Source organism: Cydia splendana, chromosome 4 (genome assembly GCF_910591565.1).
Source record: "Cydia splendana chromosome 4, ilCydSple1.2, whole genome shotgun sequence".
Taxonomy (NCBI): Eukaryota; Metazoa; Arthropoda; class Insecta; order Lepidoptera; family Tortricidae; genus Cydia; species Cydia splendana.
The window spans coordinates 14,805,673-15,094,030 of NC_085963.1; the positions used below are offsets into that span (position 1 = coordinate 14,805,673).

At 37.2% G+C, this 288,358-nt stretch overlaps 5 protein-coding genes across 5 annotated transcripts; all 5 read right to left on the reverse strand.

Annotated features, from left to right (window-relative positions):
* Nucleotides 1-26,613: 26,613 nt before the first annotated feature.
* Nucleotides 26,614-142,581, reverse strand: LOC134789984 (lachesin). The gene is made up of 9 exons (XM_063760723.1): nt 142,035-142,581; nt 116,530-116,727; nt 79,643-79,776; nt 74,868-75,053; nt 74,395-74,587; nt 62,721-62,849; nt 53,533-53,652; nt 28,504-28,674; nt 26,614-28,091 (listed from the first exon to the last, which is right to left on the reverse strand). The coding sequence occupies exons 2-9, from the start codon at nt 116,606-116,608 to the stop codon at nt 27,871-27,873; spliced, it is 1,233 nt and encodes a 410-aa protein (XP_063616793.1). The 5' UTR covers nt 116,609-116,727; nt 142,035-142,581; the 3' UTR covers nt 26,614-27,870.
* A 71,410-nt stretch (nt 142,582-213,991) lies between these two features.
* On the reverse strand, nt 213,992-216,760 carry LOC134789590 (uncharacterized). The gene is made up of 4 exons (XM_063760159.1): nt 216,401-216,760; nt 216,225-216,337; nt 214,353-214,629; nt 213,992-214,000 (listed from the first exon to the last, which is right to left on the reverse strand). The coding sequence occupies exons 1-4, from the start codon at nt 216,758-216,760 to the stop codon at nt 213,992-213,994; spliced, it is 759 nt and encodes a 252-aa protein (XP_063616229.1).
* Nucleotides 216,761-223,379: 6,619 nt separating this feature from the next.
* Nucleotides 223,380-255,369, reverse strand: LOC134789978 (lachesin-like). Its single transcript, XM_063760706.1, has 9 exons — nt 255,085-255,369; nt 244,985-245,084; nt 244,715-244,821; nt 244,133-244,318; nt 241,644-241,836; nt 240,610-240,738; nt 238,623-238,742; nt 226,329-226,499; nt 223,380-225,113 (listed from the first exon to the last, which is right to left on the reverse strand). Exons 2-9 carry the CDS (start codon nt 245,049-245,051, stop codon nt 224,734-224,736), a joined length of 1,353 nt encoding a protein of 450 aa, XP_063616776.1. The 5' UTR covers nt 245,052-245,084; nt 255,085-255,369; the 3' UTR covers nt 223,380-224,733.
* Nucleotides 255,370-256,457: 1,088 nt separating this feature from the next.
* LOC134789516 (NADH dehydrogenase [ubiquinone] iron-sulfur protein 3, mitochondrial-like) lies at nt 256,458-257,408 on the reverse strand. The gene has a single exon (XM_063760095.1). It carries the CDS (start codon nt 257,360-257,362, stop codon nt 256,505-256,507), a length of 858 nt encoding a protein of 285 aa, XP_063616165.1. The 5' UTR covers nt 257,363-257,408; the 3' UTR covers nt 256,458-256,504.
* A 5,873-nt stretch (nt 257,409-263,281) lies between these two features.
* Nucleotides 263,282-269,138, reverse strand: LOC134789517 (ADP-ribosylation factor-like protein 16). Its single transcript, XM_063760096.1, has 3 exons — nt 268,826-269,138; nt 268,212-268,310; nt 263,282-263,930 (listed from the first exon to the last, which is right to left on the reverse strand). Exons 1-3 carry the CDS (start codon nt 269,102-269,104, stop codon nt 263,733-263,735), a joined length of 576 nt encoding a protein of 191 aa, XP_063616166.1. The 5' UTR covers nt 269,105-269,138; the 3' UTR covers nt 263,282-263,732.
* Nucleotides 269,139-288,358: the final 19,220 nt, after the last annotated feature.

The window sequence follows — 288,358 nt, forward strand, 5'->3', positions numbered from 1 at the left end:
GCAATGCACTATGTCATAAAAGTCGTCATGGATATCGTTTTATAGGTTTTAGGGGGCGCAGATTTCGAAAATGATGACTATTTTGGATTCCAAGATGGCGGCCATGCACTATGTCATAAAAGTCGTCATGGATGTCGTTTTATAGGTTTAGGGGGCGCAGATTTCGAAAATGATAACATTTTCAATTTCAAAATGGCGGCAATGCACTATGTCATAAAAGTCGTCATGGATATCGTTTTATAGGTTTTAGGGGGCGCAGATTTCGAAAATGATGACTATTTTGGATTCCACTTTTATGACAAAATACGTAGCCGCCATCTTGGATTATAAAATGATCATCGTTTTCGAATTCTGCACAAAACCTATAAATCGACATCCGTGACGACGCAAGTTATCTTTATTTTCAGATCTAACAAATTGCTACAGAATACAAAGGACAAAAAAGAAGCGAGGAGGTAATGAAACAAGCAAAAATACAGATGATTCCTCGACGCAATTGGGTGATTCTTAAATTGTGTCCAGATTTTTTTTGTCATAAAAGTTTTTATTTTTCACATATTACTCTCACAAGTTCCGTGACATTTCGACCTTGTAATTTTTTAAGTAAATATTTTTGTTTATCTATGAGGATCTCACTAGAATAGTATAATCAAGGTATGTTTATATTTGATGAATGAAATAGTAACGCAAAAAATATATATATTTGTGTCTTATATTCCTGCCGAAGACTTTTATTTTACCTTTTCCTTCTACACAAGTTTGGCCAAGTAATAAGAATTTAGGGCTCTCAATTTTATTTTGACTTCTACAACAGTAAAGCTATGAGGCCATGTTTGGTATCGTTTTCGTATAAATTCGCAGTACCAAATTTAGTTAAGGTATCACATTGACACCATTCCGAAGTAGAAACATATAAACTTATTAAAATACTTTCTTTTAAACTCCTCTTCACGCTTAAACTGCTGAACAGTTTTAATTTAAATTTGGTACACATATATTTTGAGTCCCGAGACAGGATATAATAAGTTATCTCAAAAATCATCCTTTAAAGGTGTGAAATAAGGTGTAGGGGGGAATTCAGAATTGACTTCTTGAAGTTAATACTGTTTAAGTTTAGGTTTGAAGTCATGTTTTTTCATCATTTTTAACTAAATCAAAGATGTAGACCATCCCAAATTTCATATAAATCGGTTCAGCGGTTATTGATTTCCCGTACAAATTTCCACGCCACTTTTCACACCTTCAAAAGATGATTTTGGTTATAAGATCTATCCTATGTCCTCTTCTGGGACGCAAACTATTTCTATACCAAATTTCAACGAAATCGGTTCAGCGGTTAAGCGTCAAGAAGAGTTTCAAAAGAACCGGCCAAGTGCGAGTCGGACTCGCGTATTAAGGGTTCCGTACATTAAGTCCGACTCGCGCTTGACTGCACATTTCTAATAGGTTTTCCTGTCATCTATAGGTAAAGAACTATTTTGTGTATTCAGACGGACATACATACAGACGCACGAGTGATCCTATAAGGGTTCCGTTTTTTCCTTTTGAGGTACGGAACCCTAAAAAGATTTTTTTTATTTTGTGGAATGGTGTCAATGTGATACCTTAAATGGATTCAGCACCCCAGATTTATACGAAAACGATACCAAACACGGCCTAGCACCTTCACTGATATAGATATATCAAGATAAAATTGAGAGCCCTAAATAAACTTTCAAGAGCGGATATCTCAAAAACTATTCAACATATCGAAACAATTGACTGAATAAACTTGTAACAAATTAAATTAACTTTCCTTTTGTATAAGTGGCCATGTCGCTGAGATGCATAGTTTCCGAGATATAATCGAAAAACCGGAAAATGGGACCTTCAAAGCCCCCTCTCTCCCCCCCGCTCAAGGGCTACGGCCGGGGACTTTTGATATGTTCACCTCCTAACTTGTCAAACCGAGTTACGGAGTCAAAAATTGTGTTCCGAGCATTTCCCTCTACAACTTTTGGAGCATTCGTTGCCTGACCTAAGTAGCTTATTGCATTTCTTTAAAAACTTTTCTGTAAAAGGTTGACGGGTGTTGGGTGTTTGTATGGTTTCGGTCGACTATTATCATTTGCATTGCCCATGATGACTTACTAGAATTACGAGCACACGAGACACTAATAGTAGTTTGACAAACCTTGGTTTTCAAGAGGTATTTTAAATTGACATTTGCTGTCACAAATTTGCTGTCAGATTTAGTCGCAAACCGCACGCAAAGTGCACACAAATGTGTCGACACCTTGTTACGGAAAAGTGTAGACACGGCGACGACACTTTGTTTCGAAACAATTCTAGACACATTGTGTGGACTCTGTTACGACACATCTGACATTTAGTTACCACTTTGTGATTCTGCGACTGGAATGGTTATATGGGAGGTATTTAGAGTATCTGCCTATTCTATGCCTCACAGGGAGGACGGTGACGCTCGATAGAATCGGATCAATTAAAAATCAATACTTGTTAGTTCCTGTCGCCATGTTAGTAGTTATTAGGTACATTTATACTAGTGGCTCTGTGAGCTGTAGACCTCGCGAGCATAGCTTATTGGGACCGTGCACGATGACAGCGCCATGCACACAGCGGTTTGATCAATCAACAATACAAAATTTTTAATTTATAAAAAAAAAACGAAGTTTAAGTGAAAAAAAAATACAAAAAGTTATGTATTACTGGGGATCGAACCCAGACTTCTGTGTGCAAACAAAAAAAACGAATGTTTGCAAAATGTGCCATGACAGAATTCGGCTACTCATTCTCGAGTAAAAACTAAATATCTAAATACCGCCTAAACCAGCAATACAATTTTTCTGCATTTTTTGCCATTTACTATGTAAATGTGTCTCAAAAAGAAAATACTCTTATGATATCGATACGACTATTTGTTTAAGCGCGAGGTATCACGACTCCTCCATTTTTGAAAATTTCCAAAAACCGGATCGACAAAAAAAAATATTTCCTCATAGAATCTGGTCACAAAATTTCACGAGATTCGGTTGAGAATTGTGACCTGTAGAGGAGAACATCCGGACATACAAAAGCAAAATGCCCGAGTCAAAACGTAGACCTTCGCTACGCTTCGGTCAACTACAAGCATCTCTCACACAAAGAAGCAATTGAGAAAAATTGTATCAATTTTTAAATGGGATTATTTTAATAATATTATTCAATCTCTAGTGTATTTTTATGTTAGTTCAGACTAATACATACATTTGACCGAAATATCAGGGATTCAAGTGCATAAAACTTACCTATACTTATAATAGGAGAAATGTATCACGAAAGTTGTATGAAATTCGCAGAAGCAGATACACCATATTAGTCGATTGTTTATTCGTAAGCTTGTAACAGACGTTTGTGAATATGGAACCTTTATATATTTGTATTATTTACATAGCATAAGTAGGTTCTTGCCGACAAAATTGCGTTTACATTTCTATAGTCTCAAAGCGGTAATATTCTAAGCTATTAACACATTAGGAGTGTACAACGAACGCTATCGTAAATCAGAAGTGCAAACACTGTATTAATTACAAATGCAAACAGCGAGTGTGGTCCGCCGCCGCCGTCTCTATCCTGCTAATGATTTGCAGTGCGGCGGCGCTGTACAGCTCAGTATACATTACTTATCCTACTGAAGGAAATCATACCAGCAATGTTAAGATGAATCAGTAAAATTACTAACACGATGATCCGCTTTGCGGCTGGAAGGATGTAACATCGACTGAAGAAAATAAACATAAAGGCGGTGAACATATTAACATTTTTTTATGGTCCTTAAGTGAACAAGTGTAGATGCACTTTAAAGGACGTTACAGTTTGGATTCTGTTATGCATTGTATAGATTGTTATATACACTATAAAGGTGAAGTTCGGATTGCGCCAGCAGCAGCATCTGTTGCAACGCTACTGCTGCAACGTTTAAGGTGACTTTTAGATAGCAACTGTAGCTAGTGTAACTGCATTACTGTAGCGACATTACTTGTGTATTTAATGTTCAATCCGTCACAAATTTAACCAAGGAAAGCAGTATTGATGTAATGGTAAAGCTGTTGCAGTCGCCATCCGAACATCGCCTTAAACTGATACCTACCCGTGATTTTGGATAACTTTCGTCCAATAAGTATGAAGAATGTACCACTTTAAACTCTCGCGTTTTGTACACATATTTACTTAATACACTGTGGTCACGGAAAGCACTCCCAGCAGATGTCAACGGAGATATAAATAAAACACCACTAAACTATCCGAAATTAGTTTATAAAAATGTTCGGGGTAGACAAAGAAATTGCAGCTACCCGTTAAAGTTTAATGTTTACTGTCCCAAACATTTTCATATACTAATTTCGGGTTTTATTTATATCTCCGTTGACATTTTGCTGGGACGTCAGTCTTTCCGTGACCACAGCTGGCTGGTGCAACTCAGCTGAAACGTCGGAATTTAAGGTAAAAACAATGAAATTATATCGTGGTAGACCCGTTTGTGTAATTAAATAAATATGAAGAATGGTAACAAAATTTGTCTTTAATATTCAACGAGTAAGCACAATATAATTTCTCTCACTAGGATATTTTAGGAAATGTCCAATTCCAAACTTTATAAAAAATCAAAGTAATCTAGATAAGAGCAAACTTTACATATATTTAGGTACCATTGACCGGAGTGACTTTCAAATGCAGGGGCGACTTTAAAATTCTAGTTTTTAAGCCATAATATATATTTATGCGAGATTTTTTACAGTAGGTGAATATGAATATATAGTAATCTAACTAGTTACAGGAAAATTTTCAGTAAATAATGAATAATGGTAATTTTATGGCCGTTTTAAATCTATCAAAGTAACCCCAAATTTTCCAAAGTCATCCCGGTCTACGGTACTAAGTTTAATATAGACAATGTACGTAGAATGCAATGCGGATTCTAATTTCATCAACGCAACTCAAGCGCGCGGCACAAAAGATATGATTTTGCATGAAACCTGAAATAAAAAAGAGTACTCCGTCGTCAAAACAATATTGTACGATTGTAGTTCCCTGTACAATAGAAGTCGGAGGCGAGACATGCGGGCGGGGACGCCAGTCGACGTAAAGTGAAATCGGTCCTTTCAAAACATTTTACTGTACGAGCTTGAAAAATAAAACTGAGCACCATTGAGCTACCCACCGTATACCTGGGTCGCTTGCCGCAATGTGTTTCCGCCACTAAACGCTCTATAATGTTGCCTTAGCTGCAACACATTTATTTTACCTACAAAAAAAATCGGGCAAGTGCGAGTCGGACTCGCGCACGAAGGGTTCCGTACCATGATGCAAAAAACGGCAAAAATGGAAACGGTCACCTATCCAAGTACTGACCCCGCCCGATGTTGCTTAACTTCGCTCAAAAATCACGTTTGTTGTATGGGAGCCCCACTTAAATCTTTATTTTATTCTGTTTTTAGTATTTGTTGTTATAGCGGCAACAGAAATACATCATCTGTGAAATTACATTTCAACTGTCTAGCTATCACGGTTCGTGAGATACAGCCTGGAGACAGACGGACGGACGGACGGACGGACGGACAGCGGAGTCTTAGTAATAGGGTCCCGTTTTACCCTTTGGGTACGGAACCCTAAAATGTAATAATTAAACTGTTGTTGTTCTATGTTCATAATAATTAATAATATACTGTCTAATTTAGCGCCTTTGCCTCAGGTGGTCAAGATACTTCAAAGGACAATCTACCACACTGAACCGCCTCAAGCTGTACTGCAAATGGCGTCTCTTCGACTGGCCCTGCCGCATGAAGCCAATGGTTTGCGGTCGTGATTAATGCAATATACGCAATTAACTAACAAAATAGTGATACACAGGTGATATACATATTCTGAAGTTGCAATATAAAGTAACCTAGAAAATCTTTGTTATTGGCCTTTAAATTCGCCACTTGTAAACTTAAAATTTTCACAAGTTACTTACAATAAAATTCTCAAAAACAAGAACCTATAAAAGCTATATTCACAATATTGGTCTGAGTCGCGTTGGTGCTATCTTTCAATAAATTGTGGAGAATATTAATTGTACTCGATTTGCACAATGCACATTCATCATGATTAAGAATTTATAATGTTCTGATAGACAAACTAAATTAGATAAACATGTAATGTGGATCCAAAAAATATTTTTTCATGAAGGGCATTAAAAACAGACAGACAGTAACCGAGGTAATCTCAAATCTAAATCTTAATTATAGAATTCATAAGACATTTTTTTGTAAGTAAAATAAGTTATAAGGATTGTTTTAATTCAGTTAGTTAATTACGATTAAGTACAAGACGGACACGTTCCTATCAAGAATATTGCCAGACCTTACATGATAAAATCTGTCAATCCGTTTAGGTTACAAACAAACAGAAACTAAATTAACATTAGGTATCAAAATCAGTAAGATCAAATTCTCGCGAAGGTGCTCGTGTATTCTCAAGTCCCAAACGTTTGATTGAATCGGGCCCACCTCACCCGAAGTGCGAGAGAACTATTTTTGTAACTCGATGGGGACACATAACGGTACAGAATAGGAAAACGTGAATGTTTACCTCGTGGTTGGAGGAAATAAAATCATCTCTAAGCCTTTCCCCAGTAACACAATAACATTTTGAATTCGTTTTCTGGAATTCGGAACTTTTGTGAGATACCTCACTAATACAGTTACCTATTACACATAAGTACTGTAAATACTACGAGTACATAAACTAAAAATGAAAATTCCTGTGCAATTGTGCCGATGATGCTTCCAACATCCCCTTGCGTAATCACAAATTAGTAGGTACGTAGGAGTAACAAGTAATCTAAACGCCGAGAAGGAACTATATTTATTATTTTATACAGGTACCTACACTGATTAAAAGTGAATCTGTATTATTTTTAAGTTATATTTTCGAACTCCTTAGGTACTTATTTTTTCTATGATTACAGTTCACAAATTTTTTTATAAAAGTCCGGGTCACGTCACGTTCTTTTAAAAGCAATAAAAATGTAAAAAGTTAGTTTTGCAGGAAAAGTTCCAGCTTAGGCGGGTCGGGAACGCAGCGGGGCCCTACAAGGAATAGGCGTGTGCGGCATGCATAATAAAGCAGAAGATTAAAAACTACAAAACCTTGTCAATACCAGCGCTCTGGTGCCGACGTTTGAAGCCCCCGGTGATTGAAGCGCTTTATGTACTTTACGTCTAGGTATACTTTTTTATATATGGCTTTAAGTATAATTTTATTAAATTGTCAGCGGCGACTAAAATGAGGGCTATGTGTTTGATGTTCTCTGTCTATCAACCCTTCTAGCTTCTCTCGTAACGGCTAAACGGCTGAACCAATTGGGATGAAGGATGTGTTGTTAGTTTTGTCATTATGTATTTTATTTCAAATTGTGAAACAATGATTAAAATTAACATTATTAAAAGGTTGAAAAATATTTTGTTCTTTAATATAATGTATTTTGTTCTGCTTAGAAAGCACTAAGATAAATTAAATAGATTAAAAGAATTTTACAAATTAATGCCACATAATTATTTAAATATTTGACGTCGTATTAGAGAAAACGTTTTTCTATGCAAATCGCAATATCAATTCCAACCTAAAAGCCGAGAAAGTAACAACAAACAAGCTTTCACATTCATCCCATTAATAAGGCAAGGATAACATACTCGTAATTTATATGGGTTGCTTCCCGCTCTAGATGGAATCGCTCAGTGGCTTTATTATATCAAGTGCTAATATCAGTTGTTAAGGACGCCGGGACAGGAATCCCGCAAGGAAAATAATTCCATATCGACCTCCAATAGCATATTATCTTTTATCGCTTTCGTACCCCCAATAGGAATTGTGTTATTCATGGCATTCAATGTTTTGTTCGAATGAAATAAGATGGGATCAACGATTTAGGTGTCTATTTAAGGGATTTAATGGAGATGATTTTACAGGAGTCATGAAGGTTACATTCTTTACACGAGAAACTGTATCTGATGTTTCAGATTTCTGTATAAAGGTAAACAATGCATGGTTACTGGAAAGAATATTTTGAGTTTTTCTGAGAGAAAAGTGCTTCTTACAGGATCATACAGTAAGCTTGTTCTTTTCTGGGAATTCGGATTAAATATCCGTGGAGGATGTTAGAACTACAGAGGAGGTTGCACAATACTTCTTGATGGACTGTGTTAGGTCTCGAGTCAAGAGACTCAAGAGGGAGCAACTATGCATGGTTTGTGGTGTTACGGTGACTGATGTTGAGGTATTTCATTCAGTATTGGTGGAACCTGTAATAAGAGGTTTTTCAAAGTCTAAATAATAGCTCCTACTTGTCTTAATATTGATAAAAAAGATCACAAGTTAAAACTTGAAGTGGCGCGTTAAAGTATTATTACTCGTACAGTATCTCCGATCACTTGAATTTTAATCCCGGTAAAGCCAAAAAATAGAACACAAAAATAGTCTCACCAGTTTGGAATCCATTACTGTAAGTGCAGCGTTCGAGTATCAGCTCTCGTTGTCGCTGGCTCCAGACAATACGAATATAATTTGACGAAGTTTGACGGAGCGGCGGTTACACGTTGATTTGACGTCGGCTGTTGTTAAGTGCTGGACCTATTTGTAAAATATGTTCAGTTTAGAAATAATATTGCTTTATTAAAATTATATATATATAATTTTAGCATTAGAAATAAGGTAAACAATCTTGATAATGTCTTTTTATTGAAAAACACGTTTTAAAAATTAGTCACGGCAACTATGTACGAGTATCAATTATGAATCTAATACCATCATTTATATTCTTCTGCTTTCATAAGTAATAGTTACTGATTTATAAAAAGCGCTTTTCAATTAAAACACATGTCAAGATCGCTTACCTTCTTTCTAATGCTAAAAAAAACGAACTATAGTTAAGGTACTCGTATTGTAATATAAACTTCAAACTATTTAGATACGACTGAACTTTTAAGTAGGTTATTAAATAGCGCTGAACTCATTTAGTTAGGTATGTAGGTAATGTCTGTAAGTATCCTGGAAGTGGAGTTGTCGAGTATATGAGAGGAAATATAAAAAATATTAAGATGGAAATGAAATAAATGATTTACATAAAAATATCAGTGTTTGCAATATCTGCGCACTGAGATTCTTAGATAAATAATATGCTGTACTATAGATACATCACATAATAAATAATTCCTATAAAATAAATAAAGCGTAACTTGATTAGGTCGTTAAAAGCATTATTTTGTCCCGCGGGTGAAATAGACAGCCTTTATTTATGTGAAAGCAATATTATTATATTTCAGTTTTGAGGCGGGCACGCCTCAGGTGTTGGCCCGCATCTGAATATTGAAACGAGTGTGATCAGAATCGAGATGCAGTTTTATTGTCACTCCGCCCGAGTGAAGCTATGAAATTTTATTGCTTTCCTTGAAATTTTCAAGGGAATTTGCTAACGTTACCTTACAGGTAAATGTTAATGCAACATCGAATTGTTGCAGCGAATCTTTCAGTGCAATTGAAACGAAGTTGAACACGCTCGGTGGGTTTGTAGGTACGAATGTGTCTAGTTACATTTTACAATTGATTTTATATCGTGTTGTGATATTTTGTATCTGTATTAGTTACATTTTAAAATGTTGTGAATTTTAAACTATACAGGTTGGCCAAAAAATAAGTGCATTCCCGTTGCCAGGGAGGTTTTGGGATTATACTGAGCAACCTTTACTATGGGACCAACCCCGAAATCGCAAAAAAAATTTGGCTGTTTCATACATTTTGGCTGGTTTATTTTCTATGGGAGGGTATTTATTTTTCGTGTGATTTCGGGGTTGGTCCCATAGTAAAAGTTGCTCAGTATAATCCCAAAACCTCCCTGGCAACGGGAATGCACTTATTTTTTGGCCACCCTGTATATGTTTTTCCCATACAATAACTCACTACTAATGAAACTTAGTTTCACGTTTTTTGTAAGAAAATAAAGTTCACATTCACAATTAGCTGTTAGGCTCACTTTTTTGTGTTATCATTGAATAAATTAAACTTATTGGATATTTCTGTATGATCTCTGTCCTACGTAATTTATCTGTGTATTCGATATTATTTTGCTGTTACACCGAAACAGCAGCAAAGGCTCTGGAAATAGCGTTTTCCATATGAAAACAAGTTCTACAATGTGGTGACACTAAAAGTATAAACCCATTTGCTAAGGTATCAGGTGGGGTCTGCGATCGTTTATAATCGATAAGCGTCAGTTTGAAAATTGTTTTTGATGTGATCAATATTAAAATGTTGCTTACCAGTGTTATACTATTAATTTTTATTATAATTTTAAAACTCAAGTAAAAGTATATTATTTATCACTTCCGTAATGTTATTTTCTGCCCTGTTCCTGTCTCCCTTAATTCCCTTTTAATTATTGTTGGCCGCATTGTGGTGTTTTGTATATATTCGTAAATATGATATTTATTTATGTATGATAGTGTATGTAGTTCATACTTTTTGCTATTTATGTATGTGTATTATTAGATGTTTTTATGTCTCAACTTCTATCACTCACTGCATCACCTACTCACATTGCTTGTTTTTTTGCCGTATCTCTTATATATTCGTAAATATGATATTTATTTATGTATGGTAGTGTATGTAGTTTATACTTTGTGCTATTTATGTATGTGTATTATTAGGTGTTTTTATTTCTCAACTTCTATCACTCACTGCATCACCTACTCACATTGATTGTTTTTTTGCCGTGTCTCCGCTACCCTAAGGTTGTCTGGAAGAGATCGCTCTTTAGCGATAAGACCGCCTGTTATCTACCATAGTTTAAGTTATGCCTAATTTGTATATCATGTTCTTTTTCATATTGGTGAGCAGTAAAGAATATTTGTATTGTATTGTACATAATATGTTCACAGTGTGAGTGCAATACTTTGAAGCTTCTACTAAAAGGGCGACTTGATATTGTTTGAAAGCTCACGGGAATTTAAAAGCTCAGCGGGTTACAAATTTAAACGTCGACTAAGAGCCTATCAGTCAGTGCATCTGCCACCGCCACCATGAAAATCTCGACACAAAAAAGCCTTCATAGTTTATAACATAGGAAAATGAAGCGTTTTACCTCGGAATGAGAGATAATAAGCTGGAAACTCGTATACACCATTATGGCGTTCTAAAGAATACCCGCCATTCTTAAAAGTCACAGAAAATCTTATGTGCGCGTCGGATGTTTTTAAGGTCAAAATATTATAAAAGTCGGTTTTTCACGGATATCAAGGTTTCTATAGCTGCAATCAAGCCTCAGAATAGTTGGAAAGAGAGATAACCCTAGATAACCCTTTATACCCGTTTACTCCTTTTTCGCCTTAATTTTCCTGGGTTATTGGGCACCCCCTGGAATATATCTATATTTTTACCATGGCGATAAATACACACGTGAATTGTATTCTAACATCTTTTCCGGTTTATTGGATATATCCGCCGGACAAACGGACGGATAACGGAAGCTTAATATATAATATCGCGTTGGCACACACGGAACCCCAAGAACACGGAAGTACTTGATGACTAAATTAAAATTAGTTACACAGAATTTATATATAAATAACTGCTCTGACCAGAAAAAATCCAGTAAGTTATTTAATATAAAAAATGTTTACAGGAATCGCTTGTATTTTCTATGTCAAGTACTTTTTTAAATATATTCACCACCTTAAATTCCTAGATTAATATTAATATTTCGATATTACTCCACTTATACCACACTACATATGATTTTCAATTAGGAACCCTCTTAAAAGTTTTACAAGACATGCAGAGCATACCCCGAGTTAATATTTGATAATACGAAGGCGCGTCGTGTCGTGTCGTAGTTGAACCCGCGACGGAGGAAATGAGCCGCTGTATCTTAGGATTCACACGCCAATGAGCCACGGCGCAGATTGTTAGGCAATGTGCCGTCATTAATGTAGCTAATGTCGTATAAAAGGGGCCTTAGCTTTATCTCAATCCTTCGTGACCTGCTCGTAAATTATTACACTGACATTACAATGATATCTAAATGATGCCATTAACAACTAATAAAAAAAAATGGAAAAAATAAATAAACGAAGGGGCAATAGAGGCATAGCTGTGGTAAATAAGTAGTTACTTAGTCCATTCATAAGTTCTGTCACACAGGTTTTTGCTGATACTGACAAAATTGCTACTATACATGTTTTACTAAATCTACTTGTTGTATGGCAGTCAGGGTAGCTGAAGTAAAGACTTTTCGAGAACTACGAGTAAATGCTGATGACTAAATATGCTCTTAATAAAGTAGGTTCATACAAATAAACAATCGTAACTAACGTGACACAGATTTTAATTCCCTTTTGTGAAGTACTATTTTTCACAATCAAAGTAAACAATTACCTACCTAGTAAATACATTTTAAACATTGCGTAAGCTTTCATAGCATGGCTACCTTTTTTATTAAAAGTTTGGTATTACATTTTATCAGTCAAAATCTTTGTGACTGAACTTATGAACCGACTAATTGACCTATACATAAACCAAATACGAGTTATATTGGAAGCCTATAATGTCCCACTGCTGGGCAAATTCCTCCCCCCACTTTTTCCAGTCTTCCCGATCCTGTGCAGTCTCTGGCCATTCCTTTAAAAAGGAGTCTAACTCGTCTCGCCATCGCCGACGTGGTCTGCCAAATCCTCGTTTTGAGCTGGGCTGCCACTCTGTGGCGATCTTGAGTTAATAATGTCACTTAAAACCTTGAAAACCCACGAAACAAAACTAATTCGCAATTTGTGAAATTAGGATTCATCGTGCGAATACTATGTATAATACATATTCGTAGCCTGTTAAATATGTACCTGTATATAAATCTAATGCCGAAACTTTAGTCAGGTACATGAACAATTTAATGTAGTTAGATTGGGTATAGGGTCTATCCTCGCTCGCGGCTACACCCGATATTGTTTCTAACAAAACGGGCAGTAATTGCCACAGTCCATGTACGGTCGGTGCCCCAACTTAAGTACCCACGTCGTCATACTAATTGTATAGAAAAGTGGATACTTATGTTAGGGAACCGACTGTACATACGTCATAGGTACAATCTTTTCCATGTAAGCGACAGGTATTACGCCGAAACTTGTTTCAGATTGGGGTTGATTATTAACCCTTCTTGGAACGTGGATTAAATATACCACTATTTATAAACATAACATTTTATTAACGTTACCTTAACCCGAGGTGTGCTTTTTAGGGTTTCGTAGTAAATTAGAAACCCTCAAAGTTTCGCCATGCCCGTCTGTCCTACGTGGGATTACTCAGTGTTGAAAGGCTAATTTTACATAAATCACGCCAATAAATTGTTAAAATATAAATATGTATTGGTAAATAAATAAATATTATACATTGCCCACAGGAGAGAAAACTTGTGTGTTCAAGCGAACTGTACAGTTTTCTCTCCTGTGGGCAATAGTTTAGAGCTTGTGGGCATGTAGGTAGGTAATGATTTTATCATACTTATTAAAATAAAAAAAGAGTACATTTTCATGGGGATAAGGGTTAAATAAGAAAATCAATCTTAATACATAGGTAGCCCTTAACTTTTGTGTATGACTACCTACAGGAAACACGCGAACACAGCTTTGTGTTTGACCCATATGTTACCTTAAATTTGATTCTACCGCACGGATCCCCTGCTTCTTTAAAAATAGTAAATAATAGAGACAGAAGCACTGGTCATCTGACGCACTTTCTTCTTCCGCTTTATGAGAGGGCATTAAGTACCTACTTTCCTTATTATCAACTCGTATTTCCATTTTGTTTATAAAATGTGATCATATGTGTGATGCTAAAGGGTCAGAATCTTACTCGAGTGTCTTAATTAAAGAGTGTTTTAAAGTGCAGTCGTTATATTTGAATAATTCCATGGCCGGTGCATTATTTATTATGTAATGTTTGGGCGGCGGGCCGGCGCGGCGGACGGCCATACATCAATCAGCCTGTTGTCGGCGTGACGCGGCTCGCAATCAAATAAAATTTAACTCAAAAGCTCACGGGCGAGCGTGAACTGGTTATTGCTGGATTTGAATGCACATGGCAACTAATGTAAGATTGAAAATGCTAAGAATTGGATATTACTTGTGTCTTTTGGACAGTTGTGCTTGCGACGGACCGGCCACTTCATATTTAATATATTCTGTGGTCTACCAATCCTTACTTACCTTAGTACCGAAATAATTTCCGATTAGTAATTAAATAACAACAAATCACACAGTCCACAAAAATCTGCAATGATAAGTGTAAAATTAGTGTAAAAAAACATTTCAGATCGTCGTTTATATATACCTATATATAATACATATATATCCTGCATATTTGTTGTATTGGGCATCATCTGCCCTCTGGATCCAATTTTCGGTTCTTCGGGAAGGAAGTATCAACGTGTAAGTGCAAGAGCGTCTATAGGCTACTGTACTTGCTATCCGTTTTGACCTCTTGTTTTTAAATAGTTGAAGACAAACTTAGCTACATATATTTAAGTACCTATTAAAGCTCCCGCCCATATTTTTACGAACTATAGATACAAGTCTCATTTACCTATAGTACCTAAGATAAAATGAACCGTTTAATTATTCTTGCTTATACATATTTAATGACTAGTTTAATTTACATCTCATGTAAGCGTAAGTGCGAGGCTCAATCGAAGAAAATTTATTGCATTTGCGATTAACATCAGTAATTAAATATTTTTCCTATGTTAAATTGTTGGAAGATAAATTAGTATTATTATATATACAATACTATACAATACAAATATTCTTTATTGCACACCGCAATAAAAGAAGACAATACAAAAGACAACAGAAACACAAGTCGAGGTAAACAACAGGCGTAGTAATATACTATATTAGGTACGTAGCCTCAAAAAACTACAAAAAATCTTATTGTAAATATAGTATCTAATCGTGGGTTACGACAGGCGTGGCTCACTCCGCGATTTCGTCGCTTTGCAACAGGTAGCTACAAGTACATCCGTTCCACACCAATTTTGGTGGCTAGCCATAAGACGCGAGTGACGCTGTCGCCACCTAGCGGCCATATCTGTCCTGCTCGTAACAGACGCGTTTTGTTAGAGAGTGAGTCTTCTGTACCTAGTATTTACTATTATTTATTCTGTGGTTACGATACGATACGCAATCAAATGAACCAATTTTATCCTTTTATGTTCAACTTTTTAAGAAAGCAAATATAGGTAGGTACATATTATTAAATATGTTCCTACCAATACTATTTGCTTCCTTAAAAACTTATTTGAATATTGGCAGTTAAAAAACAAAGGCAATACAACAGGCAGTACAATTGTAACAATATAAATGTAATTGAAACTGGACACACGCGACAAACAAATCAGATTTAGCACAATATATGAAAACTGCACGTCTATCGTAAAACTGGCAACATCTGCTGCCGTCAAAACACAATCGCATATCTCTCGCTTATTACCCCCATTGGCTATGGGACTATAATTGACAAAGTCGCGATTTTATCGAGCCGCTCTCGCATCATTGGTTTTAAATGTTCGTTTCATGTTATCGGCAGATGTCAGCGCCGTCGCTCACAGCTCGACGACACCATCCGAGGCCTGGCGATGATAAGTAGTGATGTGTCGTGGGGACATTGCCGCTCCCAGGATGTTCCTTTAACATATGCCAGTGACCCGCTAGGCGGGTTCTCAGTTCGTAGGTGCTGTTCGCTACATACGGGAAAAATAACGTTATCGGCTACTTAACCAATGCACATTTATTACTGTAACATCATGATAACAAATTTAAATAAAAAATAAATATAATATTAATAACATTTGATGGACAAATATACATATATTATACGAAATTAAACCATTGCTAGACTGTATTTATTAAAATTGTAATACGTTTGTTAATTATTATTTCTATCTATATATATTTAGTACTGCCAATCATTTGATGTCGTCCTGTACAAGATAAAATTACGCAGAAAGAACAAAGTGTCAACATGAATCCAGTTTTTGAAAAAAGTTATTGTGTTATTTTAGGAAATTTGGTACCATGTAATAGTTAATAAAACAAACTAAACAAAATAATTCAAACAAAAATATACTAAAATAATTTATGTGACTTAATTCGCAGGTGACTGACATTAAAGTTTACATATACCTACTTATGTTAATGTATATATTATTATGTTAACAGTACACTTCGGGAACGAGTAGTCAAAACCTTTCCAATATCCCAGATAGATATTGTTCACGGGAACACGAATGCACATCACTACGTACGGTGACAAGTGACGTTAACTGCCACTAATGCGGGTACTCGCCGCTCTCACGCATTAATTGCATTAATTACCTGAGGTATTGTAATTTCGAACCCTCTTACTTCTCTAGCAGTACCTAGTGATACCCCTGAAAATCCCCATCGGCTTGACTCATCATCATAACTTAAGAGCTTTGCTCTTGTCGGTGGAGTAATCGCCAATCATTTCTTTCTTGTGCCAGTCTTTTAATTTCCTCATACGACGCATTATTTTTTATTTGGCTGAGATAAGTGATTCTAGGTCTCCCTTCTTCTCTTGTCTTTTCAATCCTGCCATCCAGGATGTTTAGGAAAAAGATATCATGCCGTATAAGGTGTCTTAACATCATGCCTCTCCTATTTCTTCACTATATCGGCTTGACTATATAGGTAAATGAAAACCTGTTCAATAAGCCAATTAACACATTAATTTATTTCTTCCTGATGCTTGATATCTGTGAGTATTTATCCTTAAATGTTCTAATATGTTTAGGCATAAGGTGTAGCTGATCATTATAGAATCGCGTTAAGACGCATGCTTTTCTTATTTCAGATCAATGCCTTAATTCTGCTTTAAAACATTGTTGTATCAAGATACACGGAAGAGACTGTAAAAAAAGGTATGTTCAAGAGAAATGTTATACAAAGTGACCCTTTTCTATTCTCTTGAGTGAAAATACTTAAAGCGAATAAACTCACATAGATCTTATACCTTAAGCCATTGACTGATCATGTCATGCGAACGTGTAACGATATTAACGATCAACTATTTCGGTCAAAAAAGTTTAAGTTTAATGAAAATGAATATTTTAGTTTGTGATACAGAACAAATCTATAAAAGTTGTTACAAACAATATAAATGGGTACTTATGGAAAAATTCCATACTATAGCCCAGCACGTAGTTTTTGCCAAAGTTCATTCCATTTTGACATAAAGCGTCACGCGGTAAGCGAGCAGCAGTATGTTTAGATTGAATGGCTCGTATTCAATCCCAAGTACTCAGTAAGTGAGACCCAAATTCAATTGGCTGGTATCCGGTTCCACTCGATCGCATTCTCAGATAGCGGTATCGGTATCGGCTATACATCTCTAGGCCGTATAGGCCGAATCCGCGTCGGCCGCCCGCCTCACTTGGTCCTTCGTACACGCTTATTTGAATCTCCTTTCTAAGCGACTTCCTTTTCTGTGAGTGTCAGGTAATTATCTGTGTGGCATTCCAATTTTCCGATCGAACGGTTAATTCAGTTTAAATCTCTTCGTGTAATAGCTTTAGGACTACCTAATACCAATTCTCCGGAACCCCATAGTCGAGTAGCTAGAATAGGGTGCGGATAATATCGAGTTGGTGTCTCTCAATATCAAATGATCTTGACAGTGTTCTGTTCCCTTTGGATGACTAAACTTTATTTTAATGAATAAGTAACATACATACCTTGAACACAACTGCCAAAATAGATAAGTATATAAAATATTTATTACGAGTAACGAAAATCAAAGCGTGTGAATATATATTTAGATAATACATGTAGTCGTCTTTGTTTTGAACATAAAGAGCAACCTAATTAAAAGCGGTGAAAGTTTTGCACATGAAATTAGAATTGTATTAAGAGAAAGAATTAAGGTAGAGGACATAATTATTATGTAGGTATTTGACCGGCCATAGTTATATGACCGGCTATACTATGGCGTAGTTTCGTAAACCTGGTTTCAATTAAATCTGTTTTAAATTAGGTAACGATGAGACCCCAATTCTATCTCCATTGAAACTGATCGTCGTTTCAGTAAATAAAGTTCGATGCCAACTCATCAGCTCAGGGGGCGGGATCTGATAAAAGTTGTCGGGAACTTTCTTTTGCGATATCGCCACCTCCGTCATGTAAATTGGACAAGTTGCGGCGAAAGCTCATGCTTGTTTCATTGGTAAATATAGAGATTAGCTCTTAATCTGACCATTTTTTGTGCCAAATTATATTCGGATGAATGGAAGGTTTCGATCAATTTCGGGTCAGACCGGCTTGTTCAAACCACAACTTTTTAATCCACTTTCGAATCCGGAACTCTAATATTTGTATGTTATGTAGGTATAGTCCGTCCGTTTTTCTAAGATCAACGACCCCATAGTAAATGTATGGTGAACTTGATTTTAGAAATCGGACAGGCCATACCTATTTTATTTTCTATTTACAGTTTTCATAATTTTAGTGGAGAAGCAAAGCTAATATTAAACAAACGTAATTGACGCTTGGACGTTTGATCCACCATTTCGAGTAAGTTTCTAAATTAGATATAAACGCTGAATTCAAAAGCTTTTAAAAGCAGGTTGAAAAGTTGACGAGTCAATCGTAGATTCATTTCCATCTGTCCAAAGTTAAGAATGGGAATAGAGTGGAGTGATGCGCGTCAATAAATGTTTTGAGTTTGTAAAGAGAACATCGATCCGGAAAGTAAACAACTGCGAATACTTTTATCCTTTCCAAACGGGCTAACCCGTAAACCATCTCAGTTTAAGGAGGCATTAAATCGCTACTCAAACAAGAACCGTTACAGTGAAGTTAACTCACATATTGCTTTGTGTCACGAACGTTTAAAGCGAACAGCAAGCAGTTGAGGAGATGCGATGGAGAGAGATGGGGGATCCGGGAAGGGAGAATGGGTGTGGAGGGCGTAAAAGGAGAAAAACTACATCGCTAAAAGTGAATGCGGTCGAAAGCCGCGCTTATTTCTGCGCTAAGTGCATGGATTTTTTTCAAGTGAAGGCATGAGTGTGCGGTGTACTGACTTGCGAGCTGCGACGCCGCCGCCGGCCGCGGCGCAGCGTCGTCGTCCACAAAGGATCGGGACTCAGAGGATATAGAGATACTCATATTTTTGTTATGTGCTTTGATTTAGCGCCTAATGTGATTACATGACTGTTGACATTATTGTAGATAAGTATAATGTTTGAATGCTAACACTGTCAACCTATAACAGTTTTTTTTAATTCGGTAGGGATAGTATATACTAATATGAAATAAATAGTGAGTACCGGAATACATATATTATACAAGTTTTATAAGAATACACTTACTCATATCATGTTGTTGTATAGTAAAAAAAATACACCTGGTTATTTTATTCCATGACATAGCAAAAGTGTATTTTCCGTAGAAATATTAAATTAGCTTCTATTATATTTATTTCTTAGGTTGCTTTACTTTTTTTGCAAAGAAAAACTTCAATTACCTACAAGCTCTATGTTTGTGTTAGTTCTTACTAAAAATAATGATGCAGTGTCTGAGCACTAGAAGAGTTTTTATCGATGTCGATAGCTCATTGTCGAACTTATCGAGAATAAGGGTATTTTTGACATCGCTTCATTCAGAAGCACCTATCGTCCCACCTGTGCTGTTCTTCACATCGCCCGTAGGACATTTGCCTCAGTCTTTCAAGTGTACGTCTGATATCCGATGACGGACGCTTCATATCAATTTCAAGGTCACAATGATTGGTTCGCCTTTGGATCAGTGCTTGAAAAGCGATGGCAACATGCCTTGGGCCACACAATGGGCCCACACAATACGCGAAGTAAACTGAATAACTTTATTTAAGAACACAATAAACCACTTTTTACTAGAAAGGTCGGAATTGTGTAATGGACGGGGTCGTGGAAAAACAGCGGATATTTCTCTATAGGTACTTGTACCTTCACTTACCTACTCTTGTAACTACAGTTAGGTATATGTTGACACCTAATTAATGTATGTTTTTCACTGAAGTGATATATGTATACTGGTTACGACAGAGAATGTGATATTAAAGTAGGTAGCAAAGTAGTGGTTTATTGTGGTATATTTTGCAGTCGTTTCTTATAATAATTTTTCAGCTACTTAAAACTCGTATTGCTAATTATGGCCAAGTCAAACCGGTGCATTTGCTATACAACGAACTAGGTTTCGATTATTAAGTAATTTTGTATGTCAATTATCTTTTGACGCACGTGTTTATGATAGCGTTTCATGTGAAGATACTCTGACTTTTCATGGCTAATAATACTTAGGCCCACCTTTTTGGCTTCGGTTTCCACGATTGCAAGACAGCAAGGCTTGATCGTCTGCGGTCGGACGTCCCAAGTGGGTATCATTGGAGCGATGCTTCTGAAGCGGACTTGCGCGATCTCCAAGCCGATGGCATCGAGACAACTGGCGGGTACGGTCGGTGCCGCAACTTAAATACCCACGTCACCATACTTATTGTATAGAAAAGTGGATAAAGTCAGTCCATGAAAAGTCTGCAGCGGATTTGATAGCCCACGCAGTGCACGTGTTATTTTAAACGTCAAACTTCTATGAAATTATGACGCATAAATGACACTTGCACTGCGTGGGCTATCAAATCCGCTGCAGACTTTTCTTGGTCCGATTCTACCTATGTTAGAGTACTCGTGTCGGAGGCCAAGTCTCATTTTGGGTCGCTGCGCCATTGAGTAAATATACTTATGTCAATTAAATTTTATTTATTTTTAATTACTTTTTTTCAAATATTTGAATGGTCTAGGCTAAAATAATTACGATTACTAAAGTTTGATGCTACCGATACCGATACTATTCAGAAATGGCTGTGTATTTAAGACATTTGAGCTCACAGTTGAGTTCGTCCACTTCATTAAGACATGAATTATGAATAGAGAGGGCATTAGCATCCATCTGTAGAGAACAGGATGTCATTGTTATGCAGATTGTAACCGGACGTCCCCTACTCCCTGCCCGCAAGATATCATAAACAGTACCGTGACGTCGTGTAAACGTCAAAATCAGCATAATTGTAACACCAAAGCCCAATTAGGCGGAGAATATTGCTGGATTAATTCTTTAAGAAATATATTAGAGTTTCAAACGCTGATTATAACTTAATATAAGCCGAAAGACACTTTTATCAAAGAGAACAGATAGTATAGAGGGGTCCTGTCATAGTAAATTTTGTAGTCACAGTAAATTTACTGCCATCTATCGACACACGACTAACGAAAACGAAAAAAAAACAAAATGAAAACGTATAAAGTTATCGTAAAATGTATATATATGTGTCGGAGCGTGACTCCAGATGGACGTATTGCAGCGTTATAGTTCATAGTTTTAGACGCCTGTATAAAGTCGATTAGCAATGTTTGGCTACGTATTACTTGGTTGTAACGAAATTCATAAAGTTGCGTAAAGAGTACTCGTAATGCCCTCTCTTGGCGGATTGTTGAACTAAGATGACAGGTAGAAGGCTTTGGAACGTCAAGTAGTGTAACTTGGGTGAAGTTAGGTACGAGTTGGCATTTTTGTCGTTATGTTGGTAGACCGGTCGAGCAGGTTTGCCTACTTGACTTAAAAGGCGGGAGCGGTGAGGCTCCTCGAGCAGAATTGATCGAGCCGCGCTAGAGATCGGACGTTAGCCAACCTCGTGCCTAATTCGCCACGTTCCTGAAGGCTTATACCTGAAGGATTATTCTGAAAGCTTATAGATTCTAACGTTCTTTAACCATTGAGCTAAGAGTTTTATTCCAAGTGTTATTTTGATTTCTTACGTGTGATTAGAAGCTTACCTTTGTAAAATAAAGAGAAGAAGTGTTGTTTTGAAAAGATGTGTCCCGCCGAGTTTGTTGCCGGTCCCATATTGGGATACCCTTCTCCAATTGAGAAGGAATTAAATCTTCTCGGGTCAGAGGTGTACGGTTGGAGCCGGCCTAGCTCGATCTGAATAGTGACTTGAACGATTTTATGCGATCCTTTTATTTGAGTTGCAATCCAAATACATCCCAATAGCGACTAGATATTTTAGTAGGCACTAAAATGGTTAACAAGTCCGAAAGTTTATTTCATGCACTGGTAGCATACTGAGTTAGCTGTGAAGTAATACATCGAGATACTACGCCCCCCGCCATCCTGTACAACACCCATGCTGGCCTCCGTCATATGGATAAATGATTTTATTATTTTTATATAATTTTGATCCATGTTCATTCACTGATATCTATGTGTTAAAATTGTTAAATATGAAACGGTGTCGTCACGCCATCTAGCCGAGGATAGGCTAAAGGTGTGTGCGGCATCTATTCGAGAATGACGTTTACTTGAATTCCGAGGCACGTTTTTTCCTTAGACTTTATTCGTCTTATACGAAGTTACATATGTCTTTGCTTTTATATAATGCCCTCCCTGAGGTATCTCCACAACGACCGGTCGTATACTCTGCTCACATCCTGGTAACAATCTCATCTTTGGCGAAGACCTAAGTTTTCCTGAAGGTCTCTTCGTTTCTAATTTGAACTCTCTCGTGATCTTTTTATGATAATCAGCATATATTTCAGTCATTATATGTGAAGACTTTCATAATATTAAGTAACTGTAATTAAAACTAAAAGTTCCTGAATTTTTGGGAAGGTAAGAAGGTGAAAAGTAAGGCTGAAACTGTATTTTGAATAGTCGTTCTTTGTGCTATTTTTTAAGCCATCAGCCGCTTCCCGCCTATTACTTCATTCCAAGAGTTCATCGGGAACTTACGATACTTGCAATCGGGATTACTTAGGTATGTAACTTAGTACATAATACTTAGCTAAGTATATGAAATGGCTGGGGTGCTTGTGCTGTTACAATGTTTGGCAAACATGGTGTCTCAAAGGTCTATTACAAGCACATAGTTTTTTTTAATAGCTGTGACTTCTGAATACATTTTTTGACACAGTAACTGAAATAATTTACACTGATGGAGAGTTATTGTGGTTGATTCTACGCTGAGATTGAAGGTTTTACCGCGTCCAAGGGACCGTATTTTATGATCTTTGAGTCAAAATAAAATACTTAGCAAGCTTTAATCCCAAACTAAGCAACCGTCATCTACTAGGGAACCGCCGAGGAGTTCTTGACACAACTTTGTACTTTAGTCGTCAAATTATTTACTTGCGCCTGCACTTAAATATATTTATTCAAATATTATTTTTATTGTTTTTTTTTTATCCTATCCTGTCGTGTGCATATGCACCGGGCTACCGTGACGTGAATGCATCTGGTTGTTTTTGACACTATTTTGTTTCTTGGTTTAAGATACAGTACTGAATTGGTCACAGTCACTGTGTTTTGTTCGCGCCATTGTAGCGAATATGATACCTACTCGTAAGCGTAGACAAATCAACATCCATGCAAATGATTGTTTACACCATGCAATGATTACGTGTTATGTTGTTACCGGGGCGAGTTAATCAGCTCTAAACGTTCGCTTTAGCAATAACTGCCTTTATTGCACGCCGAAGCGCGTTGCAATTATTTTCTGTATATGTAGTTACGTAAATTAAAATTGATGTTAATGATTATGATACTGACTTGATTATAAGTATGATAATAATTTATCTGAGCTTAGCGTTTACCAACTTGTCATACGCAAACGCAACGCGGGATTAATATTGAACAAAAGTCTTCATAGGTAAAAATAAGAGCATCTTCGAGATTTTCCGTGCAGTCTCCTGTTAAACTTATCATTTGATATCTAAATAATGTAATTTTGTTATCATTTGCGCGTGCATCTCGCTCGTACTTGTTCGTACATGTATGTATCGGAGTTGTTGCATGAAATGTACGTTTGAATTGGCCTGTGAATAAGAATTTTATTTTACGTAACCTATTAAATTCCCTGAACTCAAACCTCAAAATATCTAGGTAAAGAGTTATATTTTCAAATAATCAAGGTTTTTTATTCAGTACATTATCGTTATCACTTGGAAGTGGTTAGATCATTATAGAAACTTTCAGTATTGATCACGTAACATTACCCATTTCATCTAATCATGTTTTGATGCTGAATCCTCAAACGGGCAGGGTGTTGAAACATTTTAAACTACATATCGGCCCAATTCGAACTCTAAGATACGTCAATTAATAGATCTAGAAACGATATGGATTAGCTATGTCAGTGTCAAATGTGACGTTTCTTCAAACAAAAACGTCACTTTTGACACTGACACATCTAATCCATATCGTTTCTAGTTCTATTAACAGACGTACATATCTTAACGTTCGAATCGGGCAGCTATTCTCAGTGACTTTGTTGTCAAATCAAAATCACCAACTGTTAATATGTACCATGACATATTCAAATTTGAGTTGTTTGAGTCGTACGAAAAACATTAGAATTGGAAGAGCACCTTATATCGCCGGTATCTACACTATAAGTAAGCAACACTTTTAAGATTTTTTATCTCCAGCCCTCTTCTATTCCAACCAAAACTATCTCAAGTCCATGCTACCGAGATTTTGAGTCCCAAAAGACCCACCACCTCATTGTATCGCAGCCACGCTACCACTTGTGATGCAAACCAGGACATGCAAACTGTAACACCCAAGGGATGCTCGGAAATGTACAAGCGCCTATATTGGGTTAGCGTGCCACTTTCAGCATTGAATGATGCCTGAATATACTTATCTGAGCCTTTGACAGGACGTGAGACGGCTGAGTAAGGCTTACATTATAATTTAAGGTATATGTACTCGTATAATATATCGTATAAAATTCAAAGAGTACATATTATGTACTCTTTGAATTTTAGGAAATTTTGGATATCAATCGTGTATTTTTTTATTAACTCGTATTCAGCATGTGTGTTCACATTACCTACTCAATTTAATTTACCACCTTATTCAAAAATCATTCCAGGTCCCATAAAATCCTGACACATATAGAGCCTTTTCAGACAAGCGATCCACCTGCTCTACCTGCACGCGTATGTAGGCTTGAGTGGCATTCAAAGTTTAAAAACCCGTTATTGGTATGTTATTACTCGCACATAAAAGCACGAATGAGATGCATGAAAAAATTATGTACAAAATGAGACGTAATTGACATTATTTTGTAAAATCGTATAATTTTATTGTCTCCTCGTTTTGTAGGCGTGAGTTATTCATAACACTTTAAACTCGTACCTACGGCTTGTCTACGGAGCGGTAGCAGTGGACGCGCTTAGAAGCTAAATTCGAATAATCACGCCAGAATAACTGCCCGATTCGAACTTTAAGATACGTCAATTACTTAAATAATAGATCTAGATACGATATGGATTAGATATGTCAGTGTCAAAAGTGAAGTTTTTGTTTGAAGAAACGTCAAATTTGACATATCTAATCCATATCGTTATTAAATGACGTATCTTAAAGTACGAATCGGGCCGTAAGTCTATAATGCGTATACGCTAAATATAGCGATCACGTAAGAGCTTATGTTTAAATAAGTTTGAAAGTTATTGTATACAACTGGCTATGATGGATCATATACTCCGTGATTTTTATGAATAATGACGAATTGAAACGTTGCCTTACATGATTTCGGATTGTTAGTTATTCTTAAGTTGCTTAGCTTTCGCAATCCGAATGTCACTTTATAATAACTGAAAAACGAAAGTAGGTATATATTTTTAAGCCAAATATAAAAAAAGTATACACAAATCAGGACATTGTCACATTTGATGTAATTATCTAACCTAATTCATCTGGCAAGCTTAAATGGGGAGCCCACGAAATTCCCGGCTAGGGTTGTCGCAATGAAAATAATAAAGCCTCAGGTAATTTTGCTAATGCACGCGGTTACCCTATCTAGATCGCACTTACCCTCGGTTCCCCCGAAGGTTCGTATTAAGAGGGTCGGCATGTTGTGTTAGCCCTTCAATGGAGATGACTATTTTGGTGATTTTGACCAAGTGTTGTGTTAAGGAATGTCGACATTGGTAATTTTGATGAAGGCACGAAGCGCATCCGTTACAGAGCGTATGTTAGTGACGTAACTTTTTTGGCGAACTTCTGTTACACGGCAACAATGTAAAGCCTTTTAACGAGTTCTTGCGTGATCTAACAAAATCCATACTATGTTTCATTCCTTATTTAACATGCCTAAAAACAACTCCCTTTAACAGTAACAAAATTTAAAACAAATTACTTCTGTGTTCGCAATTTTACTCTATTTAAACAAGAATGGTAACTTAAAAGCTGTCTTTTATTTATTAGCATTAATTTTGGAAATATTACATAGTTATTTTATTTACTCACAACCGGTTTCATTTGTTTTAAAAACTTTAACGCTTCCCCGGCGTATGACCATTGACCACACGCACGATCGTGAACTTCCGTATTAGTAACCGATTAACTACCTTTGTTGTCCAATTACTGAGAATATTATTAATACCTATATAATTTTCTTACTTACATATATAAAATAAATAAAACACTATCCGTTATATATTTTTATTTGGTTTTGCGGACAATATTATACATTCATTTCAGGCCACTAAGTTAAAGGTCGGCGGCTTAAGTTAGTTTTGATTAGGTACAACGTATAAAACAAATAAACTAATTTTGACAAGAGTATTTTAAATATTATATCCGTAAACTTAACTACTATGAGTACAAGTTTAAACAATAAGTATCCATAAAATTCAACAATTTAAAAACGTCAACAATTACAAAATTACCTTTTGTATCATAGGCCCGTAAATTTTACATCCATACAACGAATACAATTTAATTGTCGACATTATGTTGTTAACTGTAAATATTTTATTATGCAACCTAATGCAAATTATATATTTATTGTAAAACAATACTAAGTATTTTCCTGCAAAGCTATTTACATACATTTTAACGTTTATAAATAATGCGACTTCACGACATGAATATAATTTTTCGTTATCAGGTTTATTTGAAATTAGTCTCTATGTTTTAATTAAAATAAAAATGTGTTTCTTATTTTTATATCGTAAACAAATAGTTCTAGGCTTGGGTTACATTTTCACATATAATCATTAAGACAACCTTTAGGTAGGCATTTGAATAGTGCCTGAAGTCGTGGGAGTTGAAAGACTTGCAAGCATATTTTTCTAAGTTGAAGACTGAAAAACATAAATATTGAAACATTAAATTTCTCATTGAATATTGCGTTAGTTTATATTATCATAGTATAAAAGAAAGCATTTACATTTTATGTATAACAACATGATTTACATGATACACGTACCAGCAAAGAGTCATCATTTTACTTAACAAAAATTTACCTAGCCATTTACAGTTTACAGGTTTATAAATTATAATCAACCAAGCACTACTATTGCATACTGTCACAACACAATCACGTAGTATGTATTTGTTAATAACCATTACCGTACTTGATAAAACAGTGAGTTATTGATGTACAAATGTCGTTATAGACAACAGTTCTAAATAATATACTATTACTCTAACTGTACATTTTAATAGCCATGTGCAAAGTACTATTGATAAAAATACGAAATCCAAAAGAAACAGGATCTCATACAACGCCTTAATTCTTCAGTGAACCTTTGAACGCCCTCTGATTCGTTATTGAAAGGGATACCTTAAAAGCAAAAGACGAGAAAATCATGTTCAAACTCTCAAGTCCAATAATCTGATGAGATATCGTGCGTTTGTTTTAGTCAAGCCTTAACTTTGCACATGGCTTTACGGGGGAAGTTTACCACGCGACGTAAACTAGGGTTGATATTAAAAAGGTCGCGTGCGAAGTAGATCGAGTCGCTGCGCCGGGGGGCGGTCGCCCAAGGAAGCCGGCGTCCTGCGTCCGCGGCCCGCCTTCCCAGCGGGAGCCTTGCAGGCTGGAGTGCACGTCGTTTGTTTCTTCCTTAACAGAGTCCACGTCATCGTCGTCACGGGACTTGTGGTGGGGTAGCTCCATTTCTGACAGAAAGATGATTATCATTTTATTCTCGTACAATATGTAATTAGATTATATAATTCCAGCTTATAAAACAAATAAAATAGAGCAAAAAAAGTTTTGTATGTAAACCTTTAATTTCGCTGTATTTTGTTCACTATGGTATCTGAATCTACATAAATTGATGACAGGCATATTAACCTTAACCTATTATAAGTACAACGTTTCAGAACCATCTAGCTAGTCGTTTTAAAATGAGAGCATAACTACGTTTTTCTGGAGAACCGAGCTTGCTGCGGACACCCTATTTATAGTTGATTTTTTTTAAGCTGACCGTGTAGGCCTATGAGAGCTCATAGTTCTACAATCTAAACGGTCAGCTGAAACATTTTCAACTATAACCGAAAAAACTACCTTATAACTGTCACGGCTTACCGTATAACCTGATGTTGCCCTCGGCGTCCCCTATGGAATTTTTCGAGATACACTTGTAGCCGCCGAGGTCGCTGCGGTGTATATTCTTTATTATCAGCCGCATCTGCACGCTGTACGCCGAACTGTTGATCTCGCTCATCTGGTACTTGTCGTTTGATATTATCATTTCACCTGCCAGACAAGAATACAATAATTATTACTTTTTTCGTCTAGATCTTTATCACTTTACCTTATTGTAGTATACGTGCGAAAGAGATGCGTATATCTGTCGTCTCCTGCGCACGAACACGGACTCTACGCGCGTGCAAGCGCGCAGTGGTATTTGAGATACGGAAGCTGAGTCACGTCGCGTAGCGTAGCCGAGGAGCCGATATTTATTATTGTATTATTGTGTAGTGGAACTAGTGGATACAGTTGAAGAAGCGAACACTACATTTTGGCGACGGGCTGAATCGGTAAGTCATTATATTATATAACTTGGTGACATTTCAAAATTACTAAATACGAAGGAATAGATACATGTATACACACCTACCTGGTTTCAAATAAAAGTGTAGCAACATAATGTGTTTAAGGAACGTAAATCAATACATGTCTTTGTATTTACGTCGTTATTTTGAGATCAACAGTGTACGGACATCTAATTTGAACAGGTTGCATAAACAGTTAAACATGAGTGTGCATGGCGTAGTAGGTACCTACGTAGTAATGCTCAAGTTTACAAGAGGTAAAAATAACGTATATATTATTAAAATAATCATACAACTCAAGCGTAGATGACAAGCCGTGCAGTATACTGTATAGGTTATAATATAAACACGATCGAGCCGCGACCTGTCGGTCGGCGAGCGCGCGGCGTAGCTTTGTAATTCAAGACAGCGACATGCGAAATTGAACCTTGTGCTTCTTAAAGGGTCGTATTTCACAAAATGTTTTGATTATGGCATTGTTTAAGTTTGTTTTCTTAAGGTACCTATTCGATAGAGATGTTGACCTAATAGACCAGTCGAAATATAATAGTCCGGTCACATAAATTTCTGGCGTTGACATTATAGTAAATATCTATTTCTTAGTCATTGTGTGATTTCAAATGAAGGAAGATACATACATTTTTATTTTACACTGTATGACTTTTAGAAAAAATTGATTATATTACTTAGGTTTTAATAGTCCAGTAATAGGAGGGTAAATAGTCCAGTAAGTGAAAATTTAAATGTATGCAAAATATGTCAAAATCAAAACCTATAGTACCAAGCAAGATGTTGTAAAGCGTGATGGCTGTTACGACTTAGATGTATAGGTATGCAGATGATGACTGTAATATACCTGGAAAAAATGCATAGAAACTGGGAAGGAAGGATGCGGACTGAGTAGGATTGAACAGATGACGTCTGTTTAGTGCCTACTACAGTTCATAAATCAATATATATAAAATACATAAAATGTAAAAAAAAAAATGAAAAATAATAATAATAATAATGAAAAATTGGATGGAAGGATGCGGACTGAGAAGTATTAAACGGATGACGTCTGTTTAGTGCCTACTACAGTTCATAAATCAACATATATACAATATATATATACATGCAGATGGAAACTTGGATGGAAGGACGTAGACTGAGGAGGATTAAATGGATGACGTCTGTTTAATGCCTGCTACAGTCAATATTTTTTGTCAACAGGAAGCCAACAATGACAACACCATCGCTGGCGCTTGAAAAGTTTGACTGCGAAGGTGATATCAATTCTGTATGTACACGATGGGAACGTTGGAAGAGGAGTTTGTATATTTACCTGGAAGCGGCAGGTGTTAAGACTGCTGCTAAAAAACGAGCAAGTTTGTTACACTGGGGGGGAACTGAACTACAGGAAATATTTTTTAACATACCAGGGGCAGACGTAAGATCAGAGGAGTCCGGTGAGCAGGATGTATTCCAGGTGGCCATTGAAAAATTGGACAATTACTTCGCACCTAAGCAGAATAAAAGATTTGAACGGCATACCTTTAGACAAATTAAACAAGAAAACAATGAAAAATTTGAGAAGTTCTTGGTGCGCCTTAGACAACAAGCGGTGAAGTGTCAATTTGATAACGTAGAAGATCATTTGATTGATCAAATCATAGAGAGATGTGCGTCAGAAGAACTGAGGAAAAAAATACTTAAGGGAGGAGATAACATGACGATAGAAAATATTATCTCAGAGGCTAATGCCCTGGAGGCTATTAACAGGCAATTAGAGGATTACAAAAATAAAGAAAAGAACGTGCCGATAGAGGTTAATAAAGTGGAAGAGAAGACAGACAGAAAAGGGAAAGAATGTTATAGATGCGGGAGCTGGGGACATTTGTCCAACAGTGAAAACTGTCCTGCTAGGGGAAAAAAATGCCTAAAATGTGGCAAAATTGGGCATTTTAAGTTGCAATGCAAAAGTCAGAACCTGAAAAGAAAACATGAGGACATAAAACATGATGAAACTCGACAGAAACAGTTTTCAAAGAAATTTAAAAAATCTCCTAAAGCTCATGAGGTAAGAAATATTATAGAGGAAGAGGAGGACTCTGAAACCGAAGAAGTCGAGTATCTATTTAACATAAACGGAGATGACATGGTGGTCTGTGATGTGGGAGGAGAAAAAATTAATATGATGATTGATTCAGGATCAAAAAATAATCTAATTACGGATAAGACATGGGAAAAAATGAAGGATATGGGAGTAAGGGTAGTTGACGAAATAAAAGAACCAAAGAAAAAGTTCTTCCCCTATGGATCTAAAACACCTTTGCGACTGCTGGGATCTTTCCGCTCCGACATTAAATTAGCCGGGAGAGAAGAAAACGCAATTTTCTATGTGGTAGATAAAGGTACACAAAATTTACTGGGGAAGACAACAGCAACTAAGTTGGGGGTTTTAAGAATTGGGTTAGAAATAAACCAAATTCAACTAAAGCCTTTCCCTAAACTTAAAAATATTATGATTCAAATACCCATCGACGATAAGATTAAACCAATCGTTCAGCCTTACCGTAGAATTCCAATACCTTTAGAAACCAAAGTCGAGGAAAAAATTACGGAATTACTGGAAAAAGATATTATAGAAGAAGTCCATGGCCCCCCAAGTTGGATATCCCCTATTGTGCCTATAATCAAAGAAAACGGTGACATTCGGCTTTGCGTTGACATGAGACGTGCAAATAAAGCGATTAAAAGGGAAAATCATCCATTACCGACTATGGACCAACTACTACCAAAGTTTAGGAATGCTACAGTGTTCAGTAAATTAGATATTAAGGACGCATTCCACCAGCTAGAAATCCATCCAAACTCACGGGATATAACGACATTCATATCTGGAAAAGGCGTATATAGATACAAAAGATTAATGTTCGGCATTACATGCGCTCCTGAAATATTTCAAAAAACTCTTGAACGCATATTAATTGGATGTGAGGGAGTTGTCAACTTTATTGACGACATATTAGTTTTTGGCGAAGATCAAAAGGAACATGATGTCAGACTTCAGAATGTGCTGAAGGTACTTAAAGAGCATGATATCGTTCTGAAAGAAGAAAAATGTATCTACAACGTTAATAAAATTCAATTTTTAGGACACGAACTAAGTAATGAAGGAATTCGACCACTAGATAAATACGTATCGGCTATTATGGACTTCAGAGCACCCCGAACAATCTCGGAATTGCAAAGTTTTTTAGGACTCGTCAACTATGTAGGGAAGTGGATACCAAATATGGCCACAATTACTGAACCCCTGAAGGAATTATTAAGGCACAAGACAGGCAGAAATGCGGACATCCAAGAGCTTTGGAAGGAAAATCAGGAAACAGCATTTAATAATTTGAAAACGGCTTTGTCTAAAATACCTAATTTGGGATACTATAATGTTAAAAATAAAACAATGGTATTCGCAGATGCTAGTCCTGTGGGGCTCGGCGCGATCTTGGTACAAACAAGTGAAGCTGGTCCACGCATAATAGCTTACGGCAACAGAACCTTAACGGAGTGCGAGAGACGTTATTGCCAAACAGAAAAAGAAGCTTTAGCTTTGGTATGGGCAGTGGAGCACTTTCATATGTTTCTTTTTGGGAAAAGATTTGAACTCATAACCGATCATAAACCTTTAGAGGTGATATTCGGACCGAAAGCTAAACCATGTGCTCGTATCGAACGATGGATATTACGTCTACAGTCATACGACTTTCAAGTTATATATCGTCCAGGAAAAACCAACATTGCTGACTCCCTTTCCAGACTATGTAAGAACCTCGACGAACGGAACAGCAACACTAAAGGAAAAGATTTTGTACAAAACATAGTAGAACAGATAAGACCAGTAGCAATATCGCTACAAGAAATAGAAAGCAGTTCTAAAGAGGACTCGGATATACAAAAAGTGAAGGCAGGCCTGTATGACTCCAAATGGGACCAACAAATAAAGAGTTACAAAATCTTAGAAAACGAGTTGTGTTTTTGTGGCGATATTCTTTTAAGGGGTAGTAAAATAGTTATACCAAAAACACTGCGAGAAAAGGTTTTAGAAGCCGCCCACGAAGGCCATCCTGGAGTCGTTGGAATGAAAGCTAGGCTTAGAGCTAAAGTATGGTGGCCCAGGTACGACAAGGACGTTGAGAGACTGGTTAAGTCGTGTAAAGGATGCACCCTTGTTTCAGCGCCAAATCCCCCAAATCCGATCAAGAGAAGGGAATTGCCGACACACCCCTGGGTTGATATTGCAATTGATCTCTTAGGTCCTTTGCCGTCTGGGGATTACCTTCTGGTGGTAATCGACTACTATTCGCGGTATAAGGAAATAAAGGCTTGCCGCGATATATCAAGCAAGGCTATGATAGCTATATTGAAGGAAATGTTTAGTCGACTAGGATGTCCAATCACGATTACGGCGGACAACGGTAAACAGTTCGTTAGTCAGGAGTTCAGAGATTTTTGCCAAAATAATGACATCCATTTGTTCAACACTATCCCTTATTGGCCCCAGCAAAATGGAGAGGTGGAACGTCAGAACAAAGACATTATTAAACGTTTAAAGATAAGTCAAATTGACAAAAAGAACTGGAAAGATTCGCTCTTGGAATATCTGACTATGTATAATAGTACTCCCCATACGACAACGGGAAAGACGCCAGCGGAATTATTTTTCCAACGGAAATTTAGAGACAAGATACCGATGATAGATACGTTTGAATATAATTATAAAGACCAAGATATGGACGTCAGAGACAGGGACAGAGAGCAAAAAGAAAAAGGAAAAGAGTACGCGAACAAGAAGAGAAGAGTTGAGGATGGAAACATAAAAGTAGGGGATGAGGTTTATGTTAAAAATATGAATAAGACAAATAAGTTAGCTCCAAATTATGAGCCAACCCCTCACACTGTAGTATCTTGTAAAGGCGGAGATGTAAACATTGAAAATAACGAAACTGGACAAAGACTGAGAAGAAACATGATGCATTTAAAAAAGGTCGAAGGACAATGGAAAATCTTGGACGAAGAGACGACAGAGACGAATGATGGCGAATCAGATAATTAAATATATATCTTAAAATTTAATAAGGGATAAGAGGAAGACGTGAAGTAATGCTAATGCATGAAGCGCAAAAATATTGCTAAATATATAAATAAATAAAGTGAAGTATAAAAGTACTAAGGAAGTTAACGAAGCAGGAAGTAGTTGTGTTAAAGTAATGATTAAAAAAATAAATAATGATGATTATTGAAATTACTGTTTTATTTAATTATCCAAAAATATTAATACAACAAACTTAACAATAAGGAAGGGATGTAGTATACGTGCGAAAGAGATGCGTATATCTGTCGTCTCCTGCGCACGAACACGGACTCTACGCGCGTGCAAGCGCGCAGTGGTATTTGAGATACGGAAGCTGAGTCACGTCGCGTAGCGTAGCCGAGGAGCCGATATTTATTATTGTATTATTGTGTAGTGGAACTAGTGGATACAGTTGAAGAAGCGAACACTACACTTATAAAACAAAGTCCCCCGCCGCGTCTGTCTGTTTGTGTGTTTGCGATAAACTCAAAAACTCCTGCGGGCTCAGCACGGTTCCATTTTTATCGACTATCACTATGCGCGTCCCTTTCGCACTTACATACTTGTTAGAACGTGACAGGCATGGTGACAAGGGATAAAAACGCGACCGTGCTAAGCCACCTGAACGTATTTCCATGCAGTTTTCACCCATCGATAGAGTGATTCTTGAGGAAGCTTTGTGTATAATTTGTTAACCCGTGCGAAGTTAGTTTGGGATAAACGCTAATTTCTAAGGGCACTAATGGTATTGTATTATACATTTGTATTCGCCGATAAGAATTCATCTTCCTGTTTTAAGGCCAAATTAACGATGAAGTATAGACTATTTTTAAGTCTTGACTAAAGCTGGCTGAACATGAATCTGTTCTTTGAGAGCTCAGAATAGCCACTTAGCTTTGCCTAATGACGCTGTGACTAATTCGACTATTTCCAGTCTCGATTATTAAAAATAAAAATTATTGAATCCAAAGGCATGCTACCTAAAATATTAATACATATTATTACCGGAAGACCTATTCATAAAGCTCACAGACAAAATTTCATATAATAAACTGTTCATAATATAACACAGTGGCTTAATGATAATAATCTATCCATAAATCTTCCTAAAACTAAGTACTTTATGCTTTTACGAGTATGTATGTATACCTACATATTACACGCAGATACGTTAATCATGTTATATCAGAATCTGATGACTTAAAACTTCTTGGTATTTAATAATCGACAGTAAATGCTCCTGGACTTATCACTTTGAAGAAATATGTAGCAAATTAACTCGTGTTGCTTACTTAAGCATAAAAAAATGGTTGTCTGTAAAGTAGGTTTACGGACGATAATTTTGCGTGATAACGTCATAAGAAAACTACGATGAAAAATTGCATACTTTGGCCGTAACGTTACCAATGGAGATCTGTCCACAACGTGACACTTTTTCGTGCATGCTATCGGTGTTCATTGATTTATAAGACGTTATCACGTCAAAAAAATACTAGCGCATTAGTCTCGGAAGTCGTAAACTTTTTGTATTTATTTTTGACAATAAAAAACGACATACGCTTGCTCTTCCAGGAAACTATTATGAAACAAAAATATATTTTGTGTGATTTTTCTCAATACATTATAATGATTTTAGTCTTACGCGTATTTTAGTTAACAGAAGTAAAATCAGCAGCTATTTATATTAAGTTTTACATTAGAGTTTAACCTATCTTTGTTGTCTCTATTTGGCACCTGGCCCTGTTATCTGTGACTCGCTTCTCTCACTTTTGTTTTATGTATCTTGAACAAACGTGCAGTGCTCATTTTAGTTGGTTGGTGCATGTGTATGTTGTCCTTTTTGTTCGCAGGCTGAGCTGCTTGCTTTTACTTGATGCTGGCAAATATGTGCCAACCACTAGTAAGGATTACTAATGGAGTATCAGGGGATCAGCAGATACAAACCCTAAGGTACGTAATGTGTATTAGAACTATTATCTATAAATCTATAAAGTATAAATTAAACTGGCTTTATTACCAAGCCGATGAATATTTATTATAAAAATACTCTACTAATTATGCTTACACGACACTTAATCTAATTGTTAGTGGTAACTGTATAAGTTTGTTGTGTGATAATTAATATTGATGAACGGAAACGGTTATGGTTTGTTGTGTTGTTTATTCTTACCGTTTTGAATAAATAATCGAAAACACCGAACTACACGGCATAAATTCCACCCATGGTTAGTTAAAAAGGGAGTTGATGGTACTAGGTACCTAGATGTCAAACTGCCAATAAACGGGTGTTTATTGGCAGTTTTATGGAAATATTTTCCCAATCGGGTCTCAGCCTGGAGCAAACTAATAGCAACTAATAGTTAATAACAATGGTATTAACTTAATTAAACAATGATTGTTGTCATTAAGTGTTAGCTACATAGCATGACCATACCTTCCCTGTGTATTGAATACATATATCCATTATTATAGATAGCACCCACTCGCTTTCAGACTAATTTATATTCCGACGCTTCCGACCATTGTCCCCCGGTATCGAATTGAAATATGTTGTTTCGCATAAACGAATAATATGCGTATTTCCAGAGTGTGGACATTTGCATTGCATAGTTTGGTTTAATTTAACATGAACAATTAACAAAGTAATTGGTAATAGCTGTCTCGAGATTAAAATAATCATATCAGAAAAATTGAGGATAGCGTTCATTTGCTCAATGACATTCATGGGACACAAAATTATGAAAGGTGACTGTATCTGACTTGTGGATGTGATTATGTTATAAAATAATAAGTATAATAACTAGCTCAGGATATTTTTGCCGAATATTTTTGGCTGTATTTTTAGAGCACCGTACAAAACTTTGTTCACGGTGCTCTTATGGGATCACTTCGGTCTTGCAAATCGGTTAAATGCGTTTTTCTCAAAGACCGTTTGATGTAGGTATCTGAAATTTGGAATAGTTATGGCAAGTACCATCACTAACACTGTCAATAAGTCGAAACTGCTTATTTCTGATTTTAGGGGGAAATTTAGGGGGTTAGAGGGTTAGGCTGAATTTTATTTTCAATTGTAAGAATCGTGTGAGGTACCATTAGAAAGCTTGCAAAAAATTGAGTCGATGGACTGATTTTGACTTCATTTTAGAATGCAATAGTTTCGATAAAAAATGCATTTAAAGTTGCAAGTTTTCATACAAAATTTTTCACCTCTGTCCTGTCGATTTTCGCGAAAACTATAGCTAACAGGCAGCTGACCAGTCAATATCCAACTAAAACAAGTATGGAGACGGCGGGAAAATTATCAGGTTAACTCTATCTTTATTAGTTTTTAAACTGCAGCCTGATCTTTGGTTGCTTAGGGCTAGCTAACTGATGCTTACACTGGTCATTTCATATTAGGAAGTAGTTTTAGTGAGAAAGATCCTTACTTAAAACTTTGGCATTGAAATTTATGACTTATGTCTTTGATACAAAGTTTAATTCTACTTACTTACTTTTGTGAGATATTTCATTTTTTTTCTGAATAGCCTACTATAAGTATGAGAGAGTAAAAGATCTGCAAAATGCAACCTTGTAATAAAGCAAATAAGTTTAAATTTCGAACGGGCTTTCCAACAAATGGACTATCGCAGTGTGCTCAGTAAGAATCATATTTATTATTGGAGTTTATCAGTACAAATTTAAATTAAGAATTCCGTTCTTCACTGTCGTTGTGTTTTTTTTTTCACATTAGCGCACATAGAGTTAGTAAAGCGTATAGAGATAATAAAGTCATTTAATATGTATTAACAGCTATGGCGTCATCTACCTATAGATTTTACTGAGAGTATCTGATTCGTCGAAACAGTATTCCTTCTCATTAAGTACCATTACATTTATGTATTAATTGTATACAGTATGTACATTTTTGAACAGATCGGTGAGAGCAGCATCTAGATACTGTTCTGTTACGAAAAAATAATTTTGGAAGACCGGGCGCAGCACGGTTCCATTTTTATCGACTATCACTATGCGCGTCCCTTTTGCACTAACATACTTGTTAGAACGTGACAGGCATGGTGACAAGCGATAAAAACGCGACCGTGCTACGCCGCCTGTATTGTATATGACAGTTAAAATTCACAGGTTTTGGAAACAAAGGTAAAGTTGACGAAATATAAAGTAAGCCGATCTTGATCAAACTTGTTTGAGTGACAAAGATGTCAATTAAGATTTGGTACTCATGAATTCCAGTTCTACTAAAATATTTTTTCTTTTAAAAGCTGACTTACAATAAGTCCAAAATTGTGCGGTAAGTTAGGTTTATATTCAAATTATACGCAATTCTTTGTAGCAACTCCGCCAAGTGGACGGATACAGGTACTGGACGGCAAACTGACGCAGTTACCCTACTTGTACTAAAACTTAGACATTTATTAATACTTATTTCTGTGACTTATATGAAACATGAGCAAATTGATTAATACTTTACGTTAATTACATTTTGTGTAAAGCCCCCTCCACACTCGTGCGCGAATTGCGGCGCGAAGCCGCGAACGCGAGTGTGGCGTCGATTTTCGTAGACAGCGAAATCCGCACCCGCGATTCACGCGCATAGTCTGGAGGGGGCTTCAGAAACAAGCCTAAACGTCAAAAACCGAGAAATGCCGAATCACAGACTTAATTGTAATATTATTCCTTTTTGAGTCGTGCCTGCCCAGTCTACAAGTTTAAAATACAACAATTGCGACTATATCAAAGATTATCATGAGGTCGTATGTATTGTATACCCAGTATTTTTGACGGATTTAGTTTTTCATGCTCGAAGTTGCCTGTCAACTCTGACGTATATTAAATTGTCAACTATTTTGGTGTTTGAAAGAATCAATAATTGGCAAAGTGCCCTGGCAGAAAAAGCCATTCTCACAAAAAAAGAATCAATAATAATGAAAATGTTCAGAAAAGTGGAAGAATATAATTCAATATGTTATGGATGCTAGTAAGATGTAAAAACAATAGTTTAGCGGAATGTCAGTTTACGAAATGGTTTGTACAAATTACAGAGAAATTCATAATAATTTGTTTCTACTAGAAATGTGCCTTCACCAAACGTTTTAGATAAACGGTAGGCCTATATTATATAAACGTTCTTGATATCGGTTGGCCGAAATGGGACTTACGATTTTTCCTCTTATCACCTCCAAGATGAGGTTGATTGTTAGTGTTAGGAAGCTGTAATTTGCTATGGATATACAATCAACGCGACAAGGTGGTAAATAAAATCTTTAATCTCTAAAAAATATATCTAAGGTAGAAGCTTTATAACTTCTACATTACCTATACTAGCCCAGAGGCCTTTAATAAAAGTCCAAACTCCTAGGTCCCAGAGCTTCCAGACATTACCTTCTTATTTCCTAATAGTGAATAAAATGTACTTATGGGATAAATTAGTATAAGTATCGAAACTTAAAACCACCTAGGGATGTGTCGTATGGTGCTCTGAACACCGTAGTCTTGACTTCGTGCTTGGCCAATTATTATTTATCACAATGTTATACCAAAGAATGATAAAGTAATTACACAATGTCTATTTAATTTTCTGTAAAGTCACCCAATTTAACAGATGAGGGTAGAAATTATAAAGGGGCCATAGACAACAAGTTGCTGTAATATGTAAGTATCCTGGTAATACAGGGTATCAACAAATGTTTTGAATAAATACCTACATTAAGATGGAACCACTTTTTTATGTTAAAACGTCTAAAGGATAAGTTGGGCTTGAGCGATTCGGTTGAATTTTCGTCGTTAGCTACATTATTACCGCGACCGAGGGTCACGTAGCTTTCTACTCGTTCTATATTAAAAATTGCTTGCATTCTTCTTGCTCCGCTTTATTTTGCGGTGGAGTTTTATTTTTTTATTCCAAACATAGCTCTTCGCGTAACAAAGATATTAATTGAAATTTTTGATACATATTGCAGGAATATTTTTAGCTAAATTAGACACAGTCCAGTTCTCCTTTGTTTAGTTTTTTAAAAAGTTATCAAATAAGTATATGTTCATAGTCAGACCATTATTGCATACATTAGCTTAGTATTTAGTATTCATTCAACAGCCTGCGCCTCAGCATGAAATTCCGCGAATCTAGATAATAGGTATCATTTAATACTTTTGTGAAGTTTATTCAATTGAAAAGACTGTCTACTAAACATAACCTATCAGCTTTTAATACGTGTCCTACTTGTGATAAATAGTATTATAGTTCATATTACAATTAATGACTACAAATTTTGGATCATATGAATAACATTCAAAGTTTATAAATCTCCGTACATAAGCTATTAACAGCCCTTAAAGTACATTCCGTTTAAAACGACAACAAAAAATTATCGGAGGCTGTGGCCGGACAGAGGGACACACCCATTCCATGTCCGCGCGGTCGCCCCGTCGCTTGTCAGTCCTGTATTACCTAATTTAATTTGTTCTCGCCACAATTTATAGCCGCAGAAGAGCAGGGCCCTGGTTAGTAATGTCTGCCAGCATTTTATGTTGCGAGTCTGATTGAAACCGTTATGTTTACGTCCTAAACTCGTATTCAGATCATTTAATCTTTTGACAATCAGATCAAGCATTGAACAACATACTTGGACAAAATAACTAATGAAATATTTCAAAGAAAGTGTTGATGTTTATTTTCCGTTTCAGACCAAAGATTGACTTTGCGTTGCCATTAGGACTAATTGCCTCGCAATAACACCTTATTGTCACGAGAATATAGGTATTACAATGTCCTAACTGCAGTAAATGGGCAATACGAGGGGCATACTGAAAGTTATTAAAATAGAGAAAACTAGTGTTTTTTCACACATATTTGGGGTTGTGCAGAAATCACGCGAAATGTTTTCGGCTACTTTTTGACAACCCCCGGCCCCCTTGGTCATATTTGGTGAGGTTTTTGGCTACTCCCCCTCCCCCACACCTCACGTGTATTTTTTTGAAATTTTTCTATCCGATCGGTCAAGGCCAAGCGCTCCAAAATTTCGTAAAATAGACTCGCTATTTTGAAGTGCGGAGTGAATAGATTTATGTTTAACGAAACCGAGAAAAACTATGTACTCATGTGGTAGGTATAGGTATATTTCTTAGTTTCATTCGATGTAAAAAAATATACGTGAGGTCTCCTTATACCCACGCCCCCCCAACGTGATTTTTTCGTGACCCCCACCCCCCTATCGAACCTCGCGTGATTTGTGCACAAGCCCTTTCACAACTAGGATTCATTATAAAAATATAACTTAAGCCACAATTCGCTCACAATTGATATCATATAAAATTATTACACAACATTTGTTTCGGGTCAAAATTAGAATAAAGCTTTACATACAATTTTCAAATTGCCCTGAATTACGAATGACAGCCGATAAAATAAAAAGAGTTATATTTTTATATACTATAGGCATATAGGTTCCGGTGCTACTTTATCATGACAATAATCGTCTATCCAACCTAACTAAGATTTGACACGTTAGATTGCTCGCAATTTATCACGTACCCAACATAGTACCTTGACTTTATCATTACGCAGCTTGAGTATGATATAATAGCAAGTCGTGGCTAGTTAATAAATAATAAATAAGCGTATCTTCTTAATCTTTAATATATAAATGAAGAAAGCGAAGAAAGTATCTGTAACTACTTTTTTAAGTTATATCGCTTTAACTGAACTGTGACGCGGTGGGCAAAGTTATGTTGAAAGGCCAATGTTATAGTGTTTTACGGTACCCATAGCAACGTGCTTATGCGCGGCAAAGGATAAGTTTGCACTTGCCTGGTGCGTACTGTCAGATCTGACCACGGAAGCTGCTCTGAACAGGATACGGCCTTATACTACATTATATCTCATATATTTATTGCTATTAGTTTGACTCGAGAACTTTATGAATACCCGATGCAGGCAACTGTTGCAGGCGAAGTGCAAACTTGTAATCCGCGTCGGAAGTTATTGCTTAATCGTTTCTCCCTATTCGAGCCGAAACTATTTTAAGTGATATTTAACATTACGGATATTAAATTTTGTTTTTTGTTACTTTGATATAGTAGAATGTATATAAAATATAAATGTTAATGTATGTCATCAATAATAAATAGCCAATATTAGAAATCATCGTACAAAAACTACCTTAATCAATAGGATAATATTCTTGTTGAATATTTATTTATACTTCCATAGCAGTATAATTTATTCCGTATAGATAATAATAGCTGATCAATGGCATGGCGGCAATGAGTCAAAGACAATGTAACACAGTTAATTGTGATAAAAGAACAATAAACAGATCGGTAGTTGCCTAATTACTGAAATATAATTTTTATCACACCAGCTTGTAAAGACACTCTTCATGCTTAAAAACTGATGAGAAAGTTGCATTTTATCCACAAGAGTGATAAAATAATTACAGTAACACCGCCCATAATCTCTCTGCTTTGTCTTAAGGTTGACTTGTAGAGAATGCCTTTTAGCATTAAATCCGCCTTTTATACGATAAGTTTTTCTTTTGTGCAATAAAGATCTGGAATTGAAGCTTAATAAATACTTACCATGATAATTATTTTCTAAATGATCAATTGAGACATTAATGAGTTACTTAAAAAAACTTATTATCTAAATACACAGGTACGCTCTTTTGCTTGTTTGCCTCTTTGTATTGTATGAAGGTACGAAACCTATGCATGATGTTATATATGTTGATATATTATTATTTCGTGTTGGACCACGCACTTGGCCAGTTTTTTATTTCCTTGGAAATTCAATTCTACATTAAAATAATTGACATTGCCAAACGATCGTTTCAATTAATAAAGTTGTCAGGCAATAAACAAAAGAGGGCGGCACCGGCGCCGGGCGGACAGAGGTGTCAGTTGCACCGTTCGGCCACAGATTTGTGGTCAATTCACAAACACGGCCGGCCTCATCTTGCTAGTGACCTAGACATCTTCGGCAATACGATGGTTATTAATGGCTTCCAAATGGATGGTTATTAATGGAACCAGCGTACTATTTGAAGCTACAGTTTTAAGCAAACATTTTATATTTAACGACTTCAACAATGGAGATTATCGACTCTGCTATTTCAGAAGTCATTGAGACAAAGAGATTTTTCTCTAAAGGAGCAATATATCTTCCCCGATTACTGCAACATGGTTATACTGATAAGGAAAATTATAGTCTTGTTTGAAAGAGTGTTCCATTGTCATAAAATCTGATAGAATGGATGGATCCGGTGCTGAGGTCCTATAGGAATGAGGGAACTCTTAGAAAAAAAGGGGAAAATTATAGGAACACCTATAGATAATTACCTATTTGGGTATGTTAAGTATATAGTGACTCGTGTATTAGCATCTTAAGAAGCTTTAAAATTTACATTTTATTTTGAATTTTAATATCATGCCGGTGACATTAGTCGATGGACAAAAAGCATTCATTAGCAGTATGTAAGGCAAGCAAGGCTGATTGGCAATCTAGCATACACAATTGTGCCTAAATGTTTCTCTGTCTAGTAAAAGTCATTCTCAGCCTGCATAGTGGACGGTAATTGTTGATTTACGAACTAGAGTCTCTTATATACAGCAAAAAACCTCAATTATGCATAGTTCTGTCTATGTCTTTGACCAAACGACAATGAGAGTTCTGACAAAAGAATAAACAGAATAAAACCATTGTTATCATCAATTTTGATTCGTACGAATGTTTTAGCCTGCGAGTAAATATTGTCAGCGTAGCCTAAAGCAATTTGAAGCGGGCGGGCCAGCGGTCTTTGTTGCATATCCGCGGTAATAGAATTTGGTCCGCTTTTTGCGCGGTGTCGCTAGCTGTAGCTAGGTATTGCTTTGTAATGCCGGCTCGGTTGCGTCCATAACTGCATCTAAATTTGCCCACGTTCTGTATCTGGTTGGTTATGAAATAGCCAATTATTGTGCAAACGTTCACGTCACTTCTGTTTATATTTTTTTTTTATGATCATGAGTCAACAATAGGTGCTCACTATCAAGTAACATACATGACATGTGGTCGCATAGGTGGTATTGTTTGGTGTATTAGAAAATAAACTTCCATTTCAATTAAAAATATGAAACATTATGGTATTTTATACTTATTTACTACCGACTCGTACGGTCGTCTCAATAAAACTAAACTCATTTTTACTGATCTATCTTAGGACTGGGTGCAAATGTTTAATTTGGCTTCCAAGACTTGACCCACACATTTTAACTAGCATGGCAAGTTAAATAAAAGGTAATAATAGTTTTTAACAAAAAAAATCCGCAAAATCTCTAGCAGTGCACGGTGAGAGCTTCTCAAACATTGTTAGCCCACCATTTACCAGTGCTGGTGTGGCGCTGATTGCTGTTTTTTTTTTAAATTGCACCGCAAGGTTAATTCAGAATAGTTTACGATCAGGATAAAAACAGCTTGGCCATTTTTTTTAAATACTTCCTTATTATTCTGAGATCATTCGAAATAATAGATATACTAAGTAGTATTATAGCTCGTCAGTCATGTCAATAATTTTCTTGTTTTCATGAACTTATCAAATAAGATGGTATAGTATTATATCGCTAGTAAATTATTTCAGGGGTTTGTTAGTGCGTAAAGTTGTTATAAATAATATTTACTTTATAGTACGGCTACCACCAGTTTGGCACTGACATATTCGCTGTGCGTAGTTAACTTTCTATGGATCTCGCTCGTACTCGCATATTTGTGCGAGCAAGATGTTTAATAAGTAAGATACCTACGCATAAGTTTGACACTGCTAAGACAGTCGTGCTATCAAATGCTATGCTGATCACCTCCGTTTACGTGACTACTTAACAAGATAGTTATTTTTAATAGCCCAATAGCCTCATTGCACTGACTTAATCCAGCAGTACAGCGAGCATAAACTGCATGATTACCTTGCTGGAAAAATGTGCTTAAAGACCGCATTGCGAAAAAGTTTTGTTCGTTTTGTCGGGATTTGGTCGGCCGGCGGGCAGCTGTGACCGCGCTGCCCGTTCACACATGTCGCGGTGCGGCCGGCAACAAGCGTCGTAAATCCATTCCTAACTCGACTTTAGTGGCCACTTGGTCAGGGGTCTCCTGCACTCGCTAGTCGCTGCAAACGCATTTTGCTGCCGCGGAATATTGGCCGTACATATGCCAGTCCGTGTACGTGTGATATTGATTTGCAGGTTTCATTTCTACTAACACCGTGTCCAATCCGCGTAAATTCAAATAGCTCCCGTGTGATTCGGTCAAATTGTGTTTTTTGGAAAACAAATTATAGCAAGCATTTAATGAATGTACTATGATACCTTTGGTTATGGTGCTTTACGCCCCCCCCCCCCCCCCCCCCCCTTTTAGCATATACAGTAGAACCTGGATAATTGCAATCTCAAGGGACCGGCCATTTTTTGTCAATTAACCAGGTTTTTCATTTAAGCAGGTCGTGTCAATTAACAAGGTTCAAAAAATCGTTGTGTCAATTATAGAGGTTTTCATTAATAGAAGTTGCGTTCTGACAAATTTCTTTTATGGAGGTGCAAATAACCATTGAAAGTAGATTTACACGCTTACGTTCTGGGTTTCTGGTCTATATATAGCTTCTATACTTGCACTTTTACACTACATTAATTACTACTTTATTTTCTTATTAATCATTTGGGTTTAAAAAATTCCCTTGAATTGTAGAAGAAAGTTTTATTGGAATGTAAAAAGCATACTTTGTTTTTGATTTAATAAAAAATATTTCACCTACTACAGGCTGTGATAGATACCCAATAAATAAATTGAATTCTAGATGAAGATATAAATAAAATGATCATTGCTATTAAAATATTGTTTCTGCTGTCTACAACTACATTATTTCAATTACAGAGGTAATAAGTAAGACTCGTTTCAATAATAGAGGTAAAAAGGAGAGCAAAAATAACGGATTTTTTTAGCACAGTGTCAATTATAGAGGTCTTAGTTGCGACGTGGTCAATTACAGAGGCAAAATTACGAAAAGCCCTAAAATCTAAATTGCAATTATAGAGGTTCCAAAATTTCAATTATAGAGGCCTTTTGGTCTCAAGGGACCGGGGCCGGACTTTTGGTTGCAATTATTGAGGTTTTCCATTTATCCAGGTGTCAATTAACCAGGTTTCACTGTACCATACTACATTCATTGAATGCTGGCTATAATTTCTTTGTCTTCCCCATACAGTAGTAGTTCGCCCCGAACTGAGAACTCGCGTTTTGCCAAAAATTATATAGAGCGATTGACTTTGTTGCACCTACTTACTCGTATAGTTCGACATACAACCAAGGACCGGAAAACCCCTCTTTACGCTTAATCCTATCAATTCGGTAACCCAATCGATTCGGTTACCTTATCATTCGGTAACCCTATCATACTGTTACCTGATTGTAATGGTAACCTTATTGAAACGGTAACCCTAACCTTTAACCGAGTTAATCTCAAAACCCCATCGCGATAGGGTTTTTGTTAAGGGTTTTTAACAGGTTTTCATTCAGTTATGGTAACCTTTATTATCGGTTGCTTACTGGTTTGCTACATTAATAGTACATTATTGTCGAGGCTCGGAAGTAGCTACTTGCAGGCTGAGGATTCGTTTTAAACGGACGACCTTGGGAGTCCGTTTAATTGAATCCGAAGCCAGCAAGTAGCCTTCCAGCCGAGTCATATATAGTGCTTTTCTCAAAAATGGTGCAAGAAATATAAATATCATAGAAATATTTTACAAAAGCAACTTTCTTAAGTATATATTTTCACAGAAAAAAGTAGAAACAATTGAAAAAATTAGCTTTGCCGCCTTTTTATTTTTTTAATAAAAAAATAGAAGTGTATTTTTCTGCCGAAAATACGCCAACCTATTTGAGACAGCTAAATAGTCGCGGTACTAATCATCTGTTTGGCTGTTTAATGGGCCTGTGCCTTCATTTGATATGGCCATTTCAACTTTTAAAAAGTTTGGAACTCGACAAATAATGGAATTTGTATGCAACATTGCAGTCCCAAAATCGAGACTGCAATGTTTTTAACTTTTTAATTTTTGACGGACCATAAACTACGCGCTTCGCAACCTATTTTTTAAGCGGCAAAGTCGACTTTGCCGTCCATTTTTGAGAAAAGTAGTTTTAGTGATGTGCCGTCAGAACTAAAAAAAAATACTAAAAAAATTGTTTATTTTATTTACTTTATTTATATTTTGTTGATTTTATTGACTTTATTTATTAAATTTATTTAATTGAATTTATTTATTTAATTTATTGAATTTATTTATTATTTTAAAATTTATTTACTTTATTTTATTTTATTTATTTAATTTATTTAATTAGTTTAATTTATTTAATTTATTTAATTTATTTAATTTATTTAATTTATTTAATTTATTTAATTTATTTAATTTATTTAATTTATTTAATTTATTTAATTTATTCAATTTATTCAATTTATTCAATTTATTTAATTTATTTAATTTATTTAATTTATTTAATTTATTTAATTTATTTAATTTATTTAATTTATTTAATTTATTTAATTTATTTAATTTATTTAATTTATTTAATTTATTTAATTTATTTAATTTATTTAATTGATTTAATTTATTTAATTTATTTAATTTATTTGATTTATTTAATTTATTTAATTTATTTAATTTATTTAATTTATTTAATTTATTTAATTTATTTAATTTATTTAATTTATTTAATTTATTTAATTTATTTAATTTATTTAATTTATTTAATTTATTTAATTTATTTAATTTATTTAATTTATTTAATTTATTTAATTTATTTAATTTATTTAATTTATTTAATTTATTTAATTTATTAAACTTATTAAACTTATTTAATTTAATTATTTTAGTTATAATATAATAATATTTATAATAAGAACACACCACACAGGTAGGTATAAAGATAAACAAAGGAAAGGCAAAAAAACTTGTTTGTGCTGGAGGCTTCATAGACCGCCCATGCCAACCTCGGTTATTCAATAATAAGTTGAATTTAAGTGTGCGTAAAGATTACAATCGTTTGAACTGGTCAAAAACCTCATAATGAGGTAACTGAATAGACTGGGTTTTTATTTCGGTTACCGGTAACAGAGGTTAACTCGATCTGATACGGTTACCGAATCAAAGTGTTACCTTATTAATACATAGATAGTAGTGTTACATAGATAGTCACTAACATAGGTTAAGAGTAATAATAATAAGCTACTAATATATTATGGAAATTTAATTTCTGAAATAAATAATTATTTAATTTAATTTAATTTAATTTAATTAAGCGGTTACCGTTATGGTAGGGGTTTTTATAAACACCTCTAAAATAACCCTATGAAAAACCCCGGTTAAGGTAACCGGTTCCTGTCCCTGCATACAACAGTAGAAAATAATTTTCAAGAATTAAAAACCGACTTCTATGGGGGCCGGTGAAAGATTATTGTACATAGATGGTGCACTATGTAGAAAAGGAGGTAAAACCACCCACTTTTCTTGTAGGCATTTCGTTTTTGTAAGGGTCGCAGTTTGAGCCTCACGAACCCACTCCTCTGATAGGAGTTCGGTTCTGTGAGGATTGCAGTTCGAACCTAATCAAAACCACTTTTCTAGTAGCATTTCGTTTGTGTAAGGCTCGCAGTTCTAACCTAACCTAACCCATTTAACGGCGCGTGCGGTGCGGTATACGGGGGTTTGAGCGGGAGGGGCAAGTGAGTTTGGCATCATTATACTTTATACCTACATTTTATGGTAGGTAATCATAGTGGTTTATTTAGTTTAGGTATCAGTGGTTTTCCGGGTCAAGGTCCGAGTCCGGGTCCAGGACCAGGTCCAGGTCGAGGTACAGGTGTAGGTCTTGGTCCAGGTCCAAGTCCAGGTCAAAGTCCGGGTCCAGGTCCGGGTTCAGGTCCAGATAAGAGCCCGGATCCGGGTCAGGTCTGGCTCCAGGGCCAACTCCGTCAAGATCGAAATTCGAAATCGCCAAACGTGTAGTCTATGAAGAGTTCTGTTCTGATCATCATCAGCAGTTCCACTTCATCAAATGCGACATTTTTTAATGTAAGTTCTTGATTTTCTGATGAAAATACACAAATCTCTATACGCATGCCTTTAAGATTTGAGGAGTTCCCTCGATTACTCATGGATACCATCATCAGACCTCGAGCTTGACAAAAATGTGGCTTAAAAACTTAACTTGCTTAACAAACATAACGAAGAGGACAAACCGCCAAACGTGAACTATGCTCCGTTGAAGAGTTCCGTTCTGATCATCATCAGCAGTTCCACTTCATCAAATGTCACTTTTTTGAATGTATATGCTTGATTTGTTGATAAAACACATAAATCACTATATGTATGCCTTTAAGATTTGAGAAGTTCCCTCGATTCCTCATGGATCCCATCATCAGAACTGGGTTTTTATAAAAACGGGACCAATCTGTATGCATATACATACAATCAAAAAAATAATTTTCAAAATCGGTCCAGCAATGACGGAGATATGGAGTAACAAACATAAAAAAAATCACAATCGAAACTCCTCCTTTTGAGATTTGGAAGTCGGTTAATAAATGAGGGCGCCACTTTCTACGTAGCTGTCACATTTTTGACGTAAAATGCTTCCACGTGTCAACAATTTATAGTCTGTCAAGCCATTTCCGTCAGTAGAAAAAAGCGGCTAAAAAATGTAGGCGCGAAGGGTTATCGTCCCATAGAAAATTTGAATATCGCGCCTTTTTCTACTGACAAACTTGTTTGACCGACTATAGTATGGAACTTTTAGAGTTCCATTTTATTTTATTTCTACTGTTTTATGTCCCACTATAGGCGGCAATGGATCAAAAATCGCGTGGATATATTACAAGGTCTGTGGAGCCCGTAACTGATACTGTATCTGTGGTAAGCCGAAATATTTCCTGTCAACTGTCAAATACCTATATTATGTTTATTTTTATCTTACTAATTATTTAAAAATGGTAAATTTAAAAACGATATTATAAAAGTGCAAGCCGAGCACTTTCATTTGATACCAAACTCGACCATATATTCTTCCAAAAAGATGACCAGAATAGCAAGGCCCCTCACAAATAGCTTTTTAGCCTTCTAAGCTCTTCTAGCTTAATAACCCCTTGATCGCGCCTGCTCATAATTTAATGACTAAAATATAATGCCCTCAACTACACGTTTACCCAATTTCATTTCAATTAGAACAAATTTACTTACGTTCTTGAGTATCAAACTATCCTCTGATAGTTCAGCTTAAAAACATCGAAATGCCGGGACGTGCCCCTAGCCAGCCGCGTGTCCCAAGTCGAATGTAAGAACTTCGTTCGCTTCGCTCGCTCGTTCGATTAAATAGAACATAACTTGACCGAATCATGTCGATTGGAATTTCTTTAACAAGAAAATTCTACCTTATAATTCAAACTTGTTCGCCTTATTGTCCTTGACTCCACGTCAGAAGTGCTTTTGTTCATCTGTCACCCGAGTACTAAATAAGTAACTTTTATCCTCGGAGCGCCACTTTAATGAGAAATAATGAAGTGTCCTACCCCAGTTGGTTCTGTGAGTTTAAGTATGCTTATTTGTATTACTTAGCACGTGTTTTTATTCGTTCATCTAATTATTTTTCACTCGTATTCATTGTCATTTCCTTCGCGTTGACAGGAATCATGCTCTCACGAATGTTTGATAAAATATGTGTAAGTTGAGTGACATAAAGCAGTATAATTAATGGGCTATATGTAGACATCGGTTACACGCTAATTCTGGAGTCAATTCAGTCCATCATTCTGGTCAGAATGACGAGAGAATTATCGTTTAACACTCGGACTGATGGACTGATGGTCTGGACTGATGAAAATTTAATATTTTAGATAATATTCGTCAGTCCATTTTGAATGACAATAAACTGATAGGAGACTGATCGTGTAACCTGTTTATGTCATTCTCGCGTCAGTCACCATTTTAGACAAGACTAAATGACTGTGTTGCGTTCTGTGTCCATACGGCGACTGTGTCGTAATTTTATCAGTCTATTGTCAGTCTGGACTGATCGTGTAACCGTGTCCATTTATCATCATACTGGCATCCCTCAAAACTCTAATAAGACTTATGACTGAACACACACAATTAGCGTGTAACCGATGTCATAGACTCTCTTCAAATTCTACTTCATTAATAAAGCTTATGTATTCACTCTGTTTTAATTTCAGACTAGCATGTTAGTTAGTCAGTATGCCACCACATGTTACATGTTTAATGCTGAGGTATGTAGTATGTATACACCAACTACGCAAAATAGTAGGATTAATTACAGGACACAACACACTAAGCAATCACCTACATAACATGGGTAAAACAGACAGCCCCATGTGCAGAGCACGCATGGAAGAATACGAAACAGCAAAGCATATTCTCCTACATGTAAACAGGTAGAGGTATACAGGAACCAATACCTAGGGACTCTGTGCACACTGAAGGAGGCAGTTAGCAACCTGAAGACACTGCTAGGTTTCATGGAGGAACTGGGGTGGCTAGAGTAGTGCCACCTCGTTTTCACGCAAAACAGGCACAATGGTTGTCGATTTGCGGAAAAAACGCCCAGTATAACTAACTGTAGTATGTATTGTACCTCCTACTTCGTGAAAAATGACCTCGAACAGTCTTTCAAAATTTAAATTAAAGGTAACAGTAAAGGCTTCGGGAAATTGACAGCCATCGTGATCAGTACGAGATACAAATACGTCCCACATTATGGACAGTACATTCATCAATGAACAAAGTACATTAAACTGTCAAAACTTCAAGAAATGCAAAGCTTAATTTAAAATGTCACAACTTCTCAGCGAAGAGTGCAGCGATAAACCGATGAAGGGGCGATAGGCGGTCACTTCCGCCGACCCTTACACACAGATCACTTGCCCACTGGAAGGACCATGTTAAATACTTAACTTGCGGTTACCACGCGTTGGCGCGTTAATTATAATTTGGTGTCAAAGCGACTGCTCATTTTGGTTGTGTCCACATTTAGGAACTGCAGCTCAAATCAAATATATGAACAAAAATCAGGGATCAACACAGATAGCTTGAAAGGTGTGACAAGCAACTGTATGACGCGGCTCGCGGCCTAGTACCTTAGTTTAAGGGTGCCTATGTAATTGTTTGCGTGTGTTTCGTGTTATGTGTTGTTAATTGTTTTATAACGCTGAGTCTTTGGGGGGCAGTCTCTGCCGTTACACCATCGCGCGGCCATATTTAACGCTGTCATCTTGTCGGAGCATTAATGGGCCCCTTAATAAGCACCAACATCGGCGCCGTATAATCAAAGTCGCGATAAATCGCGTCGAAATGAAAAACGGTCATGAAATAATCGCATATTTTTCCCTTTAAATACAACCATAAAAACGCCATAACTTGTAAGCAAGCACTAGCCCCTGTGGCCTGTCAAAGAAGATAGTAGGAGCGTGAATAACGGGCCTTTTAATGAGTACTTTAACGCTTTCAATGTGCTTTATGAATAATGAAATTAGTTGGTTATTCCGCTCTTGAGTTTCGTGTCTGGGACTAAATTAATAAGGATTATTAAGAGTTACGCGGAGCTCGTAAACATATAGTTGCGCTGTGATGACGTTGAGTTTGATATAAGTGGCTTATAAATTAATAGATGGAGTTAGTGCGTCCCCAGTGCTTAGGATCGTCATACCGATGTTGCTAAACGACTCGATTTCGGGTTTCTGTGCAACCTACTAAATAATTTAGAGCTAATCTTGTATTCGTACCGTGTTTCATAGAGTTGATAATATTATTTGCCTTATATTAGCTGATTTTGTAACACGCGCTACATATTTGTGCCCTTAATTCCAAATATTCTTTTTTACATAAAGCTATATTAGTAATCTTTAGCTCGAAGTTAATAACAATCACTTCCAATAAACTCAAAAACAATAAAAAGTAAGTACAATAGTTGAATACTGCTCAGCTGCCAACATAACAAAGTAAAAAGCTGTTTTAAGTTAAACGCCTTTTTTCCTACTTAAACTTGTTCTGCTAAATGCCTCGCCTCAAAAGCGTTTTTGCTGGTTGAAATTAGTTTCCCTAAATACCATGCATCATTAGATTTTTTCCTGGTTAACCTTCTGACTCCCAGAAGCAATTGTTCTGTTTTCGAGTTTGGAGTCTCTTATTATTTATTGCTTCAAAAACTTTCATAAGGTAAAAATATCCTAAAATGTTTAAACGCATTTTTACTACTTTTTATGTTTAAAGCACAAATGACCTTGACAACCTAATCGATAAAACTGTCTTTTTAGAGCTGTCTATCTGATACAAAGTAATATAAATTTCAGTTAGTTAGTTTTGACCTGGTAACTTGGCGAAAAACTGGAATCCGCATTGTTAAAAAAACATTACCGTTCTCTCTGGTCCAGTAGTTGATGGCTTTAGGAGACGCTTCGACGTGGCACTGGAGAGTGACGTCTGTGCTGGACGGCGCACCGACCAACTGGTTTGGCACTTGCACCAGCGGGTGAACTGAGAACAAAAATAATGCCAATCAATGCACAAGACATCACATATGCATAAACTTGTGTTGCTCTGATGAACGTCTGCTGAAAATAATTATGGCAACGACACAGACCTAGGCAAATCAAGTAATTTGTCTAAATAGAAAAACATTTTTGAATTTGTCTAAATAGAAACTAATGGTGGATTAAACTATTCTTATATGTCAATCTTTTGTAGAAAAAAAGTTTAAATTAAGTTACCGAGGCACGTAAAATGATTATAGAAATTCTGCAACTTTTTGTGTGTGTGTGATCCTTTACTGAGACGACTCTAGTTATTACAAGAGTCTATTGGCTAAGGTCCAAGAAAATATTGAGGATGTGTAGGAAATAGGGCTCGATTAAAACTACACACTCGACACTTAGCCGCGTTGAAAGTCAGTTTGTTATCCCGACTCCATTGGAACAGAGATGAAACATCCTCCTGCAGCAACTTACAATCCTCCTCCTTCTCAACTCAATATACCTAGCTATGTAGCTTAAAAATAATTGCATAAAATAAATCAAAAAAGTAAATAATAAATAAGACCATAAAATATAAAATAAGGCTGACGAAATTCCAGTAAGCCGATCGAGTAACTCACTCGTCTAGCCCAATTTCGACAACAAACTACTAACGAATCTGCAGTCTACAGGCGCGTTTGAGCTGCTCTCTAATTTGACTTGTTTTTACTGCATAGGAATTGTACATAAATACAGTTCTCCTGGTACTTCTACGTATTTAACTTATAATTCAGAATATCACTCACAGCTGAGCAAAACTCTCCATGAAATCTTATTAAAGTGGCATGAAAAAAAAGACTCAACTATTCATACCTAAACCAAATTTAAACAGTGGTCATCGCTAAAAAAATTACTTTTCTTAAATTCTTTATAACAAATTTACTGTTTGGCCAGATAATTCTATACAAATCTATAGACTTGACTGGACTGAAACAGGAGGACTGTAAGAAATATAATATTGTATACCTATACGCAGATTTAGGGAAATAAGCACTAAAACCAAAAGGCGTCAATAGTAACCAGCACGGCAAGCACATCACATTAGCCGCTCGCAATGTTTGCTATATCCAAACTATCCGCGTTCCACCACTTTGGCGCTAAAACTCCGCAACTGTCAGATGTTGACTCTGAATATTATCCAGCTACTCTGCTACTTGTATTTGCTAAGCAAACCGAACTAAGTTACTGGCTGCTCGCAATTAAAATTATGTGTGTGACGATTACCGGTGGATTACCGGTTTTGTTTATAGAATTATGGCCGATTATTTATATCAATATTTATAATTGAAGGGCTTTAATGTTAAATTGAATTGAGTGTCTATTAGTAACTATGGACAAATAAAACGTGCCTATTAGAGTTTTAGAAATTATCAAATGAAATAAAAAAGAAACAGGTGTTACAACGCGAAAATAGTTTGACAAATGACAATAAAATTTTCTTAAACTTTTACGATCTTTCGTAGCAATTCAAGTTTAAAAGTTGGCGTGATCAAAAAAAGCGCCGCTAAATGCCGACAAAAGAAAAACGTTGCTCTCGAAAGAGAACGGATTATTTCACAAACTGTAAACAAACGTACAAAAAACATTCACAAAAGTCCGCTGTGGGGTAAATTAAGGAAAACGGAATTTTCTTCCGCCTCCAGATCGGAGCTTATTTGCGGTTATGCTCTTTGACCGTCGTTAAGTTCCTTTGGACGGCTTTTACGAGTTTAAGTGGCCAATTTAGCGAACAAAATCTGAACGATCGGAATTTTTGTTCTAATTAATAACTTAAAGAGGCAACAAGGGCAGCCTTTTGCTTATTAAACGAAGCGGAATAATGACTCGTAGAGATGTTAATGTAATTGATACTGCAAAACTCCTCCAGCGAGCTATACGGTTGTGGATTAGTGTCAGTGATTAAGCAATATCCAAGCCTTAATATGTATAGGAATCCTCGGCAGCAATCAAAAGTTGTAGGAAGTTTTCTGGGGAAGGATTTCGCGCGGAATTCTTGAAGTGACAGTTTGATTAGCGGGGCGGCGCGACGCGGCGCACAAGCTTGTGGATCGCGATTTCTTCGTCCAGGTATCCTGTTTTTGTAATTCTCGGTATTCACTCTGTCCGCTTTACGAAAAAGAACTTAAAGCCTTTAATCTCTGTCACTTTTTATTAGGTTGTTTTGGCGGTCTAGTCACTTTTCTTATCAATTGTGAAATAATATCACTTATAAATCATAAAATCTGCGAAGCTAAGATACTGCAAGAAATAACGATTTGATCTTATTTCGTCACCGAACGCAGTGCATATCGATCGCACCAAAATTATAAAGAAGTATGAGCAAGATGTGCTCTGATTGATAAAAAAAATAGATTTAATTGACATTTCTTTCAGAATATTAGCTTTTTTTAGAGCGATTAATTGACTGCGATTTGTGCCGGTTTATTTGTTTGCTTTAACTCGATTTACCTTCTGTCAGCGCCAGTGAGACAAGTGAAAGATACTCGTCGCATTACGAAGCACTTGTTACAAATGAATTGCATCACTCTTGCCTTTTCCGCGAAACTTTGCGCTCAACCACAATTTAGAAAGGTTTTTACTTTCCTTTTGCCAGGAAAGATAAAAGCATGCATTTTTTTAAATTAAACTTGCTGGCTCATTTTGACATTTTCGCTGATTTATGTAGGTATACCTGTAATATATAATATTTATAGCAAAATCAGCTACCCAAATTTAAAGGACTGGAGATGAAGATCAGCCGTGTACGAAAACATCAACATCGATACGAAGTTCACTCGATAGAACATGTATGATAAAATGATTCAGCTAAAGTGTTTTAAACTCTAAACTTCTCACGCAAAAGTAGGTATATCTTGAAAATTAAATAATGTAAGGCCCTATTATTTGTGAGTCTTATCTCAATAGTTTATAAACTTTAGTAGTGTATACAAGTTGGCACCATTTGGGCAGTGCATTTACATGGAATATTCATGTTAATGGATTTTTCAATATTTGTATACAGGGTGATCAATCCAAATGGGTCAGTAGGGAGAAGTCAGAAACTATGAGAGATAGCGATATCTGTTCTTAGGAACCATGGCTTCGATTTTAGATTTAATAATAATGACATTCACACTTTTTTTTTAACTCTCTTACATAACCGGGAAACGAACCTGGTCAATATTCTTTATGTAATCGTGTGTAGTATTTGTTTGTGTAATTGATCCTAAAAGTATAAGGACTAAATTTTGCTATGAACTCTTGTGTAAAAATTAGACTGAAATACCTACAATTTAAATAATTTGCAAAATGTTGTCATTAATATGCATCGGTCATCATTATGAATCATTTATCTGAATAGACCACTAATTATGCATAGGTATCTTATCTGTATCGATGTTATGCATTACAAATTGCGTTTATTTAAAATTAGAACGCATTCGTTCAGCGGGCGTGCCAATTTATTTAAAATTTGAAAATGGAACACTTATTAGGTAACTATTACCCAAAAGAATTAATCTTTGCATCCAGGAAAATGGCTATCATTTTGAACAGTTACTGAAATAAAATAATTATCTTGTTGTTGGGTTTTTCTTTCAATTACTTAAACAATATTAAAAATGTGTTTCTTGTGACTTATGATTCGCACCATCAACAATAACAACGAAATAACTTGCAGTTTTTACACCTAACATTGTTTACAGAGACTTCGACCAGGTTCGATTCCCGGTTATGTATGAGTGTTAAAAAAAAGATTGAATGGCATTATTACTAAATCTAAAATCCAAGCCATGGTTCCTAAGAACAGATCTCGCTATCTCTCATAGTTTCTGACTTTTCCCTACTGACCCATTTGGATTGATCATCCTGTATAACTAAATAACTACCTGATAAGTACATGAAAATCTTATAGCTTAGAAAGGACCAGTAGGTAGATTAATTAAGTATATCAAATTAGGTTTTTTGGTAATATCACGCCGGTGGCAAACAAGCCTACAGCCCGTCTGATGGTAAGCAGGCACCGTAGCCTATGGACTCCTGCAACTCCAGAGATGTTACATGCGCGTTGCCGACCCTAACACCCCGCACCCTCGTTGAGCTTTGGCAACCTTACTCACCGGCAGGAATACAAACAACACTATGAGTAAAATAACTTGGGTCAAACTGCGAATTAATGAGCTAAAATATACATTAGAATATTTAGAAACTTTGAATAAGGATGGAAGAGATTGCGTAGGCGTAGCTAAGCAGCAGCTGTAGCCACTCCGCCCGTATCAACTCCGCAGTCACAGTATAATAAAGAGTACTAACGTACAGTATGGACACTCCCTGCCTCCCGTTGAAAGTGCCGCCCACCCGCTCTCGGTTACCTCACAGTTACCGGCTGGCAAGGACGCGCTGACGCGGTGCGCAGAGCGAAGGCCACGTAAAATATTCAAATATTAAACAAATATTTACAAAACCTATCAGATCACACTGAAAACAACACAATATCTATATGAACAAAAAACATGTTTTCAACTTACGTAATATTTTGGTGGCCTGAATTTCCTTACAAAAAATTTGTTACTTCATTTATACTGATTCAAAATAGGAAACTACGTATTGTATAAATCGAGCTTAGTTACCCACCTTACAGCATAATACGATTCTTATTTCTTCCTAATTCGCGCAATGAGTTTTGAGTCATTGAGGTCATCGAACTTGACAACAAAATGGCGGGAACCCTAGCACGTCTTATCTCACTCACACAAGCATGGTACGCGTTCACCTACACGAGCGTAGACTGTGTGCGTAGGAACGCGTTTGTTTCATACATTTGATCGCCAGTGTCCGAGGTGTGCCGCAGTAGTAACACCGCAATAGTAACGCTCCTGCAGTCTTAAACCGAATGGCAGCTCAAGGATAGGTAATACGTTTGAATAAATTTACATAAATATCTATCACAGATCACGCGTCTCAAGTACCTGGTCTACTATTATACTTTAAAGGCAAAAACATACTATTGAATTGCGATCTGACGTAACCTATCAACACCAGAAATGTGATATGTGCTCAGTGTATTATTATCAACATGTGATACCACTATTATATAAACACACTATGGATATCGATGTAAATTTTCAGACAGAGAGTCAAGTCTAGTACAGAAATATAACAGTGTATATTTAATCATAGCAGATACCAGTGACGGTAATTTCTTTGATTTACATAATAACTCTGGGTTATCAGAGATATCATATTATCTAGAACCGTAACACTTGGAACACAGTACTGTTGATTTTGCGTCTGTAAGCTCGTTTTTAGGGTTCCGTACCCAAAGGGTAAAACGGGACCCTATTACTAAGACTCCGCTGTCCGTCCGTCCGTCCGTCTGTCTGTCACCAGGCTGTATCTCACGAACCGTGATAGCTAGACAATTGAAATGTTCACAGATGATGTATTTCTGTTGCCGCTATAACAACAAATACTAAAAACAGAATAAAATAAAGATTTAAGTGGGGCTCCCATACAACAAACGTGATTTTTGACCGAAGTTAAGCAACGTCGGGCGGGGTCAGTACTTGGATGGGTGACCGTTTTTATAGATAATGGTACGGAACCCTTCGTTTGCGAGTCCGACTCGCACTTGGCCGGTTTTTTGTACACCTCAGTAAATAAGATGTCGAGCTGAAATATTTCTATACCTACTGGTTCGCCAGAGACAATTGCTTGATAAGCAATGGCAATAAAAATTCAAGTCTGTGAGTTCCCGCTGTTATTATTCGTTTCGGGGGAGGAAATTTAAATTAAATATTTGAGGGCGTTAATTTTGTCTCCTCATCGAGGCAAGGCGACGCATTCTTTGTGAAGTAATTAAACTGAGTGGAAGGGTTCCAGCAGTAGTTTGTTTGTTCACTTGAAATTGCGTTTCCTATGAAGTGTCCTGGGTTGGCTTCGAGTCGTTACATTGTCTGTCGTCATAGAATTTGCAAAGTTAGTTGTGAGAGTATAACTGCGCTTTTGGTGCTGGCGTTATGGTGACCTTTGTGTGTGAAGTAGTGGAAACACAATAAACTAAAATTAATTAACTACAAATTTTGTGGCCAACTATACTAGTACGTCAGATTAGTATTTTATGGTTCATATAGATAGGTATAATAAATAAATGTGTGTATATATAATCATTTACTATGTGTTTTGCTCACGCATCGCATGGAACATACAATACTCTCAAAAGTATCTGTACCAACCTACATTTTAATGTCACTCATATTTTTTTTACTTTTATGAGACTTTTAATAATACCTAACTCGTATTATGTTACTTATACAATGTTCTCATTAAATAAGATATTCTCATTAAATGCAAAATTGTTTTCTAAAATGCCAGCAAATCCACAAGATATACAAATCTAAAAATCTCAATTATGAATTCCAGCCGGCTTTAGGTTTTAGTATAAAAGTTTTACTAGCCAGCCGGACACTCGAGCGCGGTTGTTCGCACTGTATTTGCATTCTGTTATTGGCAGTCCCGGTGTAAACACTCGTCTGATTGGACACTATTTATATGTAAGCACGTACATATCCACCAGCATATTCCACGTGTGGATTAAGCGATAATAAACTTTTTGTCAACACGATAAGTGCTCTCATATGTCACATTTAAGTTGGTGGGTCAGTATGGCCGTAGTGATATGTCAAACGCACATGTTTTAGTCGCCGTGGATTTATAACGCGTCGACGCCATAAAACGGGACGTAGCGAAAGTAATTTAAGCCTCTATAATTTAACGTAGCACTTGCTACGGTTTAGTGCTACGCTGTAGCACCGATCTCGTAGCGGATCTTTAGAATATTTTGATAGGGCACATGAAATTTCATTATAACGGAACATACCCGTATTCGAACTTCAAGATATTCACAAGAGACGACACGTACTAGATCCATTCTAGATACGTTATAGTTTAGATATCAACTAGTTCTCTTTTGCAGCGCAATTCGGGCAACCAATGTCACTTTTACGTTAGATAGAGTAAGATATCTATTAGATGTGAATTGGATATCTAAGTCATATCCTGTGGAAATCGTTCAACAGTATCTCCAGAATCGCGCAAATGTCAAATTTGACAGGTTAGATCTTAAACATATCGTTATCGTATCTTGGTGATGTCTAAAAGATATCTAATAGATGTCTATTTCAAAATCCGAATCGGGCCTATGGAAGATGGATACCAATAATACTTAAGTAACGTGATAACTACGGGACAATCAAGTTATTGGGCAATTGACATCCGCACAAATACATTAGTACCAAAACCTTAAATCATTTTCATGCTTATCGTTGTCATTGCTTTTAATGCATTGTCTATGCACTTTGCTCATAGAAATTTGCCCTATTAAGTACTCCGAGAAACAGTTTTGTTCGAAAGTTTATCTTGTCTTCCTACTATATGTAAATAGAATGAATACAAGATTGTTTTATACAGTTCTATCGTTCATATGTACGAGTACATGCGTCTTTGTGTCTGGGCTTGTTTTCCATAAGCTATAAATACCAGAGAATGCTTGCTGAAGCTCTGAAAAAAGTCTCAAAATAAGAGGAAAATCATTATTCATCGATTAAAAACTTGTTTCCTAAAAAAATACAATTTAAAAACTGTTTCTTTTCTTTGCCCACCGTCAATGCAAAAAATAGTTTACCCCTTTAATGATAACAAATTTCAACTCACACTTGCTCACGATGGATGGGCGGCACGATACCGACGATCCTATCTCCCATGCTCGCGATGGGCACTCACGCAAATTAGGCCCATCTTCAGTGGGGATCAATTAGTGGGGTTCGGTACATGCGTGCGGAATTTCAAGCACTACGCACTTGTACCTATTTATGAGGCGTTCACTGAGTAGTGCGGCGTGAGTTATTTATTAAAGGCCCCGTAAATTGTAGTAAATTGCTGATTAATACAGACTTTAGTTACTAGTTAGACTTTAGACGACCGGTCTGGCCTAGTGGGTAGTGACACTGCCTGTGAAGCCGATGGTCGCGGGTTCGAATTTGTGACAGTTATTCGTGTGATGAGCACAGATATTTTGTTCCTGAGTCATACATGTTTTCTATGTATTTAAGTATTTTGTAGTATATTATATATAGCGTTGTCTGACTACCCACATCACAAGCCTTATTGAGCTTACCGAGGGACTTAGTCAATTTGTGTAAGAATGTCCCTATAATATTTATTTATTTAGTTAAATGCAATGACGAGAGGTTTTTATTTGTTAATTATGTAACTGCGCTCAAAAGGGCCAAGGGATTAAAAAAAAACAGTACATCACTTTATTTTAGGTTGTGACTGGTAAGTAATAACTTTAAACTTAAAATGGCAAAACATGCTTGAATGAAATAGTTATTTCCACGTAGAAAATATATATAAATTCCAAAGCTAATTTAATTCAATTAGTTAATGTAATCTTCAACTGTTATTTGCTGTCACAACTCCGCGATGCTTAGAACTCAGTGGTTGACTACAGCCAGAGTCGGACTCAACCGAACGATGCCGGAGCCACCCGAACGCAACAATTTCTCATGCAAGCCACGCTTCCCAGATGATACGTGATAACACGAAAATCTCCCAATTGCTTACGTGTCTGGTCGTTCAAGACTAACCGAGCATTGAATAGCTCCTGGTTATAAATTAGCTTCTGTGATAGCCCGATAAGTCTCAGTACGCGTTTTGGTGCCCGTATTTTACCACGTTATCCTTTATCTATAGGCAAATTAATTTAGTAGGTATTAACATTTTCTATTCAAATTTTGAGTTCATGGCTGATCAACTATTCTGCTAACAAAAGGGATCCCCTATGTAATATTACGTTCTTTTTCATAACTTTTCGTAAGAAATATAAACTATTTATGCAATATAAGCCATCCCTTTAGGCTCTATGAATTGTTTGTGCCTCACGAATATACCTTTCGTTATTAAATATAGCTCAAAAATACTACTACAGGCCACGGAGTAGCGCACGTAGTTGCTAGTGTTGCTACACGCTCAATGACGCTCTAATATTATACTTACAATGTACGTGTAGCATTATCCTTTTGCTCACGGAGGGCGGCACGCCGTTGGCCGCTATGCAAAGGTACGCGCCCATTTCCGAACGCGTCACCTTTGTCAGGTTCACTACGTCGCCCTCTAGAGAAGTCACTGTGAAACAAGAAATATCCGATCATCATTTATACATTTATATATTGCTTACCTTCTACTTTTCCACTTAATTTACAAATATGTTCTAATTTTACATAAAATACCGCGATTTAAACCCAAGACCGTGAGCTTCGTAGTTAAGTTGATGATCACTACCAAGGGCTTGGCTAAGGTAAGGTAGGATGGATCAACTAAAAATATTAGATTTGCATTGTTGATAAGGAGTAAAGTAAACGCCTACTCAAGTTTTCGTAGCGTGTAGCTCAAGTATGTGCACACCGCTTAACTCTAGCGTCTTCAACTAACATTCGCGCACTATTGGTTATTCGGTAGTGCTTACTTTACATTTTGCGCTGAGTGTTGGAAAACATTTCATCCAGAAGTTGACGGGTTTCGTAAACAAATGCCGTTAGCGGTTTGAACTAGAGCTGTTTTCCTAACACCTTAGAGAAGTACGTTTACAGTCATTATTCAAACAAGAGGATAAAAAACAGGGGCAATATTTTCCGAAGGTGGTGAGGGGAGCTGATGGTTAAAAGTGTAGAGCTCTAGAGCGGTCTCTCGACGGTTCGTTAGCAAACAATGCGGTCACAGCGCCAGCTATGGAGTACTCACGTGTTCATATTATTTCGCGATAGCAAGTTAATTAGTATTAAGCTGTAGTGTTTTAACTTATGAAATTATGTTTATATTTTAAAAATGCGACGTATCCAAATATGAAGTGTGAAAAATAAACACATAAAAATAAGGCAGACATTTATATCATATATCATAAAAACTTTCTCCAAAAATATCTGCAATGACCGACAAAGATAGAAATCAAGAACGACATACTCGTATGTAGAGATTAGTACCTATCAAAATTTGATAAAAAAATATTACTTTATTAAAATAGTTGGCAATGTTGGCATTAAGATACAATACAATACAAATACTCTTTATTGCACACCTCATTACAGAAAACAATACAAATAATACAGGAAGAAGAGGTTAAACAACAGGCGGTCTTATCGCTAAAAAGTGATCTCTTCCAGACAACCTTTAGGTAGCGGAAATTGATAAATTTATGTCATGTCAGTAGGTGTTTCATATTCAATATAAGAATTTTAGCACAGAAAAATACAATACAAAACAGTATAACATACAAATAAAAATAAAATAAAATAAGATACATATACAATATACATACACATATACATACGTAATATAGATACATATAAAAATAAACGTAAACATGCCAGCTATAGGGAAAAGGAAGCAGGTAAAAGTATTAAGGAGCAGATAAAAAGTGAAGTTTAACGAGTCTCTTGAAAGAATTAGGAGACTGGGCGCACTTTAAGTCTGCAGGCAGAGAATTCCATAGTCGAACAGATTGAAAAGTGAAAGAATTAGTATAGAATTTAGACGAGGATGACGGGACAGAAAGAAGCAAATTCTGGGAGGACCTAACCGAACGGAGATAGCTGAAACGGTTTTTGAGATAGCGGGGAGTTGCGGGGTTAAAAAGAATGGAATACAGAAGTGACAAAACGTGGGAGTTATGACGTAGGCGAATAGGGAGCCACTTGAGCTGCGACCGGCAGTGGGAGACATGGTCATATTTGTGGAGCCCAAATATAAACCGTATGCAGATGTTTTTGATACGCTCAAGCTTATTAAGTTGCTCCTCAGTGAGATCGAGATAAGCAACGTCAGCGTAATCCAGAATAGGGAGGAGAAGAGTTTGTGCGAGATAGAGAAGATAATTCTTACTAATTTTGTTACTAATCCGTAAAAATCTTCAAAACGTTTGGCACTAATTTATGTGTATCAATTTGATCTGTATTTTTTATTATTATTATGAAAACAAATCTCATGGTCTTATTTCCAATTATAAATATGTAGGTTAGTATTTTTAGTACCTAAAGCGGGTATCAAATGAAACATTCAATCAATTAAATCTATTACATTCAGCAGTTAATAAAGCTGAGACTCAATTATCGCCGATATCTGAAATTTATGCAAATAATTTATCCCAATTGAACGCGAAAGTTTCCCGAGTGCGACTCCACGACTCCGCAAGTCTCCTTAAAGGCGGGCCGTTGAATAAACTTGCCCTGTCGATGTGTCATAAGTCAAGTGACGCTCGAGCCGCAGGACCCTAGTGGTTTTGCCATAGACGTACAAACTTTCTTGAGACAGGAAAAGCGTTCGGAAACTAAGGAACTCCGATATTATATTTTAAGGCATTTTTGTTATTTTTTCATGTACTATGTTCTGGCGTTAGATAAATGTATTTTCTTTCTTTCTTCTTTCTTTAATATTATTAATTCCAAATTGCTATACAAGTGTAATGTTATTCATAGTGTTATTGTGATTAAGTATTCCTAAGAGGCTGGCCACCGTATTGATGCCAAACAGTGAGTTTTATTTGCTGTCTTTGTTGGTCAATTTACACAATTAAACCACAAACGTGGAATAATTACCTACCACCGGCACCAACTATACGCAAAATGAAAAAAGGCTGGCCATCCCCCGGGGAGGAATAAACTAGCTATCGGCTGTTTTCTCGCTCAAGACACGAACAAAAGATCAAGAACCTGTGTCTGTAAAAAAGACACAATTAATATTAGAGTGATTCTCAAGAAAGTGGCATCGACAGGTTAAAGTTAATGAAAAATATTTTTTTGTATTTTTTTTACTTTTAAGAATGAAAAATATGTTTTACTACTTCAAGTAACCCAAATTTTCAAATGGGAACGGAAAATGAAGAAGTTATTTTCAAGACTTACAATTACCTATACATGATACACAGGTTAAAGTTAAGCAGGTTACAGTGACAAATACATTCCTTTTTATTTTTTCTCTTGAACTATACGATTGTCTCACTTTTAGCATAGATGAATAAACCTTCATACAATATTAAAATGATTTTATTACATTAGGCCCCATACCAAATTCGTATAATATTCTAGACAAGTTAAAGTTAACATTCCGTTACAAACCCCAGATTCCCGCCTTTAACCACTTCTCTCTACGAAACTACGACACTTGGGTCATGATGGTACCCTACGGTGGTTAGCTTGATACTTACCTAATATTTTGCCATAGAGATCTAAATAAAAATTTCTGTGTATGAGTCAGATGCAGTACCACGAATGTACAGGTTACAGTGAAAATATCCTTGGACAAACTTCGTGCGTGAATATTGTTGTAAAAATAAATATATAAGGCCCGTACAATATACATTTTAAAAGGTATTGATTATGTTATTCTTATTATATAGCATGATATTTTATTTACATATATTGGTGCTTATAAAATCTAAAGAACTAAAACTGGAAGAGCGATGCTTTTGGACAAGACAGGTTACAGTGAAACGTGCTGCTCTTTATTTGTTATAATATAAGTATTAAATTTAAATAAAAATAATGACTTGGCCTCGAGTTGGTTTAGTTTGGTTTGGTTTAGTTTATCTAGATACATTTTTGTTTCATATTAAAAAAGAGCAAATAAACATACATTCAATTCAAAAATTCGATGACAGGTTAAGATGCCAGTTTTTTGAGAATTACTCATTAATAGTTGATCGCTGGCTGTTCTCACTGCCGGTAAGAACTCTCTCTTCACTAGTTTGTCGCAGCGAAGATACAAGTCGCTCAACGGTACTCGCTCAGCGATGCTCGCTTGGCGGTCAGAACTCACGCTGTGAGAGACCACCCAGCGCAGTGGTAATTTAACTGCACGGAGCGGATGCGAGTGCACGCTTTTGTTATGCATTTACTAGGACATTTGATTGAACTCTGATCTTTGAGCGTACCTATGTAATATATAATCAAATTTTTGAATCACCTGCCTTGTGGTAGTGCAGCTATCAACTATCACCACTTGCTCATAAGTTAGCGCACACAGAAACAATTTTAGCGTGGATAATTTTCAGAGCTGAATTTCTGTATAATAAATACCATTTAGTTCTATATCCATTTTGTGTTAAGCCCATAAAAGTTTGTGACGGTAGCCGTCCCGCCCGAGCGAGTGGCAAGTACTTGTTGGTACAATCAAACATTCAAAACTATCGGAACTACACATTCGGTAACTGGTTACTAGCTCTAACCGCTTCTCGCTCATCGACGCTGGTAGCACAAGTGCCTAAAAGCCCAGTAGATAGTTACCACTAGATATTAAACAGTTCGTGCCCGGAATCGGTGTTCCAGTCCAAAGTTTTACAGGAATTTAAATTTCCATCATCGCTGTTTTAATTAGATATGCATAATCGGCTTTAATTGTTAAAATATTTACCCCATACAGGTCGCAAAGTTTCCAAAGTCTACGTTAAGTTAACCAAAGTCCACGAGTCGGTACTTTGGCAAAGAGTCCTCGAATTAAATGAAAGAGCAATATTTTCCCGCAGCGCCTTGTTTTCAAGTTATCATTTTAATTAAGAACTTGAAACGTGTCGACTCAAGTTGCTAATCATTATTAGGACGATTGAAGGAACAAGTACAATATAACTAAGGAAAATTTGTAGCAAGAATTTTGAGGTTCATCTAATAAGTGATATTATAAATATCGGCTCGAAGCTCTGCAGAGATGAAAACGTCAAATAGAAGGATGCTGGAGTTAATTTGCATCAGTCTCGGAGTAAGTTTCCGCCATTCATTCGCTTATCTGCATAATTTGCTGTACAACATGAAACAAATAGGCACGCGACACGCCGCCGTTTTCAACAGAACATGTTTTATGAGAAACAATAAAGGGCAGATTTTGAATAATACCCCTTTGTGTGGCACCACTGTTTACTGTCCTCATTATTGTTATATTCCGCTTATTATTCGCCGAGGATTCGTGAAAGGTGTCTTTGTATTACTTTTTGTCAACGAGGGAATAATTATCAAGCAAGGATTTTTGTTTTAAGTTAGTCTTGCTCATTTCGATTTTATAAATTGATGATGATGTTCAAAGATATGCTATTTAAGATAGTGTAGGTTAGTCTACCTCTTTTCACTGTTCTGCACTGGCTTTTAAACAAAAAATTGCAATAAAACTAGTTCACATAAATTGCTATAGCTACAGCGACAATGTAAATTATCCGGTTTATGTAAAACAATACTGAAAACCTATAAACTTATACAGTCTTAGTGCAATATTCCCAGATAATATTTTTCCTCCAAACTGATTTATTAACAGGAAGTTTCCTATAAGTTTACTGTAACAAATTTGAAAATGCCCGGCGCCATCATTGAAAAACTATATTTCTCGAGTCCGACGTCCTCGAACTTTCCTCATTGGAATATTCTCTGAAGAAACATCGCCTACGTAATGGATAGCCTGTATTGTTTCACTTCAGATTTATGGAGGTAACTTGTAACGGCTTCTTTAATTAGACTTCTTCAGTCAAATTGATGATTGTTATTGATGCCGGTTAATTTGGAATAGGTTAGGGCGAGGTTTCACCTTAATACCTTTTCAATTATTTAGAAAGTTTTCGATTTTTGACGAGCGATCGGTATGTTAATTTGATGAAGTAATGAATAGCGGTAACTCATTGAGCACTTGAACTGTGTGGAAGTAAAGATGAATTGACGTAGTGCACTTTGTCTTAACAGGTTTGTATGGAGCGCTCGCTTCGTCGTGAAAGTCATTATGGGTGGCGCTATGTTTCCTTTAATGAATTGACTGATGGTAAGTGAAGGCTTGAACAGAGGGTTAAGTGGGACCAACTGATTAATCACCTTGACACTAGTTTACGATAGCTTCTACATATAAATAGGTACGCCTTTTGGTCATGTTTGCATATATTTGATATACATATATATTTGATATTAAAAAAACATAACACAAACTGGGCCGCTACATTTATGTAATAATTATTTATTTATTTACGAAACAAACAGTCTTTTATAGTTATATATAACACTGGAACTTTTATTAAAACTAGACTTAACATCATGTTTATTAAGTAGTTTCTACATAGTAAAACAGAGCTATTTGTGCGTGCAAAAACAAAACACAAAAAAAGTAAAATGGTGAAAATAAAAATATAAGAGTATTATAACAACCTTATGGTATTGTTACTTACTAATTGTTTACAAACTGAATCCTGAGAAGGTTTTGTTATTTATGAATAAAGAAATTATAAAAAGCAGTAACATCTAATACTGAGATTATTTCTTTACCACCTCTAGCACATCTTGCATCCGCGACTTAGACCGCGACTCGAGTCGACATTCCCGCGGCTGTCAAATCTGTCGATTTCCGTAGCATAACCTGTACCCGCGACTGCAACAGCCGCGTAGAGAACTCAAAGTCGCGGCGCGACTCGTCAGTGTTCCCCGATAGCATCAAAGTCTAAACATAAATGCTATTTACATGTGACAACACTGAATCGGAAACAGGGTTGCGCTATTTCATTCGTTCTTTGGTGGTAAAAAATCTAGTTTTTTGTCGATGGTTAAGTTTTTCCTGTCAAAGTATATACAATATATATTCTTTATTAATTTCTGTTTAATAAACCTTTTAAATAAAATATTTTTGTAAGTAACTATAATTAATGGAATTGCTATTATTGGTTTGGTTCTCATATTCCTGTTGTAAATTGTGTTTTTTTTTTTCAGAATAAGTCCAGGAACATATTGTTAACAGGAACGTGCCAACCGAACCCGAAGTGGAGAGTCAGGAAAAGAAACACTCTAGGCAAGCTTGTACGTTTCAAACGCGGAGCTGTCCCCGCCGTTTCTAAATTAACTAAGATGTGAGAAGCGCTTTAGCTTTATGAACACCACCGAAGAAGTGAACTATTATAATGCATATATACATAACCCTAATGGTTATGGCATACCTATCTAAGCTGCCGCAGTAACTCTCAAATAAGTTTCATATAGTTTTTCTTGTGCCAATAATGGATGGCATGTGTGTATACTGTGTACCTGTTTATGATTTGACAATTTGATATGAAAAGCTTATTTCATAGTCCTCGATGAACTCACGACCATATTTTATTGTTTTGTTTACAAATACAAACCAATTTTCTTTCCAGGGTGATATTTAATTGTCCTACGCCGCATGTCGAAGAAAAAGGAAGAGAGAAAATACTTTTCAAGGGTAATAAAGAAGATTCTTACAATTTATCCATTGTGGTTCTAGATGTTAATTGTATATTAGGTTAATAATAAGAAGTCAAATATTGCAAGAATATATAAGGCAAAGCAATGTACTATTAATTTAAATATTGTTTTTTTTTTCACTCCTGTATTTTTTACCTGAAAAGAAACAAAAATAAAGTAGGTAGGTACCTAGAACTCCTAGAAGCCATGGTGCCCCAAGGCCCACTTCATACCTAATGCTGAAAGCAACGTATCATAACATGACCGTATCAGGCCCTGTCAAACATGAAGTGAAACATCTTGAACACGGGTATGATCTAGAGGAGTTTCAATATGGTAGACCATATGATAACCATACCTATGCTACGCAGACTATGACATGAGCGTAACGACTCCTTCAAAATATTGTTGGTCGGCTCGGTCCAGTCATGTCACGGTATGGTGTTGGCAGGGGACGGAATAGTTTAGTGGGTGATGATTGATAATATTTTATACAAAGCATGGTTTTGCGCCGGACATGATCCTGTTACGGCCACGTATTACATCATTCTGTTACAGTACGATGCAGCCGAGCGGGCACAGGCCACATGCACCTAGGTATGTTTTGTTGAAGTTGAGAAAGGTTCCAAACGGTACCTATATAGTAAGAGATTGTTGAAATTAGACATCTAAACGTGATCCTAAATACCACTACTAATATTATGGCTTACTTAAGAAGTTGGATAGCTTGTTTTGAATATTTGTACCTACCCACCTCATCGACTTCGTTTATGTACAAGCAAGAGGGCTCCGTTGTTAGGTTAATGAAAGTTTTGTGTAAGGAAGTTAAAAATTCCTACATACATTATGTACCTATTTACTTCATTGAGTACCTACAAGCTAACTGTTTGAAATTAAAGTTGTAAACATGATGGGTGTGTTGTGGTACTTGTAGGTATCACCGTGCATAATCGATATAAGAGTGCGTAAAGCGCATTTAGTAATTGTTCCATACTTCCTTATCACTTAGGGCAATAAGTAATTATACAAATTATATTATTACATATTATATGAAACTTTTAAGTAATAATTATCATGAGTTTAGTGAAAAAAGTACAAGCAAACCACCCGCGAGACCGAGTCGCGTTTTAAAGTCGCATAGACTTCGACTCGCGGATTGACATAAAGACGAGAGAATATTTTGTCTCAAAATAGGCAGTTGTGCTACGGATTTTAGTTCAAAGTCGCGATCGTTGTCATTTTCTGACAGTGACACCTGATCGCGAGTTTGTCGCGGCTCTCGCGCATGAGTTGTGCTGCCAACACGCGACAAGCCGCCAAGTCGCGCCGATCTATCTCTTCTCGCGCCTGTCGCTGCCAGTTGTGCTAGAGGTGCAGTATTATTTATCATTATTATTTATCATTATCATTATTTTTGATTCTACATACATACATTTATTAAGCAATGTTTCATTATAACTATTTGTAGGTAGGTACATTGATTCTTTTAATTAGTTGGGCTCACAGCTCTAGAATTCTAGCATTCGTTTTAAGTGTCCATTAATATTTTAACAATGTAAAAATAGCAATGATTGCTCACATTTTTGTAAACAAACAAGTCGCACAAAGTGACGAGCAAACAGTTAAAATGCGCGCGAATATTGTTTCAATTGTGAAAACAGGGACAATAAAATTTAGCAATACAAATGACTACGTTGTTTAATTTGTCAATTCAATAACCCTTTTAGGTATCTCGGCCGAATGTGGAGAGAAGTAAGTAATTATTCCCGGGCCGTCTAGTGGTAATCCGGTGGGATTAGAAAGGGCGTTGAATGGTAATAGGAATTCACGAGACGCTGTGCCGCGATTTACTACTAAGATTCAATAGTGAATATTTTAAGCTGTGATTTATTTGGGCCTCTTGCCATTATTAAAAATGGGTAGTGCGGTGTAATATAATGCGGGGAGCTTCTATGTTCGAATATGTGAAGTATCGTTGTAGCAGCCTTGCAGTGTCGATATTTTCAAAACGTTTGAGAAGAATTTAAACCGGCCACGGTTTTCAAAAAGTTAGTAAAATTTTTGGTCGCTTGCGTTATAAAAACGTGTCGTTTGATACCAAAACCACAAAATCGGGTCAGTAACTTTGACGTTACGGTGGAACACACGTCATAAATATACCAATATACCTACAATAAAATTATGGACTTCTAAAAGCTAATTGCTTCCCTTCTAGTCGGGCTTCTGATTGTCTAATATTTAATTAAATTTCACAGACAAATAATTATAATTATACGTGACGTAGGTATAAAAAAGAGTTCTTAGATATACACTCCTAGATTTATTACTAAATATCTTCTTTGCTATTTTTAAATACCTTTGTTAAATGGCGAAATTGGTGGGTGGTTTTAGTCACGGTACAATACATAATAAGGAATGCGAATGCGTTATAAGAAAATAAACGAAACACTTACAGAGGGTTCAATCATTATTGAAGTGAGGAGAGAAACTCAATATTTGCAGTTTTAGTAAATAGAAACGTTGGGCGCACGCTTCATTAAATTTAATGGATGGATACGGCCGGCAAACACTTCGAGCACGTGAAACGTGGCTAATTTGAGTGAAGCGAGCAATCGCTATATGGTGACCACTTTTTACTTGTTTTATTATTATAATATTTTCATGCTTTTTCTAAACTTGACGGACCCTATAGTTAGTGATGTGTTTATTCCTGCATCAGTCTTTAAATACTTACCGGTGGGCGATAACTGAAAGCAATATTGCGATTTGAAATAGACGACAACACTCGTGACATACGTAATACTCCTTAGCCAAGCATTTTCCTGTGAAAACGCATTACTGCATGCAATTTTACGTGAGGATTTCAGCCAGGCATTTCGTGACGTACGATCTTAGAGCATTTAGTAACTGGAGACGTCATTGCCGTAATTTTCTGTACGAAACAGTCTGCCGATTTTTGCGGGGGAGGGGAAGTCAAATGTATTGCTATTTCTACATGATTTGTACGTAACGTACAAATAGCCATGTCAGTCCATACAAAAGTTTGCACAATTGTGCACGTTTTTCGGCAGAGGGGTAAGCTCTTAAAGGCGACTCCAGTTATTAAATGCCCTAAGCGTACGATATGCCCTAGTGAAAATGCCCTATTCTGAAAATTTACACGATCTAAAGAAAACATGGCGAATTCATACATGGCAATTAATTAATCGCCTTTTTAATTAACTAAACGAAATGAAATTATACACATCGAAATACAAAAAATCATCAATATTAATATTGACAATAGGCAATTTATCCACGCCACATTGCCTATACGGTTTGGTGGCCTAGGTATAAGGCAGATATCTAGTGTCGCACTGCCCGCTTTTCTGTCTTCCGTGCATGGTACACTATCCCTCGTAGGTAAAATACTCACACCGTCACTGCGTGACTTCGAGGTAGTGTACCTGTCGGAAGCAGAAAATGCGTGGCGTCTAGCTTGCCCGAACAAAGACATGCCGGCCGAAAAAACAACCCAACGATTTTGGGACGAACCGCTCTGCCATCAAGTACAAAACTGGCTACTAAATTCAGCACAATCCAACACAGAAAAAGCCCGCCTTCTTGCCTCATCCCAACATGAATCCGGCTTTTGGCTACACGCCTTCCCCTCCATTAATTGCGCAACTTTACTGGACAACAATTCTTTCAGACTGGCTGTCGGCCTCCGCCTAGGCGCCGAAATAGTTGTCCCCCACAGCTGTCCCTGCGGAACAGAAGTTGACAGTCTGGGCTCCCACGGCCTCTCCTGCCGAAGGAGTGCCGGCCGCCTGTCCCGCCACGCCAGCCTCAACGATGTCATCCGTCGGGCCTTTGTCAGCGTGGGCGTGCCGGCCGCGTTGGAACCAGCCGGTCTGGCGCGCGACGATGGCAAGAGGCCCGATGGAATAACCCTCATCCCCTGGCAGATGGGACGGCCGCTCATCTGGGATGCCACATGTGTAGACACCCTAGCGCCGTCCCATCTAGTCGCCACGTCTCAGAGAGCTGGCGACGCGGCGGCAGCGGCTGAAACCCTAAAACGCCGCAAATATGCTGGTCTTACAAACAACCACATATTTGCGGCGTTCGCGGTAGAGACCCTGGGGCCGTGGTGTCGTGACGCTCACAATCTTTTTAAGGGCCTAAAAAAAAGACTATTGGAAACCACGGGTGACCCTAGGGCTGGCTCATTCCTAGGCCAAAGAATAGGCATAGCTATTCAGCGTGGGAATGTAGCCAGCCTTATGGGCACCCTTCCGCAGGGGACAGATCTGGGGGACCTAAGGTAGGTGGGTAAGTTTTATTTATTTATTTTATTAGTTTTAGTTTTAATTTATTTAGTTTATACATAATTTTAATAATAGTTTGTATAAGTTTTGTTATTTAATAAATTAGTTCCTTTTACTAAACGAAAAAAGTATCATAAATAAATGCTTAGTTACCTTTTGTCTTCCCCTGTGGTCCTCCTCTGGAAATTAAGTCTCCACCATCCTCCCTGCGCCAAAGAATCTTCGGCGGCGGGAAGCCCCTGGCCTTGCAGACCAGCTTAGCCGATCCACCTTCGGGCACCATCATGTCACCCGACGTCTCTTCATAGATTATGTCCGGTGGTATTACCACCTCCAAAAATGCTGTCTATGTGGCAAAAACATTTCAGTTGTGAACAGAAAGTAGATATAATATACAATCCAGTTATTGAAATAATTTAGCAAGTGCAGTCTTTTTTTTTAATAAATTAAATTTTGGTACCAAATTTATATACAAGCGAATGTTAGGGAGACGTTGATATTCCAGATCTTTATTAATTGATTACACGTTTTAACACGATTTAACACCATTTGCTAAATAAAAATTGTATATTGCTATATGTGATTTGAAAAAAAATTTGAAACATATATTTAGGTGGTATTATTACCTGCATTTTCATGGGATCTGTGTTTACTTGGCACATATATTGTCCTCTGTCTTCTCGTTTAACGCCTCTTATATTAAGTGTCCACGTATTGTAATCATTATGCGTGACACTTAATCGTGCATTATTTGTAATCACATGCTCGTGAATCGCTAGAATCGCCTTTGTATCCGCCTTTATCCATGCGACCTGATCCGCCCAAAACGCCAGCCAGAAATCCGAATGTAACCATGGAATGCGTAAATTGAAAAAAAGATGTAATTACTTGTACATGTGGAAGTAACAGTCAATGAATGCCACGTTTCCGTTTTATTTCAGTATCCATTAGTAAGCCAAGGTTTTAGCCGCAATAAAAATACAAGCAATGAAGACTTTCAGAGGGAACGACTCTAATTACAAGCGAATAGTTCCCAAGAGGTAGTCACGACAACGATCCTCCGGCACCAGCACTATCTTGTTGCGAGCGCCGCGCAAAATACTCTCGGAATTTTTAATTACATTTTCGTCTGGTGGCCGCTATGAGGCTGCGGGCGCGCTGTGAAAACGCCCCTCGTTCACCCACTTTACCAAAAGCGTCGACATCGCAATAGAAGCTAATTTCCTGCATAGCGCTTGGCGTAAAAATGAACAAATTGTCCACAGAAATATGGCATTTAGTTATGAACTTTTACTACAATGGATTAAACTGTAATATAAACTTTAATATATTTTTATTAAAATGTTTTTGCTGGTGTAAAACGTTTTTATTGCTAACTTTTTCTCTCACAAAAGAACTTTCCACTATTATTTAATTAAAATTAGAATTTAAACTAATGTGAAACAAGTGAAGATTGTGCAAGGAATAAGTGCTTGGAAGAGGTGCTATTGAACACGCTAATATAATCAATCATAAACAATTTCATCATAAGTGCTTGTGCATAAGATACTAATTTGTGTCACAATATTAATGGGTGCACAATAAAATTAGACAAACTATTTATTATATATATTACAGACAAAGAAAACAGAAGCATTACAGCATTAAACGCTGTAATGTTTACATTCAAAACCAAATTACGGAGTCTAACAATCTTTTAATCGCATTGTGAATTTCAGCGAGCCCATTGTCTGTTGATTTAAATTGTTTAATTAACGAATTAAAAGATTGTTACGTTGCAGCTTGATATTGTGATTATTAGTTGATATAGATGTCTAAATCACAATATCAAGATTTGATATGAAACAACCAAATAACTTGTCGATTTGCCTTTTATTATTATCAACAAAGTATTTAGAAGTGTCGTATTTAGTTGTTTCGTAAAAAATAAAAAAAATATGTTATATTTTACCACCTTCGGAACTCCAAATCCATCCATACCAGCGGTGCATATCTAAACTAGTGTGATTAATATATCGCCTTGTGTAATTCGTAACGATACAGACCATAAACCCTAACGTAATTTAATTATTTGATCGACTCTCAAATTCATGAGGTTCTCTAAGCAAATGGCTTTAGAGAGATGTAGTTACAAAGATATTCATGTCGACCTTGTATGCACGAGGGAGCTCAATAGAAGTCCAGACGGTGTCTTGTGAGTAGTAATTACTTACGGAGAAGCTAGTCGAGCAAGTATATATTGATACGAGGAGTTCCTGAGGATATCGCTAAGCTTGTTGCTCCCTGGTCCCTTAAAGTTAGGCACCTATTCTCATAACAACGAATGAACTAGGTGCTTTGTAAAAATAATTAGTTTGGTCAAATGGCATTGTAGTAATTGTAATGCCGGTTTTTTTGTCCAGCAAATAAATGCTTGAAATTTACTATTTTTCATATCATTAAAAAATTGATGGCTTGTTGGTAGAAAAAATATCGCTAGTATTTTTATTAGTATAGAAATTTGTTATGTATAATATATCGACCGCTCTGAGAATAAGGACAGACACTTGGGATAGTCTGAGAGAGCTTCTCGAAATGATTGAATAGGGACCAAGGAGGTTTATATCCATTTTAATTTGCTTAAGTGAGACTGTTTTAATATGTAAATCTCGTAGATAAACAAAGTTTGGGAAAACCTTACTTATTTTTTTGCAGTTAAAGTAAAGTTGATGGGGCACGGACCCAATGTAGTAATATATTATAATATAATAAAAAGTGTCCAGTTTAAATTAAATAACACAAAAAAGAAATAGTGCAGTGAGATTCATAGCATGCTCCCATAACTTTCTTTAGTCAACAAAACACGTTTAATATGGTGCAAGTAAAATTGATACCCAAGAATACAGCAGACGTTGAGACTCATCACAAAAAAAAACTGATTATGATGATTTGTTTTAATAAACCATCTTATTTTGTGAAGTTGATATTGGCGTGCAATGAAGACTAACGTTTCCGTCAGCCTGATCAATTAACTTTACAATAAAATTGAATCGTGTACATTCTATACGTGACACACAGCCGGAAAACACATTCTTTCACTCGTTTATTTTTAAATAAAGGTAATCAACTGGATTTCTTATACCGGGTGTGGCCTGTAATACGAGCAAAAAATGTAACTGTAGGCTTGTACTCCTCATACTGACCAACATTTGTTCAGCAACTTTTAAAAATAACTTGTGGTTTGATTTTTAATATACTTTAAAGTTTATTCTAAGACGCAATGTATTGCGAATTTTGTTATGTTTAAGGCGTGACAACCAACGTCAATCACAATGATATGCCGTGGCGATGGCGTCCATTGAAGATAATATTTATTTTGTATGAAAAATAGGGACTCTAAATACTTATTTTTAATTAAAGTGTCATCGTTTGAGGAGTACAATCTATGTTTTAATTATTTACTCGTGTTACAGGCCACACCCGGTAAATTATTGTTATAAGCTATAACATTTTAATTTGCGTCTCCTCACTTTGACTTATTTCACTTATTACTCGTGAGCTTATTTCATTACCAAAATATCCCCCAGAATAGTTCTTTACATTCTAGCAGTACAATATACATATAGGCAAAAAGAATAGATAGTATAGAGGGGTCCTGTCATTGTAAATTTTGTAGTCACTGTAAATTTACTGCCATCTATCGACACACGACTAAAACTCAAAATGAAAACGTATAAAGTTATCAAACAATGTATTGTATATGGATAAATGATTTTATTATTTTTATATCATTTTGATCCATGTTCATTCACTGATATTTATGTGTTAAAATTGTTAAATATGAAACGGTGTCGTCACGCCATCTAGCCGAGGATAGGCTAAAGGTGTGTGCGGCATCTATTCGAGAATGACTTTTACTTGAATTCCGAGGCACGTTTTTTTCTTAGACTTTATTCGTCTTATACGAAGTTACATATGTCTTTGATATAGGTATACAATGGTTTTCCAATCGTATATCCTAAATCGCAAAACTTTAAATTTCGAATAAGAGCGGAAGCAGTCGCGCTGTCACTTGAGAAAGTTTAAAATTTGCTTCTACTGTTTTCTTGGGTTGGTTCTATGTGCAATTGTCAAGTGTCTAGTGCAAGTGGTGCTTTGTGTGTTCTAACTCTAAGCTATTTCGGACAAAATTACAATTGATTGTGCAATTAAAGTTTTAGTGTTGCTCTATTCTAGGATAGAGATAGGTCTAGAGAGTGATGCGAATGGGTAGTAACGTTCGACAGGGAACAAAAGTTGTATGGAGATAATTTGCTCTGGGATTTTTAAGGATAAATATCATATATGTAGTATTGTAGTATACATTTTTTATTTCTTATTCTCGCACCTATTGACTAAATTGAATAAGTTATTGCAATTTTCATAACATCATATTTCCTTTGAGTAACTTTTAATTGCTTATTAAAGTTAGATATAAGCTTCGAGACCAATTTTATCGTCTATCGACTGTTTATTTTTGAGAGCTAACAGAAAGCTCTAAATCAGGTTACTCGTGGAAACTGGAGGCACTGTTTTAAATAGATTTACTCGTATTATTCACGTCATTTCATATTCGTAATTTATTATATATATTATCTACTTCTCTATTTGATAACAAATATTAAATTTACCTTTATAGTCTGTTTAACAAAAATAGAGAAACTATGCCATCTGTTGGAAGAAAGTTACTTTCTCATAAAAAGATTTTTCTCATTTTCAGTTCGATGTCAAACGTTACTTAGTGAAGAAGTGCATAGAAGGTTGTGTGCTAAAGAACTGTGCAAGAAGTGTAGGAGTCAGTGCAAAATACTATTTGGCGAGATCCATAATTCAATTGTAAACAGTAATAATAAGTGTGTGAAAAATGTAAATCCAATTCATGTTAGTCCAATCAACGAGTGGAATAAATTATTTAAAAAATCCAATTTCGTGCATTGTTGTTGAAACGAAGTTGTTAAAAGAATTATTAAAATATACGTATAATTTTTTTTGCTTTAGGAATTTCAAAATTATATTAATGCTTTTGTGCTCATAGTAGGTACATACCTACTATAAATACCACAACGAGTAAGTAGTGTTTCATTTGTCCTTTTACCTTTAATGAAGACAAGAAACGTAAATACCCTCTCGGAATTTTTAAATGATATCAATTTTTAATTTAAGTCACAAAATGTAATTTTATAAATTACACAATTGTTAAACATTTAACAATTGTGTAATTTAAAAAACATTTAATCGTTGATGGGGCTATATTAACTAGATGAATTATACATTTTAATTTGACCAAAGTACAGCGAGTAAGGTTATTATAGATCTCAAACCAAAGGTGCTGAGGTGCTCCTCTATCAAGTGGCTAGCTGGACTGATTCGGTTTGATACACACCCTGGCAGTGGCGGAGTCGCCACTCACCCTATAACCGCCCAGGTTATTCACGACGCAGGTGAACATCGCGTCCCGGCCTTGAGCGATCGTCACGTTCTCAAGGGGGAACATGAAGTCTGGTTCCAGACCTAGAGCTGAAACAAAAAAAAAACATTTAAACATATAGCGGGCCTATTATGGATGGCGTTATCCACGTGACAAAATATCCGTCACTTTTTAACAGAGTGCGATTGAAAGTGACGGATACCGTTTTATCACGCTGTCACGTAGACAAGCACGACCATCATATCCGTACCGAAGTTTGTTTATGAGAAAAACTATAATACAGTAATGCACAAAATAGCAGTCTTTTTACCGCATTTCAGTAGCATTCGGGATAAAATCATTCAAGAGATTGTTCGGTCATATTGAGTGAAGGGTTCCGTATTATTTGACCTTACGTTACAATACGAGTAAGGCTCATTTAGACGATGCGAGAACTCGCATGCGAGTTTCCTTACATTGTGGGTTTTGATCGGTCGGTTGAATTGGACGTAACCAACAGTCCGCAATGTAACTAAAATCGCATGCGAGTTCGCGCGGCGTCTAAATCAGCCCTAACAGAAGAACTTTACTGTTTGTGTTAGTGGTTAAAGTAAAACAATTTTTGTATCACCTTTCATTGATACAGGGTAAGTTACTGGGAATTTTAAACTAAAGTCTCAATTCACGTCGTACTAAATGTGTAGGAGCATTCAAACATAATTATTTTGGATATTTCTAATCTTATTTTAAAAGTTATTAATGTGATTTTACTCATGGGGCAACATACTTACTTACAATATTAATTAGTCGTTTTTTGATATCTTATAAATTTATCAAATAATTTTTATTTATTGCATAGCCCTGAACATAAATTACATAATTAGATGTGACAGTTAAGTTAGTCAATTTATCTACACACATATCATAAACTCTCTATGACGCCTTCAAAATCCGTAAATAATGGCCCACATTACGATAAACTGTTTTGTTACAGCAAATTTCTTATCTGTGAAAATGTGGTAATAGCTTCATTACTATATCAAAATCGATTTGGTAATGCATTTTAAATTTCGAACATCTCTGAATAAAAAAAGCAATTTGATTTGAGCCCTATTCTAATATCAGTCGAGATGACGTTTTATTCGAAATCAAATGACAATTGCATACAATATTGACAAATCCCGCATGTAAGTTGGTATCGGACGATATGGTAATCGACCCCGACTCTAGTTTGTCTCTGAATTAAAAAAAAAACTTTGGATGCGTGACATGCGTGAAAAAAGTTGCCGCCATTTGACGTACAGTTTATATTTTAATTAATTTGTAAGAAAAAAATAATTTGTTTTGTTGTTTTTAAAGTAACTATAACAAAAGTTTCGTGTAAAATGTGCGATAAAGATATTTCGGAGACGCCAGCTCATATCCGCGAGTTCCGCCAGAGAGGAAAGTGCCCCAATGTCGGCTGTAATATGAGGTTAGTGAATATATCATAGAAAGTTTATAATATGTGTGTAGATAAAGCAGTGTATGTAACTGTACATAATTAGGCATTAAAACACTCGTGTGATACTATTATGAAACTCATTTCATTCGTTTCATAAACCCACACTCGTATTTTAATGCCTTTCATTATGTAGCAGTCACATAAACTACTATTATGACACCCTGTTAGGGCAGTAATCGCCCGTAACCCTTTATATCGTACTAACTACAGCATAAGAGTACAAACGTACTGGCTCTTTTTAACGATGTTTATATTATAAGCACATAATGTATTTGCAAGTCAGCTTTCTAATATTCATAGCCGAATTTGCCATATCATAGTCCAAATTGACTAAATCACATAACAATGTTTGCATCATTGCTCGTTGATTTAATTAATTAGTTAAATAGAACTGCTATGGATTGGTTCCTGAAATAGAGGCATTGTGAATCGTTTCGGGTCGTTGATGCGAGACTGATTTAGTCAGCGATATCATCATTTGCCTAAATACATAAATTGTATGTAGGTACGTGAGTTGCTTAGTAAAGCTAGTCTACATAGTGAGGTGTGCCGTTTATGAATAATTAATGAAACGGTACCTATGTAAAGGATTCTAGGTGAGTATAATATTTAGTGGAAAATACTCAATTAGAAAATTACCTCAATAAGATATTTAAACTTTTCTAATTAACGTTATGTAAACTGATCGTGAATTAACATTCAGTATTAAATGTTTTATACCGCGTGGTGAAAAACTAGCGTATGATGGTGAGTAGTTATCGTAGCCTATGAACTGAATATTCCGTTGTCTTATTTGAAAATGCATAGGGATTGGATGACAAAGATTATCCAATCGCACGTTCATCCGAATCACAATTTAAGGACCTATTTCTATGAATAAAGTCTGCATATTATATAATTATGCCTGTAATTTTGCAAAATTGGAAGTACAATCAAAACATTTAATTTCCTACCCATTTTGTACTTTGTTACAGTGACAATAGTATGAGGTCTCTATCGACTCTCATATTGATTGTCACTGTGACAAGGTACGAAATGGGTCGGAAATTAAATTCTTTGACTGTAGGTACTAAGCTAATGTTGATATCAGTTTACCTACTACACATGTTCGATGAGATAAGGTGTACCTTATTCAACGAACATGTCGGACAGGCAGCGTTCGTTTGAAATGACCCGTATAATTGTGACCTAAAAACCATAAGAACTGTGCTTTATAGAAGACAAATTTTATATTGGTTGGTCTCAGCGTCCCGCCCGTGGTCGGTACGCTATAAAAATGACAACCCAGAAGACGGTGTCGCCGGCTTATTGAAGCGGTAAGTGATTTTTGCTCCCGACGGCTCCGCTGCGCCGTTACCGATTTGCATAAATGGAGAACCAGCAACTTTGGCGACGAATCGACTATATTTTCCGGTAACGTGATAAGCATTGGCTTTTATTTCGCTAACGGCTAAATTGGAATGCGAATTAAAGAAAACTTCACTAACTCGTATAATCCATGCTAAATTGGAACTTTGACTGTGCATTCATTGGGAAAAAGTAGTTCTATTTCAGGACCCATAACGTACATAAAAAAACATAACGTAGATGTTCTTTTATTCCATACCTAAAACATTAAAGAAAGTTAGTAAAGTTACAAAACAAGGGTAGTGGTAAAAACAATGGGCACCTTACCTATATGCCAGGCACTTTGCACATTTATTTGCTACATATTTATTTAAAAATCAATGGCTACAATACGGAACTTTTACCTCGAGCAACGTCTCGAAGCAGATTATTTAAGTATCATTTAGTCTTTATTTTTCATGAGATACCGTTTCCCAAATAAAAGAGCTAAAAGTGTTTTTCAGCGTAAAAATATCTTACAAAGCGGCACCTACATAATATGCTGTAAATTGGGTGAGTGTAGGTTACCGGCGAATGGATAGCTCGAGGCGTCAATATTCTACGTGACCAGTTCCCTGCGTCGCGCCAGGAAACATGTGTCGGAAGTGACGACTATCTATTTGCCCATAGAATGGCGATCATGCCTCTGAATTGTTTGCGTGGACCCGTGCGTGGTGGTTAGTAGCTCAATCGCATCTATATTTACTAACAGAATGTATGGTGTCATTGATGATATTGAGGAATTATTTGAGCTGAATGGTACTTAATCTCGTATTACGTTAAAAGGCGTTTAAACAATGACAATAAGAACATGAGCAATGTATGAAAATCATAAAGCACTATTTTTTGTTATTATTGATTAGGTACCTAATCGGTTACCATCAGGCAGGCGATTCGTATGCTTGTTTGCCTCTTATATAAATAATTTAAATAAACACAATATTATTATTTTCAAGAGTTTAAACGCATAGACAAATGTTATGTGTATGAAAAAAAAAAACACAAAACAACACAGCGCATTTCACAAAATAACAAAAAGGCACGAATAGAACTTTCGTTCATCGATTGGCCGCACTAGCCTCCACACCGAAATGGTTCGTCGAATAAAAATAAATTGTAAACACAATTCACTTCGGTGTAGATACTTGGGAGCAGTAGTGTGTGGCTAGCCGAATCGGTCAATTGAAACACCAGTGCAAATGTCGCCAAAGCGGGCGAGATAAAAATACAGTAGGTCAATTAATAACTGTTTGTCTTATATCATAGATTATTGTTATTTTCTTCTTCTTCCCCGGTCGCTCATTGCTGAGAATCGCGATCATGCTCCGTCTACATAGTATGGGGTCATAAGCCATAATATAAGTCACGCACTGCATTTTCCGGCCAACCATTAGCCTTTTAATATTCGCCATATAAAATAACGTATTATATTAAACCTCTGAAAGCGATAGCGGACTAATCCTTGATGGTTATAGCATGAAACATTTTTTTTTATAAATTATGTTGTTGTCGTTGCCGCATTACTGCCGGGATTAGAACGGTCTATACGTCACTCATTTTACCAATCATATTGATATTATCTCTCGGATATACCGTGGCACGGACACAAATCCATTTAATTAATAGTAGTGCAGCGCAAAATTGAAGGTACTACTGCATTACTAATCAAATCACCAATGAGGTGGTCCAATACAATAAAGGTCGACGTTTCTTTACTTTACCTACTTAAATGCACCTGAAGAGCGCGACTTTGCGAACAACGGCATCGTGAACACAAAACTCGACGTGATGACCATGTAACTACCTACATCAAGAGTGTAAAGGATGGCGCTAGACCGGGCCGGGGCCGGGCCGGAGCTTCCAGCGCTTCGTTTTCTATGGAAAGCACCACGTAGATCACGTGCTTAAGAGGAAGAAGAGAAAATGTTGTTTTTCTCGGGGATGAGGACACTCGTAACAACTTTATGAATTAACTTCTTTACAATAATTATTCTTAATTAAGCTATCTATTACATTAAACAGTGACAATCGTAGTAGAAAATTATGTAGTAGATTTATAAAAATCCTACTGTTTGTGCTCCACTGGGCAATCCCCAGCCTGATGCCGTCGATACACACATGTCCCGCGTCCTATATTGGGAAGCTACTGGCACACTGCATGTGGTAACTTGTTTTTGTAAAAGAAAATACTCTTTTTCCAGACGTCCGTTTTTCTGTTTCTAAATGGCACTTCTCGTTTTTATCACAACTAGATATGGCGCGCATTCAAATTAGAACATAACAAAAGTGTAATTAATAAGTTATTACTTAAGAGCCAACGGGAGTGGTCATTTCTCCATACAAACGTACTCCTCGTTTTCCTCCGTGGTTTTTGAAGCTAGAGCAATGATTTTTTCAACACAGATTAATATTGTCAATATCTGTGTCGGACCGTTCTGCTTTTTTTGATATTTTTGTTTTTTAAGGCGCTAGAGCCCTTCAAAAATGGCCAAAATGGCCTAATTGACTATGCCGCAATGAGAGGCGTGGCATTCAAAACTGATATCAATTAGCAAAAAAAGCAAAACGGTCCGACACAGATAATTTCATAATCATTTAGATTTCCAAATTTGGTTACGATTGGTTAAGTTTTGGTGGAGGAAACAGAGGAGTACGAAACCTCGATTTTTGAGATTTTACGCAGGATTTTTCGCCTTGTCCTTATCGCACTACTTTTAGGTGCCGCTTCCGTTAGCGAGACGGGTATATTTACCTAAAATATTTAAAACTCAGCTCCTGTTTCGTCGTAAGTACTTGCAGCGCATCTCGCAGCGCAACTCCGAAATCAGAAATTTTTTTTGGCCTGAAACGGCCAAAAACATACATTTTGGTCGAGTAGATGTCGACGTTTTCTATGGGAATGCCATTTTTTTTTTGGGATTTCGGGGTTGGTCTCATAGAAAAAGTTGATCAGTATGACCTACCTAATCACCTTGCACAATAGTTATGGCTAGTTGTTCAAAAAACGCCCTGTATATTTACATAGTTGTATGTACTTATAACACAACTAAATGACCTTACTGGGATTTGAATCCGGGACCTCCTGCTTCATAGGCAGGGTCACTCCTGCCTAGGCTTGGAGGCCGTAAAAACTAAGGTTAAGGATTGAAATTTTACCATCGCAAAGCCTTCTAAAGAAGGCTACGAAAAACCATTTTTGTAAATAAAATATCTATATTCGAAGCTTTCCAATACACTCCGGAACCTGCCTAAAACGAGTACGTTGCTTACATTCAGATTTCAGATACGATTTTGTAAGCGAACCGGTATCCGCGTCCGTTTTGAGCTGCAAGTGTCCAGGCCGAGTGGATAATTTAGAAAAGGCTTAAGTGCTTTCAGTTATTAGAGGAACATATGCCGTTATGAAAGTAAATAGGACCGAATTTGTATAGCAAGCGATCGGACTGCCAATAACCGGATAACTGGCGACGCGGCCGCGTTCAGTGGAGCTGAGCAAAGTCGGCCTTGTGTTTACATTTTACGTCGTTATGATTACGTACGTTACCTAGTTACCTACGTCGGGAGGATGGTCCTTTTTTTACTGTCCGCTATGCTGCTTCATAACTTTAGTAATTTTTAAAATATGAAATAGCTCTTTTACTTTAATGCGTATGTTTAATCATATTTCTACAAGTAATTTGTAAAGGGATGGAATTAATAGGTAAATTCTTACTTCTTATTAATAGGGCACTTCTAACTTAGTTCGAAAAAAAAAAGAACGGTGAGCTACAAAAACCTAGATATCTGCAAGTACAATGGCGGGAAACAACTTGTAACTGCACAATTTTATTAGTCATCATTTTCTCGTTTTACAAAAGCTGGTGTGGCTTCTATATAGATACTGAAACTTGTATTGCTATTATAAAAAACTATTTGTTTAACCCACCGTTTTTGTGTTACATTTATGTAGGTATATATTTGAATTTTACAGCCGTTGCCACAAAACGCATATCGGCCATTAAAAAATCACGAAGTAGACTTGTATCCATTGGATTGGAACAACAATAGAGCATAATTCACTTCGAGCAGAGTCGGTCGTCGGCCGCACTGTCGAGAGGCCGAACGAAATCACTGAACCAAATTGCAAATGAAGCCGCGTAACGGCGCTATATCTGATCTTCGGCGGTACACCGCGCACCGTCGGACCACGTCAATACCTAAGTGCCGCTGGTTCGCTGTAACTAGTGCTCTGTAAACTCGACATTATGTTCACATCCGATAAAGTGAATCACACGAGTACAGCATGAACGATTCTCATATCAGGCACATCGTCTGCGCATTAACTAACTACAAGCAAGCGGGGCACATTGCCCGTAGAACCGATAGCCATTGGGGCGGAAAGGTTCTCGAGTGGCGACCACGTACCGGAAGGCGCAGCGTGGGTAGACCCCCCACAAGGTGGACTGACGACCTGGTAAAGGTAGCGGGAGTCCGTTGGATGTGGCTGGCGCAAGACCGGTCATTGTGGCACTCTTTGGGGGAGGCCTATGTCCAGCAGTGGACGTCCTCTGGCTAATATGATGATGAAGCATGACGTGAAGATATTAATCGATTCTACTCCCCGTGAGATTCGTGTTTATAAAAAAATACTGCTATTCACGCCAACTGCAACATCGGCGTGCAATTTCCATACAAGTTGCAGTCAGGTTGTAGTCCGTCTGTACCGGCCTTTACACTTTCAAGCAATAAATAGCCAGATTCACTGAATTATCATATGTAAATACAGTTTATTACCGAGGCGAGTGATATCAATTGCCTCCAATTACATGCATTTTGTCATCAATGCCGATAAAATGATCGTGAAAATGGAGTATGCTGCATAACTAAATGCTCTCGATGGATCGGAGCGTATCGTGTACATAATATTCAATCAAAAATTAATCAAAGCATTTATTTTCAGGCAACTAAGCCAGATAAATACATACCTTACAAACTAACATATACCTACCCTATAATAATAAAAATCTTAAATACTAAAAAAAGATTTTCGTGACGCAGTTTTCTGTTGCGGCGTCACCTATACTCTGATGTAGGATTCGGCAGATTCCCACGGAACCCCCGAAATATCACACCCTTCGGCCAGAAGTCCGTGCTCGCGATGGCTTCCAGCAGCGGCCGTGGCACGCGCACCACAAACGAGCTAATATTTAAGCATACTTCAGATGTTAAGTGCACAAACCTTCGATCATATATAATCCATTTGTAAAATAAAAAAAAAATACAAATAAAGAGTGATTAAAGAGACTGACATTTAATAATGTTAGAATAAAAAATTATATATAAATAATGTAAAATGGAGTTCGATGAAAAGGGCAAATAATGTAAAATTGTACTGGTAACCATGGTAACTCCAGGTTTAACGATAAAACCCCGGGTTAGCGTATGGTTCAAGGGCCCTGTAACATACTGTTCAGACAACTTACAAAATTTAATGAAGAATATATTGGCAGTTTTTTGTAACTTTAATCATTTTTCAAATATCAATGAATGACTGCAAAACGGGACACGTGGGAAATACCCACTTGACAAGTTGTTTTCACTTATAATTTTCTAACCTACATAAGCTACATGCATGCTGAGGTTTAAGGTTTCTTCCGGATGTGACTGTACATTAGCTTACGAGTCAGACTATTTCATAAACAATCGTTGTATTGTACTTTCCAAGACACAAGTCTAATCTAATTTACAGTGTAACTTCTAAAATATTTTCGTAGATGTTTTTGGAGTCGCTACGGGCAAGTTAGTTGAACGGGACGGTCCAACCCGGGCGTAGTTCGCGTCACTAGAGTCGCACTCCGGATTTGTTTGTTCCAACTAGTTAAATGTTGGTCCAAACTTTATTTCGGATGTCAAACTCCAAGTCTTCGAGATGTTGTAGCCTTGTTATTGTTGTTCGAGTCTATTTTAGAAGGAGCCAAGCATGTTAAACGGCTTCAATTTCTATTTTAATATCCAAATACGAAGTTTATAAGATAATGCAACCAATAAACTGCTTCCAGATTCTGTAACTAAGATTGCATTCAAGAAACAATCTGAAACATAACCAAGAATTCTGACAACGGTTTTGAGAGAGCTCGCTCTGAGTAGGGAAATTCTTGTAAAACATTGTTTCTAAATTAAAACAATCTTATAATTGCACATTCTCTAACTTCATTGATGCAGCGTATCTTCCAAAGAGGGGTGCGGACAAGGCTTGCGAGGGAAGAGGAAGATGGCACGGGGTAAGTTTTGAGGCGAAGTTAAGCCGATTAAGTGTCATTTCCGACGCGTAACTAGCACTGTTCATTAAATATTTCGTGCGACTTAATTGCTGAGGTCGGTCGTCTGCTGAATTTTAATATGCGAACAGATTCTTACCTTTATTCAATGAATTCACATTCTTCTTTTTATGCAGTTTTGCGGGTTTAAACGGACTTGCTCTAAGAATAATTTTAACCCCTACTTTTACAATTTCTTGTATCAGACCTGAAGATGATCACTCAGTGTTTCCGGCTTGTGGGCAAATCGAACAGAATAAATATTTCCTTCTTAGGTTAAACACACGGAAAACGGGCCGCATTCGTGCGGGCGCAAAGTCCATTACAGTCAATTCGTCTAGACGCAGGCACGTGTTGAAACTATTCTCACGGGTAAACGAATTACCTGCGCCAGATAAATAAAAGAAACTGCCGAGCTCTCGGCCAAACTGAATAACAATTAAAGTAGGGTGGATGAAGTTATGTGAGGCTTCATTATTTAGATGCTTCATTATGTACATAATCGAATTAGCCTCATTCAGGGACAAGATTCCATTAGTTACGATTTTATATCTGTGAGTGGAAAGCAAGGTCACGTTTTGTTTCCATAGGTAGGTATGTAAAGTACGGGATACACGGAAAAAAATACTGCAGCACGTGCCTTTGAAATTAGGCTTTAAATTGTGCCCAGCTATTGGCTGCTCACATAATAAACAAAGAACACCAAAATATTAAATATATTAAGAACGAGTCACTCACGTGTTTTAGGTCGAAAACGCTCGGCATGTATGAACGAGGGTAGTTTCTCGCCTCCCCTGCCGCCACCGGCGCCCGCGACGACTCATCGGGCGCGGAGGGCTGCGGCCCGCAGTCTGCGCCAGTCCGTCACCGTCAACGCATGCTCCTGATGACACTACTCGGTACGGAGAGAAACATGTCGAGCGTTTTCGACTTAAAATACGTGAGTGACTCGTTCTTAATATATTTAATATGTCTGTGTCTCACGGAAGTATTGTTATTAAAAAGGACACCAAAATTTAAAACCCGACTTTTATAAAATGCGTACGAAACTTTATAAGCTCAAAATCTTACGTCAACTCAAGAAACATTTCGTCAGCACCTTAATACCTATGCAATACTCGTATTGCCCGAGTCATGATGGTAACACTGGAATAAACTTACCCTATCTATCCCTCTGGGCATCTAAGGCGGCTGTGACCTGCATCTCAAGTTGTTCCATCTACGTGATTTGTGCTTGCTACATGTTTGCCGATATCAACCAATTTGCGCCCGATTATTGCATTAGTCGATTATTGGTTATAACCGTCCTATTATAGAAATAAAATATTGATGGATTGTGGAGTGTGCTGTATTTATTTCTGCAGGTAGGTATTCTGTTTTTCCAATTCATGGTCAATGGAATACCTAAGAAACAATATAAAGTTATGGTTAAGGTCTGGTTAGGACATGGAAATATGTACAACAAACAGTGTTTGTGTATTAGATTAAAGTAACTAGGTTCCTACCTAATTAATTAAATATAATTTTTACACAGGAATATAGTTATTATTACATAGTATATAGATATACACACTTGAATAGTTACTTTAAGTTTTATTTCTCTTATTTTCAACGGCGCCCATTACTTTGTACCAAATTTCAATTTAATTGGTCCAGTAGTTTTGGAGGAAATGGGCTGTGACAGACAGACGCACGAGTGATCCTATAAGGGTTCCGTTTTATCCTTTTGAGTATTTCATTACTATCGACATGTAAAAAACGGCTGCTATTTAACTGATTACCAGATTTAGTAAAATTTAATACCAAAAAAATCTATTTTACCACCCTAAAATAATGAATGATCACCAAAATTATAACACCATTTTAATGTGAAATGATTACCAATTTTATTACACTTTACTATCCTTTTAAAGGAAATGACACCAAACTAATCATTATTAACCCAAAAATACTAAATGATTACCAAATTTCAAACCCCATTTTAATGTGAAATGATAACCAAATTTTTACATCTTGCTATCCTATTAAAGAAAATGACACCAAAATAATCATTGTAAACCCAAAAATAGTAAATGACCACCAAAATTAGAACTCCATTTTAATGTAAAATTATAACCAAATGTTTAAATCTTGATATCATATTAAAGCAAATGACTCCAAAATAATCATTGTAAACCCAAAAATTGTAAATGACCACCAAAATTGTAACCACGTTTTAATTTAAAATGTGCAAATATTTAATATAATTACCGTTATCCTATTAAATTAATGAATCCACTTCGTCACCTTTTTCTAGAAGCATTTTATTTCTGTAACAGTCGCAGTTCTAACCTAACCTAACCCACTTTTCTAGTAGCATTTCTTTTCTGCAAGGGTCGTAGTTCAAACCTAACCTAACCCACTTTTCTAGTAGCAATTCGTTTCTGTATGGGTCGCAGTTCAAACCTAACCTAACCCACTTCTCTAGTAGCATTTTTTTTCTGTAAGGGTCGCAGTTCAAACCTAACCTAACCCACTTTTCTAGTAGCATTTCTTTTTTGTAAGGGTTGCAGTTCAAACCTAACCTAACCCACTTTTCTAGTAGCATTTCTTTTTTGTAAGGGTTGCAGTTCAAACCTAACCTAACCCATTTTTCTTTTCTGCAAGGGTCGCAGTTCAAACCTAACCTAACCCACTTTTCTAGTAGCATTTCTTTTCTGTAAGGGTCGCAGTTCAAACCTAACCTATCCCACTTTTCTAGTAGCATTTCTTTTCTGTAAGGGTCGCAGTTCAAACCTAACCTAACCCACTTTTCTTTTCTGTAAGGGTCGCAGTTCAAACCTAACCTAACCCATTTTTCTAGTAGCATTTGGTTTCTGTAAGGGTCGCAGTTCAAACCTAACCTAACCCAATTTTCTGATAGCATTTCGTTTCTGTATGGGTCGCAGTTCAAAACTAACCTAACCCACTTTTCTAGTAGCATTTCGTATATGTATGGGTAGCAGTTGAAACTTAACCTAGCCCACTTTTTAGTAGCATTTCGGTTCTGTGAGGATCGCAGTTCTAACCTAACCTAACCCACTTTTATAGTAGCATTTCGTTTCTGTAAAGGTCACAGTTCCAACCTAACCTAACCTACTTTTCTAGTACCATTTCGTTTCTGTAAGGGTCGCAGTGCTAACCTAACCCACTTAACTGATAGCAGTTTGACTTACTTTTCTAGTAGCATAACGAAATGCTACTAGAAAAGTAGATTAGGTAAGGTAGGTATGCGGTGCGGTGTACGGGGGGTTGAGCGGGAGGGGCTAGTAATTTTGGCATCAGTTTACTTTATTTGGTAATATGTATAAATTTTTTGGTAATCATAGTGGTTTATTTAGGTGAAAATATCGCATTAATTTGGTCTTCAAGATTTGGTGATCATTAATGATTTTTGGTGATCATTCAATATATTTGGTATTTGAATACAATTTGAAGTGTAGTCGTAATTAAAATGGTGGTACTTTTGTATTTTTAGGCCTTATTTTTTTGGTGTTCAGTAATTTTTTTTGGTAAGCATGATTTTTTTATTTAGGGTACCAAAGTATTTTTTGGTGGTCATTATATTTGTAGCCGTAAAAAACTAAAACTAACTTATTTGATTTGAAATATGTCTACCCAATTCCGTGTGCTAATACAAATAGGTATGCCCGTTTTCATTGTGTACATTTCAGTCATCCTATTCGGACCGACGTTGATAACTATCTACACATGTACATGGCTATCTGTTTGGCGACCGGTCCAGCGGCTCACTTTTTCAATATCCCGAACCTAATGGCCGCCAGATGGCAAGTTGGGTAAAGTGATGCTATCAAAAAGCGATAGGCTGCGGCTTCGTCGGTTATCGGGGCACTTTGCGCCGCCACCGTGACATGGGTTGACTTATACAGCGTGTACACGAATTTACACGATGCGAATCCGATATTCTTAGTAGTTTTTGCAAAGGATTTTTACATGCGAATGTGATATGAATTTCCGATTGCCATTGGCGTAACGTTTTAGAGAAATAACATTTTTCTTCGAATTTCAAATGTTGAAAAAATGGCCAAGGTTAAAATTTCAAATTAATGAGAAACTTATCATTATATTCGAATTTTACATGAACTAGTAGTTCGCCCCAGAACTGAAAACGCGCGATTCGCTGACAAATATTTAGAGTGGATTCATAGACATCCATTTAATTTTCGACGCGATAAAATAAAAAAATTCAGGATGGCTACTATTATTTACAATTTCGATCCTCAGATATCAATTTTCATTAACACGCATAGTCTAATAAAACATGGTCTTCTCTTCCCAGAGTGACACAAGCCTACGTCACAATAACATTGCCACTTTATATAGCGCTATCGCATATTATCATATAGCGCTGTCGCATGATGACGTAAGTTTGTGTCAGTCACGTGACCACGAAAAGACGGGAAGAGAGTACCAGGCGGAGTATATTATTATACCATGTTAACACGGAATGACACAGACAAGAATAAAAAAAAATATCTACGTTAGCTCTATTGATTAGTTCTGTCAGCGTTAAATTATAACATTTATAACGTAAGCAACCATTTCCTTAAAGCTCGTGAGAGATAGATGGGGCAGAGGGCATCCACAGTGCTACGCCATCCCGTTCGGTCTTGAGCTACGCGCTTCATTTCGCTCCACGTCTTGCCAATGGTCGCCGCCTCTGCGATGATCGTCCGTCGCCAGGATTGCTTAGGGCGGCCACGTTTCCGCTTTCCTTGGGGATTCCAGTCGAGGGCTTGCCTCGGGATGTGATCGCAATCCCTTCGCAACGTGTGGCCGATCCAGTTCCACTTGCGGCGTTTGATCTGCTGGTCGATTGGAGTCTCACCACAGCGTTCCCACAGATCTACGTTGGAGATTTTCTCGGGCCAGTATACACCGAGAATACGGCGAAGACAGCGGGTGACGAAGACTCGGAGCCGACGTGAGATGTCGTTTGTGACCTTCCACGTCTCACATCCGTACAGCAATACGGTTTTCACGTTGGACTGGAATATCTTGAGCTTAATAACTCTCCTAGTCAGTTTCCGCAATTGCCATACAGGACGGAGCTGTGCGAAGGTAGCTTTTCCCTTGGCGATTCTCGAAGCGATGTCCTCTTCGGTCCCTCCGGTTTCCGACACTACGCTTCCAAAGTAGGTAAACTTGTGGACCCTCTCCACACCCTCTGTGCCGATGAGCAACGGCAACGAGCTCGTCGCTCCGCACCTCATCTCCTGGGTCTTCCGGGTGTTAATTTTTAGTCCCGCCTCCAAAGCTTCTCGCCGTAGGTCGTCCAGTTTGGCTTGCATGTCGGCGCGCGTGTGGCTCAATAGGCATAGGTCATCGGCATAGTCCCGTCCCATAGTCATTCTGATGTCAGTACGTACGAATTGGCCTGTAAGCTAAGCCTACTTTTTATAAGGACGTTACAATTTATAAAAAGATTAGACCACTCCAAAAAATGGTATTTGTACGAGTATGCAACAATTGCTGTCCCAAAATGAAATTGCAATATGCTTTTATATTTTTAATTTTTGATTGACAATATATTGTGCACTGCGCTTCCTAGTTTTAAACTAGAAGAGTCAACTTTGCCGTCCATTAAAAAAAAGTTTTTGCAGATTATATCGTGTGACATTTCAAATGAAATGAAAGGGCTTGTTGTGAGATCCATTAATGTAGTTACAACCATTGGGCCTTAAAACTATTTAGTTTTGAAGTTATTTAAGAAAGTAGCTGAAAATTAACCACGAGTCAAAAGTTATCAGATCCCATGTAGAGCCAAGCTTCTATCTCGACACGTCCTAACTCTACAAGCCCTAAATTCACAAACTCCACACCGCAGTCAAAATATGTGCCTTGGCCGTTTTGCTGACTGTAGGTACTATTTAATATTTACTTACCTACTTAATTTTTGTTATACTGACTAAATATGTTAAACACATTGTTGTACTTATTTTTGTTTATAACATGTTTTTATAACAACCCATACAAAAAGCAATCGAACGGCTCGTATTATAAGTAGAATTAACTTTTATGAAACCGAAAAAAAATATCGTTAAAACAGCTAAACGGGTGTGCACTTTAAACTCGCTATTATATTTATTCAGTACATTGCCATGCGCGGTAAACTCTCGCCGTCCGTAATAAAAATTCATGCTAAAGAGAAAATTAAATTTACAAGTATCCGGCTAAAACAGCTCGTCGTCTTTCTCGGTAAGTAGCTGCTAATTTTCCGCTAAGTCTGGCACCGTTCTACTTTTCTACTTTTTTCCGTAGAGAACTCTTTTAAACGTAATCCCATTACACGTCAGAGTTCCGTCATAGTTAAATTTAGGAAGTCTGAACAATAAAATGCTGCTGTTATTCGGAGGTAGGCTGAAATGTAGAAGTTTTTTCGTGCTTCAGCTTATAATAGGTGGGGTTTATATGAGAGTTAGCGGCATTTTAGCAGCCTGGCTGCATTGTTATTCAGTCGGCGAAGTCGGCGGCGCGCACGCCCCGCAGCTTATCGCCGGCCCCCAGTCGTTGTAAATTAAATAAATATACACCTAATGAGCGGAAATACAATGCATGACTAAGCTAAATAATTGCTTCATCTCCTTATTCGCAAAACGTTCTCTTTATTCACACACTGGTGTAATGTAAACTGTGTTATTTGAATGCCTGAAGGGAAATTGTAATACTAGAATAGTTGGTAGTTGGCTTAGCGCGACAATTACCGCAACGCTAGTGTTTACACTGTGGCAGATATATACTATAGATATCTAAGTCTTACTTGATTGTTTTTTTAAACAAACAGTTCTGAAACATAAACAATTGAGAGTTAAGTAGTAAACTAAATTTTAACATCGCGATTTTAAAATATTACGCGGAAACGTAGTTATTATTTATTGCCAACTTCCTTAATGTTTATTCAAAGGCAAGAGACAAGTTGAAAAATGTTGGGGTTCGAGTCTACTTGTGTTCAGACGGAAAGTTATGATCGAGGGTGACTTTATGTGATCTGACTGGTTAGTAAGAAGTTTGTTCTCTGGACGGATTACTCGGCCGTGTCCCATCTAGTTGATCCCTACTGGAAACATTTATCACGGGAAATGAATTGTGATTTTATTAGGTTTGGCGCCACTGAAACTGCTAAAAATATATTTTAACGTGTAAACGAGTTCAGATTTTTTGGTTGTGCAATATGAACAGGGGATGTTAGTGTGTGTATTAAGGGGTGTTTGTACTGTTTTTATTTTCTTCCACAAATATTTTAAAAATATAATGATTAGTCTTAGATTATAATCTTCAGTCCATGTCTAACTAAATATAAGAAATAAAATTCACTGTTATTTTGTAACTATATCTACAGTAAATTTAATAAAATATTTTAAAGATTTGTACAGGTACCTACTAGAATTTTAAAAACAGATATTATTCGCGTAAATTTTAAGTTAAAAGAGCCAGACGTAGATTACGTTGTATGTGAAATACATACAACGTAAACGCACTTTTGCTCCAAAAATAAAATAACAATAGGTAAGTACTATTAAATTTATCAATGTAAAAAAATCCTTTTATTCATAATTATTATGCACTAAACAGCAGCTTCTTGTGCACTAAAGTATGTGTCTTATGTCTTTAGAATGTTTCGTTAGCGTTTAATATTATTACGAGTAACATTGTCTGCAAATGGCACCGCATATGTCAGGAAATGTAGACGTGGGAATTAACACATTCAATTCCAAGTTGCAGTCTAAAATATTTCATTATTTTAAGTGTCGAAAAGCGTAATTTCATTGCTGAAAACAATTGTCATCATAGAGTAATATAATAATGTATACAGATCTAAACCTATAAGAAATAGTTATTGTGCTAGATTTGACAATGAAGTAAGAGACCATTATATTTCTTTTTTTAATCTAGCTACTGTGATAAGACCCAAATCGTCTTTAGAAATATGTTCTTAATTTTTTTTACGCTGAAGACTGTAAACGAACAAGTTGTCTGCGTTCATAATCATCAAATTTATTCTGGCAGGTGAAGGGACTTTAAATAAAAGGGAATATGCACAGAAATGCTGTTTTAGACATTACATATGTTACGAGTATTTAGACAGACTTTTAGATTAGAACCTTGTTTTTACGATTTTTTTAAGGTCATTTTCCTTTGTAAGTAGATAATAATATGAATAATTTCAGAATAACATTAAATGTTATAATATAAATTGAGAAAGCATAGCTGGCTACAGACCTTGTCGAGTCAGCGTCTAAAGACGTTCGATAGACTCGAGTGAAGGATAAGAAACGATACATTTTACTCCGAGTGTTCATAAAAGTAGAGGAAACACGATCTCTTACACCATTGTAGGTATATTGATCTGGGAACGTACGGCTTGTTTCGTACGAGCAGATCCTTTGAGGCGCACTGGCGGACGGCCTTTGAACAGAGCTTGAGCGCATTTTGATAGCGGTATAGATTCCAGCATTGAATAGATTTTTACTCTATTTCTCATTTATTCACAGCATGAGTAAACACGGATGTTTCAGTTGAGAATTAGATTTTAACAGACGCTACTACTTATATTTTAATTGTGATGCTCCATACATAAACGGTCCGTATGCACAATAATGAGAATGAGCATGTCGAAAACTTAAGGTGGCCACTGACGAGCCTTCCAACAGTCCGAATAGAGTGGCTGCAATCCAAAATCGGTCCGTGAATGTCAAAAACGTACAATGTTTAATATTAGGATGGCGTCCATTTGGATGAATCCATTGTAACGGCATCCATTTGGAAGGCTCGTCAGTGCCCTGCTTTATACTTACACCGGGCATACCATTTTTGATATGAAGAGAGAGAGAGAGAGAGAGAGATACAACGTACCTACACTTAGAAAAATTAAAAAAAAAACTATTAGCCAAAGTTGTATTTTGAACTAAATAATTGTAGTATTTAAGGCACGAATCACCTTAGTAGGTATCAAAGTTACCTTCAATCCATTTGAAGGTTTTTTTATTAGTTAACTATTATACTTAATACATACATTACAATGGACATAACGCCTTAAGGCATTCTGTATTGAATAGTCAATGCGCTTTATACACATACAATGTATAAATCCAATACGAGCAATAAATTAAACCAGATACTTAGGTATACAATTTGTCCGTGTAATCATAATTTAAAAATGTTTTTAAGTTACACTTCATTATGACCAAGTAATTTTTGAAAATTTACCAAGCGGCAATGTACCTACTGCAGACGTTACATGACATGACTACCAATAAGCGTTGACAGTGACTTTAAAAAGCTCATATTAACTTAGTGTTGCTTTACATTGCAGACCGAATTATTTTGTATGGTTAATATTTTCATTGTATTTCTAAGAAAAGAATATGTCATATTCTTAGCTAGCTTGCGTTGCTTCTTAGGTCATATGCTAACGACCGTTTCATTATTCGCCCGTATTGGATTGACACACTGTATAAACAGTTTGTAGTATAATACATCAAACATTATCAGTATGTATCGTACATCATGTAAAACATAATGCACAATAATTAGACACGCATGAGTTGCTTGCATGTGGCCATTGGAAACAGGCTCGTATTCCGCTTGAGGCATGGGTTATTTTGGCTTCTAATTGGTCATATGATTGATGATAATGAGTTGGACAAGTGCGAGTCGGACACGCGCACGAAGGGTTCCGTACCATTACGCAAAAAACGGCAAAAAAATCACGTTTGCTGTATGCCCCACTTAAATACTGTTTTTACTATTTGTTGTTATAACGGCAACAGAAAAATACATCATCGTGCAAATGTCAACTGCCTAGCTATCACTGTTCATGAGATACAGCCTGGTGACAGACAGACGGACGGACAGACGGACAGCGGAGTCTTAGTAATAGGGTCCCGTTTACCTTTTGGGTACGGAACCCTAAAAAGGTGGGAATGTATTATACATGGGAGCTAATAGAAGTGAAAATTGTTTATAGAAAACGCCAATCGAAACTTAAATAATTTAGGGAAATTTTAATAACAAATTTTCCGTGAGACACAGATACATATATTAAATATATTAAGAACGAGTCACTCACGTATTTTAAATCGAAAAACGCTCGAAACGTGTCGAGCGATTTTCGACTTTAAATACATGAGTGGACCCGTTCTTAATATATTTAATAAATCAAGGGAAATGATCACGTCTCATTTCGTTGTATCTGCCGTCCTGATGACTGAGGAACTTTTTAAATTCCGTTGATCGAGACATTACAGCTCGTATCAAGATATATTTGTCTATGCGTCTCTCCAAGGGAAGAAGTTTAAAATGACGAGCAATGGTTTCCTTCAAGGAAAAATAATATTTGATCACATTAATCGAAAATTCTATTTGTCTTTTGACTCCTGACCCCATCCCGGCAGCGAGGAGCGTTCGAGAATTTCAATTTAGGAGAAGAATGTGCCGACATAACGTGTGGACCGAGATATTTTGATAGCACATGTTCCTCGTGAATAAATTTCTTCTACGCTTTAAAACTTTTAAACGATTTTTTATTCTACCAATATGTTAAGAAACTGGGAAAATGTTAAGAGCTCTTGATGTCTACTGTTAGTCGACAAATGGTAACGTGAGTTGGGAGAAATCAAAGCAATAGAAATAAGAGCTGTATTGCGATATTTTAGTAGGATTTGGACTTAAGAATAAATTTCAAATAAGTATTACCTACCTATACAAATTGTCTACTTTTATTTGAATAAATATATGTATATCAGGCGCTTTATTCCCTGAAAAAAATCTGAGATCTATTAGACGAATAATTTTCTTAGCAATCTTCTTTTCATATTAACTTCAACTAACAAAGCCTTAATTATTTCTGGTTGTGACTTACCCACATACCCCAAAACTGGTACGGTGTAATTTAGAGTTGTAAGAAAATAGTAGGCATTTGTTTCGCCATAATAACCTAGCTCTGTAATATTATACGCCCTGTAAAATATAGGTAAATCATACATAAAATTAACCAACACAATTTATTATGTTGATATCTATTTTTTTTCTACTGCTTTCATTAGTAATTTATTAGGTATATTTGATTATTGTAAAATAAGTGTTATAAAATGAATACAAAACTAAAATTAAGTACAACTAAAAACTAAAGCTAAAAACTAAAAATATTTATCAAAACTTTGCGCCCTTGGTAAGGTGCCCATCACGCAGGCAGCGTTCCCGCGCTGGATTGCTATGGCCAATCTTTGCGCGAGAAAGCTGCCCGCGCGAGGGTCACCTGTGGCCTGCCTTAGGCGTTTGCTGAGCTCCTTGTGGAGCCCCCGAGCCCCCCTACCCCACGGACCTAGAGTCTCGACGCCGAAGGCTACAAATTCGTAGTGTGCGCCGAGACAACTATATTTATTAACCTTGGAACGTTCTCGGACGTCAGCCGCCGCCCCGGCCTGTTTACTGGTGGCTGAAATGTAGGACGCCGCCAGCGTGTCTGCGCAGGTGGCGTCCCACACCAGCGCGCGGCCCAACCGCCAGGGGATCAACGACATCCCGTCGGGGCGCTTGCCGTCATCCCTTGCGATCTGGGGCTCCAGAGCCGCAGGGACGTCGGCGCTGACGAGCGCTCTCCTCAGGATGTCGTTAAGCGCGGCATGACGGGATAGGCGGCCGGCGCCCGAGGAGCAGGCGAGTCCGTGGTGGCCAAGGCGATTAACAGGGGCCCCACAAGAGGCGCAGCTATGGTCTACACATACATCGGCCCCGACCCGGAGTCCGATGGCAATTCTTAGTGTGTTTGGCTCTATGAATGTGCCGGTGTGGGGTGATGGGTAGGCGTGTAGCCATTGTCCAGACTCTGGTCTGGACACAGCTAAGAGCCTTGCGCGGTCCCTTCCCGACGAACTGTCAACTAGGGATTTCATGACGGCGGTGCAGGCCAAGTTGTCCCAGGCCCTTTGCCTCTCGGGTCTAGGTGGCACATCTCGCAGTTTGGCTAGCCAGGCATTCCTGGCCTCATCCAAGCACGCGATCTCGCAGTTTGTTGTTTTAAGGATTTTACCTGCGAGATCAGACGTGCTATGGATTGAGGACAAGAATGCCGGCAGAGCAACACTCGATATTTTGCGTGTTCCTAAACCGCCAAACCTAATGGGCAAAGAAGCCTGGGTCCAAGCTGGTTCGTTAAAACGGACATTCAAAATAGATTCCAGTTGTGACTTTAGGAGACTATCGATAGGTTGGACTAAATTAGCGACTTTCCAGATAGGGCAGCAACGGAGCAAGTACGTAAATTTGGGAACCAACAAACAAAACTTTAAAATAAATAAGGCTGAATGGCTACTAATTTTGATTAAGCGGTCTGAATTAACACGAAATTTAGAAATAGATTTGGCCAAAACAGACGGAATAGCTTCATCGAAAATGGGGGAACCGAGAAGGTGGAGATTATCTTTTGATAAGATTTTAATGTTTGGGGCTAAACTTGAAAAACTTTGAAGTACCTGGGGTGCTAAAGAAGGTTCTAAGTTTTCGGAAATGTACAATTCACATTTGTCGAAGTTAAGTTTCAGGCCGATCTCGCTATCTATCTATCTACTTGATATCTATGTATTGTAATTTGTATAAAAGTGAGCTAGTGTGCAGAACTTTGTATATTACCGGTTGGAATTTTCAATTTGTACGCGGAATGCGGCCGAGGAAGGCTAAGATCTGCATGTGGGGGGGTTTTCAATCGGTTCTCGATTTATAACAGTCATTTTTAGTGTTCCGTACAAAACTTTGTTCACGGAACACTTATGGGATCACTTCGGTCTTGTTTATCTTTGTTTCTATTAGATGTTGCCTGCTTTTAGCTCATCATCATCAGTTTTTATGTAATACTGCGTTTTTACTTTATTAAGTACAGGGGCTTTTTTTGGAAAGCTTTTCTCAGACTGCGACCATGCTAAATGTACACCGACTTAGTACTCTTGGTACAGTCATGTTTAAAAATATGGATGCATATAACTTACTCAAAAATATCTCCCATAGTTCTTAATTCGCTGATATAAGAGCTATGGGACATTTTTGAGTAGGTGTGACCCCAAAAAAGAAACAGTTTTTAGAAAAGCATATTTAACTAAAGATAGAGAGAGACAACAGGGCCACCTGTTCGCTAAAATGCAATCTTTTCCAGACTTTTCCAGACTACCTATGGGTAGCGGAATCAAAGAATATTGATAGGTACCTATGTACGAATAAAAAAATACGTGTTGAAAAATCGTCGATTTGCTTCTTTAGCATCAGATTATTTGCAATTTAGAGTGTAAGGTATACGACTAAAATTATTACAAGAGATGCTATAAGCCGTATCAAATTCATTACGACTATAAACCCCCAAATGTATTTACGAGGGATCATACCATGAATAAATTTCCTCGACGAAATTTAGATGCGTGAAATAGCGGTGGCAACTGTGACAAAGCTTCAAATAACTTTTCCATCCCAGCTTTTCAACAACCTTCTATTTTCGCCTAATTATATAGGGAAACTAATTTCAGTTCAAAAAATAGATTTTAAATCGTTTTTAGTATTCTCTTCATCTTCATCTATTTAATCATAATAATAAATGCAACATACATATATCATCAATACCATCATCTTCCTATAGTCTTCGTCTCGGCTTTTTGCTACGGCTCATGGGAGCCTGGGGTCTTTTTTTTCCACTTTGGCAACTAATCCCAGGAATTGGTGTAGGCGCTAGTTTTTACGATAGCGACCATCTTTCCATCTGCCTATCTGCCATCTGACCTTCCAACCCAGACGGCAATCTAGGTCTAATTGGGATTAGTGCAGTGTCCTCACGTTTTCGTTTACCGAAAAGCAACTGGTAATTATCAAATGATATATCGTTGATGAATTACGAAGGAACTCATTGAGTATGAGCAGGGATTTGAATTACTTTCCGAATACCAACCCTTGTATATGTACAATATTTTTTTCTCAAATATGCAATGAAATATTGATATTATGTTCTTCATATTAGGCTGGGAAGTTTTACGAAAAGTAATTAAATGCTGCATATAGCATCGTAACACGGACATTCTAATGGGGTTGGCAACTGTCAAAGGTTTGCATAGATGGCGCCATCATACTCGTAGCTTGCCCCTTTTTCCATGAGATTTGGCTTAAAGAGCTGGCATCCAAAGCATTAAAAAAACAAAAATTTGACACAATTCTAGGGATTGACGGAGCAAGCTATGATGGCGCCATCTGCTTAATACTTTGACCGGCCAACCCCATTAACTCAACAAAACAATTGAAATCTATGACATATCATCCGAGTTATTGTACTTGCATTAAGTAGCAAATGTATAAACTCATACTAAACACTAATCAATATGTAAATAAGCCCTAAGCCAAGAGCACATGCTCGTAGGGACTTTATCAAATAAAAATATTGAAATTAATGATTATCTCCAAAATAAAGTTAATTAGAATAGCGGTGTCTGTTAAAGTAGGTTAATTCAAGCTCAGGAATGCACCCTTGGAATAATGGAGTTTATAAAAACACGGTGTACGTTTACTAGTATTCACGATTGGTACCGTAAAACGGGGTGGAAATACACGATTTTCAACTTTTTTTACTAGTAATCCAAATGATAAAACAAAAATGTTGACATCATTAAATAAAGCAAATAAAGATAAATAAAGAGATTAAATAAAGTCAGTCTAATGGATGGGTAAGATATCAATTATGGTTAATAGATTACTTGAAGGTTTGGTTAAAAATTTTGATGCACAAATAGAATTTAAATATAAAGATACCTAAACAATATTATGTTTAGGTTTAAAAACTTGAGTAATATGTTAAAATTGTTGATAAACTCATTTAATTCAGAACTGCATAAGTCTCTTATTAATTGAGTAGCCAGCAAACATAAAAGTTAGACTCTAATAAACAAGGGTGCGGGTGCTCCAAGTAGATAAACCCTTACGAACGCTCAAGACAAGTGACGACGGTCACGTTTTTAATTACCCGCTCGCCATCCGTAATGTGTCACTGGGGGCGTTTGCACTCTGTACGTGGAACGCGATTTTTTAAGCATTCATTGATGGATCCATATAAAAAAGAGAATAAAGTTATTTTCTTCATATAAAGTGTATTCTTTTATATTTTACTGTTACACTACTTAAAGCGGCTCGGGATTTCACATAAAATATTGTATGAATGAATTAAGTTGGAAACATGTTGGTTTCTGGGCACTCACTTGCGCTTATGAACTAACGTGCTGTGCTGTGTGATGTCGACGTAGTACATTCGACGAAAAGCGGAGTTGGGTAAAAGATAGGAGACTAGAAACTGAGTGGCGGAAGGCACAAAAAAGTTTTTTTGTTTATATATAAATGCAACGTTCACATTAAAATAATTACGAACGAGTTTGGACACAAAGTAAATCAAGAGTAGGTAAGTATACGATCGCTACAATAAAATGGCTAAAACAAACCTACGCATCAAAAAGTATTTTCTTAAAAACGGAATTAAATACCCTATAAAATTTTGAGGCACCCTTTTTATTTAATATTCATAAATACAGGTCAAACAGTACTTGAGAAAGCCCGGCTTTAAAACGTTTAGGCTCCAGCGGTAAAGAAAAACACTCTTAAATAGACTTCTTAGCGAGTTCGCGGAATAAAACATTAAAAGCAACAAAATGGAGCTAAATGTGTTGTTATGAGGCGGCACGGTGGAAAACTATTTCCCGGATTATTTGTGTAACTTCTCCAGTCTGCCCAACGAGTTGTTATGAAAGAAGTTATCGCGCTTGAAAATTTTAAAAGCTTTTGCATTTCTTAGATATAAGGTAGTGAAGTTGAACAGTTCCTTTGCTGTGTTTTAATTTTTTCACAAGGTGCAAATTCTTGGGTCTAAAGGAAAACTTTACTTTAGAAGTACGATTACCTACCTACTTATTTTCACAAACAACCATTATCTGCTTACAAAGCTTAGAACTACATTTTGAATATTTAATAAACAAGTCCCTGTCGTTTCGGAAGATGACATAAATTGTATTACCAATAAATAAAACAGACCCTTCAAGCTGTGTCGGACAGCATCAATAAAAGTCTTATTTCGATTCGGCGTGAAGGGGACGACCGCTTAAATATCCTTTGTTTTCGAGATGAATCACGAAGTGGAAAATACGATCAGATGACTATTCAATATTTCGTTATTCGTAAGTCAATAACTTTTTTAGGACCGTGGAAGTATCGACATTTGTTGAAATGTGAATACTCTACCATAGTTATTTATTTTACTTGTTCTGGTCACTTTGAGAGACTAGATTTCAAAGTATAAACTTAAACAACATTTAACCACTTTCTTAGATACGTGCTTAAGTTAAAATGGTGTAATCGACAACTAGAACGTCTGTTAACACAATTTCTCTTGCAATCCTCCACAAAAACGTGTTCACCTAGTCTTTGGGGGCTGGGCAGTGAGCACAAACTTGTAGTTAGTCAGCAAGCCAAGTCAGACCAAGTCCCAAGTGATTTAATACTATTTAGCCACTGCAAACCAGCAAAGTTTTATCTTTTGATTTTATCTAACACAGAATTAACTGCATTCGTGAAAAGGGCTGAACTTTGAAGGAAAACTGGTAATATAGGGCGGACTTTACTTGCATTTTGTAAGGTAGGTAATGATGATATGTATCGTATTTATCTCTGATTCTAAGGATCAAATCTTAATGAAGATAATGGCAAATGAAAATTTAATTTAGTGCAATTTATTATTTTATCACAAACAATACAGTACCGACGACATTGTCCTTTTCTCCCACACTGCATCTCAACTGCAACTCGTGCTACAAGACCTCAGCACTGCGAGCCTTGAAGTTGGACTCACAATGAACAGAGCGAAGACCAAGTTGATGACCAACAGAGCAAAACATAGGGTCACGGTAGATGGGCAGGATATACATTATGTTGATGAGTACATTTACTTGAGCCAGATAGCTTCCTTCGAAAACAGGAACAGGCAAACCATAGAAGTCAATAGACGTATCGATAACGCCTGGAAGAGCTAGATGGTGCTCAGACATGGTCATTGATTGAGGCTTTGAAGTCCAAACTCAAGGTTTGCCAGCGAGCGATGGAGCGCAGTATACTGGGTGTTCGCAGGACCGATAGAATCAGAAACACGTAACTGCGCTCCAGAACTAGAGTTGTAGATATGTAGGTGTCAAGACCGCTAAGCTTAAGTGGGACTGGGCTGGACATGTCTGCCGCATGCACCCTGAAAGGTGGGCCAAAATGGTTACGGAGTGGGACCCACGGAACACCATAGATGGTGCTAGCCGGAGTGCAGGCAGACCGAAAAGGAGATGGCGGGACGACTTGGACGTACTTTGTCCGGATTGGCGGGAAACTACAAAAGACAGGGTTGAGTGGAGGAAGCGAGGGGAGGCCTTTGCCTAGCAGTGGGACACTTAACCAGGCTAACAAAAAAAAATACAATACACTTAAAGTAACTTGAGTAAAATTATTATACAGAATTTTATTAGCAAGTTTAATTTTCTAACATATGGGAAGCAATCTTTGTCCGTCAACAGCGGAAGTCAAGAGGGTGATAAATAAAATGGCTTCCCCTTTCCCCAATTTTATATAAACACGCGTCCCATCCGCAATCTGCATGTTTATGAGCAAATATTCTATAAACAAGTCGGAAGGCAGAGGGGTAGTAAACGCAAGTGACACGAATCGAGTCTGTTTTAGCCACTCAAAATTATTTACGAAGTTTGCGTTTTACTAAATTAATAGAACATTTGTTTAATTATTCCTCTTTACATTTTCTTTTATTAAAATGCAATGAAAGTAAACATCATTTTCTTTAAATTATGTGTTTGTGATTACAATTATTTAACTTTGCATTCGTTTTAACACGATAACCATTTAACATTTCTAACTAGTTTGCAGATTGTAGTGACTGCATAATATAATTTATTTTACGATTTCAAGACAAATAAAATACATAACATAATAATATTTGAAATACGCATATCCCGAGCTTTATTGTAGGAGGTATACAGACAGCAATTCAGAAAATTGCATGCAAATAAGCCAAGAGTGGGCCATAAATACCCCCGTTGTTTTGTTGTACATATTTAGTGGCGACTCGATTTCCTTATTGTCAAAAATATTTTATGAGTTCGTTGACTGCAGTTTTTTTGACTTTGATTTAATAAAGATTCGTTGATTGTATTAGATGTGCAAAGTCTAAAACAAATTCGTGCTTCACTGTACTGCTCCGTACAGTGCCTAATGCGGTAACTCTGGTTAAGGCGACGGTAGCGGTGGGTAAAATTTCAGATTCTGTCAATTTACCCCATTTCACACACAAGCGCACTTCACGCACACTACCTCACTTTACTGGGACAGGTCAGTGACCCATCATGTTTTTTTAAGATTGGACTTTTAGTTTAGTATTGACCACTAGCCTCCTTTGAGGGTAAAAGCGTTCCATTTAAAGATGAAAGAGAAACAATGCATTTAATCTTGCTTTCCTTGTCTGTTCATGTCACACGTGACGCACCTATAATTCATTTGATTGTTGACTGTTTTACTACCTAATATTGCTTTGTCGAGATACGCGTTTTGTACAATTAAAGCGAATAAAACAAGATGTCATTAAGTCAGATGTAAAATGTTATTTACTACTCTATACGGTTTTTCATAAGGTGCAATATCCATTCAATGGGAATTTAAATAAATAAAGTTTCGGCAGGGTGGCAATTCCATTTCGGCGGATAAAGCGAAACAGAGTAGTTCTATCGAACCTGCTTACAAATTTTCACGAGAATCAGTTGAGAAATGTGATCTGCAAAGGAGAACATACAAAAGCATTTTTGCCTAAGCTGAAACCGAGACCTTTGCTAACGCTGGTTTAGGTACACCTATAAAAAATGGTTGTCCCTGCTGTAATTTTAATATCTTTATATTTCAACCGGTATAGTTTTACCTTCAAAAATAATCGGTATCGCTAAACAATAGCGGTACCTTACTACTTATACGTTCACGAAATCGGTATCTGCATAACTTGATTGTTAGTAAACTAACCTGGAAAATAATCTCAAAATCACCGAAACATTTATGTACAGTCACCTGCGATAATATGTTACGTCATTAGCGCCAACTTTGCCTCCAGGGAAACTTTGCCCAAAACGACAATTTTAAACAAATTCGTTAATGTAGAAAAATTGATAATAGTTATGGCCACCCTGCTGTTTTTAGTAGAAAATAGGTTATATTTCTGACCAAACTTGTGCATAACTGATATACCAAACTTGTCCATAACTTGACTTGGGAATTTTGAGCGAGTTGTTTAATATAGGGTATATTTCGGCGGGCAAAAAATTGATAAATAATGAATGCAAGTAGAAAAAATTGAGAACCCTTTGACAAATATTTCCGGGTTTGAGTTATAACACATGAAGCATAGATTATGTCTATTCAGATTTAAACTAAAAAGGCCTAAATACACAAAAGTTTGAGCGGTGGGCAAAGTAATCCGGTAATTTGGCATCCGTACCAACATTGCCCACCACCAAAAACGGATTAGGGTTGTCTTTTTCATCTAATTTACCCAACTTCGCAAGTAAAAGAAGGTTATGTTTGTACACTAAAATAAGTTTATAAATATATTCTGTATTTAATTTGTCTTATTATCCTTTATTTTGATATTTTATCCAGTTAACGAATGAAAAGCACAACAAAAATCATATTTTTGGCCATTAAACTATTGTAACAGATTTTCTCAAAAGTGACAACCCTTTGTAAAATGCTTAGGCGAGCCTTATTTGGAAATGGGCAAAAACGGGTAGGCAACATTGCCCAGCAAATGTATTTAAAAGTTTTACACTTATCGCTAAGCTATTAACAGGGAATGGTAGGATTGCCCAAAACCTTAAAGTGATCCTTAGACATCATCATCATACGAGCTGTATTTGAATACCAAATTGACGTGGGCAATGTTGGCGAAAACCCCGGATATCTTTGCCCGCCCTCTAAAACGCAAAAAATGGGTAAAAACACGACAAAAATTTTTTTTCTTTAAAACTGATGCATTTGATCACATAGGACGTGCTGAGCAAAAAAAAGTCATATGATGTGATATTTATTGAGAAATTCGCGTTTAAAAAAAAAAAGCGGGCAAAGTTGGTGATAATGACGGTACCTACTCTTCGAAGGCCGCAAAAATATGTGACATGCTCTTATGGTTCTACAAATAAGATCGTGTCAGATATATTTGCGGCCTTCGTTGTGTAACATAAATTGCAGGTGACTGTACATTTGGAATAATTATTTTATTTAGTTTCAACGAAAGTTTCAAGTTTAGTACGAAAATACTTCAGATATGCAATATGCACAAAATGTAGATCTAATCGAAATAAAACATTGCTTTTTATAGTAAATTTATAAAACATTCGATAATAGGTATACATAACAATAACCAGTCCACAGCGCTAATTGGCCTGTAAGCTTCATCTCGGTCTCCAAAGCCGCAAAAACTCGCTAGTACTTAGTGCTGGTCCAGCCGTTATTTTTTCTTGAAGATTTTCAGAGAACAGCACGTACACGCATTATACATATAGACGGAACGAACGGCATAATCATAATAATTTATTAGTCGCAATCCATGGTATTACAGATCTAGGTACAAGACTTTCAGGTATTACTTATACGAATTACATAACTCTTCCTGTTAATAGGCAATATTTTAAGATAAATTTCTATAATATAATACAAGATTACAATTGTCATCAAAATTCATTGACGTACAGAAGTCAAATACGTTTTTAAAATGACGCAAAATGATACCAGCATAATAAAAATTGATCCCAATCAGTAAAGATGAGTCTTTAAACTTTTTTCATTTTAAGCGAGTTTTGAAGGAACATAATACTTAAATTCGACTGTAATCGTATTGTTTTAAGATAGTTTACTGCGGTTTTCAAGCATTATGACCCGTAAATAAGAGCAAATCAAATTTAAATGAGACGCGAGCTGATATTTATGTACCCTATTTTTTGAAATACAATTTATCTACTGGTATGCTTTCTCGTGTGCGTATATAATTTAATGTCAATATAATTGTCAAAAGCAAGAAAATCAAGCTGTCATTTTCATTTGAAGAAGTACACGTGTGCTCCGGTGTAGCCCCAACGGGCATCTGACTTGAAGAAGAATTTTGAGTGATGTCGTCAATGTATGGAAATTGTTCGAAAGTTTACATTTGAGATTGAATTTCTCTGTTGTCTTTGTGAGTAAAAATATAAATTCGTAATAAATTGGTACCTGAATTATCTAGCTTTCAAAATCATATAATAATTCAATTACTGTCAAAGACAAAATTGTTTTGCTTCTGTCTCAAACGGAACTCCATATTTTGATTTTTTGATACTTTTAGTGTCGATTTGTAGAGAATAACAGCAAATTAAAAATATAATGGCATGAAGAGTCGGTACACGGTTTCTTCATGAAAAAATTTACGTGTAATTGAATGCAATTATTAAACATTTATTGAACAAATTATGGTTACAAAGTGAGGTCTAAATCGAAAACGTCATATACCGGCCCCTTAAATAGGTATCAAAAGTTGATGTTTGGTAATTCAGTTATCACAAAACGTATGGCGCGTTTTTTTTTATTCGGCTGCTACACAACACACTAACACAATTTGTTCTAAAACTTATTATTACACAATTTTCGGAATAAGTTGCTGTTGGTCCCTCGTAGCCCGATTTGAACTAAAAACTCTTGTGGCCATCGCACTTTCTGGTCAAAGGTATGGCCAATATTATTAACTAGAGTCGATAGAACTCGAGTTTACCATTTTAATACCGCTTACAATATAAGTACGTTACAAAAATAATGTTTAACCACATTTCGGAAAAAAAAGATTTTTATGTTAAATACGGTACTTATTGTTAAAATTATTCACTCGTATATGGTAAAATAACAGATATCGACTACCATTTTGTTTATTGTTTGAAGTAAAGGCCTGTTTATATGTCGATTAGTGTAAAATGCGAGTTCATGCAATTGCTACTTGCGTTTAGTAGTAAATGTACGAAGTTGCACTAAACACTAATCAATGTGTAAACAAGCCTTATCGGCATGTTAAGGTGACATGCGGATGATTGCGGTAACATTACTGTCGCGGCATTACTTATACTGCTGGGGCGTTGTTACAGCCACAACAGTAATGTTTACTACAGAAAATCATTGGCATACACGGCCACGAATATAAATTTTGGAAAAATATTAAAACCGTAGAATCAGGTAACTTTAGTTCACAGCTTACAACTGTGGTCCAAATGCATGTTCCAGTAAAATATGTATAAGTATTTTTCAAATTATGTTGAGTGTATAATATAGAAAGATCGTTAGTGTATATAAGCTCGAAAATAAATGTAACAAGTACAAATCATAAAGGCTCGTTAAGAAGCAACGTTAAAAACTGGACCATAGTTGTACTTAAGGACTTACCTGATTTTACTAAATGTTTTTCTCTACGCAATTAGTTGCCACTGTAGCCAGTGTATGTCTAATTGTCTATCCTTGTAGGTATATATTTTTATGCTAACAAAATAAATCTTCTCAATCCACTCTGTTTATAGCCAACTAAAACGAACCCTAAAACAGTTTTAGTAAAGTGAACCCATTAACATTCAGAATGTCTGTCCCTTCGTGGAAGAAAGTCGTAAGCATTTTATGCTCAGAATTCTGTCTCGGTGTGATAAGATATAGTTTATGTAGTTTGTAATAGGCAGTGGTTATTTTTACCGTTTATCAACCAAGTAGGTAAGTACATCAAATTTAACAACATTGTAATTTTACGGGTTGACTTCATGTTTAACTATATGTACCTGTATATCTATACGAAGTTAAGATACTGACGGTCTTACAGAAATGATAGGAATCGTAGATCGTTCCAACGTTGTGGTAAATGGTAAAAAGAAAACGTAAAATGTTGTAAACGTAGAATAATTTAAGCTAAAGAACGCAATTTTCTATCAACCACATATGCAAACATATTTAATTACACCCGTGATTACACAAACGGATCTACCGCGATATACTTTCATTATTTTTATCTTAAATTCCGACGTTTCAGCTGAGTTGCGTTAAAAATAATGAAAGTAGGTATATCGTAGTAGACCCGTTTGTGTAATTAAATATATGTACAAAACGCGAGAGTTTAAAGTGTTGTATAACATATATTTTTGTAAAATAAAACACTCAATCATATCAAGAAATCGCCTGATAATCTGATAATGTACTCGTACATTCTGACTTGCTGTCTCTGACTATAGATGTGCAAGTTGCGGAAATTTTCCAAAAGCTTGGAATAGTTCTCAGAAATTTCAGAAAAACGAAACTTTTATTTTGGAAATAGAATATTTCGATTCCCATACAAAAATATGAGAAGTAGGTATCCGAAATTCTAGATATACACCCACTTGCCAGAATTTCATTTGCCATAATAGTCAACAGCCATTATATTGTTTCCCATAATTACATATGCAATACTTATTGTTTACTATATTTGTCACGTGCCAGAAACTTTGTTTCCCATAAAATCAATTTCAATAATATCATTTGTCATCGTAAAAAAAATATATTATGGCTAGTGATAATTATGGCTTACTAATTATCACTAGCCATAATATATTTTTTTTACAGAAACCATATGGGTTAGGTTAGGTTTGAACTGCGACCCTTACAGAAAAGTAATGCTACTGGAAAAGTGGGTTAGGTTAGGTTTGAACTGCGACCCTTACAGAAAAGAAATGCTATTGGAAAAGTGGGTTAGGTTAGGTTTGAACTGCACCCCACACAGAAAATAAATGCTACTAGAAAAGTAGGTTAGGTTTGAACTGCGACCCTTACAGAAAAGTAATGCTACTGGAAAAGTGGGTTAGGTTAGGTTTGAACTGCGACCCTTACAGAAAAGAAATGCTATTGGAAAAGTGGGTTAGGTTAGGTATGAACTGCACCCCACACAGAAAATAAATGCTACTAGAAAAGTAGGTTAGGTTAGGTTTGAACTGCGACCCTTACAGAAAAGAAATGCTATCAGAAAAGTGGGTTAGGTTAGGTTTGAATTGCGACCCTTACAGAAACCAAATGCTACTAGAAAAATGGGCTAGGTTAGGTTTGAACTGCGACCCTTACAGAAAAGAAATACTACTGGAAAAGTGGGTTAGGTGAGGTTTAAATATTCTATTAAATAATATTATTACAATTAATAATATGGACAGCAACACGTATGGCACTCGTACGTTCTGGAATCTAATAATCGGGTAAACAAAGAGTATGTCACATCATTTTTATGGTAAACAAACAATTCGGGCAAATGAAATTCGGGCAAATAAAATTCGGGCATATGAGTATTATTTTATATAATTTTCGGACAAACAATAGACAACCGAAATTCTATCATGTGTAACTTTCGCAATTTCGGAAACCAGACGGGACAACAGTACTCGCAACGTGATATTTTGTGAATAACCCGGTGGCCAGCAACCACTCTCAATTAACTTAAACAAGCTGAAAATATTAATGCTTGACAGTAAATCACTGGGGAAGGCTTCTTCATCAGGCTATGTCCAAACAAAACGGCTCATTGCGTTCCTGATTAATTGCAGAGAGAGCCGCGGCGACATTACGATGTGGAAAAATAATATCTATACATAAAAGAATATATATCGTTTACACAATTAGCCGTAACGGTATCGGCATTACAAGAAGTACGCTAAAGGGTGATATTGCTATAGCATATTTCTCTACTTTTAATAAGATACTGAAGTAATGTATAAAAACTGGTTGACAACCTGACTAAAACAAGTAATTTAATATGTAAGTAAGTAGGTATTTGAGCATTGCGATACAACGAGGAAATGCAGCCAGCATCCTTGATAAAATGCCTCAAGGGCCTATTTTAGATTTTAGCTAGTTATTAATTTATTATAGTACAGTACCTCTGTATATTCAATTATGTTATTAAATGGCATTTTCAGTAGGTATTTTGGCTTAAAAAAGTAATAAAGTAATAAATGTCACTAGGTAGAGTCGGTCCATAAAAAGTCTGCAGCGGATTTGATAACCCACGCAGTGCAAGTGTCATTTATACGTCATAATTTCATAGAAGTTTGACGTTTAAAATAACACTACTATTCTTGGTCTGACTCTAGCAATGGGCAAGTACTTGTCACTTAAGCTACATGAGCCTGTCATGTTTCACACAAGTAGGGATTTGGCAAAAAGGTGGTAATAAGGTATGCAAGCCCTCTTTCCTTTGTCGGCCACTCGCTCGCAACGTGAGTGGAATCTCCACGTGCCGGCGGAGATTTGCTAACTCCGCGTTAAGAAGTCGGCACATGAAACGTAGACGCACCCATGAAAGTGTTCAGTCATTCATACTTTATGTGTTGCCTTTTTACACATTGCCCGTATTAACGCGATACACAAAATTGCGGGCTGAATACATTTGTGTTATTTAATATACGAGTGTGCGTCCTCATTTATTATAGAAACTCAAATTTGTATCAGAGCATAAAGGTAAGGTCGGGTGTACACGGGCGGGGTCGAACGGCCGCATCATTGTGCGGGCGGGCCGCGGGCACGCGACTACAATGCCGTCGCACTGACATTTTCGCTAATGGTTCCAGGGTAGGCACAATAAAACGACAATACGACGCGAGATAAGGTGGCAAGTGAAAATTTTAGAACGAGATTAATTTAATTCTTGCGCCGGTTTATAGATACTCGCTGCGCCACGCTCTGTTCCGAGGGCTCCTGAGGATATAAATTATCTTGAGGTATTTCGACAAGAATTTTTCATATCAGGGCCTAACCTTCATTTTGAGGCCTTATAATCTGAAAATCGTTAGGCAGGATTAAGGAGGATTAATGTAAAACATTTTTTTAATGTTTAACGGTTAGATACGTTTATCTACAAATAAATAATCATGAAAAAGACCATAAACGCGTAATCCGTTTAGAAAATTTCCGCTATGACAGCCCGAAGCGTAACCGAAATTGTATGCTAAAAAAATATTCGAGGCCCATTTCCGCATTCTGCCGAACATTGTGACATTTTGACCCGCACACCGTTTTTCAATGAGGATTTTGCAACCAACGCTTTTCAGCCCTGGAAAGGGTTGTCCACGTTATTCATGCTTTTATATTTTTATTATCGTCGGCGATGAATGCTTCAAAGTGACTGCCGAAATCCATTTGCAAATGTCTCACCGAAATTGTTTTCGGGGAATATATTTAGAATATTACAAAAGAATATAATTTAAAAAAAAGGTTTTAGGGTAACAAGTTGTTAGTTATAACGTAATTTAAAAAAATCTTGTCTTTATCTCGTTTAAAACCAATTTAAAACGTAAAGTGAATATGAAGTCAGTGACTTGATAGGGTCAATAGGGATAAATACCTAGTACTAAAACATTTGCAATATACGCCATGTACCTATGTAAGTTGGACTTGTTGGTCGATATCGAGTGTAAAGCCAGACGGCCATGCAAATGTGCCCCAGAACGTTAACGTGGGCGTTACGGGCCTCGGAGTGCTGACTTTACCCACGTAGCCTAGCTAAACAGATATCTTAGATGCGGCTATTTATTTAACGTGCTTCGTGTAATTTAATTACGAGTGGTGGATTAATTTTGTAGCGCCCTTGCCTTTACCTACTACAGGACAGGATAAAAAAACAATAAGGACAAGATTACTAGAGAGGAACATTTAATTTTCCGGTATTGTTTGCCTTGCATTGTTTCCAATCGATAAGTTGGGTTTTTAGTTTAGCATAGCCGTAACTTTACTTTTGGCATACGGCAAACAATTATGGCAAACAATATGGCAACCTGTGCGGATATGATGGTCGTTCTTGTCTACGTGACACCGTGATAAAACGGTGTCCGTCACTTTCTATCCCACGGTGTTAAAAAGTGACAGTTATAAAATAACGTGGATAAAGATGGATAAAGCCATCCATAATACGCCGGCTGTACCCCTAGTGTACATTTCAGTCGATAACGTGACGTACGCGTTTGCGTTAAGTGTCATTTTGTATGGGTACAAAAATAAACATAACGCAAACGTAAACGCTCGTCACGCTTTCGAATGAAATTTACACTGGGGGTTCAGAGTCATCTTGGCATCTGATGCCACACTTTGCGTTTTATCTGTAGTACTTAATGTCAGCAACCATATTCTTGTAATGCTGCGAGCTCCATGAAGTTAGTTTACAAGTATGAGTCCTAGTTACGCGTTTGCGTTTTTTTTTTTTTTTTTTAAATCATTTATTTTGCTTAAAACATGGTACAATAGATGGTCAACAATTATAACTGAAGCACACATTTCACCAGTAGCTGGCATGCAAAATTTATACCTACAATATTTGAAACTAACAAAGTCATAACAAAAAATTATAATTAATGGAATCACATAAAATACATTAGTAATATTACACATTAGTCACAACATATAAAACGCAGCATTCATTTCAATAATAATTAGTTAGTTTGGTTTGTTGTTTGGACCAATGGTTTGTTGGACAGCAATCTTTTTGTATGTGTTTTGTATTTATCTATATCGTAGTGACAATGACTCACCTATAAAATTAACATGCAAAACGGCTAACACAAGAAGGCGCGCGAGGGGTCGGCCGCCTCGCGTATGCTCGCCCGCCATCTCTCAGCGCGCTCGCCTGTGCTGCCATCTACTACCCTCCGACTGCAAATTCCGCATGATGAATCGATGAAATTACTGTCTTCGTGATATCCTCATTGTTTGGTCACCATATTTGGCATCTGAAACAAAACGAAACATATTACTTAAGATGAAAATTTTATCTTTACCTTTTTAGTCACATGAGTCACATAACTGGACGTTTTTCAACCTTATACAGCGTTTTGATTAAGTTACACTTATATTTTTCATTAATATATTAATTTTGACATAAAATCTTAAATGTATTCGAATGCAATATTCAGCGCTCCAAGTTCGTAAAATTAAAACGACGTTTTGCTGATAGTGTGCCGTCAGGTGTTCATAGGACGGTAAAATATTCGAATTTTTATTCGTATTCATAGACCTGCGGTCGAGAAACAGTCGAACGCTATCTAAAATATGAGAGCGGGTTACGTGCGGTGTGCTCTAAAAGAATTTTATATGAAAGATTCGCCCGTGATGCGGCGGCGCCACAAAACGCGCTTGCCGATGCGATGTAAAGATAGACTGGAAGAGAATATAGTCTCTTGGCAGAAACGGTCAAGGGAAGCCATGCTCGTGAAAAATTGCCTTATTTTGCTTATTCGAACAAAAACATACGGAGATATGAAAAATTGCTTTTTTCTACAATTATATTTGATATTTGATATTTGTCGCGTCTAGGTGATTCATACGATTAGGCATGATTTATTTAAGTATTGAAATTTTATGTATTAAACAATCTGAATCTCGCTCACGGTCAAAATACACCACATAAAGTAATATGAGAAGTTTTTTAACAACCCAGTTAAAAAAAATGCTTAAACGCTGCTTTCTCGCATTGTGAGAATAAAAAAATATTGCCTATGCTCTGATAAGCAACCATTGTATAGACGCGCAAGTTACGTTGACCCTTGCCGCAATGTGTAGGGATATAGCACATTGTATTATGCGTAATGGAATCAATGTATCTAACAGGTTTTTCCTTTTGTATACATTTTTGCGAAATCTGTTTTAGGAATCTCTTCCAGAACTCTTATATTTATTATGATATCTACGTATCTCAAATACAGCTGTCTTGCCCCTCTCGTTAGGTAATGGGTATTACATTTTTTCTATTTAGTTAATGGGTGTTTTTCATGAGCTTTACTTTTGTAGTTTCTGATCTAATAATAGAAAAGAATATTATCATGGAAAGTAGGAAAATATAATGCTGTGTGTTATTATTAAGTAGTATTTAATTATGACGTTTCTTCAAACAAAAACGTCACTTTTGACACTGAAATATTCGATCCATATCGTATCTTTAGCAAATGTTTGACGTATCTTAAAGTTCGAATCAGGCCGCGTAGCCAACATGCCAATCGCTTACGCTCCGTAGCGAATTAGCGATCAAAACGCAACTGTCACTGTCGCACTAATATGGAAGAGTGATAGAGGGACACAAAGCGTTTGGCTGTCGTAGCGATAGCGACGTCACCTTGTCACCTTGGCTAGGCCAGCAGGCTGTATGACGTTTACTTTGATAGTTATCCGGACAAGGATTGGCAATAATAAACGTACTAGCCGGTTTAGACTCTCGCGCGAGCCACGAGACGAGCCGCGAGCCGCGCCACGAGACGCGAGTGTAAGCGGTGGGCTCGCGGCTCGTCTCGTGGCTCGGCTCGCGTGGAGGAGCGATTTTTTGGGCACGAGCCAAAGGGGCTCGCGCGGGACGCACGCTTGCGTTCACACTCGCGTTCGGCTTGTCATTCGATTATAAACCTTATGCCGTGCCGTTAGTGTTTAAAATATATTAGCTCGACGAGCTTACGAGCCATGAGACGAGCCTCGAGCCGAGCCACGAGGCGAGAGTGTAATCATTAGCTCGACGGGCTCATGCGCTCAAGGCCACTCGAGGCGAGCCACGAGACGCGCCGCGAGCTGAGCCGCGAGACGAGAGTCTAAACCGGCTATAACGATAAACAGAGCTTAGAGATGACAAATCGTCCCTGAGCGGTTGCTGCACATAAAGTCCCGATCGCCAATGGGAAAGGACGCCGTAATATTTCACTCTGGTTTGTTGCGCGTGAGGTACACGCTGCAAGTACTGTCAAATAAAAATATCAAGTCAAGATTTCCACCGGCTAGCCTTTCACAAGAGGAAACACGTTCATCTTAACCTCACGAAGAATCTCCGGCTTGCATAATGACGGTTTGTTGAAACTGTGGTGTTATATTGCAGACATAGCGATATGGTAACATACTCGTATTATTGTGGCTAAATCACATGTGACTTTCTGGAGTCAAGTTGGACTCCTGTTCGTTTGCGTGAGCCCCAAACGATATTATCGCTGCACGGCGCCTCTTTGTAGGCGCTTGTAAGTTGAGCCGGAGTTACACTTCGCACGCTTAATGTATGCAAAATAGTTTTCACGTTGTGAAGTTTTTAGTAGGTGAATAGGTTCAATAAGATTTAGCTAGAATAGCTAGATTAAAGCTTTCCAGTTGTACCAAATGCTAATATGTATGTTTTTGTGGTTCTATGTTCCATTTCACTTTTTAATATTATTTCATTGATGGAAAAAAAACTATACAATATTATGAATTAAGTATGGACTATTTGTTGGGCTAAATAAATGGGCGACATTTTGAAAAAAATATATTTAAAATTAATGCGTAAACAGGACCCAATGTGAAGGCTATCAGTCACACTGACCCCTATGCCACACTTACCCGTATTGACCGTACATTTACAAACCCAAGAAAATTTAAATCTTCAAAACTGTATCGTTGTTTAATTTATTTTCCGGTCATGCAATATAAAACTGTATTTGTTATATTTCCAAAAGGCATTATATGTCTTAGCTTCTTCACGCCACATAAACTAACTAAAAGTAGCATTAATAATTTTCATTGTTACAAAATGCAGAGGGAAGAAAACCTTGTTTTAGAAAGTGTTTGCATTTTGGTTTTGTCATATCAAGATGCAAGGAAGCTAGAAACATTTTCGTAATACGCTTTTGCATAATTTCTCTCGTATTCATTATTCGCCATGTGCACACGTTCTACTTTTAGCGTCCAATCATTTGCTAGTGCATCCTTCGTTAAATTAAATTGAGGTTCTTTCGTTTAAATTTCAGAACGCAGTCCTCGTCTTCTTCAGACTGAATGTCACACGGAAACAATGTTATCATATGTAGGTACTTATCATTTATAAAATGTATGAGACAAAACAAAACTTTAAAAGTTAGATTTTATTTAAGTAAATTAAGCTACGATTATTTAAAATGTGTGTTAAAAATAACAAATATGTATATGATTATAAATTCAGCTCATTTCAGGAATTTTTTTTCATAGGCTGCAAAAAATAAGAAGTTTAAATTGGACAGTATGGCGTTTATTATCTTATGAAATTATTTTATTATTACTAAGTATAATACTTTGTAGGTATACATAGTATGCATACTTACATGCAAAGTATGTATACCTACATCTTCTGGTCTTCAACCACAGACCAACCCCTATAGACCGAGCTTATAGGACGACTCGCGGTCACCGCCCGTATGGTGTATAGGTCAAATATAAGATTGTTCGCGCGCCGCTCCGATCAGTAGCGCCCAAGGTTACGACCTGTTAGCAGTGTGCACGAGCAAGGACCGGAAAACCCCTCTTTACGCTTAATCCTATCAATTCGGTAACCCAATCGATTCGGTTACCTTATCATTCGGTAACCCTATCATACTGTTACCTGATTGTAATGGTAACCTTATTGAAACGGTAACCCTAACCTTTAACCGAGTTAATCTCAAAACCCCATCGCGATAGGGTTTTTGTTAAGGGTTTTTAACAGGTTTTCATTCAGTTATGGTAACCTTTATTATCGGTTGCTTACTGGTTTGCTACATTAAAGTAATTTTAGTGATGTGCCGTCAGAACTAAAAAAAATACTAAAAAAATTGTTTATTTTATTTACTTTCTTTATATTTTGTTGATTTTATTGACTTTATTTTATTTAATTTATTTAATTTATTTAATTTATTTAATTTATTTAATTTATTTAATTTATTTAATTTATTTAATTTATTTAATTTATTTAATTTATTTAATTTATTTAATTTATTTAATTTATTTAATTTATTTAATTTATTTAATTTATTTAATTTATTTAATTTATTTAATTTATTTAATTTATTTAATTTATTTAATTTATTTAATTTATTTAATTTATTTAATTTATTTAATTTATTTAATTTATTTAATTTATTTAATTTATTTAATTCATTTAATTCATTTAATTCATTTAATTCATTTAATTCATTTAATTTATTTAATTTATTTAATTTATTTAATTTATTTAATTTATTTAATTTATTTAATTTATTTAATTTATTTAATTTATTTAATTTATTTAATTTATATAATTTATTTAATTTATTTAATTTATTTAATTTATTTAATTTATTAAACTTATTTAATTTATTTATTTTAATTATTTTAGTTATAATATAATAATATTTATAATAAGAACACACCACACAGGTAGGTATAAAGATAAACAAAGGAAAGGCAAAAAAACTTGTTTGTGCTGGAGGCTTCATAGACCGCCCATGCCAACCTCGGTTATTCAATAATAAGTTGAATTTAAGTGTGCGTAAAGATTACAATCGTTTGAACTGGTCAAAAACCTCATAATGAGGTAATTGAATAGACTGGGTTTTTATTTCGGTTACCGGTAACAGAGGTTAACTCGATCTGATACGGTTACCGAATCAAAGTGTTACCTTATTAAGCGGTTACCGTTATGGTAGGGGTTTTTATAAACACCTCTAAAATAACCCTATGAAAAACCCCGGTTAAGGTAACCGGTTCCTGTCCCTGTGCACGAGTCTAAGAAAATAAATCGTAAACTATTGAATTCATTGGGAAATCATGGGATATTGCAGCGTAAAATGGTGTGGCAAGTCATCTAAGACATCTACTTACGAAACAGATGGAATAACATCCCACAGGAAAGTCAAATTCATTATTTCATTGAATAATGTTTCTTGTCCGCGGGGTTCATTTTATACTGGTCAGTAAGCAGAGGCGAAGTATGTCCGTCCCTTTTCGTCAACATGAAAATGCAATGCGCTATCCCTTTCCCTTTCGACTAGTGATGTGACGATGATGGTTTTTCAGTTGCGGAAACTTCGTGCTTCGTCATACCGTATTGTACCATTTTAGACATAATATATAGGTAATATGTTGTGTAAGTTTTTTAAAATCCTCTAGGCCAGCGGAGCAGTTAGGCCGCATGTCACGAGATGGACCTGATGATGAACTTCAAAGAAGTGCGAGGGCACTCGGTGTTGGTTTGTGATAGACATATGTTGTATGGGTTTTTTAGAAACCTCTAGGCGAGCAGTTAGGTCTCATGTCACGAGATGGACCTGATGATGAACTCCAAAGAAGTGCGAGGGAACTTGGTGTTGGTTTGTGATAGACATATGTTGTATGAGTTTTTTAGAATCCTCTAGGTGAGCAGTTAGGTCTCATGTCACGAGATGGACTTGATGATGAACTTCAAATAAGTGCGAGAGAACTCGGAGTTGATTTGTAATAGGCATACGAGGGCTGCCTTTTAAGTTCTGTCGTTTGCAAACCTCCCGCGATTTTATAAAAAAAAAACTAGTATCATCGTAAAATATTTGAATTTAGAACTCGAAAACAAAAGAATGACTCGAGATCGGCCGAATCGTTTCAGAACAGCGTCGGTTCAAAGTTGACAAGTCAGTTGTGAAAATGGAAATTACGAAGGAAAATTTACGTGCGATCATTTTTTACAACTTCAAAAGAGGTTTAACGCGTCTTCAGTGCTTTGAAGAGTTGACTACTGTTTTTAATAATGAAGCACCATGCCTCCGCACTGTGGAACGTTGGTATTTAGAATTTCAACGTGGTTGCTCTAGTTTTAGTGATAGGCATCGTGAAGGTCGACCAAAAACAGCCGTGACTCAGGAGAACATTGATGCTGTACGGCAACTGATCGTCGAAGATCGCCATGCGACATACCGTGAGATAGAAGCTTCATTGGGTATTTCAGGGACCAGTGTTCAAAATAATTTGCATGACCACTTAGGCGTAAAAAAATTGATCTCACGCTGGATACCACATTTACTTAGTGAAGACCAAAAAACGGCTCGCGTTAGATGGTGTCGCAAAACTCTACGAAAATACAACCGAGGAAACTCTAAACACGTTTACGACATTATCAGTGGTGACGAGTCTTGGATATATGCCTACGATCCGGATTCTAAACAGCAGTCGACTGTTTGGGTATTCCAAGATGAGCCAAAACCGACCAAAGTAATACGCTCACGGAGCACTTCGAAAAAAATGGTCGCCACGTTTGTAGCGAAAAGTGGCCACGTTGCCACCACCGTGCTAGAGGATCGTAAAACGGTCAATGCTGACTGGTATACCAATGTTTGTTTACCAGAAGTTATCAGCGAGTTCCGAAAAAACAACCCCCGACGTCGTATAGTACTGCACCACGATAATGCGAGCTCGCACACCGCTAGGCAGACAATTGAGTTTTTAAAAGAGCAAAACGTCGAAAATCTGTAACACCCGCCGTACAGTCCAGACTTAAGGATGACTCACGTTAGACCGGGCCGTGTCCGGGCCGGATATTCCGGTGCATCGTTCTCTATGGAAAGCATCACGTGATCACCTGTCATGTCATAGAAAAGTAAGCCCCGGAAGGTCCGGCCCGGATACGGCCCGGTCTAACGTGAGTCATCCTTTAAGCCCCAATGACTTCTTCACTTTTCCAAAAATTAAGCAACGACTTCGTGGTCAACGGTACCGAACGCCTGAAGAAGCGGTTGAGGCATACAAAACGGCCATTTTGGAGACCCCGACTTCGGACTTTAATAAGTGTTTCGAAAACTGGTTCGATCGAATGAAAAAGTGTATTACGTATCACGGTGATTACTTTGAAAAACAATAAATACCAATTAACACTTATATATATTGTCTTTAGTTTTACCAAACGACAGAACTTAAAAGGCAGCCCTCGTATGTTATTGGTCCATTTGAATATGTTTTCAATACAACCTTCTATGACATTAATAAAACGGACAAAAGAAAATAATTGTATGAGATTTTGGCGACACTTTTTTCTCTTATCGAAAGAGATTGCGATTCTGAGTGGAAATAATATAAAAATTCTAAACTTTAAAATTCATGTTCTGGGTACTTTAAACAGAAATGCCTAATATGTAAAGTAAAAATTTCAGGTACATTGTTAAATTACTTAATGAAATATTAAATTAATCAATATAATTATTAAGTAAGTTTACTCTAAGTATACTAAATTGGTAACAATTTTACCACAATAAATTTCGGTATCACTGGTAGCAGTACCCACTACCTGTAATGAACATGTCCCATCCCTACGCTTGCACGTGTCAGCGCGCCATGTTTGAAACGACCAATCGCAACGCCGTGAGCACCCCTCCCGCACCTCACAGTTTGGTGATTTGCGTCGGGAACAAAATGGCCAATATTAGGTTTCTAGAGGCGGTGTTCTGTGTCTTCAACAGAAGGATATGATGTCACGATCCTCAGTATTGAGGGACCGACTGAAGAAGAAGATACTTACATGAAAGTAGTTGTTAATATAGTTTTTCCATGTTATACTTTCCAAAATAGTAACTTACTCATAGGGAGAAAAACTGGTCAAATATCTCCACATATTCGACCTAGTTTTAATTACAAAGTGCCAAGCTTAGATCTAATGCCTTGGCGTACCTTGGTACGCAAATAAATCTGCTTCACAAGATGCAAATTTCGATTAAAATCGGCCGTTACCGCGCATCGTACTTGCTCGCTAATTGCCAATTCCTTTAATTATACCCAAAATTCGAATGCTAAACTCCGATACAAATCAGCGGAACTCCATTTTACCAGACAAATGGTCTGATTAACACAATACACACAAATTAATGAACGATCAACTGAAAACATTTTCGTATCGACGATTTGGCAATTCGGTGATTCCGGACTCGTTTGTGATGTGACGGCAATTATAAACGCGTAATCAGGGCGTAGGCACCGCATGGTCCGGACCCTGCGTTGACCAATAAACTGATTTCTGACTGCGACTGGATTGGGGTAGTAGCTTTCTATTTGGCATAATCCTAATCAAAGAAGGATTTTTCATACATGATATGTAACTGAATTATATGCCTGTTCAACAAAAAAAGATGCAGATTAAAGATTTTTTGTATAGTAATTAAAAAATAGTCAAGGCAATTCAAAATAATTGAAAATTGATGTAAGTAAGTATAACACTTTAAACTCTCGCGTTTTCTACACATATTTAATTACACAAACGGGTCTACGGGTCGGAATTTAAGGTAAAAACATTGAAATTATATCGCGGTAGACCCGTTTGTGTAATTTTATTAAATATTGATGTATGTTCTGTTATTCAGCGTTCTTATCTAATATTATAAGATTATCACCATCAAATGTTCACCTTTCACCGTCACCTTTACAATCTTATACCATCAAAATAATACTTTCCAAACCTTCATTAAAGCGGTACCAAGAAAGTTTACATTATTAGCTAACTTTCTAACTATTGACGGTTTTAGATATCAACTTAATCCAGCAACAAGTGATTTAGAATTGTACCATGAGAGACGACTAGAGATAAATAAAGTTTTAATCTCGAAGTGCAATTGTCGGCCCATGAATATTCATTTTTGGATTTTGAGTTGAGTGAACAATACTTTTTCATTATAATTCCGTGACGCATATTAAGTAATCACACTGACATGTTTAGTACACTACTTGATTGCAGGGGTCGTAGTAATTAATTTAAAACTGCCTATGTAGTCTGTTAATTGCGCGGTCAGAATAATTACCTATTGTTACTGATGGATGACTGTTCAATTGTTAATCACAATAAATTACGCAACCACTGATGCTAAATATCGGAAATGTGGCAGCAACCCAGTATTAGAACAGAAGTGCATCGAAAATTTGGTGCATGTTAGAAGTAGAGAAGACAATTTTAACAAACAATCAGTATTAAAGTTAATTTTTTAACTTTAGTACTGATTACCTACTGTTCCAAGACCAGGAACTCAGACTAAAGCGCTATTCCGGATGAAGCCTACAGGAGCCCGGGACCTACTTTTGGAAACTTTAGCTAAGAATTAGCGGCAGGCACTAGCTTTTTAAAAAAGCGACTGCCATATTTATTTATTATTTACTGGGAATTGTATTGGTTTTCTATCGACATCCAGACATATGACAGTATTTTGAAAACGTAATCTTGTAAGAATTCAATTACTGTCTGCGTTCAATTTCGACATGACTGACATGAAAATATGAAGTACTTCGTAAAAACGACAGTGTTTAATACTATTAACCTAAGTATATTTCAATTATTTCCATCATTTCAAGTGCCTGCATAAATAATTCGTTAGCGTTATTTTACAACTACACTACTCGTACATAAAAATAGGCTACAAAAAGCGAGGACACTAAGGAAATCTGACTCGTTCACGTATTGCAGCGCTTTTAAATTCGGAATATTCGTATGGCGTTTGTTAGGCTATAATTAATGCGGGCACGGACACTAGAGAGGGCCTAATGAATAGGGGTGTGTGATGCAAAAACTGTCCCGTCACACAACACGGCGAAAACCCAACCAAAACATAACCCTATTGGTATAAGCCAGGAAGCTCTAGATGGCGGAATGATAGCGCATATTGGCTATTGATTTCCAACGGACAGTGACTGACGCTGCGAATTTATTTTTTAGCGAGAAAAGCTTAAAACGGACACCTCTTGTGACATCCAGTCTTGGTCTGATATTTCAAATTTAGATATTCCTGTATACAGGAAGTAAGTATAACTAAATATAACAGGGGTAATAAGTTACTTATGTATGTAACAGCGATAATCCCGTTGGACTTGGCAAAACATTTCCTTTCATAAACATTAATTCTCATACTGTGTAGGTAATCAATTAATTATTAAATATCATATAACTTTTGTGCTTTACAGCTGCCTTGCAGTTACTACTGTCGCTCAAATAGCCTATACCTACAAAAACATATTGCTAACCAACATTTCAAAACATTCCTAATCCATTAATAATTTGAACAACGACCCCCCTGCGCTTCCTTTACAGTTAGATAAAATCTTAAAATACTGTACTCAACTGCTCAAATAGTCATCTATTTGAGCAGTTGAGTACAAAATTTTAAGCGAGTAAGTGTTCCGCTATATAATTTATACCTTCCCCCTCCCCGCTAGTGGGACGTAATGGATGCGTCCGCAGATATCAGTGGTTGCCGTCTTTAAATTACTCACTGTTCAGGAAATATAGCCTCACTCGCGACTCGAAATCCACTTAACGGTATTCTTCGCACTATTAAGATAAGAGTCGAATTAAAAGTAAGTTTATCACCTCGCCGAGGTGTAATTGATTTTTATTACGTCCGGCCAGTGAGGTGGGAGTGCTAAACATTATTGTGTAAGGAGATAAGGGTTGAGCTACGACGGCAACTCTGATGAAAGTTTCCTGTGTTAGTCCGCATTGCACTAGGAACTGTAGTAAAAGAAAAAAAAACTTTAACTTCAATAAGGACGGTAGTTTTAGAAATTCGATTTTATTTTAAGGACCTGAAACGCGCAAGTGACACCACTGGAGTTTTAGGTTACAGTAGTCCATACTCTACGGTAACCGCATATGTTCAAGCAAGGAGTATGCTTGTTTGTGACGCTGACGACGACAACGAATTAAATACTTAGCAAATAGGCCAGAAGGACACTTGTATACGTCAATTACGAGTAAGCCCTATTTCGTATTAATTGAGTCCGGATTTAAATCAGTACAGGGGTTTCATAATAATCCATTGCGTATTTACTATTTTATTCTCTACCTACTACAAAATACCTACTTATGTTCTTTAAGAAATTCATCAAAATTAGCTAACAAAAAACGACCAAAGGCGCGGTCTGACCGGTACGCGTGCATTTTTCGCAACACACATGTCAATTAATATAGAATTTGATTTGTTTCGCACTGCCCCACACAATGCGCGAATGCTGCTGGTAGAATTCCGGTTCGATAATTATTGTTTGTGGTTCAGTTTTTCCTAGGACTACAACAGTTGCAATTCACAATTCCAGTAAAAAACATGCTTTTAATTAAAATGCTATGAGAGATACCTAAGTTTTTCGGTTTTGTATGCCAAGTTAATAAAACATTACTTACACAAATCCTTATAATAATTGGTAATTATCACATTTTAAATAAAAAATTGACTAAATAAATTTGAAAAGAATATGTCCCAATTTACCGACATCTTCGTTAACGACTACAAAAGACTGCACAAAAACTACAACAAACGATGTGATCACGCAAATTATCACCCAACAACAACAAACAAATAGCGATGGACCTGAAACAAATAACGATCACTGTGATGGAAGTACTGAGAATGATATGAGTCTGTCCGACAAAAATGTCTGGGAAACTGTCCAAAGTCGTCACCATCGGCGCCGTAGCAATAAAACTAGTCATATCATAAAGGGTTCCGCCACCAACACGACCCTACACGGAGTCGAAGCCTTCAAATTTCTCCACGGCTGCTACTTCGAAAAAGATTCTTCTTCTTTCCAGTCGTATCCTCATTGCTGAGGGTCGTGATTACCAACGCTTAATACCACTTTCTTCCAGGCACTCCTATCCTGCGCCATTTGCAGGCAGGTCTGGGCCTTGGGTCCTGCATATGCCTTTACTGTGTCTATCCACCGGGTAGGCCTCAATACCTCTAGACTATCTTCGCGTCTAGCCACGTGTCCGAAGAATCGAAGTATGCGCTGTGTGCAAATAGTGGAGAGTCGTGTTCGAATTTTCAGCTGGCTAAGGATTGATTCGTTTGTGCGGCGGTCCGTCCACTTGATCCCCAGCATTTTCCGCCAACACCACATTTCGAACGCATCAATTTCTTTTGTTCTTGCCTTCAGGGTCCACGTTTCTGACGCATATAGAAAGATGGAGAAGATTAGGGTCCGCATTAATTTCACTTTTGTTTTCACGCGTATTCCGCGGTTCTTCCATATCTTCTCCAATCTTTTTACCGCGGCTTTTGCCATCTGACCTCTGCGCACCACCTCTTTGTCGCAGTCGCCATTGGATCGTGTTAGAGAGCCCAGGTATATGAAATCGTCCACAGTATCCAGATCTTGGAGTTCGTACGTACGTGGCGCAGTGTTGTTCCTGTCTACGAACATCAGCTTGGTCTTGCCTCTATTGATTCTCAAGCCGTACTCCAAGCTGACTGTTTCCAGGGTAATCAACATTTCCGCTAACTCCTCCTCGTTCGATCCCACCAGAGTCGTATCGTCGGCGAAGCGTAGATTATTTATGCGATTTCCTCCTATCTTTACACCGCCATTCCAGTTTTCCAGCACTCTACGCATAATGTGTTCTCCAACCAGATTAAAAAGTACAGGGGAGAGTATACAGCCCTGGCGGACTCCACGTTCTGGCTTAAAATTGCCTGAGACGGTGTTATCTAGCCTTACTTTCGACTGTCCATCTAGGTATAAGTTTTGAATCAGAAACCTTAGGTGCTCGGGTATGCCCATCTCATCCATGACTCGCAGCATATGACTCCAGTTAATACAGTCGAACGCTTTTGCGTAGTCTATAAAACATAGTGCTAACGGTATGTTGAATTCCCGACTTTTTTCTATTAACTGTCTCAAGTTAAATATTTGCTCACGCGTCCCTCTGTTTTTAACAAAACCGGCTTGTTCCCTGGAAATCACTTTGTCACTGTAGTAGGCTAGTCTCTCTTTAATAATATAGAGAAGAATTTTGCTCGCATGTGATATCATCGAGATAGTCCTATAGTTCTCGCATTTGCGTGATGATCCTTTTTTATGCAGTGGTACTACGATCGACTCCATCCAGTCTTCTGGCCACTGGCCCGTACGCCAAACCTTGAGGCATATGGTATGGATCAGTTTAGTACCGGCGTTTCCTAATTGTTTTAGTATTTGTGCTGTTATTCCGTCACTGCCAGGTGCCTTCTGTTTTAGTTTCCCGATAGCAAGTTCCACTTCCCGAAGGAGAATGTCTGGTTCTTTAGTATTATAGTCCATTCTCTCGTCACCTTCTTCGGATGCGTTACTCCTATAAAGACTCTGACAGTACGATCTCCATCGCTCTAGTACTAATAGCTTGTCAACAATAGGCGCTCCCTTTTCATCTTCTACTGTCCAACTCTTAGGTTTAAATTCTCTTGCAAGAAATTTCACTTTTTGAAACATATCTCGAGTGTGAGCTTTTTGGGCGTTTTTCTCTAACTCCTGGCATACTGTATCCAAATAGGCACTTCTGTCTCTTCTGCACAGGCTCTGCACCTTGCTATGCAACTTTGAGTAACGTTGCCGCCGCTCCTCCGTGGTTATGCCACTCTCTTTAAGGGCTTTCCTCTCCAGAACAGCAGACCAGGCTTCATCACTCATCCATTCTGCCTTAGGGCGATTTTCACTCCGGTCTTGCCGTACTCGTTGAACTGTTGTAGTGAGTGTCACCTTCAGCTTCTCCCAAGTTGCGTTGGCTGACTCAAAATCGTCTATTTCGATGTCTTTGAGCGGGGTCTTTACTTGCTCTTTAAATGCTGCTAGTTGCGACTCAGAAAGCGTCACCGTTGCCCTGATGGTGTTGCTCTTGGGTGCCTTCAGCCGCACTCTAAGTGTGACTGCCAGAAGTTGGTGGTCACTGCCACAGTCTGCCCCTGGTCTCGTCTTTGTGTTTAAGATAGAAGAGCGCCATCGCTTCCCTATGAGAACAAAGTCTATCTGGTTCTTATACTTCCCATTGGGGGAGCGCCAAGTCCACAGCCTCCGTGGGTGCTGTTGAAACCATGTGTTCATTATGGTGGTTCCTTGCTCCGCGCAGAAGTCTAGCAGTCTTTGTCCCCGCTCGTTCCTCACTCCTAGACCAAATTTTCCTACGACGTCCCTAAGATCGTCATCGAGTGTAGTCGTGCCGACCTTGGCATTGAAGTCACCCAACACAACCGTCACTTCTTTGTTTGGTGTTCTTTGATACACGTCTCTAAGGGTTGCATAGAAAGCCGTTATATCTTCGACTGATGACTCCAGTGTTGGCGCATACACCTGTATGAGGTTGATTGGACATGGATGTGCTGAAATCCTGAGCTTCACAACTCGATCGCTAACCGTGTCATATCCCATCACTTTTTCCGACAACTTCTTGGATATTAAAAAGCCGACTCCGCTAAAAACGTTATCCGGTGTACCGGAATTTATCTGGAAGTTGCCAGTTGGAGATGTGAAATGGCCACTTTCCCTTATATGCGTCTCGCTGAATCCCAGGATATCGATTCCGTACCTCTCCATCTCTCGCTCTATGATTTCAATTTTGCCGGCTTTTAGAAGGCCTCTGACGTTCCAGGTAGCTATTTTCAAGACCTCCTTCATGGTTTGTCTACGTTTTATTGGTGGCATCTGATCGACAGTAGCCCATTTTCTACCAACAGCCTGTCGATGCGCTGTTTTGTAGCCGGTCGCCAATTTCACACCAGGGGGCCCGGACCCGCCCTGGCGCCGGGTGTCAGCCGGGTGGCCCGACAAACCATTCCGTGTAGTGTTGCTATGCATGGTAATTTTCTTGGGATAAATCAGTAACGGTAGTGTCCCATTCCTTTCCGTCTCAGTCTTTTAGAGGTTATTTAATCCTCACGGCCTCTGTTGCCGCCCTTTAATTCAGGGTGTCGGGTTATTTGCCGCCGCCCGATGCTCGGCGTTGTTACTCGTTTAGCACCACCCGGGGGGCACGTGTGGGGTAGTGGAAGGTAATTCCCACGGACGCGAGCAACTTCACCCCCCGAAAAAGATACAACCCCAGAAAAATTAATACATCACCTAAAATCCATCTCCGATGAATACGAATATAGCGTTGAACAAATAACTTCTAAGCACGAGTCGTACAAATCATTTAAAATCGGTATCCCCACACCAGTATTTGACAAGTTCCGTGAATCATCTGTATGGCCACTAAACACCAGAATATCCAAATGGCAGCCCTTTCTCCGACCCAGGGCAAACAAGGCCCCCAGGGAACAAAGTGCCTGATAAGACAACAAACCTTCAAACCACGCAAATAAGTGTGATGCACCAAAACATAAACCGTCTCCAGCACAAAACCCACAGACTTGAGTGCGAACTCCAATTACGCAATCTAGCTGTAGACGTACTATGCCTGACTGAGCACTGGCTAGAGGACAACCAGATATCATCGGTAAACATCCTTAACTACAGTCTACGTGCCCAGTACTGCAGGAAATCGCGTCAAGGAGGCGGTGCCTGCATCTACGCCAAATCTGACCTGGTAACAATGGAGAGGTAGGAAATTTCTGAGCTATCCGTAGAAATGAACTTTGAAGTATGTGCCATCGAGTGCATCGGTGCAGATCTAATTGTAGTGTGCATATACAGACCCCCAAACGGTGATGTACAGCTTTATTTATCTAAAATAATTGAATTATTGAGTATGCATGTAATTCAAAATTATAATATATTGCTAATTGGTGACATAAATATCGATTTAATGACAAAATGTAATCTTAATAAAAATCTTAATGATACCATTACACAATTTGGATTTAGACAATTAATAAAAATACCGACCAGAATAAATAACCTGTCTAGCACATGTATCGATCACGCATTTACAAATATATTGACATCTAAATATCCTAAATGTTTTTTGTGATGAACTTAACCTATCTGACCACTTGAGTATTAACGTAACTCTAAAAATAATAAAACAGGGAGTATCTAACAATCATATTTTGAAGAGAAACTTTACGAATACTACCATATCTAACTTTGTACAAAATCTTGAGCTATACAACTGGAATCACATTTATGATAAATGTATATGTCCTGGCAAAAAAATTGAACTAGTAATGAATGTATTAAAACACTACTTTGATATATGTTTCCCGCTTAGGAAAACGATGTTAAAAAATAACACATGTGTTTGGGTTACCGACACGATTCGACAATTACGTTATAGCAAGTTATAGTATCCGTAAACTCAAACACAAAATATCACGTGACCCCCGTGACACCGAGTCACGTTCGAGCTTATCAATAAACGAAACACTATATTGGACTACTTTAAGAGACTCACGTAGCAACTACCTAAATAAACAAATTTCAAATGCAGGTGCCAATATGTGTCGCAGCATATGGCATGTGATAGCATCAGAGACTTGCAAAAAAAGTAATAACAAAAACAGTGCGATAAACGTTTTTATCTCAAAGTCAGCTGGTGAGTGCGTAGACTCGCGGGCCGCTAACGCTGCCCGCCGGCTGAACCGGTATTATACACACACAAACACAAACAACGTTAAACCGTGCGCTCGCACTGCACTCGCATATTTTGATAAGTACTTGCCCTCACCGATACCGACATTTAAATTTGAACCCTACTCCCTAAATGACATTATTATAGCGTTAAAAAAATCAAAAGGAAAACATCTAAAGACATAAACGACATGTCCACTCGTCTGCTTGACTATCTACCACCAGTAGTCATATCGATCCTTCTAGTCCTATTTAATGAATGTGTACAAAACGGTATATACCCTGACGCTTTGAAATTAATAAAAATCCAACCTATTTACAAAGGTAAAGGGGAGATGGAACAGGAAAAAAGTTACCGGCCAATATCCTTAATACCTGTTATCTCTAAACGGCGTAAATGGATCTTTCTTACACACTATAGGTTCGTTTTAAAAAAGCAGAAAGCAGAGTACGCATGTCTTAACGTCAAAGAGTAACCTGGAACTGATAGGCGATTCTGCTGTCCTCCAAGGTTCGTCAATGGGTAATTGCCTGTTTTTAGTTCTGGTAAACGACGTCTCGACCGCCTGTTCGGATATTGAATTCGTGACATTTGCGGGTGACACGTGCCTACTAGTGAGCGCCGATAACTTTGAAATTTTGAAATCGAAGGTAAATAAGTCTATGTACCAGATATCCCAGTGGTTTACCGCAAATGGTATGATGTTAAACATAGAAAAAACCAACATAATGCATTTTCAACTTAGGCACCACAACAACAATCAGTTTGACATCATGCTAAACAACACCAGGGTACCTCAAGTTGACAGGGCAAAATATTTAGGCTTCACTATCGATTCCGGACTAACATGGTCCCATCACATTGACCTCTTATGCGAAAAGTTATCGCCAGCATGGTATGTGCTCTCGAGACTTGCACCGAGTTTGTCGTTCAAAAATGTTAAAAAGGCATACTATGGATATTTCCATGCCTGCCAAGGTGTCGATTTGTGGGCCACCGCGGCCGATCGAGACAGGGCTTTTAGGATGCAGAAACGAGCTGTTCGAATTATAATGAGAAAGGCATACGACTATCCCGCTAAGGATCTTTTTAGGGAGTCGAAAATTATCACCCTGCCCAGCGCATATATACTGAACGCCTGCAAATATGTGAGAGCAAACCTGAACACATATACCACACATTCCAGTACCCGTCGAAGTAATGTTTTGCTTGTGCCGCGTTGCAGATTCGCAAAAACTCGAGGGTCGCTCGGTGTCACGGGTGCAAGATTATATAACTCACTACCTGTGGAGATGAAATTAGTACAAAGCGATGTTGTTTTTGCAAATCGCCTAAAAACATTACTAACAAACCTCGCATGCTATACCATTGACGAATTTGTCGAGGCGTGCAGTGACCCAAATATTTAAATTTAAGTTATGAACTGTTTTTCCAAACCTACTCAGAAATTAATACAATTCATGCATAAATAAATTAGTAATCTATGTACCTGTTAAATACATACCTACCTAAGACCTAGTGTATAAATTGTTTATGTACCTTATTTGACATGTAAAATATTATGTTTTATGAATAAATAATGAATGAATGAATGAATGAACATCGAGCGTATATTACAAATGCTCGGTAGGTCAGTCAGCCTATTAATTTGTAAAAGATTTCCTTTAAAGAACATGAGTTTAAGGGGAGCAGTAAGTGAAAAAGTTTTACTTTGGTAGTAACTTTACTTAATTATCTTGTTAACGAACAAGCCATTTTCTATTTAGAAACTTTGACAATTATTAGGTATTTATTTGCAACGTGAAGTTTGGAATGCATATAATTAATTATTAAGGGGTTTCCTGGTCTGGGTTTCTTTGTTAAGATACTTATTGCCACGAAACGGGACACCCAGTCTTTATACTACGAGTATAAATACAGGTTCGCGGATATCCGGTTTCAAATTCAAATAATTTTCGAACGCGTAAGGTAAACGTACTAGTGCTCGACATGCTAATGCCCAATAGATGACACCTTGCTGTCACCTCTATTGGCAATGACTTATAAGTTTCAAGATGACATGTACTGGGACCGCGTCGAGCACCAGTACGTTTACCTTAGTGGGAGTTTAGTTACGTAAATGTTGCGTATTGATTAGTGACAACGGATAGCTGGCAGGCAGAGCAGCGTGAATATGCTATTGAGGCGTCCCACTGCTGGGCATAGGCCTCTCCCCTTGATCTCACAACTTCCGTTTTGTGCTTTTTCCGGCCATTTACTGATGAATACAAATACAAAATACAAACTACAAAACTACAAAATACTACAAAATCCAAAGAAAAATACAAAATAGGTACCGGTTTTGGCCACCTTAGTACCCTTTTTGGCCAGATGAAATTTGAATAAATAGATAGAAAACTATAATATATATTTTTTTGTTTTTAATATAACGAATTGAGATTGTAATGTTATATAGAGAAAAATGTATTTTATATTAAGTTTAGACAATACTTAAATGGCCAAACCCGGGCCAGTGGCCACAACCGGGGCATCTACCCTATCTAATGTGTCATTATGACGAACGTTTGTATGGAAAGTAAAACAAACTTTTTTATTTCGCAAGTTTACAAGTAATACCTACATTTAAAGTAATATTATTTCCACTCATAATTAGATTATGTCCCGTTTTCTGTTTAAATTAAGTGCATAAGCGCCACTTGCACTATCCCACTGACCCAGTGTTAAGCGGTTAAACCGTTAACCCAGTGTCAATTTGTACTTGATATATGGTAACTCCAGCGGGCTCAGCACGGTTCCATTTTTATCGACTATCACTATGCGCGTCCCTTTCGCACTTCCATACTTGTTAGAACGTGACAGGCATGGTGACAAGGGATAAAAACGCGACCGTGCTAAGCCGCCAGGTTTAACTGGTTAATTACCGGTTAACGGAAACCGATGGTGCAAGTGGCCCTGTGTCCTTAAATAATTCTAGAACTTTATTACATTATAAGGTCTTATCTCCGAATTCATTTTTAGGGTTCGGTAGTTACTCAAAGGGTGAAATGAAAGCCCATTGCCGTCACTCTGCTGTCCGTCTAGCTGTCCGTATGTCACGGGTCTTTGGCTTGTAAACGGAATTCGTTACTTGCAGCCTAATTACGAATCGTGCTCACCAACATCAGTTCAGTTGATATCACGATCTAACACTATGGTATTATAGGGGGCGTGCATGAACTATAGGGGGCAGCATAGGAGCCGTCAGATTTTTGGCCCGAGGCGTAAATGTGACAATTATGCTTCCGATGTAACCCACAAGACGGCAGAACCTACTATTCACAAGGAAACGTACCTACGAGAACGATAGATGGTAGCACTTGCTTTGGCAATGTACATGTGCACATATGTTTCCGATTCAGGCCACAAGATGGCAGACCCTCCAACGCGCACGGTCCCTATAGGTAAACAAAACTTTACCTTTCATCTCTTTGTAACTCATCATCATCATCACCTGGAATTTACGTGAACATGCATGGTGCTGCAAACTTTCAGACATACTTCGATTTGAACTAGGGACATTTGTTAAACCAAAAAATACGGTTTAATTCACGTAACTTTAGTCACTCGCGCGACATACGACCATGACGACCGGTCTGGCCACTAGACCCTGCCTGTGAAGCCGATGGTCCTGGGTTCGAACCCCGGTACGTTCATTTATTTGTGTGATGAACACAAATATTTGTTCCTGAGTCATGGGTCTATTTCTATGTATTTATCTTAATACGTATATTGTGTATCGTCGCCTAGCAGCCATAGTACAAGCTTTGCTTAGTTTGGGGCTAGATTGATCTGTGTATGATGTCTCCTGATATTTATTTATTTATATTTATACCGTATAATTTTGGATTAAGTTAGTATGACTCACGACAGTTTAAACTCGATTAGGGGCACTTAATTTGTTAATGTTAATTACTCCAGTTATTTTACGGTACGAAATTGGAAATAATTAATAAATAGCTGATGTTTTAGTTTAACCGATATGTCATGCGTCTCTCCGTACGAGCATATTACCTATTTGAAAACCTCCTGTGAGTATCTTACCTACCAATTAGTATAAGAAGTACACAATCTTCTACTTTACACAATACCTATTATTGTCTAAATACCATTTAATTTACAATTAGTAGCAAGTCGTATATATCGATGAGCTTGATTTCGATTTTAAAACAGCTTTTAACGATTTTGTTTTCTCTCGGAGCTTTGAAAAATCATCTGTTACATAGGAATTCGTACAGGAATGAATTGAATATTAAATTATGTTGGTCCGCGTTTTCTAAAACTGACGAGGCTTCTTGTTAAGCTTTCAAGAAGCTTTTAAGTTAATGAACAACTTAGAGAAAATTCTATTGACTTTTGTATAGAGTGTTTTATACAAATTAATATTATTATGATAACTGCCGCACGTTCCAAAATAATGCACTTAATGGAGTTTTTATTTGATGAAAGTATACTGTAATAACATTACTAACATCAACATTGTTATGGTTTATTAAAAACATGACTAGGCTTTTAGTTAATAATTTGTAGTTATCTATACTTACAGGTTGATTTTTTATGTCAGATCAAGATCATACTCTGAGGGGTGAATATGTAGGACATATCATAATGAACAAGTTTTACTATGAAGCCAAACCCTAAAATCGCGAAACAAAAATATGCTGTGTTCGGTATATCGGCATATGTTGAGTGGCATCTATTTTGGTGTTAGAAAGTATTAGAATAAGATGTATTTGTAGGTTAAGTTTTATTTTGACACCAAATAAATTTTATGGTACCGGGTGCAGCCAGACCGAAAAGGCGATAGTGGGACGACTTGATTGCATTTTACCCGGAATGGTGGGAAAATACAAACAACAGGTTCGAGTGGACAAAACGGTATCGCCTTGGGTCGTCCCATTCGTTTTTCGTCAAGTTCTTAAATTAGTCCTATTCTGCTTTCGTCACTCATTCTACATTGAAAGCCACCGACGATTGTGACGAATGTAGCATGAGTGACGAAAGCAGAATAGGACTAATTTAAGAACTTGACGAAAAACGTATGGAACGACCCAAGACGATACCGACAAAACGAAGGGAGGCCTTTACCCCGCACAGCGGCACACTAAATTAGCCTAATAAAATTAAAAATAGTATGGGACTCTAAAAATTTGCAAATCACTACCATTACACCTTCAAACAGTACAAAACAGCAGTGCGGCTATTAACCCTTAATAGGACAGCGCATCAATTTTCTGCAAATAAGAAACTGGGGTCGATTTATAGGTAAGTTTGGCATATAGATTCAGAAAAAATATGTAAAAAGTGGAGGGGATAAGTGGAATGGGGTGATTGCTGGTGGGAAATTATTTCCCCTTGTTCGATGACGTAAGTACATTTTGTAAAACTTGAATATTTTTTGTCGTGTTTTTCTTATTTTTCATTATATTTTATGGAGTTAAAAATAAAACGGAAACATTCATAAAAAAAGGAAAATGATAGTAATAAATGTAGAAACGAAATTTTAACTTTCGTAGAATCTTTTTACTATTGGTAGGTAAAGTAACTATGTCTTATTAGTACAAGGAGATATTATAACCTACTTCGTCTGTTAGTATAAAATTAATTTCATACTAACAGTACAAGTTAGTACAAAGTAGTTTTTTTTTAATGGCAACACTTAATAAAGCTTACCATACAGTTTAACGGTTTTGGTAAATATACATATTAGACTAATTTTCCTGGCAACACAATCTTTTGCTGTCAACAAACGTCAATGTCAACGTCAAAGGCATTGCAAATATTTCACAGAAAATATGCGTTAAAAAGTTATGATTTCGTTCTAATCTTTGAAAAAAATATCAGTAGATGATTTATTTTATTAAAATGGCGTGAAAGTATGAAATTGTGTTGTATATTTTATTAAAAACACATACGGGAAATTCGAAACCTGGTTTTATTAAATCATGAATAAACAACGGGAATTATTTTCCCACTGGAGCCAGTTTTTTTGAAAAGCATGAATTTCTCAAAAAAATTATAATATGACTTTTGCTCAGCACGTCCATAGTGATCAAACACATCAGTTTAATAGAAGATTTTTTTTTAAATCGTATTTTTACCCACTTTTTTGGCGACCCCAAAGCTTTGGGCAATCCTACCATTCCCTGTTAATAACTTAGCGATAAGTGTAAAAAAAAATTAAATACATTTGGTGGGCAATGTTGCCTATCCGTTTTTGGCCATTTCCATACAAGACTCACCTAAGCATTTTACAAAGGCTAGGGTTGTCACTTTTGAGAAAATCTGTTACAATAGTGTAATGGTTAAAAATATCATTTTTGCTGTATTTTTCTTGTGTTATAGGGATAAAACATCTAAATAAAGGATAATAAAACAAATTGAATACATTATATATTTATAAACTTTAGTGTACAAACATAACCTTCTTTTACTTGCAAAGTTGGGTAAATTTGTAAAAAGTGACAACCCTAAGCAGTTTTTCATGGTGGGCAATGTTGGCATCCAGAGGTCTGTAAATTACCGGATTACATTGCTCATTGCCAAAACTTTTGTGTCTTTAGGCTTTTATAGATTAAAACTCAATAGACATAATCTATGCTTCATGTTTTATAACAGCAACCCGGCAATATTTGTCAAAGGGTTGACAATTTTATTCAACTTGCATTCATTTTTCAACAATTTTTTGCCAGCCGAAATATACCCTACTCGCGACAACTCGCTGAAAATTCCCAAGTCAAGTTGTGCACATGTTTTGTATATAATTTTGTCACAAATATAACCTATTTTCTACTAAAAATAGCAGGGTAGCCATAACTATTTTAATTTTTTCCACATTATAACGAATTTGTTTAAAATTGTCGTTTTGGGCAAAGTTTCCCCTGGAGGCAAAGTTGGCTATAATGACGGTATAAGTACGTAATTTTACATAACTGCAACCAAAGTTATCTTACCTGATCCTTTTACTATGAATCCGGACACACATCGCCTACAAACACCGGTTTTTACAATATTTTTACCACTTGTGACTTTGACATTGACGTTTATTGACAGATGAAGTTTAAGCAAGCAATGCTGCCAGTAAAATAAATCTAATATTTACTAAGAGTCTAAAACTGTATGGTAAGTTTTGTTGATTGTTGCCATTTAAATAATTACATCGATTTTATACGAATAGACCAAGTGGGAAATAATATCCCCTTGTACTATTAAGGGATAGAGTGAAATGTAGGTGATGTTAGGCAGTGGTGTCGCTATAAATACGAGTAGTCATAATCGATAATTCGATATCGGTGCAGGGTTGGTTACAAATAGCATTAGTAGAAACAAAAAGAATAGATAGTATAGAGGGGTCCTGTCATTGTAAATTTTGTAGTCACTGTAAATTTACTGCCATCTATCGACACACGACTAAAACTCAAAATGAAAACGTTTAAAATTATCAAAAAATGTATATATATGGATAAATGATTTTATTATTTTTATATCATTTTTATCCATGTTCATTCACTGATATCTATGTGTTAAAATTGTTAAATATGAAACGGTGTCGTCACGCCATCTAGCCGAGGATAGGCTAAAGGTGTGTGCGGCATCTATTCGAGAATGACTTTTACTTGAATTCCGAGGCACGTTTTTTCCTTAGACTTTATTCGTCTTATACGAAGTTACATATGTCTTTGGTAGAAAGATAAATGATATTTTATTAACCGTGAAAAAATGTAGCTCAATAGATTTAATGATAAGAAAGAAACGGAGATATCAAAACGTAACCTAGGTATATATAAAAACATATCCCTCCTTCGACAGTCGGGTAACAATATAGAATTTCATTTTTCTTTGTTAATAAAAAAAGTTCTGAATAACACTATAATCGATTTCTTTAAAATAATAGCACATTATTAATAATGTTCAAATCCTACTTGTTTGGATCTCTCCTTGGTTACTACCAAGGAGATATAAAGGATCGGTACCAGTAGGTACCTATCCCAAAGGCAAACTATTATAATTTAAATCATTAGGTACAGAAATCTGACCTACGTAAACTAAGCCCGGGTATTACGTTTTGGTAAATTTACGCACACTAGATTTGGCCTTCCCAGCCCTCACGTATTTTCCTTTTGACCCTTTTAGGGATTGGACTCAAAAAACCGTCTTTACTGAGCGTTAACGTTATTAAGGGTAAGTAGCCCTGAAGTATTCCAATTTCTTTTAGGTAGTTAGCACTTTTAGTTTTACACTTCATTAGGTAAAATTTGTTGGTGCTTCATTTAATTTGGTGATTTTTATGGTTTCCTTTAAAAAATTCAGTGTATTAGAAAAATCGTGAAGTTTATATTTAAATTATACGCGAAAACTTAAGTAAAATCAGGTAGGAACTTATTTATTACACACTTCACACGAGGGAAGATAATTGTAATAAGTTTATAGTTATTTAACGCCTGTGTTGTGTAAATCCTTCGCATTTGCTCTTATCTTGTTAATAATACTTTCTTATGTCTATATTACTCTATATGTTTGCTTTTCCTAGTTCTATTGCCGCATTATTTCATTGTAAGACGTGTTGAGGTTGTTTTTATGATCTATGCTTCTATGAACCTGTATGATAAAGGAGTAACGGCTCGATTCGGAAAATGAATTAGATTTCTACTAGACTTCAACAAGTTACGATACGGATAATTTAAAGATATTTGTAAGATAGTTATGGCAAATTTGACGTTTCCGCGATTCTGGAGGTCCTCTTGAACGAATTCGACAAGTTATGACTTAGATATCCAAGTCACATCTAGTCGATATCTAATGTGGATCTAGTTAATCTCTAAAACGTCTTAAGATCTTGTGATTATCTCGAAATCCGAATAGGCCTGTAAGTCTTTCAATAGTAATACTCATTCGATTTCCTGTTTTCCAGTAGGTATTTGATTAAAAGCTTAAATCATCATAAAGGAGCCGACGGAAGGAGTAATATACCTTTTGCAGTAATCGTTTCTGAACATCACCATCTGCTATTTACATCCTCTTCAAACACACAACAAGTTTCACACTTTAAGACTGGTGTTTTAATTAACAAAATATTTATTTGTTTTCATTACTTTCCTTCATCTCACTTCCCGAGCTCGTCCGACGAAGTTATATTAAATTTCGCCCAAGTCAAACACTCGAAAGTTTGTGTATTCGCGTCGGGAGTGGAGAAGCGAGAACTACTCTCGTCGCGGTGGAGTGGCGAAGTTGCGAAGGCGCGCGACACAGACCGGCCGCACGGCTCACTTCACACTGACTTCACGCGCGCGACTCGCCTGCGACGACGCTGCGATTCATGCGCGGATCACTGGGTAGGAGGAGTCTTAAACCAAACCACGCCTACCAAGGAGCTACACATTTCTTTTTCAATATGTGTAATTCAATTTCGCTTATGTCTTCGCTGGGAAAGTTGATGCCCCGTTGTCGTTGAACGCGGTGTTTTTATGTAAAGTGTAACGTAGACCGCGAACCGAGTCGGCCTGTGATGCTACGTGTTTTGTTTTTTTTTTTCTATTTTCATGTATATCCCCAATTTCGTAAACTGTTTGTTTAATTCATTTCTTGTTTATTTAATATAAAAAATCAGTACAAACAGTAAAACTCCTAAACATCCGAAAAAACAGTCTAAGTTCTAAATCATTGCTACTGAGCTGAAGCGAAGCCCCAACCCGAAGCTACGTCGCTAGTAAGGGTCTCCGCGGTTGCGGCTACGAAGTAAGCGTAGCACTTTGGACCGTAAAGGAATTTACTAAATTATAACAGTAAATTAAACGCTAGTTTCATTTGCGTTACAAAGTGAATTATGAGTCGGTGTCTTAGTTCTGTCACCGACAAAATTACTACGGTTCAAAATTAATACAGTGCCATAAGCCAACGTTAATTCCTCTACACCCTTGACTCTACATGCCGTATCAAATTTAACGAAACGTACAAGTTATTTTGAGTCATATTCCCAAGCGAATAAAGCCTAGTTCATTTTGAAGCTTGGGATAGGTTACGTCATTATGAATACCTGTAATCATAATTAAGTGTACACCTATTTGTTTCTGCCGTATACATGTAACAAAATCCTAATGACGAGTGATGTTTATTAATTGTTTTATGCAGAACATCTTCAGAGTTAGGTAGGTATTCTAAATAACTAATTACTTAAATTACATCTGTTAGTTTGCAAAAACAATACTCAGATATTAATGGACACAGACATATAAATTTGACAAACGAAGCCATGAATAAATAATAACCTTTTACGCTATTGCATAAAAAATCATATTATCTATTTTAGTCATTTGGGACAGAGGTTCGCTTTCTGTAAAACTACACATACACATCGATTTTCCAGTATTTTTACGGTTTTAAAGGTATTAAGTTTTTTCTATTTAGATTTTTTGAAACAAACCCGTTTGACATGAAGTGATATAAAAAACCGGGCAAGTGCGAGTCGGACTCGCGCACGAAGGGTTCCGTACCATAATGCAAAAAAAAAACAAAAAAAAAAGCAAAAAAAAAAAACGGTCACCCATCCAAATACTGACCACTCCCGACGTTGCTTAACTTTGGTCAAAAATCACGTTTGTTGTATGGGAGCCCCATTTAAATCTTTATTTTATTCTGTTTTTAGTATTTGTTGTTATAGCGGCAACAGAAATACATCATCTGTGAAAATTTCAACTGTCTAGCTATCACGGTTCGTGAGATACAGCCTGGTGACAGACGGACGGACGGACGGACGGACGGACAGCGAAGTCTTAGTAATAGGGTCCCGTTTTACCCTTTGGGTACGGAACCCTAAAAAGTGTGTTGATGTCAAATAATAAAGTGCTCTCTATAATAGGTACCTACCTATTTACCCAATTAATAAGATACTTAAGTATCTAAAATAATAAACAATTCACCAAATTTTTTTCAGTTGTTAATATTATAATAAAACCTTTAAATTAGGTAATAAAAATCTCTCGCCATGCTTGCCAATAATATCAATCATCAAATATTGTACTTGATTACAAAACAATAAAATATAGTATACATGCTTACCTAATTTATTTAAAACACACCCCGTCGTTTCGGACGGTTGTATCAAACACAGCGTTTAAGGTAAAAAAAATCATCTCTGTCAAAATTACAATGTACAAAAATACCACATGCTTACATGTATAACTTATAGGTACATTACAACTATTTGACGTAACTATACTATACTATAATATTCATACTATTCAATAAGATGGTCTCATAGTTCTTCACTTCAGTTAACATAATCTCACTAGTTATTTTATCACTATTTTATCCGATGGACTACTGGATCCCAAGCTGGTGGTGGAGAAAAGCCATCTTCTCAAAGAGCGGAAAATTATAATTAGAAAACTCGGGGGCTAATCAAGTGACAATCATTTTTACACCTATCTTATATGAATTATATAGAAAACGACAGTCCATACTTAAATAATGTATTGAAATGATAGCGTGATTTTCCGTCGCATCTGTCATCCCAATACCAATACATTTTATTTTTCGATTGACATTTGTCGATTAATGTTTATCGTCTTGACTAAGACACTTGCACCAAACCACATTAAACTTTCACTTTGATTTAACTATATCACTGAACTTAATTGTTGTTTTGAACTGTCAAGAAACAGAAGTTCATATCACATGATGGGATAATGTAATCCAGTACTACACATTTTCCTCTGGATTGTTTAAAGTCGTTCTTTAACCGGCTAGCCACTCGCATCGCTGCATAATGTAGGGGTCTCATTCCTTTCGCCCACCGAGTATGAGTCGATGCCTAAAACCAGTTATAAGCGCTTTCTCAAAATGCCCATACCTGGTTGTAACAGAACTTGATGTCACGTTACTCTGGTGACCTGAGAACTTGAATCACTGCATGCTCAACTAAAGTAACACTTTTATGGCTAGAGTTTTACGCTAGTGTTTACGATCTTGCAGACTGTTACGTGATGAAAACGGTTAAACTAAACAATGTTTGTCAAAAAACAAAAGCAGGATTGTTTCAACAGAATAAAATTATAGGTAACTTCTAGTTGTTGCAACCAACTTTCAGTAAGTTATTATTTTTTTCAACAACTGCGAGGAATCAACGGTTACCTAGAGATATAATGAGAATCTGTCGAATATATCTGTAAATCTTTGCCTTAATAAACCATACTTTTAGGCGGGTCAATTTTCAAATTGGCATTTTTTGCTGTCCCAAGGCTAAAACTCGAAGTCCATAGGACTAAAAGTCTCGGTATGTATATATTTTCATTCAATGTCTTATAAGCTTTTAAAAAAATGTAAAACTGTACCTTAAATATTATTTATTTCTGACAAAATCGCATTAGAAGTTTCAAAAACGGCGTAATTTGCCGTTTTTAGCGTGTCCCAGTGGCGGCATAGCCCAATAAAAAAAATCATAACTTTGGATGTACGCAACGTATTATGAATAACTTTGTATTTTTATAAAGAGCATTTTCTAGAGAATGGATTTAATCCTTACGATAAATTAATGCTTTATTAAATAAAACAAGGGAAGCCTTTTTATCGTTGTCCCGCGCGGCACTTGTTTTGTTATGACTTAAAGATACCCCCCAAAATATTCTTTGTCTATTGAATAACGGTTAGATTAAATTTATGACGCAATAGTGCGGTTAGTTGAGCATCCATTGACATCGAGTGTGCACGCAGAAACTGTTTAATTTATATCTAAACAGATAGTAAGAATATCATTCGATATATTTTGGTACGACTACAATGACATTTGTACGGACGCTTAATATGTTGGTACACAGTCGAATTAAAAATGTGTAGGTATTTTATAATAATTGTTGCAAATATAGTGTTAAAACATATAGTAAAATAAATAAGTGAATCGGTCGTATTGTGTAGGAAATTTCGCAAAAAAATATTATTGGCGACATTTGTATGCCGACATTTATTTATACGGCTATTTTGACCGCACAAATGTCGATTGTGGCATACAAATGTCGACATAGTGCCATACAAATGTCGAAAAGATGCCATACAAATGTCGCTAGGGTCTTATAAAAGCCACAAAAATAATAAATAGTGCCATAAAAAATTTGATACTGCCATACAATGTCGAAAAAATGCCATATACATGTCAAAAGCGCCTTACAAATGGCTAAATAGTGCCATACAAATGTCAATCTTTAAACGTTCATATCTAACTTACTATAAAAAGTAGAGTGGTGCCTCGTACAGTACATTTTTTGTTGTTAAGAACCCTTCCTGAAACTATGATTATAAATCAGACTTTCCAAAAATAAAAAATTGCCATACAAATGTCGAAAAAACACCCTCTTCAAAAATTGACCCAGGCATACAAAGTCTCCAATCGATTTAAACAATCGCGTAATGCCCTAGGAGATCTGTGTAATTCACGGCAAGTTTGCAACGCGATCAAAGCGGGAAAAAGCAGAGGCCGATCGCTCGCCTCCCCCGGGCCTCGTTTAGGCGGAGCGATTTTCGCGGTCGTTCTTATGATTAAGTCAAGTCTAGCGGGATTCGATCCAACTCCGCCTAACGCTTGCTTCGACAATTTTTAGCCTTGTTCAATATAATAAATTGCTTCGGTAAATGAGATATCGAGTTTGATGATAATTGGGATTGTGATTGGGGCTAAATAATAATATACGTAAATATAAGTAGTTGCTGGCTATGATTATTAGGTATATTCTCTATGCATATTTGTGTTACAAATTGTACTTAAAAATGTATGTGTCAGGTAAACTATCAAAAAGTAAAATGTATGTCGCGATTTAAAAATATGTTTCACACTGAATAGCGCCATCTCTAGTGTGGTATAAAAAGTAAATTAAATTAAACTGTTTCTCTTTAAACAGTGCACGGTTATATTTATAGAAGAAATAAATTCCAAGATATACCTATCACTGTCACATTAAAACAACGATTAATTAACATTCTCTAATACGAACACGGTAACGTTAGCACAGCAGGTCAGGACAGTTTAAGCCTAGACTCCATTTAAAATAAAATAGGTTATCCAGACATGGCTATTAATCAATCCGTTTCAACGAGATGTTAAGCCCCAACTAGCTCGTAAATTTGGCCATCACCGCCACCCTTGACTGGTCAGTGCTAACGCAATGTTAATAAAAAAGTAGGTACTCTTAGTAGGAGATCCCACATATATGGTCGACCTTCACCAATCTGTCTGACGGATGAAACTATGAAAATATGAAAGAAAATATGTTCCAGAACATAAATAAATAGGGTTGCCTAAAGAAATATGGTCAGGACTATTTTTAATACATTTTTGAAAAAAAAAATTTTTTTTCGGCAAATTTCACCGATTTGTCTGACGAACGAAATAAGTTTCAATGGAAAGTATACAACTTGTACAACATAAATCAACTAGGTTGCCTATTCGATTTTTCCGGTCACTATTATGTGGTTGCCGTGTTTAAAGAGGTGATTTTATATCGATAATTGCACTAATCTGTCTGACGCTTGAATTATTCATCAAAATGATGGTAATTTTATTGCAAATACAATAGTATAGGGTTGCCTGCGAAAATCCGGTCACAAATAAGGGTTGCCAGGCTTTTAATTAAAATAAGAAGGGAAGACTTTTAGCGATAACTCATAAACGGCTTAACTGATCAAGTTTGTTTTAATTTTATTTGATTGAATTTTTTAAGCACTATTTTCATGATTATTTCCATATTTTTTGGATAGATGGTTCAAAAGTTAGAAGGAAAAACCTTTTTTTTTGTTTCTAAACGATTATTTCCGAAATGATTCACTTTATCAAGAAATGTTGTTTAAAGACCCCTATTTATTTTGTTTTTTTCGAGGCGATTATTTTCTAAAATATTCACTTTATCAAAAAAATTTTTTTTGAAGAACCCTATTTATTTTAAAATTCTTATCAAATGACATCTTACAACATAGGTATCAAACGAAAAAAAAAGAAATAAAATGTATGTGACCATGTTTTTCGCTTCAACCCTAATATAGTGTGACATGTCGTTGGATAGATCTTTTGAAATAAATACGGTTTTTTACAAAAAAAAATTAAAATGTTTCCCACGCTCAAGTACACAATACTTACAGCTTTGTGTATATCCGTTTTTATTAATTTTTATTTATGATGGTGGAAATTTGAGGTAGAAAATAAACAATCATAATAGACACACCTTTAAGACGAACGAGATATCATGTTGCGGATGTAATAATGTTATAATTAGCACACATTCAAGGCCGTGGTAGGTTGGCCGTGCTTAAAAGGTAATAAGAACAAGACTTTATTATCAAGTCGAGAGCTCTGGTTGCCTAGTAGTAAGAGCATGAGACTCCGGCTCGTACCAATGAGTTTTCCAGAACTTACGCCCGATATATCATTTGATATTTACCAGTCGCTTTTCGGTGAAGGAAAACATCGTGAGAAAACCGGACTAATCCCAATAAGGCCTAGTTTACCCTCTGGGTTGGATGGCCAGATGGCAGTCGCTTTCGTAAAAATTAGTGTCTATGCTAATTCTTGTGATTAGTAGCCAAGCGAACGTCAGGCTCCCGTGAGCCGTGGCAAAAGGCCAGGGCAACGCGAGGAAGCTGCTGTGACATTGATTACTCTATGAGCAGGTAGACCCATACTATGATTTACTAAAATCACCAATTTCATAATAAAAAAACCGGCCAAGTGCGAGTCGGACTCGCGTTCCAAGGGTTCAAGTCCGACGCTTGACTGCACATTAATAATACATTTGTAATAGGATTTCCTGTCATCTATAGGTAGAGAACAATTTTGTCTATTTTTTTCAAAATTTGAAACCCAATAGTTTCGGAGATAAAATGGGGGGGGGGGGGATGGTCAGTTTTGGCTATTTTCTTAAATAACTTCTAACCTACGTATTTTAAAATTATAAAAAATATATATTAGAAATTCTCAAAATGAGTTCTTTAATTTGATATATAACACGGTATATTTTGAAAAACTTTATTTTTTAAGTTTCTCATTTACCCCCCAAAAGTGGCCCCCATGTTTAGAATTAATTTGTTTGCGTTACATGTCCATCTTTGGGTCACTAATTTACATATTTGTACCAAATTTCAACTTAACTGGTCCAGTAGTTTCCGAGAAAATAGGCTGTGACAGACGGACAGACAGACACACGAGTGATCCTATAAGGGTTCCGTATTTTCCTTTTGAGGTACGGAACCCTAAAAATTACCACAAGCGTTATCGTATCTGTCCTCCCATGCGCATGTAACACTATGTGATAATTAGCGCAAATCAAACAAGCCAGCATTAATTATCGCAAAATGGCAAACAATCGTTTAATTACCTACTGGAATGGAAACCGCCAAATTAAGCGGTAACAAACTCTGTTGTAAATATTGCACACTTCCGGGCTTAAATTACCTTTACATGCTCAAAATGAGTAATTGACTGTGAATATTCTGGGCCATCGGGGACTTGAGTGGACCACGTCCGAATAATACGCAAAAGGTTTGGTTATGTGCTTAAATATGTGTATATGTACATGCATAGTTGCATACACGTAACCAAACCTTTTGCGTTGAAATTGTAAACTATACCGTTGAAATTGTGCTTTATTGTAAACACTATTTACAATACGGTATTTTTATTATATAGTTTTATGATGGAATAGTTCACGCCATGACTCTCTAAACTGTCGTAAAGAAAATAATTCGTTTTAAATATGTATTACATATACAGGATGATTGGAAATTCGCCGTATTCCTTGAAAGGGGTTATTCTATGTCTGTGTGGTATGATGATGATGACGATTAATAAAAACTACTATATCCTTTCCCGGGGCCCAAACTATATGCATACCAAGTTTTGTCTAAATCGGTTCAGCGGTTTAGGCGTGAAGAGGTAACAAACAGACAGACACACTTTCGCATTTATAATATTAGTATGTGTAATGTATAGCTTCACTAGCTGCTAAACTGCCCTTGAAATAACATTAGTTAATCTAAAGTCGCATTTTAAAATCATACAAACGGAGGTCCTCGGGAGAAGAAAATATCCCCCTCCCCGGCCACTGGCCAAAGCTGCGCTAAAACTCGTATTTAACATGAACCTAACAAACTTTACGTATTTAACAGAAACTGTTGGGATTTTCTCATGAAACATTTTATTCGGGTGAATCAACTTTTAAATGTCCACATGATGAAATTATGGATTTTTATTTTTTTTCTTATTGCACATATTTATATATTTTATTTAAAAGATAATTTTGTCTTGTTAATGTTATGTATAAAGCAGAGCTGTTTCTTTAAGAATTTAGTGAATTTGACGAAAGTAATTCACCAGCCCAAATCTGCCCTGTCCCCTGGACCACTATCCAAAAGTATTTTTCAACAAACTAGACATCAATTATTGTTTAAACAATTATTTGACTTACATTAATAAAACAATGCAGTATAATTTTTTATCTTTATACGAGTATATGGCATATACTCACGAAATTTCACAATATTTCCCTAAAATTGTCCCCTGGACAACTCTTATTTTACACAATCGGAACTTTTTAATTAAAACGCGAAATAGTTATAGTAATGTAAGAAAATTGCTCCTGCTACTTTGTTTTATATTGTGTTATTGTATCTTCAAAAAAATATGAACTGCTCTTGAATTTAAAAAGAACAAAATAATGATATGTGTTTTTCAATTTAGGGACAACTTAGTTGTCCCGTAGACATATCTGGTCGTCCAATGGAAATATTAATAATAAATATTAAAGAGGGTACTAAATGAAACAAAATTAATAAAGTATCAGTAAGTACTAACATATATATGTATGTTAGTGCTTTCTGATACTTTATTGAATTTGTTTCAGACCCTATAAAAATCTTATCACATCGTTTTTGTCCAAGGGATAATCAAAATGTCCTACGAACAACCACTTCCGTTGTCCAAGTGACTAGTTATCCGAGGGACTTATCTAAAACTTTGAGCCGTATAATAAATACTAAAGATTTGTTGTGTTTATTTCACCCACACTCTCAGGGGGAAAGCAAAAGTGGCCAGTATGGAAAGCTCTCAACAGACTTAGGACGGGAGTTGGTCGGTCAAAAGATAATCTTCTGAGATAGGGAATTGGGCGACAAGGTGATACATCCTGCGAGTGTGGAGTACCTCAAACAACATTACACATGAGACAGTGCTCTCTGTGCTCAACGACGTGCACTGAGGAAGATCTCCTGAGGGCTACACCCCGAGGGCTGGAAGTGGCAAAACATTGGCAAACAAAAATTTAGTACTAAGAAGTTTGATCCCTTTACACGAAAAGAAGAAGAAGATACTCATGTAGTTCTATAAAATGTATAATATTTGTATTCACTAAGGAAATTGTCAAATGTTTAATATCTTAATACATACATTCTACAATACGTGTGTTTGTCACTCTACTCCTCCTAAACGGCTGGAACAATTAGGATGAAATTTTGTGTGTATATTTCAATGGGTTCCTGAAGGGTTGGGAAAAACAATTGAACCCGGTAGGTGGCGCTGCTATCGATATATAGCCAAATTCGATTTACTGAAACCGATTTGGGTGAAATGTTGTGTATAAGTATGTATATTTCAACGGGTTTCTGGATTGAAAAAACTATTGGACCCGGTAGGTGGCGTTACTGTCGGTATATCACCTAATTTTATTAACTAAAACCGATTTGGATGAAATTTTGTGTATATATTTCAACCGGTACCTACCTGGATTGTTTGAAAACACTATTGGACCCGGTAGGTGGCGCTGCTGTCGGTATATCACCTAATTTTATTATTGAAACCGATTTGGATGAAATGTTGTGTATATTTCAACCGGTACCTGAATTGTTTGAAAACACTATTAGCTATATATAGTTGGTCAAGCAGATCTTGTCAGTAGAAAAAGGCGGCAAATTTGAAAAATGTAGGCGCGAAGGGATATCCTCTCATAGAAAATTTGAAATTCGCGCCTTTTTCTACTGACAAGATTTGCTTGACCATCTATATATACCGATAGCAGTGCCACCTACTGGGTCATATTGTGTTTTTAAACAATCTAGATACTAGATATGAGCCCCGATAGGCATTTAGCCGGCGGCGGCGCGCCGGTCAAAATCGGTCGGCGGTGGCGGCGAATCGGCGGCGTGGCCTTGAAACACCTTTGATTAATGAAAAAAGAATTCACACCTAAATTTTACCGAATTCACACGTTTTTGACGAAGAATTTAAGAAAGTTATAAAATAAGTGCATTTTTCAATTGCAAGCAAAATTTATTGAATAAAGGTACGAAAAAAGTTTTATATAGTATAAACGGTATCGAGCGGCATCAGAGGCGGTCTTAATCTTGGCGAGGCCGGAAGATCTTTGCGAGGCCCTTATCTATTGTGCTAAGTAAAAAGTAGCGGATTGACTGTATCAGGGAAACATCTGGTCGACTGTCCAAAGAGCCGAAATGAGGAAAATCAAGCTCCGTTATTAACCAATATCGACCCAACAAACCGGTTTATGTCAAAAAGTGAGGCCCAAAACCGAGTTCCACCTAACACCGAAGACCAGATTCCGACGCCTTCCCATCCGAGGCCAGAGGCTGAGCTGCAGGTAAGCATACAGCTTAGAATCGAACGCCAAGTGTGAGCTTGGCTGACGGCCGAATGCGCGGAGTGCCGATTACGGCGCGCTTCTGTGCGAGGCCGAAGGCCAAGCTGCAAGAGGGCAGAGCTTGGAATTGGTCCAGTGTAAGCAAGACCGAAGGCCGATAAAGACCGTGGCCACAGTGTTAAAGACCTCTGGGGCTCTCCTGTAGGTGCATTCGTGCGAGGCCAAAGGCCGTGCTGCAAGATTGGAGAAGAACCAAGCATTTTAAAAGCGAGGCTAAAAGTTACGCTCCAAACAGGGCCGAAAACTTGGAGGTTCAGATAGCGGCTTACTTCTATGCGAGCGATGCGAGGCCAAAGATTGGTCTGCGAGAGAGCAAAGCTTGAAATTTGAACAATGGCCAAGCTTAAAATGAGACCTGATTCCGTTTCCGATGCCTTCCGTGCAAAGCCAACGGCCGGACCTTTGGGCGTGAAAACGCTTAATATCTGAAGTTAACCCCCTTTTACACCTTTTTAAGACATTTAAACCATGCTTGCAATAATTGAATTCGCGGTGAATGATGGATGAGCTAGCCAGCTGGCAAAATTAGTCATTTCGTTGCTCTAACACTAGTAGCGCGGTTACCATTTTAGAATTATATGGACATAAAATACCTTTTGAATGTCTATAAGCTATTCAGACTGGCGCCCTTAAAGATCTAAACTAGATAAAATATATATTTTCTGATTCTGAAAGTAGTAGTATCTAACAATTTGAGGCCAGGCCGATAGCGCAGCGTCGGCGGCGGCGGCGTGTAAATTTAGTCGGCGGCGGCGGCGTGCCGGCGCGGCGCTCATAACTACTAGATACACACAAAATTTCACCCAAACCGGTTTCAGTAAATCAAATTTGGCCATAGGTATACCTAACGAAAAAATTACTGTATTAAACAATAAATAAAATAAAATGTAGAAATATCAAAACCAAAATATGAAAACAATTTAAAAATAGTAGGTAGGTATAAAATAAAATAAAATTTAACAAAAAAAAATATCGGTATCCGGCCGCCGAATATTCGGCCGGTGGAACTATACTTACTTTTCGGTTTTTCAGGTGCGCATTGTGCAGGTTTTGACCTTTTTCGTAGTGAACTTTCACGCGGACTCATTTATATAGTTGTTTGGCCGGATACCGGATACCGGATGTTCGGCCTGACCATCAGCCGAATATTCGGTATCCGGCCAAACAACTATTCGTTGCATCTCTAATTCCTACACCACAAATCAGTGAACAAAATGCACTCGTAGAAAACATATACATTAATTGTGTACAAAAAAGTTGTGTGACTGTGATTTATATACTTTATTTTAACTTATTTTCATATTTATACGATAAAAATATTGATATATCTTAGTAATAATTTCTTCAATTAAACGAACAAATTTTAAATACCCAACAATTTGGGTAGATACGGGTAAATATCGGGTAGATTGGGTAGTTTTGGGTATTTTCCCGGTATTTACCCGCCGGCGCCCATCTCTACTTGTATAGAATAACCTAACCTACAACCTACTTTTCTGGCAGCAGTTTATTTTGTGTAGGGGTCGCAGTTCTAACCTAACCTAACCTACTTTTCTGGCAGCAGTTTGTTTTCTGTAGGGGTCGCAGTTCTAACCTAACCTAACCTACTTTTCTGGCAGCAGTTTGTTTTCTGCAGGGCTCGCAGTTCTAACCTAACCTAACCTACTTTTCTGGCAGCAGTTTGTTTTCTGTAGGGGTCGCAGTTCTAACCTAACCTAACCTTCTTTTCTAGCAGCAGTTTGTTTTCTGTAGGGGTCGCAATTCTAACCTAACCTACTTTTCTAGCAGCAGTTTGTTTTCTGTAGGCGTCACAGTTCTAACTTAACCTACTTTTCTGGCAGCCGTTTGTTTTCTGTAGGGGTCGCAGTTCTAACCTAACCTAACCTACTTTTCTGGCAGCAGTTTGTTTTCTGTAGGGGTAGCAGTTCTAACCTAACCTACTTTTCTGGCAGCAGTTTGTTTTCTGTAGAAGTCGCAGTTCTAACCTAACCTAACCTACTTTTCTGGCAACAGCTTGTTTTGTATAGGGGCAACAGTTATAACCTATATAGTATATCATACGCTATTATATTTTATGATTATTTTACTAAAAGATAGTATATACTATGATCGATATACGTTATGTATGTTATATAAACTGAATTTATAGTATTTGAGTGTTATATAAAAATCATTATACAAAATGAGTATTATGTTAAATGACCGTTATTCCTAATAAAAATACTGATTTTGATGTTATAGCAAACGTTCATTATATCTTGTGAACGTTATTAATATGAAATTATATATTAAGTAGTTATATCTCGTGGGACGCACCCTTCTCCAACAGTACTCGACCGACTGACGCCGCGAGTTTCGTGTAATCAAAATGGCGGGTAGGCCTATCTGCTTACCAGAAATTTGAACTTGTCGTCAAGTATCTTGCTACGTTATCTATATTTAGATTTCATAACTAATTTATGGTTGTCCAGTTGACCTGCATGACAAGGATAATTCAAGGGACAAAATATAAACGCAAGAAATTCATAAACCGTTACATGCAAATATAACAAATCGGTATGTTTTATTGATGATACTTATCCATAAAAATGATTATGTGTTTAAATATCAATTCCGCAACAGTATTTTTTCATGATACAAAGTTTTATGGTGCACTGTGGCAAGGGGACAATCTGTCCTACTATGGAAAACCAACTTTTGGTCTTTTGGACAACCAATAAAAAACGGGTAAATTGTAAAATAAAATAAAATGTTTTGTAATAAAGTGTTCGATAATATTAATAGGAACATAACGGAATACTAAAAAAACTCATACTTTTATATACATTTGTATTATCGATCGATCAGAGACTCTGTATGTGTGATGTTGAACACATAAAAGTTGATTCACCCTATTAGCAAAGTGAAGTAGGAAACTCTCAAATGTATGCGTGCCGTGACTTGTTTCACTCGTCGTCGTGATGACTCGTCGTTCTAATAAAGATGTGCCTCCCAGGTATGTTAAAATAATAAATTAAAAAAAAACCGGCCAAGAACATGCTGCGCCAAGCTCATTGCAGAGTTCCGTAGCTACCCGTCCATCACAATAGGCTGCCTTGAACGAGGTGCTATTATTAGTAGGTGTCATGTACAATAACAAGCAAAAGGGAGTACTTTCGCAATACTTGTTTGTCTTTTTGCTAACGCAGCGTACTACGCAGGCGAACAACACGCGAACGCGAAGCGAAGCGATGCGGCGCGGGGTGAATCAATCCTTTGATACCTACTCTACGTGGGCAATCTCGTTGCGAACGCGAACGCCTTGGGCCCGCCGCGCCGCGCCGCGTCGCGTTGCGTTCGCGAGTTGTTCGCGCTTACGTAAGACGCAGCGTAAGACGTGAAAACAAAAACAGCTTAACCAATAACGTTCGCTATGGTTTGTTGACTACGGAACCCTAAAACGAATACAGCATTCATATTAAATAAATCATGACATTCATGACTGCCTCAGAATAAGTTTCATCAATTTGGGTGCATCACGAGATTATAAAAAGAAATAGCCAAAATATTGGCTCTAAAAAACAATGCTTTTTATCATTGTATCTCGGGTGTAGTTCTTATCTAGACGTCACTATCATAATAATATAATTGACTTTTAATAAATCTAAAGTACCTATTATCAGAAAGAAACAAGCTAGCCGCCAGGTTAACTTTGTGCATCGTAAGGGTTCTCACCAATCGTGACCGGTAAGGTAGGTAATATCTAATTTTAAGAAACTAAAACATACCTAATTACATACATGTGACGACGTTCGAGTTGAAAGCGGCCATGGTTACCATTTTAGTGTCTATTTAGGTATATGAGAACGTGTTATACCTAGGAAAATCTAAAAACAACGACCACAAAAGCAATATTCAAACTCACATCAAAAAACCAATTTCAATTAAAATTTGACCGGCGCAAATGTCGAGAGTGAAAAATATTCAAAGTATCGGTAACGTCAGTTGATTGAATACATTGTTGCCAAAAGCGAATTCGGAATGTGTCAACACACGGTGCTTAGAATAAATGAATTGGCCCAATGGATCACGCCGGTGTCATGCTGCAGTAATAAATAACGTAAAATTCTGGACAGCCGAGCTTGCTTGATGTAGGGGTACCCGCTCATATGGGACGGAACACACTTTTATATTTAACTAGCGGGCCCGGCAAACGTAACATACCCTGAATACATGAAATATGGGAATAAGTCTGGTAATGAAGGTAGGAGAGAAACGAGTCAGTGTCTTAATACCCATTTTAGCTATCTACTTAGATGGTAGGTCAAAACATGCCTCACCGTGGGCTACTTAGTTAGCCCTCGCCCGGTTCTTTTTAGCCTTGATGGTCCGGATTAATAAGAAAACAAGGGACCTAGAATAACCGATTAACCGTGGCATGCATTCAGCCATAAAAAATATGATTCCGGACATACAGCTCTTAAATGGGAAACGGAACCGACCATTTTAATACCATTCCAATTTACTCTCGCGTCACCAGTTGGTGCGTACACGAATAAGACTATGTTTTTGATATAGGTAAGGTAAACGTACTAGTGCTCGACATGCTAATGCACAATAGATGACACCTTGCTGTTATCTCTATTGACAATGACTTAAGTTTCAAGATGACATGTACTGGGACCGCGTCGAGCACCAGTACGTATACCTTACCTTAGTTGGAAATACGAAGTATGCCTAACATAAGTTATAACAACAAAACAAATGTTATATTAGGCATATACATAGTTAGAAAAGAAAAATAAACATAGGGTAACTTGTTGATCAATGAAACACTAAAAGTTCCAGCCTTTCTATCTCTGGTGTTTTTAAAGTTATGAGTGTGACATTTCGGACTAGTCCAATGGGAAAGTACCCGCGCCCCTCCTGACGACTACGTTCGCCCCGCTGAAACGCTTCCCGCCGGGCATAAACAACCGTGGCCGATCTGGAAGGCCTTGAACAGATTGCGCTCCCGGGTCGGCCGCAGCAAGGAGAACATGCTGAGGTGGGGTGCTCTAAGCGGCTCAGACACCCAATGCCCATGTGGGACGGCTCCACAAACGATGGAGCACCTGATATCCTGTCCAGCGTGCCCGCATGCCTGCTCGGAGCAGGATCTCCGTGATGCGACAGACAGGGCGATAAATGTCGCTACCTTCTGGTCCCGTACAGTCTGAAACCATCGACACGAGAAGAAGAAGAAGAATACGGTATTTTTATTATATAGTTTTAAGATGGAATAGTTCACGCCATGACTCTCTAAACTGTCGTAAAGAAAATAATTCGTTTTAAATATGTATTACATATACAGGGTGATTGGAAATTCGCCGTATTCCTTGAAAGGGGTTATTCTATGTCTGTGTGGTATGATGATGATGACGATTAATAAAAACTACTATATCCTTTCCCGGGGCCCAAACTATATGCATACCAAGTTTTGTCTAAATCGGTTCAGCGGTTTAGGCGTGAAGAGGTAACAAACAGACAGACACACTTTCGCATTTATAATATTAGTATGTATAATGTATAGCTTCACTAGCTGCTAAACTGCCCTTGAAATAACATTAGTTAATCTAAAGTCGCATTTTAAAATCATACAAGCGGAGGTCCTCGGGAGAAGAAAATATCCCCCTCCCCGGCCACTGGCCAAAGCTGCGCTAAAACTCGTATTTAACATGAACCTAACAAACTTTACGTATTTAACAGAAACTGTTGGGATTTTCTCATGAAACATTTTATTCGGGTGAATCAACTTTTAAATGTCCACATGATGAAATTATGGATTTTTATTTTTTTTCTTATTGCACATATTTATATATTTTATTTAAAAGATAATTTTGTCTTGTTAATGTTATGTATAAAGCAGAGCTGTTTCTTTAAGAATTTAGTGAATTTGACGAAAGTAATTCACCAGCCCAAATCTGCCCTGTCCCCTGGACCACTATCCAAAAGTATTTTTCAACAAACTAGACATCAATTATTGTTTAAACAATTATTTGACTTACATTAATAAAACAATGCAGTATAATTTTTTATCTTTATATATGGCATATACTCACGAAATTTCACAATATTTCCCTAAAATTGTCCCCTGGACAACTCTTATTTTACACAATCGGAACTTTTTAATTAAAACGCGAAATAGTTATAGTAATGTAAGAAAATTGCTCCTGCTACTTTGTTTTATATTGTGTTATTGTATCTTCAAAAAAATATGAACTGCTCTTGAATTTAAAAAGAACAAAATAATGATATGTGTTTTTCAATTTAGGGACAACTTAGTTGTCCCGTAGACATATCTGGTCGTCCAATGGAAATATTAATAATAAATATTAAAGAGGGTACTAAATGAAACAAAATTAATAAAGTATCAGTAAGTACTAACATATATATGTATGTTAGTGCTTTCTGATACTTTATTGAATTTGTTTCAGACCCTATAAAAATCTTATCACATCGTTTTTGTCCAAGGGATAATCAAAATGTCCTACGAACAACCACTTCCGTTGTCCAAGTGACTAGTTATCCGAGGGACTTATCTAAAACTTTGAGCCGTATAATAAATACTAAAGATTTGTTGTGTTTATTTCACCCACACTCTCAGGGGGAAAGCAAAAGTGGCCAGTATGGAAAGCTCTCAACAGACTTAGGACGGGAGTTGGTCGGTCAAAAGATAATCTTCTGAGATAGGGAATTGGGCGACAAGGTGATACATCCTGCGAGTGTGGAGTACCTCAAACAACATTACACATGAGACAGTGCTCTCTGTGCTCAACGACGTGCACTGAGGAAGATCTCCTGAGGGCTACACCCCGAGGGCTGGAAGTGGCAAAACATTGGCAAACAAAAATTTAGTACTAAGAAGTTTGATCCCTTTACACGAAAAGAAGAAGAAGATACTCATGTAGTTCTATAAAATGTATAATATTTGTATTCACTAAGGAAATTGTCAAATGTTTAATATCTTAATACATACATTCTACAATACGTGTGTTTGTCACTCTACTCCTCCTAAACGGCTGGAACAATTAGGATGAAATTTTGTGTGTATATTTCAATGGGTTCCTGAAGGGTTGGGAAAAACAATTGAACCCGGTAGGTGGCGCTGCTATCGATATATAGCCAAATTCGATTTACTGAAACCGATTTGGGTGAAATGTTGTGTATAAGTATGTATATTTCAACGGGTTTCTGGATTGAAAAAACTATTGGACCCGGTAGGTGGCGTTACTGTCGGTATATCACCTAATTTTATTAACTAAAACCGATTTGGATGAAATTTTGTGTATATATTTCAACCGGTACCTACCTGGATTGTTTGAAAACACTATTGGACCCGGTAGGTGGCGCTGCTGTCGGTATATCACCTAATTTTATTATTGAAACCGATTTGGATGAAATGTTGTGTATATTTCAACCGGTACCTGAATTGTTTGAAAACACTATTAGCTATATATAGTTGGTCAAGCAGATCTTGTCAGTAGAAAAAGGCGGCAAATTTGAAAAATGTAGGCGCGAAGGGATATCCTTTCATAGAAAATTTGAAATTCGCGCCTTTTTCTACTGACAAGATTTGCTTGACCATCTATATATACCGATAGCAGTGCCACCTACTGGGTCATATTGTGTTTTTAAACAATCTAGATACTAGATATGAGCCCCGATAGGCATTTAGCCGGCGGCGGCGCGCCGGTCAAAATCGGTCGGCGGTGGCGGCGAATCGGCGGCGTGGCCTTGAAACACCTTTGATTAATGAAAAAAGAATTCACACCTAAATTTTACCGAATTCACACGTTTTTGACGAAGAATTTAAGAAAGTTATAAAATAAGTGCATTTTTCAATTGCAAGCAAAATTTATTGAATAAAGGTACGAAAAAAGTTTTATATAGTATAAACGGTATCGAGCGGCATCAGAGGCGGTCTTAATCTTGGCGAGGCCGGAAGATCTTTGCGAGGCCCTTATCTATTGTGCTAAGTAAAAAGTAGCGGATTGACTGTATCAGGGAAACATCTGGTCGACTGTCCAAAGAGCCGAAATGAGGAAAATCAAGCTCCGTTATTAACCAATATCGACCCAACAAACCGGTTTATGTCAAAAAGTGAGGCCCAAAACCGAGTTCCACCTAAAACCGAAGACCAGATTCCGACGCCTTCCCATCCGAGGCCAGAGGCTGAGCTGCAGGTAAGCATACAGCTTAGAATCGAACGCCAAGTGTGAGCTTGGCTGACGGCCGAATGCGCGGAGTGCCGATTACGGCGCGCTTCTGTGCGAGGCCGAAGGCCAAGCTGCAAGAGGGCAGAGCTTGGAATTGGTCCAGTGTAAGCAAGACCGAAGGCCGATAAAGACCGTGGCCACAGTGTTAAAGACCTCTGGGGCTCTCCTGTAGGTGCATTCGTGCGAGGCCAAAGGCCGTGCTGCAAGATTGGAGAAGAACCAAGCATTTTAAAAGCGAGGCTAAAAGTTACGCTCCAAACAGGGCCGAAAACTTGGAGGTTCAGATAGCGGCTTACTTCTATGCGAGCGATGCGAGGCCAAAGATTGGTCTGCGAGAGAGCAAAGCTTGAAATTTGAACAATGGCCAAGCTTAAAATGAGACCTGATTCCGTTTCCGATGCCTTCCGTGCAAAGCCAACGGCCGGACCTTTGGGCGTGAAAACGCTTAATATCTGAAGTTAACCCCCTTTTACACCTTTTTAAGACATTTAAACCATGCTTGCAATAATTGAATTCGCGGTGAATGATGGATGAGCTAGCCAGCTGGCAAAATTAGTCATTTCGTTGCTCTAACACTAGTAGCGCGGTTACCATTTTAGAATTATATGGACATAAAATACCTTTTGAATGTCTATAAGCTATTCAGACTGGCGCCCTTAAAGATCTAAACTAGATAAAATATATATTTTCTGATTCTGAAAGTAGTAGTATCTAACAATTTGAGGCCAGGCCGATAGCGCAGCGTCGGCGGCGGCGGCGTGTAAATTTAGTCGGCGGCGGCGGCGTGCCGGCGCGGCGCTCATATCTACTAGATACACACAAAATTTCACCCAAACCGGTTTCAGTAAATCAAATTTGGCCATAGGTATACCTAACGAAAAAATTACTGTATTAAACAATAAATAAAATAAAATGTAGAAATATCAAAACCAAAATATGAAAACAATTTAAAAATAGTAGGTAGGTATAAAATAAAATAAAATTTAACAAAAAAAAATATCGGTATCCGGCCGCCGAATATTCGGCCGGTGGAACTATACTTACTTTTCGGTTTTTCAGGTGCGCATTGTGCAGGTTTTGACCTTTTTCGTAGTGAACTTTCACGCGGACTCATTTATATAGTTGTTTGGCCGGATACCGGATACCGGATGTTCGGCCTGACCATCAGCCGAATATTCGGTATCCGGCCAAACAACTATTCGTTGCATCTCTAATTCCTACACCACAAATCAGTGAACAAAATGCACTCGTAGAAAACATATACATTAATTGTGTACAAAAAAGTTGTGTGACTGTGATTTATATACTTTATTTTAACTTATTTTCATATTTATACGATAAAAATATTGATATATCTTAGTAATAATTTCTTCAATTAAACGAACAAATTTTAAATACCCAACAATTTGGGTAGATACGGGTAAATATCGGGTAGATTGGGTAGTTTTGGGTATTTTCCCGGTATTTACCCGCCGGCGCCCATCTCTACTTGTATAGAATAACCTAACCTACAACCTACTTTTCTGGCAGCAGTTTATTTTGTGTAGGGGTCGCAGTTCTAACCTAACCTAACCTACTTTTCTGGCAGCAGTTTGTTTTCTGTAGGGGTCGCAGTTCTAACCTAACCTAACCTACTTTTCTGGCAGCAGTTTGTTTTCTGCAGGGCTCGCAGTTCTAACCTAACCTAACCTACTTTTCTGGCAGCAGTTTGTTTTCTGTAGGGGTCGCAGTTCTAACCTAACCTAACCTTCTTTTCTAGCAGCAGTTTGTTTTCTGTAGGGGTCGCAATTCTAACCTAACCTACTTTTCTAGCAGCAGTTTGTTTTCTGTAGGCGTCACAGTTCTAACTTAACCTACTTTTCTGGCAGCCGTTTGTTTTCTGTAGGGGTCGCAGTTCTAACCTAACCTAACCTACTTTTCTGGCAGCAGTTTGTTTTCTGTAGGGGTAGCAGTTCTAACCTAACCTACTTTTCTGGCAGCAGTTTGTTTTCTGTAGAGGTCGCAGTTCTAACCTAACCTAACCTACTTTTCTGGCAACAGCTTGTTTTGTATAGGGGCAACAGTTATAACCTATATAGTATATCATACGCTATTATATTTTATGATTATTTTACTAAAAGATAGTATATACTATGATCGATATACGTTATGTATGTTATATAAACTGAATTTATAGTATTTGAGTGTTATATAAAAAATCATTATACAAAATGAGTATTATGTTAAATGACCGTTATTCCTAATAAAAATACTGATTTTGATGTTATAGCAAACGTTCATTATATCTTGTGAACGTTATTAATATGAAATTATATATTAAGTAGTTATATCTCGTGGGACGCACCCCTCTCCAACAGTACTCGAACGACTGACGCCGCGAGTTTCGTGTAATCAAAATGGCGGGTAGGCCTATCTGCTTACCAGAAATTTGAACTTGTCGTCAAGTATCTTGCTACGTTATCTATATTTAGATTTCATAACTAATTTATGGTTGTCCAGTTGACCTGCATGACAAGGATAATTCAAGGGACAAAATATAAACGCAAGAAATTCATAAACCGTTACATGCAAATATAACAAATCGGTATGTTTTATTGATGATACTTATCCATAAAAATGATTATGTGTTTAAATATCAATTCCGCAACAGTATTTTTTCATGATACAAAGTTTTATGGTGCACTGTGGCAAGGGGACAATCTGTCCTACTATGGAAAACCAACTTTTGGTCTTTTGGACAACCAATAAAAAACGGGTAAATTGTAAAATAAAATAAAATGTTTTGTAATAAAGTGTTCGATAATATTAATAGGAACATATCGGAATACTAAAAAAACTCATACTTTTATATACATTTGTATTATCGATCGATCAGAGACTCTGTATGTGTGATGTTGAACACATAAAAGTTGATTCACCCTATTAGCAAAGTGAAGTAGGAAACTCTCAAATGTATGCGTGCCGTGACTTGTTTCACTCGTCGTCGTGATGACTCGTCGTTCTAATAAAGATGTGCCTCCCAGGTATGTTAAAATAATAAATTAAAAAAAAACCGGCCAAGAACATGCTGCGCCAAGCTCATTGCAGAGTTCCGTAGCTACCCGTCCATCACAATAGGCTGCCTTGAACGAGGTGCTATTATTAGTAGGTGTCATGTACAATAACAAGCAAAAGGGAGTACTTTCGCAATACTTGTTTGTCTTTTTGCTAACGCAGCGTACTACGCAGGCGAACAACACGCGAACGCGAAGCGAAGCGATGCGGCGCGGGGTGAATCAATCCTTTGATACCTACTCTACGTGGGCAATCTCGTTGCGAACGCGAACGCCTTGGGCCCGCCGCGCCGCGCCGCGTCGCGTTGCGTTCGCGAGTTGTTCGCGCTTACGTAAGACGCAGCGTAAGACGTGAAAACAAAAACAGCTTAACCAATAACGTTCGCTATGGTTTGTTGACTACGGAACCCTAAAACGAATACAGCATTCATATTAAATAAATCATGACATTCATGACTGCCTCAGAATAAGTTTCATCAATTTGGGTGCATCACGAGATTATAAAAAGAAATAGCCAAAATATTGGCTCTAAAAAACAATGCTTTTTATCATTGTATCTCGGGTGTAGTTCTTATCTAGACGTCACTATCATAATAATATAATTGACTTTTAATAAATCTAAAGTACCTATTATCAGAAAGAAACAAGCTAGCCGCCAGGTTAACTTTGTGCATCGTAAGGGTTCTCACCAATCGTGACCGGTAAGGTAGGTAATATCTAATTTTAAGAAACTAAAACATACCTAATTACATACATGTGACGACGTTCGAGTTGAAAGCGGCCATGGTTACCATTTTAGTGTCTATTTAGGTATATGAGAACGTGTTATACCTAGGAAAATCTAAAAACAACGACCACAAAAGCAATATTCAAACTCACATCAAAAAACCAATTTCAATTAAAATTTGACCGGCGCAAATGTCGAGAGTGAAAAATATTCAAAGTATCGGTAACGTCAGTTGATTGAATACATTGTTGCCAAAAGCGAATTCGGAATGTGTCAACACACGGTGCTTAGAATAAATGAATTGGCCCAATGGATCACGCCGGTGTCATGCTGCAGTAATAAATAACGTAAAATTCTGGACAGCCGAGCTTGCTTGATGTAGGGGTACCCGCTCATATGGGACGGAACACACTTTTATATTTAACTAGCGGGCCCGGCAAACGTAACATACCCTGAATACATGAAATATGGGAATAAGTCTGGTAATGAAGGTAGGAGAGAAACGAGTCAGTGTCTTAATACCCATTTTAGCTATCTACTTAGATGGTAGGTCAAAACATGCCTCACCGTGGGCTACTTAGTTAGCCCTCGCCCGGTTCTTTTTAGCCTTGATGGTCCGGATTAATAAGAAAACAAGGGACCTAGAATAACCGATTAACCGTGGCATGCATTCAGCCATAAAATATATGATTCCGGACATACAGCTCTTAAATGGGAAACGGAACCGACCATTTTAATACCATTCCAATTTACTCTCGCGTCACCAGTTGGTGCGTACACGAATAAGACTATGTTTTTGATATAGGTAAGGTAAACGTACTAGTGCTCGACATGCTAATGCACAATAGATGACACCTTGCTGTTATCTCTATTGACAATGACTTAAGTTTCAAGATGACATGTACTGGGACCGCGTCGAGCACCAGTACGTATACCTTACCTTAGTTGGAAATACGAAGTATGCCTAACATAAGTTATAACAACAAAACAAATGTTATATTAGGCATATACATAGTTAGAAAAGAAAAATAAACATAGGGTAACTTGTTGATCAATGAAACACTAAAAGTTCCAGCCTTTCTATCTCTGGTGTTTTTAAAGTTATGAGTGTGACATTTCGGACTAGTCCAATGGGAAAGTACCCGCGCCCCTCCTGACGACTACGTTCGCCCCGCTGAAACGCTTCCCGCCGGGCATAAACAACCGTGGCCGATCTGGAAGGCCTTGAACAGATTGCGCTCCCGGGTCGGCCGCAGCAAGGAGAACATGCTGAGGTGGGGTGCTCTAAGCGGCTCAGACACCCAATGCCCATGTGGGACGGCTCCACAAACGATGGAGCACCTGATATCCTGTCCAGCGTGCCCGCATGCCTGCTCGGAGCAGGATCTCCGTGATGCGACAGACAGGGCGATAAATGTCGCTACCTTCTGGTCCCGTACAGTCTGAAACCATCGACACGAGAAGAAGAAGAAGAATACGGTATTTTTATTATATAGTTTTAAGATGGAATAGTTCACGCCATGACTCTCTAAACTGTCGTAAAGAAAATAATTCGTTTTAAATATGTATTACATATACAGGGTGATTGGAAATTCGCCGTATTCCTTGAAAGGGGTTATTCTATGTCTGTGTGGTATGATGATGATGACGATTAATAAAAACTACTATATCCTTTCCCGGGGCCCAAACTATATGCATACCAAGTTTTGTCTAAATCGGTTCAGCGGTTTAGGCGTGAAGAGGTAACAAACAGACAGACACACTTTCGCATTTATAATATTAGTATGTATAATGTATAGCTTCACTAGCTGCTAAACTGCCCTTGAAATAACATTAGTTAATCTAAAGTCGCATTTTAAAATCATACAAGCGGAGGTCCTCGGGAGAAGAAAATATCCCCCTCCCCGGCCACTGGCCAAAGCTGCGCTAAAACTCGTATTTAACATGAACCTAACAAACTTTACGTATTTAACAGAAACTGTTGGGATTTTCTCATGAAACATTTTATTCGGGTGAATCAACTTTTAAATGTCCACATGATGAAATTATGGATTTTTATTTTTTTTCTTATTGCACATATTTATATATTTTATTTAAAAGATAATTTTGTCTTGTTAATGTTATGTATAAAGCAGAGCTGTTTCTTTAAGAATTTAGTGAATTTGACGAAAGTAATTCACCAGCCCAAATCTGCCCTGTCCCCTGGACCACTATCCAAAAGTATTTTTCAACAAACTAGACATCAATTATTGTTTAAACAATTATTTGACTTACATTAATAAAACAATGCAGTATAATTTTTTATCTTTATATATGGCATATACTCACGAAATTTCACAATATTTCCCTAAAATTGTCCCCTGGACAACTCTTATTTTACACAATCGGAACTTTTTAATTAAAACGCGAAATAGTTATAGTAATGTAAGAAAATTGCTCCTGCTACTTTGTTTTATATTGTGTTATTGTATCTTCAAAAAAATATGAACTGCTCTTGAATTTAAAAAGAACAAAATAATGATATGTGTTTTTCAATTTAGGGACAACTTAGTTGTCCCGTAGACATATCTGGTCGTCCAATGGAAATATTAATAATAAATATTAAAGAGGGTACTAAATGAAACAAAATTAATAAAGTATCAGTAAGTACTAACATATATATGTATGTTAGTGCTTTCTGATACTTTATTGAATTTGTTTCAGACCCTATAAAAATCTTATCACATCGTTTTTGTCCAAGGGATAATCAAAATGTCCTACGAACAACCACTTCCGTTGTCCAAGTGACTAGTTATCCGAGGGACTTATCTAAAACTTTGAGCCGTATAATAAATACTAAAGATTTGTTGTGTTTATTTCACCCACACTCTCAGGGGGAAAGCAAAAGTGGCCAGTATGGAAAGCTCTCAACAGACTTAGGACGGGAGTTGGTCGGTCAAAAGATAATCTTCTGAGATAGGGAATTGGGCGACAAGGTGATACATCCTGCGAGTGTGGAGTACCTCAAACAACATTACACATGAGACAGTGCTCTCTGTGCTCAACGACGTGCACTGAGGAAGATCTCCTGAGGGCTACACCCCGAGGGCTGGAAGTGGCAAAACATTGGCAAACAAAAATTTAGTACTAAGAAGTTTGATCCCTTTACACGAAAAGAAGAAGAAGATACTCATGTAGTTCTATAAAATGTATAATATTTGTATTCACTAAGGAAATTGTCAAATGTTTAATATCTTAATACATACATTCTACAATACGTGTGTTTGTCACTCTACTCCTCCTAAACGGCTGGAACAATTAGGATGAAATTTTGTGTGTATATTTCAATGGGTTCCTGAAGGGTTGGGAAAAACAATTGAACCCGGTAGGTGGCGCTGCTATCGATATATAGCCAAATTCGATTTACTGAAACCGATTTGGGTGAAATGTTGTGTATAAGTATGTATATTTCAACGGGTTTCTGGATTGAAAAAACTATTGGACCCGGTAGGTGGCGTTACTGTCGGTATATCACCTAATTTTATTAACTAAAACCGATTTGGATGAAATTTTGTGTATATATTTCAACCGGTACCTACCTGGATTGTTTGAAAACACTATTGGACCCGGTAGGTGGCGCTGCTGTCGGTATATCACCTAATTTTATTATTGAAACCGATTTGGATGAAATGTTGTGTATATTTCAACCGGTACCTGAATTGTTTGAAAACACTATTAGCTATATATAGTTGGTCAAGCAGATCTTGTCAGTAGAAAAAGGCGGCAAATTTGAAAAATGTAGGCGCGAAGGGATATCCTCTCATAGAAAATTTGAAATTCGCGCCTTTTTCTACTGACAAGATTTGCTTGACCATCTATATATACCGATAGCAGTGCCACCTACTGGGTCATATTGTGTTTTTAAACAATCTAGATACTAGATATGAGCCCCGATAGGCATTTAGCCGGCGGCGGCGCGCCGGTCAAAATCGGTCGGCGGTGGCGGCGAATCGGCGGCGTGGCCTTGAAACACCTTTGATTAATGAAAAAAGAATTCACACCTAAATTTTACCGAATTCACACGTTTTTGACGAAGAATTTAAGAAAGTTATAAAATAAGTGCATTTTTCAATTGCAAGCAAAATTTATTGAATAAAGGTACGAAAAAAGTTTTATATAGTATAAACGGTATCGAGCGGCATCAGAGGCGGTCTTAATCTTGGCGAGGCCGGAAGATCTTTGCGAGGCCCTTATCTATTGTGCTAAGTAAAAAGTAGCGGATTGACTGTATCAGGGAAACATCTGGTCGACTGTCCAAAGAGCCGAAATGAGGAAAATCAAGCTCCGTTATTAACCAATATCGACCCAACAAACCGGTTTATGTCAAAAAGTGAGGCCCAAAACCGAGTTCCACCTAAAACCGAAGACCAGATTCCGACGCCTTCCCATCCGAGGCCAGAGGCTGAGCTGCAGGTAAGCATACAGCTTAGAATCGAACGCCAAGTGTGAGCTTGGCTGACGGCCGAATGCGCGGAGTGCCGATTACGGCGCGCTTCTGTGCGAGGCCGAAGGCCAAGCTGCAAGAGGGCAGAGCTTGGAATTGGTCCAGTGTAAGCAAGACCGAAGGCCGATAAAGACCGTGGCCACAGTGTTAAAGACCTCTGGGGCTCTCCTGTAGGTGCATTCGTGCGAGGCCAAAGGCCGTGCTGCAAGATTGGAGAAGAACCAAGCATTTTAAAAGCGAGGCTAAAAGTTACGCTCCAAACAGGGCCGAAAACTTGGAGGTTCAGATAGCGGCTTACTTCTATGCGAGCGATGCGAGGCCAAAGATTGGTCTGCGAGAGAGCAAAGCTTGAAATTTGAACAATGGCCAAGCTTAAAATGAGACCTGATTCCGTTTCCGATGCCTTCCGTGCAAAGCCAACGGCCGGACCTTTGGGCGTGAAAACGCTTAATATCTGAAGTTAACCCCCTTTTACACCTTTTTAAGACATTTAAACCATGCTTGCAATAATTGAATTCGCGGTGAATGATGGATGAGCTAGCCAGCTGGCAAAATTAGTCATTTCGTTGCTCTAACACTAGTAGCGCGGTTACCATTTTAGAATTATATGGACATAAAATACCTTTTGAATGTCTATAAGCTATTCAGACTGGCGCCCTTAAAGATCTAAACTAGATAAAATATATATTTTCTGATTCTGAAAGTAGTAGTATCTAACAATTTGAGGCCAGGCCGATAGCGCAGCGTCGGCGGCGGCGGCGTGTAAATTTAGTCGGCGGCGGCGGCGTGCCGGCGCGGCGCTCATATCTACTAGATACACACAAAATTTCACCCAAACCGGTTTCAGTAAATCAAATTTGGCCATAGGTATACCTAACGAAAAAATTACTGTATTAAACAATAAATAAAATAAAATGTAGAAATATCAAAACCAAAATATGAAAACAATTTAAAAATAGTAGGTAGGTATAAAATAAAATAAAATTTAACAAAAAAAAATATCGGTATCCGGCCGCCGAATATTCGGCCGGTGGAACTATACTTACTTTTCGGTTTTTCAGGTGCGCATTGTGCAGGTTTTGACCTTTTTCGTAGTGAACTTTCACGCGGACTCATTTATATAGTTGTTTGGCCGGATACCGGATACCGGATGTTCGGCCTGACCATCAGCCGAATATTCGGTATCCGGCCAAACAACTATTCGTTGCATCTCTAATTCCTACACCACAAATCAGTGAACAAAATGCACTCGTAGAAAACATATACATTAATTGTGTACAAAAAAGTTGTGTGACTGTGATTTATATACTTTATTTTAACTTATTTTCATATTTATACGATAAAAATATTGATATATCTTAGTAATAATTTCTTCAATTAAACGAACAAATTTTAAATACCCAACAATTTGGGTAGATACGGGTAAATATCGGGTAGATTGGGTAGTTTTGGGTATTTTCCCGGTATTTACCCGCCGGCGCCCATCTCTACTTGTATAGAATAACCTAACCTACAACCTACTTTTCTGGCAGCAGTTTATTTTGTGTAGGGGTCGCAGTTCTAACCTAACCTAACCTACTTTTCTGGCAGCAGTTTGTTTTCTGTAGGGGTCGCAGTTCTAACCTAACCTAACCTACTTTTCTGGCACCAGTTTGTTTTCTGCAGGGCTCGCAGTTCTAACCTAACCTAACCTACTTTTCTGGCAGCAGTTTGTTTTCTGTAGGGGTCGCAGTTCTAACCTAACCTAACCTTCTTTTCTAGCAGCAGTTTGTTTTCTGTAGGGGTCGCAATTCTAACCTAACCTACTTTTCTAGCAGCAGTTTGTTTTCTGTAGGCGTCACAGTTCTAACTTAACCTACTTTTCTGGCAGCCGTTTGTTTTCTGTAGGGGTCGCAGTTCTAACCTAACCTAACCTACTTTTCTGGCAGCAGTTTGTTTTCTGTAGGGGTAGCAGTTCTAACCTAACCTACTTTTCTGGCAGCAGTTTGTTTTCTGTAGAGGTCGCAGTTCTAACCTAACCTAACCTACTTTTCTGGCAACAGCTTGTTTTGTATAGGGGCAACAGTTATAACCTATATAGTATATCATACGCTATTATATTTTATGATTATTTTACTAAAAGATAGTATATACTATGATCGATATACGTTATGTATGTTATATAAACTGAATTTATAGTATTTGAGTGTTATATAAAAAATCATTATACAAAATGAGTATTATGTTAAATGACCGTTATTCCTAATAAAAATACTGATTTTGATGTTATAGCAAACGTTCATTATATCTTGTGAACGTTATTAATATGAAATTATATATTAAGTAGTTATATCTCGTGGGACGCACCCCTCTCCAACAGTACTCGAACGACTGACGCCGCGAGTTTCGTGTAATCAAAATGGCGGGTAGGCCTATCTGCTTACCAGAAATTTGAACTTGTCGTCAAGTATCTTGCTACGTTATCTATATTTAGATTTCATAACTAATTTATGGTTGTCCAGTTGACCTGCATGACAAGGATAATTCAAGGGACAAAATATAAACGCAAGAAATTCATAAACCGTTACATGCAAATATAACAAATCGGTATGTTTTATTGATGATACTTATCCATAAAAATGATTATGTGTTTAAATATCAATTCCGCAACAGTATTTTTTCATGATACAAAGTTTTATGGTGCACTGTGGCAAGGGGACAATCTGTCCTACTATGGAAAACCAACTTTTGGTCTTTTGGACAACCAATAAAAAACGGGTAAATTGTAAAATAAAATAAAATGTTTTGTAATAAAGTGTTCGATAATATTAATAGGAACATAACGGAATACTAAAAAAACTCATACTTTTATATACATTTGTATTATCGATCGATCAGAGACTCTGTATGTGTGATGTTGAACACATAAAAGTTGATTCACCCTATTAGCAAAGTGAAGTAGGAAACTCTCAAATGTATGCGTGCCGTGACTTGTTTCACTCGTCGTCGTGATGACTCGTCGTTCTAATAAAGATGTGCCTCCCAGGTATGTTAAAATAATAAATTAAAAAAAAACCGGCCAAGAATATGCTGCGCCAAGCTCATTGCAGAGTTCCGTAGCTACCCGTCCATCACAATAGGCTGCCTTGAACGAGGTGCTATTATTAGTAGGTGTCATGTACAATAACAAGCAAAAGGGAGTACTTTCGCAATACTTGTTTGTCTTTTTGCTAACGCAGCGTACTACGCAGGCGAACAACACGCGAACGCGAAGCGAAGCGATGCGGCGCGGGGTGAATCAATCCTTTGATACCTACTCTACGTGGGCAATCTCGTTGCGAACGCGAACGCCTTGGGCCCGCCGCGCCGCGCCGCGTCGCGTTGCGTTCGCGAGTTGTTCGCGCTTACGTAAGACGCAGCGTAAGACGTGAAAACAAAAACAGCTTAACCAATAACGTTCGCTATGGTTTGTTGACTACGGAACCCTAAAACGAATACAGCATTCATATTAAATAAATCATGACATTCATGACTGCCTCAGAATAAGTTTCATCAATTTGGGTGCATCACGAGATTATAAAAAGAAATAGCCAAAATATTGGCTCTAAAAAACAATGCTTTTTATCATTGTATCTCGGGTGTAGTTCTTATCTAGACGTCACTATCATAATAATATAATTGACTTTTAATAAATCTAAAGTACCTATTATCAGAAAGAAACAAGCTAGCCGCCAGGTTAACTTTGTGCATCGTAAGGGTTCTCACCAATCGTGACCGGTAAGGTAGGTAATATCTAATTTTAAGAAACTAAAACATACCTAATTACATACATGTGACGACGTTCGAGTTGAAAGCGGCCATGGTTACCATTTTAGTGTCTATTTAGGTATATGAGAACGTGTTATACCTAGGAAAATCTAAAAACAACGACCACAAAAGCAATATTCAAACTCACATCAAAAAACCAATTTCAATTAAAATTTGACCGGCGCAAATGTCGAGAGTGAAAAATATTCAAAGTATCGGTAACGTCAGTTGATTGAATACATTGTTGCCAAAAGCGAATTCGGAATGTGTCAACACACGGTGCTTAGAATAAATGAATTGGCCCAATGGATCACGCCGGTGTCATGCTGCAGTAATAAATAACGTAAAATTCTGGACAGCCGAGCTTGCTTGATGTAGGGGTACCCGCTCATATGGGACGGAACACACTTTTATATTTAACTAGCGGGCCCGGCAAACGTAACATACCCTGAATACATGAAATATGGGAATAAGTCTGGTAATGAAGGTAGGAGAGAAACGAGTCAGTGTCTTAATACCCATTTTAGCTATCTACTTAGATGGTAGGTCAAAACATGCCTCACCGTGGGCTACTTAGTTAGCCCTCGCCCGGTTCTTTTTAGCCTTGATGGTCCGGATTAATAAGAAAACAAGGGACCTAGAATAACCGATTAACCGTGGCATGCATTCAGCCATAAAAAATATGATTCCGGACATACAGCTCTTAAATGGGAAACGGAACCGACCATTTTAATACCATTCCAATTTACTCTCGCGTCACCAGTTGGTGCGTACACGAATAAGACTATGTTTTTGATATAGGTAAGGTAAACGTACTAGTGCTCGACATGCTAATGCACAATAGATGACACCTTGCTGTTATCTCTATTGACAATGACTTAAGTTTCAAGATGACATGTACTGGGACCGCGTCGAGCACCAGTACGTATACCTTACCTTAGTTGGAAATACGAAGTATGCCTAACATAAGTTATAACAACAAAACAAATGTTATATTAGGCATATACATAGTTAGAAAAGAAAAATAAACATAGGGTAACTTGTTGATCAATGAAACACTAAAAGTTCCAGCCTTTCTATCTCTGGTGTTTTTAAAGTTATGAGTGTGACATTTCGTATGAAGATAAACAATTTCGTTGGCTATCATATGGCATTCTGGTTTCTACTTATCTGTAACAGCTCCTGTGTTATAAGCCTTTTTTTGAAAAATGAGTTTTGTTTCATTGTGTACTTGTGCATGTTTTCAATGAAACACTCTGATTTTTACAGTGAAACAAATGTAATAATTATAGTCTACCATGAAACATTGAAACGGTGTAATAAATAAATGACATTAATACATATATGCTTTCACTCAATTAATGAGAAAGGAAAAAAGAAAATAGTGGTAGGCTAAAATTAGTTATTTAAAAGGTTTCCAAGATATGGAATCATTATAAGATTGCTGAAATATCTAAAAGCGAAAGACTTGTTTCATTGTACACACACCTGAGTTTCATTGTGAATTGAAAATCTTGTCGGCACGTACGGCATGCTGCGAAAAAGGCGCCTTTTATGTCCACGGAGCATGATTGCCAACTAGGTAGACGCGGGAGGGTTTTGAGCATCTCCATGCTTGATTCCATACACTTTCTTGCAACATAGTGTTTATAAACGACTGTTTCAATGTGAGACATGTGTCCTTAACCTTGCCATCAATGAAACATTCAACATATAAACCATCCTATCTCAGCCATTCCTAAAGTTAAGTATCTTATATTTTGTCATATGATAGACAAATTATTACCAATTTTCATGGTATTTTAGTTTCGCAAATTTTGCACATAGTCTTTAATTATTAAAAAAAAAGAATGAGTTTGTTTCATTGTGTGCTGGTAGCGGTGTTCAGTGAACATCATGTTTCATTGTACATAAAAATGTTTCATTGTGAGACTAGGGGGTGTTTGTTGAATCAATTAATAAAAACTGCACCAAAAAGTGAAAGAAATTTAAAAATATTTAGCTCCAAATAAACTTTAATACACATAGAATATAACAAAAACTTAAAAAACGCCAAACTCTAGTCCATATCTTGGTAAAAAATTGCGAAACTTAAATGAAAAAAAATACTTTTCTTGCACGAATTCACAATAATGCTCGTAGCAACGTGCTCCTACTCTGAGGCGCGCTCGTGTTTTGGGGAGGTGCTGGGGGTCCCTGAGCCTGCCCTTGCTTGACAGACGGCACTAGCTGGTAGCACCTAGTTTCCGAGATATCGCAAAGTTACACTGTGTCCGATTGTTTCAATGTACCACAACTGACCCTACCTAGCATTTAGGTCACGCCCTGCTTAGCTGTGGTTTGAAACCAGAGTTAAACGTAATTAGATAATTACGTTGGTGCTAGATTTCAAAGGGGCTGATTAAGTGATTATGGTATAACACATACTTAGTTAATGCTACACAGAAGAGGAAACGCATAACTTACATTTTAATATGCTATGGAAACGAAAATAGCAGACAATTTATTCTCGCTCCATAAATTATACCTCTTTTCAGAATGAAGATAGTGTTTACAGTTTTCATAGTATAACGTACTACGTATCGTTCTCCTTTTGTATGTAATTTCAAGCTTCGGGGAGCATGCCAGCATTTTTAACCGGCAGAATTGCTATTCGCGCAAATACGTACATATTAAAATCAACCCACGTTTTGTTTTCATTCGTCTCATAATTTTATTTGCCGCTAGCAAGAACCCGTTTACCTACTTTTTTTTAGATGCTTTATTTATGAGTCGCGCATAAACATTGTTACACATGTATAATAAATAAATACAACTATTACTTCGCAAATAAAAACTTCTTTTCTTAGATGCTCTGGCGTAAGAAAGTACTTTTTTAGGATTCCGTACCAGAAAGGTGACAAACGGTACTTTATTGTTTAAGCTTCCGCCGTCTGCTTATCTGTCTGTCTTACAAGTACACTAACAGGTATACGGTGAACATTTTCTCTGGTATGTTTTCCTATTGCCCCTATAACTACACAAAATAAAAATAAAATGTGATGTTAGGGTCTTATTTACGACTAACGACCCGCCCTGGCTTCGCACGGGGTACACAAAATCTTAACTATTTATACACCTAAACCTTCCTCGAATTTTTTTCTATGGATTACCTATCCATATGAAAATCCGTTCAGTAGTTTTCGAGTTTATCGCGAACATACATACACACAAACGGACAGACGCGGCGGAGGATTTTGTGTAGTGATCTGTTGGTCAGCAGGCTCTGTGATTACATGATCCGTAAGAAGTAAACGGTTGAAATGTACACAAAATGTGTAATTATATTGCCGTTGCGTGAACAAATAATAACAATTGAAATTATTTATTACCTAAAGGGTTAAAAACGTATTTTTCTAGTAACGTAAGTAACTTACGCAAGAAGAAAGGTATTTTGATTTCTAAGCAGAAATTCGTTAGATAATATTTGTGTGCATGTCATCATGTCATCAACCTTTAATTCAGTAGGTACATATTATAATGACATAAATGCAAGTAACATAATTTATAAATACCTACGTATGTTAATTCATCGACTGCCACAATATGAGCAAATATAACTCCTAGTCCTAGTGGAGGTAGCGCCTAAACTACTCAATCCACCATTCGCGATAACAGACAACCGGCTACAAGACCATTAACATATTCATAGAACCCCCCTGTGCAATTTTGAATCAGGCCCATAACTCAGAACTGGCTTTGTTGCGGTCTAAAATAAAATATTTAGTAAAATGTGGTCGCATGTGTAAAACTGCTCCATAGGATATCTATCGAGATAGTTTACACGCCTTTGTTCGCGAAACGCTCCGACTTAAAAATGCAACAAGGTTTTACGTATTGTACTTTATCGGATAAAGTTTAGGGTTCGGATTACTTTGTATCGTTTGTAAAGTTAGAGTGAAGATTTAAAGGAGTTTGCATTGCGTGCTCCCGTGGCGTAGTAAACGTAGGACTGAATAAGTAAATGCCTCGTATAAATCACGTTAATTGCGCCGGAGCACCTCCTCGTATGAACCAGCAGCCCTCGAGTTCGGTTTTCGATAGTACTACAGCATTTGCTTCCGAAACCAATCCGTTTTAGAAGTTCTTCGATAGCTTACGGTTAGATCATGGACTGGGATTAAATAACGTTACTTTGGAAAACACAATAATACAGATTTGAATGCTAAATAGTCAAACGAAACTTTAACTATCAAGAAATATTATTTGTTTCAATATCTTTTCGAATTTCGGTACAAGGCACCTCGAAAATGTTTTCGTAAAAGAATAAAAATATCTTGTATTTTTATTTCTTGGGTCAAGAACTAGGTACTTTATTGTATCCAATAACGAATTATCAAATAAAACAATGTTAGTTTAGATTATTTATGTATATCTTGACCCCAGTAGTAGTAGGTAGTAGTAGTAGTAATAATCAGTAATCGCTTTATTGTACACAATACAGGTTTACATAACATTCTAGGTAATAAAGTTCTTGAATTTTATATCTTGAATTTTGAGAATTTAACATCCTTGAACTATCTTTGATCAAGATATATTAGTTGAGACATAGGTATCTGGTTCTTGCTTGTTTCAAAAAAATGTTTGTGTATTCTTTTGAAACAAATTAGTTGACATCAGTAGCATTACCACGACTGCCTTAGCCGTGTCAAACTGACATATTTATTCGCTAACGTCTGCGAACTTACTTTATTTACATCTCGCTTGCACTAATATGCTAGTACGAACGAGATGCATAAAAAGTAAGTTACGCACATGCTAGCGAATATGTCAGTATCAAACTGGTGGTAGCCGTTCAGAAAGGTACAAACAAGGACAAGTGTGTTTATGTATTTCTCTGTTTCTTTGCAATGAATTACCTATAAGCAAAGATAATTAAAAAAAAAAAATCTCTTTGCTATAAGAAAACAAATTACCTACTAATCACACTTGTACGTAATGAACTATCTAAACTATAGTTAATAAAAAAAGTACTAAGCTACTATTGATCCAACCATCTAATTTGGACGTAGCAAACGGAGCTGAAACCCCAACTTGTGAAGTTGAAAACTAATAATGTAACAGCTAAACACCAGCAGCGGCGAACAAAAACTGACGCTCGCCTCGACCCGGCCACATTCCACTACGTTCCGCTATTACAATAGATATACTATAGCATGCTGTTTTTTTTAAGATGTACCTATCTACGCTTGTACCAGTTTGTTAACCAACTTCAATCAGTTCAAAAGAAATGTATAAATTCGATACTATAGCATGCTGTTTTTAAGATGTACCTATCTACGCTTGTACCAGTTTGTTAACCAACTTCAATCAGTTCAAAAGAAATGTATAAATTCGATTGTATATTGTTTTATCTTATTTGTTATTTAAAAATTGTCAAATAGAGCAGAAGAATGTAGGCAGAATTTTTTTAAACACGACATTGAATTATAATAAAGTCCATTTTATCCTCACACGACGACTTTTAGTGGGAATATAGCGGCGATAAAATCAAACATAAGCATACAAACAAGTCATTTTTCATATTCCGCAGCAGAATATCAAAGCTGCTGTCACCCAAAAAAAGTAGGTAGTGATGCAGTAATTTGAAGAGCTGCAATATTTCGTCACGGGCAGCATAGTACATAGGTAACTAGATAAAGAAAGAGCGACGGCAATTAGTTACCTAACTGCAGACGAATATTTTTCTGTAACTCTATTGGCAAATAGGTAATAAATATTTTAATCTTATAATGAAACTGTGACTAGACAAAACCCATCAAACTTGAAAAAGCTAAAAGAAAGTCTGGTAAGGGGAAAACTCGATGGCCATTAGACCACGCGACTGCAGTGTGCCCCGGGCAAATTTGTCAGACGACGTAAAATTAACACTCGGGAACATAAGTTACGACGAGGCGCGATCAAAAAGCGGAGGCGGAAATTCCCATTCAAATGAAACCAGTTTTTACTGTGGTCTGCAATTCCAGTTTTTTTTATACCAAATAAAGTGTGCGGGTTTTATGATTTTAAGCAGCCACCTTAACCTCCCATAGGTTCCTCTCGCTATCTCCCCTCCCCTCGCTAGAAATTATATTGCGCGTTGTTGACTCTTAAGGCGACGGTAGCGGTGGGTAAAATTTCAGATTCTGTCAATTTACCCCATTTCACACACAAGCTCACTTCACGCACACTACCTCACTTTACTGGGACAGGTCAGTGACCCATCATGTTTTTTTAAGATTGGACTTTTAGTTTAGTATTGACCACTAGCCTCCTTTGAGGGTAAAAGCGTTCCATTGAAAGATGAAAGAGAAACAATGCATTTAATCTTGCTTTCCTTGTCTGTTCATGTCACACGTGACGTACCTATTTAATTCATTTGATTGTTGACTGTTTTACTACCTACTATTGCTTTGTCGAGATACGCGTTTTGTACAATTAAAGCGAATAAAACAAGATGTCATTAAGTCAGATGTAAAATGTTATTTACTACTCTATACGGTTTTTCATAAGGTGCAAAATCCATTCAATAGGAATTTAAATAAATAAAGTTTCAGCAGGGTGGCAATTCCATTTTGGCGGATAAAGCGAAACAGAATAGTTCTATCGAACCTGCTTACAAATTTTCACGAGAATCAGTTGAGAAATGTGATCTGCAAAGGAGAACATACAAAAGCATTTTTGCCCAAGCTGAAACGGAGACCTTTGCTAACGCTCGGCCAATGATGGTTTAGGTACACCTATAAAAAATGGTTGTCCCTGCTGTAATTTTAATATCTTTATATTTCAACCGGTATAGTTTTACCTTCAAAAATAATCGGTATCGCTAAACAATAGCGGTACCTTACTACTTATACGTTCACGAAATCGGTATCTGCATAACTTGATTGTTAGTAAACTAACCTGAAAAATAATCTCAAAATCACCGAAACATTTATGTACAGTCACCTGCAGTAATATGTTACGTCATTAGCGCCAACTTTGCCTCCAGGGAAACTTTGCCCAAAACGACAATTTTAAACAAATTCGTTAATGTAGAAAAAATATAATAGTTATGGCCACCCTGCTATTTTTAGTAGAATATAGGTTATATTTCTGACAAAACTATATACCAAACTTGTGCATAACTTGACTTGGGAATTTTGATTTGAGCGAGTTGTCTAATATAGGGTATATTTCGGCGGGCAAAAAATTTATAAATAATAAATGCAAGTAGAAAAAATTTAGAACCCTTTGACAAATATTTCCGGGTTTGAGTTATAACACATGAACACACATGATTATGTCTATTGAGATTTAAACTAAAAAGGCCTAAATACACAAAAGTTTTAGCGGTGGGCAAAGTAATCCGGTAATTTGGCATCCATACCAACATTGCCCACCACCAAAAACGGATTAGGGTTGTCACTTTCATCTAATTTACCCAACTTCGCAAGTAAAAGAAGGTTATGTTTGTACACTAAAATAAGTTTATAAATATATACTGTATTTAATTTGTCTTATTATCCTTTATTTAGATGTTTTATCCCGTTAACGAATGAAAAACACAACAAAAATCATATATTTGGCCATTAAACTATTGTAACAGATTTTCTCAAAAGTGACAACCCTAGCCTTTGTAAAATGCTTAGGCGAGCCTTATTTGGAAATGGGCAAAAACGGGTAGGCAACATTGCCCAGCAAATTTATTTTAAAGTTTTTACACTTATCGCTAAGTTATTAACAGGGAATGGTAGGATTGCCCAAAACCTTTAAGTGATCCTTAGACATCATCATCATACGAGCTGTATTTGAATACCAAATCGACGTGGGCAATGTTGGCGAAAACCCCGGATATCTTTGCCCGCCCTCTAAAACGCAAAAAAATGGGTAAAAAATATATTTTTTTCAAATAAACTGATGCGTTTGATCACAATGGACGTGCTGAGCAAAAAAAGTCATATGTGATGTTTTTTGAGAAATTCGTTTTAAAAAAAAAGCGGGCAAAGTTGGTGATAATGACGGTATCTACTCTTCGAACGCCGCAAAAATATGTGACATGTTCTTATGGTTCTACAAATAAGATCGTGTCAGATATTTTTGCGGCCTTCCTTGTGTAACATAAATTGCAGGCGACTGTACATTTGGAATAATTATTTTATTTAGTTTCAACGAAAGTTTCAAGTTTAGTACGAAAATACTTCAGATATGCAATATGCACAAAATGTAGACCTAATCGAAATAAAACATTGCTTTTTATAGGTAATTTATAAAACATTCGATACATAGGTATACATAACAATAACTAGAGCGCCATTGGCCTGTAAGCTTCATCTCGGTCTCCAAAGCCGCAAAAACTCGCTAGTACTTTCAGAGAACAGCACGTACACGCATTACATATAGACGGAACGAACGGCATAATCATTATCATTTATTCGTCGCAATCCATGGTATTACAGATCTAGGTACAAGACTTTCAGGTATTACTTATACGAATTACATAACTCTTCCTGTTAATAGGCAATATTTTAAGATAAAACTTGTATAATATAATACAAGATTACAATTGTCATCAAAATTCATTGACGTACAGAAGTCAAATACGTTTTTAAACTGACGCAAAATGATACCAGGCATAATAAAAATTTATCCCAATCAGTAAAGATGAGTCTTTAAACTTTTTTCATTTTAAGCGAGTTTTGAAGGAACATAATACTTAAATTCGACTGTAATCGTATTGTTTTAAGATAGTTTACTGCGGTTTTCAACCATTATAACAGCAAATCAAATTTAAATGAGACGAAGGCAGATATTTATGTACCCTATTTTTTGAAATACAATTTATCTACTGGTATACTTTCTCGTGTGCGTATATGATTTAATGTCAATATAATTGTCAAAGGCAAGAAAATCAAGCTGTCATTTTCATTTGAAGAAGTACACGTGTGCTCCGGTGTAGCCCCAACGGGCATCTGACTTGAAGAAGAATTTTGAGTGATGTCGTCAATGTATGGAAATTGTTCGAAAGTTTACATTTGAGATTGAATTTCTGTGTTGTCTTTGTGAGTAAAAATATAAATCGATAATAAATTGGTAGCTGAATTATCTAGCTTTCAGAATCATACAATAATTCAATTACTGTCAAAGACAAAATTGTTTTGCTTCTGTCTCAAACGGAACTCCATATTTTGATTTTTTGATACTTTTAGTGTCGATTTGTAGAGAATAACAGCAAATTAAAAATATAATGGCACAAAGAGTCGGTACACGGTTTCTTCGTGAACAAATTTACGTGTAATTTAATGCAATTATTAAACACTTATTGAACAAATTATGGTTACAAAGTGAGGTCTAAATCGAAAACGTCATATACCGGCCCCTTAAGCGTACCCCATATAGCCAACACAGTGCAGTTTCAAACAATATAGGTATATTAAAATATGTTTAAATAGGTACGGAGACACTTAAAAAAGTAACATTAGTTATCAAAAGCAAGATTTATAAGATAACTTGGCAATCGCAAGAAATAACGCCCGCAACTGTTAATATAGGTACTATTTCGAGTAGTTTAATTTTTTTTTTAATTTGAATTATCAATATTATCATAAACATAAAATATTTAAAGAAACCTTAAGAAGTCAACCATCAATATTAAGGGTAGGATTTAGTTGGTTTAGCATCGCTGCCGTTGCTATTTTGCACTGGTTCCAAATCGCAGAGGTAGACAGAGCCACGAAGTCCCGCGGGACGATTTATCGATATCTTGGATATCGAACTTTATAGAAGATTTTAAGCAGCCTAAACCTCCCATAGGTTCCTCTCACTATCTCCCTTTCCCTCGCTAGAAATTATATTGCGCGTTGTTGACTCTTAAGCGTACCCCATATAGCCAACACAGTGCAGTTTCAAACAATATAGGTATATTAAAATATGTTTAAATAGGTACGGAGACACTTAAAAAAGTAACATTAGTTATCAAAAGCAAGATTTATAAGATAACTTGGCAATCGCAAGAAATAACGCCCGCAACTGTTAATATAGGTACTATTTCGAGTAGTTTAATTTTTTTTTTAATTTGAATTATCAATATTATCATAATCATAAACATAAAATATTTAAAGAAACCTTACGAAGTCAACCATCAATATTAAGGGTAGGATTTAGTTGGTTTAGCATCGCTGCCGTTGCTATTTTGCACTGGTTCCAAATCGCAGAGGTAGACAGAGCCACGAAGTCCCGCGGGACGATTTATCGATATCTTGGATATCGAACTTTATAGAGAGATCTAAACTTGGCTAAAATAAAGTACATAGCTCAAACTGGCCGTATCGTTTGTCTATGAAAGTGCACTTGATGTGACTTAAATATACATAAGTTTACCAAAAAACATAGAAATAAAATATAATAAGCAGTCATACATACGTCTTGACAGTTTCGAAAGGGCCGTTGAGACACTTGTTATATGACTGTTATCGCTTTATTAGTTGAGCAGTGCGCAATAAAATCCGCCAAATTAAACATATCATTTGTATTGTTCTGGAACACATTTCCCTCAAAATAACTAGAATGCTTGTAGCTATACTAGGTATCTTTAAATGAATGTTGATCTGAACCCAAAACCGTAACTGTTTTGGATGTTATTCACGCTTAACATAAAACCGTTCTGCATATATGTAGATTCAAGGTTTGTTACTAGTAAATAGATGGCTACATACACATATCTGTACTGATTTTTATAGTTAAACACGTTACTAAGATAGAATACAAAACTTCTTTATTACTTGGTTTATATTAATTCCAACTGCAACTTAAAGCTAACTATAATTCATCCCCTACAACGCGCAAAACTGCAGTCTGGAGTTCATTCCTCAAAAGAATTTAATCAAAGAAAACGTGTCTTCTGGACTCAACGGTAGCGCGGAGGTACAAGATGAATAACGTGGTGCAGGTAATGTATTAGTAAATGTTATTTATAAGGTTGTCAAGTAAACATAAAAAACAAACCTAATCAGAAGTTCAGTCGGAGTCTTGTTCTCGGCGCATTTACTTGTACCGATAACAGAGGTGGCGTGGAGTCGTGTCGAAACTCGGAAGCGTATTCGAATTGTATTTAATAACAGGTTATGAATTTGGTCTGGATTTATTATGGATATGATCAGGATCAAAAGATGTCGGTGATTAGTTACAGTGGATATTATAACTTGATGTAAACGGGTAAGTATAGTAGTAGTAGTAGTAGTAGTAAAATACTTTATTGTACAAAAAGAAACATAAAACATGAAAGAACACACATCATTAGTACAAAGGCGAACTTATCCCTTTCTTTAAAGTATAATATTTTATTCATATAAAATTTTAGTTAGAATTTATAACGTGAAGGGTTCATTACATTTTTAGTATCAATCAAGTTGTCTACACTTTTCCGAACTAGATAATTATTTATTCTGATAAGCATGAAGATAACATTAGGATAAGCATGCATACTACGAGTATAGTGTATTTACATTTGATACTTACATGCATTAATTTATTTAGATAAACGTGATCTGACCACAATTACATTTTCTGATATAGATAAATAGTTAAGTAATTATTATTTACAGTGTTTGTATGTTTGTTTTGTTATGTAACCCAAGTTGAAGTCTGAACTTGAAAACAAACATCCAGAGTATCGTGGATATAAACTTTTTAAGAGCTCACCAACCAGCCTCGACTCCATTCACTCCGGATTCAGAGATCTGTAAAAACTTGGTTCATTTGGCCGGATGCATTGGGAATTTTAATACTTTTCGTTATCTTGAACTTTACTTGTTAGAATCTTATCGAGTATCTCACTTCACTGAGAGGTCAGTAAGTTTCCGTTATTACATTATTCCTTATCATATATTCAAGAAGCGAATAGTTTTTATTGAGATTACGTGGAAGAAATGCTGAAAGGTAAGTTAGTGGATTAGGTGAAACATGCTCTCGGAAGAAATAAATTTGTTAAAATTCCATACCTTGAGAGCCATACTTGCAAGTTTCCGGGTTTGCCGTGTAACTACATATTAAAAAAAAAACTCTTTTATACCTCAAGAACGGCATCGTTACTTCCAATTAGTTTTATAATTATGATCCTATCCAATTACCCTGTTACTGGTTTTCTTCTATCTTCCCGTTCCACCTCTTCGGTTCATTGCCGATGCAAGGCTTGATAACTGACATAACACATTCAATGCTTAAGGGTGAGTTGTCCTACTCACAATCGGCAAACGAAGCGATACGTTAACTACTCGGCTCGGAATATTCGGCGACCGATGACATGCGAACATTTTGTGTCACAATTATTATGAAAACTGTTCGCCAACAAAGCACGTTTGCTAAGGTTTATATTTTTATGTTGAACAGAATTAATGAATGTAGTTAGAGTCAATCAAATCAGACCCATGATAAATATAAAATATTTTGTAATCAACAAATGCTCAAAAATGTCCTTTCGTATTTAGCTACTTTCCAAGAATACATTTTAAATATGAAATATACCTAGTTTTTGGTTATTTTTTTGTGTAATTTTTCTTTTTAGGTAACATTCGGCCGAATACCGAATATTCGGCAAAGTGGCCGAATAGGCCGAATACCGAATAGTTGCCGAATATTCGTGGCATCTCTAAAAACGATTACATACGGTTTGGTGAAAGACATCAGGCTGTCTTCATCTCAGGTCTTCATCATTAGGTCTACTAACGTCAATGGCTCCGTAACACTGTTAGGTTTAGGTACCTAACACATTTTCACACTACTAAGTGGTTATAAAAGGACAACTTACCTACTTCATTCATATTCAATCCAATTTATACAAATGTTTCTAATAATCCTTCATAAGATATATTCCTGCAGAAATCGCCTTAGCTTTTACATTTTTCGGAATGCAGCCCTAACTAAAAGGCTTCATAACTCCGCCGAGTCGCAGCAACAAATATCCGGCTCATGATTGCATTATTAAATCCTGCACTTTATTCCATTACAATGGTCGGCGAGCCGCGTCTCGCCGTACTTCCTATTGCGCATAATTTTACTTGTGCATTTTGCACTATACAGAACGATGGTATGCTAAAGAGTTGTTATTGTAATTTTCTGGCACGCTGTTGCAAGTTTATTTAATGAGATTATCTCCTAGCCATTACTCAGTGTTTGTAGTATTAGAAACAAATATAGGTACAAATACTGAGAGTTAGACCAAGAAAAGTCTGCAACGACTTTGATAGCGCACGCAGTGTAAGTGTTATAAATATCACTTGCACTGCGTGTGCTATCAAAATCGTTGCAGAACTTGGTCTAGCTCTACTAACTTTGACGAATCGAACACACGTGAGATTTTTGGGACCATCAGCACCATTTGTTATATGTAGATACCTAAAGTAAATAAAAGTACTTTGTTGACAAGCGATTTTTAATTTTTTGTGATATTTTTTTATCTTAAAACAATGTTTATTTCATCCCTTAAACCACTACATTAATCTGTGTAGTGTTCTTATGGACCTATAATAATTTTTGACATGGAACAATGTGCCTACATGTAAAAAAGGTAAGTATTATAATTAAAATAACTCGCATTCTAGCTATCTTTATTCGTTCATTAAGCAAACAAAATTATTATTATTTATTTAAAAAACTTAAATTTTTAATGTTACCGCCATCTATAAAAACAGTCAGCCAACAAGCAAGTAAGTACGCTAACATTCAGATTTCAGACATAGCAGTTATCCTGAAGCAAGAAACCGTGAAAATGGTAAATATAATGCCCGTTAGATGGCGCGCCGTTGTAAATTCGAATGAGGCGGTTTTCACCCCTTGCTAGTGAGTCACACTCAATGATATAGATGGCGCTTGTGTTTTGCCTTACGAGTTCCAGATCTTACACTCTCACATGATCACGATTGGGGAATAGTACTGCACTTGTCAGTTAGATGGCGTATACCTATTGTTAAGTATACCAAATTCTCTTTGGTATACCTTCAGAGAATGGCGATATTTTTGTCATTTATTTTATTAACTAGCGACTTCACAAGGGTTAACAAATTATACACCTAAACCTTCCTCAAGAATCCCTCTATTGATAGGTGAAAACCGCATGAAAATCCGTTCAGTAGTTTATCGTGATCATACAAACAAACAGATGCGCCATTCTTTTATTTTATTTTAATCTTATGGCTAAAAACTGATTCTGGTCGCAGTTCACCTAACACTTTCCTCCTCGCTTCGCTCGTTGTCGCACCTAAGACTCCGTCAAATGACGCTCTTACGTGATTGTCAACACATTAAATATAGTGTTAAATTATAGGGGATTGGAGGGTAGACCTAGAATACGAGCGGTTTGGCTCTGCGAGTTTTAATCTAAATATATAAACGTGAAAGACCTGACTGACTGACTGACTGACTGACTGACTGACTTAAATCAACGCACAGCCCAAACCGCTGGGACTAGAAAGTCCAAATTTGGCAACTAGATTCCTTATAAGGTCTAGGTATCCACTAAGAAAGGATTTTTCAATATTCATCCCCTAAAGGAGTGAAATGGGGGTCCAAAGTTTGTATGGGGAAACAAGATAAGTTAGACTATTTTATTCCAAATTTCACAAGAGTATTCCTAAAGATAAATGAGTAAACACGTGTATCAGGTTTTTTGAAAATTGAACCCCTAAGAGGGGGAAAAGTCCCCAATAGGGTTGATATCTCAAAATATCAATATGGGTATCGTTTTCATGGTATTTTGAGACGCTAATAACAAAAATGCCATCAAAATTAAAATTAACGTAGCCGAAGTGAAGAATCATCCCCTGGTGGGGGTGCAATGGGGTTGAAATTTCAAAATATCAATATGGGTATCATTTGCATGGTTTTGTGGGATTAGTTAGACTATTTTTTCCCAAATTTCACAGGAGTATTCCTAAAGATAAATGAGTAAACACGTGTTTCGGGTTTTTTGAAAATTGAACCCCTAAGAGGGGGAAAAGTCCCCAATAGGGTTGATATCTCAAAATATCAATATGGGTATCGTTTTCATTGTATTTTGAGACGCTAATAACAAAAATGGCATCAAAATTAAAATTAACGTAGCCGAAGTGAACAATCATCCCCTGGTGGGGGTGCAATGGGGTTGAAATTTCAAAATATAAATATGGGTATCATTTCCATGGTTTTGTGGGACGCTAATTACAAAAATTACAAAAATGGGATCAAAATTAAAATACAACGTAGCCGACGTGAACTATGGCCCCTGGTGGGATGCTAATTACGAAGATAGCGTAGACGGTTGTAACATACACGCTGATTTACAGCCACACGTGATCCAGACTTTTGAGAATGCAATCCCTTAAAGTAAATTTTTTGAGCTACAAAATTATAAGATTACAAATACCTTCTCTTAAATATATAATCTAAATATATAAACGTGAAAGACCTGACTGATTGACTGACTGACTGACTTAAATCAACGCACAGCCCAAACCGCTGGGACTAGAAAGTCCAAATTTGGCAACTAGATTCCTTATAAGGTCTAGGTGTCCACTAAGAAAGGATTTTTCAATATTCATCCCCTAAAGGAGTGAAATGGGGGTCCAAAGTTTGTATGGGGAAACAAGATAAGTTAGACTATTTTATTCCAAATTTCACAGGAGTATTCCTAAAGATAAATGAGTAAACACGTGTTTCAGGTTTTTTGAAAATTGAACCCCTAAGAGGGGGAAAAGTCCCCAATAGGGTTGATATCTCAAAATATCAATATGGGTATCGTTTTCATAGTATTTTGAGCCGCTAATAACAAAAATGGCATCAAAATTAAAATTAACGTAGCCGAAGTGAACAATCATCCCCCTGGTGGGGGTGCAATGGGGTTGAAATTTCAAAATATAAATATGGGTATCATTTCCATGGTTTTGTGGGACGCTAATTACAAAAATTACAAAAATGGGATCAAAATTAAAATATAACGTAGCCGACGTGAACTATGGCCCCTGGTGGGGAACGCTAATTACGAAGATAGCATAGACGGTTGTAACATACACGCTGATTTACAGCCACACGTGAACCAGACTTTTGAGAATTCAATCCTTTAAAGTAAATTTTTTGAGCTACAAAATTATAAGATTACAAATACCTTCTAATAATTGAACAGTACACAAACATCGTTTTTAAAATAATTATCATCTTAAACGGTTTGTTTACATTCAAAATACCTAAAACCATTAAAGTACATAGATTATTAAAAAAACTCTACTGCGCGTGCGAAGCCGCGGGCAAAAGCTAGTCTGTTATAAATAGTTTTACGCATATAAACACGATAATTATGTGATACGGAGTGTGACAATATAACAAATATTCACGGTTAATGTTCGCGTTGTGATTGCAGTGCAGTTTTAGGCAAAAATACGACATTGTTATTTCGTCGTAGTCAAAGTGACCGTTAACAAAGGCCGGTTGCTAAGTCATGGCGAACAAAGTGTATCATAATTGTGAGGCCAAATCTGTAACTAAATCTACAGGACGTACTTGTGATGTGGCCACTTGCCATCTAAGCTATCATTATCGGTGTTTGGACCTAAGCGAAGAGCAAATAAAGGACTTAAAAAAACTGAAGATCGCTTGGACGTGTCCAAGGTGTATGCAGAACAGCTTGTTGGACAATAGCATGGACTCTCAGGCGAGTCAGGCGGCATCAAAAGGACCCAAATCATCATCGTCACCATCAGATGGACGCACGCACACTACACTGCAGGCGTCAATCCAAGACCTTGTGCAAAGCAATAACGAGATACTAAAACGTCTGTCGGCAATTGAAAAAAATACAGCCGAAATGAAGGTATTACATCAGCAGGTTAAGGAACTTCAAAACCAGCACGAAGAAGACCAGCGTAGGATCGCGGAGCTGGAGGCGCGCCTGGAGCAGGCGGACGACCAGGCTCGCGACTGCGCTGTGGAGATCCGTGGTGTTCCGGTAACGGAGAACGAGGACTTATACGAGCGTGTACAGCAACTGGGAGCTGCGGTCGGAACCACCCTGGTGCGAGAGGACCTATCCATCTGCAGGCGTACGCGCGTCGTTAATGTAGCCGGTAAGGCGCAGCAGTCGTCTCAGCCCATAGTTGTCAGATTTGTACATAAGAGGAAGCGAGACCAGTTCCTGCGTAGTGCACGTACCGATAAAGCGAATCCCTTGACATCTGCAGCGATACTTGGGTACCAAGGAGCACTAAGGAATACTCGTATATACGTGAATGAGTACTTATCAAGCGCCAAGAAAAACCTACTATATATGGTGAAACAGCATTACAAAAACCAGCTAAACTATGCGTATGTGTGGGTGCAGGACGGGAAAATAATGATACGCAAAGACGGCAGCTCACCTATTATAGGTATCAAGACGGAAAATGAATTTCAGAGCTTAGTGAGTAAAGTGCGTTGAACAATAATAATAGTAAGTAATTATCTTGTTTTTCTTTCCAAGGACCGTAAACTTCCATATTTGTATTAAGTATATTTGGATTAGTTTAGGCAAAATAACAACAATGTATGGTTTGTTTACAAATGATTACTATCGAATGTTTAACTTAGTTTTTTCTAGCCTGTCAATACTGAATAGTGTTACTGCACCATCAGTTACTTATGTACAATATTACATACTATACATACTATATGACCTAAGCCATCTGGGAATTAATTATTTAAACTCAAACATCTTGCATACAAAATTATACATCTTAATGATCATAGCCTTAAATAACGGATATTTTGAGGTATTCATAATATTTACTTGTATACTTATAGCGAAAGCAAGTTTTTGTGTTCTCCTACATTTATTACTGACTATGTTATTTTTAAAATTTAGTTTTTATAATGATAATCTCACGAATATAAAATGGTTAGTTCTTAACACTTGCCTATTGTTTATGACTAATACTCGGCTTGTTCTAAATGTCTATGTTTTGTTGAATATTCTAAGCATATCTCTGAACGCATTCCTTAGGAACATGGGTACGTTGCATAAACTGTCTTTGGGTCTTTATAATGTAAGGAGTCTAAATACGGAATTCGATAATATTACATCAACACTAACGGCAGAAAATTTGGATGTGCTAGCGTTAAACGAGACTTGGGTGGGTGACAATTTGTTATCATATGACATTCCAGGGTACCAGCTGATACATAAGCGGCGTGAGGGGGGACGGCGCGGCGGAGGGGTGGGGTTTTATGTGCGCGCACGGCTTGCCGTGCGCCCGCTGGCACTGCCTGCCGCCGCCGCGGGTCTCGAGCAGCTGTGGCTCCATCTCACGGTGGCGAGGCACACGTGCGTTATAGGTACAGCGTACCGGCCGCCACATGTACCCGTGGACGCGGCGCTTGGCTCGGTGGCCGATGTGTTAATGGAGTACCTACCAACCGTGGATTATGTGTTTTTCCTTAGCGATTTCAATATCGATTTATTAACTAATAGTCGCAAAATCGACAATTTATGTAGTCAATTTGGATTAAGCCAGTTAGTAACCACTCCTACTCGGATTACTACAGAGTCACGTACATTGCTGGACATATTATTGACGAACGCCTATAGTCTCTGTAAACAAACAACTGTGCGTCATAATCCCGTTATTAGCGACCACGGATTGGTAATATCGCGGTTCAATATTCCAATATTAAGGCCACTTTCGCGAATAATAACTTATAGAAAACTGGATTGTGTAAACCGAGAATCTTTCGAACATGACCTAAATGTAGTTGACTGGGAACAAATCGTGTATGAAAACTCGATAGATAAAAAAGTACATAGTTTCGTTAATATGATATTGCAGTTGTGGGATCGCCATGCGCCGGTAGTCTCGCGGCGGGCGGGAGCGGCGCCGCGGCCCTGGCTCACTGGCACCGTGCGCCGCGCCATGCTGCTGCGCGAGCGAGCCGGCGCGCGCGCTGCCGCCCAGCCGCGCGACTCCGCCGCGCACCGCTACTACCGCCAGTTGAGGAACCACGTCACCGAGATGGTGAGAGCGGAGAAGCAGGCGGCGTTCACACGTGAGATTAACTCGCATATTACTAACTCAAAAAGAATGTGGAACGGCGTGCGGAAATGCATAGCTACCAAAAAGGCTAGTAACGAAATACCCCAGTTTCTCAACGATCCAGACAAGATAAACAGCAGTTTTCTTAAGCTGCCGCCTACTTCGCCAGTACCTAAACATCTGTTAGAACATTTTGCATTGTCGGACGGCGCGAGTGGTGGTAAGTTTACATTCAAGGATATTGACGAGAAGGAGCTGCTGAAGATCATGGGGACTATAAAAACTAACGCCGAGGGAACAGATGCTATTTCCATAGACATGCTAAAGCTCACAATGCCCAGAACTATTCCAGTGCTTCTCCATATTATTAACACTTGTCTACTTGAGGGTTGTTTTCCTACTAGTTGGAAGGAAGCGGTCGTCACACCACTGCCAAAAAAAGATCAAGTTAATGACTACCGCGATCTCCGACCAATTAGCATCCTACCAGCTATGTCGAAAATATTAGAGAAGGCAATGACCAAGCAGTTATCTTCGTATCTTGAGGGGTCTGGTGTAATTCCGGATAATCAGTCAGGTTTCCGAGCAGGGCGCAGTCCTGAGACTACCTTGTTAAATGTCGTAGACGAGATAGTTCACGCCACAGACAGAGGGTTAGTATCTATACTGGTTTTATTAGATTTCTCAAGAGCGTTCGATTCTTTAGATATAGAGCTTCTACTTTGCAAACTTCGTTACTATGGGCTAGACAGTGTGGCGCTGAGGCTCATGAAGAACTACTTAACAGGCCGGAAGCAGATGGTAAAGTGTCTGAATAAAGACGGAAAACCCACTTACTCATCTTTCGCAGCTGTGACCCGTGGGTGCCCTCAGGGAGCGTGTGTCTCGCCTCTGCTCTACGCAGTGTACACGGCGGAGTTGCCGCACGCCGCGCAGCACGCGCACTGCGAGATGTTCGCGGACGACACGCAGTTGCTGCTATCGTTCGCGCCGGAGGACGCCGCAGGAGCCGTGCGTCGGCTCAACGAGGACCTGCAGCGAGTGTGGGAGTGGATGCGGGACAACGCGCTCTGCCTCAACCCGGGGAAAACCAATGCAATCATGTTTGGGGCGAGGAATTCTGTTAGACGCGTGCAGTCGCTCGGTCTTCCCGTACGCCTAGGCGGAACAGACATACCTTTTGTGGATTGTGCTAGGAACCTGGGCTTGTACATGGATTCGGGACTTAAATTCGAGAAACATATAAATTTGAAGATAAAAGCAGCGATGTACAAGCTCAAGTCCTTGTATAAAATAAATGAATTCCTTAGCGCTGAAGTGAGGCGAATGCTGGTTGAATCTGTAATTTTGTCCCAATTTAATTATTGCGACACAGTCTACGGCCCGTGTATATTACAGAAAACAAGTCAGCGTATACAAAAAGTTCAAAACTCTTGCGCAAGATTTAGTGAGCGGCTTGGGCGTCGCGATCGTATAACTCCAGCGCTCAATCAATTAAATTCGCTGAAAATGTCCGCGCGGCGGCGGGTCCACCTCGCGTGCGCGACGTTCCGCGTGTTAGCGCAGCAAACGTCGCGCGCGCTGGCTGACAAGTTGCGGCGCGCGGCCGCGGCCGACTCCGCGCGCCCGCGCCGAGCCCTCCACGCGCTGCTGCTGGTACCGCCCGAGTATCGTGCGGCCGCGTTCAGGGGGTCATTTCGTTACGCTGCCACCAAATGTTGGAACGATATCCCCCCTCCTGTGCGTGAGGCAAAGAGTATCCAACAGTTCAAATCTAGACTTAAAAAGTTGTACATGAATAATCAAAAAGAGTTTGAGAATATACACGTGACCAGCCCCGTGAGGGATGCGTTCATAAAGTTAACTTTTAGGTAAATACTAACCACACGAAACATATGCTATTAAATACTGTTTCTGTATTAAGTACCCCGTAAGGAAACTATTGTCAAATACTAATGTTTTGTTTTTTATGTGAATTTCATAATTTAAATATTATGTAATCTTAATACCATTCCAATTAGCTGACCGAGGGCGGGTTTAAATTCAGCAAGCTGTACCCGCACCTTTTTCATTACTTACACAATTTGTTACACAATGTTTAGATTAATACTTACCTACTTACTCCTTATACCTAAGATGGACTAATTACCTACCTAACCCTTATACTATACCTAAGAACTTATGTAAAAAGTAATGAAATAAACGCATTTGTATTTGTATTTGTATTTTGTATTAAATTATGCGAATGGTTAGTAATCCTATCATAATAAAATTAGTTACTTACTACTTATTGAAAAATAAAAAAAATTAAATTAATATGCGGAAAGTTAGAAATGATTTCAGGTAAAAATTGCGAATGGCAGAAATCGCAATTTGGAAAAAACTGTTTCCGGAAAATAGTAGCACCCACTCGTCTTTTGATTAATAAATAGGTCCCGCGTAAGCCGCGTATCCGCGATTAATACAGCATACTTCCACAACTGTGGTAGGTACTAAATATTCACATATTATATTACTCTATTACTCTTGGTGGGAACTGCATTTGCGCCATAGTTCTATTAAACGATTTACGTTTGTGTAAAATAGGAGCACCTGTTCTAATTCTATTGCTCCGCTCGCTGTCAGGCCAATGTAGTCCTTCCTGCACCGCAATAAAGGATGTATCGTCCCGTAAAAGTGTACATCCGTATGTATCTCATACGCTCGAGTTTCGCGTATACGTGACAAGTCTAGCAAAGTTCGCTCGTCTTGTTACCAGTACCGCAGAGTGTTTGGCAGATTGGATTTGTTTCCCCGCATGCTAATAACACCGTACGTGAGGTCTGTGACACACCGGATTAAATGGATAAAAAAATACGCTGGCGCGAAATAAAACCCCACCTTGTTTCTCACCTGCGGGACTTTTTTCATTGCAAAAGTAATTATCTCGCCCCACAATCCGACTTTGGAATCTGGTTCTAGAAAAATGTTGGTAACACAATGGTGAATTATGTTTGGTACTTGTTACGGAGTGTTATTGTGTTTTATTTATAAACTGTAGGCACTCATGCCAGGTAAGCAGCTTTATTTTGTTTTGAGCCGTAGGTATAGGATAGGTATAGGTAGCCTAATACCTAGTCACCCGAAAAAACAGCTTTTACTGAAATAAAAATATGGCGAAAGACTAATCCGAGCTAGACAATACTAGTATAATGCTGTCTAGAAAAAATAATATGAGTAGGTATATTATAATAAAATATCAAGAATTCAAAGTTGGATACAGAGGCAAGAGAGTGGTATACATATACAGGAAAAACTTGGATTCGTATACGATCCATAATACCTACTTATTAAATATTGAAGTATCCTTACGACGAGTTTGACACTGGTATATAAACTAACTCACGATGCATCTCCCTCGTACTGATATTGGTGCAAGCGAGAAGCACTGCGTCTGTGTTGACGCAGTCAGTAGCGTTTAAGGGTGAGGGTACCTAGGGCTCAGGGTGAGGGTACTTACGGGTATCTTATGAAAATACTGACTGCATGCACACACTGAATACATTAATCCCGAATTTACCGGGCAATAATTATTTGTTAATTTGAATAGTATCCTTGACGCAAAATTATATATTATTTTAAATAATTTTACTATAATACGCGCGTTATCGCTGCTCAACGCACTCCTGACATCAGCACCAGAGTGTGACTTGTTTGCGTGGAGATGGGCGAATGTGTGCCGGGCTGGTGCCGGGAGTGTCTGAGATTTTGTGATATGTTGGATGAAAGGCTTTCCAGCACTTGCATTTGACTTTTAATGTTTACCCGTATTTTACTTTATCGGGGGGCACGGCAGTGCCCCCGCCAAGTCGAGCGCGAAGCAAACACTGCCGTACCATCCTTTACTGGAACCATTTCGCCGCATTTTCAGGTCCCTATTTGAGAACCTCTGGATAAGACCAGAACGCAGAAATTTTCGTCATCCAGTAAGCTATAATCACATACTTAAAATCCAAAATTTCAAGTCTGTAGGTCATTTAGTTCCGAAGTTAAGCGAAAGCAAAGTTTCGCATTTATGACACACACTCACTCACTTATGATCATCAGAATAGAACTAGTACTTCCTATAAACTCAGAGAGCTGAAATTTGGTACAGAGTTAGGGTTTAATGGCCACATAAAGGGAAAACTATAAAAACTAGGATAATCGAAGATCTGGAGTACCTGGTGACCCTGATTAGAAAACACAAGAGCCCAACCAAACTATTGGAGATCGACATACCGCCTTTACAAAAAATAATCAAATTGGTGGGCCGCTTCATTTGATGTCAACAATCGAAGGTCTGAAGTATCTGATGAAGAACCCTTAGCTGGTCTCAGCTGTATTAAGGCTCCGTCAGACATAGGCGTTTTGCTTGGTGCAACATATGTACACACTGTTTTGGTCATCCGACACGCCTTGATGAGCCTTTGGGAAAGTAGTACCCAAGATGGAGCTGATGCTGAACCCTGGCTGTACCTAGTGGAACTCAGGCTTGGTGCAACATATGCACACACTGTTTTGGTCATCCGACACGCCTTGATGAGCCTTTGGGAGAGTAGTACCCAAGATGGAGCTGATGCTGAACCCTGGCTGTACCTAGTGGAACTCAGGTTTGGTGCAACATACGCCCACGCTATTTTGGTCATCCGTCACATCTTGATGAGCACTTGGGAGAGCAGTACCCAAGATAGAGCTGATGCTGAACCCTGGCTGTACCTAGTGGAACTCAGGTTTGGTGCAACATAGGCCCACGCTATTTTGGTCATCCGTTACATCTTGATGAGCACTTGGGAACGCAGTACCCAAGATAGAGCTGATGCTGAACCCTGGCTGTACCTACTGGAACTCAGGTTTGGTGCAACATAGGCCCACGCTATTTTGGTCATCCGTCACATCTTAATGAGCACTTGGGAGAGCAGTATCTGAAATAGAGCTGATGCTGAAGGCTAGCTGTACCTAGTGGAACTCAGGTTTGGTGCAACATAGGCCAACGCTATTTTGGTCATCCGTTACATCTTGATGACCGCCTAGTGGAACTCTGCAACAGGCACACGACGACAAGTCGGTTAACCAAAACAAAGTGTGCCTATGTTGCACCAAACCTGAGTTCCACTAGGTACAGCCAGGGTTCAGCATCAGCTCTATCTTGGGTACTGCTCTCCCAAGTGCTCATCAAGATGTGACGGATGACCAAAATAGCGTGGGCTTATGTTGCACCAAACCTGAGTTCCACTAGGTACAACCAGGGTTCAGCATCAGCTCAGATCTATGTATACTAAAACCTTTACCAGAATGTAACAAACACTTTTCTGAAAACCGCATCAAAATCGGTTCAGCCAAACGCGAGATAATCGCGAACAAACATACATACGGGTCAAACTGAGAACCTTTATTTTAAGGCGGTTAAAAATACATCAACTTTGACATGGTTTGGTGCAACATAGGCCAACGCTATTTTGGTCATCCGTTACATCTTGATGACCGCCTAGTGGAACTCTGCAACAGGCACACGACGACAAGTCGGTTAACCAAAACAAAGTGTGCCTATGTTGCACCAAACCTGAGTTCCACTAGGTACAGCCAGGGTTCAGCATCAGCTCTATCTTGGGTACTGCTCTCCCAAGTGCTCATCAAGATGTGACGGATGACCAAAATAGCGTGGGCTTATGTTGTACCAAACCTGAGTTCCACTAGGTACAGCCAGGGTTCAGCATCAGCTCTGTTTAAGGTACTGCTCTCCCAAGTGCTCATCAAGATGTGACGGATGACCAAAATAGCGTGGGCTTATGTTGCACCAAACCTGAGTTCCACTAGGTACAACCAGGGTTCAGCATCAGCTCAGATCTATGTATACTAAAACCTTTACCAGAATGTAACAAACACTTTTCTGAAAACCGCATCAAAATCGGTTCAGCCAAACGCCAGATAATCGCGAACAAACATACATACGGGTCAAACTGAGAACCTTTATTTTAAGGCGGTTAAAAATACATCAACTTTGACATTTTTGGCAGTAATGCAGTCGGCAGCTATACTGCAGCAGGATTGCAGCATGCACTACTGCCGACTGAATTACTGAGGTAAATATCAAAAATTCGGTCAGCATCATCGTATTTGACATTTGCTGCAGTAATGCAGTCGGCAGTATTGTCGCAATATACTGCTGCAGGCTACAAAACGCTCGTGAAACTATTCAACGTCCATGATCATGCTTGTCGAGCCTCAGCTTATACCAGAACAAGCGGGATTCCGAGCTGGAAAGTCATGCACAAGCCAGACACTAAAGCTAACGCAGCACATCGAGGATGGTTTTGAACTCGGCATGGTTACTGTAGTCGCGTTTGTTGACCTATCAGCGGCTTATGACACTGTCAACATCAGGATCCTGCTACATAAAGTTGCTAGCATCACGGGGGACAGGGGTTTTGTCAGGATTCTCAGTGAGCTGCTTCGTAACCGCTGCTTTCAGGTCCAACTCAATGCGGAAAAGAGTCGGTGGCGACGGCAAAAAAATGGTCTCCCCCAAGGAAGCGTACTGGCTCCGACCCTCTTCAACATCTATACAAACGACCAGCCCTGCCCGCCAGAAACAAAGCGATTTCTATATGCTGATGATCTGGCCCTAGCAGCACAGTGCCAATCGTTTGAAAGGATCGAGGAGATCTTGTCGGGAGGGCTGGAACAGCTCGGGACTTATTATAAGGCCAATTGCCTTCGGCCGAATCCGAGTAAAACGCAGACCTGCGCATTTCATCTTCGCAATAAACAAGCGCACAGGCCCCTAATCGTAATGTGGGACGGAGAGGCAATAGAGCATTGCTCCCAACCAAGGTACCTGGGAATCACGCTAGATAGGGCACTGACTTTTAAGAACCATTGTGCCAACACCCGTATGAAGGTCAGCGCGCGTAATAACCTGCTGCGGAGGCTGACATCTACAAGTTGGGGTGCGACTGCACATACTGTGCGCACCACTGGACTGGCACTATGTTTTTCTGTCGGTGAGTTTGCTTGTCCAGTCTGGCACCGGTCCGCACACGCAGGCCTGGTAACCGCCGCACTCAATGATACCTGCCGCACCATAACTGGTTGCCTACAGCCGACCCCGCTCAACAAGTTGTACCCGCTTGCGGGTGTGGCCCCACCAGACATTCGCAGAGAGGTGACATGTGCTATCGAAATGCGGAAACAACAGACTGACCCACGCCATCCGCTCCACGGCCATAACCCGCCGCCTGGCCGCCTTAAAAGCCGCAAAAGTTTTGTCAGGTGTACCAGCCCGCTGCTGGGCGAACACTCCGACGCTCGCTGTTCACTTTGGCGGAGCCGGTGCCCGCCACCAGACATATATGTACCAGTGTCAGAACAACTACCACCCGGCCACAAGGAACCATGGCCCATCTGGAAGGCGCTGAACAGGCTCAGGTCCCAGGTCGGCCGTTGTAAACAAAACATGGCCGTTTGGGGACTGCTTCGCGGCCATTCGACTCATTGCACCTGCAACACAGCACCGCAAACTATGGCGCACCTGCTGGCGTGCCCCGCGTGCCCGTACTCCTGCTCGGAATCTGACCTGAGGGACGCGACGGTCAGGGCTGTCAGCACCGCTGCTTTCTGGGCATCCACTGTTTAAATTTAAGAGGAACCTCGACACGAGAGAAGAAGAAGAAGATCATGCTTTCCAACGTCCAACGTTCAGTAATCGAGTGACCGCTCGCAACACGCGCTGTGTTGTGTGTGACTGCGCGGGCGTGATTAAAGCGGGTCGCGCGCGCAGCGCGCCGACGGGCCGCTGCGTCCAAGCGCAGATCGCGAGCGCCACGCGCTCGCGTCACGCTCGCATCGTGCCCCGCTCACGCCGCGCTTTGAAAACACTCATGTGTGACGGAGCCTTTAGAGATATGGTAATAAAAAAACTACTCCTAAAAAGAAAAAATGTGTCAAATAAGAAAATCGAATAAAATAAATCAATATGCCCACGTTTCTACAAAAAGAAGTGAAATCCCACCAAAAACATTCTGTAAAAAACTAGCCAAGTCTCGATGGAGCTGCTTGTTTATCTCTAAAAAGTAATGAAATCTAGACAAAGTCGTGCCAAGTCTAAGGTTCCTTACTGCGATTTCTTTATTATTATAGTTTATGTTGTGTGACTTGGCCGTTGAAGGGTACACAAGGGTACACAACCAGGTGCTCCATGACACCAAACATGCAGTATAAAAAAATATTTCCAGTACAGACGGGCTTCTAATCATTGATAGAAGTCCGTCTGTACGTCTATTTTATGTTAGATCGATGGTCGATTTGACGCTTCAAAAAGAAGTGTTTGTTTCAAGCTCGCCTATACATAAGTATTATTGAAATACGCAGCTTTATCAAGCCTACAATTGACTGGTTATTGAATCAACGTTTTCCAAGTGGCAATTTTCCATCGTCAATGGGTAGCGGTTCTGGCGACAGATTGGTGCAATGGTGTCATGGAGCACCTGGTTTTGTACCCTTGTGTACCCTTCAACGGCCAAGTCACACAACATAAACTATAATAATAAAGAAATCGCAGTAAGGAACCTTAGACTTGGCACGACTTTGTCTAGACAAAGTTGTATTATTTTGAATACTTATTGTCGAAACAAAAGATGAAAATGTTCATTATTACTATATTCCTCAGAGAATTATTATCACTCAACGGCTAAAAATGATTTCCAGTGATCGTTATCATTATTTTCTCCCAATTAGACTCATTTATAACCACAATTGGTCATTACTATGAAAGAAAAGCGCCATAAAGACCGCACCCTTCAACATTTGATGAGAAAGGCTGTCGGTATAATTAGTAATATATTTTGTTTATATAATAACCATTCTTTTAATAGTTGCCTCGAGATTCATATGTAGCCATTGGTTAATCACTAAGATGGCTTCTTAGCTGCTATTGTGATTAAAATGATAAAATTGGATGAAATGTTTAGTCAATTCTAGTTAAATATTTTTTTAATATACATATAAACGACAACAGCTGTCATGTCTACATATTATAAATGATAGGGAGTAGAATTGTACCATAATATACCTAATATGTATTATTATATCCCACCAAAAACATTCTGTAAAAAACTAGCCAAGTCTCGATGGAGCTGCTTGTTTATCTCTAAAAAGTAATGAAATCTAGACAAAGTCGTGCCAAGTCTAAGGTTCCTTACTGCGATTTCTTTATTATTATAGTTTATGTTGTGTGACTTGGCCGTTGAAGGGTACACAAGGGTACAAAACCAGGTGCTCCATGACACCATTGCACCAATCTGTCGCCAGAACCGCTACCCATTGACGATGGAAAATTGCCACTTGGAAAACGTTGATTCAATAACCAGTCAATTGTAGGCTTGATAAAGCTGCGTATTTCAATAATACTTATGTATAGGCGAGCTTGAAACAAACACTTCTTTTTGAAGCGTCAAATCGACCATCGATCTAACATAAAATAGACGTACAGACGGACTTCTATCAATGATTAGAAGCCCGTCTGTACTGGAAATATTTTTTTATACTGCATGTTTGGTGTCATGGAGCACCTGGTTGTGTACCCTTGTGTACCCTTCAACGGCCAAGTCACACAACATAAACTATAATAATAAAGAAATCGCAGTAAGGAACCTTAGACTTGGCACGACTTTGTCTAGATTTCATTACTTTTTAGAGATAAACAAGCAGCTCCATCGAGACTTGGCTAGTTTTTTACAGAATGTTTTTGGTGGGATATAATAATACATATTAGGTATATTATGGTACAATTCTACTCCCTATCATTTATAATATGTAGACATGACAGCTGTTGTCGTTTATATGTATATTAAAAAAATATTTAACTAGAATTGACTAAACATTTCATCCAATTTTATCATTTTAATCACAATAGCAGCTAAGAAGCCATCTTAGTGATTAACCAATGGCTACATATGAATCTCGAGGCAACTATTAAAAGAATGGTTATTATATAAACAAAATATATTACTAATTATACCGACAGCCTTTCTCATCAAATGTTGAAGGGTGCGGTCTTTATGGCGCTTTTCTTTCATAGTAATGACCAATTGTGGTTATAAATGAGTCTAATTGGGAGAAAATAATGATAACGATCACTGGAAATCATTTTTAGCCGTTGAGTGATAATAATTCTCTGAGGAATATAGTAATAATGAACATTTTCATCTTTTGTTTCGACAATAAGTATTCAAAATAATACAACTTTGTTTATAGCCAGTTAATCAGGTATTTTTTTTGTATATTTATATAGATACAAATAATCTACAGCGTTAACATCATTTTTTTTACCAAATATTTAAAACAACTTATTTTTATATCGTTGACATTCAGTTTATAAGCATCAGGTTCACATAAAGGTCTTTCGTCAAACCAACTTCCAGCATCACCAAATACGAGACGTCGATATTTCGAAACACTAGCTTAAACTAAGTTATGCCATTCCAAATACGCCTCTAAAACAGCCGAAACCCCAACGATACCATTCTCCAAGTGCCCCAATTCATCGGGATTGAACTAATGTGAGAAACAGAGCGGATCCCAGCCTCGGCCCAAACGAGCTGCACGACTGTTTGCCTAAATCTGACAGCTGTAGCTAATTCGAAATGTACTCCACTAAATAATGTGGAATTCTGAAACTAGCCCGGTCTTAGTACCGTTAATTTCAATGTACATACTTCGTTGCTTTCGATCATGTGCATCTTTCACATCTAGACTTGGGTAAAAACTATACCTATTCGTATTTATGTTAAATCATCGTTATTTTATCTGTGGCTCTTTTTGTATCAATTTCCATTTAAAAAGACTATAAAATGTTGTTGTTGCCTATATCGACGTCGTGATTTTTTTAACGAAATTCTTATAGTTTCTCATTTATTTTTATACTTAATACTAATATTGTTCCTACATAGAAAAAAATATTAAATCTTAAATACTATTTGGGTTTAACAAAGAGAATTTGAAATAGAGGCGGATTATCAAAGTAAATTATATAGTCACTGTGAATTTACTACCACCTTTCGACATATGCTTAAAACTTTTAGAACGCCATTTGACTTTGATCCTTATTCTTTTTACACTCTATTCTCTTTGGTTTTTAATGAATGAATGGTAAACGTTATGATTATTATGTTAGCTATCGATTAACCAAATACCAGAGGAAATGGTAGAGAAGGGTCATTGCAATATAATAATTACAATAAATGTGAAAGTGACCAATGTCTGGCTGTCTGTCTGTCTGTCTGTTACCTCTTCACGTTTAAACTGCTGAACCGCAAGTTTTGGAGGTAGTTTGAGTCCCGAGGAAGTGCATATAATGCTGTTTATAGTCTCCTTATTTATGATAGAATAATTTTATCGAGATATCTAGTTAACTTATTTTTCTTTGTATAATAGGCAAAGGCAACGCATTGATGCTATACCTATTTTTTTAATATTCATGTGACTAGCTGACGGTTTCACCGCGATGCAACCGCCTGACATTTTTTTTAATTGGGAATATTAGGCAAAGCTCGGCGTAGGTGGCACCTTTGTGGCACATACAGTAAACAAACCACATTGACACATGGCCTACCGCGAAACAAGAAAATCGAAATTTCGTTATCTAATCTCTCTATCACTCTTGCATATTCGAGCGATAAAGAGGCAGATAACTAAATTTCGATTTTCGCGTTTACCGGTAGGCCCTTGGTAACAAACCGCCTTGATGCATCAATGTCATATTTTATTGTCTGTGAAAACTTGTCAAAAAACAGTTTAAGGCACAGTATGTATAAGTTACTCTATTAATTTACTGAGTCGGTAGTGCTGCACTCTGGCGGCAGAACATTGCAGTAATATCTCCTATTCACAGTAGCATAGCATCTGAACTATTTTAAACTATCATTAATAAAGTTTCAATCGGGATGCGATGATTATGTTTTTGTTTTTGGGTGGCTGCCGTTCCTCACCCCACCAAGTGAGCGGCAGCTGACGTCCACAAGACTTCATTACAAATTGCCAGTTATTGCCCGGAATCTAATGACCTACGAAATTAGCGCCTGGTCCGGGGTCTATAATTATTTTATTATATTCATGATTTACTTATTTTCGTATGTTAATAACACTTATAAATAAATAATAATACTTACCGAAGTCACTGTAGGTATGGCTTCATCGCTCAAGGTGATCAGGTCAATCAAATCTATGTATATACTTACACGTAGCTAGCAATTCGTAGAATTTAATAGACCAGTCATAATTTGATCGTTTCGTGACATTTCAACTCAATTGTGACTATCACTTCAAAGCGGAGCCGAAACCATAATAGTGCCTTTACGCAGCACGTCGACTGCACGTCGGTAATTAAATTTCGATTGTGACGCAGTCAAAAGCCTGACGGAATAGAACATGTCAAGACCATGAAACAATTACGAGCATGCAAACGCGTATCGGTGGCGCAGCGATACGTGCCAAAAAGCCAGTGAGAATCCATCGCTTCCCGACCACGTCTGTTATTGCTCCTGACAATATTTTATACAGCTGTGAAAATTGCAACCGCGCGCCCAACTTTAACAATTTACACGCTGCGCCCTCGTTGCATATAACTGCGCTTACAATAGTGCTTTTCCGCGTAAGGCTGGACGAGGTAATGTGATTAGGGTGACCCAAATGAGTGGGGTCTAAAATGAGGAGTTTCACTCATGAAAACAATTACCAACATACTCGGACGATCCTGCCCTTGAAATCACAGAAATAGGATTGCGCTCTAGAAAAGTTTATAAATTTTCTTAACGGACATAAATAATTATATTCCTGTCTCTTAATTATTATTATTTATTATTTAAATACATTTACACGGCATTACAGCATATGCCAATACACCGCATAATTAAACTAATTACGTATTACAAATACAATAAATATATATCCCACCAAAAACATTCTGTAAAAAACTAGCCAAGTCTCGATGGAGCTGCTTGTTTATCTCTAAAAAGTAATGAAATCTAGACAAAGTCGTGCCAAGTCTAAGGTTCCTTACTGCGATTTCTTTATTATTATAGTTTATGTTGTGTGACTTGGCCGTTGAAGGGTACACAAGGGTACAAAACCAGGTGCTCCATGACACCATTGCACCAATCTGTCGCCAGAACCGCTACCCATTGACGATGGAAAATTGCCACTTGGATAACGTTGATTCAATAACCAGTCAATTGTAGGCTTGATAAAGCTGCGTATTTCAATAATACTTATGTATAGGCGAGCTTGAAACAAACACTTCTTTTTGAAGCGTCAAATCGACCATCGATCTAACATAAAATAGACGTACAGACGGACTTCTATCAATGATTAGAAGCCCGTCTGTACTGGAAATATTTTTTTATACTGCATGTTTGGTGTCATGGAGCACCTGGTTGTGTACCCTTGTGTACCCTTCAACGGCCAAGTCACACAACATAAACTATAATAATAAAGAAATCGCAGTAAGGAACCTTAGACTTGGCACGACTTTGTCTAGATTTCATTACTTTTTAGAGATAAACAAGCAGCTCCATCGAGACTTGGCTAGTTTTTTACAGAATGTTTTTGGTGGGATTTCACTTCTTTTTGTAGAAACGTGGGCATATTGATTTATTTTATTCGATTTTCTTATTTGACACATTTTTTCTTTTTAGGAGTAGTTTTTTTATTACCATATCTCTAAAGGCTCCGTCACACATGAGTGTTTTCAAAGCGCGGCGTGAGCGGGGCACGATGCGAGCGTGACGCGAGCGCGTGGCGCTCGCGATCTGCGCTTGGACGCAGCGGCCCGTCGGCGCGCTGCGCGCGCGACCCGCTTTAATCACGCCCGCGCAGTCACACACAACACAGCGCGTGTTGCGAGCGGTCACTCGATTACTGAACGTTGGACGTTGGAAAGCATGATCTTCTTCTTCTTCTCTCGTGTCGAGGTTCCTCTTAAATTTAAACAGTGGATGCCCAGAAAGCAGCGGTGCTGACAGCCCTGACCGTCGCGTCCCTCAGGTCAGATTCCGAGCAGGAGTACGGGCACGCGGGGCACGCCAGCAGGTGCGCCATAGTTTGCGGTGCTGTGTTGCAGGTGCAATGAGTCGAATGGCCGCGAAGCAGTCCCCAAACGGCCATGTTTTGTTTACAACGGCCGACCTGGGACCTGAGCCTGTTCAGCGCCTTCCAGATGGGCCATGGTTCCTTGTGGCCGGGTGGTAGTTGTTCTGACACTGGTACATATATGTCTGGTGGCGGGCACCGGCTCCGCCAAAGTGAACAGCGAGCGTCGGAGTGTTCGCCCAGCAGCGGGCTGGTACACCTGACAAAACTTTTGCGGCTTTTAAGGCGGCCAGGCGGCGGGTTATGGCCGTGGAGCGGATGGCGTGGGTCAGTCTGTTGTTTCCGCATTTCGATAGCACATGTCACCTCTCTGCGAATGTCTGGTGGGGCCACACCCGCAAGCGGGTACAACTTGTTGAGCGGGGTCGGCTGTAGGCAACCAGTTATGGTGCGGCAGGTATCATTGAGTGCGGCGGTTACCAGGCCTGCGTGTGCGGACCGGTGCCAGACTGGACAAGCAAACTCACCGACAGAAAAACATAGTGCCAGTCCAGTGGTGCGCACAGTATGTGCAGTCGCACCCCAACTTGTAGATGTCAGCCTCCGCAGCAGGTTATTACGCGCGCTGACCTTCATACGGGTGTTGGCACAATGGTTCTTAAAAGTCAGTGCCCTATCTAGCGTGATTCCCAGGTACCTTGGTTGGGAGCAATGCTCTATTGCCTCTCCGTCCCACATTACGATTAGGGGCCTGTGCGCTTGTTTATTGCGAAGATGAAATGCGCAGGTCTGCGTTTTACTCGGATTCGGCCGAAGGCAATTGGCCTTATAATAAGTCCCGAGCTGTTCCAGCCCTCCCGACAAGATCTCCTCGATCCTTTCAAACGATTGGCACTGTGCTGCTAGGGCCAGATCATCAGCATATAGAAATCGCTTTGTTTCTGGCGGGCAGGGCTGGTCGTTTGTATAGATGTTGAAGAGGGTCGGAGCCAGTACGCTTCCTTGGGGGAGACCATTTTTTTGCCGTCGCCACCGACTCTTTTCCGCATTGAGTTGGACCTGAAAGCAGCGGTTACGAAGCAGCTCACTGAGAATCCTGACAAAACCCCTGTCCCCCGTGATGCTAGCAACTTTATGTAGCAGGATCCTGATGTTGACAGTGTCATAAGCCGCTGATAGGTCAACAAACGCGACTACAGTAACCATGCCGAGTTCAAAACCATCCTCGATGTGCTGCGTTAGCTTTAGTGTCTGGCTTGTGCATGACTTTCCAGCTCGGAATCCCGCTTGTTCTGGTATAAGCTGAGGCTCGACAAGCATGATCATGGACGTTGAATAGTTTCACGAGCGTTTTGTAGCCTGCAGCAGTATATTGCGACAATACTGCCGACTGCATTACTGCAGCAAATGTCAAATACGATGATGCTGACCGAATTTTTGATATTTACCTCAGTAATTCAGTCGGCAGTAGTGCATGCTGCAATCCTGCTGCAGTATAGCTGCCGACTGCATTACTGCCAAAAATGTCAAAGTTGATGTATTTTTAACCGCCTTAAAATAAAGGTTCTCAGTTTGACCCGTATGTATGTTTGTTCGCGATTATCTGGCGTTTGGCTGAACCGATTTTGATGCGGTTTTCAGAAAAGTGTTTGTTACATTCTGGTAAAGGTTTTAGTATACATAGATCTGAGCTGATGCTGAACCCTGGTTGTACCTAGTGGAACTCAGGTTTGGTGCAACATAAGCCCACGCTATTTTGGTCATCCGTCACATCTTGATGAGCACTTGGGAGAGCAGTACCTTAAACAGAGCTGATGCTGAACCCTGGCTGTACCTAGTGGAACTCAGGTTTGGTACAACATAAGCCCACGCTATTTTGGTCATCCGTCACATCTTGATGAGCACTTGGGAGAGCAGTACCCAAGATAGAGCTGATGCTGAACCCTGGCTGTACCTAGTGGAACTCAGGTTTGGTGCAACATAGGCACACTTTGTTTTGGTTAACCGACTTGTCGTCGTGTGCCTGTTGCAGAGTTCCACTAGGCGGTCATCAAGATGTAACGGATGACCAAAATAGCGTTGGCCTATGTTGCACCAAACCATGTCAAAGTTGATGTATTTTTAACCGCCTTAAAATAAAGGTTCTCAGTTTGACCCGTATGTATGTTTGTTCGCGATTATCTCGCGTTTGGCTGAACCGATTTTGATGCGGTTTTCAGAAAAGTGTTTGTTACATTCTGGTAAAGGTTTTAGTATACATAGATCTGAGCTGATGCTGAACCCTGGTTGTACCTAGTGGAACTCAGGTTTGGTGCAACATAAGCCCACGCTATTTTGGTCATCCGTCACATCTTGATGAGCACTTGGGAGAGCAGTACCCAAGATAGAGCTGATGCTGAACCCTGGCTGTACCTAGTGGAACTCAGGTTTGGTGCAACATAGGCACACTTTGTTTTGGTTAACCGACTTGTCGTCGTGTGCCTGTTGCAGAGTTCCACTAGGCGGTCATCAAGATGTAACGGATGACCAAAATAGCGTTGGCCTATGTTGCACCAAACCTGAGTTCCACTAGGTACAGCTAGCCTTCAGCATCAGCTCTATTTCAGATACTGCTCTCCCAAGTGCTCATTAAGATGTGACGGATGACCAAAATAGCGTGGGCCTATGTTGCACCAAACCTGAGTTCCAGTAGGTACAGCCAGGGTTCAGCATCAGCTCTATCTTGGGTACTGCGTTCCCAAGTGCTCATCAAGATGTAACGGATGACCAAAATAGCGTGGGCCTATGTTGCACCAAACCTGAGTTCCACTAGGTACAGCCAGGGTTCAGCATCAGCTCTATCTTGGGTACTGCTCTCCCAAGTGCTCATCAAGATGTGACGGATGACCAAAATAGCGTGGGCGTATGTTGCACCAAACCTGAGTTCCACTAGGTACAGCCAGGGTTCAGCATCAGCTCCATCTTGGGTACTACTCTCCCAAAGGCTCATCAAGGCGTGTCGGATGACCAAAACAGTGTGTGCATATGTTGCACCAAGCCTGAGTTCCACTAGGTACAGCCAGGGTTCAGCATCAGCTCCATCTTGGGTACTACTTTCCCAAAGGCTCATCAAGGCGTGTCGGATGACCAAAACAGTGTGTACATATGTTGCACCAAGCAAAACGCCTATGTCTGACGGAGCCTTAATACAGCTGAGACCAGCTAAGGGTTCTTCATCAGATACTTCAGACCTTCGATTGTTGACATCAAATGAAGCGGCCCACCAATTTGATTATTTTTTGTAAAGGCGGTATGTCGATCTCCAATAGTTTGGTTGGGCTCTTGTGTTTTCTAATCAGGGTCACCAGGTACTCCAGATCTTCGATTATCCTAGTTTTTATAGTTTTCCCTTTATGTGGCCATTAAACCCTAACTCTGTACCAAATTTCAGCTCTCTGAGTTTATAGGAAGTACTAGTTCTATTCTGATGATCATAAGTGAGTGAGTGTGTGTCATAAATGCGAAACTTTGCTTTCGCTTAACTTCGGAACTAAATGACCTACAGACTTGAAATTTTGGATTTTAAGTATGTGATTATAGCTTACTGGATGACGAAAATTTCTGCGTTCTGGTCTTATCCAGAGGTTCTCAAATAGGGACCTGAAAATGCGGCGAAATGGTTCCAGTAAAGGATGGTACGGCAGTGTTTGCTTCGCGCTCGACTTGGCGGGGGCACTGCCGTGCCCCCCGATTTGTACCGGAACGCGTTACTAACATTAAATACTTACTGGCAAATGTCAGTTCATGTAATTATAATTATAATAATTATTTTAAATGTTAGTTTTTGCATGATTAAATTGATAAAATAACAATTCCATTATACATATTAGTGTTACCTGTAAAATACAATTTAATAGTATTCTTTTTTCATACTGTATGATGCAAGAAATTAAGCAAGACCTAAGGCCGATTTACCGTTATAATGCAATCTTGTAAGTTTTACACGAGACGAGAATCAATAATATAAAACAATTTGTACTAAAAGGTGTTAAAGTACCACGCTGAAGCAATTTGCCATACCGTAGAAACCTTATTAACCGGTTTAATCTAGAAGGCAACTGAAAGCGAGCATATTTCATTTAATTTTTGAATAAATCTTTAGGAACCTTACAATCTTCGCTGTATCGAAATATAATAGGTATATACATCATATAGAGTGGATGTAACCATGCCAGTTTGCCACTACGGGGATGCTGGTTTTTGATTTGAGTCTCGTGCTATTGATTATTATAAGAAGAGCTCGTCGTTTTTATTTAGGTAGGTATGCAAAAATTGCAACACATTGAATATTTCTCTTTAAATATTTTCTGATACAAATATAGTGCATAATTGTTTTCCATCGTATTTTCTCGGAAACGTTCGTATTTGTCATGCTAGTTCTGTCAACCTCAGTACTTTTTGTATCGAGACTGACAGAAATAACAAGACACGTTCGTACTTTTCCGTAAAAATACGAAAGAAAATATTTATTTTATTTACATGGAGAACCAACAGCTAAAATTATGCTAATAAACAACATCAATAGTGATACAGAGCCAATTATAGGATCTCACATATAGCAACATATATTTTATGTATACTACCTACATCTTTTCTGTCATTATGTTACTTACTGTCGTTACGTTTTGTTATTTTGGTTCGATTAAGTTTATGTGTAAGGCGTTTAATAGTGTAAATTTTATTAGATTCACTGTATAAATAAGTATCATATCATATCATTTATTCAGAAATAATTATCTTTTAGAGGTAGATTACCTTCTTGGATAGTCACTTCCTCTTCCTACGTATAGTTCGTTTTTTTAGTATTAGAAAAAGACTACGCGATCTTGACGTGTCTTTTAATTGAAAAACGCTTTTTATAAATCAGTAACTATTACTAAAGAAAGCAAAATAATGCAAATATTCGTATATGATTCATAATTGTTACATACTTGCCGTGACTTATTTTCCAAAAGTGTTTTTCAATAAAAAGACAGGTCAAGATTGTTTACCTTTTTTCTAATGCTAAAAAAACGAACTATAGTATACCCACACACCTGAGAAGTGTCTGGGTAAGCCACTTAGTAGTAGATCTCTTTGAAATTTCATGTGTTAATACCTACTGACCGTTATTTTAAAATTTACTACCTACACTTATGTATAGTTATTTGAAATAACGGGTCAGTTTCTAAGCTACAGTCTTCTAATTAGGCCTAATTAGGCCTATTTAGGGTATGACTATTTTGTAAAGTATTAACTATTGTGACGTCTCAAGAAGCTACCTTGCCCAAAGCAAAGAACAGGCGTTTGCAAGAATGTGATTTATGTAACTAGCTTGGAATAGTGTTGTCTTTACACTGAATTACGGTTATCAAACAAACCATTATTTTTCAAAGTCTTTGCTAGAGTAATAACATAATATTTATGACAAAACCTGATATTTTTTCAACGTAAAAATAAATAAACTGAAAACAAATCCTTTTTCAGCTTTATGTATTTACTGGTGTAACGAGATGGGTGTATCTTTGCTTTGAGACTGGCGCCCCGGGCACTAGACGGGCTTTTAACACGTAATTGCTTTAATGTGTCCCCACGTACGACACCTACCAAATTAGGCGGGCCTACGCTTTGTGCCGTTGACATTTTTAGTTCATATGCCAATAGTCATATGTTGACGATGTGATTTTTTGAAAAGGGTCTAAAAATATCGAGCGAAAAATCTGTCACAAGCTCTTTGTATTTTGTATTTTAAATGCCGTAGGTAACGTTTTTGTAGAACTCATAATCAGGCGTGGCTCACTCCGCGATTTCGTCGCTTTGCTACAGGTAGCTAAAAGTACATCCGTTCCACACCAATTTTGGTGGCTAGCCATAAGCCGCGCGTGGCGCTGTCGCCACCTAGCGGCCATATCTGTCCGGATCGTAACAGACGCGTTTTGTTAGAGAGCGAGTCTTCTGCACTATTATTTATTCTGTGTCATAATGTTAAAAGGTTTAGTAAGATTGCAATATAAACAAGATTTATAAAAATAAGACCGATTTATAAGAATCAGAAGACCAAGATTTATAAGAATAAGAAGAAGTACAACTCACTGGGTCATGTTTGAAAGCAAGATCATAATATTATAAATATTATTATTCTTCTTTCAATCTGGTTTTCAAAATGAACTTAGCTCTCACGACGCTCGTGTGACTACTCATGCTCCCCCCCATTAGTAGTTCTATTAAGAACATATTTCAGAAGAATATTGAACAATAGGTGGGTTCTACTAGATAGTTTGTGTCTGCACATAAATTTTACGTTAACGTAGGTAATCTGTGCATAAATGAATACCGCAACTGCGTTACTGATCGAATATCCGTCAATATCCGCCGCTGACAGTCAAAAATACTTGACACGGGGATATATGCTTGATGACAGGTGACGGAATAGTCACCGCTCCACTATCGATTTACTCGTACTTGGATATCGCGCCTGTAGTTGACATACCCTATCATCTCCGATAGGCTTCTCGGGTGCACTAGATTTTTCTATTATTGTATCTAAAAATAGGGACATTGGCCAGTAATAAGAAGGAGCTGGACATCTTTGATGTATCGGCTCTCTTATCGGATTGGATGGACGCAATAATAGACCGTTGATTGCTTCCAAGTGGAGTTCGGAGATTGATTATTTTCTCGTTACTTCGCCGTGTCGTGCTTTGTTTTCTCTCACTTGTCTATAGGAATGATTAGTCGATAACTATCTGCGGTGCGAATTTAAGGGGTTATCCTGTTGATAGATACTTGATTAGGTAAGTGTTTCTCGATAAATATAAACATTTTCCTTTTTTGCCCATTAGTGGTTTCAATACCATTGTTAAGAAGTGTTAGCTTGGTCGGACTACGGTACGGAAGAGTATACCTACCTATTTCATATTTCCTGGCTAATAAGTACTAACTTTACTTTTATCTTGACTTTTGCGGAACTTACGGAATATCATTTGATATTTACCACTAGCTGTTCGGTGAAGGAAAACATCGTTAGGAAACCTGCATACATCTGTCAAGAAATTTAAATGTATATGTGTAGTCGGGTCGATCAACTTTTTCATGTCATGGAGTAAGATTTTTTTACAAAAAATAAATTGTTTAAATATGTTTATTTTTTAAACATTTCGCGTACAAAAACAATTGAAGTTTTGTATGCGATTAAGGGCCGCGCACAAATTTTATTATTTTGACAACTTTTGGTGTTAAATATGTTGTGCTGACTCAAAACGTGTCCCCTGGGTTACCCGGGATTTATTAAATAAAACTTCATTTAATCGATATACTTATTCGTCTATTATATAAAAGAACATAAACTCTTTGCTTCTGTTAACTTAAAAATAAAGAGATCCTTTTTGGTTTTCCTTAAAATCAACTAATAGTGTCTCCTGAGTCACTTATGTCGTAAAATGTACGAAAATTTTTGGTTCCTCCAGAGACAAATTCAGTGACTCAAGAGACATTCTGTCATTCTGTTTTCACATTTTAACTTATCAGTAAGTCTAATTAGTCTAAAACACTCAGAAATCAAAACAATTAAACAAAAATCAAAGTAAATGATTCTCAGCAATCAGTACAATCAACATCAAAAATATAGTGACAGCCAAAGTGGCTATAGAAAAGCTTGCCTCATCCAAATTATTTCAAATACACAGTTTTTAAAAGGAATAAACAATAACATAAAGACTCAATAATATAAAGATATAATTAGAAAACTATCAATAAACAAGTATAATATTTCAACTACGTGTCGTATCATTTGTTAGATGTATTTTTAACTCTAATCAGTCTGAAATAATCTTTAAATGTTAATTATACTTTAATAAACCGAAAGAGATCAAGAAGTAATAATCATCACTAAATCATTTTTCTAAAATATCGATAGGAGCATTAAATTCAAAATATTGTTGGCCTGGTTTTATTTTTACAGTCGGTTCCGGAAGAATTTTCAAAATGTCGGCATAATCAATGCAAGACACATCTTTTGGATCCAATCGAAATATCTGGCACTTTTTTACATTTCTTAAAAATGTAACACTGATGTCCCCATCATCATCCAAATCATCAACCTTGCAGACATACCTGTAAAGTTTTCCTTTGGTAGCATGCACATTTACAAGTAAAAAATCTCCACGGCGTACTGGTCGGTCTTCTTTATTTTGTTGCCCCCTTGTTGAAGTTGACGGTTGCTCTTCATCGTCATAAATGGCATCATAAAACGTAGAGCTACGAGGTCCGCATAAATCGGTAATATCTATATCTTCTAATGTTGATGCTGCGCTGTTTACTATCAGGCTTAATGGCAAATCATCATCAGATTCGGGTTCAGGCATATCCCCTTCTCTGAGATTATCAATAGAGCAGTTAGAATCTCTAACATTTGCATTCTTGTTCGCGATTGGGTAATAGGTTTTAGGACTGAAACATTGACAAAAGCCTCTTTTGCAGAAACAACTGAGATTACGGTATTGTAGCTGACCCCGGACTGATGTAAAAATTTGATGGACGTGCAATATGCCTTTGAGGGTACTTATATTTGGCGACAGCTGTTGAGTCAAATTATCAATATCATTCGGAGAAATCAAATATAATTTAATTTTGCTTTTGTCCTTCAATGCATCATAGAATTGCTCTGCGTCAATAATATCTTTTCCAGTAGCAACAATATTGTCCGCAGTCCGTTTCAAGCAGCCTCCTACACCATCCGCGGGACCTTTTCCGTGTCCAGCTTCAAAAAAAGACCACGTCATTTTCGTAAAACCGTAATCAAAAGTTTTCGTTGAGCTTAAGTAGAAATTTTGTTTCTGTCTATATTGACTAAATGGTCCGTCAGAGAACAAGTGGATTGTTTCAATCTGTGGATATTTCTGACGAATGTCCTTTAATATTGGGTGGATATGAGTCCAGATCGCTGCAGGCTGGTGACATTGAGAAGAGGATATTGTGCAGTAGGACTTAACTTTATGTTTTGGCTCGTTATCAAACTTATAAACAACAACCGTATGTAAGGACACCTGTTGTCGTGATCCACCGAAATGGTGCGCCTGTATTTCTTGGTGAAACTTACAATTATAATTTTCACTGAAATCGGCGACTAAAACCATCTCAGATTCTTTTAAATTGTCTATAGCGTCTCTAAAACATTTGTATTGCTTTTTCATATTAAATACATGCTTCTTCAAAACCTTCAGATCCTCATTGAACATTTCCATTAGCTTTTTTACTTCGTCTTCTTTTTCTTGGCGTACATTCTTGACAGCTTTAATCTTTTTCCCATTTTTCTCATAAATTACTTCGGTCCGGGTCCACTCGAACCATTTTGCGGTCTCAGAATTGTTCGATAGATCTACTTCTATTTCTTTTCCTTTGCATTCGGAACAGGTTCCATACATACACGCCTGTTTTTCACTGTCACATACTGTTGAAGAAATAAGCATGCCCAAGTCATCAGTTGTGATTAATCTCTTTTTTTTAAGCACCTGTGCTTTGTATGCAGGGTTGACGTGAATTTTACATAGGCACATCTCTCGTCCATCAACTGAGGGTTTTGTGACGAAAAAAGGCCGATTTTTAGTGAAGTAATAATAGGAACACTTCTTGGATGGGTATTCCTTTTTGAACACTCTGTAAAGATTTTTCATAGTGTCGAGTAAAAATCTTTTCTGATTTTTTTTTTGCTTTAGTAACAGTTTCCTTCTTACCAGCAGTTTGTCTCGATATGTCATCCCTTATGAAAAAATCGTGAATGGTTTTCTTCAACTCTGTTGTAGAATTTCGTACTTTTGTAATTATTCTCATTGGTCCTGTGATCCCCAATGTATCTTTAATTAAGTATGTCATTTCTGCCTGAACCACAAACATTTTTCAAGACCTTCTTAATTGCGTTCTTTTCTCTATGTTTTGAAATTTTTTTGTATCTCTCTTTGATTGCGTTAGTCAGTTTTTTGTACTTTATTTCATCAGTAGGCTCTGGTGAAATCGGTGTTTGTACATTCTTTTTGTTCCTAAGGTACCGTTTTCTATATTTTTCAGCTAACCGTTTCAAGTTTTTATTTTCTTTTTTTAGCCTTAAATTATCCCGATACAACTTCGTTCGGTCCCTATTTACTTTTTTACGTCCTCTTTTCTTCCTTTCTTCTTGATTCTTCTTCTTAATAATATTATCTACACCTCGGTTATGGTTGGCTACTATTGCTTGCATGTCTAATGGTGCCAATGGTGGTATGTTTTCTTGCATGTCTCGGATGCAGATGTTGTCTTGTAGGTTTACCGGCTGTGGTATATTCTCTTGCACGTGTAAGGGAGAACTTGGTGGCGTGTTATCCAGGATGCGGTTGAGGACCTGCCGTTTTTGTCTTAGATTTCTCTTCTTCAGTTTCCATATGACTTTTGCGTTGTAATGCTCCTTGGGTGTCAAAGCTTTAACTAATCTTTTCTTTGCATGATAGTTCTCTCTCTTCTTTCTTTTATACTCTTCATATTTTTCAGGATCCCTTTTCAGTTTCTCCTTGTAACGTCGTTGTTTTTCCGCCGCAGTTAATGGTGCCATTGTAGCTGTTAATAGAAAAAAAGCAAGCTGATATACATGCAAGTAAAGTTATTACTTAAACGCTAATAAAACACACCATGATATAAGTTTAACCACAACTGTTTATTTAACACTTTGTAATTTACGTGGTTTATATCGATTATAAAGTAAAAGAATTGAAAACAGTTCAGAGATAGGAATTAAAACTATACGTATTTATTATTAGTGAAAAATCGTATTCATAAGTCTTAAATTTTAACAAAAATTCTTTTTTGATTATTTTCTTTCAACCGAATCCTTTACTTTAAAAATCAATCTCATGATGATAAAACCTTAAAGCATTTTTTTGTTACGTTTTTATTAACTTTAGAAGTGCACTTCAGTATATCAAGGAAGTATCGCAAAACGGAAAGACGGAAAACAATAAATTAAATGTTTAGCCCACTTCCGCTCAAAAGCATAAGCATAAGTAATAATTTATTACTAATTTCTATTAAAAAGTTAGTATATCCATGAAAAGAAGCAAATTTATCAAATCGTATTGATAAAGTCTCCTGAGTCACCATCACCGTCTCTTGGGTCACCAGAAAAGTGACCCGGGGGAACGATGACCCAGAAGACATTTAAAGTCAAATCAATAATTTTAGTTACTATCCCCAAAAAAGTATATTGTTAGACCATATTAGACCTTAGTAGGATCTTTTAAGCTTCAAAATAATATAAAAAGACAAAATTACTTACGAAATATCACAGTAAGTCAGCGGACCGACAATTAAGGCGCGGTGTGTAGTAAAATGCGCTTTTTTGTCACCATATTTACAGACTTTTACAAGGATTTCATGCATTATTTTCTAGTATGTATAACTTAAGTCCTTGAACTACGTTATTGCTTGTCAGAAACACGACGGCTCATTATTTTCTCGATAGAATCTTAAGTTGAAAACATGCCTAACACTGTCTTTATTTCCTTATGTTAGAAGTACTACGACGAAAATGTATATGAAACTTACTTCAGTCGATAGCTTTTAAGTAAATCTTCATTATTGCTTGTCCTTTTATCGATACGTTAATTTTTTCATTCATCATTTGATGAATTCAACATTTTGCCTACTAAATTACATCCTACGCGGCAATACCTTGCGCCCATTCCTCACGCCAGTACGCCCGTGACCACTGTCAGCGTCGGACCTATGCTAGTTTAGCGGACGTTTCATAAAATGGGTAATCACAGTATAAATATGCAAATATGTTATACACACAATGTTTTTCAACATACTTGCGAAGAAAAGCAAAATAATTCTTAAATACGGTGACATTTTAGACATTCGTCCGTCATATTGTCATTTTATAGCAAGTTGGGCAGCAAAGGCACACACCCATCTAACCAATCCGGAATTCAGTCACGATTGATAAATTGTGTAAACATATTTTAAAAGGCTATAAAATTAATCAAATTGAATAATTTTTAAACATAGATATACAGGATTCAAATATTTTAGACTGGTCATATTTTTCATAAAATCGATTTCAATTGGCAAATCGTATTACTTTTTGGCAACCGGGTTTTTTAACCTAATTAGACCCCGCTGAATCCGAATTTGCTGGTTGCTTGATCGAATTCTTGACCGAAAGTGAGATATTTGATATTAAAGGACCCTTTTTTTAGTTTTTCGTAAATAACTCTTAAACGGTGGCGCATAGCAAAAAATATTCTATTACATAAGTAATCTGCATAAAATTGCCTACAAGAAAGATTTTGTACAATTTTTTGCTAGGATCAATATTCAAAGAGATATTAACGCGGGAAATTCAATTATAATCAATTCTAAGGTCCCCTTATTTAGATTTTCGTAAATAACTCGTAAACGGTGGCCAATATCAAAAAATGTTATAAAACGTTAATAATCTACACAAAATTTTGTACCAAAAAGATTCAGTACACTTTTCGCTGGGATCAATATTCAAAAAGATAATAAAGAAGGAAAGTTAATTATAATAAATTCTAAGGTTCATTGTTTGTATGTTTTCGTTAATAATTTGAAAAGTATGACTCATTGCATCTTATACATAAATAATAAACATAAAATTTCCTACTAAACATGTAGAAATTTTCGCTAGGATCAATATTAAAAAAGACAAAGCAGCGGGTAAGTTAATTATAATCAACTTTAAAGTCCCTTTTTAGTTTTTTGTAAATAACTCGTAAACGGTGTCCCATAGCATAATAGGTTTTAATTAATAAATAATTTACATAAAATTTTCTCCAAAAACATCTTGAACTTTTTTTCTCTAGGATCAAATTTAAAACGATATTAAAGGAAGAAAGTTAATTACAATCAGTTCACAGGTCACTTTTTTTTAGTTTTTCGTAAATAACTCGTAAACGGTGGCCCGTTGCAAAATTTTAGGTTTTCGTAAATGATTCGTAAAATAAGGCTCATAGCAAAATAAGTTCTTAATGTTCTTGTAAATAAATAATCGGCATACAATTTTCTACGAAAAACATAACACTTTTCTCTAGGATCAATATTTGAAACGACGAAACGTTTTCTTAAATCAACTTTTTATCTCTTTGTTAACGTTAACAACCCTAAAGTATTGATCGTAACGTAAAAATAAAAAGATCCAAATTTGTAGGAAATTTTATGTTAAAACTTTTGTTATTGTTTTGTACCTATGCTATTCGTACAGATATTCGAGATATGAGCAAAAATATGAAAAAGGTACCTTCACCCCCTCCCCCCTACACCCTCAGCACACCCGCTAAGCTCGAGGACATTAAGTATGGTTATCTGGACACCACAAGGTATAACTGTGCCAATTTTCAAAATTATACGAATTATTTCCGCAGATTTTTTTTATTTTCTTGAGCTATTAACTAACTCGAATGTCGAAGTAGAAGTGTTTTTTGTCATTACAATCTTTAAATGCTTGACTTTTACTCGTCAATTCAAAATTAGAAAAATAGTAAGTAATTACAGTTAGAGTTATAAATTGTTATAATTCTTTTTGTGAAGATAGCTAAATTATCTTAGCTTTGCTAGTATTCTTCCTTATTTTCACTACCTACTTGCCCGAAATTGACTGCTAGAGTTAGACCAAGTCTGCAACGATTTTGATAGCATAGGCAGTGCAAGTGTTATACATACTTTCATAGAAGTTTGACGTTTAAAATAACACTTGCACTGCGTGTGCAATCAAAATCGTTGCAGACTTTTCTTGGTCTAGCTCTATTACATTTTTAATGTCTATTAGTAAGAACTATTATTTGTCTCATAATAATTTGGTATCATTTGATTAGATTCTCAGTTTGTCGCGGTATACACTCATATTGTATATATAATTAATAATTATTTACACTCACCGTCTTACCATTTTTAAATTAAGTACTCATCAAAATTCGAATTTGCTAATAAATCTTATTCAATATTAATTGCCGGAAAAAATCCCGGAACTGACAATTCAGAATACCGATGTCGTCAGAATAAGGACGTAGACGTGCTGCGCGGGAATGGTGCGGTGCGCCGCGCGGGGCGCCCGCCTGCCCGTTCTACCACGCGTCTGCTTCACCCCCTTGAAAACGTAAATCTCGAGTATAAGAGCGCCTTAACACATCTTGTCTCACTTCGAACCACGGACGAAATGGCCGGCGAATAAGAAAGTAACCGTAATGGTGGACCTTGTCACGTGATACTTAGATCGGCTGCCTATTGGCTGGGCGATACAGTGGCATAACCTTGAGCCTTCGTTGCGATTGTAACGTTTGGTAAGTTAGTGGACTCTAAAATGAATCATTGTTTCGGGACGCAGAAATAACTTTTTTTTTAAATAAATCTACGAATGCTAGCTACATTTTAGCATTGAAGTTGTAAATTAGATGTTAATACCTTTTTAATTAAGCGTTAATAGTGTATATGGTGGAGTATATTTTTTACACTGTTAAGTAAAAACCGAAGCTGACATGCGATTGGGACATGCTTTTTTTGTATGGGAGTCTAACATTATCTCCTAGGTCACCAAAAAAACTCGATATTTAAAAATAATTCTTTCAGTTTTTAAGTTCTAGTTTGAATGATTAATTGGTTAATTTACTATAATATACCAGATAAATTTAAAAACTATTACGATTTGTAAGATTTGAATTTTTATTTCGTTGGGACACGATATGACATAAAAAAGTTGATCGACCCAGTCCCCAACCCGCATTGGATCAGCGTGAGGACAATAACCCAAGCACTCTCGCGCATGAGAGGAGGCCAGTGCTCAGCAATGGGACGTATATAGGCTGAATTATTTACCAATGATTATTATTTATTAATGACAGATATTTAGGTAGGTACCTATAAGACAAACATGTCATAATCATAATCGTTTATTGCAACCATGGTATTACAAGCTATAAACTGAAAATCGTAATTAGATTCCAAGAAAAGTAAGACTATGTTGCCACTTTTTACTGGCGCGTCTTGTATTTATGTAAAAATAAGTATTTAAATAAAAGTATTTTTTTTAAATCGTAGGAGTAAAATTACCAATAAATAAATTATCTTAGCGTGTTTATTTATAAAAATGAATTTACTAATTTACAAAAAAATTATTGCAGTGGCAATATTGTCTTATTTTTTTTGGAATCTAATTACGATTTTCAGTTTAGTCGACAAGAGAGGGCTATCATCAAATGGATGTTGTAAAATAAATATTCTTGGTTAGGCCCTCCTAAAACAATGGCCATCCAGGGGTGTATATTTATTTACGCTTCTAAAATGGTATTGCGAAAAACAGCAAACATTAATGTGAAAATATTGTTGGTCAAGCCGGCAGTCCGTCGGCCGCCGGCCAAAGCTCATAAATAAACAGAAAACTGGATGCTCCGTCGAAAAGTTCGTAAAAAACCGAAAACAGGAAAATTTACAACCGGGAATTCAAACGCGTTTTAATTAACCTCCGAACCGTCGTACGGCGTCAATGCTGTTTATATTGTATTGAAGTAATAAATATAATACTTGTTTACGTTTTGCGTAATTTTACGCACGCAATACGATTTCAGCAAATTGAAATAATTATCCGGCTTATAAGTATCAATTAGAGAAGGTGCAGCTAGCCCAACAAGGTAGACCGACGATTGGGTTAAGACCGACGGGAACCATTGTGTCAACTGTAAAAATATGGGTGCACAAATCATCTCAAAAATATGTCCCATAGCTCTTATGTCAGCGAATTAAGAACTATGGGACATATTTTTACAGATGACTGTACATCAGGGCAGGGAACCGACCGGTTGATGTAGAAAATTTCGCTAGCAGACGATTTTTTAATTTGTGATAGGGTAAATACTAAATAACAAATGGTACAGATGTAGTGCATACCTATAATCGATTTCCATCGTAATTTTGTGATGCGACTTCAGTCAACCTCAGTACTTTTTGTACCGAGACTGACTGAAATAGCAAAAGACACGTTCGTACGTTTTTGTAAAAATACGATGGAAAATAATTATACATAATTATTTATGTATTTTTATGAAATAAACTCTAATCAATAGGTAGTAGTGAGTTCTCAGAAAAAAATCTAATATTTAAATATATTACTTAAAGAATTTGTTTAAAACATAAAAAAACTTTGTTATTTTGCCAACTTAGGTGGTTAATTTGCATACAGCAAAATACGCCGCAGAGGGTAGGGTAGGGTAGGCGTGTGAAAATGGCAAAGTTCGCTCGCATAATGAAGATGAGTGTAGATGTTGCGAATAATCCGGCAACTTGAACAAACCCATGGACTACCTCCTACTGACTACGCATTGTATCGCGTTTAAGACACTCGCGGTCTTGTGAATCATAGGAAACCATTTACTTGTAAAATACTGAGTCGCAAACTACACCGCTTCGTCGCATTGTATACTACACTTTACAGCCCGTATTTACCCTTAGAATTATTTTTTTTGGTAATGGATAACCTAGAATGAGCGGTTGCTCTCTTAGTAGGTAGGTATTAGCGCCAATGACCGTGAATCGTTTTATATACATATCGTATTCCATCTAGTAGGGCGGTAAGTGATCTGTGGACAAACCGCAAGCGCGGCTGGGTTTCAAACTTCACTTGTTACCTAGTTGACTTTCCTCGAGTCACACTTCACACCAATTTTCCTTTGATTTCAAGGAGTGAAGTTGCAGAGTTATAGCCAGCACACTCATAGATATTTTTGTTGGGTGTCTATAGTGCCGTATGCAGTGTGCCGTAGTTTGAGTATGAGTATTTACTTTATTAAACCTTTTCATAATAATTGTATGAATACTATCATTAGAAAGATAAGGTGCTACAAATGTAATGCATATGCATACTTGTTTTCTATCGTATTTTCTCGGAAACGTTCGTATTTGACACGGATTTCAACGTTAACTACCTATTTAATTTTTTATTCCTTTATTATTGTTGTTATTTCGAATCTGTATATCCATGGTATTACTCTTAAACTATATTATTATGTTTTTATACTATTTTAAGATTTTAAGCTTATAAGTGCAAAACTTTATAGACAATAAATGGAGTAAATAAAAACATATTTAACCTGTTATACTTTATTAAACATATTTATATACTTACTATATAATATCATATATACAATTTATATCACAAACTAGGCCAAGAGTAGAAATACATAAATACAATTGAAAACTCGATAATTTTTATAAGAATTTAAACTAAGATATACACGAGACAATCATGCAACCTATAATATACTTAGTAGTACAGTAGAGTAAACTAATATAAAAGTTTGCATTGCCGAGATACTTCTTTACAAAAGTGCTTACTGCATCCTTCAGTTTGTACTAAATATCTGTAATGGTATTAAACTCATAATGTATGTACTCAATAAACAATTTGTATGCCTTCAATATACAATAATTTAATAATTTTATTTCAGTTTAATAATTAAAATAGCTTAAAAAAAAATAATTATTGTAATAAATGTCAAGTGTCTGTCATATTCTTTTACTGATTTTTAATTTTTATTGAATGGTTTATTAATCGTTGTTAGTAATAAAAGCTTGTCTGTAACATATTCTACGTTTTTATATTTATAAACAGAATGTGCTAACACATTTCACAAGTCCCTCGGCTGTAAGTATGAGCCCCTAATTTTGTACTATCTTCCATATATTTTATGTTATAACTTTAAAATAAACTGGTATCTTTGAGGGCTTGACATTAACATCATAATTGGCTTTCATCAATCGACATTTTTATTGTAAAATAATATTATAAGCAATTAAGGATGAATTTGAAATTTCTAAAGCTTGACTATATTTACTAAGTTACAGGAGTTTGAGTAGGCATAGAATTTAATTTGTTAGTGTAATGAAATAGTATCAATATAATATAGTATTATTGATATACATCAATACGTATTAACATGTTATTTTTTTATACTATATATAGATAAGTGACAAGGTACGTATTTTAAAGTTGATTCCTATCTACGATGTCGATAAAATTTTGTGCTTTTCGCTTATGTAACTAGATTAATGTTGTATATTTGTATTAGAATGGTCATACTGCACAATGTTTCCCATGGGACCGTTATGAAAATCTTGAAAAATATAGTCCATAAGTTTCGTCATCTTCGTGCCGTCAAGGGTGTACCTAGTTAAGAAAGTCGCATGGGAAAATTTGTTTATTATGATCATCTTTACATGACATTCAGGACCACGACCCCGAAATCACCCAGTATACCTTCTTATTACTACATGGGTAAGTACTTATAAAATTGCTACTGTGATATAAGGTACATATTTTTAAAACACTGGTTATAAATAATTGAATGTTTAATCAAAAACAAATCCTAAATTGGCGATAGGCATGGATTCCCAACAAACTAAAACATACTGCGCTCCATAAAAATGCTATAATAAGATTACCAAATACTCGAGATCATAAGTGAGTAGGTAGGTACATAATCAGACTATTAGTATATTATGACAACATAAATATAATGTCTACACATTTAATAAATTGATAGCTACGCTTAAGAAAGTATAGGCTACTGAAATAATTTGATTTAAATCACTGCTCCTATTAAGTTCGAAATCTGAGTCTTCTATTTCTAATTGGTTTAATATTTTACTAACTTTGTTGCTAAGTTTTTGTTTTACCGATGGAGTAAAAACAAAAGAACGATTCTTTGTGGTGTTTTCGAGAACGGTTCGAATGTTGTGTGCCCTTTCCGTGGCATAGTAGGTGGGTTCCTTATCTTCTTCATCGTCGGATCTGTCAGCCGATCCGAATTGGTCATCAGGGCCTTCCATGGGTGTTGAGTATTTGTATTCTTCTTTGCTTGTTGCGGGGCTGGTGTTTCGTGCGGTTGGTCCAGGTATTTCTGTAAAATATGATGAAGTAAGTAAAAAGTTTATATTTATTATATTGTGAAAGGGCATTCATACGCTTTTTATATACAAAAACAGTAATACCTACAAATAAAGGTTTAAATTAATAACGGCTTGCGCTCGGTAAAACTAATTTGAATTTTTTACTACGATGAAATGCAAACCATACATCCATTTATATTTTCCAATTTATATTAAAATAATCATAATAACTATTAAATTAAAATTTTTAAAAACCCTACGCTATACGCCAACAAATCGATTTTATGCCAAAAATGCCTTCCATCATTTTGGAAAAGAGCTGATAGCCCTTCAAACTGCTGGATCAAATTCTATAAAATATAGCTAAGACCTACCGCAAGGACACTCGCTTTCACGTAAATTCGCATCAAAATCGGCCCATCCGTTTGTAAGCTACGATGTTATACACATATAGACAGACATTGGCGTCAAACATAATAACACCACTCTTTTTGCGTCAGGGGTAAAAAATATACCTGATGCGTAAAAAACATTTCTTCTCACTGCTCAAAATGCTCTACAATATGAAAACCCGTCCTCAGCCTCACCCATTTAATTGTTTACCATATTCTCGCGCAAATAACTCCGAATTCAAACTAGTTTTAAATTGCTGATACCGCGGGCAGTAATCATGTAATCGGCTAGGTAATTCAAATATGTACATACATATACATATAAGCTGTTAGGCTTACTGAATAGCTCGCATTAGATTGGCTTAGCCGCAGAAGGGCCATTTATCATAAATAATTATAACATTATCTATTAACGTAGGTAAGGTTTTAGACGTTTAATTTTAATTTGAATTAAATAAGGCACTGAAGAGCAGATATTATATACACCGTAAAGTATTGATTGAATAGTATTAATGCTCAATTTACCTCATAAAATAAGTAACTTTCTTGTGCAGTTTATATCAAATTATCAAGGCTCGGAACCGGTTTTTTCTTCATACAAAAAATACCGGTATTGTTTTGTTCTTTTTCGTTTATTATTTCATTTTTAATGGGACAATCTAAAAATACTAAGTTGTTACCTACCTAAATACATGATACAGTCCTACGTAAAGAGCATAAAATAATTAAAAATATTGGCCTATTTCGGGTTTTTCAAAAAAACCGGTTCCAAGCCTTGGTTTATATATGCTATCGAGTATAGTTTTAGTTCAGTTTTTAGTTGATCTTGTTTACCATACAGTCTGATGATGCTATCGACTTCCCCCAAAGAGTTCTTGGCCACACAGCGGTACCCGCCGACGTCGGCCGCGGTCAGCCGCCTCACCGTCAGCGCCATGCGGCTCTCGAATGAGCTCAGCGCCGTGTTCACCACTTCGTACTTATTGGATGATATCACCATTTCATCTGTAGGAGAGACAAAGCCGTCAAGACTGAGAGAAAAAATTAACACTGTTTTAAACGTTTCTTTTATTCTTTGCCATTTTTATATATTGTGACCTTTTTTGCCACTTTTGTTAGTTCTAGTCAGGATCGCGAGCCCTTTTCATCCTTACAGGAGAAAAAAAGTGTCCTAATATTTCCATACATTTTTGAAACTTTCCTTTTTGTTACCGCCATACAAAGTATATGGGGAAATGGTAACACAATAGGAAAAAACACCGGGACATTTTTTTATCCCATTAGGATTGAAAGAGCTCGTGATTCTGAGTATAAATAACAAAGTGGCAAAAAAGGTCAGAATAATATATAACACTGGCAAAAAATAAAAGAAACGCTCAAACATACTAAATTGGTGTTATTGACACCTAATGATGTGTTACACATTAAACATTTCATAATTATAAGGTTCCACGCATATGAACATAATTATTACTGTAATTTTCTATTCAATAAAACTTGTTTTAGCACCTGAGATTTATTGAGTTCATTCCAAATTGGGTTAACTGCACGAAATAAATAGGTACATTTAATATAAGATGTGGAAAGTTTGGCGCAATTTGGATTTTAATAGTGGATTTGTTACAATAACGTTAGTAAAATATAAAATTACTATTCAATTACTTATACCAAAATGCTTTCTTCTTCTACCTATATGTCATTCATTATGCCATTACATATCTTAAAGCACATTGATAAACTGGCAATTTCACATTATATCAGTAAGCCGTACAATGTCACATGTCATTACGCAATTATAGCGTTATGACAGTGGACATTTGAAACGATTTAATATGCAAAGGGCATATACCTAATCGATTCTATTTGGTGATGATTTATATTTTTAATTATACGTATGTACCTTCACAATGTGATGCTATGCGACTGAACGATTTGACACTATGGCGGAACGATTCGTACTATAAGTAGAGTCAAACTTTATTGCAATTGATTTCCGTTTTGCATAATGAAACTTAACGAGATTAAAATAAATAGTAGGCGTCCTATATAAACCAATTCACCACAAATCGGATTCATCTTCATGTGCTTGCGCCATTATCTACCATTTGGGCTCGACTCACGAAAAATCGGATTGATTGTGGTAGAATAGAGGCTCCAAAATAGCTGTATTATGCGTCTTAATTACTACTGTCAAGTGAATGCTACATCGTGGATGCAGTTCGTAGCATTGAGTTATACGCTTTCGTTCTTGACGTTAATTGAAATGCAACAACTACCAAATATATATTAATGTCATATGGATTAGCTATCTATAACAACTACTATAATTATAAAACTATTATTCTAGTGTAAATGAACTACAGTTTTGTACAAATTTTATATAGGTAGGTAGTAATAAATATTTGGAGACAATTTCAAAAATACCAACCTAGCCCTATACTAAGCAAAGCTTGTGCTATGGGTACCTACTAGGTGACGATACAAATACATGCTTACCTACTTCGCTATATGGATAACACCCATAACTCATGAATACGTAATCGCATTAGCAGATGCTATACTTAACTCACTATTTCGTCTTCATACAAAAATCTAATTGTTATTTATGAAAATGTATGTTTCAGGTTCAATTTGAGGAAGTGACTTGTTCGTTGAGTTTCAATAAGCAGTTAATTTATTCTCATATGTATTTAACTGCTAACAAAACATTTTCCTGGTAGGTTTCAACTATTAGGAATAACTTTATTTCTTGCTATAAGTATTTAGCTTTCGCTTCTAATACGAGTACAGAACCGAAACGAGTTAACGATTCATTTCAGAAATGTCTCAGCAGGGTCGTTTACTATTTATCTCTGTGAGAAAACTATTATTTTTCAAACATCAGTAAAGTGGCGACGTTTTCCTCCAGCCTTTAGTCGCCCAAACAATCCTTCCACTGTGTGTCGCCGACGCCGAGCCGCCTAAGCCCCAAGTGTTTGGTGCCCGCAAATGATAAAGCGACCAGCTTCTAACCAAAAACTAAATGCATCTAGCGAAATACTCGTACATCGGAAATATTTCACGTTTCATAAAACATAAATCCCCAAACAACGTTAACGCCGAAGAAATTTCCGACGCAATATTTGTATCTCTTTTAGAAAGCATAATTTTCTTATCCAGAAACTTTACAAGGAAACGATAACACCAGTCACGCTTTTTAGAATCTCCATTTCGATCGCAACTTGAGTTTGTTTACTCTCCAGCGTGCTTTGACTTTCGTGCTCGGTGACCTTCAAGCGAAATTGCCTACCTAACTCGGGTCTCGCCCCCACCCATTTCATTATACTAACAAGAAATTTCATCTCAATTAATGTCTAAAATAACACTGTAATACTCTTAATTACGCTCGAGTGAGGCCTGCTTAATTAACACTTACATGTCAGCGGCCCTAACATAGATTGATGACAAATGAAAATGACGATCCCGCGGTGTTCGCTCTTTCGGGTTGGTTTTCGGAATGGCCGGGAAAGCGCTAGTCACTTCGCGAGTTCGCTGCGAACAAAGGTTTGATCGACGGGCCATAATACACGCGCTCGTATCACAGCCAGACAAGTTGGGACCCTAATGCACTTTAATAATTAACGCTTGTTGCTTGACTGAGCGCTGGACTACAGTTGCTTAATGCTTCCTGTTTTTTGTTTTCCTTGGGTAGGCTAATTTGGTGATAGGGACGACATTTGTTTAGTATTTACTACATATGCACCTAACAAGTGAACAACGAGCTTTGCTCAGCCGGCGGCGTATTATCTAATCCTAATATTCCCAAGTGTATCTTCTGCCACCTTAAGGTAAGTCGTCACTGTTTAACACCACTCCATTGCGCGACAGACATTGTCATTAGGTACCTATCATACTGTAACGAGGACAACTGCGACCATTATATTTATGTGTCTAAGTCATAAGTAACTAGTATGATTATTAAACTCGGCATATTTATTATGACTTTAAATATGTACCTTAAAAATACACTTATTTCATTAGCCATGATTACAAGACACACACAGCTAACTGGGGCAGAAGCGCAGATGAGTGCGGAATATAATGTGCAACTCAAAAATGTTCAGAAGCTCAAAACCCGTTCCCATTGTAAATTAACCCGTAAATTTCAGGCGACAACTGCCGTGCCGAGGGAAGTTTGCGAAACCGCCGGCGGCGCTGCACAGCGAACTAAATATGGAGTATTTTTTTATTTAAATATTCACTAAAATAGCACGCTTGCAACGGAAAAAAGTTATGTGAGGACATTTGTTTCAAATATTCATACAAACACAATGAAGTAACTGCGGGTTGATAGTGTATTTAGCAACAAAAAAAAACCTTCTCCTCTAATGCTTAATTATGTAGGTAAATCTTTTCTACGTTCATTATTTAAGGTAGTGATTTCGTTGAATTAACGATAAAAGTTAGACGGACTTAACAAAGAGCATACAAGAAAATAGCCGGGCGTGTGGTTTGCCTTCAGAATTCGCAATAAAAGTAGTTAGCACTCAGTTATTTGTACTGCCGAAGGTTCTTGGAATATTTCACTTTTTACTTCATTTTTTCAATTTCCCCACTCCTGGCTCCGCTAACAAATGCAGCGCTCTGAGATATTGTCATTCTTCTTGAATACGTAATGCCGTGATTTGGCGCTGGTACGTTACGCGGCCAGATTCCCCCGACATACGCTGTTATGAAAGGATGGCGGCTGGAACGTTGTTATTTTATTACGTAACTTACTTTGGTTTATTTTACGCGCGAATAAGTGTTAATGGATTCTTCACTGAGGACATTGCGGTGACTTTTATTATGATTCCTAAGGTATGTTTGCATGTGGCGAGATATATTTTTCAGTCTTATTGAAGCACATTTCCTAGCAACGAGTCGAGTTACGAGGCGCTGATTTCGTGACCGGTTCGAGTATTGAAATCTTCTTTATGAAAGAAATCACTAAGAAACCATATACCCACAGGTATTTATTTTATTGACGTCATCTTCAAATTTAAGTCCAATTATTGTAGGTAAAATAACCGGCAGTAGGTATTCGCGGTCCAGTTAAGTCGGCACAGGATACCCTCGTTTTCCATAAGTTCACTTGCATAAATTTAATTTGCCATAACTACCAAATGCCATTTCATGTGCCATAAATATTGTGTCTCAAAATGGTAATAAATTTTAGTAACCATAGCTAGTTTAAATCATAATCATTTGTTTCAAAGTAAAGGTGGAAACAAGAGAGTGCAGCAGTAGTATTGAAGTGATCAAAAAGCCGAAGCTGCAGAGACGAGCGTGTATGCATGCGCTTCCATATGCGAAGGCAGAAGGACTACTTATCCCGCAGCACCAGAGACTTTAAAAATTAAATAATAAATAAATAAATGACACTCATGGAAGTTAAAATGAAGTTATTTTAGGAAATGATTTTTTTGGCAAACGTAATGTTATGACTTTTAAATTTATGGCATATAAAATTATAACAAATCTCTGTCATACTAATATCTGTATATTTTGAGGCCTTAGGTAATGAAGCCGACAGAACATCTTGTTTTCTAAATGTAATATATGAATGAAACCATATTATGTAGGTACTGTATTGTAGTTAGTATAGGTATTTTAGTTATTCAATTTTATTTCCTTTAATGCATATCAACTAATTTTTTTTTGTTCACCGATGGTTTGATACTTCGCTTGCCCACAATTCTTTTTTTATCTTACAAGAAGAGTCACCGATTTCATGCAATAGGAGCCGGAGAAATCCTCTCACCTCATACGTGGCAATATGAATAAAATATGGTCTCATCAGTTAAACAAAGGAACATTTCACGCCTGAATACTCTCGTATTCATAAAAGATGTATAAATATCATTTAGACGTTTCCAACTAAAAATGTTTGGATGGTTTTATTTTTCTGTGTGTGTAATAAAAGTGAGTGTGATTGTTTCTGCGTTGTACTGGATTAGGTAATTAAATATTAGAACATACTCTAACGAAGTTCAAATAAAATGTTACAAAACTAAAGCAAATGTTCATGTAATATTATTTAGGTTATGTCAAGGTCCGATTCTTGCAAAAGGATTTTTAACGCTGAATTCGATTATGAAATATCAAGTAGATACCTTTTCTAAAAATCATATATAGATGAACAGTGTGGCATATTAGGAGCGGGTTCGAAATTTAATCTGCTACTGATTCGTTATTGATACTAAACTTATTACGTATTTATTAAAGCTGCAAGTATGCAGAGTATAGTCTGTGCGGAAAAAGAAGAGTCACAGAATGTATTGGTTCCATTACATTCCACGACTCTTCTCTTTCCGCATAGGCAGCTCTAACACTCTCACTAAGTGATGTAAGAGTTAAGTCATATTAAATTGATCTCTGGATAACTATGCAGCACTACTAGCGAATAACGAATAATTTGGTAAAGTACGTGTTCCAACTTCAGTACCCACAACGTTATACTAGCTTTAGAAAAGAATACTTATCTCTTATCTTAGAGAACTTATGTTACGAAACTGACTGTACTAAAAGTAAATAGATACCGTCAACCGGAGTGTTTTTATTTCAGAGCGAATATTTCCGAAAATATTAACTTTATCATAATTAGTTTTTAGAGACCCTTATTCGTTTTGAAAGACCTATCCAACGATACCCCACGCTATTGGGACAAAGCAAAAAAAAAATCTAAACAAACATTTTGTATGGGACGTACTTACCCTAAAAAATATATATTTATAGTTTTTATTTTACCGTTCTGTCGCAATAATGCATGATGTATGTATCCATCCATAATAGATTATATACAAATTGATTTAGTTCTTACAAAAGTAAAATATATATTGGCAATTGGGTTTAGAAATTTCGTAGTGATCGTTTTTCACAATGGCTTCAACATTGAACCCGCGCGTTCAGTGATATTGCGTATGATTTTATTGTAAACACTTGTACACGTGACATCAAATAGAAAATATCTTTTTGCTTTCTTGGGTTTCGGTAACTAGTTCAGTATAATATATCAATTTTAGTTTATTGAATTGAATTGTGTTGCTTATATTGAAAAAGGTAAGTACGTGTTCGGTAATAGGAACGTAATATATTTTGCTCGGGGCAATAGTTTAGTTTTAGTTACAAATAAGGTTTCTCTTATCCTACCTAATCTTACATACAGGCTGGATTTTTTTTAATGGGACACTAAGGGCAGTTACCGGATCCCGTGCTGATAAGCTAAAATGGTCTGAGAACACCATCCCTAACGTTTTTATTAACATTTGAGGTTTTATAACAAAATCTTGATAATATTAGATACAAAGTGAGCAATTTATCACAGTAGATTGGGCACTAAAAAGATTAAAAAAAATATAAAAACACAAGATATATAAATTAAAATATTATGACTGACTTTTTTAAAGTTTTCACTAGTTATGTGGAGTACCACATCAAAGTCATTATTTAAGTACTAATTCTCATCAGCTAATATAGCAATACCTATTGGCTGGTGAGAATAGTATAGGTACAATGACGTTCACCATTCGTTTTATTTTATCTTTAAAGAGATCTGTATGGATTCTGACTGCTCAATATTGATCAATACGATTGATTTAGATACATACAGAGATAGAACATACAAACGGTAAGTTCAGAAGTCAAATCAGTAAGTTCATTGACTTACGGAAACGGAAACTTGGAGGAATCAAAAGCTTGACTCAGTTACGGAATGTTTGCTAGCGCTGAAACTTGGCGGTTACATTTGGACCGCCTCGTTACGTTCAACTTGGACTGCAGTAGTGCGGCGCTAGATATTTGATATGACTGTTTGTTTTAAACATAAACCTTAGGCTAAATTTAGAGTACTCAAAATATTAAAAGTATACGATTATTTAGTTAGATATACTGGGTATTTTCCGCAAATCGACAACCATTGTGCCTATTTTGCGTGAAAACGAGGTAGCACTACACTAGCCATCCCAGCTCCTCCACGAAACCTAGCAGTGTCTTCAGTTTGTCAACTGCATGCTTTTGTGTGCACGGAGTCCCTAGGTATGGTTCCTGTATACTTCTACCTGTTTACAGTCTAGCCCCCTTATTAATAAACACACTAATACAAACCTCAATTAGCTAATAATCGTTTGTCATTATCTGTCATTTTGACTTACGTATTTGTAAGCAAGGGATAAAACATAATTTAACTAAACCAGGTCCGTAAAGTTTTATGAATAAGGGGGTAGGAGAATATGAATAAGTTTACGATTATAAAGTTATATTATTTATGATTAAAATAAATCAGTTATTAATTTTGAATACTACTCGTAATACTACCCGAACATTCAATATAAGTCACGCACTGTGAGTTATTAACACGTATTTTGAAAAAAATATGGGAGTATTCTTCTAAAAAATTCAGTATAAAATTGATCTACTAGATAATTTACGAAAGCATTGTCTCCGAAGAGCGTCATAAATGCCACGTTCTCTCAGTCGGAACTAACTCGCATTGTCTTACTCACCACAATAGGTTAATTTTCTTAAGAATTTACCCCGACGCACTCGTAAATTAAAACTTAATATCTCATTACTTGCAAGCACAAACGCCCAGACAAAAAGTAATATTCTATTATTATTCAGTCTCGAAATGAGAAAAATAAACGCAGTTTTATGAAGATCATAAATTATTGAAGAGGTTTAAATTTTTTGTAAATTATGGCTAAGTTATTTTTGTTCCATAATTGTAAAAATTGCAATGATTTCTATTTTGCTGCTTTGAAACGTTTTTAAGACAAGTAAGTAATGTTATTATACTTATCACAAAAATAATCTATGTAATTAGTTAATTATAAATATTTATAAGCATAGGTACTTACTATAAAGGCAATGTTATTATTTATTTTTCACCCTTCCTTTTCAAGTAATCTGTGAAGCAGTTTCCGTCTTAAGTTGATCCTGTCTTTAACGTCTGCTTCACTGTTTCAATGTCCACTTGTTAATTAATCTCATTTTTTATACCGCTCATGATTACAGAGAACTAATTAATTACTCCAATATGCTTAACGCGACCATCAACTATATGATAATGGCATTTGCTCTGCTGATTGGTTTACGTTCTCAAATAAGGTAGCATTTTCACCAAGCGCAAATTGAAGCTTCAACGGTATCTGGGACACATGTACATAGTGGTCGAATATTAATATCGAATCTCTGTTGCAATTTCAAATATGAGATTTCATCAATGCCATTGATAAAATTTCATTGTTCAATGGGACTATGTCCTGCACGAATAAATTAGGCAGCATTTGTTTAGTTTGACTGAGAATTGTCCTTGTGTGTGTTCTACCGCTTGTACAATGGGCTGTGCTCTGAGGAACTATTTGACATGATGCCAACGGCCGCTTTCTGTCACCGAACCGCTCGCCGTCGGCAGGGTGTTCATCCTCACAACCTAAATGGTCGCGTACTGTGCGATTTAAGAGGAATTTCCTCCCGCGGACGCTCCGGCTGCGGAATGAGCTCCCTTCCGAGGTTTTCCCGAGGGTCTACAGTATGGGGTTCTTCAAAAAAGGAGTGTACAGGTTCTTAAAAGCTTACCATCAGGTGGGCCGTGTGCTTGTTTGCCACCGATGTGGTATAAAAAAAAAGAATTAAGTTGTTTAATTTAATTTCGCAAACATTTAAAAAAAGTGAAATGACATGAAACATACAGTCCGAACGTGCACGCTCGGTGCGTGCGTTACGTGGCCATGGCATAAGGCATAAGTGAAATTATTACTAGATGATATATATAACAACATACAGTTTTGTTATAAATATTAAGTGCAAAGTTAGTTTAAGTACCAGCCTTAATCAATTTAATATTAAAACATATTAATTTTTAGCAAAATTTATAAAAACATTTGATAACATAATTAAACTCAATATTATGTTAAATGCAGGTTTATTAAATTATTTTAAAATGAATAAATTGATTGTTCCATTTTAATTCATTGATTACTTGAAAACAATTATAAATGTTTTAAAATAAAATATTTGCACTTATTAATGGGATTGTAAGAAGTATAAATACATATTCAATATTAAGATGCTTAAACAAGAAGTGATACATTCTTAAAAGAGTCTATTGTCATAATGTTGTTTTAATTTCGGCCTTGCTATAAGGAGTGATTTGCGTGTTCCATGCTTATTACCTGTGTCTCCAAGGAGCACATTGGAACTTGACTAGACGAAGCATCCTCGTCTAGTTAATATCTCTTGATTAGGTTCAATCAAGCTAGAACCATATAAACTATCAAGCGACGGAATTTAAACAAGTAAATAATAGTTTGTTATTTATTATTTAATAACGTCAATGTGAGAGGTTTCTGGCATACAATTTACTTAAGAGTTTTATCGGTTATGCGCCGAATGCCACCTCATCTTCTCTAATTAGAGCGATACTTTCAATGGAAGCTGTTTTGCCGCCTCAACCTTTGGCGAGTTCAACTTCTGGCTTGATGCGCTAGTCGCTGATTGATTGCAGTTTGCAGCCGCGTTTTCACGCTAACCATTGGTGCCATACTCGCACTAATACCGGGTGTGGCCTGTGACACGAGCAATAATTTAAACTGAAGGCTGTACTCCTTAAACTAACCAACATTTGATCAGCGACTTTTAAAAATTATAAAGTCTTTAGACTTTTGATTTTTCATAACAATTAAATATATTAATATTAAGAGGGCCTGGCCCTCTGTCGCTGCAGCATTTTCCATTCCAGCCTATTCTGGGCTTTCGTTTTTACTTCCTGATATGAGTGGCTACAGCACCATTCTTTTATCTGTGTCATGTATGATATTCTGGGTCTTCCTCTTCCTCTTTTTTCCTCAATTCTGCCCTCCAGTATGATTTTGTTTAACCCTTCGTGTCGGAGTATGTGACCTATACATTTGGCTCTACGTTTTTCAATGACGTGCATTATTTGTCTCTTCACTTTTGCCTTCTCTAGAACTTCAAGGTTGGTGCGCTTTTCTGTCCAGCTGATTTTGAGCATCCTTCGCCAACACCACATTTCGAATGCTTCTAGACGACGGCGGTCTTGTGTTGTGATGTTCCAACTTTCACATCCGTAGAGGGCGGTGCTCCAAATATAGGTTTTGATTAAGTTTTTCCTTATGTTTATGTGGATTTTGCTGTTGTAAATATGTCTATTTGAAGTAAAAGCTTTCTTTGCCATTGCTATCCTAGTTCTTATTTCTTTCTCGCTTCTGCCTCTTTCTTCGATGATGCTTCCCAGATAGGTAAATGTGTTTACTTGTTGTAGTCTTTCCGAGTTGAGAGCGATGTTTACTCTGGGAGAATTGGTTTTGCTTGTCACCAGAACCTTTGTTTTCTTAACGTTTATTTTAAGGTTATACTTTCGGAAAATTTCGTCCATTTTTTGTATATTTACTTGGAGCGTCTCTTCTGTGTCTGCCATGAGAGCAATGTCATCGGCAAATCTGATCCAGTGCATAGTTGTTCCATTGAAACTTATTCCTTTAGTGCACTCTTTGATTTCATGCATAACTTCCTCTATATATAGGTTGAACAGCAATGGCGATAGACTGCATCCTTGTCTTACTCCCCTCTTTATATTTGCAGTTTTAGTTACATCATCTATTGTTACTTCTGTCAGTTGGTTCTTATACAGTTCTACAATTATTCTCCTGTCCTTCCAATCTATGTGTTTGCGTTTCAGGAGGTCAAAGAGTTGGTTCCATTCAACATTGTCGAAAGCCTTCTCTAAATCTACGAAGCTGATGTACGTGCTTTTGTTAAGGTCAAGGCGTCTTTCGATAATATTGCGTAAAGCCAGTATGGCTTCCCGAGTTCCTATGTTTTTCCTGAACCCAAACTGATCGTCCCTAAGGTTTTCTTCTACTTTAGGGTAAAGTCTGTTCTGTATGATTTTTAGGAGAATTTTTGAAGCATGTGACAGCAGACTGATCGTTCGGTAGTTTCCACATTCCACTGCGTTACCTTTTTTAGGAATGGTAATTGTTTTGCTCGTCGAGAACTCCTCTGGTACCTGCCCTGTGTCATAAATGGTTGATATTAGGTTGTAAAGGTAGTTTTTAGCTTCAGGGCCGCAACATTTTAATAGTTCTGCTGGCACATTGTCTTTTCCTGGTGCTTTCTTATCTGCTAATGCTTCCAGTGCACTCTCGAATTCTCTCCAGAGTATGTTCGGGCCTTTGGAGTCATCCGGGACTTTTTCTTCTTCCTCCAATATGTCTCCGTTAAGATTTGTTCCTTCGTATAGTTCCTCTATGTATTCAACCCACCTGCCGACTACATCTTCTTTATCGTATAGCAGTTTGCCTTCTTTGTTGCTTATGACCTTGCTCTTTGTTTTCTTCTTTCCTTGCAATGTTTTTACCAAATTGTAACCTCTTTCCAGAAAACCTCTCTGCATACAGAAATCTATTTTACTACACTGTGCGTCTAACCACTTTTCTTTCTGCTGGACACATAGGGTTTGGATTCTGTTTTTATACTTCCTATACAGATTTTGCCCTTCCTCCGTTGGAGTGTCTTTATATTTATTTCGTAGTAGTATTAAATAATACCGTCAAATCAGGGTACGCTGTCATCAGTGTAATTGACGTCGCTTGTCACGCTTTAAACATAACCATAACAACAAGTGTGTCGCTTAACTTTAAACTCGGGTAAATCCATTCGACCCTCTCAGCAAATATCTACCCTATTACCTTTTCTTAATACCAAAATTGCATAATCTGACAGATGGATTTACCCGAGTTTGAAGTTAAGCGACACAAGTGTTCTAAAAATTAAAATACAAGTTATTTTTAAAAATTGTTAAGTAAGCCTACAGTTTAAAATTTTGCGCGTGTTACAGGCCACACCCGGTATATAGTAACACGGGAGTTGACGAGAGCTTTACTGGTTAAAATGATTGAAGATTTAATGTTTATTTGCCCTAATAATTCAACCCTTAGAAGTACAAGTATTTAAGTGTGAGTAATTTATTTATTTCAATTTAAAATCAAATAACAAGATCCATAACGTTAAGTTAAATTTTGTAAGCTGTAGCTGATGATAAAGTCACGAGCAGCGATTAGTTGCCAGAAAAAAAATTGTACTTACTTGAATCTCTGACCCAGTAGTTAATGGATTTGGGTGAGGACTCGACGTAGCACTCGAGCGTGACGTCAGTGCCCAGCGGAGCACCCACTAGCTGGTTCGGCACTTGGATCACTGGGTGAACTGCATTATAAAAAAAACACTTCTATATATTTTACAAGCTTTTATTTAACTTGCCCTGATAATTAGTGTGGGTCAAATCTTGGAAGCTAAATTTGACCCACTTCCCGATTTCCTATTAAGGTGAAATTTTGCATTCATAATATAATATGTAAAACGGATAACAATGCAATATTGTGAATTACATGGAGCTGATCTGATAATGGAGTCAGGAGGTATCCATGAGAACTCTTGTGATAAAATAACACAAACTAATTGTGTTTGGGGTCGTTAGAATTGTCTCGAAGAGTATTAGTTGCATATGGAAAGAAAAGTACAGTCACCAATAAAAACTTGAGCAAAAAATTAAACTTTTATATTACAGATGTAACAGCATATTTAAAGCATTTACAGGTACAATTAAATAAAAGTTCCCCGATAGATTTTTCATCATTGGGCATATTCATGGGCTCGACGCGCATCAAGTAATTAAGCCTTTTAAAACATACGAACGAATGGTAATCGTTGGTTGATTTTTGAAGACGTGGTTGCCTAATTTGGGTTCGATCCTAGTTATAAAGTTCTTAAAATATTTATTTCCGTAAAATCAGGTAACTATAGTCCTTAAGTGCAACTATGGTCCAGTTTTTACAAGCTTTTATTTAGTTTCACCTGACCGTTGTCTGTCTGTCTGTCTGTCTGTATGTCTGTCTGTCTGTCTGTCTGTGTGTAATCAAATCTTGCAAGTTAAATTTGATCCACTTCCCGGTTTCCGATTGAGCTGAAATTGATGCTGATATGAGCGGAAATAGAAATACATAATAGATAACTATTTTACTCGAACTTGAACTTGGACTATAGTTGTAAGCTGTGGACTAAAGTTACTTATCTGATTTTACGGTTCTTTATTAGGTTTTTACATGAGTATAAATCTAACAATTTGATAACAATGATAACATTCTCTATGAAAATATTTATTTTTACTATGATTTGAGGAAAGACAAAATGGGTATATAAAAAGTAAAAAAATTGCAGTAAGGCAAAATGTCCACGCCAACGCTGTGACAAACAGTTTCAGCCTGAAAATAATTAAAAGCTACTACTCGCTGACGTTGAATAACGTCATTAATAACAAGCCCAACGAAAGTTGTCAAAATAAACAACAGTTACAATACAACCCTACGGTTTAGATTGAGACTAAAAATCTCACTGACTTAGCGATATATCTTTGTAGATCGAATCTCGAAAATATACACAAATCACGGATTAATATTTATTTAAACATCTTTTGTAAGAATTTTAAAATTAAACAAATAGATGTAGATATCTAGTTCTTTAAAAGAGGAGAAATTATTTACTTATTGACTTATTTTACTGATTAAATATCTCATAATTTAATGACTGATGAACTCACATATAGGGAATGCAAATCGGTTATTTTCGGTTATTTTTTGTATGGAAATTATCGCTTATTAACCGAAACCGCGGTTATTGCCATACAAAAAATAACCGATTTGCATTCCCTACTCACATACCGATTCGAACTTTAAGATACGTCAGTTAACAGATCTAGAAACGATATGTATTAAATATGTCAGTGTCAAATGTGATGTTTCTTCAAACAAAAACGTCACTTTTGACAGTGACACATCTAATCCATATAGTTTCTAGATCTTATCTTAAAGTACGAATCGGGCAGAATCCCTGTAACTCATAACAACAGTCTTTTCACAAGTAACAATGTATCCCTAAGAATATTGAGAATATCAGGATACATTATATCCGAACAGATGAGCCAACGCACACAACAAAAGTAACAGCTTCATTTCGGCGCAAACATCTATTCACTTATGACATATTTGGCAAACAAGAGGGGTAAGGGTAAACATACAGTGCACTTTGATCAGTATCCTCTTGCTCACGGTGGGGGGGACGCCGTTGCTCGCGATGCAGAGGTAGGCGCCCATGTCCGACCGAGAGACTTTACTCAGAGTCAATACCTCTTCTTTGTACATGTTCACTGCGGAATAAAGGCCTAGGTTAGACTAAAATAAGGTTAGATACAAAAATATAATGGAATACTGTAAAATGAGGTGAGTAGGGTCAAAACTGAAATTCAAACCTCGATAACATTTTATTTTTACATATGAAAACTGAATGGTGTATATAATAAGTGTTCCGGACGTTTGTATTGTAGTTTCTATTTTATTTTGGGTAGTTCCATTTCATAACTTTGACGATAAAGAGGAAAACCCACCTCACCCCGTAGTGCCTCGTATTTGGGGTGAGAGGGGTTTTCATACAAAGGTGATTTTGGAAGATTGTTGTATCGTTTTTTTTTTATTATGCGTATATATTAATACATATATAAATTGGAATACATTATTTTTGTAGCAGTAGCCTTAAAATCCCTTCTCACCCCCTCTCAAACCTTCGGTCCCCATTCATAACCCACCTCTTCCCGCGAAACCTACTCACCCCGTTTTACGGTACCATAAATAGAGAGTTTTGATTAAGCCGTAAATTTGCAGAGGCAGCTATAAATAACTATTACATCCCCAGTAACAATAAGTACTAATCTAAATATAACAAGAAAAGTGTTAACTACCTATACAATTTTATTAAGTATTAAATTAATAGATCTATGAGTCTATGACTTTAAAATAATATGAGTGATATGATCTATCAGTATCAAAAGTGTCGTTTCTACCTGTAAATATTTCACGTGGACATTGACAGATCACACCCACAACAAATCCAGGTAAATTTTTCAACCTATTATTACAATTAGAATACGCCTCTAGATGATTTTGAACTATTTGATAAGTACAATGTACTTAGAGTCTGTGCGGAAAGAGAAGAGTCGTGGAATGTAAGGGAACTCATACTTTCTACGACTCTTATCTTTTTACGCACAGACTTTACCTTTATTTTTCCCTCCATACTGATCTCTCAGAACGATGTCCGCGCCGTCCTCGCGGCGCCACACCACCATGGGGGCAGGAATGCCGCGCGCGCGACACGAAACGCGCACGGTCCCGCCTTCTGGAACCATGACGTCGCTCGACGTCTCTTCGGCAATAAAGTCTGGGGGGATCACCACGTCCAGATAGCCCATCTGTTTCAATAAAATACAAATATTTGAGTTGGTTTTTGTTTGCATATGGCGTTTTAATTTTTTAATTAAACCATTGAAAACAGAACAGGCATTATATTTTCATACTGAATAACAAATAACTTTCTTAAAACATCTATGTTCTAAGTGAGTTCCCTCTGCCAATAAACTATCCTACAGTTTGGCAGAAAAAAAAACTGTAGAAATAGGGTTTAATCGCCTGAATAAGTAAGTGATTTTTTTACTCTCGCCATTACACCGAGACGCGCCTAAAATAAACTCATCTAGCTGCAGCCTAAAGTATTTGCATATTATATGAATGTGCGGTACCTACGGAAGTGACCACTAAACACTGTTCAAAGTAACAAGTAAATTTTGAAAGCGATTTTTTCATAATAATATAGGTTATAGTTAAAAGTCGTCGTTGTCTTTAGTACGTAAAAGAAGTAGCTGAGAGGATACATCCGAGAGTGAATTCCGCTAAGAGTGAATTTCTATTGTTAATTATCTATTTTACCAGCTTACGTTAAACCATTAAGTAATTAAATGACACTCAGCTTCAAGCGGTTACTTTGATAAGACAAATTGAATTGAATTCATAGACCGGCATGGTGTAATTTTTATCCCATTTCGTCAACTGGCGTCATGCTGTGCGGACGTCCCGTCCCGTCGAAGCCTGGCAGCTGCAGCAAACGCATAGAACCATATGGGGGTACAAACCATTCGGTCACACTAACACGTACGTCCTTTTTCATTAACGCGCTTGCACTGTCGCCAACAATTTATGCCGTTATCAGGCGTGGGTATAAATTACAGTGCGGCGCAATAATTTAGGGGCACCATGCACGAATCATTGCTCGCTGCGTTCCCGCTGACCCGCACTTTAATTCAGTTTATCTTCCCAATGTTTATTGTTTCAATCACTATTTTATTTGGATTACTTATACAGGGTGATTCAGGAGACGTGAGCAGGACTAACACTGCGCATATCGTTCATTATAAGCTACTGTTTCGTATCAGTATTAGTGAGGTTAACGTTAATTTTCTAGTCGTGTTGAAAAAAAAAGTTATTAATTTTTTTACGACATTCATGGTCACCCTAAAATTAGAATACTAATCTACCGATATTCTGTGTCAAATTGAATGTCATTACTGTCATCACGGTCTGGTTACTTTTGAAAACTCGTATCTCACTCAAGTTTGACAGTTTATTTTCTTCGTAATCAAAATGCCATTACGGTTAAAGAGGTTTTATGTTTATTAATTAGGTCCTGTAGGGTGACCATGATTGTTGAGGATTAAATTTGCCCTCACCAAAAAGTTAAAAAATAGGAAAAAGTGTTGTTATTTCTCCTAAATACGACGGTGATCGATCAATTATCAGTTACTGAGTGTGCAGGATTAGTCCTGCTCACGTCTCATGAATCATCCTGTATATGTATTTGAGTATTATCAATTTATTTGAGTATAAATGGTTAAGACGATAGCTACGATAAAATAAGGATAAACTGTAGGGCAAACGTCCATTTGAACAAGATACCGCTTAGGGTGACTCAGATCAGAAAGAAACAAGCCAAACCTTATTGTTAAGAGTGGCCAATTACTATGTAGTGGCCAATAATAATAGCAATCACCCTATTTTCTGTGCTGCAATCAAACGACAGGTGACAAAAGTACACAAATACGATAAAATGGCGCTAACGTATATAACATTATACGCGTAATTATTTTGCTGCAGAGTAAGATTAAGTTTGTAAGTAGGTACAGAAAGGGCATTTCCATGTTTGTCAGTTTTGCTAATATGACGCGTGTAACGATGCCTTTGCTATCCATATGCATGACTCTTACGTTTAGCTTTATTGCGTTCAGTGGGATATAAACAATGTCTTATTATCACGTATATGAGGAAAATGTTATTAGAGTATATTTGTAATTATTATTTCTTTCGCTCATTCGTTCTATGACAAAAGTAATACTCTTGGGTTATGTAAATAGTTGAAGGTACTTTTGTATTTGATACCTACATGCGACAAATAATACATAGTTAAGTAATCGACTTTTCTATACGAATGAATACGAAATAACGTTTTATTAGAATCATCAAAGTTACACAATCGTCTGTCTTCTTACCTTATAGACAAACAGTTAAAAAATTAAAAATATGTATTGTAAATTGTAAACATAAGCACAAGGTTTCGCGTGGTTTTGTCTAAAGTACGTAAATATCGAAATTATGATAGTTACTCATGGTATGTGGCCTCTCTCGGATTTTAGCGGACTATATTACAGTTTTTCTTACCTGACTTTGCATTGGATCAGTATTAATTTGGCACATATACTGGCCCCTGTCTTCTTCTTGGACGTTCCTGATGTGGAGATTCCAGACCGTTTGTCCGTTGTGCGACACTCCCACTCTATGGTTGTTAGTTATCACGTGCACGTGTATTGCTTGAATTGCCTTCGTGTCTGCCTTCACCCATCCTACCTATAAATAAGCATTTTCCATTAACACATTCAACACCAAGAACCCGACTGTCGGGTACACTGTTCGTAGCGACTACGCGCTACATACGACGAAACCGTGGCTACGCGCTACGAGCGTAACCCGTAGCACTTAGTGGTATTGAATGTGTTAAAAATATCCTTTTATTTATTTAAATTATATAATTATTCCGGTTCTATGATAGAAGCAGCCATTAAAAAGGCTTAAATGGCTTAACTAATTAATGTTATTAAGGATATTATTTACAAATAAATAATACCTAAAAAGCATATTGTTTTACTAAATGAGTTAAGAAACTCTATCTCAATAATTTAGACGTCTAGACATTGCCAAATCGTTTGATGTTGTCAATTTAAATGAAAAAATATTTAAACTTACTCTATAACCCCCAAGGTTCTGCACTAGACACCTAAATGTAGCATTCCGTCCAATGGCTACAGTTAAATTTGTTATTGGCTCTACAAACTCCGGTTGGAAAGCCTGCCCTGTAAAATGAAACAGTTTTAAAATTAAATTATCTAAAGTAGTGGAAAATATTGTTGCGAAAGCTTTAGCACTAAAGATGGCTGTAGGTGTAGATATTTTTATATAGCTACTTACCTACCTACTAGTTGAATAAAAAGCTCGTATGTATGAATAGGTACTTACCTGCAAGCTTAGAATCTAAACCAAGCATGAAGACAGCCAGTAGGTACAACGACCACCAAGACTGCATATTTTCTTCTACGGTTAAGGCTGCGTTGTGAAGCTGCAAAAATAAGAAGATACTTTGGGATCCAAGTAAGAATAATTTGAAGGTGATAATTATGGTAACTAAACGGGTAAAAAGAGAGAAACAAGAGTTAATTATGATGGAGCTATTAATCCGTATGATTTAACTTGAATTGTTACATTAATGCTTCAAGTTTAATTCCAGAATATTTTTCACAAGAATTACACATGTTTTAAAATTTTACAGTCCTAGTTAAAGCTTCATAAATTAATGTTATCTTGATTTGATGCGTTTTACTGTAGTTCGTAGTAAAAAAAAAACAATTTATTTTTGTATGAGTTTTTTATTTTTTATTAGTATGCCGTACTCGAAAATTTTGAAAATAGAAGCTTTATTTTACGCCACAAATCATAAAAAAGTACGACTGAGGCGGGCTCAAAGCTCACAATGTAGAAAATACACCGTCAGTATATTTGCAAGCACGGCAATTAGGAGCCGTGTGTGATGTCACGACACGTGGAAAGCTATTCGGGTCCCTTCCGCACGACAATTTTGCGATTCGATCAGTCAATAATGATTCCCCACATATCTATATGACAGCCATCTTTTTACCTTGTATCGCCATTACACTGGAGTGCCGACCGAAAATGTATAAAATGAGTGCGGATGCGATCGCGTACCGGTAACTACTTTTCCGCACAAGTGTGATAATGCCTGAGAAAAATTCGAGGCGTAGTATGTAGGTACCTAACGGTAGCGTGAAAACAGTGACCGCCATATTGAAACTTGTATCGTTCGAGGTTATGGGTAGCGATTTTAAATAGCTAGTATGTGCTTGCACGTCGAGGGATAAAATAAAACCTTTTACAGGTTGACTTTGATAAATTTTATACTTCCATTTGCTCTTAGTGGTTGTTTAAGGAAGTTTTAATAACGATAGGTAATTTAGCCAAGAAAAAAAAAACGGGACCCTTCATCTCTCGATTGTCATTACCGTATCGGTGTCAAATCAGAGTGCGTTTTATGGTCTTCTATGTGTGGTTCAATGTAAATATGAGTTGATTAAACAAGGTTTTTCATTACTGATACAAGCTTCATTGTTACATAAAACTTTCTTTATACAATACCTACTAAACTTCTCATAAATTAAATTCTAACGAATCCATATTTAATGAGGTTTTATTTTTCTGTGTTTTTGTTTTAGTTCAATTGGAAATCGCAAAGTGATTCAGATATTAATGGCAAGATTTTAAAAATAGTTCTTATTTTTAAAAAGTTGAAAAGCAATATTAAAACATATTGTATACATAATTATGTTACTGTAAAAGCCCGAAGTACGGCAAAACCTAGGATTTACCGGTAAAACCTAGGTCTTACCACGGCGACCGGTAAAGTTTGAATCATGCACTGATTCTCAACCCCTCCCGCTCAAACCCCCGTACACCGCACCGCATGCGCCGTTAAGTGGGTTAGGTAAGGTTTGAACTGCGATCCTCACAGAACCGAACAAAAGTGGGTTAGGTTAGGTTAGAACTGCGACCCTTACAGAAACGAAATGCTACTAATAAAGTGGGTGGTTTTTACCTCCTTTTCTACATAGTGCACCATCTACCATAATCTTTCATCGGGCCCCATAGAAGTCGGTTTTTTTTTCTTAAAGATTATCATCTAATAATCTCAAGAATCAGTGCATGATTCAAACTTTACCGGTCGCCGTGGTAAGACCTAGGATTTACCATATCGGTGTTGGTAAAAGCCCGAAGTAAACTAGTAAGATTTAAGTTTTCGGGCTTTTACCGATCGGCATCGGTAAAAACTAGAAGAACGTACTTCGGGCTTTTACAGTAACACATACATAAATAAGTAAATAACTCTCTATATTGTTTTAAATATTGAATTAAGCGTTTAAAATCAGCCAATATGAAATTGACAAAGTGTTAAATTACCAAGACAAACTTAAATTTTTTTTATTGTCCAAGAATAAAAATATATATCGAGATTGATTACGGAACTCTATTAACGGCTTACTCGTTTCATATTGTAAAATAACAGATGGATAACGGAGCCTCCGAATATAATCAGGGTATTAAACACGATAAAAATTTACTGCATGACAGCGGTATCAAGGCATAATCCAGGGTTCGATTGGGAATGTTCCAATAATTTTTAAAATCACTGCGAATTCGGGGTTATACTTGTACGGATCCGTGATTTATATGGGTGCAGAGTTTTGAATTTGTATTACTTCGGTGGATTAGGCTACACCTGCGGAGTCCCTTGAGAGACCCTTATTGGGATCTTGAAGAGTAAGTAAATAAATACCAGAGCCATACAATTTAAGATATCTTTTGTTACTTACTAGCACATAATTTTGTTCACTGACAATAAGTTTACATACAACATAGTCTACAAAAAAGTTATACACTTAATAACCCTTTGTCGCGAACATGCGAACCGGCTAATAGTTGCCAGCGTCATGGAGTAGATGGCGCTCGCAGTCATGTTTAAGTTAAATAACCGCTTCTAGGTTATTGTGATTTTTTAGGAAAAGACAAGAGGGTAGACGCCGAACGATAGTAAGAAAGGGAGGTTAATGTGCGAACAGATCGACGGAGGGAGAATTTTGCTTTGGGGATCAATTCAACGGCTTTCTTATGGTGTTATTAGATTAATGATGTGCCTCAAGTAAATTGTGACTAACGTATATCAGTATTCAGAGTGAACAGTGATCCGAGGGAATTGTTGATGCCTAATATGAACTTATGGTAAACTTAGTGTGAGGAATGGGGTCGCTATAAGGGGAGGTTTGGAGGCGACTATGAGGTTCAAGAAACCAGGTGGATAATCAGGTGAAACCTATTTTATATGCAGGTAATAAAGTAGGACACCAGCAATGAGTGAATCGTCATCTCACTAACGTCCAGGCCTCATATAGGTATGTAGTATGATTACATATTGCTAACCAGTATCAGTAAAGGCATCATCTCATTCGATAGGTTAACCAGTATGGTGAGCTTGAAGAATGTCGTCAGCTGTGGTGCCACGTGCCCGAGGCGCCAAGACGCATCAGATAGACAAATTTTGACAACATTCAAAATGTTTAAGCTTAGATACTAACAAAAATAACTGATGTAATACGCTTTCATTGCTGATTGTATCTCCTATCCCTAGAGCATCTGTCAAATTTCTAATGACTCTAATAAGCTCAAACTAGCGTTGGCGGACCGACGCAGACTGCAGGCTGCAGCTCTCCGCGACATGCCTCGGCGCTGGCGACGGCGGCGGCAGGGGAGGCGAAGAACTACCCTCGTTTTTGTACTCCAGATGATGCTCCTCGGTAGGTAGTGAAACATGTCGAGGAATTTTCGACTTAAAATACGTGAGTGGCCCGTTTTAATATACTTAATATGTCTGTGTCTCACGCAAGTTTTGTTATTTAAATAAACAAAGTTATCAAAACACTAAATCATTCCTGAACTGCACCCTTACTTGTCTTATTTTTAACCGACTTCCAAATCTCAAAGAAGGAGGTTATCAATTCGGTTGTATGTTTTTTTTTATTTTTTTTTTATGTTTGTTACTCCATATCTCCGTCATTACTGAACCGATTTTGAAAATTCTTTTTTTGATTCAATGTATATGCATACAGATTGGTCCCGTTTTTGTCAAAACCCAGTTCTGATGATGGGATCTACGAGGAATCGAGGGAACTCCTCAAATCTTAAAGGCATACATATAGTGATTTTTGGGTTTTTATCAACAAATCAAGCATATACATCCAAAAAAGTGACATTTGATGAAGTGGAACTGCTGATGATGATCAGAACGGAACTCTTCAACGACGCATAGTTCACGGTTGGCGATTTGTCCTCTTCGTTATGTTTGTTAAGCAAGTTAAGTTTTTAAGCCACATTTTTGTCAAGCTCGAGTTCTGATGATGGGATCCACGAGGAATCGAGGGAACTCCTCAAATCTTAAAGTATTTTCGTAATGAATTGTCCCATGAATTTGAACCTTAATACTATCACGATAGTTGCTTTTTAAACGAAATGGTTGCTTTGGAACGTACTGTAGAGCGCTCTTAAAAGAAACAAAGGCTTTTGTTTAACGGATTAGCACCCGAACCCGAAAAAATCATCTGAGATAATTTATACTATACCATCTACAATAATCTTTCACCGGCCCCCATAGATGTCGGTTTTCTTTTCTTAAAAATTATATATTCTGATATTTCTGAAAAATTGAGATATTATGTCTAATGATCCTCGACATGTATGTATTTAAACTGCATAAATATGCAATTGTGCGTTTGTGGATTACATTTATTTTTTGAAATATATGATCCCTTTAGGGTAAAACCCTGTTCGCCTGTTCCATCGTATGTTACATTTAATCCACTGACATGGATTAAACTGGCAAAAGAATGTGTTTATTCCATTTAAAACTCAAAAGTTACGGACATCAGAATAGTCAGTTACTACTATATTTTCCACTACATTGATGTACATTGTCTTAGAGCGGGTCTCAGAGCTCCGAGAACAACTTGGACGTGGAAACTAAGTTTACAAACGCCGTCGGAAATTTCATACCGACCGGTAAACTTGTTGTAGCTACGTACCTTGCTTCTGTATAGGGATTTCAAATAAAGTTAACTATCTGCAACTCTTTTGTTATATTTTATCATGGGTTTTCTACCAATAATATTTTGAGTACATTTAACCACTTAGCTAACAGCTATTCCATCACTGTATATTTATACTGTATCTAAAGAACTTACTACTACTTAAACCATGTTTTTGTTCACAGGGGAAAAATATAATTTTATATAAAAAGTAACCTAAAATTAAATAACACAAAACTAAAAATAATACCGAAACAATAAATAAATTTAATATCAAAACGCATGATAGCTAGAGGATATGGCGCCTGGGGCAGACACCAAATTTGCATTTAATTTAGACAAATACAGTGTATATGTGTTTTTTTAGTACATCGGTGGGTAACAAGTTTACGACCCACCTGATGGTAAGCGGTCACCGCATCATATCGACGTCTACACTCCAAAAGTGTTACATGCGCGTTGCCGACCATTTTAAAACGTATGCACTTCTTTTTTAGGGTTCCGTAGGGAAATGGAAAAAAACGGAACCCTTATGGATTCGTCATGTCTGTCTGTCTGTCTGTCTGCCCGTCCGTATGTCACAGCCACTTTTTTCCGAACATATAAGAACTATACTGTTGAAACTTGGTAAGTAGATGTATTATGTGAACCGCATTAAGATTTTCACACAAAAACAGAAAAAAAAAACAAAAAGTTTTGTGGGTTCCCCATACCATACTTAGAACTGAAACTCAATTTTTTTTTTTCATGAAACCCATACGTGTGGGGTATTGTTTGTTCGTTTGTATAATTACGAAATTCAATTTACAGTTAATAAGATACATTTAATCCGGATAATAAGTTAATTTCTACTTAACTAGAATGAGACTCTTCTATTTTAGTTTTTACACTTATACCGGTAAAACTGTTTTAATATTTTTGATCACTTTAAAAGCAGATTACTGAATCACTAACTGACACATAATTATTTATTACAGCACGCTACATTTAATACTATACTATTTATGCTGTTTTTATTAGTATTGAATTCTAACAATATTTTGGTGGTAACTACTGGGAAAATAATTCCCACCTTTTACCAGTGGTAACTAGGTACTGGGAAAAAAAATTCCCACTAGTTACCACCAACTCAGCTTGGTAGATAGCAGTGGTAAAAGGTGGGAAAAAAATTCCCAGTAGTTACCACTGGTAAGAACTTTGTGGTAACTAGTGGGAATAACCCATTTTGGTTGGTCCATTTTCTATGGGAGGGTAAACTTTTTTTTGCGATTTCGGGGTTGGTCCCGTAGTAAAAGTTGCTCAGTATAATCCCAAAACCTCCCTGGCAACGGGAATGTAGTTTTTTTTTAACCAGCCTGTATAGGAATCCCCAGTACCTACTGTCGTCCGATAGACAACATGTCACAGATATGCAGCAGCAGCTATTAGGGTAGGTTCCGTCTACTACGGCTCATATGCGCCTGCCGGACAAAGGGCTAGCGATCCATTTGCATAGGTAGTCTCTTGGACAGTCCATAAGATGGTAACTTCCCGACAGGAGACCCCTGACGGAAAAGCCGCGCTAACACGGGACACAACTCTGAAGCACTCGGCCCGCTCGCCTTATAAAACGAAAGCATAGCAACTTCCACCGAATATCCCTCTGCGTGATAGAAGTTTCTGGCATAGAGTATTCGCACTGCGGGATGGTGGGCGTTAGGGCGCTACCGTCGTCCTCCAAGGTCGAGTTCGAGGCAAAAAGAGTACCTAAAAGATCGGCTTTCTCTTTTGAGCTGTGGGCCAGGGGCCAGATTACCATCTGCATTTCACACTTCACAGTGGTGGTAAATACGACTGACAAAAGTTTTCCTGCTGGGCCTTTGGCAAGGCGGAGAGGTAGTCTTTTGCCCATTTTGGCGCCCCCCCTTGCACGGCACCCGGGGCTCGTGCCCCTTCCAACCCCCCCCCCCCCCTAGTTACGCCACTGCAAGTATGTTTCTAAGCATACAACTTTCAGGGTTCAGATTGTCATAATGCATTGCATACGTTGCGTACGTGGGATAAGTGTGTCCTTGCCTTTAGTCACTTTTTCTTTAGTATATGACATCTATTTCAATGTGGTGAGCAACAGGACAGGATGGATGGATGGACAGGGTGGTTGTACCTAAATATGCCTATTAAGATATTGTAATCCAAAGTATTCTGCTATATTGAAGTGAAAATGATCACTTTAGACATTAATGAGGTTTTTCCAAAAAACTCATGTTTTTTATTAAAAGGAAGAAGAAGTGTTGCAAAGGTACAATCATGGTACCTACTCATAGTACTAAATATCGACACGGCCAAAAATGGCTGCAATTTGGTTATCTGTGCTTAATTTCACCTACGTAATAGGTACATCCTTTACCATACAAGATGTGTTAAAAGTTTTAGGGTTTATTAACTACTTAATTATGGTCATCCTAACTAACACGACACGGTCAAGAAAATTAAATTATTAAAAAAAAGAGAAACTTTATGCTTTACGCAATGCTATCACATTTTTACGCTAATAGTGCCATAAAAGGTCAATTCTGATTTCACCCGGTATATTCATAATAAAATATTATTTATTACGTATAGGTATAATTTTAAATGTTAACAGTAAATGTTTGCATAAGTAAACACCAAGCAGCCCGCATCAATGGAAATGATTAAGTTAATAACAATCTGTTTACCCACTTCGTTAAAGCCAGAACTTTTTAAACACTCTGCAAATAAAAGAACAATGTAGCCGGATATTTATCAAATGACCTTAATTTGATCGTTAATCAACAAGGCGTTGTTGGCCTCAGTAGAGAACAGGGGGTACACTGCAGGCTACACTATACAGAATGGTTTGTAATTCGAAGTATTTCTTGAAAGGAGTTGTTAATTTGCGATTTTCTTAGCCGAGCTGATCCATTGTTACTTATTATATTTTATTAGTAGATTTCAACATCTTTAAAGATATTTATTTACGTATGTTTTTACAAATTCATCATGTCACATATAATGGGAGAATTTCAGTTATCGTCTCTGGATTTCGTTAAAATAATTTGCAAATAAATTAAAGTTTAAATCTCTATACTTACCTGTTCCAATAATTTTAATTTATGAAAATATAGCTCTTTATATTTTTGTAGGTAAGTATATGCTATTTGGTTGGCATTTATACTTCAATATTGCTGGCAATTTGAAAATTGTATATCGAGCGTCATTCCAATTTTGACCCGAGACATTTTTTTGTGTCATCATTTTAAGCGATTTTCATCGTGGGTTCAGCCAACAACAGAGTTAGGATAGGCTTCAGCTATAAATGTATACTGAAACCTAGTTACCGTACGACTGTTTTCACTTATTTTTTTTTTTTTATCGCTTTTGTGATTCTAAAATTGATGATCATAGAGGATCATGTATTGTCATTCAACAGCGTCAAAAGTTTACATCGCAGTTGTTTGATTAATAAATAAGACTGACAAAAAAAGTTGGCATGATATCATTCCATGACACTACAACAATAAAATAAATCTTGTACATACATTTATGCGTACAACATTTTTAATAGCTTATTATTAACCGGGCAACTAAAATATTAAACAGGAACTTTCATTGGGCATATAATAATATAATTTGGCTGTGCATTAATATTTTAGCGCCAAAAAAATATATTAGCCTCAAATATAAGCATCATATTATTAAAAAAATTAGCAGCAAAATCAAGCCACCCAAAAAAATTATAGGGAACTTAAAGTGATAGGTTGGCGACTAAAATAATAAATTGGCAACTAATATTGTAAAGCGATCATAAAATTTAGTTGTCATCTAGTTGTTCACACCTAAGTAATCAACTATAGTCATAACTGAGCATGTCGTTTCAGCTAGGCAGTATTTTAACACGAAAGCATTTAAATTTAATGAATATTGGTCACTTTTTTACACAAAACACCTCAAATTAATTTACCAATACGTAATGGTCAGTATACTTATAGTCGAAATTTCTAATCATGGAACGCCTAATGGCCATTATACCATTAGCTCTTTCAATTTTTTTTTACTAATTTCAATAGTTACCACTGTGTTCTGCTAGAGTCAACAGATAGGTGCGACGACGAGCAAAGCGAGGAGGAGCGTGTTAGGTAGACCGTGTAATGACCAAACAAAATATTTTAAAAGAACTTCATTTTTGAATTAATAGATAGCCGTTTTCTTTTTAAAATGTGCTTCATAAATGGTCTCCAATATAATAATTCAGTTGCCAAATAAATACTTGGTTCCTGCCTAAAAATAATCAAAAGCTGTAACGGCATTAAAATACAACTCATATTGATATATTTTAAGGCTCCGTTTTTGTTGCCAAACTATTAATTTTAGTACCCATTTCTATTTTTTTAAACTACCCAAATTCGATTAATTAGTTGACCGGTTAAATACGTGCCATTTTTAATCTCGATAGGTAACCTCATGAATTTCATATAAAACGTCTGAGATTAATAATCGCCACACCAAAAGAGCTTTGGGAGAATATGCCGTGTGCATTTCAGGGTGATCCTATCCTAACATAAATTTGTACGCTTGATAGAAACTCGCACAGAAAGAGTGAAGCGACCGTTAAAATAAAGAGTTTAAGGGGCCCACTGATTAACAGTCCGCCGGACGGTATCGGCCTGTCAGTTGTTCGGAACTGTCAAAATGTTGAGCGGCCGATACCGTCCGGCGGACTGTTAATCAGTGGGCCCCTTAACGGCCTAACAACCGCGGTACCTACTATAAACTATTCTATAAACTTTCAATTTGCCCCTCGTCGCAGTGTAGGCGCACTTTAACGAAACGCGTTTAATTTAACGGCGAACGTGTTAAACTCTAGTTAACTAAGTTAAAGTTTCCGGAACTGATATTTGTACTTCTATTAGTTCTGCGGCCACTCACTGCTTCGGAAAGAATGGAATGACGCTAATTACTTAAGAATTTGCCGCTTCGGTTTGAGAAAAAAGGGAAATGATGATTAACTGCGCGTCGTAAGTCACGTAAGTAGTTTAAGCTTATAATTTATAATTTAGGTATTCTTGTTAAGTTTTATATTTCAGTTTTTGTTAAGCTACTGCTGTTAAGTTGTGTCCTAAAATATTTTTAGAAAAATATCTATGATGAAAATTTATTTTACATGGCACTGCAGGACTGTTAAAAGAGAATTTTCTGTTAACATGAAAATGTGACATGTTAACGATAAATGCATAAAAAAAAATATCGATTAAGATAACAAGTAAAAATATTATGTAAAAAAAAAATATAACTCTAATCTAGGCATATAAATACTTATTATAAACGCCTAATATAATAATCTTTTATTGTAATTAACATAGAATAACAAATAAACGTAAAAAAATACAATACAAAATAACGCAAACAAACACTTACCTCATTCCATTTTCTAACTATCCATGCCAGTTAATATTTAATCCCCACAGCAAAGTTTGCGCGTGATAAGTTCGGTCCCACAGGAGCGTGGCACGGCGGCGCGCGACCCGAGCACGCCACACACTGACGGCGATTGTTCATTCAGACCTCCGCTCCGCCGTTATTCTTACGCAGCTGGATCGAGGATATGAAGCCAATGGAAACAGTCTTAAGAAACTTGAGGATTTCTGTAAGTTGGCGCACAATGGAAATTTTTATGTTGATTGTCACTGAATTTATGTGAAGCTCGTTGTAAAAAAGGACTGTTTAAAAAGTTTTTTGTATAATTATTAAAAATGCTTTTATGTAAAATATAGTAGGTACACAATTAACCGATGACAATGCACAATGATTTCACGATAAAATATACTTAGCTGGTACGATAAAATATACCTTAACTTGAGCATTGCAAAGGTTTCAAACCCTCGCAATGCTCAAGATTTCACAATTTTGGAATCTTCCGCGTGCTGTTATAAAAGTGTTTAAATGATTCGGAAGTAACTTACTTTTATTTATGTATATCTTTTTATTTACCTGCTAGAAACTTCTTAAAATAAGAAAATAATTTTAGTAAACATTTGGCTAAAGATCTTAACACCACCTGTTAACGAATGTGACAATAGTGCGAAAATATAAATTCACTGAGCGCAATATAACTCACACAAAACACTACAAAAATACACATTATTGTAGCACACCGTTTGTACCTTATCTTACAAAGCTACTTAATAAATGGACTTAATCACATTGTACTTACCACTCTGAATGAACTATATTAATATTATTCTCCTTTTTGTTCCACACTACTACATCGATCATCAAAATTACTCTAATAATTCCCGCTGGTATAATGAGGCATCGAAATATAATTTTCCTGACCCAGGCTATTTATGAGGCAACTAACTTAATGAAATGGAGATAGAATAATTAGCCACTTGCGCTAATTTCCAAAGTTATTAATTGAGGCGTTAGAAAGACCGTCATCTGGTCGGCCATGGCAATGGCGGCTATCTCCGGCTATGTATGCTCCTAAATGACTTCTTTTGATTATGATGCTTTGCCTAACAAAGCTTCAGTAAAGCGTTATATATGTCCCATAGTTCTTAATTCGCTGTCATAAGAGCTATGGGACATTTTTTGAGATGATTTGTGCACCCCTATTTTTACAGTTGACTGTAGGTACCTATATATTACGGAAGTTTTAGTCCCCAATTTTACGGTCCGACAGGTATCTGTATTCAAGAAACTTTGTTTTAAACTATGTACCTAATACAACTTAATAATAAACTTTAAAATTAAAAAGATATACATTTATTTTTAAACGAACGAAACGAAGCTACGTCACTATAAATATTAGTTGGGTATATATTTAGGTATAGGTTTAGGCTTTTTTAGGTGGAGCGGGTGGGCAATTGTAGCCCTCGTGGAATTCTCTGTAATACGTCCAAGGCGACTGCAGCTGGAAACTGCGATTTTCCTGGGCAAACTCTACCGGTTCATACACGATCTTCTTCAATTCGTCATCGTAACGAACCTCTGTATACCCTACCAGGGGAAAATCTTTTCGCAACGGGTGTCCTGTAAACCCATAGTCGGTTAAGATTCTCCTCAAGTCCGGGTGATGCGTAAAGATAACGCCGAACATATCGTATGTTTCTCTTTCAAACCAATTAACGCCGCGCCATATTTCGTACGCTGAATGTAGGGGCGTCAATTCGTCCGTGTAAGTTTTGACTCTCGCCCTTGTTGCAAATCGGAAGCTTCGGAGCATGTAAGCGACTTCAAATCTATACACACGCGAAGGAACATCTATAGCAGTAACTAATGAACATTGACTAAAACAGGCATTTTGGTGAAAAGCCATGAAGCTCAAGACACAAAACATACCTTCGGGAGCTACAAGAATTTCAAGCTCATCTGTATGTGTCATCTGAATCTTCTGAACAAATTTCGGTATACACGCAGCAACGTATAAGCCGAATTCATAAAGCCTTTGCCTAGTTGCATTGTCATGTTTCCTAAGGGTCCAAGCTTTGACATCGATGGGCTGCAAAGCAAATCCTTTCTCTACCTGCACCCTGTCGCTGCTTACATCTTTCTCTGCGCATGGATCCTTGCTTTTACAGGGATCATTCCCCTTGCCACAATCATCGCTTGATACAATGTTTGATACGCGGAGTGAACGTTTAAAAACATGTGCTATTGTATTTTTAACTATAGAGGATAAAATTCTATTCATTTTTATATTAGTGACAACTAAATTTGACAATATGACTTTGTTTATTTTTCTAATACAAAGTAAGTATAAGACTCTTAAAAGTCATAAATAAGAAGGATTTATTCAACCATTTTTACTACAAAAAAAACTGACATAACACTGTCAAATACGTAACTAGCTTACTTTATCCACTGAAATATGAAACCTATGGAAGTGAAACGTCAACGAAAAATGCGTGCCAGTGTGACGTCATCCGGCCGCTAAACATGGCGGTTTTAGTGCTGCCCAAAAGATTTTTACTGTTACTAGGTTTTATCGATACATCGATAACTTTTGAACGTTCTCGGCTCATTTTATTTAAAATATGAATGAATAATGAATATGTATGAATTATTTGAGGAATTTATATTTTAATAGTAAGTAAGTAAGTAAATATTCTTTATGAGTATATTGTTATGTGAAAAGATACTTTGATTGAGTAAGATGTGTAAAATCTAAGACAATTTCGTGCTTCGAATTTAACAGGTAAACAGAGATGACGCTGTTCAACTCCATATATATTGCGATTTTTGCGGTAACTCTGATTTTCAAAAGTTGACGTTTGACAACTCAGTGACCGCAAAACACATGGCGCAGTACAGCGCCATCTGTTTTGGATGTCAGAATAAGTGTACGTGTTTTTCTTAGACTTTACCTCTCTATTACAATCAATTTTGTTGTGTTGTCAACCCTAAAGTCCGTAACACACTACCGCACCGCACCTCGACCTTGGTGCGCCGTACCTATAAGTGAGAGCGATACAAATTCAAACTTATCAAACGACGGGTGAAAAAAAAACAAAACACCTTCAGGACATTTATTTAATTACAAAAATAAGGAATGACTTCCGCTCTTCAACTTCAACTACTTCAACATTTATTTAGCAAATAGGTCAAAAGGGCACTTGTACACGTCAACATTGAATTCACATACAAGCAATAATAATAACAATACATCAACAATTTTATAAAATACAACTAACTGCAACTACCAGTTCAAATTCAAACAAACATATTACAATTACTTATTGATGTACCTATATGGTCTCTTAATGTCGAATTACATAAAAAAAACTATAATAATAATATAAAAAAAGCCCGCAGGGCAGCTTGTGGAGTAACGACCCCACGGACCCGAGGGCTCCCGAGAGTCGGTCAGGGTCTCCGTCTCCAACCACTTTTTCTTTTTATGTTCATTTCTTGGTAACCTGTAAAACATGTTTTAATTATTTAATTAAGATAATTTAGTTGGTTTTAAGCGGGGTAGCATGATAAAGTAAGAAAATATAAATAAACAATCATAATAAATCGATATCAAAGTCGATAAATAAAGTACAACCCTAGCTGAAATGTTTACATTATTTAAGCGTAAAAATATAGTTAAATAAGTCAAATCACTTCATGATCTATAACTGCACATAAGAACCTTGCTATTTATAATGTGAAACATCCTTAAAATTCCCAGGAACATTAACAATAACCAATATTTTTAATGTAAATTATAGCGTACCTGTGTAAGGTTAAAGATGGCTGATTTGGTGTTTTTCTTATGCAGCACCCTAATACACTACACACTGGCATATTCGCGACGTAATTGTTCACATTTGGCTTCAATTATTTTCAAACAGAAGCAAAATACTGAAAGATAATTAATAATTTTCATTTTCACCACGACTTTTTGACAGGACAACTACCGGCTGAACTGACTGACAATGACATTTAGGCCGCTAAACATGGCGGATTTTCGGCCGCATTAGGTATTTACGTATTTTCATGAACCACTTTATGTACGTACCGAAATACTGTCATCCTTTTTTGCTGTGGGTGACAGTGCTGAGTAAAAACGAGATAGATAGATATTTATGTTTGTGCCGTCAAAATGGGTGCTATTTCTATAAGCAATTGTACGTATAGAACAATATGTCTTGTCCCTATTATATAGGTCCATGACTTTATCTCTGACATTAATTTTTAACTTAAAATTTAATGTTGTTTGATTAATAATTACATTATTTACTTTCTTTATCCTATTTTGTTGTTAAAAAGTAAGAAAGAACGAAGTAAGTGTAATTTGATATTTTTTTGCATGGGTTAACCCATTGAAAAGTGGACACCCGCCATAAGGTAACGTTCAGATGGCAAACTACAGCTGCATTACTGTTGATAAATTACCGCTGCGGCGTAAGTAAAAGGTAAGAGCGCAAGATTGACAAAAGTAGGAAAATTATACATTTATAACATTACAGTTAGATTAACAGTAGCCCTCACACTAGGTCAAGCCTGTGTGGTGAGACAGTAATAGCAAAATTAATTAACAACTAGGTGGTGATATACATAAAATAACTATTTTAGGCTAGTTAGCGCGTTTATGAATAAGCTGGTTAATATTTAAGTGATAAAAAAAAACAACATCAATACTTAACATGTGATTTGCTCATGGATTTAACAAAGAAATAACTATTTAATAGGTAATTCTAAAATAAATGCAATGAAAACCTTTAAACTAATAAATAATATTATGTATTTATGTTACAAGTTGCGAGATAAAACATTAATATTCGCAAGGATTATGTCGGTTTTGATTAGAGAAGTAGCCTGGTAGCGGCGCACCGCTCCCTGCGGCCGGAAAGAAAGATTTACTCAAGTTTTCAGCTGCCCAAAGCACCCAGTTTTAATTTTTGAATATTTAAACGGAGAGTTGAAACGGGTCAAGCGGAAAGGTACGTACAATAAATCTTCTGAACCAACTTTCAAAAGTAAGATTGAACTCTATGGTAATAGTAAAATCCCATGAGGCTATTTGCAACTCCTGAAACTATTTGAACTTATGAGATCTATATACATTTGACCATCACTTTTTTTGTGAACACCATTATCAAAACGAAATAAAATAAGAAAAAAAAATGTACTTAGTGAAGTTAGTAAAGAGGACAGTCTTGCCTCATGTTGATGTTAAGCTACTCTAGTCGGTCATTACATCGTTATAAATCCGAATGCACTTAAAGTGTATACTTCCTTACTTGTCCTATCAGGCTATCATGTAAACAAACACTGCTCAAAGATATATTATCACAAACTGGAATTACTCAGTAATCATCACTTAACATGGTTGTATACTTAAAGAAACTCACAAAGTGAAATCAACCAAATAACCACTGAAAAATATGATTTCTAATAAGATTTTCATCAATAATTGCAGTAACGAACGGATCACCTCAAAACATCTGACATTACGATGTCTAGATTTTCTATGGATTTGACTTTTTTTTTGTTTACATGATAAGACGCGTAAGGGTGCATACGCTTTACATTAGGACAACAGCAAAAATATAAATCAATAAGTTATTAAAAATATGGTAATGAATAGTTATCTACTACTCCAAGCTTATTTTATAAACTAATTGATACTTTACATCATCTAAATGCTTAAGGTTCTCTTGATTAGCTAAAAATTACTATATATCTGAAATCACTACACCTTATAAAACAAAGTCCCCCGCCGCGTCTGTCTGTTTGTGTGTTTGTATCAATAGAGTGATTCTTGAGGAAGGTTTAGGAGTATAATTTGTTAACCGAAGCCGAGGCGGGTCGCTAGTAGATAAAATATTCTAACTCACGCACAATTAACAATATAATCAAATGAAAACGTTACCCATTTATCATTTACAGTCTCATACATAAAACGGAGGCCGGGCTGCACTTGATTCAGTGTTTCCCACCATCCAACTCCAGATTGTGCCCGCAACACCGCAACTTCCGGTTTCCGGTGGCTGCTTGCGCCTGCGCTCTGACAGACGGCATAGCAACTGCCTCTTAAATTATTAAAAAAATGAATTTGAGCGCAGAATACTAATAGAACTGGTAAATGCTCTAAACGCAACTTTCCGGTATATACCTACGAAACAATTATTGTATTCCGGATATTTGAGAGGCGTGCGCGTAAAGTGACATAATAACTACTTACACATCCATATATGAAAAGACTTGCATAAGGACCTTTACTTCAACCAGGTCATTTCAATTAGGTATTTACTTATTCACGAATTTAACTGGTTAATCAATGGCATATAATTTATTCTAATTTGAGAAATTAAGGTATACCTACCTACTTAAAAGTTTTGAATGTAAGGTACAGGGGGGCCAATTTCGACTGCTGGATAATTTCAACTAATCGTAATATCTTCCATGTTTGACATTATTAACTAGACTGCCATATAATATGTCCAAATAGCGCGAAAAGATGTGTTGTGTGTGACTCTAGTTAATAATGTAAAACATGGAAGATATTTCGATTAGTTGAAATTACCCCGCAGTCGAAATTTCCCCCGCACCATTGTTTTATGTAAGAGATCTGGTAGCCACAATTTCATGTTATATGTTTATAAACTTTATTTGGTAATTAAATGCAACCGCATACAGTATTTTTTTATTCCTACTTTCCAAAATATATCCCACCTACTAGAAACTTGCCTAGATCTTAAACACAGATCTATACTTGGATAGTAAAAACACCGAAGCTTAACCTAGCATTACTTCCACTAGAGTTTGAGATTGTATAGGATCTATCTACAACACAACAAGTCAGTAATAAGGACTGTTGATCTCCCTAAAAATCGAATGTTTGTATAAAAATCTACAGTGGCGGCGATAAGCAAAATTTTGGCGCCAGTGACGCCTAGCGCTGTGTTCAGTAGGAACTGATGAGCAGCGCCATCTATTGCTTAGAATAGCTTTGTGCTTAACATAATGGTAACGAACGTATCTTTGAGTAGAGATTAACAGTATTGACTACATACTGGTCTCTGGTTCTATCTAGGTAAGATGGAGTCTTGCGGGACACATGTCGAAACTTGGAGGGCGAAGTTCCTTCGAACGAAGCGTGGAGCCTTGTTCGCCTTGTACCGCTCTCCGCCTACCCTTAGGTTTAAAATCTTCATAATTTATAAGACAAGAAATTTACGAAAGTTTTATTATTGTTAAGATCTGAAGTAATTAAGCCCCAATAGGCACAAAGTTGTTTGTGTTAAGAATTATGGATGACGCGTGTGTTTACGGTCGGGGCATGACTAAAATGGGGTGTTCAACGGTTCATTATTTGTGGTGGAAATAATTATGTTGTTTATACTTGTAAACAAGAAAGTAGGTATTTTTAACCGGGGTAATCTCCAATAAACAATTTTAGTATTAGGTAAATAGCACCAATTATTCATTTATTTGGGTGTTGGTAATTATTATTTGTTTATTTATACCTACCTACTTTATTCCACATAAAGTAATAAGTACATGGTGGACTGAATGCCTTAAGGCATTCTTTGCAGGCTTATTAGACAGTATATTTTTGTATATAAATAGAGGCTAAGATCGGTACTTACCTATCATGTATACAAGTATTGACTATGCCTTCTTTTTAACCTTTTGGACGCCAATGACCGATATATCCGCACCGCAGGTTCAACGCCAAAGACCGATTAATCATTCACAGACCACAGAGCAACATAGATCTACGTGCATATGCATAAAGTTCAATTTCAGTTTTGACACTTGGGTGACGTGGCGTCTGGGTGACAGCTTTTGTGTTTGACACGGCGTCGAAAAGGTTAATATAAATACTGAGGTACGAGATCGGTTCGATACCTATAAATATACATATACAGCGAAATCGTCGAGAAATCAATTTAACAAATGGTGACGGTAGTATGCAACAGTTTAATCGAGTAAATTAGTTGTCTGCATTTATGCGTTTACACAAAGGGTGGTTGACGTGCCTTGTACTTTTTAACCAACAAAGTGAAATTTGGCCAGATATTTTCAGAATAGAGTCTGTGCGGAAAGAGAAGAGTCGTAGAATGTATGGGCTCCCTTACATTCCACGACTCTTCTCTTTCCGCACAGACTCTATATATGTATTATCAGTTGTTGGTCACCTCCACCAGCTTATACATCATATTTAATTCAAATTCCGTTTAAAAGCAACCCTAAACTATAGATGTGATTTGAGTCGCTTAACTTTAAAATCAGGCAAATCCATCTGTGCGATTTTGGTATTAACAAAAGGTTATAGGATAGATATTTGCTGAGAGGGATTTACCCGAGTTTGTAGTTAAGCGACACATTTGTCATTGTTAAGTATTGTTAGCGGGGTTCTGAACGTGTCCTAACTGACAGCGCAGCTGTCATCGGTCCACTCTGTCAAGATGGCTTCCCGCGAAAAGGACGGTAGCGTCGGTCTATGCATTGTCGTTTATCCAATTCAAATTAAATTGTTTACTCAAGACCTAGTGCGTTTCCCTGTTATTAGTATAGAATATTTCTCTAATAGTCTGTCACTAAAAGGGTACCTACAAGTCTACTATTTATATTACAGGTTTAATCTTCTGATTGGTGAGCTGCGCCTTCAGCTCCGGCAGACCCTCGCCGGTAAGCGGCGCCGCTTCGAGAATGGTTGGGGGCCTCGGGAGCTCCGCGAGCAGGCGGCGGCTCTGCAGCATCAGCAGGGCTTCGTTCCGCATCTGCCGGTAAGCCAAGTCCATCTTGCTTAGCACTAGGATGAACTGGAAGCATGTCAAACGTAGTTTTATTAGAAGTTTGCTCAGAACGAGACGGTTATAGCAAAGCGTAGTATTTTAAGATAAAAACGAAGATATTAATTACAGAACAGATATAATTTAAATCAATGGTATGCTTCTTGCTGGACATTTGTTTTATTAGAACATTGCGCTGAACAAGAACCACCGTGTAGTAAAACATTGTTTTTCATGATTTAAATCGAGTATTAAATCTCAAATCGATACTCATATAAAATTTTGTATCTAAGAAACCTTATGTTAATAGTGCGATTTAGGATTTATTAAGTTTGTACAGTCGCCATCAGATATATCGGAGCGGCCAAAGTGCTCACAAATATCTGAACACGCCTCTATTGTCAAGGCGTTAGAGCGCGTGTTCAGATATTGCGCCTTGCACCTTGTCCGCTCCGTTATATCCATCCATAGATATGTTACTTATATCTGATGGTGACTGTACATATGTATATTTATGTAAAGGGGCCCACTGATTAACAGTCCGCCGGACGGTATCGGCCTATCAGTTGTTCGGAACTGTCAAAATTTTGTTCTAACTGACAGGCCGATACCGTCCGGCGGACTGTTAATCAGTGGGCCCCTTAACACTCGCATTTTGGGATGCTATGCTCCCAACATTAGCGTTTGCCAGGCTCCATGAACTTTAGTACAATTTGCAGAGATTTTATTCATAATTATCTGTGTATAATGTGTAAAAGTAATAACAAGAAACTATGAATATTACATATTGAATACCAGTCTGCCTGGAGCTCGATGTCACTTTGACATTGACACACTATTTTATTTCTCTTCCACAAAATTTCATAAAATTAATCTTATATATATCGTTTGCCGATATCCCTAAGATCCGCTCGCGAGCTATAGACAAGCCGCCCAGCAGCACTGTCTCTGCGGAGTCCGCAGCGCGGGCTGGCGCCGCCTGCGTGTGGTGCACCTCGATGCCCCGTCGTTTGACACCATATGTCAACATTGAAAATGTTTACTAACAAATATTTCTGTGAAAATATTCCACCAATTATCGAAACTACACTTTGAAAAGTGCATGCTGTATCAGTGCCAATTCTCAACAGTGTTCGAATTTTGTTAGCTCGGCTCTTCTCTTCCTTCTCGGCCTTGAATAAAAAAACATATCCTGTGCAGAAGATTCATTTAGTGCAGTGGTGTTTTTATATCATTTTATTTCTTGTTACTTATATTTAAGACATAGTATTTAGCTTGTATTTAGCCTATTATATAGTTAATGCTCCCTAGCCTTATGTCACAAACCCCATCAACATCCGCTCACCAAAATGGACCTAGCACTGCCAGCAACAACGCCACTGAAGATCTTTTACCCTGCCCTCACTGCCCACCGTCCCGCCGTCTTTACAAAGGTAGCAGAGGTCTCAACGTCCATATTACTCGCATTCACATAACTCAGTCGCAAACTTCTCAACAGTCGCAACATATAAATACAGCGCCCACTCATATCAGGAATGACAATACAATTAACAATTTACCGGATTGGCTTGGTTCACAACGGAATGCAACTCCTATCGTTAAAAGAATTCCTAAGGGAGCTCGCATTTCCGTCGCGAATGCTCTATGCCCAATTATATTAAAAACTGTTAGCGAAAATTCATTTCAAAGTTGGGCCCAACTATTATCCTTTACCTACAGAACATTACACGTAAGCGACATAAACAACAACATGTCCCTTACTCAGAAAATTAAATCAAATTGTACCCTTCCAACTGACCCTGTTCCCCGCCCTCAGTCGAATCGTACCCCAAATAACAATAAAATATTTAAAATAGTGGAACAAAAAGTCACAGAAGGTGATATAAAGGGAGCCGCCCAAATGCTTTTCTCCAGTGACGTTGTTGCACCAGATACTCCTGACACCATTTCAGCATTAATTTCTAAACATCCACTTCCAGCAGCATCTCTTCGCCTGCCTGATCCCCCGGACCCTGGAGCACCACACCTCATTGCCACTAAAAAGGATGTGCTAGCTGCTGTGATGTCATTCAAGAATGGCTCCGCCGGCGGCCTCGATGGCCTCTCTCCGCAACATCTGAAAGATTTACTGTGCGGTGCCACCGGTGACGTCGGAGAGCATTTGCTGGACGCCATCACGCAGCTAGTAAACATCATGCTTTCTGGCAAAGTATGTGACGAGGTATTAGACATCCTATATGGTGCTAATCTCTGTGCCCTTAAAAAAAAAGATGGGGGCATTAGACCCATCGCCATAGGCCTAACTTTTAGACGTATCTGTTCTAAAATTTGCTGTAAATCCATTTTTCCCACTCTCACAAAAAAATTTCAGCCTCTACAACTCGGTTTTGGCAGCAAAGGTGGCTGTGAAGCCGCTGTACATGCAACACGCGCCTTCGTTGTGGACGACGCTTGCGAGGTGCTGCTGAAAGTGGATGTGAAAAACGCCTTCAATTCTGTTGACAGAGGCGCTCTTCTTACACAAATTCAGGACGCCACCCCCCTGATCTACAAATACCTATGGCAGTGCTATCACCAGCCCTCGCACCTACTCTTTAAAACAAATCGCTTGTCGTCAGCGGTGGGCTGTCAGCAGGGTGACCCTTTGGGACCCGCCATTTTCAGCCTCGCCATCCATCCAGTCATTTCCGACCTAAAGTCAAAATTCAACTCCTGGTACCTCGACGATGGGACTCTAGGGGGAGACTGGAAAACCGTTTTAGATGACTTGAAAAACCTAACTGACTCCTTTAGCGCAATAGGTCTGGAGCTAAACTTCTCTAAATGCGAGCTCTTCATCAACAAGCCCCTTCCTGCTGTTGACTTGAAAAACATAATCTCATGCTTCAATATTCTGGCTCCCAATATCAAAATTATCGACAGACAATCCCTCCGACTCCTAGGTGCTCCCATCTTCCCGGAATCATTTCCACCGCTCATCAACGAACATCTCAGTATCCATCAAGCCTATTCGGACCGCCTTTTAAAAATCAGTTCACACATGGCATTAGTCATCATAAAGTTTTGCTTGTTCGTTCCCAAATTCACATATATACTCAGATGCAGCCCCATCTGGAAACATCCCCATCTTATCGAGCCTTTAGATTCCGTACTCAAAACTACTCTCTCATCAATCCTTAACATCCACCTCGATAACCGCGCCTGGACTCAGGCCTCCCTGCCAATCCGTCATGGCGGCCTGGGCATACGCCAAGTGGTCAGTGTGGCCCTCCCTGCGTTTTTGGCCTCTTTCCATAGTACACAGAACCTTGCGGCTAAAATTTTTTGCCCAGCTGCTGGAAACGAGTGCACCACCACTCTGAATGAGGCCCAAGACGTCTGGCTGCAGTCCTGCCCAGGCAGCCCGCTTCCAGTTTCCCTTAAATCACAAAAACAGTGGGACGAGCCGCTCTGCCGATCAACCTTAAAAGAACTCACGGACTCTGCTCAGAGTTCAGCAGAGCGCGCTCGTCTGCTGGCAGTGGCGGAACCGGAAGCTGGTTACTGGCTTCACGCATTACCATCAGCCAATATTGGCACCCTGCTCGACAAGACGACCCTCACTCTTGCCACCTGCTTACGACTGGGCACCAAAACTAACGAGCCCCACCGCTGCCGCTGTGGCACAATGGTAGACGATCTGGGTCACCACGGCTTGTCTTGCCAGAGGAGCGCCGGCCGTATCTCCCGCCACGCATCCTTGAATGATGTCATCCGTAGGGCGCTTGCTTCCGTCAGCGTGCCGGCCATACTTGAGCCGAACGGTATCGCACGCGACGACGGCAAGCGGCCCGACGGGATGTCACTCATTCCGTGGAAGCTGGGGAGGACGCTTGTGTGGGACGCCACCTGCGTTGACACGCTCGCGCCGTCCCACCTACAGGCGACCTCCGTCAAGGCGGGGGCTGCGGCCACAACAGCAGAACTAAACAAGCGGCGCAAATATGCTGTCCTCGGCGAGGGCTACATATTTGCACCGTTCGGAGTCGAAACTCTGGGTCCGTGGGGGCCCAGTGCGAAGTCTTTATATAAAGAAATTTCCGAGCGCCTTATAGATGCGTCTGGTGACCAGAGGGCTGGCAGCTACTTCGGCCAGAGACTAAGTCTGGCCATCCAACGAGGTAACGCTGCCAGCCTACTGGGCACCATAACTCATGACAGCGACCTAGGGAGCATTTTTTATTTATAAGTTTATTTATAAGTTCATTTATAAGTTCATTTATAAGTCTATTTATATGATTATTTTAAGTTTTATATTCCATATGTATTAACCTTAGCTTGTTTGAGACAGGGTTCGGCCAATAATGTATATAGCATGAGAGCTGCCGCCGATATCTGACACAGATTAGACGTGTCCACTACGAATATGACCTGAAAAATAACAAGTAAAATTTAATGAAATCAGTAACAGAGACCTTGGATTCTAAAAAATTTTTTTAATATCGAATATTAAGTATGTACCGTAAGAGGAGGACTTGAGAAACATGTGAGGGTGCTTTACTTATTGAATTTACGTAGAACAAAAACAAACAACATAATTTATGAGCAATAAGGTCGTGTATATGTCGTAGGCCGATCGTAAGATCAGGCAGATCGTAATGTTCCTGTGTAATGTTTTGACGATAGTCACATTAAACCAATACGTAGGTAAGATAAGTTCGTTAGGTTGCTTCAGATGCCCGAAGGGCAAACTGCCCAGAAATAGGAGCCCCGCGTAGGGCTCCGTCGACGCAGGGAACGAGTCAAAGATTTTCACGTTTCACGATATGCCTAGGAACACGATATACCTGATCTTACGATCGGCCGCCGACATATACATATTCTTAGCATTTTGTCCGCTACGATATTTAATACCTTGACTGTTTAAGTACTAGAAATAATGTTACCTTATCAACTCCTTCCAAATAATTATTCCATAGTGACGCCATCTCTCCGCCGACTTCCCTTATACTTAATGTTTGTTTTTTCCCACTCTTATTAAGGTAGTGTATATCATAAATATTGGTTCCTATGGTGGGTACGGGACTATAAGTATTGTCAATACCTTCGGCCTCTTGTAGCCTTTTCAACAAAGTCGTTTTACCCGACCCTGTTGGACCAAGGCAAATAACACTAATACGTGGCTCTTGGTCGTCCACTACAGGGCGAAGGACGTTTTTATTCATAATTATTTCTTTTGATTAAATTTGTTTTCACTATAGTCCGGGTAATAATACTAAAGCGTTATGTCAATAGAGGTTCGCCGTAAGTTTGCTAAGCAACGAAAATGTTTATCAAACAATTTAAGAGATGGCGCCACTTGACATAAATGAACGAAATAAACTGATCAAGTGTGTGTCGTGAGATCAAAATAATGGAACTTAGTGGTACGAATGTCTACAACGTTTATAACAGTTATTTAAAGAAAAGTATAAAAGACGTTAATTTTAATAAGAAAATGAACTGTGGGAAAGATCTAGTATGTTATTTCCCGAAAATCTTTTAAATTTTAATGTTTTGTGTAAGAGTGATTTAGCACGCACATTATTTCTATTATTTATCATCCTGTTTCTATTATTCGTAGGATCTCATGATTGTTCAACATTTTTCGCAATGAATGAATGTACCTAATTCAACCATTCTTAAGGAAGATACGAGCTTTTTTGTAAAAAAATATGTTTTGTAGCAAAGTAAAATACGAGTATAATATGAATAGGTATAATAAATCTGTCAGCAAGATTGACCAATGATGTGCATTTTTAAGTTACTTTGACAGTTAACAGTGGGAATGACGGTATCTGGGTTGGTACACATCGTGGCAGGGTCTAATAGAGTGTGCCTGTTTGTGTGTTTGTGTGTTGGCTATAAACTCAAAAACTGCTGAACGGATTTTCAAGCGGTTTTCACCTATCAATAGAGTGATTCTTGAGAAAGGTTTAGGTGTACCTATAATTTGTTAACCCGTGCGAAGCCGGGGCGTGTCGCTAGTTCAAAATAAAATTATAAGCTTGATTTGAAATCATAGTATTTATTTTATTACACAACATTAAAAGTTTGACAAAACCCAGTTTATTTAGTTCAAATATTTAAACATCTACAAACTGAAAAATACTTTTCTTTTGTATTTCGTTTGAGCACGCAAGCTCGTATGCGAAAATAAAACCATTTTCTCGTGTAAATAAAGAAGCCTGCACATTTATTTACAGAAGCGCTTTAAAGAGGTAATTTGTTAATGGAGTGGCCGCAAATCTGGTGCTATCTGATGGCCCAACGACCTTTGCCCAGTGGCTAATACGTACAGTAGGTTAGTTTAGTTGGCTTAAAATAAAAGGTGTTTTTAGGGTTTCGTACCCAAAGGGTAAAAACGGGACCTATTACTAAGACTCCGCTGTCCGTCCGTCCGTCTGTCACCAGGCTGTATCTCATGAACCGTGGTAGCTAGGCAGTTGAAATTTTCACAGATGTATTTCTGTTGCCGCTATAACAACAAATACTAAAAAGTACGGAACCCTCGGTGGGCGAGTCCGACTCGCACTTGTCCGGTTTTTTTAATGCCATGTGCAGTCGCCATAAGATATATCGGAGCAGCCCAGGTGCTCACAAATATCTGAACAAGCCTCTATTGTCAAGGCGTTAGAGTGCATGTCAGATATTTTTGAGCACCTCGGCCACTCCGTTATATCTGATGGCGACTGTACATAAAGGATTGATGATGGTCAAAAAGCGTATGGTCCGCCTGATGGCTGATGGTAACTGGATACTTGACTACCTATAGTCTGTACTGTCTATGTCTGTATCTTTAGGTATTTAAATAAAAGTAAACAAACAATTTTGTACATTTTCGGGTATTTATAACATTTATCGGTTAACCAACCAAATACAAAACCGCCTGGATTTGCCAGTGAACGACCTGACATTAACCTACATAATTTGATCATGTAATGTTTTCTTCAACCCTCAACTGGCTTAAGGAGCCATTTGAGGGTAGGTTTTGTTTAATTTTATTTAAATACCTAACGATACAGAGTATAGGGGCGGTCGCTTACTACAATAGGCCTATCTATTATTTACATTAACGGACCTGGGCAATGAAAAAAATACCGGGCAAGAGCATGTCGGGCCATGCTCTTGGCCGCTATCACGCTATCGAAGTACACACTAGGGCTATACACTATACATAGGGTATGTATATTATACATAGGTATAGGGGTATACACTAGGGCAACGGTCGGCAACCTTTTAGCAGCCAAGGGCCACATAGTAGTTAACGAAGTTGACGCGGGCCGCACTTTGTTAATATTTATGACTTTATCAGACATTGTCATTTGTCAATATTACATACAAACTAGCCAGGGGGGCTCGCGGACCGCAAGTGAGAGGGCCGCTTGTTGCCGACAGCTGCACTAGGGGTTCGGATCGACTGTATCTTGGCTCTGTAGAGACATTACAAAACAAGTAAACTCCCGCGGCTTCCTCTTTTTTAAATAATGTTCGCGACGCGGCTTGTTTAGTACCCCTTTCGCGATAAGCACTCTTAAAAAGATATTATAGGCTTTTAAAGAAATTGTCGCAAGTTTCGTTTAACTTGGTTAAACCACGGAAATCCGATTGCTACTTTATGTTTAGCCTTTTCGCTGGCCATGTAGGTAAATTGCTATGTTAAGAAGGCTTTCTTTATAATATAAGTACACAAAAACATTTTTTGCAAATTAACTGACTTCGTACGTATTTAGTTAGTTCAACAATGATCTAAATTCTCTAACTATAGGTCTACCAATTATTTCAGGCAATTGGTAAAAGAAGTAACACATTGATTTTGTCGTAGAAGGCAGTTGAGTTTTGGGACTTAAACTGGTTAATATAATTATTACATTTTAACTTTGATAACATAAGAAATACAAATCAGATTCATGGACCTAAGCTTTGAACCACCTCACTTAAACTGTAGATCTATATGCGCAATACATACAAATTACAAGTACATTCGTATCTGCTCTAAGATATTATTTAAAGCGCTTATAGCATAACTATATTTTTCTTAGCTAAAAGATGTTTACATTTTAACGGACAAAATATGGGAAAGCAATCACACCCCTATCATAACCGTCATCACGTTATAAATGCAACCGCATCGTGTTGTACGGCTAGGGTAACCACGCGGATGTGTAAATTGTTTGTCGTATGGATAGTATAAATTAGTTTATAACTCATCGCATATATCTTAGAGGATATAACCAAACGGAGACGCCATGTCTATAATTTTCGGTACAAAATAGTCTGCCGTTTTTTGCGGGGGAGGGGCACATCAAATGTATACGTAACGTAAACATAGCCATGTCAGATAAACGTCAGTCCATACATGTGGTTGACATGTGGTTGACCATTGGCCGCCTATTTTCGACAGAGGGGAACGCCTGTTAATGACCACTCCGTTGGTTATATTCTCCAAGGCATATATGATGCATCAAATAGATAGTAACTGCCAGAGTGGCCAAATATATCGGAACATATCCCTATATCATAATTTAGATGTATATAATAATATTACTTTAACTTTTTCTCACTACACCCACCTCAAAACAACTCGGTATATACTTATGATGGACTGCCCACGGACTGCCTAAAACACGAAACCAAATTTAGCTGATTCAATAGCGTAGTTTGTATACAACTTTGGTGAACTACAATAGCTGTCATCTCAGCTTTTTACACAAAGTGAAATAAAAAGGAATGTAAGATGATTTAATTTCATAAACGCAAAATTAATTCTAATGTAATCTAGGTTCTACGGCCTTATAAAAATATCTTGTACATTACTTGTACCTTGTTTATTTTAATTGAACAAATACTTAAGCTTAGCCTTGTAGCTTTAAATAGATGAAAAGAAGGGATCACATTTGAATTTCCACTTAACTACTCACTAATCACCTAGTAGGTTTTAACGGCGAATGAATTATTAATTGGCGACTGCATATCCTAAGTAAGTAAGTAGATCATTTATTCTGCGTAATGCGTTCCTACTCTCGAAGTTTAATGTAAAAGTTAGATAAGGTTAAGTTTTGGTTGCAAAAAGTAGACCTATGCACTTAGTCAATCACCAGTTTATTTGTTTTAGTAAAATGGAATTAATCAAATAGGTACAATGTGTATTAGATTTATTAGATTTTTATACATAATTTACCGTGGTTACAAACGTACATGTAAAATATTTTTTCAGACTGTATACATATCAATATTGCCCAATACAAGAAAAACAGAATATAACCACCTAAAACATGCAATCTCAAAACTTAAAATCCTGTCCGACTAACTCCTAACATTGCGGGCACCCTAACCACAATATATAGTTTACGTGTTCTCAGCCCTTATCATAACAAACTGCAGTAACCGGCGTGTTTAGGTTCGGCCACTTGTGGCGTTGCGGTAACAGTGTTAAAGAAACAAACATCGGTTGTTTACTCATTATGCTTAGCTCCGTAAATGTATTATAAAAAAAAAAATTAAAGTGACGATGTTTCAATTTGGTTATAGTATCAGATAAAATCATCCGGAGAATTTACATATAAGTAAATATTATTTCATATTATTAATTAATAGATGTGTGCGTTAGATAGGATATTAATATATACTGTTAAATTGTTTACTTTTTGTGTACTTCTGCAATCTAAAAACGGTTTAAATAATAATGAATGAATGAATGAATGAATGAAAATCTTTATTTCAGGCAACTAATGCCCCATACATAAATACCTTAAAACAATAATAATGCAAGTAATACTTCAGTGTTAGTCAAATTAAAAACAAAAGTAAAAGTTGGTTCAGGGTTACAGTCGTTAACCCTGGTAAGGCTAACTGGAAGAGATCCCTGAAAGGGATAAGTTCGCCTTTGTACTAATGATGTGTGTTCTTTCATGTTTTATGTGTCTTTTTGTACAATAAAGTATTTTTCATATCTCATGCTCTGAAAGTGGGTCGTTGTTCTTCTAAAAGGTGCGCAGAAAGTGATACGTTTATGCTCTAGCGCAGAAAAGTGGTGTACTCCTCTGCGTCCCCGTCCCACGATAACAACTGGGTGGAAACAAAATGGAAAAATAGTGTCTTTATTTCCTCGCCTGGAATAATTGGTAATTGTTTAATTTTACTAATCCCACGTTGATCCTTTTTTTATAAAAAATGATAAGTAAATTGTTAAAAACAAATTATTCTTGATTTCTTTCGTTGAATTCTATTTACTCGTTTTCATAGGGCGGGAACCAAAAGGAATACACCAAAAATATTTTTTTAAACCTTACACTTGCGTAAATGAGGCAGAATCTTATACAGCCACAGTTAAACGTTTGTACGATATTAAATTGGTTTTAAAGTTATTTAGCACTATATTCATGAAAATAAAATAAAATACAAGATAAAAATTTCTTATATTATTCATTAAATTGTTATTTAATATTTAAAATACTTTTATTATGTTATTACGTGGTGCGGCGCACCAAGGTTGCGGTGCGGTCCGGTAGTCTGTTGCGGCTTTAAGAAGGAAAAAGTATAAAATTAAAAAGTAAGAGGCAATCCCGCTGATTTTCATACTATAATGAAGAAATCATTTTAAAATTACTGTAGTTTGTTAAAAAATGTGTGTTTTCGTAAATATTGCAATCTAAATGATTTTCGCTAGGGTTTATTATTAATCTTCACACATGTAAAGTCTCCGATTGCAAGTAAGTCCTAAGGAAAAAAATCATGGCCGTATTGGGTACTTCAATTACTGATTTTGCGAAATTGCCTTGTCTTGTTTGATTTCCTCGCATTCGATATGAAAAGTAGAGTGTTTAACTCGGGTGAAAGGCACCATTTCCGTCTCGGACTATTGGCGCTCTCACTGCGTTCGAGCGCCAAACTACCTCGACAGAAATGGGTGCCTTTCAACCCTTGGTTAACAATCTACTATTACTACTACTACTACTACTACAGTCGTTACAGAGCTATGATGCCACTTTCATGCACATTTTATTTCATTTATTTGTTAGTCAAGTAATTACATTTCTAGTGAATTATTCGGTACCTAAAAAAGATTCCATCATTTTTTGCGCTCTATTGAGAACGTATACCTAAAAAGCAACTTCCGAGAGGCGTAACGATTTACGTCAAATTTACGAAAGTGGTCTATTCTGCCCAAAATAAAGGTTAAAATACTTCCGTTGAGCCTTTTATTACGGGCAGACAATAATCCTACATCGACTACTGCTTTAGCTGTGAGAAGAGTTGGAAATCCTTTGATCGTAGAAAAATACCGGTTATAAATGACTAATTTAGCGGACCCTGATGGCAATGGGTTACCCATTTGCTTGTAAATTCAACAGGTTTGATAGGAATATTCTTAAGATGTAGTATTGTGATAGAAAATTCATGCTGAGTGTGAGTGTTCAGGTACTTAGTTGAATTATAATTGCCGAAACGCAGAACTCGACGCACTTAGTCCATGTAACAATACCTATAAAACATTGACAATGATCCTTTTAAATAGGGACCAGTGTTGATTGCTTATTTATCTATACTTAATAGCAAATAAAAACTGGATTATTTAACCAATTATTAGGTATTTAATAAAAAAGTAGCAAAGCTATCTTAATCGGTAAAATATTATATTCAAAAAGTTCAATCTAGGAGAATAAAGGGCGTAATAAAAAAAACTCGAGGCTGAATTAACGGGGCGACGGAGCGAAGCTCTGAAGCAGCCATGAATAATCCACCCGTCAGCACCACGCGAGCTCGTTGCCCAATTAAAAACCTACTCTTTCCACGATTTTTAGCTTAGAATATTGTATAATAAGCCAATAAAATACCCCACTTAACGCCCGCGAACGGCCCGCCAGTGTGAAATATGTATCTCAAGCTCATTACGCAGTTGGAAATTAAATGCAAGCGAAATGTCGCTATGGGCCGGTGTTATTGGAATTTTGATGGGCTGGAAAACGGTCTCGGATTTTACATGTTTACTTGTTTACCGATTTTAACAGTGGCAGTTTATTTTATTTCTATTTCTGAATCTAGCTATGATATGATAAGATGGAATGATTTTTTGATTAAATGAGCAGTGTTGCATTGGAACAACCGCAAAACAAAATACAACCGCATACAATAAAATAAAACTAATAACTCACCTTGCGTGCGCCATGTTGTCAGTCCAATTCCTTCTCGCCTTTGAAATGCAACGCGCGCGACCTCTCATCTTCCGTGAGTGATTATTTAGCCAAGGGTTAACTGGGAGAGAATGCCTTCTAGCACAAAATCCTTCCTGGCCATCCCCGGTTCTACAAGGCGCCCCACGTAAAAATGCTTTTCCGACAAAAAAGACTGGAGGAAGTTGGAACGGTGCCGGGATATGAACATCAGACTTAAGACTTAAGTAATAGTAGAGAGGGGGAAAGATTAAAAATCGTCGAGCAGGTGACGATAATACCACCAGTTCACAATACAGACAAGTTTTCCTTTAGCACATGATTTCGGACTTTAAGTGGAGATTGACGACACACAAAACTAGATGACAGTTGGAACAAAGTTGACAGCGCTAAAAATATTACACGTGAGTCGAAATTACGAAATTTTTTTTGTTTCCCTAATTTTTTATGTCTCAATTTTTTCACTTACCCCAACGCACTTTACTATGAAACATTTGTTAAATTTACAAAGCACGCGCGGTTAATGTGGTTTAAGCTGCATGATTTGCAGCTAAAATAGGTAGTATGTTAAAAACATAACATGTAAAACTTTGTAATAAATGTTATTACATGAGATTTATCACCGCCAGGAAAATGTGATACAAATTATGCAAAATATTTGCAGTAAGTACTTATAACGAACTATTGTATCTATATAACTTATTGCCAATTCGATTGAATGATTTTGTTTCTTTAGGATTCCGTTATTTATTCTTTTTTTAAGAAGAAAAAGGTATATAGTTTTATGACAAATAATCTCTTTTATTATTGAGTATTATTCATTTTAAATATTGCAAAAGGGCATACAATTTGACTGCTACCATCCACCTAATACACGCATATAAAATCCTAAACGAGACATGTTATATATAAGCAAACTGCAATGTTAAACATGCAAAATGAAAGACCTGTTTTAATACAAATTCTTGTTAACTAAAGACCGCTCACTGTTTACACTAGTTATCGCTTCACTCCAGGAAACTTCTCGCAAAAACGGTCAGTTACCGAGCCAAATCTCACATGAATTATTAGAAGCAAATATTCATATCATTTCCCATAATATATCAAACAACAGTCGCGGCAGCTTGGCAGGCTAATTTAGCGTTCCGAGCCAGCGGGCCGGCTCGCAGGATTTACTTTACTTTCTTTTTCAAAGTGCTTATCTTTGCTTGCGGTATATTTAATTATACACTTTGTTTTTTTAGTTGTAAGGTTACTTTTTTAATAGCACACAATTACAAAGCCTGATGTTTGGTAAATTATTTTAACGTTTCTTCTAGAAAACCGAGAGGGGGCTCGCGGAATCTATTTCACGGGCATTACGCATCTGAATTATGAGTTATTAGAGCTGTAAAGCTCAGCAGCACAAATCAGTTCATTTAATCCTACTTTTTACTTATTAATTTTGCAATGGAACTGTTATAACAAAACGTATCAACCGATTAAGTTGGTATAATTAAATAAGCTGTGTATTTTGGACAGCAATACATATACATATATCACAAGGCCGGCATACCTACAATTATATAAGTACACCAACGCGTTTCTGTAATATGATTGTTGTTCTTATAGGCATATAAACAACGTTTCAATGTAATCGTATACTGAACAGTAGTAGTATATCTACCTATTTATAAAGCCGAGACATTTATAATTTATAATACTTATACCTTTATATAATTCTAACCGATCTATTGGTGCAATTTTACGGCGCGGCGGGTCAAATTGTAGGTATGTAGTTATAAGTTTACCTACCTTTAATTTATTCCAATTTTGTTTCCCATAGAAAATAGTATGAAATGCTTATTTGTTTCTTGTATGGGTAATGTATGGCGTAGTGTTTTTTAGTAAAAAAAGGAACTATATATATACTGTATAGTGTAGTGTCCGTGTTAAATACGTGTTGAACTTTAGTTTTGTAGGTATTATTGCAAGCCTTTTTTGCGAAATTGAGATAAACTAATGAAACTTGGTAGGTACTTGGCAGGTTTATAAAGGCAGACTACTTATCTACACGAATAATTAGTACCTAAGCAAGTCAAGTGATGTTTTCAATCATAACTTTGAGCTCCCGAATATATCTGAGCCTATTTGTAATGTGTTTCATAAATAACATAAAAACTTCTTAATGAATACGTCTGCAAATAAGCTCAACAACTTCATGCTTGTTATGTTTTGCGTCCAAAATACAATCGAGTCAGTAGATAAACCACACATTTTATTTCTTATATAAATGCGGACACGTTTTATATACTGCCACTTAATTTTCTTCACACTATTGTGCATAAAATGTATCTAGTGACATTTGTGTACACTATTAGTCTTCCAAAGATATTATAAAATGTATTGTAGATTTTTGGTAAATCCTTCACTCATCTTTCAAATGTTCTTGTTCCTTGTAATTAACGTTCAAACAAATGATCATGATTTCACTAAAATTGATGGCTTAGTGTTTGATATTGATATGACAATGTAACACGGCTGTTTAGAAAGGGGGTAAAATATAAATAAATGAAAAGCTCCGGCTTGTGGAAAATGGAAACAGCCATGTTAACAAAATAAAATTAAATCAAAATAAATTAAAATAAACTAAATGGAAACCTTGCTGTAGGAAAGCTAGCAGGAGAGACAATTAAACAAATTTATATCTAACAAACTTTATTAATATATCCCTTCGAGTGGCATTGTCCTCCTCGAGGTCTCTACGGTAAGTGGCGGAGGCCGCGAGACGGACAGACATAACAAGCCGGTTGAGTGGCGCAGCCATTTTGGAAAAATATACGTCAAGTGGCGGGGCCTCAACGGGTGATCATCGCGAATTTGGCGCGTGTTAGAAATATGACCGTTTGCCAAAAAAAATCTATGAATGATATATACAAACTATATATCACTGAATTCAGCATAAAATTGGTTATTTGATTGTATACCAATGAATTCTATTCTATTTATGTGAATTATGCTAGACTTGTTCTAATCTCATATTACCAATTTTTTCCTACTTTCATGTAAAAATACGTATAATTACGAAATAAAACAATTGATTGTAGAAAAAGCAGTCTTTATGACAAAACAATACATTTAACACGATTCACACAGTTTATTTCACTTTTTATCAGTGCGTATTCCGTTTGAATGTTCGCGGCTCGACGACAGTCGGCGCGTAATGGGCGAGGTGGGGCAGGAACATCACGTTATTTCTAACAAACTTTGTATTACGCGGGAATTCGACCGTTAGGGAATACCATCCTTGTTTATTGACGAATGCATCTTGCAAGAGTGAGCAAGCAAGGCGTAGTTTTAACGGTTTTATTTTAGGCGCGAAATGCAGCGACGCACAGATGCCGCGAGACGGTCTCTGCCAATTACGGGCTTGTTATGACCGAACCTTCTCGCGGCCTCTGCCACTTAGAGGTATATTTAAAAAAATGGCGGCGCCATTTCTCCTACCGTTCAACCGGAGGTGCTGCCACCCGAAGGGCTAATCATTTACTGTTAAATGCTCAGTGGTAAAGCTGGGTCGCTTCACAGGTTCTAGTTATAAGGGTTTACACCCATTAATTAAAAACTAAAAACTAAATTTCGAAATACCTAAGTTTTATGCACCAGAACTTTCAAAACTTCAAACTGAATAAAATTAAATTATAATTAACCATTTTAAATTTGTAGTGGGTGGCGGATGCCACTCAAAAGTTATGCAACAGACCGACCTCAAAAACTGCTGCTGGAACTGCAGCAGCGGGGGGCGTACTCGCCTTTCCCCGGGAAGCTGGCCGCTAACCTGGTTGGAGCCGGCCGCTGCAGATGGCGTGGTACAGATCCCACAGCCTCATTTTACAACTTCTAAACATCTTCAAATGAATTTCAAAAGAATTCGAAAGCTCTTCCAAAAAAATTCACAAGCTCTTCAAAAGAAAGTTCACAAGCTCTTCAAAAAAAGTTCACAAGCTCCCGGCTCCTGTAAACCGAGAAATGGGATACATTAGCCGACGCCTTAATGGCCGCTAAAGAAAATATGCAACAATTGGAAATTTAGCTCACCGCACTGGAAGCTGTTAGGACTTCTGGCGGAGCACTCCCAACCCTCGAGCAGGAGTCAACTCTGTAAAGAACCAAAAACCTGGTTAAGGACGAATCCACAACGTTTCGCGCCATTGTGGAGTTGATCACACCTAAATTCCATTTGTACTTACTCAGTGGAGCACACCGAAGGACTCGAGCTGCTCCCAGCATTTCGACCAACGTGGCGAATGTGTGGTCTCACCACAAATAGTACTCATGCGAGCGTGCGTCCCCGGAGGGGTCCACACATCAAAAGTGCATGTCATCTCAAAATGACCTCCTCATATGTTGAGTACAAAAGGCCAAAACAAAAGTAGGGTGCCAATCCCTTGAAGACACAAATCCTACGAAAATTCTGACTGATTTATTTAACAATTCACTCCTGAGCCTAAGAAATATATTTTATCAATAAATCTAATAAAGTTTCATTTCAGAGCCCCCTTTTTGGAGTCTGTAATTCCTATGTTTTATTTAACATCTAAATTCTCTCTTACCTAAAAAAACATATCTAAATCATACAAAGTTTTCCTGGAGTGACAACCTAAATATCTCAAGTTTTAATTATTTTTACTCGTATGACAACCCCGACAACAGATAAGTATAAAGAGGTGCATCTGAATGCAATAGATTATGCAAATAAGTGCAACCAATCGAGTTAGTTTGGGATATTGTTAAAATCATCGAAATAAGAAAAGGAATTCAACCCAAAAATATTAATTTAAAATTTAAGAAAATGTCTACGTTACAATACCCCCCTCCCCGATTTTAAGGTTCAACGTAGGTGAACCGCTCGCTGTCCTCAGCGACTTGCACCACTAACACAAAATGAGGGCCAGAAAACTAATCTACTCAAAAAACTGACCTAGAAAACCTAGAATCTCAACAAAAGGTCTGACGCAACTTCGAGATTCAAACTTACCAAAAATGCTCAAACAAACTACCCAAAATCTAAAAGTGAAATCATACAAACGTTAATCAATCTAAACAAACTGCTGTTCTGACCGAACAAAAAAATCTAAACAACATCTCGAACCCACGTCAACACCACGGAAGGTGAAAAAAAAACTATGCGGCCAACTGCGCTGCACATAGAAAAAAACCTCCGTCTATCCTTCCAACCCGTAAACAAACCGTTGGCCTTCCCAGTACAACGCGATAAAAGCTTGTTGTGCTGAGAAAGCCAAAACCAACCGCCAGGACCGATGTTCAGCATTCCTCAAAAAACTCAGCTAGACCGGGCGAAATGAGACCTATAGTCCACTAACTATAAGCCTTCAACTAAAACCTTCGTTGCAACCCCACCGGTTGAGGACACTAAGGTTTGTCCCAACCCTTCAGGTAGACAACAATCATCAAAGAACCCTAAAAAATCCAAAACGGCCCTTTGAGTTGGTAAGGTACACCTGTCCCCCCCAACTCTCCGGAATCAAAAAAACCATACCAAAAATATGAAAATATGGTATACCTAAACAAAACGAGGTAGGTACACAGGCAGTTGAGTGGTTTGTCGTCCTTGGCGGCACGACGACTGGTACAAGACGAGGGGTCGTGCGTCCAAGGATAACTCCCCAAAACTCTAAAACCACACTAAATCTAAAAAACTTCAACCATTTGGCTGACTTGCATTGCGGTAGCAGGCGTAAAAAGGTGGCGGAGACACCGTGTGCCGTTCCAACGCCTTCAAAAATGGCACATTGGATCGTCAACACGATAAAAAGAGGTACCAAACCAAAAGGGGTACCGCGGTCGATATGTCCAAAAAAGCAAGAACCCAATTTAAAACAGCCCCTCAAAAATGGTAACTGCTGGGTATGAACCCCATACCGACCAAAAGCGTAGCCACAAATACGCAAAATTGCACAAAACCGTGCTCGAGTGTGGTAAGCACTCGAAACCTACTACCGAAATCCAAATTTGCCATGTTAAGGACTCGCTCTGACCTTAAAAAGTGAGCAAGTTGTTTCGCCCCAAATATACTTCACACACTTCACCATACCTTTCATATCTCATCTGTCGCCCCTACCATACTTCACGCATTTCAACTCCCGTTCTTCCATCCCCAAACAAAATTAGTAGTGAATACAGTCAGTGCTGTTCACCACGTACCGTGCATAAAGTCGTGATTGGATATTTTACCATAATACCCAACACTCCAAACGAGACAACCGTGAAACTAAACGTTATTGTGTAGGCGAGGCCTTGGAAAATACCACCTCATTGAAAACCTACCAAAACTTGTGTCAAGATCCAAAACATGCCACGAGCCTTATTCGAAATTCCCGCCAAATCTCAAAACGAAATTTTAAACTAAAATCTTGGCCGAATTAAAAAAAACTACTTCAAATTAATTTATCTCATTAAATTTGAGTACTAAAACCTGACTAAAACCAAATCTCGTAACGTTCTAAACCAAAATAACTATATTGTATTTAACTAAATAAATATCAATATTCAAACAAATTTCAAAATCACATTTAAAAAAAAACGAGCGTTTTTTAAACGCCGAACTCGTTACGAAATAAAGAAAACATTACTAAAAATTACGCGTTTCCGAACGCACCCTAGTGACGTCTCTGTGTTTTAAAAAAAACAATTTTATGCTTTAAAAAAAATTACTTTGCACTTTAAACTAAATCACAAGAGTAAAATTTTGGTTGTAAATACCATTCTATATTTGGAAAATTACCATTTAATATGAAACACAAGTCGTAAGTTGTGTGGAGTACCATTAAAAACTCGAAACCGCTAAATAAATGTCGATTTCAGCGACTCAAAACTCGACTCAGAGTTAATCGAAAACTACCAAAAATACAGGTAAAACACTAAATTATGAGATCAGGAGTCATCTTATTTCACACGATTATCCCTCTCCCTTCAAAATAAACGCTAAGTGTCATTGCAAAGCCAAATGAAATAAACTAACCAAAAATGTATTGCATACCTCAAAATTTTAGTGAAATTGTTACAGATTACATCAAAACCGTGCTGACTTTGGATATATTACCACTACAAAAACAAAAAACATCCAGCCATTTCTACAACTGGACAGCCGGATCACAGGAATTGCTAATTTTGAAAATTAAATGATGTCACTTGTTCTGGAACTGAATGCGCTAGCACGCCAAAGAAGAATATCTTCAATCTTTCAGAAGTTTAAATCACTATGAAACACCACAAGAAGCTTGCCGGACACTACTGCCAGACCATACTTCTATAATAAACTGGTTCCCCTGCGGCTATGCGGAGAGCTCTGAAAAACAAAATGCCGACACCGCTTCCACAGCTGCTTGGACCTAGGATAAGCTCCTGATTGGCATTGACCTTCCTAAATAAATTATTATCAATAAGCTGTGAAATTGAGTGTTGCGTTTCAACTTTAATATACTAAATATGCTACTGCATTGAAATTTCTGGTGCTTCATCTTTACAACAAATGTGCTGTGTAATAAAATGAAATTAAATTATGTTAATTGTGTTAACTATTGTTTTCCTTAACAATACTTGGTATGTGGTAAAATTACTATGCCTTTAGGCTTAACTGTACAAAACAAATCTCTGTGTAAAAAGTTACAAAATTTATATACAAACTATTGAAAAAAATGCAGTTCCAGCAAACATATAAAAATAATAAAGTGACAAGTTTCTATTAAAATTCACAAATCTTTCTCTTAAAATATGAAATTCTAAACTAAATACAAATATTACATGTGATCCCAAGTGGCAAAATTGTGTTCTCTTTTTTTATGTTATAAAATACAACATTTTTATTTTTAATTGAAATTAAAATGTTAAATGTGAAACCAAACGAAATACTAGTGTCAAAACTTCAAAATAGTATCCAAATTGACTAAAAATGCAACATGTGCTTTGACATCTGTCAAGTCAGCAAATTTTTATAACCTCAAAATGTGTCATACAAAATTCAATCGTTTTCAGAAAAATTACATGTAATTGTGCACAAAATTCAATAGAAATGTAGGCAAATGCCCAAATTATGGTATGCAATACCTAAAACATCTTTGCAATGTAACAAAATACTCTACAAAAGGTGAGTTAAACAAAATGATTTTCTGGTGCATAAAAATAAGTCTAGGCTTTTCCTCCAGCAAGTAATTATTTAGAAACATGAAAATCCTTGGGCGCCATTGTAACACGGCTGTTTAGAAAGGGGGTAAAATATAAATAAATGAAAAGCTCCGGCATGTGGAAAATGGAAACAGCCATGTTAACAAAATAAAATTAAATCAAAATAAATTAAAATAAACTAAATGGAAACCTTGCTGTAGGAAAGCTAGCAGGAGAGACAATTAAACAAATTTATATCTAACAAACTTTATTAATCTAATCATTTACTGTTAAATGCTCAGTGGTAAAGCTGGGTCGCTTCACAGGTTCTAGTTATAAGGGTTTACACCCATTAATTAAAAACTAAAAACTAAATTTCGAAATACCTAAGTTTTATGCACCAGAACTTTCAAAACTTCAAACTGAATAAAATTAAATTATAATTAACCATTTTAAATTTGTAGTGGGTGGCGGATGCCACTCAAAAGTTATGCAACAGACCGACCTCAAAAACTGCTGCTGGAACTGCAGCAGCGGGGGGCGTACTCGCCTTTCCCCGGGAAGCTGGCCGCTAACCTGGTTGGAGCCGGCCGCTGCAGATGGCGTGGTACAGATCCCACAGCCTCATTTTACAACTTCTAAACATCTTCAAATGAATTTCAAAAGAATTCGAAAGCTCTTCCAAAAAAATTCACAAGCTCTTCAAAAGAAAGTTCACAAGCTCTTCAAAAAAAGTTCACAAGCTCCCGGCTCCTGTAAACCGAGAAATGGATACATTAGCCGACGCCTTAATGGCCGCTAAAGAAAATATGCAACAATTGGAAATTTAGCTCACCGCACTGGAAGCTGTTAGGACTTCTGGCGGAGCACTCCCAACCCTCGAGCAGGAGTCAACTCTGTAAAGAACCAAAAACCTGGTTAAGGACGAACCCACAACGTTTCGCGCCATTGTGGAGTTGATCACACCTAAATTCCATTTGTACTTACTCAGTGGAGCACACCGAAGGACTCGAGCTGCTTCCAGCATTTCGACCAACGTGGCGAATGTGTGGTCTCACCACAAATAGTACTCATGCGAGCGTGCGTCCCCGGAGGGGTCCACACATCAAAAGTGCATGTCATCTCAAAATGACCTCCTCATATGTTGAGTACAAAAGGCCAAAACAAAAGTAGGGTGCCAATCCCTTGAAGACACAAATCCTACGAAAATTCTGACTGATTTATTTAACAATTCACTCCTGAGCCTAAGAAATATATTTATCAATAAATCTAATAAAGTTTCATTTCAGAGCCCCCTTTTTGGAGTCTGTAATTCCTATGTTTTATTTAACATCTAAATTCTCTCTTACCTAAAAAAACATATCTAAATCATACAAAGTTTTCCTGGAGTGACAACCTAAATATCTCAAGTTTTAATTATTTTTACTCGTATGACAACCCCGACAACAGATAAGTATAAAGAGGTGCATCTGAATGCAATAGATTATGCAAATAAGTGCAACCAATCGAGTTAGTTTGGGATATTGTTAAAATCATCGAAATAAGAAAAGGAATTCAACCCAAAAATATTAATTTAAAATTTAAGAAAATGTCTACGTTACAACAACAAGGAGGTACGGTAGCTATCGGATAATTAAATTGACGGGTACTCTATATCCTATTATCAAAGTAACTAGTGGAGCGGAATGATTGCAGTTAATAGAGTTCATCTCCCAGAATTCTGTTAAAAATCACAAATATTTATCAAAATTTGAAACGCCTGACAATGATTTTAAGATAACAAAACCGGTCTAAAATATACGTCATGGCTTTTTGTTCTGGTTGAAATATGAAACTGGAATTACAGTTGATGTCCATAAATCACTGGCAATCCGAGTCTTTTTCCTAGTCACCCGTGTATGGAGTGTCGTCGGTTGATTACCTCCAGTGCACAGCGGAGTGTGATATTATATCGCCCGAGACGAGACTGTCCGGCGCCACGCGGAGGAACGACCACTCTATGGTTGTACAAGACATGCGAGGCACATTATGTGTTATTTTAATAAAATTATTAGGAAAAGATACTTTTCGTTTTGCTTCCTTAGGCTTTGCTGCAAGTATTAGACCCTATATGACATAATAATATGACAATTATTTATTATTTATAATGATGCATTTGTATAAAAAAAAACTATACATATGTTTTAATTAAATTTTAACTAATTAAAAGCTATAAAATAATATATACGTCAGACTTAACAAAATCATTCTTTATCCCCTCGGGCGGCAAAGCTATAAGTATTATAAATTTTGCCGCAAGAGGGGTTATAGTCGATATTTAAAACACACAGTATAATGCTAGTATTAGTAGGCATGCAGTGTCTTTTTAAAATGACTACGATTTTTAAAACAGACTGGAATTGAAAATGTATATAAACCATTAACAATTTGTCCATCTAATTATTCCATAACAAGCTAAAGGTATTCTAGTTATCGGTGCTTTAATTATGATATTTGATGCCTGACAGACTAGTGAACATCACGCTTGGGTTTTCAAAAAGTTTGTAAGGATCTTAGAGTGAGTTTCCAAGAAATGTCATATATTTAGCATAAGTGGTTTAGAACTCACCTAGTGTGTATTGTTCCTCTTTATTATTGAACTCTAACGGTTCACGGGTTACAACAGTACTTAAATATTCTGCTATTGCAATGAATGGTCCTCTATTTTCATATAATCCCACGTTCGTGCATTATTCTCTACGCGGTTATTTCAACGTACTACTGTTTTGGGCTGTTGTTATCTTATCTAAAAACACACATTATATGAACTTAAAATCTACCTAGACACAATTATGACTGTGATCCAGTTTGCAAGCCCATAATTGCAGGCCAGCCAGTAAAACGCCGAAACCCGAAACTGACACACTTAGTCCGAAACTCTTTGAATGGTTTTTAAATTACTTAATAGTTATTAATTAATTAGTAAAATTATTTTACTTTATTATAGGTACCTACCTACAGTAAACAGATATCGTACATATCATAGTAGGTAATACAATTGCACATTATGTCTTAAATCTAGCTCGAGATCCAAAACTAGTGCACACAATAGTGTACACAGCATGTTGTATAATTAAGCGGAAATATTACAAACGAATTAACACCATATTATAGCTACAGTGAAAAATATTAGAGAAGAAACAACTATCTAAACATTACAATATACGCGAATAACGAACTTTACATTATAAAGATTAAACATCACAAATAAAACAAACTTTTAGAGGGTTAAGGCAGATGTCATCAGTCAGTACGAGAAGAGAAGAGGATGCCAGCCAAGCACTTCTTAAACCTAGTAATGTGCTGTAATTGGGCTGTATAATAATGAATGTACTTATGTATCAGTTTTTAAGAAGGAATTTTTACTGTTTAACAAACAGGTCATTTGAAGCTTTTCGTGCGGCAGCGACAATTGTAAAACTAATTAGACACCTTATAAAGATATACATATTGGATCTACTTTTTTCTACTTATTAAATGTGGGGTCTTGAAGGTACGATTATATAAAAATATAATTCTGATGCCAGTGTACGTACCTACTAATTGACCCGTATATTCAATTGTTGTCACATAAACACATTTATTGTAGATATCATAAATACATATTTGTAAGAAACAATTTCCTTTTCCCCGACAAAAGGGGCACTAAAGTTCTCAGTATTCCGAGAAACAAACTCCCTCAAAATCGACTATCGCTATAATGACGTCACATTATAACTGTTCTCGTATCTGAGTACTCATACTCGATGTCCAATAAAGTTTTGTCAGGGGATCTTTGCCGGTACATAATAAAGTATTACAAAAGGCAAAGACCGTCATTGTTGCTGGTACTTCAATCCCGGGCGCCTGTGGAGCGTTTGGCTCGGGCGAGTAAACTTGAACGTAGTGAGGCATAGGTTTCACGCAAGATTCGGAGATGTAGTTTAATTATTAAAAGATATTATTCGATTTTTATTTAAGTTTGTATAAAGACACACAATTAAAGTTAGAGTTAGACCAAGAAAAGTCTGCAACGATGTTGATAGCACACGCAGTGCAAGTGTTATGCGTCAACGTCAAACTTCT

What these genes read in the sequence shown, in the direction of transcription:
- LOC134789978 (XM_063760706.1), bottom strand. Translation starts at nt 245,051, where the DNA reads ATGCAGTCTTGGTGGTCGTTGTACCTACTGGCTGTCTTCATGCTTGGT. An exon ending in AGAACCTTGGGGGTTATAGA is followed by an intron (nt 244,319 to 244,714) that starts GTAAGTTTAAAT and finishes GCTTATTTATAG; the next exon opens with GTAGGATGGGTGAAGGCAGA. An exon ending in GTATGGAGGGAAAAATAAAG is followed by an intron (nt 240,739 to 241,643) that starts GTAAAGTCTGTG and finishes TTTATTCCGCAG; the next exon opens with TGAACATGTACAAAGAAGAG.
- LOC134789590 (XM_063760159.1), bottom strand. Translation starts at nt 216,760, where the DNA reads ATGGCACCATTAACTGCGGCGGAAAAACAACGACGTTACAAGGAGAAA. An exon ending in CATTAGACATGCAAGCAATA is followed by an intron (nt 216,338 to 216,400) that starts GTAGCCAACCAT and finishes GAAGAAAGGAAG; the next exon opens with AAAAGAGGACGTAAAAAAGT. An exon ending in GCTGAAAAATATAGAAAACG is followed by an intron (nt 214,630 to 216,224) that starts GTACCTTAGGAA and finishes TCAATGTTTCAG; the next exon opens with TCCTAAAACCTATTACCCAA.
- LOC134789984 (XM_063760723.1), bottom strand. Translation starts at nt 116,608, where the DNA reads ATGGCGGGCGAGCATACGCGAGGCGGCCGACCCCTCGCGCGCCTTCTT. An exon ending in TTTGCATGTTAATTTTATAG is followed by an intron (nt 79,777 to 116,529) that starts GTGAGTCATTGT and finishes TTTTTGTTTCAG; the next exon opens with CTCTAGGTCTGGAACCAGAC. An exon ending in GATAATGCTACACGTACATT is followed by an intron (nt 53,653 to 62,720) that starts GTAAGTATAATA and finishes TTTTGTTCTCAG; the next exon opens with TTCACCCGCTGGTGCAAGTG.
- LOC134789517 (XM_063760096.1), bottom strand. Translation starts at nt 269,104, where the DNA reads ATGAATAAAAACGTCCTTCGCCCTGTAGTGGACGACCAAGAGCCACGT. An exon ending in ATTTGGAAGGAGTTGATAAG is followed by an intron (nt 268,311 to 268,825) that starts GTAACATTATTT and finishes GTTATTTTTCAG; the next exon opens with GTCATATTCGTAGTGGACAC. An exon ending in CCTGTCTCAAACAAGCTAAG is followed by an intron (nt 263,931 to 268,211) that starts GTTAATACATAT and finishes ACATGCTTCCAG; the next exon opens with TTCATCCTAGTGCTAAGCAA.
- LOC134789516 (XM_063760095.1), bottom strand. Translation starts at nt 257,362, where the DNA reads ATGAATAGAATTTTATCCTCTATAGTTAAAAATACAATAGCACATGTT.